Source organism: Arvicanthis niloticus, chromosome 2 (genome assembly GCF_011762505.2).
Source record: "Arvicanthis niloticus isolate mArvNil1 chromosome 2, mArvNil1.pat.X, whole genome shotgun sequence".
Taxonomy (NCBI): Eukaryota; Metazoa; Chordata; class Mammalia; order Rodentia; family Muridae; genus Arvicanthis; species Arvicanthis niloticus.
The window spans coordinates 136,918,691-137,203,463 of record NC_047659.1 but is presented as its reverse complement, the minus strand read 5'-3'; the positions used below and the strand labels follow the sequence as shown (position 1 = coordinate 137,203,463).

The 284,773-nt window shown below is 50.4% G+C and overlaps 3 protein-coding genes and 3 long non-coding RNA genes across 23 annotated transcripts; 3 read left to right on the top strand and 3 right to left on the bottom strand.

The window, feature by feature from the left end:
- Positions 1-51,141: 51,141 nt before the first annotated feature.
- Positions 51,142-71,693, bottom strand: Pard6b (par-6 family cell polarity regulator beta). Of its 2 annotated transcripts, none has more exons than XM_034496694.2 (3): positions 71,250-71,693; positions 65,353-65,575; positions 51,142-53,935 (listed from the first exon to the last, which is right to left on the bottom strand). In XM_034496694.2, the coding sequence occupies exons 1-3, from the start codon at positions 71,313-71,315 to the stop codon at positions 53,124-53,126; spliced, it is 1,101 nt and encodes a 366-aa protein (XP_034352585.1). In that variant the 5' UTR covers positions 71,316-71,693; the 3' UTR covers positions 51,142-53,123. The 2 variants fall into 2 exon arrangements, with proteins under 2 accessions (XP_034352585.1, XP_034352586.1); XM_034496695.2 differs by having other exon boundaries at positions 51,142-53,932; positions 71,250-71,689.
- An 8,261-nt stretch (positions 71,694-79,954) lies between these two features.
- Positions 79,955-94,970, top strand: LOC117703773 (uncharacterized). Of its 5 annotated transcripts, none has more exons than XR_013109031.1 (4): positions 79,955-80,014; positions 80,841-81,067; positions 90,583-93,795; positions 94,118-94,970. It is a non-coding gene; the product is annotated as an uncharacterized LOC117703773 (long non-coding RNA). The 5 variants fall into 5 exon arrangements; XR_013109032.1 differs by lacking the exon at positions 79,955-80,014 and adding an exon at positions 80,170-80,248; XR_013109034.1 differs by lacking the exon at positions 79,955-80,014 and having other exon boundaries at positions 80,257-81,067; positions 90,583-90,635; positions 93,702-93,795.
- Positions 94,971-100,874: 5,904 nt separating this feature from the next.
- Ripor3 (RIPOR family member 3) lies at positions 100,875-178,790 on the top strand. 6 transcript variants are annotated; one of them, XM_076930277.1, is made up of 23 exons: positions 100,875-101,450; positions 147,482-147,571; positions 151,469-151,587; positions 158,654-158,800; positions 161,315-161,393; positions 164,041-164,064; positions 164,295-164,348; positions 165,584-165,733; positions 165,820-165,883; positions 166,141-166,184; positions 166,305-166,430; positions 166,511-166,656; positions 167,751-167,880; positions 169,460-170,095; positions 172,362-172,492; positions 173,198-173,321; positions 173,753-173,888; positions 174,324-174,485; positions 175,082-175,243; positions 175,705-175,907; positions 176,054-176,137; positions 177,536-177,626; positions 177,992-178,790. In XM_076930277.1, the coding sequence occupies exons 3-23, from the start codon at positions 151,478-151,480 to the stop codon at positions 178,087-178,089; spliced, it is 2,901 nt and encodes a 966-aa protein (XP_076786392.1). In that variant the 5' UTR covers positions 100,875-101,450; positions 147,482-147,571; positions 151,469-151,477; the 3' UTR covers positions 178,090-178,790. The 6 variants fall into 6 exon arrangements, with proteins under 6 accessions (XP_076786392.1, XP_076786391.1, XP_076786390.1 ...); XM_076930276.1 differs by having other exon boundaries at positions 147,405-147,571; XM_076930275.1 differs by lacking the exon at positions 147,482-147,571.
- An 842-nt stretch (positions 178,791-179,632) lies between these two features.
- Positions 179,633-227,263, bottom strand: Ptpn1 (protein tyrosine phosphatase non-receptor type 1). 2 transcript variants are annotated; one of them, XM_076930280.1, is made up of 9 exons: positions 227,053-227,263; positions 196,283-196,373; positions 193,879-193,979; positions 190,877-190,975; positions 187,337-187,474; positions 184,827-185,036; positions 184,312-184,473; positions 183,614-183,828; positions 179,633-182,635 (listed from the first exon to the last, which is right to left on the bottom strand). In XM_076930280.1, exons 1-9 carry the CDS (start codon positions 227,113-227,115, stop codon positions 182,422-182,424), a joined length of 1,293 nt encoding a protein of 430 aa, XP_076786395.1. In that variant the 5' UTR covers positions 227,116-227,263; the 3' UTR covers positions 179,633-182,421. The 2 variants fall into 2 exon arrangements, with proteins under 2 accessions (XP_076786395.1, XP_034350454.1); XM_034494563.2 differs by having other exon boundaries at positions 183,614-183,834; positions 227,053-227,262.
- Positions 227,264-262,024: 34,761 nt separating this feature from the next.
- LOC143441520 (uncharacterized) lies at positions 262,025-269,988 on the top strand. 2 transcript variants are annotated; one of them, XR_013109028.1, is made up of 5 exons: positions 262,025-262,120; positions 267,018-267,180; positions 267,304-267,556; positions 268,052-268,453; positions 268,663-268,845. It is a non-coding gene; the product is annotated as an uncharacterized LOC143441520 (long non-coding RNA). The 2 variants fall into 2 exon arrangements; XR_013109029.1 differs by lacking the exons at positions 262,025-262,120; positions 267,018-267,180; positions 267,304-267,556 and adding an exon at positions 269,244-269,988 and having other exon boundaries at positions 267,563-268,453; positions 268,663-268,941.
- Positions 269,989-272,059: 2,071 nt separating this feature from the next.
- Positions 272,060-282,646, bottom strand: LOC143441518 (uncharacterized). Of its 6 annotated transcripts, none has more exons than XR_013109022.1 (7): positions 281,970-282,644; positions 279,156-280,317; positions 276,098-278,420; positions 273,879-274,855; positions 273,520-273,579; positions 273,320-273,367; positions 272,060-272,688 (listed from the first exon to the last, which is right to left on the bottom strand). It is a non-coding gene; the product is annotated as an uncharacterized LOC143441518 (long non-coding RNA). The 6 variants fall into 6 exon arrangements; XR_013109024.1 differs by lacking the exon at positions 279,156-280,317 and adding an exon at positions 275,575-275,658 and having other exon boundaries at positions 281,970-282,639; XR_013109023.1 differs by lacking the exon at positions 279,156-280,317 and having other exon boundaries at positions 273,879-274,055; positions 274,408-274,855; positions 281,970-282,635.
- Positions 282,647-284,773: the final 2,127 nt, after the last annotated feature.

Here is a 284,773-nt window from a genome sequence, read left to right as displayed (position 1 = left end):
GCCTGCAACCTTCCCTGGCTGCTTTGTGTTTGAGCAGGAGCCCTCCCAACTCCAGCCAGGCAGGCTCCTCCCCATTGCCCTCCAGGCCCCCCCACCCCCGCTGGGGGAGGAGGGCCCCCGCTAAGCCTCTCTCCTGCTGCCTGGGGGTGGGGAAGGGAGGGACTCCAGGCCTAGCACCCAAGGACGACCCCTAGAGGCCAGCCAGTGCAGGGCCGCATTCCCTACAGCCGCCATTTCTTCTCTGCCAGCTCCCTGCTGCCAGAAGTAGCCAGACAGAGCTGGGAGGCTGGCAAAGGCCTCAGACACCGTCAGATATCTCTGGAATTTATTGAGCACCTACTGGGTGCACAACCTTGCGGAAGAGCACATGCCCTTGGCAGGTACTGGAAGTGTAACTGGGTGGATGATAACCCTGGTGGAGGGATCCTACCAGGGTCCCTTTGGGACTTCACAGCTGGGAGCATATCCATCCGCCCACGTGTCACCATGGGCAGGACAGAGGCTGTGGTCCACCCAGACAGAACACAGGCAGGGAAAGGGACCCGGGGAAGGGGGTGTCTTTGAGCCTAGATCCCCTTCCTTGTAAAACGGATTCATCTCTGCAGTTGTTATAGACGTCAGAATCAGGGGCCAAAGCTGAGAGGTGGGAAATCTGGGCTGCAACTAGTACAACCTCATGGACAGATGTCCCTCAGTCTATGCTTCTGGTCTCAGAGGCCTCTGAAGGGGTAAATGTTGGCATCGGGCTCCGAACCTAGTGACATCACATCTAGAGGACCCCCACATCGTTGCCAAGGCAACCGCCATACATTCCCAGAATCCACCTAGCTACCTCACCTTTACCTGGGAGAAACTACATCACTGCCCATATAAAACAGGCAGAACCCCCTGACCTCTCTTCTTCTTCTCTTTTCTTCCTCTCTTCCTCCATCTTTTTCTTCTACTTTCTCTCCTCTCCCCCCCCCCCCCCCCCCCCCGTCTTTGCCCTATCTCCTGAATAAACCCCTCCTTGGAACCTTTTGGTCTGGTGTGGTCTGTTCTAAGCTGCACGTGGACGTTTAACAGTAGAGCCAGAGGCAGGAGGATCAGGAGTTCAAGGTCATCTCTCGCTAATCTAAGGATGACCTGACACTTCTGATCCTCCTACCTCTGCATCCCAAATGCTGGGATTACAGGAGTGTACCAGTATACCCAATCTAATTGCTGGGGGGGGTGGGGGGTGGGTCCAATATGCTAGACAAACACTAATCTTCATAAAATATAAAACTCCTCAGTTTGAAGCCAGCCTAGTTTACATGGCAAGTTCTGGGCCAGCCAGGGCTGCAAAGTGAGACTTTGTTTCAAAAATCAAAAAACTGACATCCAGGTTTTTCCCAAACGGGAGAATCTGCTCCTATCTCCCTGTTGCTTCCACTGTCTCCTGCCGGCTCTGCTGAGGCCAAAGTGTGCCTTCTGCCATCAGGGCCTCTAACCATTGTTTCCTTGGGGCAGACTGGAATCATCTGGCCTCCTGGTCTCTTCTGGCCCTGCTAGCTCAAGGTGAAAATCCAGGGTAGGCCACCGTGGCCAGATTGCCTGCTGTGTGGGCAGTAGGCTCTGGCCCAGCTGGCCCTGCCCTGAGTCCTGGATCCTCCCTTCCCTGGAAAGTACCTCCCATGGATAAAATTAATCAAGGTGACACCTCGTGAACAAGATGTTTTGGCTTGGCAGAAAACAAACAGTGGTTTACAAACAAATTAGTGAGCTTCTGAGCCTCTGGGCACAGGGGCTGACGGCAGGGCCAGGCTTGCTGCAGACATCTGCTGTGCTCTCCTGCAGACCTGGGGGTGCACACTCGGCTACAGGCCTGGCTCAAAGCTCCCTTCACACAGACTGGAACAGTCTGCTGGTGGGACGCTCTTGTGTGTGGCTTAAACCTGGCCCTCTCCTCAGGCTCTGTTTCCCAGAGTCTTGATCTATTGATTTCTCCTTTGATTGTGGGTTTCAGGGAACCCAGGGCTCAGCATGAACTATCTCCAAATGAGGACATTCCTAGGAGCAAAAGTCTACTTTGGGGGTTGGGGGTGTGTCCAGGTACCCTCCTCAGCTCTCAGGTAAGTCTCTAGATGTTCCCACCAGCACTGAAGAAGCCTCTACTTCTGCCATAACCCAGCCTGTCTGGCAGGAGGGGACGAATTCTAAAGAGACACTTAAGACCCTCTCTTTAGCTTTCAGTGTAGTGGGAAAAATGGACCCCAAGAAATGAAAAGGTCCCCAGTATGCTCCTGTTGAGAGAATAAATGGCTGGATCCTTGGGGATAACCTGAGGGAGGGGGGAGCTGGTTACCGGGAAGAAGATTAACAATCCGATGACCTTACAGAGGAACTTGATGGAGAAGACAGCAGACAGGGTTATGCCTTGACTGCTTAGCTATGCAAATATCTTGCTATTTAAGCCCCACCCTCAGGTCAGGACCCTTAAGGACTTGGGAAGTCCCCAATCTCGCAGTATCCTCCTGATGCGGCCACACTGAGTACCTTTCCTTCTCTGCTTTTCACTATATATCAGCTACTTTAATTGGCTTATTGAGGCCTGATGTCCCAAACCTGGCAGGCTGTGGCCCCAAGCCTAGTAACCATGTTATAAAACCCTCTATGCCACCCCACTGTCCTTAGATTAATACTGAACTTCATGTGCCTCTGGCTCTGCCCACTAGGCTCTCCCACCAACATTAGCCTCCTGCCACTTCTCAAGCTTCATGCTCAGTTGCACCTGCGTGCCTTCGCACATATAGGGCAAGAGTAATCCCTTCCTCTGGTTCCAAATAACTTATTCACCATTTCATTCTGTGTCCCCAGCCTTTCCTACAGGCCACCCCTGATGTCCTAAGACCAGATTGGATCCCTGTAGACAGAGCTATCACTGAATCCTCTTAGAATCTGGTTATTCTTAGTATCCTCCCAGTAGACATAAGTTTCCAGGGTACCATAGACAAAGAACACAGTTCCCAGTACCCAGCTGTGTGACCTTGGGCTAGTTACTTAACCTCTCTGTACCTCCATTTCAAGTGGGATACACACAGCACATATCTTGAAAAAAGGACTGGCAAGTGAGCTTGGCCTTGTCCCCTGCCACTGTCATGGCCCATCACCCACAAGTAAGTGCTGAGGGCTGAGTCTGTCTCGGATCACCCTGTCTCCTGCCCAGAGCTGGCCTTTCAGAACTTTGATGTCCCTAACTCAGTGCTTGGAGACCCCATTCAACCTCAAGAATATACAGGGTGGAAGGAGAGGACCGACTGCCACAGATTGTCCTCTGAATGCCACATGTATTGTGGGACACGTGTACCCCCCACACACATACACACACTCACACATACGCACACACAAATAAATGTCATACAAAATTCACATTTATTTACCTTATCTTATTGCATGCTTTCCCTGTGTGCATATGTGTACCACCTGCATGCTAGTGCCCATGGGCGTCAGAGGAGGGCATCAGATCTCCTGAAGCTTGAGTTAGGGAGAGTTGTGAACCACCATGTGGGTGCTGGAAATCAAACCCAGTGTCCTGGTTAGTGGTTTTCGACTTGACACGGGGTAGGGTCACCCGAGAAGAGGAAGCCTCAGCTGAGAAACTGCCCCATCAGATCGGCCTGTAGGCGTATCTGTGGGACATTTTCTTGATTGGTGATTGATGTGGGAGGCCAGCTCACTTTGGGTGATGTCATCCTTAGGCAGGTGGTCCTGGGGTGTATAGGAAAGCAATCAGCAAGCCACGAGAAGCAAGTCGCTGAGCAGCGATCCTTCATGGCTCCGTGTCAGCTCCTGCCCTGGGTTCCTGCTTGCTTCCTTTAATGATAGAGAGTAACCTGGAAGCCTAAGATGAACTAGACCCTTCCTTCTCCAAGTTGCTTTGGTTGTGTGGTCATGCTTATCACAGCAACAGAGACATTTACACACTCGGTTCCTCAGTGAGAGCTAGTGGGTTAGGGTCCGTGGGTTTTGTGTTGTTGTGTTGTTGTGTTATTTCTATAACATGAAGCCATCTCCCCAGCCAGCCACCCACATTTTTTTAATGAAAACCTTTTTAAGTACCATACCAGTTCTCTGAACCTCTGCCTTCCTCCTGGCTTCATTCTAGACCTTGCAGGCACCACCGACTTGACACTAAAAGCAGGCAGGGACTTGAGCCCTCGTACAGCTTGGCTCTGGGGGAATCTGGGGAAGACAGAGCGGTCTCTTGCGGTCTCTAAGGCAGGCCTGGGGCTCAGAATATCAGGCAGCAAGCCAAGTATCGGCCACATCCAGGTGACCAAGGTTCAAATCCAGTTCTGTTGCTGATTGGCTGGTGAGCCACTCGACCGCCCACCCGCCCACTCTTCATTTGTAAAAGAGAAGCAAGGACAGGAGGTATACAGAAGGGTGGAGTGAGGGTTGGAGGCCCCACCCCCCGGAACAGTGACAGCCGGGCCACCAGGTCTCTACACCCACTCACCTACACCTAGTCAAACCCTCGGGGACCAAAAGCATCAGCTCCCATGACTCACCTCCCTGGCAGGATGCTTCCTGAGACAGACAGGTCACTACAAGCAGGAGTAGGGGGTGAGGAGAGAGACCTGCAGGTCCCAACATGAGGATCCTGTGAGCGAGTGACAGAGAGAGAAGGGGACTGTGAGGTGCTGTCCCTGCCAGGCTCTGACCTTCATCTTCACCCTCAGATTTCTCTGTGCCTGTGAACCCTGTGCAGTTTGGGCATGATGGCATGGGGGACGTGGATGACAGGAGGATCCTGAAGACAGAAGTCAAGGACCCAAGCCACCACTGTCAAGTCATTTGCAGCTTAGGAGTAACTCCCCCAAGTTCTTTGTCCCTTCTCACAGGGTTTACTGTGTAGCCCTGGCTGTCATGGAACTTACTGTGTAGACCAGGCTGGCCTTGAACTCAGAGATCTCCCTTCCTCTGGCTCCTGTACTAGGATTAAAGGTCTGTGTCACCACCACAGCTGTCCCTTCCCTTTCTGTTTTTGTTTGTTTGTTTGTTTTTGTTTTTTTGTTTTTTCGAGACAGGGTTTCTCTGTGTAGCCCTGGCTGTCCCGGAACTCACTCTGTAGACCAGGATGGCCTCGAACTCAGAAATCCGCTTGCCTCTGCCTCCCAAGTGCTGGGATTAAAGGTATGCGCCACCACTGCCTGGCTGTCCCTTCTCTTTCTAATGTGCAGAAAAGGGCCATCTGAGAGGATTTCAAGAGCAAGTCCTGATCTTGGCTAGTGGAGGCTACCGTGTAGCTATTACTAGCTTCCAGAATCCAGTGAGTTAGCAAGGTTGGGGGAGGGGAACAAATGCAAGCCTGGGACTCCCTAAAAGTTTAGGTGCACCACCAACCAAACAAATGTGCTTACGCTTACGGAGGCCAGGTTCTGCTCCACTCAGGAGGCAGAGGCAGGAAGATTAGAAGTTCAAGTGGGTTTTGAAGCCCCGACTCAAAAAGGGTGGCAGTAGAGACGTGACCAAGTAGGTGTGTGTGTGTGTGTGTGTGTGTGTGTGTGAGAGAGAGAGAGAGAGAGAGAGAGAGAGAGAGATTACACAGCTAAGACCACAGGGTACAGGCCCTTCTGTAACCACAAGGCCACTGTCCTCAGCTTGCTTCTCCTGTTCAATCCCTGACCTCCTGAGTTCTCAGAAGTGCACAGCTTCTTTCTCCATCCACAAGCCCCGTTCCCCAGGTTCCCTGCCCAGTTGTCTTCTCTGCATGCCTGGAGTGGCCTCGTTTGTCCTCAGGCATCTCTTAGAGAAGTCATGGCCCCCCTTGGAGGCCCCTGACCCTGAGTCCCTGTGTAGACATGCTTCCCAAGTCTCCATGGTCTTGATACTCCTGCCCAAGTGTTCTTAGTTAATGGAATCTGTACGTGGCGGAGCCTGTCAGTGAGGCACAGGCCAACCAGAGCCTGGGCCTGGCAGGGGCCTTCACGGGGTGGCCGCGTGAGTGCTCAGATAGCAGCCTTGGCACAGAGACCCAGATGAATTCAATATGGTGGAACCTGCCTTGATCTGCAGGGCTCAAAGGCTGGGTCAGCCAGCCGATTGTGTAAGTGTGTATCTGAGTGTGTGCTGTGTGACTGAGAATGTGTGCACGTGTGTGTGTTTGTGACAAGGCAGTATATGTGTATGTTTGTGTGTTTAAGTGTGTTTGCAGATGGGAGTATACGTGGATACGTGTGAGCTCTTCTCTGTGCACATGTACAGAGAGCAAGCAGGTAGGTCGAGGTCCATCTCCAGAAAGCACCTTCTTGCAGGCTTGGAGCTGGAGCCTCTTGGCCCACACATCTGGCGGGGCAGGGAGGGAGGGGATGCTTAAACCAGAGTCTTGGCTCCCAGCTGCAGCCCATTCTAGTTTTGCACTCCTCATACGGCTGGAGGGATCAGAAGCGGGCTGAGGCCATGAGAGAAGTGTTGACAGGAGGGGTGGGACCCAGGCCCCACAGCCAGGGCCAGACGCTTGTGCTGGGCCATCTGAGCTTTGGAGTGGGCTCTGGGAGCTGGCAAAACTCCCTCTGCCCACAGCACAGGCCTGGGGGGAGGGGCTAGCCACAGGCTCCCTGGTGGCTGGGGTGGGGGAGGGGCGGTGGCTTCCCCACTCCTCCCTTTGGTGGAAATATGTTTTGCTTCTTTTTGCTGCAGATTGAGACCATTACAAAAATTCCAACTGGTCAGGACGAGAGAACTGATCATGCTGCCCAAATCTAAGGGTACATCTATGACACACCCCTACCCCTAAGGCTCAGGAACACCACAGAAGATGAGGCATTAGACAGTAAAAGCCAGAAAACCAGGACTTCTGTTGGGAGATGGCACTATCCAAATAGGACAGGGAAGCTGCTCCCAGGGAGCCCCAACAATATGGTCACCACAACAAGACCTGCACAGTGACACCATCTGACAAGCCAGCATGGATGGGGGAAATCTCACCTGGGCCCCAGCCCTGGATGAAGAGCAACAGACAATTAATATTGCTGAGACACACAGGTGAGCAATGTGAATGCACTCATTGGGTTGTGTTTATATATACCTCTGCATATATGGGGGGGGGGAAGGGGAGGGGGAGGAGAGAGGGGAGGGGGAAGGGAGGGGGAGGAGAGGAGAGAGGGGAGGGTATAAGTGATGTAGTACTCACATGTGAGATATTCTCTCTCTCTCTCTCTCTCTCTCTCTCTCTCTCTCTCTCTCTCTCTCTCAATGTGTTTTAGCTGCTGGCTGAGCTGGCTGGGGAGAAGGCAGGGACCTGGGAACGAACGCTGCAATGGTCCCAGGCTCACAGTATGACCTTTCCCAGAAAGGGTCTCCACATCCCGCAGAGAGACCACCTCGAGTGAACCACTGTGTGTCCCAGCTGCTGTGGCCAGGACATGGATAGTCATCCCCTTGGGTTGCTGGCCCAACAGTGTTAGCCTTTATGAATGACAGCCGTAAAGGTTCATGCATCAGCCTGAGGCTCACTCAAGGTTTCTCATCTCCAACTGAGGGCAGGGTGAGCCTGAACTCTATGACAGCCAGTTACAGTATAGTCACTTGGGCTCTGGCCGGTAGGGCACAGTGGTGACATTAGCTCAGATTGGTCCAGCCTTCTCAGCTGGAAAAATGTACATTTGTCCTTGAGCTGGCTATCTGGTTCAGTTGGTAGGGCGATTGCCTAGCATGCAGAAAGCCCTGCGTTAGATCCCCAGCGCATCAACCAGGCAAAATCAGGAAACAGATACAGAGACCAGGGGATGGGAAGATGGCTCACAGGCACAGACAATGTCCTAGCAGGATTCTGGGATTGGCTTTAAATAGTACGCTAAGAATTCAATCATCTAAGACTGGGAATGCGAGTCTGTGATCCTGGCACTCAGGAGGCTAAGTCAGGAAAATCATGAGTTCAAAGCTGGCCTGGGCTACATAGCAAAAGAGGGAGGAGACTTTTGTTGCCCTAAAACTTTGCCACATAGGCTATACTTCGTATGAGCTTCCAGGAAAGGTCCAGGGCTGGTCATGTCGCCTCCCAGGTTCTGGGATTACAGGTGTATAATGTATGCTTTTACTTATTATGTGGGTTCTGGGGACCCAAACCCAGTCCTGCTTGTTAAGTCTGAGGCCTCTTCCTAGTCTTTTTATTTCATGAGACAAGGTTGGGGCTATACAGTGCTGGGGATTGAACCCAGGGATTCCTGCATGCTGAGCCAACATTCTCTTTACCGAGACTTGTCCCCAGCCCATGGGCTACAAAATGCTTGGAGCCAGCCAGGGATTGGCTGCCTGTTACCATAGCAACAACAAAAAAAATCAACATGGCCAATCTCTGCTGAGCAACTGTCTGGACAGGATCATGGCACAGGGCCTTTCTCGCTATGACAGGCCTTCAGTGGCACACAGTTGTACCTCAGACCACGTTCATGGACTGCACACTAGGAAAAGCATGGGGCTGGGTAGCTGGGCTGACCCCAGCACGGTGGAGCAGTTTCTCCCCGCTTTTCCTTGTTCTTCCGTGAGCCATAAAATTCAAATGAATCAGCTATTCCAGGGGCAAAGTTTTAATTATCTTCTAGCTTGCTCTCTGCTGACAAGAATGCTAATTCTTCTCCAAGTCGGTAAAAACACAAGCTCGCTCCCTCTGAGCACAGAGCCCAAGTCCCTGGGTATGAGTTGGGGTGCTGTCTCCTAGTGTACCCCAGAAAGGAAGGGTCTGGCTCCGTAAGGCCTCTGTTGCTTCTCTGGGACAGGGTCTAGGCTCTCTGGGACAGGGTCTAGGCTATATAGTGAGGGGAACTAACACACGTGTGCTGTGTCCAGGCTCAGGTGTGAGAGGAAGATGCATCAGTGGTGGAACAACGGGGGACTGAGGGAACAGAGGGACACAGGAAAGCTGGGCATGGCCATCACTATTCTCTCTGTCCTGTGAATGCTGCAGGATGCAGCCACAGCTCAGGAGAATAGTCCTCACTTGAGCGTGACATGGGGAAGCACATTAGCCTATGCAATATACAAATCTAAACAGTATCTAACATAGAGTGTTAATACAACAGTCAGGCTGGGGCAGATGGCTCAGTGGGTAAGTGCCCCACAAAGAAAACAAAAGAATCTGGGTTCAAGACCCCAGACCCCATGTCAGACCAGGCATGTGATCTTATAATTCCCAACACTAGAAGACAGAGACAGGCCAATCCCAGGGGCTTGCAAGACAGCCAGCGCTAAATGATAAGGTGAGTTCCGGGTTCAAAGCAAGACACTGCCTCAAAGAAACAAGGTAAAGAATGTTGAAGGAGGTGCTCCATGGTCTCTGAGCTTTGCATGTGCACATAGCTGTGCATACACACACACACACACACACACACACACACACACACACACACACACACATACGGGGAGAGAGAGAGAGACAGAGACAGAGACAGAGACAGAGACAGAGAGACAGAGAGAGAGAGAGAGAGAGAAATGTTCAAGTTGGCTATGCTTCTGTGTAAACCAGTCTCTGTGGCACGTGCCTAGTTTGCTTCTCTGTGACTACGATAAAACACTGACCGGCAGCAGTGAGGGGAGGAAGGGGTTACCTGCCTTATATGACTACTGCACAAGCCTTCACCATGGGCAACTGAGGCAGGATCCCGGAGGCAGGAACCTGGAGGCAGGCACAGAAGTGGAGACCATGGAGGAGTCTCACTACTGCCTTGCTCAGCCTGCTTAGCCTGCTTTCCTATATAACCTAGGACCACCTGCCCAGGAGTGGCACTGGCCACAGTAGCCTGAGCCTTCCCAGGTCAAACATGAATAAAAAATATGTCCCATAGACTTGCCCATAGGCCAAGCTAATGAAGCAATTCCTCAGTTGGGGTTCTTTTTTCCAAGGTGACTTTAGTTGATGTCCAATTGGCAAACACTGGTCAGCATATGGGGTATGTCTATGGGAGTGTGCACATGTGTATTGTATGTATGCATGGAGTATGTGTGTATGTGCATGAATGTCTGTTGCATATGCCCATGTACGGAGGTCAGAGAAGGCGGTCTGTTATTTTCTGCCTTATCCCTTGAGACAGCCTCCCACTGAACCTGGAGCAGGGGCGGCAGCCAATGAGCCTGCTGCCCTCCCATTTCTACCCCACCCCCATTCACTGGGACTATTAGCATAAGAGGCCATGCACAGTGGTGCTTTACATCAGTACTGGGGATTTGAACTCAGGTCCTCATGCATGCACAGCAAGTGTTCTGAAGTGCTGAGCCATCTCTGCAGAGCCCTGAGATTTCAAAAGATGCTTCAAATTCATATTTCTCCCTAGGACACCTATAGCCTGACTGTCTTGTTATTTACCACCATCACCAACACCAATTGAGGCTAGCCTTGAACTCCCAACAGTCTTTCTGGTATTGCAGGAATACATTGCCATACCATCATAGAAGCTTGATTTGATACAATGTCTGAAACAAATTCTTGACCAACTTGGGCTATACGGTGAGAGATACCCTGGCTCAAAAAGAAGCCAGGCCATGCACGGGTACACACTTGTCACTGTAAGCCCAGCACCCAAAAGGTAGAGGGAGGAGAATTAGGAGTTCAAGGTCATCCTTGGCTATATAGTGAGTTCAAGGTCAGCACGGGCTATGTGAGACCCTGTCTACAAACAAACAAACAGGCAAACAAAGCTATTAGGTAAAAGCACATGGCCACCTGAGTTTGAACCCGCAAATGGCAGAATGAGAGAAATGATTTCACAAAGTTGTCCTCTGACCTACATGCACTCTACACATGCACACATATATGTACATACACACACATACATGCAGACATGCACACATATGCATATATATACATACACACATGCAGACATACACACATATACAAACATGCACATACCTGTACACGTGTGTGCCCACACACTTACACACATACACAACACATACATGCTTGGGCACACACCCATCTCCTCTGGGCTTTAAACTCTTAAGACCACTTCAGCTTCTTAGACAAGGACACAGGCAGATGACATGGGGCCCACTAAAACCCAGGTCTTCTGCATGAACCTCAGGCTGGTCCTCCTGCAGGCAGAAATCAGACATTTCTGTCACTGTAGTCTTAAGCATTGGGGTGTTCTCCTCCATCAGGAACAGGCCCAGGAACAAGACAGACTCCCAAGCAGGGTCTAGCCTGGTCTCCTCCAGTGTTCAAACCCACCCAGGGATCATTTACTGAACTAAGAATTACTCCTTCCCACAAACACCTGGTAACAGGAAGCCGACCTCTCCATCCTCTCATTCTCAGCCAGTACAGAAGTGGATCCAGAAACCCCCAGATCTCTTCTATAAGCCACCTTCCACTGCACGGAATTAATATTAATAAGCTGATAATTATAGCCAATATTCATTAATGATGCCAGCGAAATCACATGTATCTGAGGGCTTCCCACACAGAGTGCTTGAAGTAGTGAAGAAATATAGCCAGGGTTAGCAGTGTTTCTTGATTCTCAAAAGAAGCTTCAAATTTACATTCTAACATGGAGTTTTCTTTTCATTTTATTTTTTATTATTTTTTAATGTTTTTGGGGGAGGGGCAGGACAAGGTTTCTTTTTTATAGCTTTAGCTGTCCTGGACCTCTGTAGACCTGTAGACTACTGTAGACTAGGATGGCCTTGAAGTCAGACAGAGAGAGAGAGAGAGAGGGTAGTTAAATGTAATATATATATATATATATTACATTTAACTGTATATTATACAGTTAATAATGTATAACATTAATTGTGTATATATATATATATATATATATATATATATATATATATATATATATTATATACACATTTGTTGAAACAGGATAGTCTCAAACTCACAGAGATCCACCACATCTGGCTAAGTCTGGTTTTTAAAGTGAGGAACAAGGCTGGTGTGGTGTCACACACCCTCAACCTCAGCACTAGGGAGGCAGAGATAAGCTGACCTCTGTGAGTTCAAGGCCAGCCTGTTCTACATAGTGAGTTCTAAGCCAGCCAGGACAGTCTCAAAAACAAAAAACAATGAAACTAATTCCTGTCAGGTATGCCATACATCTGTGCTCTCCGTAACCAGGAGACAGAGACAGGAGGATCACACATTTGCCAATAGCCCGGGGTACACAATGAGCTCTTACACACACACACACACACACACACACACACACACACACACACACACACAACACCTGGGTACAGGGGCTCACTTGTAACCCAAATAGGGCAGGATCTTCTGCTCAGCACAGATTCATTTGTCTGCTGTCTTAGGGTTTTACTGCTGTGAACAGACACCATGACCAAGGCAACTCTTAAAAAGACAACATTTGCCAGGCAGTGGTGGCCCAGGTCTTTAATCCCAGCACTTGGGAGGCAGAGGCAGGTGGATTTCTGAGTTCGAGGTCAGCCTGGTCTACAGAGTGCGTTCCAGGACAGCCAGGGCTACACAGAGAAACCCTGTCTTGGGGGAAAAAAAAAAAGACAACATTTAATTGGGGCTGGCTTACAGGTTCAGAGGTTCAGTTCATTATCATCAGGGCAGGGACATGGCAACATCCAGGCAGGCATGGTGCAGGAGGAGCTGAGAGTGCTACATGTTCATCTGAAGGCTGCTAGGAGACCGGTTTCCAAGCAGCTAGGTTGAGGGTCTTAAAAGCCCACACCCACAGTGACACACCTACTCCAACAGGGTCACACCTTCTAATAGTGTAGCTCCCTGGGCCAAGAATATACAAGCCATCACATCTGGCAACATGTGTTTTCTGTAGGCATGTGCAGGTGCACGTGACCATGTTTGAGGAGTCAACCTCATGGTGTCAGGAGGACAACCTGGAGCACCTTTAGGTGCCATCTCTCTTGTTTGTGTTCTGTTTTGACTTTTTGAGACAGGGTCCCACTATGTAGCCCTGGCTGGCTTAGAACTTACAGACATCCTCCTGCCTATTTCCTGAGTGCTTAAGGCAGGTCCCACCATAGGACACCAAGGATCACTGTGGTGTTGTATGGGGGACAAGGTCTCTCTATATTGCCCCAGTCATCCTGGAATTTGCTTTGTAGACCAGGCTGGCTTGAACTCACTGAGATACTCCTGCCCACAAAGACGTGTACCACCACGCCCAGCCTTCACAGTTGTTCTTGAGGCTAAGCAGGCTGGCCTCTGGGCCCAGAAATCCTTGTCTCTGCCTCCCCAGCACTGAGGTAATAATTGCACCACCATATACAGTTGTGTACTATGTGATCTGAGGGCTGAACCTGGCCCTTATTCCCAGAACTTTAGGAAGTGAGCCATCTCCCAAGCCTGAAATCTGTACTTTCAGCTAGGTCTCCCAGGAAACCATGGAGCACCCTGAACTCCAGTCTTCTTTTGTTTCAGAGAACAGCAATGGCCTCACGCTGGTCCTCCTTCCTTCAAATGTTTTAAGGAGGGCGTGGTCAGCCCAGTGTGGACACGGGGTCAAGTGTGACTTGTTATGATGTATTTGTTGTCTCTCAACAATCCCTGTTCCCACTGCCCATGTCCTTGTATAAGTGTGTTCCCTAGAGGCCAGCAGGATCCAGTGACTTGCTACAAGTGGAGAGGGCTGTCACCTCATTTCTCCCTGGTGCCCCATGTTGCCAAGTCAGTTCCAGTGTTAGTGAAGTAAAGGCTCAGACAGGCAAGGAGGGCAGCCTCCAGCCAGATAACAACCAGAGAACCAAGGGGTGACATGCCTTGTACATGGAAGCAGATCCCACCCCACCTTGGCCTTGGCATGACTCTGAGCCACAGGGCCAGTCTACCAACTTGGCCTAGAACACACCTATCTGCCCGTCCCAAGCAAGCAGGGTTGTTTGCACCATTGTTATGTTTCAAGAGCATCTTTCGCTTTGTAGTAAGTTCTTGTGCTGGTCACCACAGCCGCTGTTGAGCAAGAGCTGAGGCATATGTCTGACAGACAGCGTTACAGCACCCTCCCCATCCTCCAGTGTTGTAAAATAGTTAATACCTCTATTATTTCTTAATATGACCTGGCCACCCCCCCCCAATAGTGGAAACATAGTTCTATTGATTTATTTAATCCGCTTTGGCACAGTTACTGAGCGATTACCTCTAAACTATTTATCTAGGCTCAAATGGTTATTGCCCAGCTGCAACCCCCTTGTTTCCTGCTGTTTGAGCCTCGCCCAGGCTGCTCCTGCTCCAGCAGCCTGTCCTCAGGATGCACTTCTCCTGCCTCGTGCTCCTGGTCCATCCTGTCTAATGGAAATCTCCAGAGCTCTTGCATTTGTGCTGATGCTCTGTTCAGATGCAAGTATTCAGAAGCAAAATGTCCTCTAGACTTTAACTTTTCCGTCTGGTTTAGAAGTCCATTTTGTCAGAGACGGCAGAAGGCTTGTTCCCAAGTCTGTCTCCTTGGAATATGCTCTCTCCCCCTAAGGACTGTTTGCAGTGTTGTGTGCTTCTCAGACACAACAGGTGGCTCCTGATTTGGGTCTGGCCTGCTAGAATCTGTGTCTTTTGATTGGAGAGTCCAGACCATGGATTCAGCCGTCACTGAGAGCTGTCTTCCGGTTGCTGCCATTTTGCTGATCATGTTATGTTTGCTTTTTTTCTTCAAGCTTTCTTGCTGAACTGTCATTGCTCTGTGTGGTTCAGTCTTTCCTGTAGCCGTGTGAATCGGCATGTTTTCTCTTCAGTCTGCAGGATTCCTGCGAGTATCCACCCTCTGGAGAGTTGCCTCAGTGGCCACGAGTTCCCTGAGAGTGTGGTCTTCGTGGAGACTGGTGATGGTTTCTTCCTTCTGATATTTTTCCACAAGGTTGTTGGCACTGGATTTCTTCCTTCTGTTTCATCTTCTTCTTCTTCTTTCAATTATTGTAGATATCTTTGCTGGGTATAGTACTCCAGGGTGGCAGTTCTCTTTCTGGAATTGAAATACGGACTAGAGAGTTGGCTCAGTGGATAAGAGCACTTGTTGTTCTTGCAAAGGACCCAGGTTTGATTCCCAGCACCCACATGGAGGCTCACTCACACACCAGACATGCATTGGTGCACAGAAATTGAAATATGTCCTTCTAAGGCCCCTCCTCCCTTTCAGGTTTAATTTAAATGACCTTGTGTTGTTCTGATGGCCCTGCCTTTATGTGTGGCTTGGTATCTCTCTCTTGTCACTTTTGGAGGAAGCAAGCACAGTCATGGCCCGACACCCATCTGATTTGGGGTGCATGCTTTCTCATGAGAATGCACTGGCAACCCAACTGCTTCTACACATACTGTGCACACACACCCCTCTCTAAACAGTGTACCCAGAAACCTCAGGACCCCGCCTTTCCCTGTCTCTTTTACGTTACCGGACTCTCATCTTTGAACAATGGACTGAGTCTCCCCACCTCTGGTAACAATCAAATTTGGACGGTTTCTGTCCAAGTGTATTCCCAGGTAGGAATACTACTAGGAACAGAAGGGCCTGTCCAGCCTGGACTTGTTTTGAGAGCATTAAAGTAGAACTGTGTCTTCTATTCGTCTTCTGAGTAGGACCCCTACTCACTGTTATATACCTATTATAATTAGGCGTGCATGTGACTAAAATCAGATGCATTGTGGGGAGGGACATGCCCAGCAGAGGAAGTGATTGCATATCGATCAAGATAGAAAGCCACCTAAACTACACCTGTACTGACCTGGTCTCCTCCCTCCTGTCTTTTCTTTATTCTTATGGGTCAGGGTCTCACTCTATATACCTTTGGCTGTCCTGGAACTCACTAGGTAGAGTAGGCTGGCCTTGAACTCACAGATCCACCTGCCTCTGCTTCCCAAGTACAGAAGAGGGCAGAGGGAAAAAGGGGTGTGTCACTACACCAGGTTCTTCCTTTAGACCTCCCCCCCCCCCAAAAAAAAAAAAAAAAAAAGACGTTTCAGGCCATAACTGGGACCTTTGGGAACCCTTACTCAGGAGGCCACTGCCAATGATTTTTTTTAACTTAACTTTTAAAATGTTATGTGCATTGGTAGTTTGCCTGCATGCGTGAGGGTGTCGGATCTCTTGCAAGTAGCTGTAAGCTACTATGTGGGTGGATGGGTGGGTGTCGAGAATTGAACCTGGGTCCTCTGGAAGAACAGCCAGAGTTACTAACCACTGAGCAATCTCCCCAGCACCCTACCCTCGCCCTACCTCCCATCCCCCACCCCACCCCCACGGTCAGTCTTGACTGTTATCCTCTGTAGCCTGCGGCATTGCTCCCTCTGTAAATCCGTGCGCTCTTATTTTCTTATTTTATTTCCTGTATCGTGTTTTACATGCATGGAATGTTTTGCTGGCATGTCTGTCTGTGTAGCACTTCTGTGTCGATTGCCTGTGGAGGTAAGAAAAGGGCATTGGATCCTGTTAGGCTTAGGGTTTTCAAAACCTACTTTAATAAGGGTTCTCAAACTCTTTGATCCCCTCTTCCTTCTAGCCCACCGTCCAAAGGTAGGAGAGGAAAGGTGGTAACAGGACAAGGCCATGTGGACCTGTTTAGAACTAGTTCTTTGGGGTGATTGCAATCTCCGTTTGTCAGGATACAAACCGTTAAAGCAGTCCAGTTCAGTAGTGTCAGGACACCAAACAGGAATCAGCAGTGGTGGCACGACCCAGCAGAAACAGCCAGGCCTCCGGTGGAATTGGCATGAGTCAGCGGAAGCCACCAGAACTAGTCAGGACACCAGAAGTTCTCTGCTGTGCCTCTCTCAATGAAGTGCAGATCAGAGAAGACACAAGACCAATGAAGCATCGCAAGGCTAGCTATGCGAGTGTCGATTCACTGTCCATGGAGTCCTGTGTATACTCTCTACAAACATCACGTGTCTTCCCACGGGTCTTACCTCAGCAAAACGCCACGTGAGTTTGCCTCAGCAAGACAGCTTGTGTTGTCCTCTGCATCACAGGACATAACCAGAGACTTCCACTTCAGGATCCCCTGGAACTGGAGTTACAGATGGTTGTGAGCCACCATGTGGGTGCTGGGAATTGAACCCAGGTCCTCTGGAAGAGCAGCCGGTGTGCTTAACCACTGAGCTACCTCTTCAGTCCCTTAGGTTCAATCCTTTGGATTTGGTGTTGATCCCATCATCTTAGGAGGAGGGGCTTTTTACTTCTCGCCTGGTGTCCTAAATGTCTCCTGTACCTGGGTTTTCCTAACTCTGGAAATTTTCCTGTTATGATTCTTTAGCAAATGTCTTTTACAAATGTCTAAATGTTTTTAAGGATGAGAATCTCCTTACAAACGTGTAACTCAAGAGATTCTCCAGCTCGTCTTTAAGCTCAGACTTCCTTTCTTGTCCATGGAAGGTAGGTCTCAGGGGTCCTCTCTGTCCCCGAGACTTCCCAGAGCGGTTTGGTTTGGTTTGTTTCTACTGGACTTGCTACAGTTTTTTATTTCCAGCACATCACAGGGTCTTCTTGACATTTCCACCTCCTTGTTGAGTTGTATCGTGTCCTCTGCCCATTTCCTAGTCCCTTCAGCCGCTTGTGTCATTGAATGTAATTAGAATCGTTACTTGGGTTTCTTTGTCTGGGATTCATCTAACTGACTCTTACTCTCTCACCAGATGCCATTACTGAAGGGTTAGTACTTTTTGCAAGAATTATGTTCTCTTGGTTTTTGGAGTTTTTTTCCCTTTTTTTTTCTTTTTCAAGACAGGGTTTCTGTGTAGCCCTGGCTGTCCTGGAACTTGCTCTGTAGACCAGGTTGGCCTCAACTCACAGAGATCTGCCTGCTTCTGCCTCCTGAGTGCTGGCCTCGAAGGTGTGCACCGCCACTGTCCAGCTGCCTGGTTCATTTTGTAATCACTAATATTCCTTCAGTTAAAGTATTTGCAGCATCTGTGTGGAATGTGATGTGGCATTTATGTACTTTTGCGCTCAAGGTGCCTGGTGTAAACTCTGTCTCACCCCTGAGTAGAATATTAACAGTGACAACAACCACAACCTCTGATCAGTGCTGCATAGCCATTGTAGGAGCCAATTAAGGCCACGGGCCCTCTGACGTCAATAGCCACTGTGGATAAACAAGCAAGATAGGGCTGGAGAGATGGCTCAGTGGTTAAGAGCACTAACTGCTCTTCCAGAGGTCCCGAGTTCAATTCCCAGCACCCACACAGTGGCTTACAATTGTAACTGCACTTCAACAGGATCTGATTCCTTCTTTTGGCCTCCACGGGCACTGCACACGGTGCATGCGCGCGTGTGCACACACACACACACACACACACACACACACACACATCTGTACACATCAACAGAAGCAAAGATTAAAAATATATATATATAAAGCCAGGAGGTAGTGGTGCATGCCTTTAATTCCAGCACTTAAGAGGCAGAGGCAGGTCTCTGTGAGTTCCAGGACAGCCAGGGCTACACAGAAAAACCTTGTCTCAAACAAACAAACAAACAAACAAAAACAAAAAAAAAACAAATTTATGTGAGGTTATAATTAAGAAGTCAGAAGAGGAGGGATAAAGAACAGTGAAGGATTTGTTATAACGAACTGGGGAGATAGAGAAACTCCTAAATCCTGAGCATACAAGCAAAGTAAAGCCCGGCGAGAGCCGGATGCAGGAGTGAAGTTGAATAACAGAAACTGAGAAGGACAAAGGGCACTTAAGGAGCAAATGGCTGCCACGGGTGTGTGTGTGTGTGTGTGTGTGTGTGTGTGTGTGTGTGTGTATGTATGTTCGTCCACCTTATTTTTTGAGACAGGGTGTCACGTGCAGACCTAGCTGGCCCAGAACCCACAAAGATCTTCTTGCCTCTGCCTCCCGAGTCCGAGTCCGGGGATTAAAGGTACACCTGTGCTCACTGCCAAAATGCCTGACTGGTCCTCTACCTTATATTTTGAGACAGAGTCTCTCACTGAACCTGGAACTCAGTGGTTCAGCCAGGCTGCCTCGCCAGCAAACTCCCAGGACCCTCCTCTCTCCATCTTCTCTGCTCTGGAATTCTGGGCATAGGGTGCTGGGCTCAGGTTTTATGTGGGTGCTGGCGACCTAAACTCAGGCTCTCACGGGAGCACGGCGAGCACTTTCCCTGCTGAGCCATCTTCCTGCCCCCACCTTCTGTTTTTAGACAGGGTCTTGCTAGGTTGCTCAGGCTGCCTTGAATTTGTGGTCCTCCTGCCTCAGCCTCCTCAAGCTGAGATGACAAGTCTTTCTCCTTCCAACTAAATACATGAGGCTCGTTCGTAGGAAATCGGTTCTCACCACCACAGGACAACATCCGCCTGCATCGTTCTCTCTCCAGCTCTCTGTGACACGCGCCCCACTGATTTATGTCTGACTCACCTCCTCCGGGTGGTTCTCCATGTTTGCTGCCCCACCAATCCCTGTCAAGGCACCACCATCTCCTGCACCTGACTCAAAGCCCCCTTTGCCCCCACCCCACAAGACCACTTGTATCTTGGTCCCACAAGGCAACGTATTAAATTGGAGGGTGTCTGGCTTCTGAACCTGCTCCCATTTCACTAGGACCCTAGGCTAGTCCCAGAGTACTAAGGACTCAGTATCCTCATCTGTGAAATGGGGACAGACATCAGTGATTTTGTCCAGTGAGACTGAAGAGGATGAACCAGAGTTTGTGGGCCTGAAAGTTAGTGGTGTACCTTACCAAGCCACATGGCTTCTATGGTTTTTACTTACTTCCAGCTTTGAAGTTCAAGTGTGACTCTAGTTAGGAATGGTGGTGCATTCCTTTAGTCCCGGCATGCAGGAGGTAGAAGCAGGCAGATCTCTGAGTTCTAGGCCAGCCTGATCTACAAAGAGAATTCCAGGACAGCCAGGGCTACACAGAGAAAAATACTGTTTAGAGAAAAAAGTGAGTCCACCAAGAAAAGGTTAGCCTTAGGATTGGGACAGGGACTGTCAGCAGGACCTGGGGTGTCTTGTAGCAGCAGACCATGAGAGGGACCGGTCAAGGAGGGCTTGGCTGGTGAGCACGGGTGAGACTTTGGGTTCTGTGCCCCCAAAAAGATGGCTAAATATGGGGTAACCTGAATGAGAAAATGTCTCAGCAAATGGTATAAAATATAAAGAGCGCCTTTTACACCCACTGTGCACCGCCAAGGTGAAGCCCCGGGGGGGGGGGGGGGAATCCTATAGTAGGGATGAGGCTTGCCACCAAGTCTGAGGACATAAGTTCAATCCTTGGTAGGAGAAAACAGACTCCCTCATGACATCCTCTGACTTCTAAGCTGTAGCTGTGGCTCGTGCGTGTGGGAGAGCATGTATGTGCGCACACACTTGTACTCACAAATAAAATGTAATAAATAAGAAGTTTAAGGGAAAAGCGGTGAACCACTTGTGAGCCACAAATATTTGGAACAGCCTGGTATGGCGGGGCGCACCTGTGATCTCATTACTTAAGCCAAAAGGTAGGAGGACTGAGTATGACCTAGGCCAGCCTGGGCTAGTCAGAGTCACTTCTAAGCCCAACCCCTTGTATAAGGTGGGAAGACGGGACTACCGAGAGCTGTCCTCTGATTGCCACACTTGCTTGTGTCTTCTGTCCCCCTCCCCCCCAAAAAACTAATGAATGAAAATGTTTAAACTTTAAAAAGAGAGAGAGGGAGACAGACAGACAGACAGACAGACAGACAGACAGGAAGAAAGAAAGAAAGAAAGAAAGAAAGAAAGAAAGAAAGAAAGAAAGAAAGAAAGAGAGAGATTGATTCATGTTCTTGTGGGTTTTTTGGAAACAGCATCTCATATATCCCAGGTTATCCTTAAACTCTCTGTAGCCAAGGCTGCCCTTGAGCTCCTGATCTTTTTTTTTTTTTTTTTGGTTTTTCGAGACAGGGTTTCTCTGTTAGCCTTGGTCCTGATCTTTTTATTAAAAAATATGAATTTATTTTATTTATATGAGTACACTATAGCTATCTTTAGACACACCAGAACAGGGTATTAGGTCCCTGTTACAGATGATCATAAGCCACCATGTGGTTGCTGGGAATTGAACTTAGCCCCTGAGCCATCTCTCCGGCCCTCCTGATACTTTGAACCTCCTAAGTAATGAAGTTAGGGGCCTCCATACCTGGCTCTTTGTTTTGTGAGACAGTCTTGCTAGATAATCCCTGGCTAGCCTTTAACTAGACAATCGTCCTGACCTCAGACCCTGAATACCAGGATTATACTCCTAACCACCGCCTTCCATTTTGTTGGCAGTTAGAACAAAGGCAGATGAGCTGGTTCAAAGTCGCAGAGTTAGTGGAGGATGGAAAATTCCAGGTGGGGCAGCTCTGAACCTGCTCCAGGGCCAGGTTGACAAAGGAGCCATCAGGTCTAAGCTGTGTGTGGACCTCACAGATCAGAAGCACTGTGGGGTCAGCATCTCAAATTCAGATGCCTCCCTTTGAGCTTGGGGTTTTTTGTTTGTTTGTTTGTTTCTGATGAAAATCTAAAAGAACTGTCCCACAGCATACAGCTAGAGCTGGGGACATCTGCCCTCTAGTTAACCACACTTCCTACTGCTCCCTGTTGCCTCCCCAACACTGAGTCCACATTACCCAGAACACTCTCTTTGTAGAGGAGTTTTTAAAAAGAAAGAAAGAAAGAAAGAAAGAAAGAAAGAAAGAAAGAAAGAAAAAGACCTGCGCTTTGCTCGCACCCCGCCCCCTCTCTTTGTCTCGTGACCAGCACCTGAGTGTGCAGAAGGAATTGAGGCATCTCCTGCTGACACCCAGCAGACCCCTCCCCAACCTCCCTGGAGCCCAGAAGTCTGGGCGGAGGGTGCTGAGGTCATCAAAGAGAGCTGGCTGTCCGGCATGACTGGGCCCCCAGGAAGGAAAGCCAAATGTAGCCACTGGCTGGAGGCCAACAAGGACATTTTCTCCATTTACGTCTTGAAGGAGGAGGCTACTTTGGGCACACGGTGGGCCTGAGGCTACTGGAGCACTGAGTGCTCAGGAGAGCTGGCCAGGTCCCAGAGAGCTGGAGGCCTTGCCACCTCAGGCATTTCACTGCAGGGCAGTGTGGCTGCCTGTGGCCACCATGTCTGGTTTTAAGACAAGGTTTCATGTAGCCCAGTCTGGCCTGGAATCCATGGGAGGGGACGAACTCGAACATCTGATCCTCCCCTCCCCGCTTCCAAGTGCTGGGATGACAGGATGGTGTCACCTCACTAGGGTCATATAGCTTGGGATTGGACCCAGGGCTTTCTGCCTGCTGGACAAGCACTCCACCAGCTGAGGCACACCCCACGCCTAGGCAGTGCCTTCTGTCATGGAAGGCACCCACGGCCACGCTGGGACTTTCCTGGTCCTGAGTCCACACCATCTTCCAATTCTGCCTTCGCTGCCATCTGGCCCCTTGCAGCCACCATAGGGAACCCCAGCTCTGGCTTCCTATTCTGTCTCCCGAGGTTGATCTGAATTCACCTCCTTCAAATACCAGTTCTACCACTGCCTGCCTGGCCCTACTCTCCTCACCTCAAGCTTCAGCTCCAAGATGGCAGTTCACCCACATTAGCCTTCCTTGTAGACCAGCCCACACCTGCCTGGTCTTCCCTCAGCAGATCCATCCAAGGCCCTGGGTCTGTCATCAATCGGCTTACAGACAGCACTGGGCCTCGCTTGGTCCTTGATTCCATGGAAACAAGGATGGACAGAATCTTTTTAACCCCTTCCCCAATGCCTCTGGCCTGCTCAGCCCATGGGTTATCAAGCTGTCAGAACCTTCTAGGGGAACTGGCTCTCACCTGGACCCACTTCTAAAGTGAAACATTGGCTCTAATAATAAAATCCTCACAGGTCCCCTGACTCTCCTATAACATTTCTGTGTCCAGGGAAGACACTGAACTGTCTGTTCAAGGAAATCATTCTGTTTGTCACAAAGTAGGTGCTCAGTTAACATCTGAGTACACTGCTATTACTAGTTTCGATCTCTCAGACCCTTCCCTCCAGTCACTGTCCACAGAGGCCAACCCTTCACTCCTTTTCCCCTTCCTGGGTCTTATCTACTGGGGGACAGCCACTGATTGGAAGCTTCTCAATAGGATTTCCTGGGTTTCCCTTTCACAAACTTAGGACCTTCTAGAAAATTCTGACTACTCTTAGGGATCCTATACCTGGCTGGCTACAGTCATGGGGAACCTTATAGCTTCTTCCTCAAACAGAGAAAGCCCAGGGGATTGGGATGGGAACTTGACGGAAACAGGCCAAATACTTCTGCCTGGGCAAGAGGCCTCTCTGGGGCCTCACAGGCCTGAAGCCATTTCCTGGCGGCCTCCATGTTTGCAGGGCAAGCTTCTAGGAGCTGAGGAGAGTTAAATATAGTCTCAGGCTCCCCGCTGCTCCACTACCCGCATCCGCGCCCGAGAGTGCCACCTTGTGGCTGGCTCCAGGCTCCTTGGTGGGATAGAAACCATCTCCGGGGAAGGAGTAGATTAAGATGGCTGCCCAGGAAACAGAGGAGGGGCGGGGAGGAGGGAGGAAGGAGGAGGAGAGCAAGCATGTGGCTCTCCTCTCCCTTCTGGCCACCGGCCCATTCCTACGGGTTGCTAAGTCACCTCCAACATGGCTTCCCCAGAAAACTCCAGCAAAGGCCTGAAGAGGGGCTGTGAACTCATACCTCTACATTGTGTCAGTCAGTCTGCAAAACTCTTCCAAAGCCAGGAGCCGCCTCCACCTCCCTCGCCCGCAAAGACAGCGTCCTGCCATCAGCAATGGTTTCCAGGGAGATAAAACCCTTCATTTTTTTTTTTTTCTTGAAGCAAAGAATTAGGAACGCGATGCCCAGATCCTTGCAGACCCCCCACCCTTTCCCAAAGCTCCTTAACCTTGCTTAAAATAGCAGTAGCTGGCAGCAAGCTTGACCCCCACCTACCACGGACTCAGGCATCTTCCCCACACACCTTTCAGAAGAGAGAGAATAAATAAATACTCTGAAGGAATGGTAAGGATGCCCTAACCCTCTGCAGTAAGCTGCTGCTGAGCTGGCAGTTCAGAGAGAGGATGCTTGTTGTTCAAGGTCACGCATCTAAAGCAGAGGGTAAGAGTCCAGGATAGGCCGGAGTCCCGGCCTTCAAGTCTGTGCTTGTAAACAAAACTGGGAGACATGTCCCAAGCAACTGGAGAGGAAGCAGGTCGAAGACGTTGTTCTTGGGGCTTGAGGAGGAGGCTCCATGGGGAAGAACCCGCCTCACAAGTGTGAGGACCTCGGTTCGGAACACCAGAACCTACGGAAGAAGCTGGCACTATGCTGTACACAAGCTAACCCCGGTGCTGGAATCTGGACAGGAGGATGTCCGGGTGCTCCCTGACTAGTTTGTCAAGTCAAAACAGGTGATCTCCATGTTCAATAAGAGAACTTGCCTCAAAAACTTCAAAAGGAGGATGACCGTGGAAGAGATCCATGCCAACCTCTGACCTCCACATGTGCCCGCATGGCTGGGTATACCTAAATACACATCACGCAGAAACTGAATACAATTTTAAAAGATTTATTTGCTGTGTGTAGTGGCACATGCCTTTAATCCCGGTACCCAGGAAGCAGGTGGATCTCTGTAAATTTGAGGCTAGCCTGGTCTACAGATTTTCAGGGCAGTCAGAGTTATACAGTGAAACTCTGCCTTGAAAAATAAAATAAAGATCTATTTATTCTGTTCCGGGCATGAGTGTGTCTGTGAGCATACTGTATATGCGCAGGTCTGTGGTAACAGCAGGAGACCAGAAGACAGTGGGATCCCCTGGAACTGGGATTAACAGATGGTTGTGAGCCTCCATGTGGGTGCTGGGGTCTAAGCTCGGGTCTTCGACAAGAGCAGCAAGTGACCTTAACCACTGAGCCATTTCTCCAGTCCCTAACTAACTCATTTCTTTAAAAGGGATAGCAAAACGGCTCAGAGAACACAAGACACTTGCAGCCAAGCCTGATGACTTGAGTTCGATTCCCAGACCCTCCTCCCCCAAACAAATGTAATTTTTTTTTTAAAGATAAGGTCCCACTCTGTAGCCCTGGAGCTTGCTGCAGACCAGGGGTGCCCTGAAATCACAGCCATCCACCTGCCTGTGCTTGGACAGAGCCTCCACACCTGGTCAGTAAGTATACTCTTTCATCTTTCTTTTCTTTTTTCTTATTTTGGTTTTTCAAGACAGGGTTTCTCTGTTTAACAATTGTGGCTGCCCTGAAACTTGCTTTGTAGACCAGGCTGGACTCGAACTCACAGGGATCTGCCTGCCTCTGTCTCCTGAGTGCTAGGATTAAAGGTATGCGCCATCGCTGCCTGACTCACTTATTTAAAAAATAAAAAATAAATAAAGTTAAAAAAAAAAAAAACCCTCTTTGGAACCAAGCACAGAGATAAGCATCAATGGACAGAGAAAGACTCTTCTGGCCTGACCCTGAGGAACCCCAGGAGCCATGCTCATTCTAACATTGCTTGGTGTGGGTTGGAAGCCAAGCCCTGCCACCAGGAGCTCTGCCCTGTGGAGGGCTGCTCCCTGCTAGGGGCCTGGTGCTGGCTCTGTCTGGGACTGCCACAGCCGGAAGCCTCCACAGCTGGGCAGTGACAGAAATGAGTGAAGAAGCCCCTGAGGGGGGAGGGGTGTGGCTCTGCGGTACAACAGTCCTGGTCTGGCTTAGCAGACAAGTGGCCCTGGATACTATCCACAGTTCCACAAATAAACCAAAACAAAAATAAAGGAGGGAAGACAGAAATTCTAATCTTGTGGGAAACACTTTTCGATGTTTTCCAAATACTGACTCTGTTTGTCTTTTCGAGACAGGGTCTCGGTTGTGTGGTGCTCCCTATGTAGACCAGGTTAGCCTCAACATTACAGAGATCTACCTGCCTCAGCTGGCTGGGTTCTGGGATTAAAGGCACGTGACACCACACCCAGCCAACACACATTTTGTAACTAGTCCCAGGCCAAACCAAGCAGGACCCTACTAAGAGGATCTGCGGGTACCCAGTACTGACTGGTGTCGTGACCCCACCCACTTATGCAAACATGAGTCTGGGCTCTTTCCCATCAGGCATGGCTCCTTTACTCACAGTCAGAATCAGCATCAGCATCAGCAGCCTAATTACCAGGCAAAGAGGACCAAGCTCGCCCAGTGCAGGAGCCTCTTTGCCAAGCTGACCCTGTCTCTGTCCACTGACCCCACACCTGAGGGCTCCCAGGCACACGCTTGTTCCCCGGAGGAGGTCTGTACATCAAGTACAGCTGCCTTCAGCGTGAGCCACCCCCACAATACAGACCAGTGCACTAACATCTCTTCTCCGGTGTGTGGTGTGCTATAAATAGGGCCCAGTTGTGGTTCTAAACCCTGAACCCATAGTACAGCGGGGACTATTTCTGGGTTGTAGAGCCCACAGGAAAGGGTCCTCCTCAGTGAGGAGAGGCAGGGGTGTGTTAGAAAGCTCCAATCCCCAAAATATCACGCTAAGGGGTCACAGGAGATAGTGGCATTGTGGGGGAAGAGCCTGGAGGCCACTGAGGACAGAGACAAGAAATTATAGTTCCTCTGTCCCAGGGAAAGCAAGAGGTCAGGTGGAGGGGTGCTGGTGACCCCTGGGAGTGGTGGGCTGTCAACTCTGGCCCCGCCCCCAGCCAGGCCACCAAAGCCCAGCTGATCCAGAGAGGCCTGTTCTTAGAGAAACAGTTTTGCTTGTTTTGTTTTTAAACAAAGGTAGGTAGCTCCAAGGACCCCATTTCCTGAAACTCCCCTTTCCCCCTGAGCTGATTCACCAATCACACCAGATTATAAAGGGTGCTCTCTTAAAGGGAGTGAGTCTCAGTCACCACCACCGGGGTCAGGAAGAAAAGCTGGAAGCCATTTAGCTTCAATCACGGTTGCTCACCCGGTCTGGGCTCTGTGAACAGGGAGACGGGAAGCCTGCTCTCTGCTAGACATGCCGGGTGGACTCAGAGAGTCCAGTCAGAGCTTGCCCAGCGAGCCTGAGGCCCTGAGGTCCAGCAGGAAGGGAAGAGGAAACGTGGGAATGATGTAGGGAATGGAGATGTTACACATCCGATCTGTCCTGGGTTCGAATCCACCTTCTCTTTTGCCAGCAGGGCAGCCTCAAGGGACTGGACCTGCTTAGTGGCTGCTTTTCTGTGGCCATGCTTGTGACAGGAGCCACCATTCTCTGGGATCAGGGCTGTCATTCTGACTCAGTCCTGCAGCAGAACTCTGGCACCCAACAGAGAGATAAGAAGAGGTAGTCCCTTGTAGGGAGAACCCTCAGGCAGGGGCCCTTATTGCCTCTTTGTGTGGGCTGAGAACAGAGAAGCTGTTTGACTTGCTGGAAGTCACACAGCTCATAAATACCAAAGCCAGAATTTAACCTGCTGACCTCTGTACCCATGGAAGGCTTCAGGGACTGCTTTCTTTTGGCTGGTGCCTTTCAGCTCTGGTTTCTCTCCTTTGTCCACCTCCTGGGACCTAGAGTGGTTCCCAGAATTAGGCAGGCACAAAGACAGGCTTATCGGCTGGCCCACTAATGAAGGAGTTATCCCCAAATATTTCCAAGTCACAGGAAGCACTCAAGGGCAGCCACCCCACCAGGTCCACAAATCACTCACAGGACAATTTTCTCAAGATAATCTCCTAAGTGGCCTTAGAAAAGATTCCTGCAGGCCACAGCCCACGCACCCTCTCTGTTCTTTGTAACTCCCTGGGCGTAAATTGTTCTGCTTGGAGGGGAAGGAGGTACAGCCTCAATTAAGGACAGGCAGGGGCAGGGGACAACCAGTGAACACATTTTCTTTCCTGTCCCCCTTCTGCTAAAATGCCATTCTAAACTTCCCCGCTGGGTGGGCCAAGAGCCTGGGAGGGGCTGGCGCCGCCTATGGGCAAGGGGCAAAAAGCAGGTGGAGCAAAGCCGGGTGAGCCAGTGGCTCAGGTCAAGGACTTCAGAGTTTCCAACCCCTTCTTTCTCTTGCATCTCCAGCCAGCCAGCGGCAGCTGGGGCTCAGCTCTTCCCTCAGAAGGAAGTCTCCAGACACCTCTCTGCTTACTGCTTTCTTCTGACCTCTGTGGGCACAAGGCTTGTATGTAGCACACAGACATACATGCATGTGAAATACCTAGACAGATCAAAATAAAACTTAAAATGTAAACTAAAAAAAAATGTAGAAATCTGCTAGACAGGCAGTACCTGCTCATCAGGATGGGGCAACAAAGTCACACGTTCAAGGTTAGTCTGGGCTATATCAATCAATCAATCAATCACAGGAAAGGGAGAAAGAATGTAAAACCAGGACTAGATAGATAAAAGGAAAGGAAGACAGACAGACAGACAGACTAGTTCAGTGGGTGAAGTCATTTGTAGAACTAGTGGGATAACTGGAGTTCTGTGATGGAAGGGGGGTGGTCTCCAGAGAGGCCCTCTCTGACCTGCACACCATGGCATACAGGCATCAGCACCCACACTTCTTTTTTTTTTTTTTTTTTTTTTTTTTTGAGACAGGGTTTCTCTGTGTAGCCCTGGCTGTCCTGGAACTCACTCTGTAGACCAGGCTGGCCTCGAACTCAGAAATCCGCCTGCCTCTGCCTCCCAAGTGCTGGGATCAAAGGTGTGCGCCACCACCGCCCAGCAGCACCCATACTTCTGATAGTAAGGAGTTAAAAGGAAAAACCTGTAAGATTTATTTTTACGTGTGTGAGTGGTTTGCCACCACATACACATGACACCATGTGACCGCTCTGCATGCAGAGACCAAAAGAAGGAACTGGAATTACAGGGCGTGGCGATTTGAATAAAAATGGCTCGGAGAGGCTCATATACTTGAATGCTTGGTCACCGAGGAGTGGCACTTTTTGAGAAGGATCAGGAAGTGTGGCCTTCTTGGAGAAAGTGTGTCAATTAGGTTTTAAGGTTTCCAAAGCCCATCAAAGACCAAGTCTTACCCTCTCTGCCTATGGATCAGGGGATAGAACTCAGATATTTCTCCACCACTGTATCTACTGCCATGTTTGCCATCCTGCTCTCCGCCATGATGGAAATGAACTAACCTCTGATGCTATAAGCAGGTCCTCAATTGAAGGCTTTCTTTTATAGCAATAGAACAATGTCTAAGATACAGGGGTGCTAGGAACTGAACCCCAGTCCTCTGCAAGAGCAGTAAGCACTATTAACTGCTGAGCCATCTCTCCAGCCCCTTTAAAACTATGTTCTTAATTCTCTGAGAATACCATGCAATGTATTTTAATCATATTTAGCTCTCACTCCCTCTTCTGACATCTCCGGATCACCCCCCATTCACCCCTTCACAACTCCACGGCCCCCTTTCTCCTTCCAAAATAACCCACTGAGTCCAATTTGAATTGTATTGTATGTATTGTGTTGCAATGCCCTGTGTTGAGTTGTATTACATTGTATCGCTTCCTCACCTGTATGTGTCAGGATATCCACTGGATCCTGGGAGATCTACCAGATGCCAACACCTTTAAAGAAAACTGACTCTCACCTGCCCCAGCAGAAATCAAATATCAGTAATTTCTCAACTAGGGGTGGGGGCTTGTGAGCCCCTTCATGGCTTGATCCTGTATGGGTTCTGGGCAGGCAATACTGCGTCCAGGGTCTTGTCATGTCCAGAGGACACTGGCTCTGATCCTTTTTGATCTCTGGCCTTTACAGTGTCTCTCTACCCACTTGTCTCACTGGAAGCTTTCTAACCCAACACCTAAAATTGGAATGCCCCGAGGCCAGTGGGTCACAGAGCAAGACATAGCCTAGTCCTTCCACCAGTTTGCAAGTTGGACCAGGAGAATATTGGTTCCACGGAGACACAGCCTCACTTACATCTCTCTTGATGTACAAAGCCATCTTTGGCTAATTTATGTTTCCATGGTCTCTTAGGCCTTTTTTTTTTTTTTTTTTTTTTTTTCCTGTGAAGAGACACCATGACCACAGAAACTCTTATAAAGGAAAACATTTAATTGGGAAATGGCTTACAGGTTCTGGGCTTTTTAGTTCATTATCGTCATGGCGAGGAACATGGAGGTTTGCAGGCAGACATGGTGCTGGAGAGGCAGAGTTCTGCGTCCAGATCCACATGCAGCAGGAAGACAGACACACTGGGCCTGGCCTGAGCATTTGAAGCCCCGACGCCCACCCCCAGTGAGGCACGACCTCCAATAAGGCCACACCTACTCCAACAAAACCACGCCTCCTGATACTGCAGCTGCCTGTGAGCCTGTGGGAACATTCCCATCCAAACAACCTTGTACGGTTTAAACAAACATTTCCATATCTTCTTATCATTTTAGTGATTAAAAAGCAGAAGCAGAGAGCAAACAGCAACCGGAAGCAGCCTCTACATAAGGGAAGTGGTAGGGGCCACTGAGGATGGTGCATGAGAGCTAAGACTTTTGCTGTGTAGCCCTGCCTCGTCTGGAACTATGTAGACCTATAGACTAGGCTAGCCTCTAACTTGCAGTCATCTCCTAAGTGCTGGAATTCCAGGAGCAGGCCACCGAGATCAGCCAACTGAGCCTTAAAACGGACAGAGAACCAGGTGTGCTGGCACACACCTGCAATCCCAGCACTAGGGAGGGGGAGGCAGGAGGATCAGGAGTTCAAGGGCCGTCTTTAGCTACATAGTGAGTTTGAAGCCAGCCTACCCTACCTGCTGAGTTCTAGGCTAACCAAGGACTACATCATGAGACCTTGTTTCAAAACAAAAACAAACACAAGCCTAACTAATCGAGACCCCTGTATACAGGAACGGATCTAGCACAGTACCGAATTCTGTCTCCAGAATACTAGTCATACGGGAGTTTCTCAGAGGTCCCAGAGTTTTCAGCCTTCTTTGCTCCCTGGAGCAAAGATCATGGGTGTGACAATGTCCCTGGTCCTTCACTTCTTCCCTTCCTGGCCACTCTGCTCTCTTGTGAGAAGGAAACCGTGTCTACTCCTCTCCCGAGGTCCCAACAACAAATCAAAGCTCACCCTGGGAGCCAATCGGCTGACTTACAGAGCAAGGATAAGGGGTTGCTGGCTGGAGGGCGGGTGACCCCAAAGCAACTACTTGGGAGGTCTCACCCCACCATGAGTGAAGAGTTACTAGCTGTGTAGTTGGGGTCCCCTTTCAATTAACCTCCCCAGCCTATCTGTGCTAGCACCTCCCCAGACCCTCAATTAGAGTAGACCAGCCAGGTGTGGTGGGGCAAGCCTTTCATCCTAGAACTCAGGAGGCAGAGACAGAGGGACCTCGGTGAGGTCAAGGACAGCCTAGTCTACAGAGGGAGTCCCAGGCCGGCCAAGGATACATGATGATACTCTGTCTCAAAAGTAAGGACAACAAAGAAATGCATACAAATGACTGTAAGAAGCCTACCGCATCTCAGGTGAGGGCTGACTGACCCTCCTTCTGTGAGGAAAGCCAACAGTCAAGAAACCCGACAGTGATGGACTCAGAGAAAGCTTATCGGGCGGGATGAAGATATTGGCTGTTGTGCTCTGGGAAACCTCAACCTACAACAGGACAAACGAATCCCAGTCCTAGCAAAAACAAGGCAGTCTGGCTGCATCTGGTCCAGTGGGCAGGAGCTGGGGAACCCTGAACCACTTCCCACTTCAAACACCTGGCACCCCGGCCAGCATGTGAGCTTCCAGAGACCTCCCCTGAACTGTCTGTCCCCCCAAAGAGGAAGTAAGAGAAGGAGAAAATGTGGAACTAGTTAGCTGCCTGCCAACCAGGTTCCTCCATCCTTGGGGAAGACGGTACCAGGTGCCTTCGCAGCTCTGCCCCACCACACCTCCACCGACTGCCTCAGCTCCCACCTCAACGGTGGTGCGTCCTCTCCACCCCCAAGAATGCTGGGGCTGCCCTGGCGCAGGACAGCTGCAAGGACAGATCTCCAGACTAGAAAGGTTTGAAGGTTTGTTTTATTAATTTATTTTCTAATATATATATATAGTGTGTGTGTGTGCTCACTTGGAGCACATGGGGGCCAGAAGAAGGTATGTAGCTGAGGTTACAGGTCACCCAGCGTGGGTGCTGGGAATGAAACAGTCTTCCGTCCTTGGCAAGAGCAGCAGGTGTTCTCAGCCTCCTCGACTTACATGGCTGGAGGGGCCTGCAGTTTGCTAGGCAATTAAGTGTTCTACCAGTGAGCTGGGTCAGACCTTCAAATTAACCGCTATTTCTCCTGGTGTATGTGTGTGTGTTGCTGGGAATGGTACCCAGGGCCCTGTGCAGACAAGCATTCTACACCAAATACAAACTCAGCCCCTGATTTTCTGAGAAATGGTCTTGCTGCACACAGCCCGGGCGGAGCCCCCTCTGCGCATCTACCAACTGCCCTCTATTAAAAGCTCTACTGTTTATTTCAAACACTACTTACAAGAGACCGGGTGGAGAACTTGGGTAGGTAACATTTTTTTTCCCCTACACCTAGACAGACCGCCCGCCACAGCTGGAGAGTCTAGTTTTAGATCTACTTTGTGTTTATGCGTTTAAAATAGAAAATATGACCAGGACGCACGCGGTATTTTTCTTCTTAGCAACCATAGCTGCCCGCCGCCTCGGGCCTTCCTGGAACCCACTCGGCCCACACAGCTCCAGGCGTCTGGCTCAGCTCGAGAGGAGCTGAGGGGGCTGAGACCCTGCAGGAGCTATGAGCCAACTCGCTCCTCCAGGGGCCCCGCCATGGCTCTGCGTGGCACAGGATGGTAGCTCTGGGTGTTCTCAGCCCTGTGCACTGGTACCTGGGGACGCTGGGGTCCCTGCATGGAGATGAGACTCTTGTGGGCTGGGTCTCAGAGAAGGTTGGGTTCCAAGTAGGGATGGGACCAGGGTGGCCAGAGGTCCCAGATGAGGATGGGACCGAGGTGGGGATGGGATCTGGGTGGAGATTAAGAGTGGGGAAGAGGATATGGGGATGGGACCAGGGTGAGGATGAGAGTAAGGGAGATGGATGGGATTGGGAACGGGGGGTGGGGGGAGGAGATATGGGCCCCGGGTGGCCGGGGATGGGCCTTGGTCTGCTGCCACTGGGGCAGGAGCATCTCTGGATAGCCCCAGGAGGGCAGGGCTGCGGAAAGGTGACCTCAAGTCCCCGCCCCCGTTGATGGCGTGGTGAAGTCGAGGTTGATCCCGGTTCAGGGCCAGAATCTCCAAGCTGGCGACCGCTCTGCTCTTCCGCACTCACCGCCCTTACCTCTGCCTCAGACTTTGGAGTCAAGGAGAGCGCGAACTCGCGTGCCCCACTGCTCACTGATCGGCGTCCAGGAAGATGTCCTGGCCAGGTCCGCCGCCGTAGCCCGGAGGCCCGCCTGGCGGAGGCGGAGCAGGTGCGGTCGCAGGACGGGACGCCGGCCGAGCACGCAGCGCCGCCCAGTGGCAGCGGCGCGCTCTGCAGTGACCGCAACGCGCGAAGCTCGGGTGCTGCGCTCTGCTTCTCCGTTGCTTTTTCAATAGCCAAGGACAACTGTTGTAAACCAGCTCCGGCTGCTTGTTAAAAACCCACAGGGAGGTTTTGAATCAGACCAGGTGCTGTGGCTCACAGCGCTTCCCGGATAGAAGTAGGAGGATCGAGAGTTAAAGCCATCATCCTTGGTTATGTAGTGAGTTAGGTTCGAGACTAGCCTGGGCTACATGAAACCTTGTCTCAAAAGCCTACCCCCATGACCCCCAAACAAAGACCTATTTGAGAGTCCCTTTGAAGGAAAGGGGTAGGCATTTGGTGTGTGTGTATGTGTGTGTGGGGTGTGGTATGTGTTTATGTGTGTATAGGTTGGTGTGTGGTGTGTGTATGTGTTTATGTGTGTATAGGTTGGTGTGTGGTGTGTATGTGTGTATAGGTGTGTGTGTGTGGTGTGTGGTATGTGTATGTGTGTATAAGTGTGTGTGTGTGTGGTGTGTGTATATGTGTGTGCCCTCCCAGCTTTTAAAATAAGCTCCAACCCTATCTTACAAAATAAAATGGCTCAGAGAGGAAAGGTGCTGCAGCCGAGCCTGAGGACCTGCGTTAGACCCCCAAGACCCTTGTGTAGATAGAAAGCTGACTCCTCCTTGAGGTTGCCTCTGACCTCTACACGCCTGTGTGAGCACATGTGACACACGCATGAACACATACGCTAATTAGTAAATGTAACACAAAAATATAACGTGTTTGGAAAAGCTGGGGGAGGGGATGGGATTCTAGGACTTTGGTGAACTGAGCGGACCAGACTTAGTGGGTCCCAAAAAGAACGAGAGACAGAGAGAGAGGGAGAGGGAGGGAGGAGAGAAAGAGAGGGGGGAGGAGAAAGAGCAAAAATTTGAGCGACCCAGGTTGGGAGGCTCACCCAAGTCTGCAGTGCCTGGGCCTGCAGAAGCGGAGAGACTCCTTCCAATCGAAACGGGAAAGCTTAAAAGGGGAAAAGACCAGACCATAGTCTAGTTTTGAATTTCCAGCTGATGTATTTTAAAATATTGCATTTATTTTTAAATGGGCTGGTCTTAGGGTTGGGAATAAATATCCACCACCCTTGACCCTCCTCCGAAGTATATGTGAGTGATGACCCTCGGGAGGGGTCTAAAGTCACTCCATCTGGTTTTTGCGTGCTCTGGGGCTGCTGGTTCCCCACTTCTGGATGTGTGGCTGATCTTACACATCCACCCAGACTCTCCAGCTCTCTGCCCAGCATCTTTTGGAAAATTCTTGGCAGAACCTTAGGTCCCAGGCACTTGGAAAGGGAGTCCACTGAGGCTACACATGGCCGTCCATCCATCATACTTATGACATGTCTAGTTCTGAGTTCTTTCACGTGTCACATGCCTGCCTTCTAACAAGCCTGCCAAGACTGGGGACGGCTGGAAGAGCCCAGGCTAGCCTTGGGTTGGCCAACAGCATTAAGCGGCACAAGCCACTGGATAGATAACCAGAAGAAAGGCTAGCGGAGGTGATGGAGGGGCTGAGGCTAGGCAGGGTGTCCCACTGTCACCAGACACTGGCTATACTGCTCTGCTTCGGCTGCGGTCTGGCCACGAGGCCTAGGAATGGTGGGAACTGGAATTGGAACTTCATTCAGCAAGGTGGTAATTTTGGGGTGAGAGAGGAAGTTGGGGAGTGACAGCTGAAGGTTAGAATATCTGGAAGGCCAGTTTCTTTGAAGTTGGTTATAAACAACCTTTAGAGTACCTTTGGGAGGGAGAGGCAGGAGGATCAAGGTTTGAGGTGATTCTCTGCTACTTGTACGTTTGAAGCTAGCCTGGGCTAGGTGAGCCCCTTTCTCAAAACACTGGCCTGGAATTTAAGTTTAAAATGTGAGTGGCTTAGGGAAATTGTCAATTTCTGGGGAAATTGTCACACCCTGGACAGAGTTGGGGAAGCCAGAAATCACTGTGTTTTTAGAATCCGGTGTCCCACCCCACTTTTTGAACTGGGGACCCGGGAGAAATGGGGAGCTGGCCTGCTCCTTTCACCAAGTCAGCCACTAATTGGTTTTGACACACCCCGATTCAGGGCTTCACCTGATGAAGGCCCTGTGCCAAGGACCCTGCCCAAGGCCGCAGCAAAGAATTTAAACAAAGGGCTGAATTTGCACAAGTTCTAGCCTCTCTGAGGGCTCTACCCCCAATGGTCCTGGAAAGGCCTGGAACGCGCAGCTAGCCCGAGGCCTGGAATGTAGCCTGCAGAGGCCGCACCCTGCCCAAACCAGTTTGAGCCAGCTGCGGGAAGAAGCCAGGCCAGTCCCTTGGAGCTCCCTCTGGCGCCCAAACTGTCGTAGAACTGCAGCCGGTTTTAGACGTCCCTGTGGTTGGGGGCGGGGCCCCAGCAAGGCCTGGGGATGGGAGTGGGGGTGGGGTGGCGATAAGTGGGGTGGAGTGGGGGTGCCTGCCCAGCATAGAGACTCCCAGGAGCCCTGAGCTGGGCCCCAGGTCACGCCCTTCCGCTCCCACATCTTCTGGCCTCACCTCTAGGGACACAATGGTCAATCTGCTTTTCAAGGTTCTCTCAGCTCAGCCTTCAGCATCCAGGTCTAAGCCCTGCCCGTGGTGCAGGACTGTAATGCCCCCAGTGTAGGTAGTGGCAGGAGAATCAGGAATTCAAGGGCGTTCTAGGCTACATACCAAGTTCGAGGCCTTGATGAGCATACAATCCTATTTCAAAGAGAGGAGAAAAGAAAAACACACAAATTTTGCACACAGTGGAAACTCCCTTTTTATGTGTATATTTAAACTTTCATTGCATTTACTTGTTTATTATGGGCGGCGGTGTGTGTGTGTGTGTGTGTGTGTGCACAAGTGTGAAAGTCAGGACATTTTGGGGAGTCAGTTCTCCCCCAGGGATTGTTGGCTACAGAACTCATCTAGGTCAAATCCTGACACTGTGAGTTAGTTGGTATGGGAAGTGGCCTTAGTTTTGAGTTTTGGAAGACCCGGGGGTTAGTCCCTTCTGCCAGGTAATGGGCTCACTCAGCTGTGGCACTTCTAGGCTCTGCAAGTGTCATGGCATTGGTGGCCCAAGTGTCACCGTGTGCCAGGCACTATTCCCAGATCGATGAATTCCCATCACACCAGTGTGAGCATCAGCCCTGCCATGTCCCCATTGAACAGAGGTGGAAACTGAGGCCTGGAGAAGTTGAGCATTGCTGTCATCATAGCTAATCAGTGAGAGACCAGGACTCAACATGGAAGAGTCTGACCTGAAGAATGAGGTCCCATCATGCCTAGCAGTCCCTGCCATCTTCATCAGAGCAGCTGAGACTCACCACAGAGGGGCCTCAAACAAGGTCTGTTGCTGGTCTGTCTCAGAAGGGTCTAGGGAGAGTCATTAGCTCTTGTAAAACCCAAATGAAAAGGACCTCACCAATCCGTGGAGAACTGCAGACGCACCGCAAATCACTCACGAGAAACACAACTTGATGCAAATCGCAAGAGGTTTACTGGCTAGCCAGGGCTGTCTTTCCTTCAAGCCCGCGCAGGGGCAGCGGAATTCAGCCAAGAACCAAAGAAGTTTACAGCTTTTAAGGGGGCATCTACAAACCAGGTGGGGGTGGAGTTAGGGAAGGGGGAAGGCTGAGAGTGGAGTTAGGGAAGGGGGAAGGAGAGGGAACAGGTCACTAGGTCATCGATACATTTGATCTCAAATTCCTAAGATGGATGGTGTGTCACTTTATAATTGGCTATTACGAACTAGTTTCACACTATATATCATGAGCTCCAGTTCAAGGGGGTCAGGCTTATCTCAAACTTTTAGCATCCTGGCACCAACTGTCTCAGGGCTGTTAGTTCAAAGCCCGGCCAGGCTAATCTCGGGCCCATAGCATCCTGACACCATGAATCTTAAGGTTTGTTTAGTTAGGGCCATCTGTTCAAATGGTCAGCTAATTTCCTGGGACTGAAGTGACACAGTGTTTGACTTACAGGTTTTTATGTCTTTGCTTTTAAGAGTAGGGTTCAGGGGATCAACTTATGATTTTTCTATCTTTCACTCTCACCTGAGATTCCAGCCAACTCCAGCTGGATGTGATTCTGTCCCTGTCACATGTGGTCTTAAGAATATGTAGAAGCCAGAAATGGTGGTACACACATTTAATCCCAGTGCTCAGGAGGCAGAGCAGATGGATCTCTATGAGTTTGGGGCCAGCCTGGTCTACAAAGCAAGTCCAGGATAGCCAGGACTACACAAAGAAAAGAAAAGATAAAGGAAAGGAAAAGAAAAGATCATTTAGACGATGGGCTGTTAACTGAAGGGACTCCAACCATGCAGCTACAGGGAAGAGGGAAGGTGTCACCCACATGGGGTGTGGTGGTTGAACAAGAAATGTCCCCCACAGGCTCATGTATTTAACACTAGTTCTCCAGTGGGTGGCACTGTTTGGTGATGAGAGTTCTATGGAACCTTTAGGAGGCACAGCCCTGCTGGAGGAAGTCTGTCAGTTGGAGTGGATTCTGAGGGTTATAGTCTCACCCTGCTTCCAGTTTTCTCTTCCTGTTTCCTGTGTGCAGTTGAGACTTGAGCTCTAAGCCTCCTGGCTTCCTGTGGCCGCTGCGTGGCTGACACATCCTCGGGAAGAAAGGCCAACCCTTCCCTCTTCCTTAAGTGGCTTTTGGTCATAGTGTTTTATCACAGCAACAGACAAGTAGCTCACATGCCGGGCTGAGGCATTTTAGTGACCCAGCAGCTAGTTTGGGGTCACCCAGGGGCCCATTTGAAACCCCAGTAAACTCATTGGCTCAGCAAGCTGTACTTAGGCAGAACGACAGCTCTGATTGGCCCATGGTGCCCTGTCTGGAGTGGACAGGAATTTATTAATTTCTCTTCAGGCAAGTTTGCATAGCCCTCGATGGCTAACGCGCATGCCCACCAGGTGCCAGCCACAGGATAAGCTGGCATGTGCCCATACCCTATGGACAGTTTTTCTGAACAAAATGTCTGAATATCCTCCTCCGTTGAGCTCAGTGAGGCCCCAGGAAAAACGGAGATCAAGGCTGGTGAGACCGCTCATCAGGTAAGAGGACTTGGTGCCAACTCTGAGGGCTTGAACTGCATACCCACATGGTGGAAGGAGAGAACTGGTGCCTTCAAGTTGACCTCTACTCTTGTGCTGTGACATGTGCACACCCAAAATACTTACTCTTCCTCCTCTTTCCTTCCCCCTCCCCTTCCCCCTCTGTCTCCGTCTCCTTCTCCTTTTCTCCTTTTCCTCCTCCTCTTCTTCCTCCCCCTCCCCCTCCCCCTCCCCCTCCCCCTCCCCCTCCCCCTCCCCCTCCCCCTCCCCTCCCCCTCCCCCTCCCCCTCCCCCTCCCCCTCCCCTTCCTCCTCCTTCTCCTTTATCTTCTTTGTGTATTCCTGACTGTCCTGGACAAGGCAACCTCACAGAGATCTGCCGGCCTCTGCCTCCCAAGTGCTGAAATTAAAGGCCTGCACCACCACGGACCAGCTTCTTTTTTCTTTTAAAAAAAGGGCTGAAATCAAATCAAATGTCCCCAGCTGGGCAGTGGTGGCACACACCTTTAATCCCAGCACTTGGGAGGCAGAGGCAGGCCAATTTCTGAGTTCGAGGCCAGCCTGGTTTACAGAGTGAGTTCCAGGACAGCCAAGGCTACACAGAGAAACCCTGTCTCAAAAAAACAAAAATAAATAAATAAATAAATAAATAAATAAATAATTAAACAAACAAATGTCCCCAGGCTCCGGGTGTCTCTCTCTCTCTCTCTCTCTCTCTCTCTCTCTCTCTCTCTCTCTCTCCTTGCTGTTGTTTTTGGTTTTACAACTGGTTTCTCTAAGTAGCCCTGCCGTCCAAGCACTGGGACTGGAGGATTGTACTACTTTGCCTCGCTCACTCCTCTTGATTATGGCAGGTGGCTTTGGAGGGAACCATTTCTGATGGCCACCACCCAGCGGGTAGACTCAACCTACGTAGGTTCAAATACTGGTGCACAGCTACCCTGTGTGACCTTGGTAGAGTTGATTAACCTCTCTGTGCCTCATTTCCTTCATTAGTTAGTGCTGCAGTGCAGCTTACCAATTTTCCAAGGGGTGCTGTATGCTTACCCCATAAATGGCCTCCAAGAGTGTCTGGCAGACAGAGAGCCTCACCTTCTGGGAGTGGAATGAACAAGCTGGTGTTTTCAAGACAGGGCCAAGTTGGCCAGATCACAGTGTAACGGGTGAACCTGCCAGGCAGGGTCTTGGTTGGCAAGCATGCATTGGGATCATAGCCGTGCCAGGGGCTGCTGCTGAGGCTGCAGAAACAGATTCCCTGGGAGAAGATGATGGGGAAAAATTCAATGTGGGCTCTCTGGGAAAGGACTCAAAGTGAACCAGAAGCTCGGTGCCCCACCAGACTGTGCAAGCTGGAAAGTCCCTGCCAGGCTGCAGAATAGACCCCTGGCGCTGTGCTCGGGAGATTAAGGATGGCAAATACTAACTCGGTTCAGGGCATCCCTACCCCCTGGTGGACATATTTCGTATGGCATCCTCTCAGAGCCTGGGTGGTGGTTCAGTTAGTTGCTTGGGAGTTCATCAGAGCTGTTTGTGTAGGGCACACTGACGTCATCAAGCAGGCTGTTTTTAAAAGAGCTGAGAACTCAGAGATGGAGAAAGGCTTAGTTGGAAGACAGTAGGGTGTTCACTCCAGCTGCCCTGGAAGGAGGTTGGTGGCCTCCCTGTGACCTGCCTGGACCAGTGGCCAAGGACAGCAGGTGTTCAAGGAACCTGGGCTGCAGCCAACATCTGTCTACAGCTAACGTCTGTCTATAGCCACCCAAGTACCCCACATTCCAAATGCATCCGAAGGAGTCCCGAGCCTTGCCAGGTCCCAGTCTGTGCTCAGGACATTTGACCCACCCCGATCCCAGACTCCTTTCCCTCTGAGTCCATGGCAGTTCTAGCAGAGAGGTGGCAACCTCTCACATGTCCCTGACACATACAGACAGATCTTGTGCTTGCAGTGAAGTTGACATAGAGTAGTGTACACGGTGTGTGTGTGTGTGGGGGTCTATCTTAGACATAAAAGTGACCCAGGATCCCCAGTGTTTCAAGTCAGTGGCAAACCTCCTGGGAAGTCAGAAATTATTATGTGTACACATGTACAGGGAACAGGGGGGACAGGCACATGTGTGTCACAGTATGAAAGTGGAGGTCAGAGGACAGTTAGCCAGAGGTGACTCTCTTCTTCCACCATAAGGGTCGCCAGGCTTGGCAGCAAGTGCCTTGGGCCATTTGACCATTTCTACTTGGGGGATCTGGCCAACTCGAAGCCAGAGCAGGCGTGATGAACTGACTGTGGGTTCTTCACAGAAGGCTGAGTAGAAGATGGCAGGATTTCTGACAGTCTCAGGAAGATTGTTCTTTTTCTATGTGTATGGTGTTTGTGTTCATGTATGTTTACACATGTTGGTGTCGTCTGTGTATATGCACAGGTGAACCTGGTGTGTGTGTGTGTGTGTGTGTGTGTGTGTGTGTGTGTGTGTGTGTAGGCTAGAACCTGATGTTGGAAGTCTTTCTGGATGGCTCTCTGCCTTATTCTCTGAGACAAGGTCTCTTACTAGAATCCCGATCTTGCTGTTTGCCTAGGCTAGACAGCTAGCTTGCTCCAGGGATCCTCTTTCTGCCTCCCAAATGCTGGGATGACAGGCAGCTGCTGGATCCAGCTGGCACATACAGGGCACAAGGGACTTGAACTTCCAATCTCACCCTTGCATTAAGCACTGACACACTGAGCGCCGCCCCACCCACTTTATTTACCTGGACAGGATGGCAGAGCCTAGTCTACCAGAAAGCTGCTGCTCTTGCAGACTGCACTGTGTCTGTCTTCATCAAGGGTGTGTCCACTATTGACACAGACAGTGGCACATCTCAAGTGACTGAAGTTTGATGGTCTGCCCTTCTTCACTGTGTCACCGAGGTATGACTCAGTCCCTAGAGACGTCTTTTGTTTAAAGTGTGTAGTTTAGGGGTAGGGGTGCCGCCGTCACTAGGTTACAGAGTCTGGTTCTATTCTCAGCACACAAACAGATTCACTCCTGTAATGCCAGCACTCGGGTGGAGGCGGAAGAGTCAGGGCTTCAACGCCAGCCTCAGTTAGATAGAGGCTGCAGGAGATCTAGCCTGGACTACATGAAACTGTCCAAAAAAAAAAAAAAAAAAAAAAAGAAAGAAAGAAAGAAAAAAGAAAAGAAAAAGAAGCTAGGTATGGTGGCCCACACAGCCCATACCTTTAATCCCTGCATTTGGGAGGCAGAGGCAGACAGCTAAAGGCCAGCCAGAGTTACACAGTGAAACTTAGTTGCCTTTCTATTGCTGTGAAGAGACACCCTGCCCAAGGCAACATCTTATAAAAGGAAACATTTACTTGGGGCTGAGTTACAGTTTCAGGAACCTAATCCATTATCACTATGGTGGGGAACATGGCAGCGTCCAGGAAGACATGGTGCTGGAGAAGGAGCCGAGAGTTCTATATCCCCAGAGGCAGCAGGCAGAGAGAGACGAACACTGGGCCTGACTCAGAGTTTTGAAACCTCAAAGCCTGGCCCCAGTGACACACGGACACATTTCCTTCAACAAGGCCACACCTCTTAATTCTTCCCAACTGGGGACCAAGTGTTCCAGCATCTGAGCCTATGGGGCTGTTCTCAGAAGTGACACGTGATTTCAGAATAAATTTGGTTGGGGGAGGGGAATAACAAAAGGTTTGGTAGCACATGGTTGATCCCCACTCTTGGGAAGCTAGGGCCTGAGGATTGAACATTTGAGGCCAGCTACATAGCTAGACACGATCTCAAACAAGGTCATCCCTAAATCCACAGTTCAGGCATACACAATGCTTGCCACCAAAATGTGATGGCCTGCATTTGATCCCCAGGACCCACATGGTAGTGAAGACCCCCATACTCGGGAGACCCTTCCTCAAGCCTCCGGAATCGCGACCACCCAAAAATCACAAGAAACCATACCTGGATGCAATCAGCAGAGGTTTATTAGGGGAGGAGCCGGCGGTCAAAAACGACAAGCTCTTTAGCTCCAAGAGCAGGGTTTTTGGCCACGTGTGGTGGGATAAAGGGTCTTTTATAGCATGGGGTGGGGGAAGGAAGGCATTTTCGCGCGCTTACACATGATTGGTTGTTTTACAAATTTTGAACATAGCACTGGGAAGACCAAGGGAGGGGTAACCAAGAACAGTGGAACATTTCAGAGAATCTAGCCCAAATGATCTAGAGTCACTTTTTCCGGCTATAGGGCTATGGCCCCACCTAGGTGATAACATCTTTATCTGTAGTCAGGAATGCCTTCCTGCCTTGGGTGAGGCTTGGGGAATGTAATCCAGCAAGTGTCCTTCACCTGGAATGTGAAGGCCTGAAATCTTATTTTCAGTTCTGAGTTCTGTAAGGCGGAAAAATGTACACATATTTCATAAAATGGCCTTTATAATTTTTCACTCTACAGTAGAAGGAGAGAACATATTCCTGAGGTTGTCCTATAGCCCTACTTTTTGGTATTGGTTTGAATAAGAATGGCACCCAGGGCTTGTATAGTTGAATGTTTAGTCATCAGGGAGTGGCACTACTTGAGAAGGATTAGGAGGTGTGGCCTTGTTGGAGGGGTGTGGCCTTGTTGGAGGGGGTGTGGCCTTGTTGGAGGATGCCACTGGGGGTGGCCTTTGAAATTTCAAAAGCCCAAGCCAGGCACAATGTCTCTCTCTTCAGCCGTTGCTGCCTGTGTTTCCTGTGGATGTGGATACAGACCTCCTCCAGGATCAGACCTGCCTGCTGCCATGCTTCCCACCATGATAACAGACTAAACCTCTGAAACTGTAAGCAAGCCTCAATTAAATGCTTTCCTTTAAAAGAATTGCCTTGGTCATGGTGTCTCTTTACAGCAATAAAAACCTAACTAAGACAGTCTCTCACGCACCACGTACACGTGCATGCGTGCACACACTATAAAATACATAAAAATGTAAAAATAAAAAAGTCATAATGCACAGATGTCCATGCGACCCCAGCCTTTGGTTCACTTTGTAATTCTATCCCCCGGGAGGCTGAGGCAGAAGGATAATTATAAGTTGGAGGCTAACCTGTGCTACATAGTGAGACCCTTTCTCCAAAACAAACCAAATGAACCATAGAACCCAAACAGAGGTAAATAAGGCTTCAGATCCCTAGCACGCACCTGCATCGTGCATGTTTGACAACATCAGGAGCACAGCATGGAGGAATTGTGGCTAAGCTTGCTTTTCTTAGAGGGCTGTGTACAGTGAAACCCTGTGTGGCTGCTTCCTCCATCAGACCCGGCACACCAGCTGTCCTGTAAAGCCTTGCTGTTCTTTCCGGTTACCTGTTGACCCGGCAGTGCTGGGCTGTGGTGGACACAGTGAACACCGATTTCTACGCTTGTCCAGTGTCTCCTCTGGAGAATTCCCAGAGGAGGAGGTGGAAGCAGATGCTGGTTTTGGAAAGAAAAGGGGAAACTTTTCCCTTCCTTGCTCTCTACTCTCTCCCTCCTCCCTTCCTCTCTCCTTCCTTTTTTCCTTCCTTCCTTTCTTCTTTCTTTTTCTCCCTCCCTTCCTTCTTCTCTCCCTCCTTTTTGCCTCCTTCTCTCCCTCCCTCCCTCCCTTCCTTCTTTCCCCCCTCCTTCCTTTCTGACAGCATGCCTTGCATCCCAGCCAGCCCTCATACTTGCTATGGACCTGAGGGCGACCTTGAACTTCCGATCCTCCTGCCTCCACCTCACAAGAGCTGGTGTCACAGGTGTGTGCCACTACCCTAGGCTGATCCCGTTTTCCCAAGCGAATGCCCATATCCAGTAACACAGTTCAGGAGGAGGTCGGGCCCACCACTCAGTACGGACAGCGTTTGCCTCACCCCACCTCCCCTCACATTAAACCCTGGGTCCCATCCCCAGCACAACACAGACTGCAAATGGTGTTTTGTGCTGCAGAGGTCTGGGTGGGGGGTGCAGATCAGAAGGACAAGGTCATCCTCCACTGTGGACTGAATTTTAGGCCAGCCTGGAACACATAAGACCCTGTCTTAAACTACATGAAACTAAACACAAGTGTGTTTAATTATTTAACGCTTATTTTATGAGTATGTGGGGGAGGGGGTCACACACGACATGGTGCCCATGTGGAGGTCAGAGGTCAACTTGAGGGAATCTATTCTCTTTCTACCATATTGCTCTGGGGGATTTGAGTCAGGTCATCAGGGTTGACAGCAAGCGCCTTTACCCTACTAACCCCCAGTTTCTTTCTTTCTTCCGGTTCTTTTTTTTTTTTTTTTTTTTGCCCACATACACCCAAGGGCCACACAGGGTCTGTAGTTTTTGCTTTGGCTATGAGGTGGACACATACTACAATATGGATGAAACACTATGAAACTGGGTCACTGGTCTGTGACCCAGGGGTCAGCGGCAGAAGGTGGATTCCTTTCCTAATGTGTGAAACCCTCCGTTAGGTGCCACGCATGAAGAAAGAAACCAAGGGGACATGATCCTATCTCCCTTTCACGCAGAAAAATGTACACTTAGCACTGGGAAGAAAAGTCAAGCTGGGCAGATGTCAAGGACGCAAGATGGTGGCCGGGTGTCTGAGAAACCCTAATGAGGGCTAGGCTGAGGGCCGGAAAGTAGCGTCAGCCGGACCATGAATTATGCATGGCCGCTGTTAAATATTTCATCCTCTCTTAAGTATGGTTTGTCTTAGCACAGCTAAATGAGGAATGAAAAAAAAAAAAAAAAAAAAAGAAACATTGTGGTCGGAAGCCGAATTAGTCTAGTCATCTTCCTGGGCTGTGAAACAGGCACCAAGATCCCAAAGACACCAATGTAGAGGCACAGTAGTGGCTCTGAGAGCCTGCGGGGTGACCTGTGCCTTCAGTCGGGTGAGGGAGGGCTGGCAGAGCGGCTTCACCTTCACGTCCAACCCATCAGCCTTCCGGATCAGGCCCATAGTCCTCGGTTTCAAGACTGTACGCAGGGCTTCTAAGGGGTCTGAGCTCCCCTGGGAGCCCCACAGCAAGTGGGCAGCCCGGCAGGATGTCTGCGCTTCAAGGGTGGAGGCGGAGGCGCCTGGCCCGCCTGGCCTGCTGCCCAGCCCGGCTGCTGCTGGCGCGCCTCCCTTTACCGCGGATTTTCTCCGGCTCCCTTGGCTCTGCGTGCCCGGCTGTTGGAGGCACACGCCAGCCCCACTGGGCACGGGCACTGGAGGCACAAGCCAAGGCCTCCTGGGGAGGAGGGCAGTGAGGCCAGCTCCCGGGGAACAAGGCCCCTGGGATGCAGCAGAGTCACACAGGCTTTCCTGTGGGCTCCCACGGGGCCTGGGGCCACAGTGCGGAGAGCTTTGCTTATCATCGCTGTGTGCTGTGCAGAGAGCTTAACTTCACATCCAAGTGGATCGTGTGTGTGTGTGTGTGTGTGTGTGTGTGTGTGTGTGTGTGTGTGTGTGTGTGTGCGCGCGCGCGCGCGCGCACTCGCACCCAATTCAATTGGGACAGCTTAGTGGTTAAAGGCACTTCTGCCACGCCTTATCACCCAAGTTCCATCTCCCGGAGCTCCATGGAAGACAGAACAGACCCCACAAATTGTCACAAGTGTGGTACGGTGGCAACAACACATACATTCACAAATAAATAAAAGACAGTGGAATACAATCTCATTGAGAGAAGGCTCATTGTGGAGAGATGGCTCTATGGACTGAGTTCAAATGGTTCTTTGGACCCAGAGCCCACTTAAAGGTGAAAGGATAGCCCGGCTGCTGGTGGACAGCACTTCAAGCCCAGGACTCAGGAGGCAGAGGCAGGCTGATCTATGTGAGTTCTGGGCCAGCCTGGTCTGCAGAGCGAGTTCCAGGACAGCCAGGGCTACATAGAGAAACCCTGTCTCAAAAAACAAAACACAAAAGATGGTGGAGAGGCCAACTTCACACACCGTGGCGTGCACACTCTCCCTTCCCCAATTAAAAAAGAAAAAAAAAAAGAGATCAGAAATAAATGAATAAAGAAAAGTATGTATGTGGTTTAGAGGCAGTACAGATTCCTCATGTAGTACAATGTGACCTCTACCTCTCAATCCTCCTGCCTCAGCTTCCTGTATGTCAGGATTACAAGTGTGGACCCTTGTTCCTGACTAGGCATATTTGATACTTTGTTTACTGATAAGGTCTCACATAGCTCAAGCTGCCCTCAAATTTGCTGCATAGCTGAGGATGACCTTTGAACCCCTGACCCTTTGGTCCAGAATGCAGGCCATGCAGGCATGTATCAAAATGCTGGGTTATTCTGTGCTGGAGATGGGACCCAGGACCATGTGGACGTGAGGCAAGCTCTACCAACTGAGGGTGCCCCCAGACCTCCTGTGGTTTTTCTTATTTTTCCGCATCTATTCACATATGCATATGTAGGTGTGTGTGTGTGCATGGATCTGCAGGTCAGAGGACAAGTTTCAGGATTCCCCAGTTTGACTCCTGGGGGGATCAAACTCAGGTCATCAGGCTCGCTGGCAGTGCCTTTACCTGCTGAGCCCCCCCCCCAACCCCCCCACTGTGTGTTTTGAAATCAGCTTCCCCCATGATTCCCCCCAAAGAAATAATCACTCTTTGTCTGACTCCCTGTGTGGACCGTTGAGTTATAAGCTGCTCTCTGATCCCAATCTCGGGGAAGGTTGCTTACATCTCTTCGAGAAGCCCGCCTGGCACTGTTACCCTCATTCAGCATTGTCCTGGCATCCCTGGAAGGCAGGCAGTCTGTGGCTCTCCAGCTAGCAGCTGAGTTAATGATTTAGTTTCTGAGTCACTAAGCACACACTTGGACAGTCCGTTAGGGCACATACCTGAGACAAACAGCAGAGGGCTGGAAATAGCTTCCCTTGCGTCTCTGTCCCTTCTGGCCAGGTAGCCTGGGAACAAGTTATGTTCTAGAACTCCGGTACAGGCTGCTTGCCTGAGTTGAGAGCAGCCTCCTGCAGTATGAGGACGGTGTGAGTGCTCTTTGCTCATGTCCTTGAGCATCCTGGGAGTCTGGACAGAGAAGTCTGTGCTGATAGGCTTCAGTGGGTTGTAGTGGGTCAGATGCTGGCGTATCTCCTAGCAGATGACACAACACAGCCATGCAGCCTGGGGTTCCTTGGGGCTCACTGCACACCTTCGGCGATTCCTCCCTTGCTGTGAGGACTTATCACAGCCATCAGAACTGTTTCTGAAGGGCTGAATACCTTCACCTTGCTGATAAGCAGGGCAGGACTGCTCCAGACAGATTTAAATTGCTGCCCTGAGAATGCCAGCCATACCAAGGTATTGCCTTGTCTACAGAGCTAATGACACAAGTGAAAATGAATTCCAGGCTCCGAGAATGGGTAACCCCTTTGATGCAGCATAGAAGCTGATGGGTGTGGAAGACACAACTCCTGAGGGCTTATTAAAGCTGGAAGCCATATAGAGAGAGCTGAGGCTGCCAGTCAGAGCGTTAGTGTTGCCCAGCCTGCTCAAGTTTCTGAGTTCAATTCTCAGGAAGATAGGAAGAAAAAAGCCAGGTGTGGTGGCTCATGTTTTATAATTGCCAGCATTTGAGAGGCAGAGGCAGGCAGATTAGGAGTTCAAAATCATCCTAGCACATTGAGTGAGTTTGAGGCCAGTCTAGATTACAGGAGACCCTGTCCTAAGATTAAAGGACAAGACACAGTGGCTCCAACCTACAGTTCCAGCATTCATAATGGAACTAGCCTAATCTATATTGTATGCTCCAGACCAGGCAGTGTTACCCAGAACCCTCTGCTTCAGGGGTTCAGGGCCCCCATTTGTCAGCCCTATCTGCTCTGTTCCACTCCAGCTCCAGGACATTGGAACCAGCAAGAAAATTTAGCACTGTGTGTTCCCATCCACTGCAGAGAGACATGTATCTGTTTTACACATGAGGTTTGTGTCCATAAGTGAATGTCACATGTGTGGATGCCCACAGAGGCTGGAAGGGGATGCGGGATCCCCTGGAGCTGGAGTTACAGGCTGTTCTGAGCTGCCAGACATGGATGCTGGGAATTGAACCTGGGTCCTCTAGATGAGCAGCCATCTCCAGTCCCTGTGTCTGGTACATTGTTTATTTTTGTTGTATTGAGACAGGGTATCTGTACTTGAACCTTCTTCCTGAGAGGCTAGTATCCCAATCTAAGGGAAAACCTCCCTCCTCATGGTTAGCCTTGTGTCCCAGGCTGGGCAGAGATGTCACTGGGCTTGCTTGGTTCAGGCACAGGGTGGGTCAAAGACACCAAGTAAAGGGATGGAATAGGTCTCTGTAGGCCACATTCTCTGAAAGGAGGAAACCTGCCTGAGAGAAGGAGTAAGAAGGAAACAGGGAGGGCCCTGCCTAGGTTGTAGTCACCAGCCACTAATGGTTGTGTGCATGTCTGTGGCATGCACATGGTCATGTGTACACATGTGGCATGCACATGTTCATGACAGCGTGCATGTACATATGCAAACTTATATGCAGAGGTCTGAGGTTAACACTGAATGTCTTCTCAACTGCTCTGCACCTTCTTGATGTTACAGAATGTGTTCTGGGTGTGGTGGTGGGCACCTTTAATTCCAGCACAGAGCAAGTTCCAGGTCAGCCAAGGTGACACAGAAAAATCCTGTTGTGAAAAACCAAACCCAACCAACCAAGAAAAGCACTTGTGTTTGTGGTTAGAGGACAACTTGAAGGAGTTGGTTCTCTTTATTACGTGGGTTCTGGGGACTGAACCCGGATTGTTAAGATTGGGCAGCAATCACCTCTACTCACCGAACCATCTTGCTGGCCCTCCATCTTATTCTTCTGAGACAAGGTCTCCTATGGAATCAGGAACTCATCCCACTAAAATTACGGGTCAGCCAGTCGCAGCCAGGGCTGTACAGTACCTGGCTCTAACTCAAGTTCTCATGCTTGTACAACAAACTCCTTACTGAACGAGCCACAGCCTCGGTGCCCCATTTACTTTTTGGTACTGGGGTCAAACCTATACGTTCATGCACGTTAGGCTACCTCTCCACTACTGACATTCCAGTCCTGCTTACTTCCCACATGGAACGTTGTCCAGACTGGCCTTGAACCTGCCATCCTCCTGCCTCAGCCTCCCCAGTAGCTGGAATGACAGGCTTGTGCTACCAGGTCTGGCAAGCATTAATATTTTAAATCAGTAACACAATGGCAGAAGTCATCTCTTGGGTGAACTGTCTACATTTCTTTTTCTTCTTTTTTTCTTTTCTTTTTTTTTTTTTTTTTTTTTTTTTTTTTTTTTTTTGAGACAGGGTCTTTCTGCCTGTTTCTCAGCAAGACACAGCTGTTCAGTTCCACAGGCCAGGAAATCTCACTGGGCCAAACCACCTAGAGCCTCCTGGTGCAGGCCCACGAACACCACTCTGCTCACACACTTGGGTGGTACAGGGCATGATTCAGCCCAGGGCCAGAGGAAACAATCACTGAGTGTAGAATCACAGCCATACAAGCTGGTACATTCATACCAGCCTCTAGCAAGATGGCCTGGTGCTAAAAGTGCTTGCTGTTTAGACAGTGGATTCTCAGAACCCCTGTGGATGGAGACTTACTCTTGAGAGCTGTCCTTTGATCTCTACACACTTGCTGTGGCCCACCCACCTGGGCCCACAAAATAAAGGATACATGTATCTGGGACCCGACCCCCAAGTCAGAACAAAGCCAAGTTCAAGGTTAACCTGAGCCACACAGTGAGCACTCAAAAAACCCAATAGGCAGCGTAGCCTTTAATCCCAGCACTCAGGAAGCAGAGGCAGGTGAGAGGCCAGTCTGGTCACCTATCAAGTTCCAAAACCAGAAGTCAAACACAAGACAAGGCTGGTGGCACGTGTCTGTAATGCTAGTGCCTGGGAGTGGAGGCAGGAAAAGCTACTTTCAGGAGTTCAAGACTAGCCTGAGGCTACAGAAGACTTTCTAAAATAACTGTGCTCAGGTAAAAAACCAAAACCAAACCAACCCCCCCCCCCAAAAAAAAAAAAACTGAAGTCAAATAACAAAAGAGAAAAGCAAACCACAGACATCTGAGCATAGGCCTCTGAGAACCCAGTACACAGCAAGCAGGGGCAGGAGTAGGAGTCTCAGGCTAACTATAAATATACTTGTGTTTGCACACACAAAATACTCTCTCTCTCTCTCTCTCTCTCTTTTTTTTTTTTTTTGGTTTTTTTTTTTTTTCGAGACAGGGTTTCTCTGTAGTCCTGGCTATCCTGGAACTCACTTTGTAGACCAGGCTGGCCTCGAACTCAGAAATCCACCTGCCTCTGCCTCCCAAGTGCTGGGATTAAAGGCGTGTGCCACCACCGCCCTGCGTACTTTATCTCAATAACACGTCCGTCCTCAATATGTAGCCTAAGCTGGCCCAGGACTCAGAGATCTGACTGCCTCTGCCTCTTGAGTGCTGGACCTCAAAGGTATGTCACTGCACTTGGCCTAAAATGAAAACCAAACCAAACCACCAGGAAATGGTCACATGGCCTGTGCCTGTTATCCCAGTTCAGAGAGGCCGAGTGCCAGGAGTTGGGAGTCCAGCCTGGACTACTCAAACTACAAGAGTAAAACAGGCTTGGTGTGTAGCTCAGGGTGTGGAACGTGGTGACTGAGGCTGGATGCTCAGCATTTAGCCCTGGAAAAGGGTCAAGGGATGAGCTGTGCCTCAGTTTCCCTCCCTAGGCAGTAACTAAAGATGCTTGGTAACTATCCTTACGTACTCTTTTCATACAATTTCAAACAAGAAAGTAGCCTTTATACAAGTCCGTTTTTATTTATTTATGTAAAAAATAATATGTAACTAAAGCTAACTTGATTTTTTTTAAATCAAAGTTCATTTAGTGATAATGTACATTTTATAATAAAATTGTAGTAAAATACTGACATTTAATAGTTTAAACAAAGTATCATTCATGTAAAAATCATGTTATAGCATGTAAAATTTAATTAGAAAATTCATGGTTCACAACAGCACAGCATCTGGTTGACATGGTTGACGGAGGACAGAACAGAATTCACAGTGAGGCTCAACGTTCGGGGCAACAGAACTGCACGCTAAGCCACCGACACTTCCGCTCCTGAACTAAAGAACTGAGCCGATGGGACGGACCCCCGTAGCCAAGACCAGCTGGCCTCACAGAAGGTCTACTGACCACTCACTTCACTGGTACGACCTCACTGCTAACACTATTGTCCTTTAAATTAAATCAGTGTCAGCAGCTTTGAGCTCCATTTTCAAACAGAAGAGAAATCTGTGTTTAGTTAAAATTTATACAAAAGACCAGCCCTGAAGTATTTCTTCCCCAAGAGAAAAGTTCTAATGTTAAAACTCTGTTAAAAAAAGAGAGAGAGAGAGAGAGAGGAGAGAGGTAGTATGTGAAATATCTTTACTTACAACATTGAGCCCATGCACCCTAATTCATGTATGCAACTGAGCCTTCTGTGCCTACGGCTGCCTTCCACCCGAGAGCGCACAGTGTCAAAGGGGGAACGCTATTAGCAAGTGGTGCCTCGTGAGAGGAGGAGCTCAGTGAGTCCATCAGTCGCGGGGTCACTGCACCCCACCTGAGCCAGGTGCTTGCAGATAACACGATGGAGTCCGGCACCCTTCATTGGATCAAGACTTCACTTCTGCCGGCTCTTAATATGGAGGAAAGACCTTCAACTCGGAGTCAGTACACAGCCGTGAGGTGTCCACACTTGGCCACCGTAAGGGTAAGAAATAAATAACTGTCCACCTCAGGCCTCGGGGCAACCTGAGCCCACACGTGTGGCTCTCGGTGGCTGTGCATGTAACATGAGGGAGCCAGGTAAGGGAAGACACCCGCGGCTCCCTCCTGAATGGACGCACAGGGAAGAATAAATAGACTCAAATGCTCACCACCGCTGAGTGGTGAACCTACACGGGCTTCCCCAAATGCAGGCAGCACCCTAGATCCCCAGGAAGAAAACTCCGTCTTCTGAATACAAAGTGCACATCTGTACTGTGTGTAAGTCTCTGAACCTGGGGGCCTTTTTATCTAATGATCCACACTGCCTGGGACACTGGGAGAGTGAGGGAGCCAACTAACTGTGCTGCAAATCTCTCTCTCTCTCACACGCGCGCACACACACACACACACACACACACACACACACATGCACAAGCGCACAAGTGTGCCCATACACTGAAACAATCTCCAATGGACTGGGATGAAGGACTACAGCACCCTGCAACTGTAAAGCTCCAGGGTGGGGACAACAGGAGTTGCTCCAGGGCAGTGGGAGAGGTGCCCCTAAACATGGCCAGCTAAAGTCTTAGGAAACGGAAGACAGAACAAAAACTGCACATGAAAAAATAATTTGTCACAGTTAACAGAGGAACACTTTAAAGTCAGAAAACATCAATGCTGGGAATCTAAGAACCGAGGTTCCCAGCGGCTAACAGAGACATCAGACTTCACAAGAGACAAAGAGCAGGCTCTGCAGGCAGGACACCGGCTGCAGCACGGCTCCAGGGAGGAGGACACCGGCTGCAGCACAGCTCCAGGCAGGCCTCAGTCAGAGAAGCAGCACCTGCTCCACGGCTATGGAAGCTCGTGTCACAGCAGCCTGGCCCGGCAGACACCCTTCCCGCCCCAGCCACACTTGAGGCCTGTCCTGGAACATCATGGCCCCGAGGTCCGCAGCATCAGTCACGTGCCTCACTTCCACTGTTCCTCACACCCTCACTCAGAAAACACCGTGGTGGCTCACAGCGTTATGATCGTTCCATCTTCTTCTAAGAGTTTCTGGTCCGGAGCTCGGCTTTCCAGCTCTGTGTCCAGGCTCGTGTCCTGAGGAGGAGAGAACCCGTTCTGTCCCGACTCAAAGCTGAGCTCGATCTGCGTCAGGGACTCCAGGCTCTGGGCGTCAGGGGTGGCCTTCGGGATCTGCTGTGGCACGCCACTGTCTTCAATGATGATGTCATCCTCATCGCTGTCCTGGTCCTCTGGTTCGAAGCTGGCCTCCACCTGCTGTGGGTAGCCCAGGAGGCTGTTGTCGGTAGACTGGCTGGAGCTGCCAGAAGTCCGACTGTTGCGCACCACGTTGTTCCTCTGGTTAGCCGGCCGCACGGTGATGATGAGATTGCGGCTGTTGGCTATCATCATGTCAGTCACCTGGTCCAGGCTCTTCCCGGACACCTCTATACCGTTTACTTCTAAAACTTCATCGTTGACAGCCAGCAGGCCCGTGCTCTGGGCCAGACCCCCAGGGACCAGCCGAGATATGAAGATCCCAGGGACTTTCTCTAAGCCATGCGGTGTCACCCGGACGCTGGAGCCATCCCGGATGTAAAAGCCCAGGGGTTTCTCTGTGCCATATTTGTACAGACGGACCCTTCGGTGCGTCTCCGGGAGGATGTCCACATCGATGATGGACGACACAGGCCGGAAGTCCTGAGGCATGCTGATGACGATGTGAGGCTTCTTCCTATGGTTGTCGGGACGCAGCACGCTGCTCAACATGTTCTTCTTCCTGATAAGGGTGTCGGTGCCGAAGGCACTGTAGTCAGCTTCTTCTGCTTGGAGAGAGCAGACACAGGACGGTTACGGACCCACTGAGAAACACTCCCACCCACACTGACCTGGCAGGGGACAACGCCAGGCAATGCACACAGCACGTCAAGATCAGCTTCTGAGTGTCAGCTTACTCAGCCAGACCATGAGAACTGCACCGGTGACTGCCATGCCACAAAAAGACACTAGAGGGCCCTCTCACGCATCTCCAATGTTACTACTGAACACATTAACTGGCCAGTGAACTGTGATGCAGTCAAGCATGGCCCACACAGCTGTTGTCACCCTGGTGCTCAGAAGCCTAAGGCAGAAGGTAGAGGATGTTAAGTTCAAGGCCCACCTGAGCTATATTATATCACAGCAAGTTTGAGGTCCCCTTGAACTACATCCTGAAACTCTGTCTCAAAATCTAAAAACCAAAACAACAAAATAACGCGAGGCAGATCTTACGGGCTTGCATTTCCTTCCTCCTTTTCTCAGGAGTCTCACACTGCTAGGCTGGCCTCGGTCACCCAGGCAGCTGAGACACTGGGACTATGCATGTAGATGTCACCACTCCTGGCTACAACTTCATCTCTTCTCACCTTCCTGTCCCCGGGGTTTTACCTGGTACTCAAGGCAATCCTCCTGCCTCAGCCTCTGAAGAGCTTGGATTACAGGATGTACTTCCAATGTTCAGTTTACAAACTCATTTTAAGAAATCAAGCATGGGCTTGCAGGATGGCTTAGTGGTGCTTGCTGCCAAGACTGAGGGCCTGAGTTTGGTTCCCAGGACGCACATGGTAGGATAAAGACTCAACTCTCAGATCTTTATGTGCACACTGTTGGCACACATGTACACACATTTAGTGGTTCACACTTAAAATCCCACCTCTCGTGAGCAGAGGCAGGAAGTGTCCAAGGGCGGCCTCACCTACATATTGAGTTCAACACCAGCCTAAACCACATGAAATCTCCTCAGAATTTAAAAAATTTTTAAAATATATCCCCCGTATGGGAGTTTTGCCTGCATGTGTGTATGTGCACCACATGTATGCTTGGTGCCCTCAGAGGTCAGAAGTGGGTGGTGTTTGCCCTGGAGTTACACCAGTTGTAAGCCACTATATGAATGTTCAGGATAGAACCTGGGTCCTCTGGGGAAAAGCCAGTGCTCTTAACAGCTAAGCCACTTCTCCAGCCAGAATAAAAATTATTTTACATCAGCTACCTAAAAAATAAAGTATCTCTTAGCAGGGTGATGGTGCACACCTTTAATCGCAGCACTCGGAGGCAGGGGTAGGATCTCTTGAGTTCAATGCCAGCCTGGTCTATATGTAGAGTGAGTTCCAGGACAGCCTAGGCTGCACAGAGAAACCCTGTCTTGAAAGGGAAAGAAAACAAAGGAGACACAGCCTCACACTGCAGCCTAGGCTCACCATGTAGGCCATGCAGGAGCAATCCTCCTGCCTCTGCTTTTGCTGTGCTAGGATTAGAGTTATCCCAACCTGCCTGCTTAAAACAGCTTCTTTAAATGCATGTTTTCCTGAATTTAATTAGAACACTTCTACTTTGCATATTTATCACATCCAAAAGAAGGACAGGGGGAGGGGCACTCATTCCAAGGAACTCAGGAGAGAAAGAAGGAGAGGGGAGGGACACTCATTTCAAGAAACTCAGGGGAGAAAGGTGGCTGGGGTGTAGCAGTGGGGGGGAGGGGGCACTTGCCTTGAACTAGTGAAGCCCTGGGTTCAGTTTTAGCACCAGCAGCTGAAGGGTCAAAGCTAACCACGCCGTAGCATTCACAGCTTAACTGCGTGGAGCCAGGGTGCGGCAAAGGCTTAGAATGTTTGTCTCTCAACAAATAAACTCCCTTCTGCCCCATGGGCTCTGAATCTCTCGCTCCCACTTTGGCAGAGACAGAAGTGTGAGATCTTTCATGTTTTCAACCAGGTGCGACGTCAGTGCTGTGACAGACTGGGTGCAGGGTGGCAAGGACTCTGGCAAACTTGGAGCTCCTGCCCCATCTAAGTTGCGCCCTGTCTCTTCATTCCCAGCAGACTTCCCTCCATGGTGGAAAGCCTTGTTTTCAGTCCTACTTCCTTTGCTGCTGGTGAAATGGCTCAGTGGTCAGCGTGTTCGCCGCCAAGTCTGGTGACTGGAGTTTGACCACCCATATAGCAGAGCCAACGCCTTCAAGTTGTCCTCCAACCTCCATGCACACGCACGCACATACACACACCACAAAAAAGAAAGAGTAGTGCTGATACCTAGTAAGTCACAACAAACACATACAAACACAAGTGCTAACTCTGCACCTGCAATTGGAGGTTGCTAATTCCTTGAGCCAGCTGAGTCTGTCACATGCTGGAGACAGCCCCAGACACCACTGTCACAAGGTGAAGGCAGAAAACACAGATGGAACATTGGGAAGGAAGGGCTAGGAACAGACTGAGCAGTGGGAGAAGAGCGGAAGCCACTTCAGGCTGGGCTGGTTTTCAGGCTTAGAGTCCGAAGGTCCAGAGGCTCTCACAGGACATCTGAGTCAGAGCCCAGGTTGGGCTACAGCAGACCTTATCTCAGAGAACAAAGCAAAAACATAAGCCAACCAAGCAAGCTAAACCCCAAACCAAAACTACCTGGGAAACAGTCGATGAACAAAGACAAACAATACTTCAGTAATAAGAATACATGGCTTGGGACACGGAGGCAGAATCAGGAACCCAAGGCCACCCATCTATCCTCAGCTACACAGCAAAGCCAGCCAGGACAACACAGACCTTGTCTCCAAAAAACTAAACCTCTCATGTGCACCTTCATCTCCAAAATAAGTAGCTGGAGATTCCCTTATAGACAGCCCAGGACTACAGAAACCCTGCTGCCCTCTCAGTGGACCTGCCCCCTAGCCAGGGACCTGCCCCCCAGCCAGGGGCATCCATCATTATCTTCAGATCCCAGCCCAAGGAATTAGAATACAAAAGAACCCGAGACAGGGAGAACCTAGGTCTTCACTAGACTTCACTAGTAACTTCCAGGTTCCTCTCCACACCTCAGGGTACGAGTGTGTGGCTCCTCAGGCCACATGAGGGAGCCCTAGGGACACCCTGTCTTGCCATCCCTCCACCCAGATCTTCTCACAAAGAGTTGTGTCCTTAGGCAGAAAGTTGCTTTATAGTTTGGTTTGAGAAATAAATCCATTGAAGCAGGAGGATTTGGCAAAAATCTCGATAAAAGCCGTTAGGATTATTAGTCTTACACTGAACTGTCTATTTCAGAACAACCAATAGGGGAAGCCTGCGTAACACGTCCCGGGGAATTCCAGACCACAAAGCTGAGAAGGCCAGCAAGCTGCCTACATGCCTGCTCATGGGAAACCCTACCGAGAAAACCCAAATCTGCATAATTTGGCTTGGTTTAAGGCTCCCTCTGAATGCTCGCTCTAAATTCTCAGAAGCACTACGCGGCACAAAGGCACCTCTGTCCTCCCACCCAGCTAATCAGTTTCCAGCCACTGGGAAAGAAACCCGCTGGCAGCAGGCCAGGGTGCAGGGTGTGAGCTTAAAGTGTAAAGGTGACCGTCCAGGAGGGCCCAGCTGGAGGCCAAGGTCACTCCCAGAGGCCATGGGAGTCCTAGAGACCCACAGGAGAGCTGACCAAAGCCACACAGGAACACCCCACAGAGAACTCTGTCCCTGGGCCAACGATCTCTGCTCACTGCCCTTGACAAGAATCCACCCAGAAGCTTCTAAACTTCTAAGCAGCCAAATGTCTATCTTACATACAGGCTCCCAGTTTTCCTGACAACACACTCAGATGAGGGTGAGCCAGGGCCCATTGTGATGGTGAACACACAGAAGTAACGCCTACAGTGAAAAATGCAACCTTGGTAAACAAAAACTTCAGAACAGCACCAAGCAAGCATTCCCCAACAGGAAAACCTAGCAACACCAGGTACAGTCCTCAGCAGGCTTCAGAGCTTGTCCCATTGCGAGTTCAGAGGCAGACTGGGTAGCTAGGCCTGGTGGCATGGGCTTGTAAGGGCAGCTACTGGGAGGCTGAGGCAGGAAGATTGGCTCCAGGCCAGGCTGGACATGCTCACCTATAACCCAGCACTGGGGGCAGATGTAAGAGAACCAGGGGCTTGTTGCGCGGCAAGGTTAAGGCTAGTTCCTGTCTTTTGTTGTTGTTGTTGTTGTTTTTTGTTTTTTGAGACAGGGTTTCTCTGTGTAGCCCTGGCTGCCCTGGAACTCACTCTGTAGACCAGGCTGGCCTTGAACTCAGAAATCCACCTGCCTCTGCCTCCCAAGTGCTGGGATTAAAGGCATGCACCACCACTGCCCGGCCGCTAGTTCCTGTCTTTAAAAAAAAAAAAAAAAAAAAAAAGGCAGGGTGGAGTGAGGATAGCATAGAGTATTCAATGGTGGGACGCCGACCTAGGGGGCACAATGCGCTAGGTTCAACCCCTAGTAACAAGAGTGCAGTGGTAGTCACAACACTTATATCTGAGGCGTTGGGGGTGGACACAGATGGCTTCAAGTTCAAGACCAGCCTGGGCTACACAGCAAGCTGTCATCTGGTTTTTTGCTAAGCATTCAGTGTCACCGCTACAACCAACCCTGGGCTTCGTAGAGGAATAAGAAATGTCTTTAAGAAAAAGTTACAAAACATCAGGCCTGTTTGCCAGTCTCTTTCTAATGTACAATGGCAAATCAAAAGTATCCAGCAAAGGATTAAATATCACTTTAGCCAATGTTCAAATGACTCGGACCCCTTCACCTCCCTATGGAGGAAGCAACCACCCACTACTTCTCAAACCATGCCTGGTACTGTGCTCTGCAGTGTGCCAGTGTGCAACAGGTGGGCACCTGCTCACAGAGCTCGGCCCTACAAGGACAGCATAAGGAATCCTAGCCAGACAGCCAGTGTCAGGAGCGTAGGGGACCCAGCAGGGCTGGCAGGGGGAGGCAGGACTTCTCTGTAGAAATGAGGTATCTCCAGAGATGAGAGGAGCAGCAGCAGGGGACCAGGCAGGAGGGGGAAGAAGGTTCCAGATGCAGAGAGAGTGTTGTGTTTGGGGAAGGGAGTGGGTGCAGAGGTCTGACCCACAGGTAAGGAAGGGGCCATAGGGGAGGTGCAGACAGGGCTCCTGGGAAGTGCTGTGGTCTAAGGACTTCAGCCTTGGGCTGTGAACCCAGACATGGTAATTTTATCTGGGTTTTCCAGAAAGCTCCCCGATGCATCCCAGAAAGACTCTGTAGGCACTAAGAATGGTAACCAGCCTGGGGCGGAGGCAGCATGCAGGACACACGTGGAAAACAGCTCAGCCTGCGCTACAGCTTGGTGACTGAGAACAGGTTGGCTCAGAGGTAGGATTAAGGCTTATGTCAGCAGCAACTGGGATCATTTTATGAACTGCACCTCTACAGTTTCCGAAGTAAAGTCTTTGTGGCAGTGTCTATATTTCTGTTTTTATTTAGACGCTGGCCCTGAACTCACTTCCAACCGGGATTACAGGCTTGGACCACTCACTCACTACTGTCTCCTACAAGGAGGAACTGCTGTGTATCCCTTGGACTGCAGTATTAAAATTAAACCCTGGCTCGGTAAAATGTAACCTTAAAAGGTAGCTACAAAGTCATGTCCAGTGCCAGGTCAAGGTCTAAGAGCTGATTTTCTGCTAGTTACAGGTGTGAGTCACAGAACCATGTCCTGAATGAGACCCAGCAGAGAGGGAGGCCCTGCCTGCACTGTTCACACACCCTAGTACACAAACAATTTGTCAGACACACAGACCAACAGTACAGTACAGATACGATTAGCTGGGGGAGAGGGCCTGTGTTCTAACATGTCCTGGATCCCAGACTAAGCAGATCTGTGTGGAAACACATCACCCTGACTCTGTTCTACAAAACATTCTATAGAAATGACCTAGTGGGTTTAAGTTGTTTTGGGACAGAGTCTCACTATGTATAGCCCTGGCTGTACTGGAACTCTCTATTTGGACCAGGCTGGCCTGGAATTCAGAGATCCCCCTGCCTCTGTCTCCTGGGATTAAAGTGTGTGACTAGTGCCACCATAACCAACACATTCATTTATTGTATGTGACTATGTGTAGGTATGCACGTGTGTGCCAGGGGATGGATGTGGAGGTCTAGGGACAATTTGTGGGAGTCAGTTCTCTCCTTCTACCACGTGGGTTCCCGGAATCAGACTCGGGCTTTACCCACTGAGCCATGTTGCTGGCTCACTGGGAAATACTGGTGCTGGTGCTAACTCCCCATGCCACTGTCCTGACCTGGGCAGGTTTTAAAGGCATTCTTCAGTGTCTCTAACCTGTCTGGTGCACAGTCATGAGACAGACAACAGAGGATGTTGCTTGTCTCACCCTGGCCAGGCCACAGCAGGAGACATTCCACCCCCCAGAACAGAGCTGAAAACCCTCTGTGAAAATAAGTTTTCATATATCAGGTTTTTGTTTTGTTTTGGCTTCTATGATAACAGCCCAAGAAACAGTATGGCATTTTTCTCCTAACAGAAAATGCTCTAAAAGAGAACCTTTCAAAGCACGCAGAGTGTGAGACACGGTTGTCTAGGCATCAGCTATGAGTGTCCACATGCAAGCACCAGCTCTTACCACAGGCAATCCATTCAGAAGCATATCAGATTCTAAAAGACTACTGTTTTTAAACTTTAATGGCTTTGGTTTAGTGTTTGAAAAAAGTCATGAGGGGGATGAGGATACAGCTCAGAGCACGGTGTCTGCCTGGCACCCTGAGGCCGTAGTTTCAAAACCAAGGAGCACCACAAAACAGAAAAGGCAGAACTAACAGCTAAAAACACAGACTGAGGCCTTGATTTAATCCTAGCACACAGGAAGTGGAGGTAGGCATGTCTCTGAGTTCAAGGCCAGCCTGGTCTATGTAGCAAGTTAGCAAGTTCCAGGCCAGCCAGAGCTGCACAGTGAGACCTGTTTCCAAACAAAAACAAGACAACAAATCAGAAACCAGACTAAGACTACTATGGTTCTGCAGGGAGATGCCTCTGGCCTTAATTAGGCTCTCTGCTGGCTTCTCCAGGGCTGCCAAATTAAAAAAAAAAAAAAATCCAGCCTCTGCCTGAGCCTCTGTTTGCTTTAAAAAAATGTTCAAACCAAATTAGAATGGTGTGCGCTATCTCTGACTTTGATGCTAAGACCTGGTGGTCAACAGCACATAAACAAAGCTTAGGTCCTTAGGCCCATGCAAGATATGACTAGATCTGCAAAGAAAACTGGTCAGGAAGATCCTAAGAGAACCTCTGGCAAAGCCAGAGACAGAGAATAGGGAGCCCCTAGTTTACAGGGCAGAATGAGGCACTGAAGCAGACAGGGTGTGAGGGGTGGGGTGCTGGAAAGTATGGCCAATCTGTCCACACCAGGACTCTATTAGCTTGGTGGAAGCCGTCACACCAAGTTTCAAGCAACAGCTGATGGGATGGCCTCTTTGTAATTCTCACTAAAGCCATAATACATTCCAGATAAGTATGCGTGCTACAGTCACGCACACTTTGTGTCAGTGCGTGCCATGGAGCACGTGGTATGGAGGCCAGAAGACAACTTACGGGAGCTGGTTTCCTTCTCTCACCTTGTTGGGCCCTGGGGATCACACTGAGGTCACCAGTCTTGCTGGTATGCACCGTGACCCACTGAGCTAGCTCACTAGGTCTCACGTGCACTTGAGGCTGACCTGGAACCATGTAGACCAGGGTACCCACCACTTATCTCTCCATCCTCCGTCCACCAGTTCCTGAGTGCTATGATTACAAGGGGTGCATGAGTGTACACACACACAGATATGAATACCATATATTTCTATTACATTTATTTATCTATGTGTGTACACACATGCAGCAGCACACTGAGGAGGTAAGAGGGGAAACTTCAGATATCAGTTCTTTCCTTCTATCACGTGTATCCAGGGGAAAGAAGAGCCCAGGTTGTCAGGCTTGGTAGCAAGATCCGGCATCTGCTAAGCCATCTCTCCAGCCCCAACGTCTTATTTTTAAACACTAAAAATCTGCCAGGTGTGGTGGTGCAAGGCCTTAGTCTCAGCACCTGGGAGACGGTGCTGTGACACACAAGCCCCTTCCCCTCACAAAACAAACAAATGTAAAAAATGTATACACTAACACATATATAACTGTCAACAAAGTGAATCTCTGAGTTTGAGGCCAGCTTGGTTTACAGTGAGTTCCAGGACAGCCAGAGCTACATGAAATCCCAGTTTAAAAACAAAACAAATAAAACAATAAAATAATGTTAAATTCTGTATTTAGTTGTGTGTAGAGAGAGCTTGTGGGTAATGGTACACAAGTGGAAGTCAGAGGGCTTGGTTCTCTCCCTCTATCCTGTAGGTCCCAGGGACTGAACTCAGGTCATTATCTTTGGTAGCAGTCACCTTTCCCTTCTGAGGCACCTTGCTGGCACTCTACATCAAATTCTAAGGACTGGTCATTTTACTGGGCATTTTATTTTTATCACAGAGAGAGCCTTTGTCCATATAGTAACTAGCTTCTAAACCTTGACACCTACAAAGCTGGCTGTGGTGGCACCAGCCTGGACCCCAGGACTCAGAAGCCTGGAGTAGGACCAGGCCATGGTCCTCAATTAGATGGTTTCTCAATTAGAAACCTTGAGCTACAGCATGAGATACAAAATGCAAATGAAAAAAAGACAAACCCAGCGAACAGCTGTAACATAATGAAATGAAATTCAGGTAATACTGGCAGCAAGACCGTGAGAGACGACAAGGGAGGACCCCAACGACACACTATAGGGGATGCAGCTTAAAAAGCTTCTCTCAGCCAGTATGGTTCATGTGTAATCCCTTAACTCGGGAGGGTGGGGCAGGAGAAATGATGTAAGCTCCAGGCCAGTCTGGGATACAGGTAAGACCCTGATTTAAGGTCATGCAACAAGGCCAGGAAACACTGTTCAACTGGTGACGGTGTTTGCTGGCATGCCTGCTTCTCTCTATGTCTTTGCCCATTCCCAGAACCCACATAGTGTAAGGAATCAATTCACTCTGTAAGTGTGTCACAGCAGTATGCCCTTCTCCCCCCACAAAACAAATAAAAGTAAAATACTTACACACATAACTGTTAATAAGAAAGGGTCATTCCCATCAAATGTCCTGCCCCCCACTCCCACCTCCCCACTCTCGAATTCCTCCCCGATTGGTGTTCAGCCTTCATGGGACCAAGGATCTCCTCTCCCACCTATGCCTGACAAGGCCATCCTCCCCTACATATACAGCTGGAGTCATGGGTCCCTCCCTATGTGCAGGCTGGTGGTTTAGATCCTGGGGAGCACTGGTTGGTTAGTATTGTTGCTCTCCTCCTGGTGCCACCAACCCTTTCAGCTCTATTCCCCAGGTGTGACCTGCTCTTCAGTCCTGCTGTTCTTCCAGTTTTTATGTTGCTTTGCTGTCTTTTTGAAATAGGATCTTGTTATAGAGCCCAGACTATCCTTGAACTCACAGTACTCTGCCTGCCTTGGGCTCCTGGGCTGAGATCACAGATGTGAGCCCCTGAGTATAGTTGACATGTTTCCAGTGACCAGATCTCCAGAGTCCCACCCTCAACCCCATGCTACCATTTCTTTCACTTTAAAAAAAATTTTTTTTTCCCTTCCCTTCTCCCTCTTGCTCCAGTCCAAAGGTTTTTATTAAGTACACTGTAGCTGTCTTCAAACACACCAGAAGAGGGCACCAGACCCCACTACAGATGGTTGTGAGCCACCATGTGGTTGATGGGAATTGAACTCAGGATCTCTGGAAGAGTAGCCAGTGTTCTTAACCGCTGAGCCATCTCACCAGTCCCCCAGGCTACCATTTCTAATCCACACGGGTGGTCACTTCTGAAGACTACTGAGACAATGGGTTAAGCCTAGGATGGAGTGTGTCATTCCCCAGCAAGTGCAGCCCTCTGCTGGACTCTGATCTATACGGTTATGGTGCCGACGACGGCACAGCTGTGCTCTGCTGTCCCCTCGCCAGCTCCAGTCTCTCCTCTCTGCCACCTGTACTGGCTCTCCACACAGGGATTCTTGTGAGCAGACCACAGGGCCTCCTGCACTCAGTCTCTGCCCACAGTGTATGTGTCTGCTGTGGAGGCGACCACCCACCTGTGGGCACTTGCAATCATCAGCACTAACTCGCTCAGAACAGGCTGCAGCCCAGCAGCAGGTGAGACTGGCGGACTTCAGCTTCTCCAAACCCAGAAAACCAAAGAAACCAGGGTCTGGTATGTGAGGGTCTTGGGCGTGGCTAATGCCCACCCTCCTTCCCTTCAAGCTGCTTCCTTGCTGGTCGGAAAACCGCAAGGTCTTTGTCACACTCTGCTCAAAGCCAAAGCGAGCGGACTTCTCAAACCTTCCCATTACCAAACAGAAAGAAGGAATAACCACCAGGACAGGACTGTCCATCCTCCACCTGCCGTCTCTGCGTCTTCGCCCATCTCTGTCTCACACACAGGGCAGGGGCAGTCTTAGGTTTTAAGACTCAAGACACTTTCCGAGAGACAGTATTTCCAGCCCCCAGAGTCACCCTTCCCTTCTCATTTCCCAGCTAGCTTTATATGGTGACTACTTCTGTGAATTACAAACTATTCTAAAATGGAGAAGAAACAGGATTCTGCTGAGTACCACTCAGAGCTGGTGCTGTCCTCCTCAGTTCGCCCAGTGATGCTGCAGGCAGCAGAGCTCCTCCAGAGAGAACAGACCAGGGAGTGAGCAGCCGGCTTCCGCCAACTCCAGGTCACCAGGTTCACTCTTTCCCATCAACCCAACAATGAAGACTAATATCCTAATTTTGACTTTTAAAAAAACCTTAAGAAGACGAAGCTGGCAAGATGGCCCAGCGGCACTGGCTTGTTCTTTCCGAGTGTACGGATTTGATTCCCAGCACCTACAGGACAGCTCACAGATGCCTGCAACACCAGTTCCAGGGGATCTGACACCTCTGGCTTCTGAGAACACCTGTACACATGTGTGCAGAACCAAACACATACACACTCTTTCACACACACACACCTGCCCCTCCATTCTCTCTCACACACACTCACATACACATGAACTTGCACATAAACCTACTCTCTCATACACACACTCACACTCGTACATACACACAATTTAAAAAATAAAACTCTAAAAAGAAAGCCAGTGGCAAGGTCCTGCAGATCCCAGCGCCTGCTGCAGAGCCTCCGGCAAGCTGTCCTCTAAGCCCCACAAGACTGAAAACACAGATTTTTCTCCCATACGTTCAGAAAGCTTGGGCATTAATTAAGCTGGCGACATGATGCTTTAGATTCCTGTACTATCTGGTGTAAGACTTGAACAAGAGGCAGGTGCACTATGTCACAGACAAGCCCTCCAACCCCCCTGAAGTGTGTGTCCTACAAAGGCACTCACCCTTCTTCTGTATAAAAATCCTGAGCAGTGGGTTGGCGGTGGACACCGCCTTGTGGTAGTTGTCGTCATTGTTTATGGGCAGCAGGTCCCCGTGGATGTCTGCGTAGCCCACCAGCACGTCAACATTGGGGATCTTGTGAACATGCTGCAGCAGGCCATAAAACTCCTCAAATTTTCCGGGTTTGGATCTCTCCAGTGAAAACCGACGAAACTCCGCTCCAAACTATAAATATAACAAACATATAGAAGGTAGAAAGTTAGCCGGGTGTGGTGGTGCATGCCTTCAGTCCCGCTTGGGAGGTAGAGGGGTAAGAGGATCTCTGTGACTCTGAGGCCACAGAAAGCCCTGTTGTGAACTCCAGGCCAGAAGCTGAAGGCAAATGCCCTGGACTCACATGACAGCCCACCATCAATTCAGCTCCAACCAGACACCAGAGGCATTCACAGGCCTAACTTCCTATCACGGCAGTAACACACCCCCATAAAATGAATTATCTTTTCATGGGCTGTAAGAGTCACAACTAACTGTATCAAAAGGACTTTGAGCTTTCTGTCATGAAATGAGTGACGTCATCATGTAAGGAATATGCTTAAAGAAGTGTCTTGCCCCAAGTTCATGTGGGGGAAAAAAAGTGTATTAACACATCAGCTTTTAAATCTCACCTGATCTGGTTAAGGAGTTGTGTTCTGGGACCAGGCTGGCCTGCTTCAAACGCTCAGCAATTAGTGGGTGAGGAGAATAATGGCCTCAGGCAGATCACAGGACCGGCAGGAAGCATCCTCTGTCATTCCCAGGTCCCTCAAGGCCACACTATTAAAGTGCCTCCTAACTCCCTGTGGGACTGGGTGGCACACTCTCAAACAGGGACCCTAAGAAAGGGTCATCTGCCCTCTTCAAAAAGTGCCTCCTCAGTCACTGGTAAATGCACAGTAAATGCTCAGTTAAAGGCCGGGAGCTGGGCTAACGGCTCAGCAGTCAGCAGCACGTGCTCTCCTACTGGGCTCAGTTCTCAGCACCCACAAAGTGGCTCACAGCGCTCCAGGTCCAGGGATCTGACGCTCTCTTCTGACCTCCAAGGGCACCAAGCAGAACACATGGTACACATACATGCATGTAGGCAAAACACTAACACACAGTAAATACAGAAAGACGGGAGGGAGGGACATTTGCTCATCCAAGGGGTGGGGGTGGGGGAGTTAAAATCCTATAGTTAACTTTTTTATTTGAGGCTAGAGACAGATTGAGGCTAGAGACAGAGCTTAGTGGTAGAGGATAAACTTCGAATTTGCAAGACTCTTGGTCCAGAACCACAAAAAAAAAAAAAAAAAAAAAGTAAATGTTCGCCAAACAAGTTTGCCTGCCAGACTCCTTTTCTGTATAAATTCCAAGGATAGCCAGGAAACAGGAATGTTCCACAGAACAGCAGAGCAGGTGCCAGGCAGAGAAAGGCCCTTATCCCAACCAGCAGTGGCAACCAACAGCGCCCCAGAGCACCCAGCCATCCAGCCTCCTCCCTAGCTATGGCTGGCCTTCCTCTTGCATACACTCTTCCGCTACCCATCAAAATTCACTGGTCTAACTCTTAACAGATTCAAAGTTTCCAAAACACATACCTGAGACATAAACACTAACATTTTGTCAGGAAAATCAGGTGACTCATATTTAAAGTTCTCAAAAAGTTAGTCACACCTACACACTTCAGAGTAAATAAAACCCAGGGAACACCCTTCATATCGGTCTTATGGCGATGTTATCAGAGGCAGCTTCTCCTCCATTTTTGGCAGGCTGGTCTCCCAGCACAGCCAGTCCACATGGTGAGGGCTGATTCACCCCAGGCTATCAAGCCCCTCCCCTGGAGTCTGAATGGGAATACACCTAATGACTTATTTAACCCTTTAGGTTTCCCTAAAGCAGCTGCATGCATGTTCTTTGTTAACACTTTCTTCTCTGGCTTAAATATTTAAATATTAACAGTAGACTGTGTCAACTGCAGCGCTCCCAGCCCCAAATGCTGGCAAAAGGAGAGGTGAGCATGGGTTGCCTCTTGCAACAAAGTATAAGAACTTTTTAAGACATGAAGAAAAATTAGAGACCAAACGAACCCAATCGAACCCAATCGACAATTATCCACCTTGTGGTTTTTCAGCCTCGGAACCCAGATGTTCACAGCTTGTTTCCTAGCATCTATTGGCAAATTCTAGAACTTAGTTTGTTGGAGGGAAGGGGAATGGACCCTGGTCCTCCGGAAGAGCACTCTGTGCTCTTAACCACGGAGGCATCTCTCCACCCCTAATTTTTGATTGGTAGCCCCTCCTCGCTGCAGCTTCAGCTGCTCTTGAACCTGAAGTACTGTTCACAGTGCATTTGCCTGTGAGCAGCGATTAGGAAGTGGTACATCTCAGATCTCAGGACTGTTCCCAGGCTGTGAGGCAGGTGTCTTGGCAATGGTGGAGCTGCACCGGCCTGAGTGCGCTGGTCAAGCTCCACTGTAGCAGCTGCAGCCCCTGCCCTTGAGACCAAGGTTACCTAAGGATATCAAAATGATTACAGAGAACTTTCTGGAGAAACAATCAGGAAGATAAATCAGTTACCAAAGAAATCACCCAGCTGCTGGTATCACACTTCTAACTCGACCCTTATTTACACTGCCCATTATTCTTACTATCTGTACCCTGTCTCCCTTCCCAGAGCAAAGATAATAAAGTTGACACTACTGTTTCTTTCTTTCTCTTTTCTTTTTTAAAGACAGACGGGGTTTTCTCTGTGTAGTCCTGGCAAACCTGGAACTCGCTCTATAGACAAAGCTAGCCTCGGACTCGGAGATCCTCCTGCCTGTGTCCACATGCTTGTGTTAAAGGCGTGTACCATCCCTGGCTGACACTACCGTTACTGTGAAGGAGCTCCTACCCATGACCTGCACACTGTCCAGTTCTGGTTAGGATCATTTAACTGTGATATAACAGAACTAAAACTAGACAAGCAGATGGTCCAGTAGGTAAAAGTGCTTGTGGCCAAGCCTTATAACCTGGATCCAATACCCAAGACCCACATGGTGGTGAGAACCAACTTCCCAAAGTTGTCTCTGACCTCCACGCTCACACTGTGGTCCCTGTGAATCCCCATACACTCATGCACACCAAGTCAACAATCAGAATGTAATGAAAATTTAAATGAATTTTTATCATTCGCATAGCATAAAATGAAAGTATTTTTACAAACGTGAGCTAAAGTAGGACTAGCAACACATGCCTTTACTCCCAGCAGAGGCTTTGTCAGATCTCTGTGAGTTCAAGACTAGCCTGGTCTATATAATGAGTTCTAGAACAGCCAGGGCTATATAGAGAGCCACTGTCTTAAAAACAACAACAACCACAACCACAACAGAAGAACATGCACTGCTCTTCCAGAGGATCCCAGATTAATTATAAGCCACGTCTGGTGGCTTATAAGCACATGTAACCTCACTCCATTGAGTCCAGGACTTCTGGACTCCGTAGGCACCTGTACTCAGGCATACACATATACATATTTTAGGACAGTCAGGGCTACACAGAAAAAAGAAAAAAATCTCAAAGCCCCACAAAGCAGGATCCACATACTCTGGTCTATGCTGTCATTCATTAACAGACAAGACTGCATGACAGCATTTCCTGAGCCTATCTTCTGACCGCCCTGCTTCTGTTTAGGGGAGGGCACACACAGAAGTATGGTATGACAGCTGAAATAAACACCACACACTTTGGACAGAACTATGTAAAATATTCAAAAATCAGTAGATGGAGAAGGAAAACAAAAAGCTTGAAATTCCAGTCCACAAGAGCTCAGTCTCCTCCCACCGGAGACCCACTCCTGTCCGACTTACCGGCACACCTAGAATCTCTACTCATTTTTTTTTAATGATAAAAAAATGTTAAGACTCACTACTAAGATCAGGACCATAAAACTGAGTGTTGGTATTATGCAACATCACAAGTGGCTTTCTTTTCTCACCTCAAGTCCCACAAGCCAAACTACAAAGAGATGCCAGGAGAAAGTTCCTGTGCTGACAGCTACAAACGGCCAGAGAAAGAGACAGACATTTCTGGAGTCATTTCCCTACACTAACACGTCACTTTATTTGCTGTAGTGCAGAGCCCAGCCAGGAAGGGTGTGCTCCTTAAACTATCATATGGTTTTATTCTAAAACAATTATGTGTACACCTGTGTCTCTGTATAGGTATGTCATGTTCTGCCCTGGGAAGCCAGAACATCAGATCTTCTGGAGCTAGAGAGAAAAGGCTCGAGAGAAGGCTCGGTGGTGAGAGAAGGCTTGGTGGTTAAATGCACATGCAGCTCATCCGGAGGCTCTGGGTTTGGGTCCCAGCACCCACAAGGTGGTTCAATATTTTAACTCCAGATCCAGAGGATCGGACTCCCTCTAGGATTCTGGCCTCCTAGAGCACCAGGCATACAGGTAGTACACAGACATACATGCAGGCACACATAACATAACATAGTAAATTTACAGTAAGTTACAGGTGTGTGTTGCTTGACAGGAGGTGCTGAGAACTGAACTTGGGTGTCCTGCAAGGGCAGTGCACACTCATAAATGCAGTGCAGTGCATCTCTCCAACGCCAACAGTCCTGTTATTATTAAACAGATCTCTGTGTGCTTCAATCTAGTACCTATTCTGATATATAAATTCCTCCCGCCCCTTCATTAAGACTGGGTGTCACTGTAGAAGCCAGGCTGGCCTGGAACTCTCTAGTTCCAGCCTCAATAATTAGAGATTTTAAACAAAACAAAACAAAAAACCCCAAAACATTAAAAGCGACCTGCGATTCTTGGTTACAAACTTTGCTCTCACACCCAGAAACCACACACAAAGGCTCCAGGCAGTTTTCCCCACTCACCCCATTCCCGAGACCCACTTTCCCCCAGGAGTCCCTTAACCACCACACTTCTTATTTTTACAGCGGTGTTCCACACACTGCTCCTTCTGTGTGTCTCGCCACAATTTTGTCCTAAATTCTCACGGTCAGCAATGCCCCTACCACCGTTTTACAAGTTGCTCAGTAAAAAGCCATCCGCAAGACCTGATCCAGGCTTAGGGGGAAGTCACACCCTTTAAGAGCTGGTCTTGTCGTCTTAGAACTCTGAGAGAACCAGGCTATATAATCCTGTTCCTCCTGGCCTTTCAAAGTCAGGAGAAGCTTGCCGACATGTTCCTGTGGCTACAGACTGCCTTCAAGTTCCATCTGAAAAGCCCCTTTTTAGAAGAAGGCATTCTCCAGCTAATCCCCACGGGCTACTTTGCTCACCCGGCCTTGGGACTGAGGACTTCCACGGACACTGAAATCCTGAAATCACTAACAGAAGACTGGCAGACCCGCCAAGGGGGAAAGCACTCGGAATAAAGAGTCGGAATGAAAAGGGTAGCAGCGTCTCAAATTGTCAAGCGCAGCACCAGAGTAAGGCGATAGCGCTAATTTCATAGATTAGACGCATACCAAAGTTGGAGCTGGAAAAAGAGCTCTCCTCCATTCGAGGTATCCCCGAATCCCAAGAAAAGGTTACACGAGAAGACAACAAGGTGCTCCGAAAGCCTCTGACTCGTGCCCAGGGTAAAGGGGTCCCCCAAAGCTATCCCATCACCTTGCACTGGAGCGGTCCCCATCCCACCCTTAAAGCAAGGCGGGAATACGAAGGATAGAAAACAGGGGCTTTGCTGCGGAGCAGACGCAAACGCTTCCCGTCGCCGCGCTCCACCAAGTTTCTCTCCTACGTGCTTCGGCCAGCAGATCCCCCACAGGGGCAGCCGAGGTCCACCATCCCGCCACCCAGCGTCCTCACCGGGCAGCCCGCCTCTACCATCCCCACCAGCCCTCGTCCCCGTCGCCCCGCCCGGCCGCGCACCTTGCTCTTCACCTCCATGGTGCCCAGGCAGCCGCTGCTCACCCCGTGCCGGTGGCCGCGGTTCATGCTGAGCGCCCGGCCAGCGGCGGCCTCGTCGGGGGCCGGCCCTCGGGAGCGCGGGCAGCGGGGCCGCGGAGCGCGGGCTCGGGACTCGAAGCGCCGCACGGCGCCTCGTCACGGCACCTGCTGAGGTCCGCGCAGCGCTGTGCCGGCTGCTCCGCGGCGGCCTGAGGGTCGGACTGCCAGTGCAGCAGGCGGGGACACAGGTCCCTCCCAGCGAGGCTCGGGGGCGGCGGCGGCGGCCGCGGTGAGGAGAGGGCGGAGCACAATCCCACAGCCGCCACAGCCTCTCTCCTCGGCTGCCTCCCCGCGGGCACGCGCGCGGCCCGGTGCTCGTGCACGGAGCAGGGCCGCAGCCGCGGCACGTGCGCGCGCTCACCTGCAGCCCCGGCGGCGGCTCGCGCTCCGCCCACACCCAATAGGAAGCGCGCACCTGCGCCTGCGGCGACAGCCAATCGGCACGCAGCCTGCGGGGCTCGCGCGGCCCGTGGGCGGGCCTCGTGTCTGGGAGGCCCCGCCCACAGACTCGCGATTGGTTCTGCGTTGCGAGGGAGGGGCGGGATCACCTGAAGCTCTGGGGCCTTTCTGGATTGAGCTGGTGGTGCAGCAGGACGCATGCGCCGGCTGTAGAGTTTCCGCCCCGAGAAGGCTAAGGGGAAGGCCGGCCGGAAGCGCGAGCGCACCTGGACTGCAGTTCAGGAGGAGGTGTTTTTTTTGCGCATGCGCGCGAGCGTTTTCGCCTGCTGGGTCGGGTCAGTAGCATCCGTGGCTTTAATGCAACCTAGTCACCGGCTTGGAATGTGTGCACGGCCGTTCCCTTGCCTTGATGATGTAGGGTGACTGGGCTTCCGGGGTCCCCCTTCGGCCTGGGCCCCCATGCTGTGGCTTCTAGGCGGCCCCCTGAAACTCTTGTTGAAAGATTCAAGTTTTCCCGCCTCTGCGACGGTCACTACAGGGAGAGGCTGGTTGGAAGGGGCTCTCTGGCCTGATTTCATGCGAGGAAACTGCACTTTTCGTCTAGATTAGCGCTTCGTCTAGATTAGGCTCCGACCCCCAGGACGATCCTTTCCCAGGGGTCACCTAAGACCATTGGAAAACACAGATATTTTACATTACGATTCATAACAGTAGCAAAATTACAGTTAATGTAGCTAGGAAAATAATTTTATGATTGGAGATCATCACAATGTGAGGTCACAGCATTAGGAAGATTGAGAACCACTGCTCTAAACCTTCCCTGTCCCGAGGGTGCCCTGGGTATCAGGAGAGGACCAGGGAGCTGAGGCCTGCCTCCGTCCCCACAGGCCCTGGCTCCCTGCAGGCCTCACTATCCGCCCTCTAGGGATGAAGTCGTCTCTCCGTGGAGCAATTTCTTGGCCGTTTGTTGTTTGTACCAACGCCAGACTCTGGGTTGTGTTCTGTTCCCCCAGTGACAGAGTTGTGTCCCGGGGTAACACAACACCAATTCCTAATCTCTGAGCGCCCACACTGGGGCTGCTGCCTCTCTCTTGTTTGCCCTTTGGCCTTGCTCATGCTTGGAGAAAGGGACCCTCTTTGTCCCTCCTTACCCTGTCCCTTCTTACCCCACGGAGGGCTGAGGGTTGAAGAGCTAGCTGATCGGGGGCTTCACTCCTGTCCACCGTCTCCCCTTGTACCACAGAATCTAACATCTGTGCCTTCCCCTTTTCCTCTGTGATGGGGCCCAGTTTTTCTATTTTCCCTCATGCATGCACACTTTGAACAGCTTTTCTCTATGTACAGTGAAAGCTACCCAATGGTGGGATACGCCTGCTTTGCTCAGTTGTTCACGTTGGGAGAGCCAATCTCTTGGCATGGCATGCTCTCATGTATGTATGTGAGGACAGAGGAGCCGAGTCTATGGCTTTTCCAGGCTACACCCTATACCTTCAAAGATGAGAAGCCCCTTTCCCCTTAAATGAGTCAGTTCACCAGGTGTGGGTAGGTGGTTTAAGGTTTCTCTGGCCACTTTGGGGTGAAAGCACTGGAGGGAGAAAGACTATCCCCAAGCTGAATTACAAGACTGCCTTCCCGACCTGTACCTGTGTGGGGGAAAGAAGAGGCATGGTTGTGAGGGGCTAGCCACAGGCCTGGAACCCTGTTCAATGGCAGCAGCCAGCAGTCGCAGCTCTTGGGGTCCCAGGACTCCTTTAGCTAAACATTACAGGGGGACTCCAAGTTTGTGAATGCCTATGGGTATTTATTGTATTGGAACTAAAACACAAACACATTTAAAACAATACACAATATGTATTCCAAGCAGTTAGATGATGTCACCATTGGTCATGTCTCTTGTTGGAAAACTCCATCACTTGCTTCTGAGACAAGGAAGGTGAGAAGCGGACACCTTCATGAGAACAATGTGACTTTGGAAATTCCCCTAGTGAGGTTTCCAGGTGCTAGTGACCCTGTGGGCCACTCTAAAAACTGATGTGCTGGGAAGCATAGGACTTCCAATCTCAGCTTTCTCCTGCCTCTGGCCTGAGCAGGTCACACCCCAAGAACTGTGGACCTGTGGCCCCAAGTCTATGTGGATGATGGTTGGGTGGCTGCTATTACTGTTATCAAGACTACTTTATCAGCTGCTTTGAGGAGGAAGCTCATGGGTGCCAATGCACCTGCGTGGGCCCTGCATTCCTGGAGCTGCCGTCACATCCGCCCTCCCCCCACCCCCACCCCCAGGGTGTGGCATCCCTCGATACCTGTACTTTCCTTTCTCTAAGGGAGGGCCAGGCCAGAGCTTCCTGGATCTCTCAGGCAGATCTGCTGCGAGCCAGGGCTGTGTAAGGAGGGAGTGTAGAAAATAGTTTGTGTTTGATAAAGGTGGCGTGGGGGAGGGGGAGCCTTGATGTCAGCTTTGCTTAAGAAGCCTGAAGAGCAGAGAAACAGTGGGGATTAACTCTTGACTCCTGCCTCTTTGGTTTCGAGACTGACCGGTAACCTCCTTTTCCCCCACCTCCTCTCCCTGCCCCCAAATCCTCAAGCCAGAGCTGATCCGAACTGACAAGGGGCCTGAGAAACTGTGAGAAGCTGTGCTCAGTGGGTTGAGAGATAAGTAAGGTAACAGCCTGACCCGGCTCCATAAATTACAGGCTCCTCAGATCGTGAGTCTGGAGTGGGTCACCGGAGCTCCACACCCACACACCGCCATCCCACCCCCGAGACTCCTTGGCACGGGTTATAGTTTCACTTTATCCTCTACCAACGTGGTCTTTTGAGTTATAAGCAGTCAGCCTGGCTTGGTGGCTCCACACTTGTAACCCCAGCTCTCAGGAGGGTGAGGCAGGTGGATTGCCTAGATTCAGGGCAATCCGGGCTACAGAGACTCTGTCATTAAAAATAAGGGCTGGACATCATTTGGTGGTGCACACCGTACTTTGCAGCCCCTGAGGAGGCAGAGATAGGTAGGTGTGTGTGAGTTCGAGGCCAGCCAAATGGCTCATCTGACACTACAAAGTCGGGCAACCTGAGTCCTGTCCCTGGAACTCAGAAACAGACTCCCACAAGTTATCCTCTGACCTCCACACAAATGCCTCAGCATATGCACACCCACAAGATTAAATGTAAACACACACACACACACACATACACACCAGGCCAGGCATGGCTTAGGTGGTCAAGTGGTGGTTGTAGAAGCACAGGGATCTGAGCTCCATCCCCAGAGCCCATGGGGGAAAAAATCAGGTCCTAGTGGTATCCCTTTGTAATTCCAGCAGTAAGGAGGATCCCTGCGCCTTGCCCTGCGCACTGGCCAGCCAGCCTAGCCTATTCATAGATCCAAAGGGGGAAAAAAGGTGAGCGGCATTTGAGGAATGGCCCCCGAGGCTGTCCCGTGGCCTGCACATGTGCACACACCCTTTAGCACACACGTGTGTGCCTGCACGAACTAACACTACAGACTTGCCCTGTTAAATTCTTTAGAAATGTACCTTGCGTGATGGAAACGGTTTGTAAATTTCCACAATTTTTTTTTTTTTGAATTAACATTTGACATAGTGATCTTCTTCCTCCAGCTCTCAGAGAACGAACGGGTGTGTAGAAACCTGGGAGGTGGGCCGGGAAAAATCTCTTCAAGAAATGTCTCCCCCGAGCTCTTTCTCTTGGGTTGCTCAAGTCGAAGTCTTGAAGGAGCTAGTTAATGATTTTTGAGAAAAAGCTGAAGTGTCTTTATGAGTCTCTGGCGACTCACCCGAGCGATCTAAGCCAAGGTGGAATTCTGTCACATGCTCTTTTCTGGTTAACGGCTTATAACGCTTTGCTGGGTTGGTAGGGGCTAAGAGCCCATTATTCCCGGTAGCCTTTTAGAGGCTCGCTGCCCCTTTAGTTAAGAAAACTATGTTTTCCACGTGCATCTGGACCAGGCTACCGCCTCTGCCTTGCCCTTGCTCTGGCTATGCCCTGGGTTTGTGTTCTGACCTTAACCCGCTCTGGGTCCCAGTTTCTGTGTCTGTAAACTTGGCCTGGATGAGGTTGTCTTTACGATCCCAACTCAACGCTGTCTGGCTCCTTAGGGTTCTCTGAGAGTGATGGGTATCTCAACATTATCAGGGTGGACTGGGATGGCAAGACTAGTCTTCCCAGCATGCTCCATAGCCAGATTGCAGTCATTGGCCAAGATACTCTTGCCAGGAGGAGTTGGTAAAGGTGATGATTGCATTCGCATTTATATGAAACCTAACAGGCACTTTCCCATGGATTAACTGATTTAATCTTAAAATCTTAAATTGTAGGAAAGAGTATAGTATCAGGAGGCTTGTTTTCCAAGCTCTCCAGTTCACTGAAGTTCTTGCTCTGTTCCTCACTGGCTGGGTAGTGTTGACCCTGTTCTCTCAAGCACACAACACTCCTATCTGTGAAATGGGACAATAGTGGTGACCATGGCAATTGAGATGTCATTTCTTTCAGATGAGGAATGACACAAGACTGCCTTGCAAACCACTGAGTTGGTGGCAGTCATGTGTGACTATTACTGCGTATTTATTAATGGTGCCTACCAACAGCTCTGAACAAGCCGCCTAGAGATGAAGTGGGGATGTGGCAAAACTTGTATTTGTTTTCAAAGGGGCTATGGTGTGTGTGTGTGTGCACATGGGTGCGCAGGAGTGTGTGTGTATGTATGAGAGAGAGAGAGACTGTGTGTGCCTGTGCATGTGTGTGTGTGTGCATGTGTGTGTGTGAGTGTGTGTGGTGTGTGTGTATGTATGTATCTGTGTTTGTGTGTGTATGAGAGAGAAACTGTGTGTGCCTGTGCATGTGTGTGTGTGAGTGTGTGTGGTGTGTGTGTATGTATGTATGTATCTGTGTTTGTGTGTGTATGAGAGAGAAACTGTGTGTGCCTGTGCATGTGTGTGTGTGAGCTTGTGTGTGTGTGTGTGAGCTTGTGTGTGTGTGTGTGTGTGTGTTACAGTCATGCCCATGTACATGTGTGTGCACTCGTGGTCACAGATGTGAGGCCAGAGCAGGGTTTGGACATCTTCCTCCATCACTGTCCCCAGATAAACTTTTGAGTGGATGTCTCTCTCACAGCCCAACAGTCAACCTGGAATGATGGTTTTTTTTTTTTTTTTTTTTTTTTTTTTAGCTCGTGTGTGTGTGTGTGTGTGTGTGTGTGTGTGTGTGTGTGTGTTTTAGCCTATGTGTATCTCTGTACTAAAGATCCCTGGTTCCCTGTGTGCTGCATGTGGGTGCTGAGAATCAAACCTGGGTTCTCTGGAAGAGCAGCCAGTGTACTTGTTGGATGAGCTGTCTCTCCAGCCCTGAATGGTAGGGCATTTGTTTCTGAGACAGGATCTTTCTAAGTTGTGTAGCTCAGGCTGGTCTGAAACTGACTCTATAGCCCAGGCCATGCCCCAACTTACAGTGATCCTCAGGCACCCAAAGTGTGGTAATTACAGGTGTGAGCTGCCACGCCAAGCTTAGAATGGTCTTTGTGTATGTGTATTATTATATGTGTTATTATATGTATGTTATTATATGTATATTATTATATCTCTGTTATTATGTTCCGCACACGAAGGCCACAAGTTGACATCTGTCTTCTATTGCTTACACCTTATATTTTGAGACAGAGCCTGGAGCTCAGTGATTTGCCTGGGCTGGACCATGATCTTTAGGCCCCGTGTCTCTGCTTTCCTCCATCCTTTGCAGATGTGCCTTTGCAGATGTGCCTACCTTTTTACGATAGTGTTCAGTGTCTCGACTCAGGCCCTTCATGCTTTCAAAGCAAGCACTTTATTGACTGAGCCATCTCCTCAGCCCTTACAAAGGGTGAGAAAATGGCTTAGGGACAGGAAGGGGCAGACCCTGGGTGGAATGGATACCTGCCAGCATATACATGGTCCTGGGTTCGAGTCCCAGTACGACAAAAAACAGTTTTTAAAATATTTAGAATAAAAAAGCAAACAGTGGGGTTTGATGGTTAATGCCTGCACTCAGGAAGCTGAGGCAGGAGGACTCTAGGAATTGTATTAGTTACTGTTCTACTGCTGTGACAAAACACCATGACCAAAAGCAACTTGGGGAGGAAAGGGTTTGTTTGGCTTATGCTTCCACATCACACTTCATCAGTAATGGACATCAAACAGGGCAGGACCTGGATGCAGGAGCTGGAGTAGAGGCCATGGAGGATGCTGCTTGGCTTGCTCCCATGGTTTGCTCAGCCTGCTTTCTGAGAGAACCCAGAACAACCAGGCCAGGGATGGCACCACCCACAATGGGCTGGGCCCTTCCCCATCAATCACTAATTAAGAAAATGCCTTAAAAGCTTGCCTGTTTATATCCCAGTCTTCTGGAGGCATTTTCTCAACTGAAGGTCCCTTCTCTCAAATGGCGATAGCTTGTGTCAAGCCAGCCTAGACTACAGTTAGTTCCAGGCTATCCTAAGCGAATGAGACTGTTTTAAAAAATCAATCAATGAAACAAATAAAAACAGCCCTTAAGCTACAGGTAAGGTCTGTGTCTGCTGCTGTCACGGTGGGACCGAAAGTCAAGTTCTCTGAGACCCTGTTGTTAACATGCCTATGAAATTAGGATAACAAGAGCTAATTGTCTGATGGTCTTAATTCAGGTGCGGCACACTTAGGCCAGATCACAGGAGTAAGATCTCCGTGCAGGGCACCTCTACTCTCAATACTGGTATTTAATTATTTTTATTGCCCATTGTCTTAATAGGCTTCATCAGGGTGGTAACTGTCACCACGCCCCACATGTGCATGGAACACAGGCAGAGATAAAAGTGTACTAACAACAGAGTTGCTGGGGCACCCCCATAATCCCAGCATTGGGAAGGTTAGAGGCAGGAGGAAGGCAGAACCTTCCAGGCCTGCCAGGGCCACAGAGACCTTGTCTCAAAACCAAACTCAAATAACAACAGAAATCACACACACACACACACACACACACACACACACACACACACACACATCTTCATGACTCACAGCCTGACTGTCAGTTAAGGGTCAGAAGAGCAATCCAGAGGAGATTCTAATAGAGTCGCTGCTCCATTAAACCCTTGAGAAATAACCATGGACTGTCCCTTGGGGGCAGTGGCCCAGGATCATGAATGGAGGGGACCATGAGAGTGGACATCCATCAGAGAGCCCAGGCAGCAGGGCTAGCTCTCCTTAAGGAAGACGTGGGGGAAAGAAGCCTACATGTATTGATATTCCTACACGTCACTCATACATGTATTAATAATTCCTTATGTAATAATATTTTCCAACGCCTGTTGTGTGCCCAGTAGTTAAGAAAAACATCACAAAAATATCTGTTCTTCTAATGCTGACACTGCAAGGAGACCAAGCCTAGATGAACTAGTTTGGCGCTAGAGATGGCTCAGTGGGTAAAGGTGCTTGCGGCCAAGCCTGATGCTCCGAGTTCGGCCCCTCAGACCCATGTGATGGAAGAGTAGAACCAACTTGTGCAACGTTGTTTCACACGCATGTACATCACACACACACACACACACACACACCCTGGAGACAGAGCTCAGTGGTGGGTTACTTGTCTAGCATGTGGGTGCGATTCAACTCAATCTTCAGGTCCATGAATGGGGAATGGGGAATAAGGAATAAAGAAATTGGTATAATATTTAAAATAATTGAACTGATTCGGTGAGCCACAGGAAATAAAGCCGAGCAGAGGCTGGGGAGGCTCGGGTTTGAGTGAGGCCGGCGGGAAGAGAGGGAACTGTGGACCGGGAACTGTGGACCACACCTGTAGTTCCAGCCAGTAGGGAGGCTGAGGCAGGGGATCACTTGAGCCCAGGGATTGGTGCAGCAGAGGAAGACCCTGTAGGTTAATTAGTGTGGCTGGGCTGCCTCTAGGGAGTCAGGTTTGTGAGTGGGCTCGAAGTCTGTGGCTGGGGGCAGGGCAGCTTATCCAGGCCAACGCAATACTAAAGGTGCTTGCTCGGTGCCTGGCACTCAGGGCTGGCACGGAAGACACCAGCTGCTATTTTGAGGTATTACTCAGCGAGGGCCAGGGATCGGAGAGGCAGTACACAGAATGACTAAGTCAGCTGGAGGGTGAACTGTTTCCTGGGTGAAGTGGCCCGGGCAGGAATGAGTGGGAGTCTGCTGGGGAGGGGGTGGGAGCATTCCAGGGACAGAGAGCTAGGGAGGGGGGCAGGGAGCTGAACGAGCCAGCCCGGGGCCTGGGCAGGGGCCCGAGGAGATCTCTGTTGGAAAGTAGGTGGGAAGCAGATGGGGGAAGCCTCAGAGGCTCCTAAGATGCTTAAATCTGGAGGTTGGAAGAATCGGATTTGTGTTTCCTTTCCGTGTGATCTACCGAGGGAGGCAGGGACTGGGGCGGGGGCGGGCCGGGAGTTAATGAGTCTGGCAGGCTGCGTGTGATTAAATGTCCAGATGAGTGGGGTGGCCGTGGGGGAAGGGCATTTCTTCAGCTATTAGCTTGTGTGAGAGGTAGGTGTATGAGTGTAAGTGCATAGATGTGTGTGTGTGTGTGTGTGTGTGTGAGAGAGAGAGAGAGAGAGAGAGAGAGAGAGAGAGAGAGAGAGAGAGAGAGAGAGAGAGAGAGAGAGAGAGAGAGAGACTACTTAGATGGAACATGTAGGGAAATTTCTGCCAAGGAGACTTTTGTTTCCGTTTGTTTGTCCAGACGGTTTCTCCGTGTAGCTCTGGCTGTCCAGGAACTTGCTCTGTAGACCAGGCTGGCTTCAAATTCACAAAGATCCTCCTGCCTCTGCCTCTGGCATTAAAGGTGTATGCCACCACTGAGAGGCTCAAAGGTGACTTCTTTATGGCCATAACCTTGCTGAGGTCAGGAGGGATCTGTGACAAAAGCCAAGGACCAAGGCAAGAAAACTCATCGCACATGATGAGTAAAGAGGCAGCCACACTCAGGGCCTTGGAGGGGGACTGATCGTGTGTGTGTGTGTGTGTGTGTGTGTGTGTGTGTGTGTGTGCGCGCGCGCACGTGCGCGCGCACTCGCACCCCTGGCTGGAGCTTGGAGTGAAGGAGAATGCCTTACTACGTGTGTGGCTCATTTCACAGGCTAAAATGGATTTATTCTGAGGCCCTCTTGGTGTAATTGGAAATCATTCTGAGGAGCGGGGGACATGGCTAATCGTGGAGCACTAGTCTAGCATGCACCAGACACTGGGCTCCATCCCCAGCATGACAGAAACTATCTGGTTCTCAAACTCTCATCTCAGCACTTGGAAGCAGATGCAGGAGGATTGCCATCTCTTGGTCATCCTTGACAATGTCACAAGTTCAAGGTCAGTTTATGATGCATGAGATCCTGTCTCAAAAAAATATATATTTTAATATTATATTATTATACTATATTATATATCTATAACATTTTATATGTTATATCTTATATAACATAAAACATGTTTTATATAAAAATATATTTAACATGTAAATATATATTTTATATTATATACTTACTATGTTTTATATTTTATATTATATTTTATATTTTAACATAATATGTTATAAATTATAATAAATATATAATATAATATATTATAAATATATTTTATAAAATTATAAATTATATGCGTATTGTATATTATTATATTATATATTTATAATATATATTTGCATTATATATTATATATTTAACATAAATATATACATATGTAAATATATATTAAAAGCATATATACACACATATGTATATGCCAGGTGTGGTGATATAAACCTTTAATCCCAGCACTTGGGAAGCAGAAGCAGGAGTTCTCTGTGAGTTCAAGGTCAGCCTGGTCTACACAGTGAAACCCCATCTCAAAAATACAAACAAAACAACTTTTAAAAAAAGATTCACTTTCTTTATATGTATGATAATTGTGCCTGCATGTGCAACACATGTGTGCCTGGGGCCTGTGGAAATCAGAAGAGGGTCCGGTCACAGGCAGTAGTGAGACACTCTGTAGGTCATCCAAAGGTCATCCAAAAGGTCAACAAGTGCCTTCAACTGCTGAGCAATCTCTCCAGCACTCCACCTTTAAACAAGTAAAAACAAAGTTTGTATACATGTGTCTGCGTGTGTGTGCCCAAACACCGAGGAGGTCAGGAGAGGCACTGGATTTGCTGGAGCCCAGGTGGTTGTAGCAGTCTGCTTGGGGGCTTGAGTCTGAACTCAGGCCCTCTGGAAGGGCAGTAGGAACTTTAGCCCCTAGCCATCTCTCCAGCTAACAAGAGTATCTTACCAGTTGATAGCCTGGGAAGACATGCAGTGAAGAGAAAGAGCTTTCCTGGCTCCTGAGTCTTCCACTAGTCAGATAACAGCAGCCACTCGCTCTCAAAGGCTAGAAGCCAGAAGTGTGAGAGCAAGGTGTGATCAGGCTTGGCCTCTTCAAGACGCTCTGGGGACAGGCTGTTCCAGGCTCGGCTCCCAACCTCCCATAGCTGCCAGTCACCATGGGATTCCTGGGCTTCCAGAGGAATCACCGCAGTCTCTCCCCCACCATCCTTGGCCTTTTCCAGGTCGGTTTGCGTTTGTGTGTCTGCAGTCTGTGTTGATAAGGGGTACCCATGATTGGATTTAGGACCCAAAGAAGCTTATCTTAAAGTGATAAGTGTCTAAAAGACCCTGGGTTGCTTTACGATCAGCTCTTTGTTCCCGTTCCACCCCCCCACCCCAACCCCCTTCTCTTCCCTTCCTTCCTTCTTCCCTTGCCTCCCTTGCTCAGCCTTCCTCCCTTCCCAGAGCCAGGCAAGAAGCTCTCCCCTGCAGAGCTACATTCCTAGTCCTTTTTGTAGTTTTGTATTTTGGGGACAGGATCCCGCTATGCATGTGTCTTTTTATTTTGAGACAACATCTCACTCTTTGGCTAAGCCTTGAACACACTCCGTGGTCCAATGTGTTTGTTAGTTTTACAACCTGACATAAGTAAAATCATTTGGGAAGAGGGAGGAAGCCCAATTGAGAAAATGCCTCCATAGCCCGGCCTGTGGGCAAGCCTGTTGGGCATTTTCTTCATGAATATGGGCGAGCCCAGCTAGCTGTGGGCAGTGCCACCCCGGGCAGGTGGTCCAGGCTGTTGTAAGAAAGCAGCCGAGCCAGAAATGATGGGCAGGACACCGAGCTGTGTCCCTCCATGGCCTCCGCTTCAGTTCCTGCTTCCAGATTCCTTCCTGAGCTCCGGCCCTGACTTCCCTCAGGGACACAGTATGATCGGAGGGTTGTACAAAGAAATAAACTCTCCCCCAAGCTTTTTTGGTCATGGTGGAGTTTTGAGTTGGTTTGTTGGTTTGCTTGCTTGTTTGAGACAGGGTCTTACTATGTAGCCCTAGCTGTCCTGAAACTCAGGCTCACTGTGTAGAACAGGCTGGTTTGCTCACAGAGATCTGCCTGCCTCCCAAGTGCATGCCGGAACTTGAGGTGTGCTCCAAGCACCTCCACACTCTGCTTGGTTGTGATGTTTTTATCACAGCAATAGAAACTCTAAGTAAGGGACTGGAGAGATGGCAGTAACTGTTCTTCTAAAGGATCCACATGGTGGCTCACAGCTGTCTGTAACTCTGGTTCTAGCAGATTCTACATCCTCTTCTGGCCTCCATGACCAACATGCACATGTTACAGCTAGGCATGGTTGTACAGTACTTTAATTCCAGCATTAGGGAGGCAGACACAGGTGGATCTATGAAAGTTCAGGCTAGCCTCATCTACAACAGTGAGCTCTAGTACAGCCAGGACCACACTGTAAGACTGTGTCTCAAAATAAATAAATAAACCATGAGCCAGGCAGTGGTGGCGCACACCTTTAATCCCAGCACTTGGGATGCAGAGGCAGGTGGATTTCTGAGTTCGAGGCCAGCCTGGTCTACAGAGCCAGGGCTACACAGAGAAACCCTGTCTCAAATAAATAAATAAATAAATAAATAAATAAATAAATAAATAAACCATAAAAGAAAGAAAGAAAACGCTAATTAAAACCCCAGGCAGGCTTTGAACTTGGGACTTCCTGTTTCTGCCTCTCCTGTAGCTGGTATTACAGTCAGGTCTTAAGACTTCGACATAATCTTTATGAGGGCATGACTTAACCTAGAGGAGGAACATTCTGATGGAATAGAGTCTTCGCCATCAAGACAGCTGCCGGCTTTGTGGGAAGTACTTCCCAGGATTCCCAACAGAAGCCTGGTGTTAACACATGAGACTTCTGCTCCTCAAAGGAGCCAGCCAAGGCTTGGAGAGGCCAGGGCCTCACTATGTAGCCCAAGCTAGCCTCAGACTCACAGGGCTTCTTCCTCAGCTCTTCTGGGCGGGCATTACAGATTTGAGGTGCTGTGAGGGCCCAGCTTCCTTATTTATGTGACGGTTACTAATATACCTGCTCCTCAGGTCTGTCTCATGACCCTGATGCAATGCTCCTAATACGTTTGACACAGTGCCCAGAGTACTAGAAGCTCAAAAAACAAACAAACAAACAAACAAAAACAAAACAAAAACCAAAAAAAAACCCCCAAACAACAACAACAACAACCCTGCCTCTGACTGGGACGGGGCTCTACAGGAGACTGGTTATCGAGCACATGAGAGACCTTGCCTTTGGACCTTAGCACTGAAAAATATTGTCACTATAGTTCATTCTATGCAACTTAAGAGACAGCGAGATGGCTCAGTGGGGAAAGGCTTTTGTCACCAAACCTGGTGACCCAAGTTTGATCCCAGACCTACATGATGGAATGAGAACACTGTTTCCCAAAAGTTTTCCTCTGATCTGGACATCTGGCATCTCTTTTGGTTCCTCCCTTAGGGTGTGGCTGCTTACAGGGTTTTCCCTTCTTGATTTCCTTTCTTTGTCCCGAGACTCCAAGAAAACCTCTTAAGTTCCCAGCAAACTACACAAAATCTCTACAGAATTCATATGCAGGTATTATTACCCCCAGCTTGTAAATTTGGAGGTTTGTTGTTTGCTTGTGGCATGTAGCTCAGGCTAGCCTCAAACTTGGTATTTAGCCAAGGCTGACCTTAAATTTTAGATCCTCCTGCCTTCATCTCCCAAGTGTTGCGATTTCAAGTATGTGTACCATGTCCAGAGTCACCGGGAACCCTGTAAATTTGCAAATGTAATCACAGAAAAAGTAAGTCCTTGGCCTGCTCTGAAGGGCAGTCCCTACTGTTCTCCACTGTTCTTCATAGGGCATTTAAATGTCCATGGTTGGCTTAAAACCATTTTATTGGCTCAGCGGTTAAGAGCAATGACAGTTCTTCCAGAGGTCCTGAGTTCAATTCCCAGCAGCCACATGGTGGCTCACAACTATCTGTGATGGGATCTGATGTCCTCTTCTGGTGTGTCTGAAGACAGCAGTAGTGTACTCATATACTTAAAACAAATAAATAAATCATAAAAAAGTAAAATTTATTTGTTTATTTATTTATTTATTTAGAAAGGGTCTTGACATGTAACTCTGGCTGCCCTGGAACTCTATGTAGACCATGCTGGCCTTGAACTCAGAGAGATCCACCTGTCTCTGCCTCCTGAATGTTGTACCATCCTCTGGCCTGAATTGTTTGAGGGTAGAAAGAGTATCAAGTCTTTTCCCCTGCTCTGAAACAACCCTGCAGGTAAATGTAAGGTGAGACTCAGGTTGCAAGCCACATTGCCTTCCAGAACCTTCCAGAACTTTTTAGAACCTTCTAGAGCCTTCTAGAAGCCTGACACCCTCACTCCAGCTTTTGCTTCACAGACTCACACCTGAGGGAGAAGGAGGAGGTCAGCCGTGGAGAAGAGACAGAAGGAAGGAGACAGGACACTTTAGAGAAGTTGTTTTTCGCTCAGTCATTTAAGAAGTGAACATATTAAAAAAAAAAAAAAAAGAAATTCAAGGAATGCCAAGCTTATGTAAAACTACACCAGAAGAGAGAGAAGCTTGGGGACAACAACAAAGTCAGCCAAAGGCAGTTAGTTCCCAGGAGGGAGCCACACAGGAGCCTAGAAGCACACAGGTGCACCCAAGTAGGCGGGGCGGGCCACTACTAGGGTCTGCGGCCTCTCCCACCCACCCCCCAACCCCCAACCCCAGCTTTCTGCAAACAGTTTGTGAGGACAAAGGCTTTATGCATTTGCTTGCTTTTTTGGTTGCTTTTGTTCTGTTTGGGAGAGGGTCTTACGCTGTAGCCCAAGCTATCCCAGAACTTACTATTAGCCCAGGCCAGTCTCAGAGTTACAAAATCCTTCTATGTCAGCCTCCTGGGTGCTGGAATTGCAGGCATGTACCATCACCAACCTTTTGTTTTGTTTTGACTTTAAATCAGATGACCCCTTCGTAATTCCAGACCTGTTTGTGTCTGGAGAGCTCGACAGGTATGCCTGGCAGTTCTTGACTGAGGCGTTTTCTCCTCAAGTTCAGACAAACATTTCTGGTGGAAGGTGTGTCCTGCCCAGCCCAAGGGCTTCAAGGCAGAACTGAAGACGGCCCGAGGGCTGAATTCTGTTCCAGCTCCATTTCCCCCCAGAGCCAGCATCTGGCAATCTGATGAGTGCGTTCGAAAGCATCTACTAACAGCTTAACTTAACAGCAGGGCTTAAACCAGGACACCCTGCGCGAAGCCCAGGTTCCCTGCTAGAGCCTTAGGAAGGTAAGGGGAAAGTTTGCCCCACAAGCGGGCCGCACCTGATGTCTCAACCTTCAGCAGCTACCGATTTGTTGGTGTGCGGCCTACCTCCATCTTTTTTCTCAGCTGATCAGTTCCACGATGTGAAGGAAAATCTTTCCTGATATCACCTTCAAAGTTAAGAGTCTGCTGGGTGTGGTGACCCGAATAGGTTTGTAACCACAGTACTCTGAGAGTTCAGGCAGGAGAATTGCCTTAAGCTTGAGGGCAGCCTGGGCTACTCTAGACTGTCTTAAAGAAACCCACAAATAAGTCAGATTACAGAGACCTCATTTGGGATAGCCTGGTGCCCGAGGACAGAGCTGCCAGACACCATGATGAATGGCAATGGATGTAGCGCCACACCCCAGGTGACGGAGACAGTGCCAGTGGACCCTGTGGGTTCTGTCTTGGCAGGCAGAGAGAACTTTGGAAGCCATGGGGTCTCAGCTTCCTTGTCATCACGGAGCCATGCCTTGGGGTTCCTGAGTCCAAGCTGTTCACAGGATCAGACCCATGGTGGTGAAGGACAGTAGGCTAGTCTCTCATCAAGATGTCTGATGGGTCAAGAACTCTCCCACCGGGCTGGGCTGTGGCTTGCCTAACGTTTGCAAAGCTCTGGGCTCTAATCCTCGCCTCAGATGAACTCTACCTCTAACCCTGTACTATTAATTCAAAAGAGGAGGTCAGGAGTTCGAGGCCATCCCCAGGTACATAGTGAGTTTGAGGTCCCCATGTGGTACATGAAATTGTGTCTCAGTCCAACCAACAAACAACACTCCCCACTTCAGACTCCTTAGATGAGTCTGTATGGTTTTATTCTCCAGGTGAATATGCTTCCCTTGTACCACACAAGGAAGTTCTTCTATAGGGGAGACTGCCCCGCCCCTTCCTTCCAAGGCTTCCATTACTTACATAGCACAGATAGCTTTCTGACTTGCTAGGCACCCGCTCTGCAATGTGTCATCCCGATACTTCCTGTTACCTGCCCTCCTGTTTTCTGGCTGCCTAGCTTTTCAAGGCACAGGCATATCATAATTTACTTAGCTATCAAGGTCACCATGACTCAGTGCTGCAGTGGACGCCCCGTGTGCTTGCCCAGTGCACCACTCATGTGCATGTATCTCTAGGATAGACTCCAGGAGGTCAGAGGTCATGTACAGTTTAGATGTGTCTGTGCTGTGAAGGATGGTGCTGATGGACAGAACCGGTTCTCATGGATCTTAGAGGGGCAGTTTGCGTTGAACTCCCCCTTCCTCCATCTGCCAGTCAAGAGGCTGAGAGGTGGAAACCCTTACCAAGGTCTCAGAGCGAAAAGGCCAAGCTTGGCTTTCTAGCAGCTGAGGCAGGAGGATTGCTGAGAGTGTGAGGCCAGCCTGGGCTACAGTGTTGAGATCCTGTCTAAACAAACCCCCAGATATCTGTATGGCTCTCTGAATCTGGCGAGGCTGGAATGTTGTGTGGCTAGCTTCTGTTTTGCTTTTCTCTACTGGGTATTCAGCCCAGGGCCTCCTGTGCATGTGTACACACTACCAGTACAGCCCCATCTGGCCTGTTTGCTTTTTTCTCTACCAGTTGAGCCGTGCACAGCCTGTTTTCTTTCTTCTCCTAAGGGTTACTTATGTATTTTATATATGTGGGCATTTTGTTTACATGTGTGCACACCAGAAGAGAGCATCAAATCCCATGGTATCCGACTACCGATGGTTGTGAGCCACCATGTGGGTGCTGGGAATTGAACTCAGGCCCTCTGGAAAAGCAGTCAGTGCTCTTAACCACTGAGCCACCTCTCTAGCCCTTTATTCTGGTTTTTTTTTTTTTTTTTTTTTTTTTTTTTTAATTTTATTTTGCTTTTTGAGACAATGTTTCTCTGTGTAGTCCTGGCTGTCCTGGCACTCACTCTGTAGACCAGGCTGGCCTGGAACTCACAGAGATCTCCTTGCCTCTGCCTCCTGAGTGAGGGGATTGAAGTTGTGACTAAAGGCATGCACCATGCTCTTGCGTCTCTTTCCCCGCCTTCCTTCCTCCTTTCGGATCTTTGTTTGTTTGAGACAAGGTCTTGGTCTATAGCCCAGGCTGACTTTGAACTTGAAGTAACCATACAACATCCTGGGTTTCTAGTCATGTGACTCGGCTTTAATTGCCATTGAAAACTTCTTGCAGTGGCTTGTAGGGAAATGGCAGCTCAGTGCTTAAGAACGCTTGCTCCGCCAGGTGGTGGTGGCCCAGGTCTTTAATCCCAGCACTTGGGAGGCAGAGGCAGGCGGATTTCTGAGTTCGAGGCCAGCCTGGTCTACAGAGTGAGTTCCAGGACAGCCAGGACTACACAGAGAAACCCTGTCTGGAAAAACCAAAACAAAAAAACAAAAAAATAAAAAAATAAAAAAAAAACAACCAACCAACCAAACAAACAAACAAAAAGAAAGCTTGCTCCTTCTCCTTAGAACCGGCTTCCAGTTCCCAGCACCCTCATTCATAAACTCTAGTTATTCTTGGGCATAAAAATAAATCTTACAGAGGCTGGAGCGATGGCTCAGTGGTTAAGAGCACTGTCTGCTCTTCCAGAGGTCCTGAGTTCAATTCCCAGCAACCACATGGTGGCTCACAACCATCTGTAATGGGATCCAATGCACTCTTCTTGTGTGTCTGAAGACAGCTACAGTGTATTCATATAAATACAATTATAAATCTTTAAAAATAGATAAATAAATAAATCTTACAAAAGACAAAGTTCTGTGCCAGGCTGAAGATGGCTCTGTAGGCTAAGGTACCTGCTCCCAGTTTGATGATGGCCTCCACACCAGAATCCCTCCAGAACTCTGCTCTTGGTCTCCCATGCTGTGCATTCTTTGAAGAGCACAGTGACTTCTCTGGTCTCAAGGACAGTGACTTTATTTTGTCCCTCCCCCTCTCTCACCTTGCTCCATGAGTGACAGCAGGTTGCAGGCTAGACCTTCCTTCTCCTATTAGAACTGAACACCACAGCCCGGTGTCCTCAGCTCCACCTGCAGCAGATAACCTTGTGCCCTCTCTGACTCTGACTGTCCTCACCCACACCCCACACCCCACACCCCACACCCCCGCTCAGGGGTGTCACCACTCGCTGCTTAGCACTGCCTGGTGGCCTCCAGGCCTGGTCCCAGTCATCTGATTTTGGTTCCGGTCCTGGCTGTTGGACACCTTTACAGATATGATGTCACCCTCCTCCCACACCTTGGGAGACAGGAACAATTACGCTCTATTTTAGGACGAGGAAACCCAGAGCTGCCAGAGTAAGCGACTGACACAAGCCCACTCGGCCGGGAAGGGGCAACACAGGGATCTGGAATCTCGTGGGTCTCGACCGTATTCTAGGCTGGCCACCATGTCCCCTAAGGTCACCCCATGAGCTGAGCACTGTTATGCAGTCCTGTTATCCCAGCACTCAGGAGGTGAGTGCAAGAAGACCAAGGGCTTGAGGATAGCCTTGGCTACATAGCATATTTGAACTAGTCTAGGTTAAACGAGACCCTGTCTTAAAGACCGCCCTATAAAATGGAAGTGGAAGCTGGGAGCAGTGGCCCACACCTTTAATCGCAGCACTCAGGAAACAGAGACAGGAGGATCTCTGTTAGCTTGAGGGCAGCCTGGTCTACATAGAGAGTTCCAGGACAGCTAGGGCTACACAGAGAAACACTGTCTCTAAATTAATTAATTAATTAAATACCCAAAACCAAACTAAATCAAAAAACCTTGTATAAAAAGACAGAAATGGGCTGGAGAGACAGACATAATACAGGCAATACACCGGCGCACACACACACACACACACACACACACACACACACACACACACACACACACATCATTGCAGAGTCAGGGGCTGGAGAGTTGGCTCTGATTACGTTCTGTTCTTGCAGAAGACCTGAGTTCAGTTGGCGCCCCTGTGACAGGCAGTTCACAACCACTGGAAGCTTGGGGGGGGGGGAAGGGGGGCAGGGAATACAAGGGTGTCTTCTGGCTTCCTCGAGTATTCACATGTGCAACAGGCAACAAACCTATAGATAAAAACAAATCTTGAAAATAAGATAAATCTTTAAAGTATTCCAAAGAAAGACATCCATCCAAAGATTACAAAATTTTAGGACCTGATGTGCAAAGAGCCACCTGTTCCTTATTTCCTTCCGACCTTATCTTTTGAAACAGGATCTTACGTTGATGCCTAAACTGGCCTTGAACTCACAGCAGTCCTGCTTCAGGTAATCTCAGCAAACAACCATGCCACCTTCCCACAGATCCAAGCAGCCAGCCTGCCCTTGTTGGTGTTCTGGGAGCTGCCTGTGCCCTCCAGCTATCTTGCAGCCCTATCTGCCCGCATTGTGACTCAGGATTCCTCTGTCCTCACCACCCGTCTCCCACCCTGGACTCGGCCACCATCACCTCCTGCCAGGATGGTTGCCCTTTCTCGGATCTCCTTCCTTCTACCTTCGCTCCTCTGTGGTCCAGTACGAGAAGGCAGGATTCTGGGAAAATCCAGTCAGATGACACCCATCCTCTATCAGGGCTGCATCTCCCTGAGTCTGTGTCCGACAGCCTCTGCCTGACAAGCCTTGATCTTCCCTTCTTAGCTCACCTCATCCTCTGTCTCTCCAGCTGGCTGCTGCTGTTGAGAATTCTCAGGCTCTGGACAGGATCCCCTCTGTCATGACTACCAGCTCTGTCTGCTTATCGTCCCTCACCCCAGCCTACCGCCAGGAGCGCCAGGAGCTTATGCTCTGAGAAGGACTTCAGAAGTTTCTACTTCATTTCCACACACGGGAGGTGGAGGCTTGAATTCCAAGCTAGCCTGACCTACATGAGATCCTGTCTCAAAACACCAAGGGAAAAAAAATCATTTCAGCATCCAGATCTATTCTGGCACATAGTCCCTGCTAATGAGGGAGGGTCTGAGGGCTGTCAATCAAAGTCTGTGTTAGCATCCGTCAGCATGCATCTGAGGGATGGAGTGGAATGTCATCCCTTCTCTCCCAGTGACGAGGCCGCTGTGACACCATAACTCCAGGGATTGGTTACTCACGTGTTTTGTGTTGCTGTTGGTGCTCACACCCATGTTCCTGTGGGGTAAACACGCAGCCCATGTAATTAAGCACAGTTGCAACACCTGGCTGTGGCAAACTGTGAGGCTCCTCTTTGTGTGGCTTCTGTACTGTACCTGTCATTTTCTTAGAGTGTTCTCCTACTTGTAAAGTCAAGTGTGCTGTCAAGGCGCCGGCTGGCGGCAGCTCGTCCACCTGCGTGGGCCATTTTTCCTTGGGCTTGATTTAATCTCCCGTTGTTTTGTTCAAAGTAGCCCTGGAGAGACTGACCTGTCAACACACACCAGGCCTGGCTCCCTCTCTAGGATTTTTGCTTTTAAAAAAGAAAATATTTTGCCGGGCAGGGGTGGCGCACACCTTTAATCCGAGCACTTGGGAGGCAGAGGCAGGCAGATTTCTGAGTTCGAGGCCAGCCTGGTCCACAGAGTGAGTTCCAGGAGAGTCAGGGCTGTACAGAGAAACCCTGTCTCAAAAACAAACAAACAACAACAACAAGAAGAAAATATTTTATCTACTGATTTATTACAGACAGAGTCCACTATATATCCCTGGCTGGCCTGGAACTCACTATGTAGACCAGGTTGGCTTGGAACTCACTGAGCTCTGACTGCCTCTGCCCTTTGAGTGCTGGAATTGAAAGGGAGTGCATGGGACTTTTGAGGCAGGGTTCTGTGCAGTCCAAGTTGGCCTTGAATTCTTGGGGCAGCTATGCTGGCATCTCAGGTGCATGCCACAGTCTTAACTGTGGAGCCATTTTGTTAGTCTGTTTGTCTGGTTTTTGAGGCAGCCCTTTTCCAGATGCCTTTGAGAAGGTTGGAAACCTCTCTGTAGGGTAGGTAGACTAGCCTCTAACTTGAAGTGATCTTCCTGCCCCAGCCTGCAAGTGCTGGAACAGAAACTTCAAATCACATGCATAGTAACACCTAAGTAATGATAACAGTTCGGCCATCAGCTTACAGGTTCCAGCAGGGACTGGTGCAGGTCCGGGGAGGTGGACCATTGTGTGCAGGCAGCACGGTGGTGGGGGCAGTGTTTATAAAGGGCACCTGAGGATGTTCTAGTTTTTAAGTAAGTATGGAACAAAGATGAACTTCCCTAAGTCTTGGGAAATGCAGATTTCAGGTTCTAGCACTCCCAAGAAATGCAGAGTTAAATGCAAAGCACACTGAGGCTTCTCTGTGCTTGGCATGTGCTTGGCATGTGCTTGGCATGTTCCTGTCAGTGTATAGGGGAGGTGCAGACACAAGTGTGTGGAGGGCAGAGGCTGATGTCTGTGTCTTCTTGAATCTCCCTGAATCTTAGTTTTGTGTTTTATTTTATTTGAGGCAGAGTCTCACTGTGTAGCCTTGGCTGTCATGGAATTTTCCATGTAGACCAGGCTGGCCTTGAACTCTCAGGAATCCACCTGCCTCTGCCTTTTGTGTGTTGTGGTTAATGGAGCACGACATCACACCTGGCTAAATTTTTTTTTTATCTATTTGTTCCTTTCTTCTTTCTTCCTTTGTTTCTTTCTTTCTTTCCTTAGTGTGTGTTTGTTTGTTTAATGTGTATAGGCATTTTGCCCATTCATGTATGTCTGTATACCACATACATGGCTGCTGCCCTTAGACTCAAGGAGAGAGCATCAGATCCCTTGGAACTGCATGTCTGTAGCCTGCCATGTGGGTGCTGGGAATTGAACTCTAGTCCTCTGCAAAAACAAATTGTGCTCTTAAACTACTGAGCCATTGCTCCTGCCCTGCTTTTTATTTTTGTTTATGTGTATGTGCCTATGTGAGTTTATGTCATGTGGGTGCGATGCCCTCGGGGGCCAGAAGAGGGCGTCAGATCTCTTGGAGAGGGCGTTACAGGAACTGAACTTGGATTTTAGAAGAACAAGAATCACTCTTAATTGGTCAGATCTGTCTGTCTGTCTGTCAATATGTATATGTTTTGCTTGTATATATGTCTGTTCACCATGTGTAGGCAGTGTTCCCTGAGGCCAGTAGGGGAGCCAGATTCCCAGGCACTGGAGTTACACTTGGGAGCCCCCTGTCTGTGTGGGAATGTAACCTAGGTCCTCTGGAAGAGCAGCCAGTGTGCTCTCTCAACCACTCAGCCATCTCTCTAGCTCCCATCTTTCTCTCTTTCTTTTAAAAACGAGTTTTTTTTTTTTTTTTTTTTTAATGTGTTTACCTGAATGTACATGTTCACTGTGTGGTGTCTTCAAATGGTGCCTTCGGAGGTCAGAAAGGGGCATTGGATCTCCTGCAATTGGAATTACTGGACGTTACAAACTTCCCTGTCAGTGCTGGGACCTGAACCCAGAGCTTCTTCGAGAACAGTGAGTACTGCTGAGCCATCTCTCCCACCCCCACCCCCACCCCCACCCCCACCCCCACCCCCACCCCCACCCCCACCTGGCTTTTTTATGGGGGTTTCTGGGGACCTAAACTCAGGCCTTTGCAAGTGCGTGGCAAGCATTCTATCCACTGAGCCACCCTCTCTCTGTGGCTCTTGCTCCAGTTTAACCCAGGGTGAGATCCCAGGTGGGTGGATGGGTGGGTGGGGCAGCCCTTTCCCCTTGTCATGTTTGAGTCTGGTTGCTGTACCTGCCACTTTAAAGGCTGCGGTGCCCGGGTAACCCTTCCCAACTCCCTGGCCAGGTGCATTCTACACAGCAGCAGGGCAGCGGCCACCTTGGACCCCTTTAGCAATCTCTCAGCTTCTTCTCCTGACGTCCTAGGAGTCTTTGACCCCTCACAGGCCATAAGCAGTCTCGATCGGGGACATTCCCGACATTCTCTTTCCAACCCTTAACACAGTGCCAGCGACTCAAATATTTCTTGAGTGAATGATCATATCACAAATTCTGTTGTTATTATTGCAGTGCTGGGGACAGTGCCCTACTGCCAAGCTCTGCCCTACCTAATAAAAGAGATGTCACTCAACCTCTCTCTGTTGTTTTAGGAACTGTTTGCAAAGGTACTGTGTCACTGAGTCCCCAGTACTTTGGAGAGCTGACTCCTCTGCCCTGAGAACAGTGGTTGATACCAAATAAATGAATGGTAGCCATATCACGGTGGACATTCAGTGTCCTAGTGAGTGAACCCATGGCACATTAGACTTGATCCCTGTGCCGTCCCTCCTCCCCTTCTCTTCCTCCCTCCTCCCTACTTCCCTTTCTTTCTTTCTTTCTTTCTTTCTTTCTTTCTTTCTTTCTTTCTTTCTTTCTAAACAAAGTCTCACTATGTAGCCAACCTCAAATCACAAACTTGAATCCTCCTGCCTCCGCCACTAGTTGAGCTACCATGCCTTGTTTATTTGTTTTTCTTTTTCCTTTGGTTTTTTTTTTTTTGTTTTTGTTTTGTTTTGTTGTTTTGTTTTGCTTTCGAGACAGGGTTTCTCTGTGTAGCCCTGGCTGTCCTATAATTCAATCTGTAGACCAGACTGGCCTTGAACTCAGAGATCTGCCTGTCCCTACTTCCCAAGTGCTGGGATTAAAAGTGTGTACCACCACTGCCTGACTAGTTTATTTTTAATTAATATCTTTCTTTCTTTACTTATTTTTTTATAATTTATTTTCATTTTATGTGCTTTAACGTATTTTGCCTGCATGTATGTTTATGTAGAGGTATTGAAAGCCCTGGAACTAGAGGTACAGACGGTTGTGAGCCACCATGTGGCTGCTGGGAATTGAATTCAGGAAGAGTAGCCAGTGCTCTTAACTGCTGAGCCAACTCTCCAGCCCTGTTTGTTTGTTTGAGACAGGGTTTTGCTATGCAGCTCTATCTGCCCTAGAGCTCACTACTTAGACCAGGCTGGTCTCAAACTTGCAGTGATTCTCCTGCCTCTGCCTCCTGGGTACTGGAATCACTTGGTCTTGCCTACAGTTGAATGAAATCTCTTATTTGAAGTTGGGTGTGGCAGCAAATACAATTACAGCAATGAGAACAAGATAGAAGGCTAGCCTGAGCTTCATAATCAGACTCTATCTCAAGGAAACAAACCCAGGGTTGGGGATGTGATTTAGTGGTAGAACAGTAGCCCAGCGTGTACAGTCTCCAGCACCACAAAACAGACAACGCCTGAAGTCCATGAAAACGAGTGGACTTTTATGCTCCTGGTTTCTGCTTCCTCTTCAGTTTAATGTGTGTTCATGCACATGGGAGCTGGAATGGGGCAGGGGGCAGGAGTACAAGGGGACTGAGCACTGAGCATCTCCAGTTGAGAAGAACTGACATGGGTCCAGAGGCCAAGCTGGCAGTGTGCCCGCTGCATGGGCACGTGTCGGTTAGAAGGTGACTTAACAGAAAGCAGTTTGGGGTTCCTTAATGTAACCACACACTCGCAATGCCAGCCCATAATGGCCTGCTCATGGCTGGCTCTCATTTCTAGCTCCATTATGAGGTATTTGTGCTTGGAATATAAATTATAAATCTAAACACGGGCAGGGTTTGTCCCACCCCCACCCCCAAAGCAGATTCTGAACAGCATGAAACCAGCCAACCCAAATAAACTGCGCACTGGCCCGTTGTTTCCAGAGCCAGGAGGGGCCCGGGAGCAAGCGCCCCACCATCAGGGTTCAATTTAGCTTGTGCGTGTTTGAACAGTTTACTAGAAATCCGTGGCAAAGACACGCATGCACGGTGGTGGGGGCGGGGAATGGCGGCAACGACACACAACATCATGAAAGATGCAGGTCTTGTCGCAAACTCACACATCTCACAGAAGTCCAGCGCGCCAGGGCCAGCAGAATTCCTCAGCTGGTGGAGTCATCTCTGGAATGCTGGGCTTGCTCTCAGTGGTATGTTACGGAGATGACAGTCACCACGTGGAGAAACACAGGCCCTCCGGATGCCGCCAGAGAAGCCCCGTGGTGGCTTGTATGTGGAAACAGTTTACTTAACTGGACTGGGTTTCTGCAAAGATTTAACTCTGGCAAGAGCTGGGGGAGTTGTGGGACTTCTGCGGTGGGAGGAAGGGCTTTCTTTAGGGTCAGGCCTCGACCCCCACTAATCGTCCCCGGACTGATAAGAATCCCAGATTTCAGGGCTGCTTCCCTCAGCTAAACTGAGGTTTCTGGTCCATGCCAGAGGCAGACCTTGTCAATCTAAAGGTTTTCTTAGCTCAACAGAGCCTACAGGCTACAGGACCACAGTTTGTCATGGGGGAGGGGAGTGTCAGAAGGGCCTGGACTGAGGCTTCAGAGGGGTCAGATTGAGAGCACAGAGTCGCCAGGGGCTGACACATTAGAACATTTATCTCCAGGGAGGAGCAGGTAATGGGACCTGGTCTGAGCTGAAAGTTTCTGAGGCTGATAAGGGCTTCCATCCTGGTTACTGTCTCCTGCTCCTGGCTCCTCACCGCAGGGGCCCCTTTCACAGGCTTGTCTCTGTCATTTTCAGGAAAGGGATGAACTGCAGAACTCAGTTAGCCCAACCCCTGGCTTCTATCTGCTCTTCATGTGAATTAGGTATGGGACCTCCCAAAGCCTTGGGGTCCTTGGAAATAAAGGTTTCTCCTCTCAGGTTCAGGGAGTTGAGGAAAGGGCTGTATTAGGGGATAATAACGGTGATGTACTAACTAGTTACATTCTCTAGTTAATTTGTTACTTTTTTTGTTTTTATTTTTTGTTTGTTTTTCCAGACAGGGTTTCTCGGTGTGGCCCTGGCTGTCCTGGAACTCCCTCTGTAGACCAGGCTAGCCTTGAACTCAGAAATCCGCCTGCCTCTGCCTCCCAAGTGCTGGGATTAAAGGCGTGTGCCACCACTGCCCGGCCCCATTTTATCCTTATAAATAAAACTTTAAAGAATGTGTGGGGCACACACCTTTAATCCCCGCAGGCAGGTGGATTTTTGTGAGTTCAAGGAGGCTAACCTGCTCTACATAGTGAGTCCCAGGACTATGTAGAGAGATCCTGTCTATAAACAAACAAACAAACAAACAACAAAGGACGTTTCCCTCTACTGTGAGCCCATTAAGGATATTTTGCGATGCTGGGGTGAGGTCAGTGAGAGCCCTTTTCTAGTATATTCCAGGCCCTAGGTTCATCCCCAGTACTGAAAAATAAACAAGTTATTTGAAACACTCTAGGGCAGATATGTTAGTGTATGTCCCTAATCCCAGCACTTGAAGCCTGAAGCAGGGGAATATCTCCCCTAGTTTGAGGCCATCCTGGGTAACTAAAAGTGAATTCAAAATCAACCTAGGTTACATATCAAATAACAAGCCATGGTGGGGGAAGCCTCAAAGTTTAAATGATCATTTATTTTGTTTTATTTGGGCCTCCTGTAGCCTGGGCTGGGCTTAAACTCATTATGTAGCCCAGGCTGGTGTTGAACTCACTATGTACCAGAGGGATGGTCTTGAACTCTTCCCGTCTCTCTCTATTTTCTGGGTGCAATGGCCACTATGCCCCATCAGTGTTTCCTTTTTATTTATAGGAGGGTTGGTGTGTTTGGAGGGTTCTGCATAGATTTTTCATTGTTCCCTCGTGATCCACTTCCATCTCTGTGAGATGTTCATCACTGCTAAGGGGCAATTACTAACCTATTGTCACTACCTAAATCCCACGTGTCCTTAGGGCTGTGTTCATTTTCCCTTGTCAGGTGGATCCATTTTTTTTAAGCTTTAAAATATTAAAAGTAGGGGACCCATAAATGACTCAGTGGATAAAAGTACTGATCACCAAGCCCCATGACCTGAGTTTACTCCCCAGGACCTACATGGTGGAGGGCGAGAACTGACCCCAACTTCTGAATCCACACAGTGACACTTAAGCAAGCGCGCGCGCGCGCGCACACACACACACACACACACACACACACACACACTCCAGGGCCCACTTGATTTCTCCTAGATTCTGTGCACAAAGGAACCAGAGTCTACGGCTGTTGTTTCCATTGCCTCTCTGTTAGGAAGACAGGTTAACCAATCCCATAGACAGGGAAGACAGGCCCTGTTAGGAAGGGAGACTCCCCAGGTCCACCGTGACTGAAAGAGATTTATTTGCCTGAGGATAAAATGCCTTTGTCATCAGGAGACCCAGGGCCGCTGAGTGCCCAGTTTATAAGACATCTCCATGTCAGATGATATCTTCATCGTTAGCCTGGACCACACCCCGGTGGGGCTTCCCCCCAGGAAACACCCGGGCATCTGGTTATGCTGGGAACCTGAAGTCTCTCTCTCTGTTCAGGAGGACAGAGTCAGAGCTAGCACCGACTCCTGTGGCAACTTGTCTCCTATGGCGACTGCCCTGCAGGGAGGGCTCCTACCATTGTCAGCAGACGTTTGCCCAGTGCAGGATGGGACAGCGCCCCCTGGAGGAGTCCCATGATATCACAGAACAAGCCTTGTCAGGGATGCTGGCTTTGAGGGAAGAGAATGCATATCACATCGAAACTGTGTGTCGCCAGAGCCTTCCCGTGATCTCTGAACTTGCACTCATCCATTCAGATGCCCTCTATGGTTCGTGAGTTTGAGAGGGTGGCTTTGCTGACACTGAGTTACTGCCCAGCACAGAACCCTGTGGTGGCGGAAGTCTAGGAGGCGGGTGACCAGCCTGGAGGGCTGTCAGTTGGTGGAAGCTTACTCTTGCTCAGGTTCCTGAACATCCTCTCAGTGGCCAGAGTTCACAGAATTTCAAAGAGAAGTTGGAGCCTAAAGCTTGCCTTGCCTTTTAAAAAAAGGTTTATTTATTTTATGTGTATGAGTATTTGCCTGTATGCATGACGCCTACAAGGACGCCTTTCAGCTTGCCTTACAGCCTTTCGGCTCTTCTTTCTGGTTTTATATATTTATTTCAATCATATTCAATTTCATATGTGTGTTGGGGGCATACTACACGGTCAAGATTCTATTGGTTGGGTGAAATGCCGCACAATGTAGTCCAGCTTCTTGGGGGGCTCACTTGAGTCCAGGAGTTCAAGGCCAGCTTGAGCAACATCTAAAAGCATTGGTCTTTTCTTTGTTTTCTTTTCCAGATAGGGTCTCATGTAGCCTAGGCTAGGCTCAAAGTTCCTATGTAGCTAAAGATGTCCTTGAACTTCTGATCCTCCTGTTCCCACCACCCAAGTTCTGGACTTACAGAAGCCCACCGCCACCCTTAGCTTTTCTGATTTAGAGATAGGCTCTCATGTAGCCCAGACTGGCCTTGAAATCTTGGTCTTTCTGCCTAGCTTCGTGTGTGCTGGGATTAGATGTGTGAGCTGCCTTGCCTGGCTTAAGGTCCCCGAGTTAAGAACATAAAGTGGAAGTCGGGGTTGGCACTATAGTCCTGTAATTCCAGACACTTGCTACTCCAGAGGCCGAGGCAGAAGCACACGTTCAAAGCCAGAACAACAGAGTGAGCTTGAGGTTTAAGGGTTTGAGGTTAGTCTGAGCAACCAGCTGAGATCCCGCCCCAGAAGGGAAAAGAAGAGGGGTGGGGGTTCAGGAGCAGGGGCTGTCGTGAAGGAGGCTCTGGGTTCAAGCCTCCATAATTGCAAAGACGAGACTAATGAGCTAAACCACCACGTGACTTGAAAACCTCCATTCGGTTAGGTCCTAATGTGCACAAGAGGAACTCTTTCCACACTGAGCCGGATCTGCAGCCCTTCCTAGGGCTGTTCGCACTAGTGTGTCTTACAGGCCTGTGGCTGTGCTTATTCTGAGGCTACAGGTTTTTTGAAGTTGCTATTGTTGCTTATGTCTGGCTATGTAGTTCAGGCTAGCCTCCAGCTCACCACCTTGCTTCAGCCTCCTGAGTACTGGGATTACAGGCATAGGCCACAGCTGCAGTCTGCACCCTGAAGTCCAGCCTGCTTCCATTTTATTCAACTGGCTGTTATGTAAGTGACAGTTAAGTGACTCTCCATTTCCTGTACCAACCCATTTTTACAGTGTGTGCATGTGTGTGTATGTGTATATGTGTTTATGTATCTGCATGTATGTATGTATGTATGTATGCATGCATGCATGCATGTGTTCCTGCTGTTCAAAGTTCCTACAAAGGTGGGCATGATGGTTGTCTTGAGTCTTGTCATCTTCAACTACATAGTAAATTCAAGGCCAGCCTGGGCTACATGAGACTGTGTCTCAAAAAAACAAAAACCTTTCAAAAACCAGAATCATTTGCTGTCAAGCTTGACAACTGGATCCTGGAACCCATAAATTAGAAGGAGAAAGCTGATTCCGCCCCCAAGTGTGTCCTGGTATGTGCACTCTCCCCACAAACGAGAAGGAATGAATGAGTGAATGGTTGAAGGAACGAATGAATGAATGAACGAATGAATGCAAAATGGCAACTGACAAGACAAAAAAAAAAAAAAAAACAAAAAAACAAAAAACCAAATAGGTCTGCAGAAGCTTGGACCCTCCCTCTGGGTTCCCTCCTTGCAGAGCTGGAGAGGGAGAACTCCTGCTGGGAATCCAGGTTGCTCCGACAGGACTGGCAAGAACTGGAAAGGGGCTCGGGCGGGGAACTGGGGAAAAGGCAGAAGTTGAGGGAGGGAGCCCGACCCTGCCTGCGAGTGATTAGCCGCAGCCCCGCGCTGCGCTGTAAACAGAAACTTGCAGGCGTCCCCTCCGCTCCATCCCAGGCAGGCATCGGATCCCGAGTGATTAATTCGAGTCTTTGGCGGCCAAGAGCCTTGCGTGGACTTGGAATCAGCCGAGATGGGAGTAGGAGGTGGCCTCCTGCAGCTACGGCAGGGGAGTGTCCGCGCAGTGCGGTGACACGAAGGGCCAGCGCGGCATCCGGGGGCGCAGGGCCGGGGCTGGAGGCTTCCGGGAACCCGGGTCCCTCGGCCGCTGAACCCTGACACCCGCCAGATAAGCTCTATCGCAGCGGCCAGAACCGGGAACAGCCGGATACGGGGGCCACCGAGTGCATTCCCAGAACCAGCATCCGCGGTGGTCAGAGGGCTGCAGGGAGCTCCGCCCGCCCGCGGTCGGTGACAACCAGCCGGCGCCGGGCAGCAGCGGAGCAGGATCCCGGAGGTCCAGACCCGCTCCACGGTGAGTGTCGTCGCGGTCTCCAGCAGGCCGGCACGTGCAGGTGGAGAGGGGAGGGGCCACTTCCTCGCACTCACCTAGAGCACGAGGGCCGTGAGAGGGAGTCCGAATTGGATCAGAGAGACCCCTGCTGTGTAGCCTTGGGCAAATTCTTTTCACTCTCTGGGTCTCCGGGTATCCCTGTCGTCTTTAAATAGGGCGGTTATCCGGAAGATCTTTAAGGGGTTCTTGCGTGACACTTTGTCTCAGACAGAGTGCTGGGCACTTTTGAAGTGGCTTGGTATAGGAAATTCTTAGGAGTCCCCGGGGTTCTCCCTTCCTGGTAGAGGGTATGACTCTCTTCTCAGCTCAGAAAGGCTCAGAACGATGGAGCGACTTGTCTGGGGTCACACAGCCCATCAGTGGCATTGGCAAGCAAGGAGCGGGGTCTTTCTGATTAAACGCTTATTCTAGGCATGGGGTGAGGGGAGGAAGCGTGGAAGAAATAGACTAGATTGACTTTCTGTTGCTTCAGGAAGGAGCAGAAGTGGCCAGCCTCAGATCCAAGCCACCTTCTGCTGTCAGGAAGGCGAGGTTTGCACGAGCTGGACCAGGAGCGCTCTGCTAGGAGGACAAGCGCCCACTGCCATTGCCTGGGCAAGGGATCCCCAGGGACTTGAGAGAAAGAGGGTTGTGGGGGGTTGGAGCGGAGCTGGGGGCGGGGAGCAGGGCGCATGTCTTGACTAGGTTCTGTTCCAATTTTATTTGCCTTTTCAAAAATCTGTTTTAAATCATTCCGGGCCCCCGCGCGGCTCCTCTGGACAAAACAGAATTGTGAAACACACCAGCACTTTCCACACGCCTCCCCTGGGGGGAATCTCTCGGATTAATACCACGCCGGCTATTTGCATATCCATCCCTGCTGTGGCGCTGGCCGTGGGCAGGGAGTGGGCTGCAGACAGAGTCAGCCTGGGCACTCCGCGGAAGGAGGCCCGGTTACATTCCAGGGCTAGGAAGTCCCCAGCAGCTCGTCGGCAGGTGGGAAGCCCCCAGGGCCAGGCTCCCAGCCAGAGGTGAAGGTCTCAACACCCAGATGTGGCCTGTCTTACTTCCTTTGGAATGTTCCACGGGGCAGTAGCCCTGGGGTGGACCCACGCCTTCTTTACTTTCCGGGGGCAGGCTCAGAACCCCCTGCTTTGAGGGTAAATGGGGACTTGAGCTGTGGTCCCAGAAACCCCCATCCATCCTAGGGAATGTGGTTTTTCTTTGTGATTTGAACAAATCGCTTCTCTCAGCCTCAGTTTCTTCATCTGCAGGGCAATGGGTTTATTTAGGGAACGCTCTTGGTTCTGTAGGCTGAGTTCTAGGACTCTGGGCAGGGACATTCCCAAGGTGTAGGTACTGTAGGTCAGGACAAAGTGCTTGCCTCAGATGCACAAAGGCCCTGGGCTGGCTCCCCTGGCTGGCTCTCTGCCTCTCTGTCACTCTCTCCATGTCTCTGTGTCTTTCCTTCTCTGTGTCTCTGTGTCTTTCTGTTTCTCTGTTTATTTCCCTCTCTGTCTGTGTCTGTCTGTCTGTCTGTCTCTGCCTCTCTCTCTGTCTCTCTCTCTGTCTCTCTCTCTCTCTCTCTCTCTCTCTCTCTCTCTCTCTCTCTCTCTCTGTGTGTGTGTGTGTGTATGTGTGTGTGTGGGTAGTACTTCCAGTCTATCTTTCTGCTCCAGAGGTGTCTGTGAACGAGGATGAGGAGGGAGGAGGAAGAGCTCCAGGGCATTGGGAGGATGGGATGCCAGGAATGCAGGTGGGGATATGGCTGCAGGACCCATCAGCAGGGCAGGCCTGACCGCCCAGGGTTTGACCTGGTGAACCTTGCTGTTGGGCTCCTGCCCAGTGATATCACCCACAGGTGGGTGCTGGTCTTGGAGCCTCTGCTACTTGTGGGTCCCCGAGGCTTGTGAGGCCTGTAGGCTGGTGAGGGCAACTGCCTCCACCCACTGAGTGCTCTTCCTTACCTGCTACAGGAGACTTTGTTGCCATGTGGCTCCTGCAAAGTGGTGGAGGAATTTAGCTCCTGAGAAAGCCCACCCTCAGATTCTTAGGAATTAGGTGAATTGGTTGCTACATCCAGAATAATGTAAACTCGGAGTAACTTCTGTTTAAACTAGGAAGGGAGTACCCGGAGCTTATCACTTCTGCTTTCTACTTGTGAGGTTGGGGATAGACCTAGGGCCTCACACATAGCAGGCTTTACTGATGGGCTATGTTGTCAGCTCTTGGTGTTTTGTGATAGAATGACCTCAGACTCACAATTCCAGGTGTCTACTGCTGGGACAACAGGCACCTGCCACTACCCCCGGTTTGTACAGTTTTGGGGTGAACCCAGGGCTTTGCACATGCTACGCTGCCAACTGAGTTACATCTCCAGCCCCTCTCTTTTTTGTTTTATGTATATAAGTGTTTTGCCTGTAGTTACATTATATGCACCACATGGATGCCTGGTGTCCTTAGAGGTCAGAAGAGGGCAGTAGATTCCCTGGAACTGGAGCTACAGACAGTTGTGAGCCTCCATGGAGGTGCTGGGAATTGAACCCTTGTCCTCTGGAAGAGCATTCAGTGCTCTTAACCATTGAGCCATCTCTCTGGCTCCCTGGCCCCCATTTTTGAAACTATTTTCTTTGTGCTAGGGACAAACTCAGGGCTTCAACGGTACTAAGCGTGTAGCCTGCCACAGAGCCATGTCCTGGCCTCTCGGAACTCACCGTGCCATTTCCTCTAAGCTGTGTCCTGTCACATCTGAATGGCAGGAACGTCAAAAGGTGGCAGGTCACTGCACAGTCCTTCCCGATTCCACGTTCAGAGATTTCATCTCTGAAGCTCGGAGTTTGCTTTGGTGGGAAAATGCCAAAAGGCCCAACATGGGGCTTGCTTGGCTTGCTTTGTTGCTCTGTGTGCTGTTGGGTTTGGGAAAATGGCCCGTGTTAAAGTCCCCCTCAGATGTAATTTCCTGCCTCTGCCTTCTGCTGCCATTGGCACAGGAGGGGGCTGTCTACTTCTAAGTGACCCAGTAAGTTCCCACGTGTTTGAAATCTTCAAAAAAATAGCATGCAATGCCCCTGCTCCAGCCTCCTGGGAGATAGACAGGAAATACACCACCATGCTTGGCCATGTAAATTTTGTCATATTATTTTGTTTTATTATTTATTTGTTTTTGATTTTTCAAGACGGTTTCTCTGTGTAACAGCCTTGGCCCTCCTGGAACTTGCTTTGTAGACCAGACTGGCCTCAAACTCACAGAGATCCGCTTCCCAAGTGCTGGAATTAAAGGCATGCATTATCATGCCCAGCTGGCGAATAAGCATTTATTTGTACTTTCGTGGGTCTGCATCCTTTGTGTGATGTGTGTGCTGCATGGATGCAGTGCTCAGGGAGGCCAGAAGAGGGCGCTAGAGGGATTGAGCCTCTGGAACTGGTTGTAAGCGACCGTGTGGGTGCTGAGAACCAAAGCTGGGTCCTCTACAAGAGCAGCCAGTGGTCTTAACCCCTGAACTTCTCCCTAGTCTCTGTAAATTTTATTTTCATTTGTAAAGTATATGATATACATTCTTCTTAGCCACGCATTGCTGTGTGTTTGCATGCTCACGAACAGGCACCCATGTATATTTGTATGAACACAGAGCCCTCAGAGCTGGGTGATAAACCTTTAGCTCCCTGATGTACATTCCTGATGTCCACTGACTGACCAGGGCCTCGGAGATCTTGTCATGGAAAGACCTCCACCTTCCCTAAGTTTCAGGCGCCAAGTCCTCTGCTACCTTCTTCCAGCGATGACCTCTCTGGCTCCACCCTGGGGGACAGATCCCCAGGAGGGACATCCAGGCTCCTGCTCAGCCAGGGCCATCAGCACGCTGGGACACGGATGCTTGGTCTTTGTATTCAGGCTTCTGCACCTGTATCTTTGGTCCTGTAGTCTCTGTGTCCAAGCAGCGTTCCGTAGTAGGTCCCGATCAGTGGCAGCTTCTGGTTAATTCCATGCCTTTGCAGACCTTGATCCTGCCAGCTCTGTTTTTCCCCACCTCCGCCCCCCCCCCCCCCCCCCCGTGCTGGGAATGATGGCGCTAATAGAAACAATGTCTTGGAACAATTCAAAGGGACAGCTAAGCCAGCCCTATAGAGGAGTTAAGACTGCTCTATTTTTAGAAACCCTAGGGGCCAGGTGGGCCCTTTCCAGGCGCCCCGGAGCAGGCCAGCACAAGGAAAATCTTTCTCACGCCCAAGTCCCGCCTCTCCTCCTTCGGCCAAGGAGGAGGCCCAGGTGGGGGTGTTAGCTAAACTGTGGGGCTGTGGTGGAAGAAGCGGGCCAGGCCCTCGGTGATTTAAAAAAGGGCTAAGAGTGTATTTGGTACGTAGGAAGTGTACAGAGAGGGTGACTTTCTGAGCAAGGGGACGTCCCAGGTGTCCATGTGGCTCCCCACCACGACCTCAGTCCGATTGCAACCTTAGGACTCCTGTGAGCAGCTTGGCAACCCCTGTGAAGTCAGCACCCTTCCTCCCACCCTCCCCACTCCGTCCCTCCTTCCTTTCTTTGGGAACTTCACAAGAGCAGGTTGGGCAGGATGGGGCTCAGGCAGATAACTCTCCTCTCCTTTGTGGGCTCTGGATTCCAGTACCAGCACCACATGCTCCATCCATCGCACGCATGCGCGCCCTGAGATGGGTCTACCCGTTGTGTTCCGCCCACTGATCGTGTATCCCGGAAAAGATTTGAACATTCAGGCCTGGTGAGATGGCTCAGTAAAGGTGCTTACACCACACACACCACACACACCACACATATGTACACTCACGCACATGCAGATGCACACAGCGCCACCTGTCTGCCTTCCAAGCTGGGTTTACAGGGGTCAAATAGTTTGTCATTTGACACTTTCTTTTTTTTCCTTTTTAGAAAATTTTTAAAGATTTATTTATTTATTTTATGTATATGAGTACACTGTAGCTGTCTACAGACACACCAGAAGAGGGCATCAGATCCCATTACAGATGGTTGTGAGCTACCATGTGGTTGCTGGGAATTGAACTCAGGACCTTTGGAAGATCAGTCGGTGCCCTTAACCACTGAGCCATCTCTCCAGCCTGACAAACACTTTCTAACTAGGTCTCAAACTTGTGCAGAATCCAGCAGCTTCTATGTTTCAATTAAGAAAAGAAGAAACTGTAACAGCTTTGTGTTCAACAGGGACACAGAAGTCCATTGCTGCGGCCACCTCCACTGTCCCACCCAGCCCAGGCAGCCAGTCTTCTTCTCAACCATCATAGTTGCCCCAAACTACCTTGTTTCTGCTTGCTTGTTTGTTTTGTTATGTTTTTTCAGCTGGCCATCGGACAGTCTCTTTTCCTCTGTGCAGCCAGTAGGTTCCCAGTATCGAGGCCACACCTCCTGTTCTGCTTCTTTCTGCCCAGCTTGGCTCCCATCACTTAGAACACAAGGCCCACAGGATCCAAATCCCTCAAAGCCCAGGTCGACATACCGTCTTTATACCTGCCTCTCTCAGTCCAGCGACAGCTCTGCCCCAGGACCTTTGCATCACAACTCCACTCATGTTGCACCTCTTTTAGACCCTCCAGGGCCTTGCGCAGATGCCACCTTCTTAAAGGGGGCTCAGTCGAAGGCATTTGCCTCTTGTGCAGAAGGCTTTGGGTTCTGTCTCTAGCAAAACCAACTAACAATACCTCCTTATTCCAGAAAAACCCAAGGCAGGGAGTGTATGGGCTCAGATTCCACAGAGGCTGTGACTGCCAGTGTGTTGTCCCTTGAGAGCCCCCTGGTACCACATGTCCTGGGTCCATGTGCCGTGGCTGCTCCCAGAGGGATGGGAGCCTGCTGGTTAATGTGCAGGGGGACCTGTCAGAATAGGGACTTAGGACCCAATGCCACCAGCCTTGCCTGCTTCTCTCTGTCTCTATGGAGGCTAGTTCTGCCCTTAGGGACACTGTGGGGACAGGACATGTTTTTTCTCTGTGATGGGCACAGGGCCACATACTTCTCAGTCTCTCCTATGAAACCAGAGGTGCCCTAATGAGTTTGTGCAAATATGGAGGGGAGACTAAGGCACAGAGAGTGACAGTCTTATGGTTTGTAAGTGACAGACTGGGTATGTATCTAGCTCTCCCCATGCCGAGTTCAAGCCATTCAACAGCCTAACAGCTAAGCCCTTAGTCATACACGTGGGGACTCAAATCCTGACTCATGGGACTGCCACAGTGCTGTGTGTCTCTGAGCATATCACTTTCTGTCTCCGTTTTCTTAAAAAAAAAAAAAAAAAAAATTATTGCTGCTGGGTCTGGTGGTGGTGGCGCACGCCTTGATCCCAGCACTCAGGAGGCAGAGGCAGGCAAATCTCTGTGTGAGTTCAAGGCTAGCATGGTGTAAGAAGAAAAAAAACAAAACCCAAAAAGGGCAAAGTCGTTCTTCACTTTGAGAGACCCTGTCAGATCTCCGGACACGCACAATGTACTTTTCTCCTGCAGCTTAGCCATGAAGTTCACCTCTGGCAATGTGGCATTCCACAAATTGTTTGGTTTTCTGGAAACTAGGAAGAAACCCATGTCCTTGCTGGGCCATCAGGGCTTGCGGAGAGCATGGACAGTCCCTTAGCCAGAGGCCCTGGTTGCCTGTACTAACTTCATCTGCTCTCTAGACTGGCTAAAGACAAGACAGTGGTGCTGAGTGTTTCTATTCAGGGCCCAGAGAGCTCTTGGCAGAGGCAGGGGACATTGGCAACACAGAGCGGCTGGGAGATGATCTCAAGCAGGCATTAGACTTTAACATCCAAGCTGTTAGCCAGGATTTGGCCCCTTGTACCTCAGTTGATGCATGTTAAGACAATGGTAAGGGTCCCTCTGCCTACAGGGGGGAAGGAGCTAAGTACACGGAAGAACCAGAAGGCAGAGTCTGGGGGTGACTCATGGCTCTTCCCATGGGTCCTGCTTGGCTGTGCTGTCTTCTGTGGGGGTGGTGTGATGTGGCAGTGTGTGTGTGTGTGTGTGTGTGTGTGTGTGTGTGTGTGTGTGGAGGGGGGTGTGTGGCTCAGATCTTTCCTGGTAGCAAACAGTGCTCACGGCTTTGTGTGCTCTGCTCAGCTGTGTGAGTCCTGCAGTAACCTTAGCCCTGGATGTTCGAGACATGGACCCAGAAGAACAGGAGCGGCTCTGCCTGGCATGCAGATATATGCCTGTGGGGTGGGACAGGAAAGACTGGCAGGAAAGACTCTTCCCAAGTCCCTTGGTGAGCAAGGTGCCACTGGGCATTTAGAAGGGTGGGGGCCCAAGAGCCCCCGGTTTCCTGGCAAGTGCCTTTGTGTGTTCTGGACAGAGAAAACCGGTCCTGTGAGTCTATGTTGGTCCTTACAGAACATGTCCCCCACAGCCCAGTGTCCTCTGCCCGATCTGCCACCAACTTAGATGCTTGTATCTGTAGAGTAGGAACCTGAAATTCGAGGTTCGGATGCCTGCACTCCCAAAGACCCAGCCTGTGTGTCCCCATCCAAAAAACCTGGATACTGTTCATTGTAGCAGGGATGACTCACAGGAAGGTCTGGGAGCCTCGGAGGCATAACACTCACGGACCATGAGAACTCTAAACTAGTGTTAGGAAAGGAAACGTCCCACTTGTGGGGATGTCTGAGCTGCTGGGACCTGCAGGCTGCAGGAGGCAGGGTGGCCAGAGATTGGTGGCTCTGTGGTCTTGGCAGAATCCTCTGTCTCTCTCTGTTGGGCATTCTCAACACCAGGCTGCTCACAGCACAGAGCTCAGGACAAGCATGAGACTAAATGAGGCAGAATCTATACTGCTTTGGTCCTAGTAAACACCAAAGAGTTGTGGATTGCTGGTACATGGATGAAGAGTGCAGAACAAGAAGAAGAAGAAGGCTAGTGAAGCCTTCTAGCATGCATGCAGTTGGCACCAACTGAATACAAAGGAGGGTCAGCAGAGCTGAATGCACTGGGATTAAGCCAGGGCCTCCAGGATGGATGGATTACTTCCTATGTTGTTCACTCTCATTTTTAATTTGTTGTCACTATTACTATTGTTATTATTGTAATTATTATTTGGTTTTGTTGTTTTTTTGTTTTTGTTTTATTTTGAAACAGGATTTCTCTGTGTAGTCCTGGCTGTCTTGGAGCTTGCTCTGTAGACCAGGCTAGTCTTGAACCCAGAGATCCACCTGCCTCTGCCTCCTGAGTGCTGGGATTAAACACGTGTACCACCATTGCCTGGCCTTGTTATTATATCTTATGTAATTGTTCTTACATGCATATACGTGTGTGCTCATGCCCCAGCGGACGTGTGGAGACCAGAGGACAACGTTTCGCAGTTGGTCTCTCTCACCTCTGTGTGGGCTCTGGAGGGCTCAGGTTCCTGGGCTTGTACAGCCCCCTCACTGACACCACAGAGCCCAGCTAACCTGCCACTCATTATGGAGCCCAGCTGCCCTGGAGCTCTTGGTAATCCTCCTGCCTCACCACTGCTCCAGGCTTTGTTGAGTTTTAAGAGAATAAAAAAGGTGCTACAGCCTTTAATCCCAGCACTTGGGAGGGGTGGGGCAGAGGCAGGCGGATCTCTGTGAGTTTGAGGCCAGCCTGGTCTACAGAGTGAGTTCTAGGACACACAGGGCTACACAGAGAAACCCTGTCTCAAAACAAAACTGGGGAGGGGGTAGGAGGGAGGGAGAGAGAGAGAGAGAGAGAGAGAGAGAGAGAGAGAGAGAGAGAGAGAACACAAAGGAGCCTGGGGAAGCCTGGGAGATGAACAGGTGGCTTGTGGTCTCCGAGGTCAGGGCATAGACATTCCATTTCAACAGTGAGGAAGCCAGGGTCTAGGATTGGGCTTCATCCCATCTCCACTGCAGGGGAAGAATGTGACAGACCGAAGCCAGACCCAGTCCCTAGAGGCAGCTTCTGAGCCCCCACTCCTCACAGGAAGTGGACACGGGGTGAGCTTGTGTCCCCCCGTGGCAGAGCTCTTGTTCTGAGCCCCCACTCCTCACAGGAAGTGGACACGGGGTGAGCGTGTGTCCCTCCGTGGCAGAGCTCTTGTACATTTCTCTCATTTTTGCATCTTGGGACAAAGGGTGAAAAACTCAGATGACCCGTACTGCTTCCTGGTGGAAAAACACTCCGGACCCCGGTGGGGATCTTCCAGCAGCAGGGCTGGCCTGCCCTGTCTCCCTCTGTCCCTGCCACTGCCTGGCTGGAGGGAAGACGGAACACGCAGGGCTTGGGGATCCAGGCATGGAGCTCAGGGACTCCAGCGGGCCATCTGTGCTAACCATCCTGTCCTCTCCATTGGAAGTCCTGCAGTGCACGAGCACATGGGGCATTCTGCCAGTGCCCCCACCCGGATTCCATAGCCGGTCCCTCTAGAGCCACCAATGCTGCCCTGAGTGACCTGGCCTAAGCCTGGGACTCAGACAGAGCTGGCTTTGCCTGTTCCCCGAGTCCCATGATGTCTGGCACTCTGTGACATCAGTCTCCTTCTGATTCCTCGTCTTCAGGATGTAAACAGGGAACCTGTCACCAGGAGACTTGGATGAGAGAGTAGTGCCTGGCGTGGCACACAGAGCCGGCTCTTAGGGGTTTTTATGACTAGATAGTCTGAATACAAAGTTAGCTTCAACTCCGAGTCTCATATGCCCTCTGTGATTGGGCATTGGTGTAACCATACCTCTCTGTATACAGGTCCATCGGCACATTAATCACATAGTAATAATGGGTTTTATTATGACATTTTGTTCCTGTATATAATGCACTTCGATCACATTTAACCTATTACCTTTCTTTGTCCCCTCCCGCTCTCACTGATCCATCCTTTTCCCAGCATCTCCTCCTTTACACTTTCGTGGGTGTTTTGTTTTGACTCCGTGTATACATTACATGAACGTGGGCTCCTGGCAACATCAGTGAAGACATGTCTCCCCTTCCTGAGAAGCCATCGACTGCCAATAGATCATCAGGGAGGGCTGGGTCCTTGTGACTCACTCTCCCTGGTTTTTATTTTGTTTTTGAGACATTGTCTCCTTATGTGGTCCTAGCTGGTGTGGGACTTGCTCTGTAGACCAGGCTAGCCTCTAACTCACAGAGATCCATCTGCCTCTGCCTCCAGAGTGCTGAGATTAAAGGCATGGGCCACCAAGTCTGGTAAATCTTCTCCTAGTTTTGAGACCCTTTCTCATGTAGCCCAGGCTAGCCTCAAACTTACTATATAGCCGAGGATGACCTTGAGCTTCTGATCCTCCTGCCTACCTCCTGAGTGCTGGGATCACAATCACAGGCATGTGTCACTACAGTGGCTGTCTTGTATTATTGCCTGGTGCAGTGGTGCACAGGGTTCAGAGGTCCTAGGTGTAGCAGGCACCTGTGTCTATTTCCTGGTGGTACTGAATGAGTCCCACAGACTGTCGCTAAAAACCACTGTCACTGATTCTCTTAAAGGTCTGTTGCTCCTTGGTTTGTTAATCCCATCATTCCAAGCTCCACCTTGGCCTTAAGTGGGTTGTTTGTTTGTTTGTTTTGTTTTGTGGGACTGAATTGAGAACACGCTAGTGGCATACTCTACCACTGAACTATATTCCTAGCCTCAAACTCCACCTCGGGAGTCGCATAGCCTTCCTCAGTGTATCTTGTCCCTGTGTGAGGACACCAGTCACTGGATTCAGACTGGCCCCAAGGCAGGACCACCTCCCTTCACCACACATTTATAAAGACCTATTTCCAAATCCACTCACAGGTCTGTAGTATGTTTTTACAACGTATCTCACCGCCTGACAGTTTGCACTGTTGCTGGGGTCCCCTTTCCACTGTGACCTCATACACACTACTGGTCCAGGTCCCTTCTGTTCCTTCTACCATTCTGTGATGTTCACGAGCCTATGATAATCTCTGAGGAACAGAGAGGTGAACTCAGTGTTCCGAGGTCACACAGCCACCAAATGCTACAGCTGGGAGACTCTTTTCTTTCTGATTCTGAAGCTGGCTGGGTTTTGAGACCCTCCCACCACATCCCAGGAGCCTGGATACACGTAAGATACACACTTTCTTTCCTGGCTTGTACCGCCCTCCAGACGTGCCTTGTACTGCAGAAGTATCTTCCAGTCTTAGGCTGATCCTGCTGCTCTCCCATGGGGAGAAAGCTGAGGAGGGTTGGTGGAGGGATGGGGATATTGTTCTGCAGTTAACAGCGTCTGCAGAGTCAGAACTCACTTCCCAGAATCCACACAGGCAGCTCATAACTGCCAGTAAACTCCAGCTCCAGGGGATCCGATGCTCTCTCCAAGGGCACCCACATTTATGTGTGTGGCACATACATGCACATATCTGACTGAGTCCGTTTGATGTTGCCTGTGTGGGAGATTGGATAGCCTATCAGAGGCTCTCGTCCCTGTAGAAATCTGTCTCTCAAAGCCATTGGTTGTCTGTAGCTCTCCATCTAGAGGTGAGACCTTGGGAAATTTCTCCCATCCCCACCGGCATAACGACAGGTGTGGTTATTGTGCAGCCAATCATATTGGTGAGATTTCATGGCTACAACAGCTCTCTGTCTTGCCTAGAAGACACTGTCTCATAGCTGGCTAACATAAGCCGAAATAAATAAATAAATAAATAAATAGGAAAGAAGCCTCGTGGACCCTGGCCCGTAGGGTGTGCAGAACATTCATGAAACCCCACAACATCTGGGGAGTCTCAGTGTTGGGGCTACAGATTGCAAAGTGTCTCATTGGAGTGAGCCATGAAGAGATGGGTCAGCGGTTAAAAGCACTGACTTTTTTCCAGAGGTCCTGAGTTCAATTCCCAGCAACCACATGGTGGCTCACAACCATCTGTAATGGGATCTGATGCCCTCTTCTGGTGCAACTGAAGACAGCTACTGTACTAGCTGGTTTTGTGTGTCAACTTGACACAAGCTGGAGTTATCACAGAGAAAGGAGCCTCCCTTGAGGAAATGCCTCCATGAGATCCAGCTGTAAGGCATTTTCTCAATTAGTGATCAAGGGGAGAGGACCCAGCCCATTGTGGATGGTGCTGTCCCTGGGCTGGTAGTCTTGGGTTCTATAAGAAAGCAAGCTGAGCAAGCCAGGGGAAGCAAGCCAGTAAGCAGCACCTCTCCATGGCCTCTGTATTAGCTCCTGCTTCCTGACCTGCTTGAGTTCCAGTCCTGACTTCCTTTGGTGATGAACAGCAGTGTGTAAGTGTAAGCTGAATAAACCCTCCCCCCCGCCCCCCACTTGCTTCTTGGTCATGATGTTTGTGCAGGAATAGAAACCCTAACTAAGATAAATTTGGTACCAGGAGTGGGGTATTCCTGTGAGAACCTGTCCATGTTTTGGGGAGGACTGTGAAGAACTTTGGAACTTTTTGCTAGAAGAGCCATTGGGATGTTAAGAGCTCTGTGGGATGTTCTGTAGGAGCTTGGAAGATAATGTTGAGAACAGTGCAGAAGATGGAGGTCTGGCTTGTGAAATTTCAGAAGGAAGGTTAAAGACTTTTTATCAGAGCTGTTGCTGTTTTGATTGTGAAGATTCTGTGGTTTGGGTTAGCTGGGGCGGAAGAATCAGCTGTGATTAACAAGGTAGCAGAACTACTAAAGTGAAACCTTTGCATTACTGGGACTATTGATGCTGGTTAGCTGGAGCTAAGAAATTGGTGATGATTAAGAAGAGACCAGCATCATTGAGGTGAAATCTTCTGGGAAGTGTTTTCTGAGAGCACAGAGGCTGTGTTTCAGAGATAGCCAAGGTTGTACCTTGTGCTGTGGCTAGACTTGGTAATGTGTATGAGTCATCCAGGTGGTGCTGGTTTTGAAGGCATGAAGGGGTCATGGAGAGCAGCTGAGGCTTGGCACTGTGACAAGCCCCGAAAGGCCATTGGTGAAGAAGGTGCAGCCTCAGTTGCAATTGATGGCCCAGGACTGAAGGGGTCATGCAAAGGAGTTGAGGCGTGGCACCATGAAGAGAGCCTATGAGAGGCTATTGGTGAAGCCTAGTTACAGCAGAAGACAGCAGTGTTTTGGAGATGCCAGTACCATGAGATGACCACCAAGAACAGCAGCAGCAGTGGAGGACAGGCAGCTGGAGCCTAGAAGACAAGGTGTGTGCTACAAAGGGCAGGGCTGGAGAAGTGACCCAAGCCCTTGGAGGAGCCCAGAAGATCATGAGTGGTTCCCAGACATTGGCAGTTGGAGTTTGGCTTTGCTTTTGATTGTGACTGTGTCCTGATATTTTTCCCTCTTGAAGGAAGAAGGTATTTTAGTGGAGCCCACAATTAAGAGACTTTTAATTGTAAAAAAGACTGTGAATTTTAAAAGAGATTGGATATTTTAAAGGGATTGAGATTTTAATATGTAAGAATTTGCAAAGACTGCGGGACTTTTAAAGTTATTTAGATTTTGGGGATGAATAAGAAAGTAAGGGTTGAGGCTTAATAGTGATGTCTTTGTGTGTCAAGTTGACAAGGGGTCAGTTGTACTGGCTGGTTGTGTGTGTCAATTTGACACAAGCTGGAGTTATCACAGAGAAAGAAGCCCTCCTTGAGGAAATGCCTCCATGAGATCCAGCTGTAAGGCATTTTCTCAATTAGTGATCAAGGGGAGAGGACCCAGCCCATTGTGGGTGGTGCCATCCCTGGGCTGGTGGTCCTGGGTTCTATAAGAAAGCAAGCTGAGCAAGCCAGGGGAAGCAATCCAGTAAGCAGCACTCCTCCATGGCCTCTGCATCAGGTCCTGCCTCCAGGTTCCTGTCCTGTGTGAGTTCCTGTCCTGACTTCCTTTGGTGATGAACAGCAATGTGGAAGTGTAAGCTGAATAAACCTTTTCCTCCCCAACTTGCTTCTTGGTCATGATGTTTGTGCAGGAATAGAAACCCTGACTAAGACAGCTACCGTGTGCTCATATACACAAAATAAATAAATAAATAAATAAATAAATAAACAAATAAATCTTTAAAAAAATTGGCTGAGTGTGGTGGCACATACCTTTAATCCCAGCACTTGGGATGCAGGGGCAGGTGGATGTCTGTGCATTTGAGGCCAGCCTGGTCTATGTAGTGAGCTTGTTCCAAAACAAAACATAAAAGGTGACTTGTTTGTTCTGGGGACAATGCTCTTAGACACTCTGAAGCAATGTCCTCTGGCAGATCAGCAGCAGGAGCCCCTAGGGTCTGGAGAAGACCCTGGAAGAATGTGGCCATTGCTTTGATATGGAGTAGACAGGGCTTGACAGAGATAAATGCCTGAGCCTCCAGATGAAAAATTTACATTCCCACATGGATGGATCCCTGGCTTGGAAAATGGAAGCCCGGGGCTGCTGGTCTGAGATGTTGTAGCTGGGATGGGTGTGGGTTGGGCAGGGCTCTAACTGCTGGGGCTCTTGGGACAGGAAATAGCTGCTGTGTCAGCAAGAGGAGTGATAGGCTGGAGGCCTCTAAGGAGATGAGGTTTTCTTGGAGACTTTGCTGGAGGCGGCTGGCAAGTGGGTCAGGAGCCAGCCTCATGCCTCGCAGGAATCCAGACAGCTAGGCCTTTGGGAACTGTGAGCTAATGGGATCCCATGAGCCAAAGGCTCCCAGCGAGGTCTCCTTAAACATTAACTGCTGTTGTGATGGCAAGGACTGTGGTGACAGTGTTTAAGGATGTGCCTATGGGAAGTCTCACAGGGTATCCCAGGGACCCTCAGCAACCAAGTACTAAGGCCAGCAGCCCAGGAGCCTCTCTGTGAGGAAGCCCCCAGTGACCCCCAAGCAGCTGCCTACCACATCTGGAATTCACTGCCCATGTCCACCTCTGCCTAGAAGAAGCATGCCACCGGGTACCTGGAGACAGGAAGAGAGATGAACAAATCTGGGTTCTCTCCTGTAGGCAGTGGGTAGGAGAGATGCTGAGCTGAGTGAGGCCTCTAGTACTCAGACAGTTTGGTGGTTTCAGCCCAGATCTGGAGATCACATAGTCTTTGTTCTTGGCACCCCTACATAAACACTCATGGAGCCCCAGCTGTGCCCTGGAAACTAGGCCAGTTATTGCTGACACCCTGAGGTGGTTTGAATAAGAATGGTCCTTAAAGGCTCATATGTATGAAACTTTGGTTTCCAGTTGCCCGTTTAGGAGGTATTAGGAGGTGTGGCCTTGCTGGAGGAGGTGTGTCATGGGGGTGGGGGGGAATGGAGGTTTCAAAAGTCCATACCAGTCTGTCTTCTCTGCAATTTGTGGATCAGATGTGGGCTCTAAGTTTCTGCTCTTGCACCTTCCCTGACTGCCTGTTGCCAAGAACCCTGCCATGATGATCGTGGACACACACTCTGAAACTGTAAGCCAGTCCCCGACTAAATGATGCCTTTTATAAGTTGCCTTGGTCAGGGAGACAGACCCCCCAGGAGGGTGAGGTTTTGGCTGTACAATTGGCTGCTGTTGGCTTGTCTGGCTCAACTATGCCAAGTACAGGCTTGTGGGCCCCAGTGGGCCCCAGACCACATCATGCAGAGAGAGAGAGAGCCCAGGAAGCCATGGCCATGACTTTTACAGGTCTCTGAGGCTTCTCCTGGCCACAGGCTGGTCCATCCGTGGCTCTTGAAGCTGAGTGCTGCTCCAGAGAAGCAAGGATGGAGGGCTTCCCTGAAGAGAGACCTTCCTTTCTCTCACTGATGAAGCTAGGCAGGCTGGCCAGCTGAGCCCTGGGAGTCTCCCTTCATGTACCTCTCTGGCTTTGGGATTACAAGTGTGTCTGCTACATCTTGATTTCACTCGGGTGCCGGGAATCAAACTCAGGATCACACTTATTCCTTATGAAGCCACCTCCCCCACCCTCACTGGTTACTGCTGTTTTTTAAATCCATTAATTAATTTTTGAGAAAAGGTCTCCACATGTAGCCTAGGATGGCCTCAAAGTCACAATCCTCTCCCTTCCGTCTCTTGAGCGCTGGGGTGACAGGTATGTCACCACACCATTAAGTGTTATTTAATGTTAGTGAAAATAACATTGGCCCAAGAACATTTTTGATCCTAACCGTGAGTCCATGATGTGGGGAAGGGCTTACATCATGCCTGGTTCCATTTTTTTTTTTTTTTTTTAAATTTTGCAGGGCTCTAAGCATGTTGGGTGCATGCTCTCCTGCTGAGCTACAGCCCCTGCCCCGTTTTAGATGAGGCGACTCAGTCAGAGACTGGGTGACTGGGGCTGAGGATATGTGTGTCTCCAGATGACCCCACATCTGGTTTTGGCCACATTTGTTATCTCATGCTTTGTGTGGGACAGGGACCCAGCATGGCTGTTCTGGGTGAGCCACTTCAGGGGCTGTCATGGGGCTGTGTCCAGGGGTTGGTAGAGTCTGCTCCCCAGCTCTCTTGAGGGAATATTGAGGTTACTTTTTCTGTTGGTATGATAAAAGCAACTTAAAGAGGGAAGGGGCTGGGCGGTGGTGGCACACGCCTTTAATCCCAGCACTTGGGAGGCAGAGGCAGGCGGATTTCTGAGTTCGAGGCCAGCCTGGTCTACAGAGTGAGTTCCAGGACAGCCAGGGCTACACAGAGAAACCCTGTCTCGAAAAAAAACAAAATAAATAAATAAATAAATAAATAAATAAGGAAGGGTCAGGGGTCTGGATCACAGTTCCTGGTACAGTCAGTCCATCATGGCTGTGACATCCTGCTGGTAGGAATGGGAAATGGGAGGAGGTTGGTCACAGTGTCACCTACAGGAAGCAGAGAGAGAGAGAGAGAGAGAGAGAGAGAGAGAGAGAGAGAGAAGAGGGAGAGGGAGAGGGGGAGGGGGAGGGGGAGGGGGAGGGGGAGGGAGAGAGAGAGAGAGAGAGAGAGAGAGAGAGAGAGAAGAAGGAGAGGGAGAGGGAGAGGGAGAGGGAGAGGGAGAGGGAGAGGGAGAGGGAGAGGGAGAGGGAGAGGGAGAGAGAGAGAGAGAGAGAGAGAGAGAGAGAGAGAGAGAGAGAGAGAGAAAGTATGGATACTCAGTTCCTTGTCTCCTTTTCACGAAGTCTAGCTGGGCCTGGTCCCTGGAATGGTATTTCTAATATTTAGGGTGGATCTTCCCACCGGCTAACCTGATTGAGATGACCACTCACAGGCATGCCAGAAGGCTTGACTCATGGACAGGTTTTAGATCAAGTGACAATCTTAACTGTCACATGGGCCTCAGCTTTCCGTAGGCTGCAGGCTGGCTGCAGGTGTTCTTATCTTAGTGTCTGGCCTTGAGGCTATCTCAGCCCAGCCTCCTGCTTAGTTCTGTTGAGCAAGCACGGGAGAGGGGATGAGGGAAGAGCAGGACAGCAAAAGGGATCGCTTAAGTCACACCTGGTTTAATTTTTGGTTTGTGGGGCTGGGAACGGAACCAGGGCTTTGAGCATGGTTGGCTCAGCTCTCTCCTGAGCTATGAGGTCAGCCGGGAGACAGAAATTGGAATCTCACATTTTTCTCTTTCTCTCAGGACTGAGTAGGCTCGGGGCCTTGCCCTAGGCAGGTGCTCTATCACTAAGCCCATCTGCGACCCTACTTCTTTATTTAAAGACAGGTGTCTTACTTTGAAGTTCATGCTGGCCTCTAGCTCGAAATCCTCCTGTCTCAGCCTCCAAAGTAAGTGGCTTATAGCATGTGCTACTGCACCCTGTTTGAAAGCCATTGCCTCTTCCAACTTGACCTTGCCTGATGTCACCTTTGCCAAGTTCTAGTCATTAGGTGTTGCCCATGTACACCAGGAGGCAGGCTGAGCAGCTGCTTATGCAGAAGCCACCCACTGAAGGGCAGAGCCCCGCCTTGAATCCAGCATTTGATTTCAAAGCCTGTTGTCTGTGGAAGCCGAGACTGGCTGGTCTTCTCTCTGCTGTCACACTGTCCAGCTGAACACAGAGCTTCAAAGACCACCTGCACCTACCTGAAACCCACCTGCATCCACCTGCACCCTCCTGCACTCACCTGCACTCACCTGCACCCTCCTGCACTCACCTGCACCCTCCTGCACCCACCTGCACCCTCCTGCACTCACATGCACCCTCCTGCACTCACCAGCACCCATCTGCACCCTTCTGCACTCACCAGCACCCACCTGCATCCATCTGCATCCACCTGTACCCACCTGCCCCCACCTGTGCTCACCTGCACCCACCTGCACCCACCTGCGCCCACCTGCACAAGCTTTGACCTTACTCATCTTTCACTTCCTAGCCTCGTCCTGCCCTTCTCCGTTTCTCCTAGGCTTCTTCCCTGTAATCCATCTGACACCTCTCAGACACCACCCATGAACAAGTGGGCCTGTGTCCAGTGTGGTCAGTTTCATCCTTTGGGCTTACGTGGTGCTCTGTCCCAAACCCCCCTCTGTTCCTCATAGGCCTCCCTTAGGTGGTTGTGTGTCTCAAGTTGGGAATTGGCACTTTGTGGCAGATGGCAGCTGGGAGAGGGGATTCTCTGGGCCCAGGGTGCAGCTGGCTCCTTCTCCGGCTTGGTTGACACTCACATCCTGGCTACTGTGTCTGAGCCACTGCCTTGCCAGCCACTAGCAGCAGACTGCAGCCACTCGGCTCCTTGCCACAGCAAGGCATTCCCTCTGTAAGTAGAAGCTGATTGCTCCTCAGCCTAACCACAAGGGACCAGTGTAGCCAGGGAGAGCAAAACCAGGTTTCCTTTGAATACACAGTGCTTCCAGGTCTCGTCTCTGGCTGCTGGGGAGGTGTCAGGATCATGCTTGGTAGGTGACCGCTCAGTTCACTGTCAGGTAGCAAAACTCAGCACTGGCATGCCTGGGGTCCTCTCTGCAAATCTCCGTCAGGAAGGTTGATGTCTGAGTTCCCAAAAAAAGGAAGGTAACAGGTGTCCAAACTATTACTTGTTATAGAAGCTGTCATGTATATAGTCTGTTACATATGTGCTCAGAACCATCAGACTCATATGTGTGTGATGGTGACCCTCCACCAGAGTCCAGGGGTCAAGAGAGGTGAACTTGAGCCGGAGGGAGGCCGGATGAGCAGTGGATGGCTGACGAGGCAGGCATGTTTACCTGCCTGTGGCTGTTCAAGGGCATGTGTAGGTCTGCTGCCCTCCTGAGAGTGTGCGTGTGTGCTCATGAGTGTTTCTAGGGGTGAACCTGTGTACCTGCACTCCAGGAGCATTCGCCTGTGTTCCTGTGTATACATTGTGTGAACAAATGTGTGTGTTGTATCCTGGGAGTCTCATGGTATGTGCATGTAAAGCCTCATTGGTGCCCAAGTTCAAAACACCCCGTCCTCAGCATGTTTGGAGAGCCCCTCCGTGAAGAGGAATCAGATCAGAGGAAGAAGCAACAGCAGGGGAGACTTTGAGAGAGGGCCACCTTGGGCCTGAAGACTCAGAATGGGCGGAGCTATACAGGGGCGGGTCTTACAGGTGGAGGCTGGCAGGGGCAGGCTGGCAGGAGGAGTCTGGCAGGGAGTAGGCTATGGGGGGAAGGCAGCTCTGTGGAAGGCTGAGCTGGGGATGGGAGGGTTGCTACTCACCACTTAGAATGCCTTTTCCTCAATGCTAAGGTCCAGGACGGTGTGGCCAGAAGCCTCTGTAAGCTGACTATAGGAACAGGGCGAAGCCTCAGCCTCAGTTTCCTACCTGTGCCATGGGGAGAAACAGGCCACCTGTGGATGGATGAGCAGACAGTTCTCCAGGGACTGACAGATGGGGACAGCTGGGGCTGGGGACGACATGGGACGGCTGGGGCAGCTGGCGTGGACGTCGTGGTAGAACAAAACCCAGGCCCCAAGCCCTTCCTCTCCCTGTCATCTAAAAGAGAAGACCAGGATACTAATGCGTGCCTACCACCTGCTGTGGCTGGCACCTACCCTGGCATTCTCAGACTGCCAACACGGCGGGCAATGTCAGCATCCCCATTTCACAGATGAGAAAAAGAAGCTCAGAATGGTTGAGTGATTTGCCCATAGTCACAAGGCAAGAAAGGGGTGGGCTGGTTTGATCTCCAGGTCTGTCTGACATAGAAACCTCTGCTGCCCTGGCTCCCAGGGAAAGGACGTCTCTCAGAGCCAGATGTCAGACATGCTGTAGCCGTAGAAGGGTGTGAGGAGCTGGTGCAGAAAGACAGAATGTACCTCTGCGTGGGGGTGGGGGTCCCGGGGAAAGGTGGGATGGATGCATAGAACATTCCAGATGCCGTGTTTTTTAGACTCTTAACCAGAGCAGGGTGGTTTGACTGAGATGTTCAAGTGTGAGGAACAGGCATGTGATCCCAGCGTTAGAGAGGGAGCAGAGGCAGGAGGATGGAGAGTTTGAAGTCAATCTGGGCTGCACAATGAGCTATTTAAAGTGTGGAGGAAAAACAAAAGTCCACAAGGCATCCAGAATGTTCTTTCCTGCATCTGAAGAAACCAGCGTCCTTTCAAATCTTCATCCTAGGCCTCTGGGCTTGGCTGGATTAAAAAATCCACAGCCGGGCGGTGGTGGTGCACGTCTTTAATCCCAGCACTTGGGAGGCAGAGGCAGGCGGATTTCTGAGTTCCAGGCCAGCCTGGTCTACAGAGTGAGTTCCAGGACAGCCAAGGCTACAGAGAAACCCTGTCTTAAAAAAACAAACAAACAAACAAACAAAAAAATCCACAAAGCTGAGATTAGCCAGACCCCTTGCCTGGTCGCTGTCCTGGAGCTTGAGTTGCTATTACAAGCTAGGAAACCTGGATTCATACTGGCTTGAGAGGGAGAGAGAGAGAGGACAAAAAATGGGCAAAGTGGGTCTTTCACCCTGAACCAGTTTGAAGAAAGGTTAAGCCAGGCACAGTAGCATACTCTGAGGCAGGAGGATTGGCCTGAGTTTGAGGCCAGGCTGACATACACAGTGAGCTCTTGGTCAGCCTGGGCTATAGACTGAAACTGTCTTAAAAAACAAAAACAAACAAACAACAACAACAAAACTGCTCCTTCAATTTATGGAAGGCATTACAAATCAAACTCAGAACACAGAACTCAGCCGGGCGGTGGTGGCGCACGCCTTTAATCCCAGCACTTGGGAGGCGTGGATTTCTGAGTTCGAGGCCAGCCTGGTCTACAGAGTGAGTTCCAGGACAGCCAGGGCTACACAGAGAAACCCTGTCTCGAAAAAACCAAAAAAAAAAAAAAAAAAAAAAAAAAAAGAACATAGAACTCCTTACAAAGTCAGCCTCAGAAGCCAGTTTAGCACTGCAGATCTCAAGTGACAGTGTCTGTTGGCTGGCATAGCAACTGGAAGACTGCATACAAGGGCTGGGGACTCGCACAGTCCTGGCCCTTGTCACAGGAAGTCAGGGCTCTATGACTCCTGGTGCTTCTGGCTGATGCACTGTAGGACAAGGGTTCAGACTCCCGCTGTCCACAGGGGACTTGGGATCCCCTTTCACTGTGAGGTCAGGAGCAATGGCGGTTGGCCCTGGGAGACTCCCATTCTAAAATGGGGTAATATGGCAGCTATACCATGGAAGAGAAACCAATTGTCTTGAAGAGAAGGCAAATTGCTAGTGACCATGGAACCCCTAGTCTCCTGCTCAGCTCTCCCCCAACCAGAGGGAGACAATAGAAGCCTGGAGGATGGTCCAGAAGGGGTCTGTGTTTGTGTCCACTCCATGGGTATCACCACAAGAGATGAAGAGGACAGCCACTGGCGATTGGTGACGCCTGGGCTCATAGCAGCTCTGTTGGAGATCCTGAGGTCCAAGGGCCGATGGGGCATCTCCAGAAAGGGAAGCCAGGGAGCAGAGGCTAAGTCACTCAGGAACACCTGCCCTGACTCTGTCCTCACACCTCACCCATAGCACTAAACCGAAAGTCTCGTCATGATATGAGTGACAACTCCGGGGTTCAGATGGGAATTAACTATGTTCACACTGTAGGGGTGCTGCAGACCCCCTGGGAACCGATGGGGGACATGGGAACATGGGAGAAGAGCAGGGGTGCGTCTAGGAGAGCAGCCCCAGTGAGCAGAGATGCCAACAACAGAAGCCAGAGACAGCGTGCCCCAAGAACAGGACAGGATTATAGACCCACCTGTGAAGCATAATGCCCAGACTGAAACCCAGGGGTGACCTGAGTGTGACCTAGGACCTCTCTGAGCCTTGGCACATCCCTCTGAGCCATGTTGAACTGCGGTGGAATGAATTCTAGCACAGCCTGGTACTCACACCCCAATTTTACTGGTGTGGCCAGTGGTGATTATTATTGATTGCATGTGGAAATTTACTTTTCTGTGGGGCTGGGGGTGGAAGCTGAGGCCCTATCGTGGGAAGAAGTGTGTCTTCTACTGGGGTTTGGCCTCAGGTCCAGGAAGTTTATTTGCAAATCTATTTGGTTTCTCTTTCTTTCCTGAGAGTTCCTTCACTGGGGCTTCTGATGACCGAAGCAGCTGCTCTTGAGTTGTCTGGGACCCACCCACGCTTCCCTGGGATCGAGAAGAGGCAGGGGAAAGGGTGAAGTTTGTAGCTGATTCTTTCCTGCCTCCATGGTCAGCTCCAGGGGCCTCCTAACGCCAAGCCTGCGGGGGCCACTGATGAGAGAAGCAGTTAGAAGAAGATGAGAACAGATGTATCTCCATGGAAACCTGACAGACAGGAGACTAGGGTAGTGTGTAGTGAAGGGGGCCACACCAGGGCCCAGAAGACTCAGGACTTAGTCCCATCCCTGAGCATCAGTCCAGTGAACCTGTGAGAGCGAGTTCATTGCCTTCCCCCTCACTTTGCTACACTCAGCTCACAATGGACCACAGCTGTGCTCCATAAGCCTGGGGAAGGGTAGACGCGCCTTTGCCTGGACCTCGCCTTTCTCTTCTCTCCTCGCATCCCCCATCCCACACCCCCATTGCCCTATGAATCTGCTCAGTTTCACCCTCCGTCCTGGATTTCCAGAGACAATGACGACAACAGGTTCTGCTGTCTGTTCACCCATCTGGAGGGCAGGCACATCTTCTGGCTTCAGTGAGGATTCAGTTTGCATCCCGTGAGTCAGACATGCACTTAGATAAAATTCTCATTCATGTTCGCCATCCTGCGCTTGGGGAGTAAAGGCAGGAGGAGGATCAGGAGCTCAGCTGGTGAGACCTTGTCTCAACATAGAGAAACAAAACAAAATAAACAAAAACCAGGGTCTAGAGAGATGGCTCAGCAGTTCACTGGTTGTTCTTGGCAGAGGTCCCAGGTTTGGTTTCTAGCACCCACTTGGAAGCTCTGTAACTTTAGCTTCAGGGGATCTGATGCCCTCTTTAGGCCTCTATAGGTACTGCATGCACATGATCTGCACACACAAGCAAGCTCACAAAAATAAAAAACCTTAAAACAACTCCTCCAACCCCCCCAAAATCCAGCATTAAAAACCTTAAAAACAACTCCCCCAACCCCCCAAAATCCAGAATTAAATTCAGACTAAAAAGGGCTGTGTTCATCTCATGGAGCTGCAGATATTCCTCTGGGATTGAGAAACCCACCAAGTTCATCTGAAGAACTAGCTGGTTCTATAACCGAGGGGTCTAGGGGTAGGGCTAAAGTACTGGTTTGTTTTAACCGTCACTTTTGCATGATCTAGAGTCCTCTGGGAAGAGAGTCTCCATAAATTATCTAGATTAGGTTGGCCTGTGGGCTCGTCTGTTGGGGATTATCTTGACTGTTAATTCATGTGGGAAGACCCAGACCTTTTGGATGCCGCCATGCCTGAGGCATAGCCCACTGTGGGCAGCACCATGCCCTAGGCAGGGTCCTGAGCATTCATTATAAAAGAGGAGAAAGCTACCTGAGAGGGCAAAGAAAGCAAGGATCTGTGGTTTGAATGCCCTCTCTCCCTCTCCCTCCCCCTCCCTCCCTCTCCCTCTTCTTCCCTTCCCCTCCCTCTCCCTCCCTCTTCTTCTCTCTCTCTCCCTCCCTCCCCCTCCCCCCTTTCTCTCTGATTCTCTCTCTCTCCCTTTCCCCACCCCTCCTCACTCTGGACTGCAGCTGTGATTCCACAGTCTTGGTTTCCTGCAATACCCTGGATTTAAACCAACTAAACCCTTTCTTTCCTATGCTACTTTTCCTCTGGGTGTTTGTCACAGCAACAGAAATGGAACAGTTTTGGGGGAGGCTAGACCAAGCCATCTGTAGCTCTTTGGAACCCAGAGTCCCACCATACTTTTTCCTTTTCTTTATAGATGCCTCTGTAGGTCCCAGACTGGCCACCCCAACTCCAAAATCCTGGGCGTTCATCTCAGGAATGGACTCAGATGGAATGGCCCTTCCCTGATTTCAGAGTCACCTTTCTGAGGGAGGGGAGCTGATGTCTGAGCTGGTCCTTTGGGACCAGATGTCTAATGCCATGTTTGTGATCCAGGAGTTCATGACCTTTACTGGGTCCAATGACTAAGGAGGTGACCAGACTGGGAGGGCCGTAGTGCTGCTTCAGATTAGTAGAGGCTTTGTGTAGGGTGCAGGCAGTTAGCCTGTGAGTCCCCAAGGACCCTGAGATGCCTGCCTGCCTTGTGCTCCACCGGGAGAGAATTATCTTCTTCCTTATTTGTAGGAAAAGCTTTAAGCTTGGTTTTTGTTCATTCCTAGATAAATAATCCCAAAGCTTCTTTTCTTTTCAGTATTTTGAGACTCTATTTCACTCTTTAGTCCAGGTTAGTCTTAAGCTTACAACGTAACCCCAGCTGGCCTAGAGCTTGTGGCAATCCTCCTGCTTCAGCTCCCACCAAGCATTATTATTACAGGCATGAGCCACCATGCCCAGCTCTCCGAGATTCGTTTTCCGGCTCACTCACAAATGCCATTTAGACTCTGGCTCGGGAAATGTTTTAATCACTGTCCCTGAGAAGGCGGTCAATAACCACACATCCATCACCACCAGGGGCCGAGGGTCCATGTCAGATGGCGGTCAGCAGGCTGGCTTCTGCAAACAGCCACATTCTTTTATTATTTCCACACCAGGAAAAAGGTTTGATCCTGTAACAATGTACCCGCGTCATCAATTGGGCTGGAAGAACTTGTTTGGCTAAATTTAGAACCCACAAGAAGGTCAGAGTGGATACATTAAGGCTGAACTGTGAGCCTCCGAGGCTCCTCTTACCATATGAACTTGGCAGTGGGGCCCTGGCGTCCTTGAGCACAGTGTAGAGAAGACAAGGTCCTGGCTGCTGGGGCAGGGGCCGGAGGGGGGGGGCAGCATCTGGGGGTGTGGGTGTGGGGTTCCGCTGGGGACTTTGGCTCCAGACCTTAGCTCTGTTATCTTTCAAGGAATGGAAAGGCCAGTAAGATCTGCTCACAGGATGCTGGCTGATCCAGTTAGACACTTTCTTACTTGATGTATTTGTTTGTTTAGTTTGTATATGTATGTATCTGTCCTGGCTCCTGTGAAGGTCAGGGGACAACTTGCAGGCATCAGTTCTCTCTTTCCATCAGGTCAATAGACTTGGTGTCAAGTGCTTCTACCCACTGAATCATCTTGCTAGCCCCAGACTCTCTTCTCTCTCTTTTTTAGATTTATTTTATGTGTATGGGTGTTTTCTCTGCATGTCTGAACTGTGTGCATGTAGTACCCAAAGAGGCCAGAAGAGGGCATCGAATCCTCTGGAATTGGAGTTAGGGATGACCTTGGAGTTAGGGATGAACGATTATGTTGGGGGCTGAGAATGGAACCCAGGTTCCCTGCAAGATCAAGTGCTCTTAGCCAATGGGCCATCCAGTCCCTGAGACCTTTCCTTCTGAGACAGTTTTAAGAGCAGTGCAGGCTGGCCATGGCTTCATGGCTTCCCCGTCCTCTGATCTCAGGCCCCTGAATGATAGGTTACAGATTTGTGAATCTGGCTCTGTTTTCCCCTTACTTCCCCACACTTGTTTGTGTTTCTGCTTTGTTGTTTTTGAGACGGGGTTTTATGTATCTCTGCCTGGTCCCTAAACCAGGCTGGCATCAAACTCACAGACTCGCCTAACTCTGCTTTACAAGGGCTAGGATTAAAGGCATGTGTCACCAAGCCCAGCCATACTTTTTCCCTCAAACAGGGTGGGGGTGGGGTTAGGAGAGAAGGATGGGAAGCAGTGTATTAGGTCAAAAGAGAACGCAGAAGTGACAGTAACCGCTTGTCTACAGGCATCTGAGGACAGCTCAGCAGGGCCCTGGCTAAACCACACTCAGTTCCCAGCACTGGTCACCGGCTAACAGAAGGCAACATGCTCTCTGCTCTGTCTGTCTTCTAGTGATTGCTTACTACTGGGAATGTGTGCTGTGGATGAAAACACACACACACACACACACACACACACACACACACACACACGGCTTAAGCAGACAGAGACCGGAGGCAGACAGAATCCAGCCGCAGCCAAAACTCTGCTAAATCGATGTGTGCTGTTACAGCCTCAGCTTTCCAAAAGCAGGCTCAGCGAAATAAATATTTTTCCTGTGAGAAGAGCCTGAAGTCTAACAACTCAGACTCAATCCAGACTTGTTCCCAGTGTCTGCCGTCAGTGTGGCCATCTTGATGTACTTAAAGTGCCTGGGCCACCACAGTTCCCTCTCTTTCTCTCTCTCCACCACGTTTTGGGGCGCTGGGTGGGAGAGGACGGGCTCCCAGGGAGCAGTTTCTAAGCCTTTTAAGCCTCATCACTTCTTGGGGCCCTGACTATCTTTTCCCAGCAAAACCACACTAACTTTTTCTTTCAAGACAGACAGAATTTCATGTGGTACAGGCTAGCCCCCAAATTGCTGTGTTGCCCAGGATGACCCTGAACTCCTAATCTCCCTGTTTCTGCCTCCTGAATGCTAGGATTGCAGGTGTGAGCCACCACACTCAGTATGCAATGCAAGAGATGGAATCCAGGCTCCTGTGCAGGCTGGACAGGTCTTTTACCAACTGAGCCACACCTTGGACCCTCCTCTGTTTAAAATGGAGACAGGCTGTCGAGGTGACTTGGTGGGTAAAGCTGCCAGCCCTGATGACCTGTGTCCCATGGAACTGAACAGTAAATGGAAATTGAATTAGGGATACAGAGACAGGTCTGGTGCACACCCCTGGTCCCCACCCCACCCCCTGCATTGCCTGAGTCCAAGGCCAGTCAGGGCCACAAAGTAAGACTCTGTTACATAAAACAAAACAAGCACACCCGAAAATTAGGAAAGACAGCTGTGACAGGGTGGTGACACTTTTAGATAAGGGACAACATGAGAAAGTGGCATCTCAGGTACAGCCTTCAAGAGAGATGTGAGAGTATTAATTATCAGTGAATCATCATCCTAAGTCTCTTTCAGGCCTGATTGTGTGGGTTAGAAAGTCCCTTTGTGGTTACTGTGACTTCTTCTCTTTGACACTGCAGAGGCCCTGGTGGCTGGGTGTGCACTGGACACACTCAGTGTGAGCACCTGATGTGAGCTGCAGAGTGTCGGTGGGAAGATGCTGACTCAGCAGAAACAGATGTCAGCAGTGACAGGTGTCAGCAGTGACAGGGGTCAGCAGTGACAGGTGACAGCAGTGACAGGGGTCAGCAATGACAAGTGACAGCAGTGACAGGTATCAGCAGTGAAAGGTGACAGCAGTGAAAAGTGACAGCAAGGACAGGGGTCAGCAGTGACAGGTGACAGCAGTGACAGGTGACAGCAGTGACAAGTGACAGCAGGGACAGGTGTCAGCAGTGACAAGTGACAGCAAGGACAGGTGACAGCAGTGACAGGTGTTAGCAGTAACAGGGGTCATCAGTGACAGGTGACAGCAGTGACAAGTGACAGGTGTCAACAGGGGTCAGCAGGGACAGGTGACAGCAGTGACAGGGATCAATCAGGGACAGGAGTCAGCAGTGACAGGGGTCAGCAGTGACAGACATCAGCAGTGACAGGCAACAGCAGGGACAGGGATCGCCAGTGACAGGTGGTAGTAGTGATGGGTAGCCTTCCAGGACACGCTTAGCTTGGAAAAGTGAATTGACATAGAGAGAAGTGTTGCCCAAGCCAACCGTGATGGCACACGCCTTTAATCCCAGCACTTGGGACAGTTCGAGGCCAGCCTGGTCTACAGAGTGAGTTCCAGGACAGCCATGGCTACACAGAGAAACCCTGTCTCAAAAAAATCAAAAAAAGAAGAAGAGGAGGAAGAGGAGGAGGAGGAAGAGGAGGAGGAAGAAGAAGGAGAAGAAGGAGAAGAAGGAGAAGAAGGAGAAGAAGGAGAAGAAGGAGAAGAAGGAGAAGAAGGAGAAGAAGAAGAAGAATGGAGATGTAATTCATGTGACTTTTGCAGTTTACCCTTGAATGGGTGGTACTCTCACCATTGTCACCATTTAGCTCCAGAGTGTCTACCCTCTGTCCAGTGATACCCTCGTCCCCACAAACTCTTACAGTCACTGTTTTTTCCCTCCTTCTCCTCAGATGCACCACTCACTTTTTATGTTCCCAGGCTGGGGCCGTCACGTGAACATATGACCGGTTGTCTTTTGTGTCTGCCTCAAGTGCCCTGGGTTGACAAGATTCTCCACCCTCTGGGTCACATGTTTAAACACTTGGTTTCCTAATGGGTGCGGGGCCTTTGGGGAATGGGGCTAGGCTGGCTGCAGTAGCTTGCTCAGTGCAAGGCTTGAGGGTTATAGCTTGCCCTTGCTTCCTGATCCACCAACATGTGAACAAGCTGTACTGCAAGTTACCACTGCCACATTGGACTGACTGTGTGCCCCCTACCACAAGCATTGACCCTATGCTCAAGCTGATTGGCCAGTGAGCTTCAGGGACCCACCTGCCTCTTCCTCTCCAGTGCTGGCATCAGAGTGGCTGAACCCGGAATTTTATGTGGGCACTGGGGATCCAAGCTAGGGCATGAATTCTTCACTGCCAGCTATGTCCCCGGTCCTGCTGCCCCAACAAAGCACCTGCTCGCACTTATGCCTTTACATGGCTGAGCCTTGGCCCGGAGTGCGGACGGTCTACACTGGCTTATCCATCTACAGCATTGGAATCCCTTTCTTCCTGGCTGTTGTATGGCTGTTTGTGGACACTTTTTCTCTTTGGCATATCACTAGGCCAAACTGTGCTCTGAGTTGTCTGGGCTCCAGATCACTGGCCTTGGTCTTGTCTCTCCGGAGGTGTCTTGGAAGTCTCATGGCTCCGTGTCCTCGGAGAACTTGCTATAGCCTATCTTAAACATGGCTGTCCTGTATTTGATTCCACACCCTGGTGTTTAAGTTTGGGCTCTGCACAGGGGTGGGACAATCTAGTGGACCCCCCCACACCCACACAGCAGGAGAAAGAGATGAGGACTCAGGAGGACCTTGAAGTGTGACACCTGGAAGAATTTTGGGGTGGGAAGGGAGCTGGGAGACTGGACCACGCCATGTGTCCTAGGGTCAGCTTCTCCCTCAAGGGGCCTCAGACTTAGGCCATAGCAGGCTAAGGAGCTTTCACTGCAGAAGCCTTTAATACTCCATTGTTCCAAGGGAAGGCCATTCAAAGAGGCCAGATGTGGACACTGGACACGAGACAAGAGGACAATACTGGCTGTGGACTCTGAGTGGTGCTCACCTCTGGCCTGTGTGCTCACTCAGAACCCCCAAGCCCACAATGTCTGTTTCCCACAGGAGGGGGCTGCCCTGCTTCCTCATCAGGCTGTGTGGGCAGCCATGACTGGCTGGCTCTGACCTCACCTGAACTTCCCAGGCAGTTTTTAAGAAAGATTTTAAAGATCTTTTATTCATTTTATGTGTATGAGTCCTTGTTTTGCCTGTATGTGTACTAAGTGCATGCATGCCCTCTGCCCCTGGAGGCTGGCCAGAGAGCGCGTCAGATCCCTTGCAACTGGAATTACAGATGGTTGTAAGCCACCATGTGGGTGCTGGAAAGAGCAGAGAGTGCTTTTTATCTGATGAGCCATCTCTCTAGCCCCTCTGTAGAGATTTTAATTGACAAATTGTATATACGTTGGCCTTTAGGTATGTGTGTGAGGAATTGTCTTCATTATATTAGTCGATGTGGGAAGACTAGGCTGGCCCACTATGGCTTACGCTATGCCCTAGGCAGGCGGTCCTGACGTGTATGCGTGGAGAAGCAGAACCCAATCGAGCAGGCTTGTGCATGTGTACTTCCCTCTGCTCCTGACTGGATGTGATGTGACTAGTTGTTTGACATTCTTGCCTCGGTTTGACATTCTTACAGGAGCAGAAATGAAATTGGGGTAGTCCCCACTGCCAGGATAGCCGGTTTCAGCTGCTGGAGACCCTCATATCCTTGGCGGCTGCCCCTGGGTTTCCAAGGCCACTGATGGAGAGGGGTCTTTTCCGTCTGTGGAACCAGTTCTGTCTGGCTTGTTCTTTCCCTGTAGCGAGGTTCAAGAGTCACAACCTCAGAGCCACCAAGGACAGGTGTGATGGCTATTTCTGGTTGTCAACTTGACTCTGTCTGGAATGAACTACAATCCAGAATTGGAGGGCTCACCTGTGATCTAGGACTTGAGGCTGGGAGACACAAGTTTCTGACCTGGATCTTGGCATGGAGATCTTGAGGCACAGTGGCCATGAAAAGCTTAGGGCCAGGCAAGGTAGTGCATGCCTTTAATCCCAGGAGACTGAGGGAAGGAGGTCTCTGAGTTCAAAGTCATCTGGGATAAAACAAGTCCCAGATCCAGGCGTGGTGGTCCATACCTTAAAATCTGGGCCACACCTTCTGCTGGAGACCTACAGAAGGACATTGAAAGAAGGAAGATTCCCTCTTCACCTGCTTGTACTTGCTTGCCCACACATCTGTTGGAACCTACCTCTTCTGGATTCCAGCTTATACAGAAGACCAGGTGAGACAACTAGCCTCGTGGGACTGAGCAACTATTAGACTCTTGGACTTCCCGTTCACAGCTGCCCATTGTTGGGTTAGTTGGACTGTAAGTTATCACAATAAATTCCCTCAATATAGAGGGACATTCCATCAGCTCTGTGACTCCAGAGACCCCTGCCTAATACAACCCTTGCAGAGAGCAGAGTCACGGGAGTGGTTTCCATGTTGTATCTGGAAGAGGGTTTGGGCCGAGAGCTGAGGACAGCAATGGGGTCTTCTTACTCTTGCTCAGAACTTTGTAGAGTCGGATGAACTTTGAACCTGCTGCCACGGGGACCTGGAACCAACTGAGTGTCTGTGTCACCCTGAGATTCCAATTCATGTACCGATGTCCTCACTCTCCAGGGTCATGGTGCTGGGACAGGGCTCTTGGTGTGGTTGGGGCTACAGTATCCCTGAATGGATCCAGTGTCAGGAAAAGGGGGCCTCAGATGCCCCCAACCTGGTTATTTGTTTGTTTGTTTCTTGGTCAGGAGGACTGGCCTATCACATGGCCAATGCCAATATGCATTATGTGAGCGGGCACATTGGAAAACTTTCTTTTTTCCACATGTTGCAAATGGTCTTTTTTGCTTTTGTGGTTTTTTCGTAAATATTTACTTTTGTCTTATGTGCACTAGTGTTTTGGCTGCATATGTGTGTGTTCTGGCTAGCCAGGAACTCAATATGTGACTGAAGATGGTCTTGGAACTCTGGTCCTCCTGTTCCACTTCCAAAATGCTGGGATTGCAGGCATGAGCCTGTGTGTGTGTGTGTGTGTGTGTGTGTGTGAGAGAGAGAGAGAGAGAGAGAGAGAGAGAGAGGGAGGGAGAGAGGGGGGGGGGGGAGACTGAGACTATGTGTCTTTTTGGTGACCACAAAGCCCCAGCGAGCCAGTCTCTGTCTCTAACATCTGGATTACAGGCACACACTGCCACCATGCCTTTAACAGACAAATAACAACAAAATGCGAGTTCTGGGTATCAAATGCAGGTCTTCAGGAGTACTTAAACACACGGAGCACCTCTCCGAGCCCTCCCCCTGGCTCCCACCCAAGACACCACGTAGCCCCTGACTGGCATCAAATTCACAGCATCTCTTGGCTGCAACTGCATGCACACACCACCACGCTGGTTCCTCTGGAGAACTCTTCCATCGTCTTCCTACCATGCAGGCTCAAACATCACTCTTTCCCTCATAGAACTCGCCGTGTTGGGCTCCGGTCCATGGCTTTCCTCCATGACTGTAAAACAAATGTGCCCTTAGCTCAAGAGCCGTCCAGCCTGGGATGCTCCAGTCTCAGGAGACTGTGACTGAGCCCAGCCTCAGAAGACTGTGACTGAGCCCAGCCTCAGAAGACTGTGACTGAGCCCAGCCTGTGGTGAGGAGCACTTTCTGTCCCCACTTCACCTTCTAGGAGTATGGTTCTGACAGGCAGCTGGAGTGAGCCACTGGGGCCCAGATCTGCAGGGCCCTGGCCAGGGCTCTTGGCACTGTAAGACCCCAAAAGGGGACTCTCACCCAAGTCCGGACCTGCACGAACCCAAGGACACACGAGAAACCTTCTTGATGCAACTGCAGAGGAGGTTTAATGACGAGGGCCCTCGGGCCGGAATATATCTCACGCAGGAGATAGGGATTCCGACGCTCTAGCCCCGGAAACTTGGGATATTTATGGGTAGGGGTTGGGGAGAGCGGGAAAGTTTGGCGCAGTTACATATGATTGGATATCTCAAACATCCGTTCCCAAGCCTGGTTTCCATCTAGCCCCCATCCCAATTACCCTAATTTACATCTGTATCTTGCTCCTGGGAGAATTCCTTTCAAGTGACTTCCGTTTACCCAGGTATTTTATTGCCTCTATCTTGGGTCTTTTGTGCCTTTGAAATGTTTATTTAAGCCCTTGGAATGCACCCCAGGGGCAGCTAACACTTGAGTGTAAATTGAAACTCTGAACCTAAGAAACCTATGTAAATTGAAACTCTGAACCTAAGAAACCTAATTTTGAGACCTAAAATTTCATTTTTACAATTTATTCTTTCATTTCCTCCTTTTCTCTCATGGTCAAATTCCAATCTTGGAATTATGAATCATCATCTGGGTGTAAAGAGTGATATTGTTGTCTAAGCATCTAATTATATCTTTGTCATTGAATCTTAAATTATTTTTTTTTCACCCCCTGGATGGTTTCTAGTATGTACTTTAGGTAAAGTAGCTGTCTCTCTCTCTCTCTATATATATATATATATACATATATATATACACACACACTGATGGGCCTGTTGGCTTTTTTTCATCTCGGGGATGTACATATGTAGCTTAAGTCCCACTCTTTAAGGCTGTGTCTGGGACACAGTTTAGATTTAAATGTCTCTTATCTCTGACAATTGGGCAATCTCTATCCTTGTGTCTCCAGGATGGGCATATCTCAGGAGTCAAGGCCTGCTGGTCCTTGGCCTTGTAGAACGGCAGGTGATCTTGAGCCTGAGGAGGTTGTTCAGGTGTCTGGCTGTTCTCTCCAGTTGGCATCAGACGCAGGTGTTGGCACGAGTTATGTTCGACAGCATCAGGAATAGTTTCTTAGTAGCCTGAAAAATTATCTCTCACAGAAGAGGGACATTTTGGGTTTGGAATAGGGACAAGGAAAGGGACACTCTAGCCAGCGCCAGTTCTCAGGGGTAATTTAGTTTTTTAGGGTTCTGTTTATTCTCTCTACCTGTCTTAAGCTCTGGAGACAGTATAAACAGTGGAGCTTCTAATTAGTCTCTAATATTTCTGACAATTTCTGACTTATCTTATAAACAAAGGCAAGGCTATTATCTGATCTAATTATCTCAGATGTTTGAAAACCTCGGGACAACTTTTATTCTAGGCTGTTCTCTTTTAACTCTTTTTCTTATTTATTCTAAGTCTCATAAGCCTTTATTTGTTGGCATATCCTACACTGTCTTATCATTTCTCTGGCCCAAAACCTGAGGTCTATTATATGTTTTTAAATCTCTTGGCTGCTTGGTTGTACTCTTATCTTAAGAGTCTATCTGTGTATTTAACCTGGTAAATCTTTTGTTTTTTGGGGAGTATAGTTCTCTCTTCTTGTGTGTACCATTTTATATTTTTTTTTAGATAGTATCTGGCAGGATGGCTAGTAATCTGAGTTCTTTTTCTTATTTTGTGTTTTAAGTGAGGCCATCTCTTAGGCCCACAACTGGAACAGGCTCTCATATCAAGACACTTGATTTGTCCAGTTATTGCCTCAGGCCACTGAATCTCTTTCCTTTTGGTGTCCTGGGCAATGAGTACTCACAGTTGCTGGCTTCATCAGGGTTTTCTCTCTTGGTATATAGTCCTGTAGACATGGGCTATGGCAAAAGCATATCTGTTGTCCATGTAGATGTTGGTTTTCTCGTCAGCCCCACAAGTTCCAAGGTTGCTCTCTGTACCGACGAGGCCAGGGGTGGGGAGTCAGCCCAGATGACATTTGTCCACCACAGTAACACAGTAAGTTGGCTTGTCTCTGACCAGCATGGAGAAAACTGCTCCCGTCTGTAAAGCAGGTTATCTCGGCTCCTGGCTGAAGTCAGTCTTCTATCCGTTGAATTCTTGTCAGCTAGTTGCAGCCCAGGAAGTGTTGTATCTGGATGTCCATCTTAGGGGGTATCCCCTCAACCAGATAGGGGATAGGAGCAGCCTAGGATGACCATAAATGAATGGGATACCCAGTCCATCTCTTAGTCCACCATTTTCGGGTAGTCCATGAATATGTTTTGACCCATTGGCCTGGAGGAAGCCCCCATGTCTATCAAAAGTTGGGTGGCCCCATCTATCTCAATAGCCGTCTTCACACAGAGCTGTTATCTTCACCACTTGGGGTGGGTGTTTTTCGAGGCCTGGGATTTTCTGGCCCTGGCTTCTATTTGTTAGGGCCCTCTTGGACCCTGAAGCTGGCTCCTTTACTTGCAATGTACACACTGGTCTTTTTCAAAGAGTTTTATCTCTCTTTGATTGGAGTCCCTTTTTTTTTTTGTTTTCTGTAAATTCTTTCCTGTCACCTTTTTCTTTCTTCACCTCTCTCTATTCCTCTCTATTCCTCTCTATTCTTTTGAATTCATAGCAACTTATCTCTATTCTTTTTCTCTACTCTTTTTTTCTAGACTTACATTAACCCTTCTCTATTCCTCTTTTTTATTCCTTTCTTTAAAATCTTTTCCCACTTGTTATTACCATCAATAATTTTAATATGTAGTATATTTCTTAAATCTTTCAATGACTTATCCTGTAGTCTCTCTAGCCTCTGAAGCCTTGTCTATACTGACAGAATGTCTCTATGAGCTAGTCTAGAAAGACTGTGGGTAACTTATCTGATCTCTGCTTCCTGATCAAACTTAGTGGGGTCTCATGTAACCCTCTCTCTCAAGATCTATCAGCGGGATCTGGCGTGGGCCTTTGGGTGTCCCTTACCTTCTGTCACATGAAGGTCTCAGTCACATCTGCTCCAAATTGACCTGCTGCTGACCACGGCCTGATCAATTGACGGGGTCCCCAATGTCTCTATGTCTGAAGGAACATTCTTTCTCCGGTGTCCCCGCCTGCTCTTTATTTCTGAAGACCAGAACCTGCAAAGGTCTTGTGAAAGCAAGGCTTTTAAAATGAAACTTTTTTTTTTTAAAATATAATTAGAGCATAATTATGTCAATTTTTATCAGTGAAGTATAAGATAGTCTTATTACCCAGTCTATTTTTTTTTTTTTTTTTTTGACTAACTAGCACCTCTGTCATCTATCTTGACTAAAACATTTAGTTCTGAACCTGGCTTTAGGATGAATGTCAGCTGCCGACCATCTATTTAAATCTTTTTTTTTTTTTTCTCAAGGTAAATAGCTATAAGTTTTCAATCCCGTCAGAAATCCAGAATGACTGAGTTAACTATAATTGTGGGAAGCACAAAGGATAGCTTTTAAAACTTAGTCAATTTATAGAGACCTCTGAACACCTGGAAGAGAGGCTTTTATCTTATTTATTGTTTTTGATCACCTGTAAAGCAGTAAATAGTCTCTTAGAACTCTGTATAGACTAGTGTATCTGTGAGGCTGTATGACTGTTGTTTATATCACACTAGAGACCATAACCTAATTCATTTTGCAAACAGTACCTTGTCCACAAGTGTAATGTGAGCTCACCTCTGAAGCTCTAAGAAAGAAACCAAATCAGAATGAATAGCCTTATCTGTAGCATTTCACAGCAAGGATTATTAAGGTGTTGAAGGTTCACACAGTTATTAACAATTTTTAAAAGGCAACTTGAGTTACATTTGACACTTATTTGAATTTAATTTTTAACAAAATAGAAACTTTGGTAGAAGTGATATACAACAAGAACAACAAAGTAAATATTTTATATCTAACATAAGAGCACAAGTCTTCACCACTTCTTCTTGTCTGAATTTTCACCTTTGAACCAAATCTTAATGGAAGTCTTATATAAATAATGAAATTATCTCAGACAGCAATGGCTAGAAAGTCTATCAAAATAGAAGCTTATATATATATATATATATATATATATATATATATATATATATATATATATTCTGACTCAGGACAGCCTGTAACTTTTTAGCTGTAACTAAAGGAAAAAAGTGTTCTTTTATTTATTAAATTAGGAAAACTCACTATCAACTCTCTTATTATAGAAGCTAAAACAACTGTTGGCCCCCTTCTAAGAGCCGCTTATGAAAACAGTCTGTTCTTTTCAAGGTTCTTTCTGTTGGTGTCTTTCTCCTGGCCACAGAGCAGGGCGAATTATCAGTTTTTCTTGTGTAAATTGAGACTGTCTCACAAGTAAGTTTTAAACTAAATTAAGTAAGCAGTTTTAGTAGTTCATCACATCAAATCAGGCACCTGACACACTCTGTCTCTTCCTCCAGAGGAACAGAGCTTTCTCTTGGCCACAAGCTGTGGAACAGGACCAGCCTGTCTCATTGCTTCTGCTTTTAAAACTCAGGATGTTAACACAGTATCAGTCCAGAAAAAAGAAAAGGAACGTCAATTGTCAGTCAGAGTCCAAGAACATGTGAAACAAATAACATAGAACGAAGTTTATCAAGAAAAGACAAGGAAAGACAACACGATAGACTGCCCCTATCACTATATCAGTGGCACAGAATTGTCAACAATCGCAGCAGTGTCTGGAAACCGCATGGCCTGTTGGGAAACGTAGTTCTCAGGCCGGCTGTCATCTTGGATATAATTGTCAAAGCTGCAAAGCCTGTTGGGAAACGTAGTTCTCAGGATGTGGAGCGCACTCACTAAAGCCCTTATCTCTCGCTAGGCGCCCGCCTGCATGTGTTCGCCACCCGCCTCTCGCCTCCCGCTCGCACTTAATTTATCACGGGCGGGAGGCTGGGAACTCATCTCCCGCCTTTTAAACTGCGGTGGGCGGGAGACCTGCATGTACTCTGGCTTCCAGTACCAGGGTGGCTCGAGCGCTGGCGAAGAGGGGACCACCGAGGGGGCCAGGGCAGCCAGTGGTTGTGGAGCCTGGCTCAGGTACTCTGCCACACAGTAGCGGCAGGGAGGGGTTCCAGAAAGACTGTACACAAAATATAAACACACAGAACTAACACAGTCAGACACACTTGCCCGAGTTTGGTCTCATAGAACCAGCCAAACGCGACCTCTGACGGGAAGGATTCCACATCTTTCCCCTAGCAGGAGCACTCATCTCCTGTTCCAAAACAGGGCAGTCAGACCTCCCTGACTCCCTAACCCAGATGGGAAAGGATACCGCCTTTCCCCAAGGGCAGCCAGATCACTCTGACTCCCTAACCACCCGTGAAGCGTCCTTCCCGGGCTGCAGCCTGTGGGTTTCAACACGTCTGTCCATCCACAGTCATTGGGCCCTCACGGTCCACAATGACAGCTGCACTCAGTCTCCGATGGGGAAGATTCCCCTCACCAAAGAAACCGATATCAAAACACAGAAACAAAGACAGCAGAAGAAACCATAACAAAGAGACAAGGACAGCGGCGCCGCACTCTCACACACACCACTCACACAAACCTACCTCCAAGGGGTCGTCGTGTGTCTAGGGTGGTCTAGTGGTTAGGATTCGGCGCTCTCACCGCCGCGGCCCGGGTTCGATTCCCGGTCAGGGAACCAAAATGTAAGACCCCAAAAGGGGACTCTCACCCAAGTCCGGACCTGCACGAACCCAAGGACACACGAGAAACCTTCTTGATGCAACTGCAGAGGAGGTTTAATGACGAGGGCCCTCGGGCCGGATTATGGGTAGGGGTTGGGGAGAGCGGGAAAGTTTGGCGCAGTTACATATGATTGGATATCTCAAACATCCGTTCCCAAGCCTGGTTTCCATCTAGCCCCCATCCCAATTACCCTAATTTACATCTGTATCTTGCTCCTGGGAGAATTCCTTTCAAGTGACTTCCGTTTACCCAGGTATTTTATTGCCTCTATCTTGGGTCTTTTGTGCCTTTGAAATGTTTATTTAAGCCCTTGGAATGCACCCCAGGGGCAGCTAACACTTGAGTGTAAATTGAAACTCTGAACCTAAGAAACCTATGTAAATTGAAACTCTGAACCTAAGAAACCTAATTTTGAGACCTAAAATTTCATTTTTACAATTTATTCTTTCATTACCACAGCAGCCCTGCCTCCCATTACAAGCCAGGCTGTCTTCGCTCTCCCTGGAAGGGAAGGATTCGTTTCTAGCCAGCAGAGGCTCAAGGGCATGCATCCCTGGAAACCCATCTATGAGGTGGCCAGACTCCAGCTTGGCTTAGCATTTGCAGGAGTTTTCCCTGGGCCACGCAGATCCCCCTCCTTAGGCAGGAAAAGCAATCAAGTCCAGAGTATGAGGTCAGAACCTTCAGGGCTAGGGCGGGTGTGAGCTTTGGGTTGGGTGCTGGCCCAAGCAAAGGTCCGAACTTGTCAGAGGAGACTGTTAAAGCAACTCATCGATCCCACATTGACTTGTGCCACATGCTCCGAGCTGTCCCCGTTTTCACACTGAAACACACTCTCTCTATTCCTTGAGTTCCTTTTTCCTTTCTTTTCTTTTGTATCTTTTTCTTTTAATTAGGGTTTTTGTTGTTTGTTTTGAGACAGTCTCTTGTAGCTCAGGCTGGCCTTGAACTCCTGATTTTGTTTTGTTTTGTTTTGTTTTTGTTTTTTCAAGACAGGGTTTCTCTGTGTAGCCCTGGCTGTCCTGGAACTCAGTTTGTAGACCAGGCTGGCCTCGAACTCAGAAATCCGCCTGCCTCTGCCTCCCAAGTGCTGGGATTAAAGGCGTGCACCACCACTGCCCGGCTCCTGATTCTTCTTTACAGGCCTGTACCACCAGGCCCCTACTAAGTATTGAGTCTAGGGTCTCTTGCAAGCATCCTGCCACTAAGATATGGATACTCCCAGCCACTCACTTTTAAACTATATCCTGGGACAGGGTCTTCCTATGTTTATCAAAGTGTTAAATTTGGGATCCTCCTGCCTCAGCCTCTGGATTAGCTTGGATGACAGGTGGGGCTCAGCAGACACAGTTCTACCAGACCCAGTTTGACTTGCTAATTTGCTGTTGTTTGAGATAAGTTCTCCCTCTATAGCTCAGGCTGGTCCCAGGTTCATGAAAATTCTCATGCCAAAGTCTTTGGGACTCATAGGAGTGCTCTGGTACACCCTGGATTCCGCTTATTATAATTTTATTGTTATTATGTGTGTAGAAACATGTATATGAACATGCTGCCTAGTTTACATGGTGAGTTCCAGACCAGCCATGACTTCATAGTAAGATAAACCCAAAACAAAATGAAACCAAAAAAAAACCCCTCAACTATCCTCAAAATGCTGCCCCGACTCTTCTTACCCCCCACCCCACTGCCACCCCGCCCCCCCCCCCCCCCCACCAACACTACCCCTCCATCCCCTTCTACCTCCTCCTTTTCCTTCACTTTGTCTGGTTCAGGGCTGCAGGGAGAGTGGCCCCCACATGGGTCAGCTGGGAGTCCATGTGAAAGGTTTTGCTGTAACCCAGGGGTTTCCTGGCAGCCCTGCAGCGGGTAAGTGAGAGAGGCACACGCCTGTCTCACAAGTTATCAGCTGTCTTCAAAGAGCCCCAAATTCTGGTTTATTCCTAGGTGTCATCCTTCTTTTTCACAGAAACTCAAAAGTTCAGTACTGGAGCTGAGGAGATGGCAAGGACAGGTTAAGCGCTTGCCATAAAGGGGTGAAGACCCTGCTTGGAGCCGCAAACTCCAACATATAGACTCGGCATTAAGCCAGCTATGGTAGTTAGCACCTTCTTCTCAGAGCTCCTGCAGTGGGGTGGGAACTGGTGAGTGAGCTAGCACACTGCACTGCTGAGACCCTGTGTCAAACACGGTGGAAGGGAAGACCAGAGCCTGAGGTTGCCCTTTGACCTACACACACACACACACACACTTTGGCCACACTCTCTCCCCTCATGAGATCTAACCTCTCCGCGAGCCTCTCTGTGAGCAAACATTCTTCCTCTGTTGATTTCCACTCAGCTGCCACGCATTCCCAACGAAACCATCTCCTGGGAGACCCAGGCAAGAATGTTTGGCAAACAGGGACTAATTAATAAACAGCTCATGATCCACACTCTAGGGTCAGCCTAGAATGTTCTGCAATACTTTGGAAATTCCAGGGTTATAGTTTCAGCCCAAACCGTTCAGCCACACACATCTGTTCTGTGCTTGGAACCCACTGACCCCACTTGAACGTGGGAACAGGGCCTCACCCTCCTTTTGGGTGGGCATTTGTCCCTGTGGATGGAGCAAGGATGCAATACCGGAGGTGGCCAGTAGGCGTCTCCTTTGTTGGAAATAGAGGTTTGAATTCTAAGGGCTGGCTGGAGAACCATATTAAGGGGGGGAACTCTTGCCCAGCAGATGGAAGGTTCTAGGTTCCATCTTCTGCACTCCAAAACCAACACACACACACACACGCACACACACACACACACACACACACGGAGGGAGGGAGGGAGGGAGGGAGGGAGGGAGGGAGAGAGAGAGAGAGAGAGAACCCATCTCTCCTCGCCTCACTTCCCTGTGCAGATTGCTCCAAGCCAGGGCTGCTCTTGGGCTGAGGCCCAGGTCCTGGACTGGCCTCTCTCTCCCAGGATGATGAGAGAGAACATCTCATTGGACAGGAACACCAGAGCAGGCTGGCCCCAATTCTTGTGACTTGTTTACTGTGGAAGGACCAGATGGCTCGTCTCTGGTTGGACCCTTAGCCACTTCCTGGGCTGTGAACAGCTCTGGTCAGCAAGCAAGCAGGCTGGCTGTAGAGCCTGGGGAAGCAGGGCACTGGGGTTGGAGAGACAGGGGGTGGGCGGGGCAGGAGAGTGAGGAACTTCCAGGGACTCTCCTACCTCTTGTTTCATCTCACTGTAAGAGCGTTGGGGTTGAGGGTGCTGCTGTGACCGGATCTGCGTGACTTCTGAGGACCCGAGCTCAGTCTTTATACTGGCAGAGCTACATGCACTGAGCCATCTCCCAGGGCTGGTGACTTGGTTTTTGTTTTGTTTTTTGTTTTTTTGTTTTTTTCCCAAAGCAGAAAGGGATGTAGGGTGGTAGGCATTGGGTTCTTGACTGTCTTGTTCTGAGTTACTGTAGAACCTGGCCTTTCTAGTACTGATTGGGGGGGGGGGAGGGGGTCTTCTGTTTCCTCCTCCTCCTCTTCTTCTTCCTCCTCTTCTTCTTCCTCCTCCTCTTCCTCCTCCTCTTCCTCTTCTTCTTCCTCCTCCTCTTCCTCCTCCTCCTCTTCCTCTTTTTCCTCCTTCTCTTCTTCTTCAAGATGAGGTTGTGCAACCCAGGCTACTCTCAAATTTTTCTATGTAGCTGAGGCTGGCCCAGAAGTTTCTGCCTGCCCCTACCTCGATAGTACAGACAGGTGTGCATCAGCACATCTGGCTTGAGAAATTCTTATAAGAAATACCTAATCCAAGGCTGGGCAGTGGTGGCTCACGCCTTGGATCCCAGCACTTGAAAGGCAGAGGCAGACGGATCTCTGTGAGTTTGAGTCCAGATGGATCTACATGGTGAGTTTCAGGAGAGCTGGGACTATGTAGAGGGACCCTGTCCCAAAAAGAAAAAAGAAAAAAAATACCTAATCGATATACTTGGCAATAAAACCATTATGCATGCATGCGTGAGCGTGTGCACGTGCGCGTGCACACACACATACACACATTCCAATTAATACCCCCTGCCATGAGCACCCTGTGCGTGCCCACGCTCTACCACCTAGTGCCTTGACCAAACCAAGGGCGGTGATTTGTTTATTCTTTGCACAGGAAAAGACCAGAAGAATTGTACTTTTTTAAAATATAAAAACAGATGCAAAATATCACATTCTTAGTGTCAAAAACGTTCCTAAGGAATTTTTGAAAAAAGCAGAATCTTATTTTTGCTTAATCAAATGTAGCCACGTGTCATTTGCACTAAGATAACCCCTAAGCCTAGTATTTAATTTTTTCCCAATTATTATTATTGCAGCAGTGGCGTGCACGCATGGTGTGTGTGTGGAGACCTTGTGTCAGTTCCCTCCTTCCATCCTTATGTCCATTCCAGGATGAAGTGGGGGTCGCCAGGCTTGGGCAGCAAGCCCCTTTCTCCTTGAACCTACGGCCTGGCTTCATTCATAGGTTTCGTTTGTTTCTCATTATGATGCTGGAGATGGGACTCAGGACCTGGCGCTGCCGGGCGGTATCCTGTGCTACATCCCAGCCCTGTTGTGGTTGATTTTTAAATCATTTTTATGCTCCTGTTTGTAGCCCAGCATTCAAAGCACAAGGGATATAGTCAGATGCGGTGGCGCATGCCTTCAACCCTAGCTCTCCTGAGGCAAAGGCAGACAGATCTCGTTGTGAGTTGGAGGCCCGCCTGGTCTATATAGACAGCCAGGGTGACATGGAGAGACCCTATTTCAAAAAACCCAAAACAAAGTGCAACAAAAGTGAAGTAGCGTGTGTGGGGAATGGCCGGAGAGCTGGCTTACAGTTAGATCACTGGCTGCTCTTTGGGAGAACCTAGGTTTGATTTCCAGGACCCACACAGTGACTTACAGCCATCTGTAACTTTGGTTCAAAGGGATTCGATGTTGTCTTCTGACCTCTGCAGACTCTAGGCATGCAGGATACACAGAAAAAATATACTTTTATATATAATGTAAATATATAAGTATATTTACACTCACACATGTAAAATCATAGGAAGGGTAATGGGGGTGGTAAGCCAGGCTCCCGCTGCTGCTCCATTGCGCCCCCTAGCGGCAGTTCCTGGGATTTCCGCCTTGGGCGGTGCCCTGCTGGAAACTGGTTTCCCAGCACTGACAGGATTTATAAACATGGAGACTCCCAGGGAGCTGCGGTGAACTCCTGTTGAGACTGCCTGAAGTCTTCTTGCCCAGCCTGGTGGATGGTTTTATACTTTCTCCTGGGTTGTTTTTTGTTTTTGTTTTTGTTTTTGTGGTACTGGGACTGGAATCCAAGATCTTTCTTATGCTCCTCACTCTGCCCCTGAGCTACATCCCCAGCTATGGGAGTGCCTGAAGCGACAGCTTGTCTGGTTAGGGCTGGAAGAGGTGTGTCTGGTGTGTGAGATGAGGGAACTGAGAGAATCTCTGGACGTGGTCTTTTGCAGGGGGAAGGGAGCAGACACCACTGACTGAGAAGTTACCTGGGAGATGCAGGCTTTGCCAGGGCGCTCTGCATCTGAGGTTCACAACTCAGAAGCTTCACAGATGACAAGGCCCACTCTAAAACACCAGTGGGAACAAGGGGAAGCTTGGTCGTGTGCATCTTTTATAGGTGTGTGCATGTTCATATGGATGTTTTGCACTCGTGCACACACAGACATGTCTGTGTCTGTGTGTGCATGTGTGTCTGGTATGTGTGTGTGTGGTATGTGCATGTATGTGTGGTGTGTGTGTGGTATGTGCATGTATGTGTGTGGTGTGTGCATATGGTGTATGTGTGGTATGTGCATGTGTGTAGTGTGTGTGGTATGGTGTATATGTGTGTGTGGTATGTGAGTGTGGTATGTGTGTGATGTATGTGGTGTGTATGGTGTGTGTATGTGTGATATGTGGTGTGTGTGTGTGTGTGATGTATGTGGTGTGGTCTGTGTGATATGTGGTATGATGTGTGTGTGTATGTGTGATATGTGGTGTGTGTGTAGTATGTGTGTGATGTATGTGGTGTGTGGTGTGTGTGTGTATATATGTGATATGTGTGTGTATGTGGGGTGTGTGTGTGTGTGTGTGCACCCATGCATGCAGAGGCCAGAGGTTGACCTTAGAAGTTTTCCCCAATAGCTCTTCACTGGCAGTGAGGACTGAACCCAGGGTCTCGCGCATTCGAGACAAGCTCTCTGCCACCACGGAGCCCCAGTCCACTCCTCGTCTTTAATCTGAACCCTTCCTTCTGGTGTCAGCCATCTCTCTATGTCATATATATTCCAAGGACCACATGATTTTCCTCTTAGGGCCAAGTATGGGCTGGCCTTTCCCTCTTTCCCATGTTTAGTCGTGGATGGCTGCATTCACACCCTGTGACGTGGACAAGGTACTGTAGTAGCCATTGAGGGACCCACCTGTCCACCCACAGTACGGGCCCTGAGTGAGTCTGCAAAGTTTGAGAGTCACGGGTCGGACACAGGCCGAGCAGGGCAGGAAGGTGTCTGGGCCACGGACTGTGCTGGCCAGAGGAATCCCTGGTCCTCGTGGCTACCAGGATGGCAAGGCAGCCAGGGGCAAGGCTGGGCCAGGAACTCTGTGCTGTGCCGAGGCCTGTATTTACCACCTGTTAGACATAAACACACAGACAGTCTGCTCTAAACAGAGGTTTCCTTAAAATAATCCAGCAGCCAGGTGTGGTGGCAGAAGCTCGATACCTCAGTGCTTAGGAGCCAGAGGCAGGGGAATGGTACATTAGACATCAGTCAGGCTGCATAGCAAGACCTCAGATCAGAAACCCAATGACACAAAACCGCTGCCGCCCCCAAACTCAACAAAATCACTAAATGCTTGCTTTCTGTGGTCTTAACCTCCTAGAAGCTAGGCATGCCAGCATGTGGCTGTAACCCCAACTCGGGGAAGGCAGAGGCAGGAGGATTCCTGGGGTGCCCCGGGGCCTGTATATAGTAGACACTCAGTATATACTCACTGAACAAGTACGTGGAGGGAGAAATCTCAGGCATATCCAGCTGTCATTCATTCAGTCACAAGTAGGTCACTCTGGAGGAACAGAAATGGTCCAGGTTGGGAGCGGAAATTCTTTTTTTTTTTTCTTTCTTTTTTCTTTTTTTTGGTTTTTCAAAACAGGGTTTCTCTGTGTAGCCCTGGCTGTCCTGGAACTCACTCTGTAGACCAGGCTGGCCTCGAACTCAGAAATCCGCCTGCCTCTGCCTCCCAACCACTGCCTGGCTGGGAGCGGAAATTCTAATGAAGCCTTGACCTTCAGATATGGAGGATATCAAGTCCTCAGAGTAAAATGAGTAAAATGAGTGATGAGGATTCTCCAGCCAGGGCTTGGTCGAGGGTGGTCTCTGCAAAGAAGTGACCTCAGCCAGATGTGAAGGCTTAGAGGAAGTTGAAGAGAAAAAAAAAAAAAAGAACTGGGGGACAAGAGGGAGCTGGTAGAAGGGCAGCCAGTGCAAAAGCCCTGGGGCAGCCCCAGTGAAGGTTTTTGATGGAGCATTGGATCCACTCTGCTGGGGAAGAGTTCAGTTCTTCCAGAGCTTCCAGGCAAGTCACATGAGCAAGCGGTAGGTAAACTGAGAGGTTGGCTCCCTCCCTCAAGCCCCTCTGGGTCAGCCAGTCTGGTTCCAGGGTGTTCTGCTGGGTCATCCGCCTCTCCTGTTTAGGCTCACTCCCATCCGGGTCTGATCTCCCAGTTCCTCTCAGGCTATACCTAGGGAGCTATTTCAGAAACTCCCAAAGGCAATTCAAGCACTGGCCAGCATTTAGGAGAGAAAAAAAAAACAGCCATAAGTGAGGGACTCCAGCATAAAAGCAGCCCAGACCCACAAACCCACCATTCTAAATTTAGCCACTTTACCTCAAAATGAGGTGAAATTGCAGGTTTCTGGTGGACGGTGATGCAGGGGTGACAGTGGCCAGACTGACTTCTGTTTATTCTGGCTTCACCTGGGGCAGAGGCTCAGGATTGTCCCCAGGGTCCCTCAGAGTCGGGGAAGCAGGTCCATGAGAAGCCACCTTCAACTGGTCTGCAGGGTCCCAGCGGTACCAGTTGCTAACCAGAACCAGGCTGCAGGAGGACACAGAGAGAAGACGCCGGCTGGCTCCTCTGGCTGCCACCAAAGGTTTGGAAACAGCAGCTGTTATGTCTGCTCCTCCACCCAAGGGCTCAGAGCATTCTGACCGCTCACCTTGCTTCCTGCAGACAGCGGGCGGCCACCCAAGGATCTCCCTGCATAATCAGGGCCTCCCCAGGGACCCCAGACCTGTTCCCATCCAGAAGCTTTGGGGTTAATGCCAGCCGCAGCAGCGGTGATTAGATGAGCCGAGGGGTCTCCAAGGGCCCTAGTTGCTCACCCTGCTTTGAGTTTTTGCTGCCCTCTGTGTGCAAGCCCGATACAAACATCGGGAATGATAGAATATTCCTCTGGGGTTCACCAGAAGCCAGTCTGTGAACTCCTGAGCTGGAATATTGGGGGCTAGCTTTACCTAGCCAGCCAGGATGGGGTGCTGCTGGCCTCACAGCTCAGTTATGTGGCCAGGGCCCTTCCCAGTCCTGCCTCAGTCCTGTCTTCTCCCTTCCCTTCACTGCTGGTCCATAGGAGGAGGGGAGTTTATCTGGGGAGGTGAGCACAGCTCCGCCCCGGTGTCAGACACAGGACCAAGAGTACCTGATTCGAATCCCAGCTCTGGAGTTTCCTGTCAGTGACCTCAGAGGAGCCTTCCTCCCTTCCAGCCTTTTTCTTTTGTTTTGTACTGTTGGCTTGAGACAGTGACTCTGTAGCTTTGGCTTGCCCGGAAGTCACAGCAATCCTTCTGCCTCAGCTTCTCAGGTACTAAAATGGCAGCCTCAGTTTCTTTTCTTTTGAAGGATTTGTGTGTGTGTGTGTGTGTGTGTGTGTGTGTGTGTGTGTGAGAGAGAGAGAGAGAGAGAGAGAGAGAGAGAGAGAGAGAGAGAGAGAGAGTCAGTGAGAATGGTGTGTCGTATCCCCAGGGACCAGAGTTACAGGTGGTTGTGAGCTGCCATGTGGGTGCTGGGAACTGAACCCAGGTCCCTTTGCAAGAGCAGCAGCAAGTGCTCCTAACTGTTGGGCCATCTCCCCAACCCCAGCCTCAGTTCCTTTATTTGAGAGAGTGTGCAACAGCACTTGTTTTGGGATTATAGACCAAGGTGAGTGGTCCAGCCTCAAGCAGGGAGCAGGCTGTGGGCTGGGGGCCTTTAGGGTGTGGAAGTCACAGGAGTGTGTCTGCAGGCCCGAGACTGTCACCGTAGACATTGATGTGGGACTGGGATGTGGCTCAGTCGGTAGAGTGCTCGCCCAGCCCCCCTCAGGGCCCGACTCAGCACCACATCAAGCAGGTGTGCATGTTGATGCCGGTAACCCCAGGAGGTAGAGGCAGAAGGACCAGCCTTAACTACATAGACAGTCCAAGGCCAGCCTGGACTATGTGAAACCCAGTCTACAAGAGGAATACAATCAATAATGTGTCCTTTAGTTCTGAAGTGGCTGAGCTGACAACGGTGACAGATGCTTGTGGCCTGAAAGCACAGATGTCCCACCTAGCCCTCTGTCTGCCTTTACCCACCTTGTTGGTTGGTCTTTATTTTAGGGGGCTGCTGGGGTGATAAGAGGTAGCTTCAGCCTCTCTTGTGGGTCTCAGTTCCCTGATGATGAGGTGAGGCCTAGGGAGAGAGCAAGTCCCACTGTTTGGTGGTGACTGCAGGATCCAAGGATTCTGAAGACAGACAGGTCTGACCCCAGCCCGGAGCTAGAGACTCCCAAACAGGAGATGCCCAGAAAGGCTGCGCCAGAGAGGTGGCTGGGACCAGAGGGTGGGACTGGACAGGAAGCCATGGGGCCAACTGCGGAGTAAGATGGCAGGCCTCTGCACTCACTGCTATCTCCTCAGAGCAGCGTTCCTTGTGAGGTCAGTGGGGTTGCCGCCTCTTAGGTGCTGGCCTGTGGGGAGCCTCAGCCTCCTGTCCCTAACCCTCGAAGGGACAATGGCTGTCACTGTCAGAGACCAGGACCACTCAGCATCTGTTATTCCTGAATGAAGGCTTTGGAAACCCCAGGGTGGCCCTGCCTCTGGCTTCCTCTTTCCCTGGCCCAACAGTGGGGGAAGACGGTAGCCATCCTGGGCTGGGCTAAGGGCAGGAGCCTTGGTGGGTTGGTGCCACCTAGCAGAGTGGGTACAGCCCAGGCTGGAGTGTTCATAATTCCCACTGTGGCTTACTGAGGCCAGGAAGGGGATGCCAGCAGCTTGTCCCTGATCTGGCACAAGCCGATGGCAGGGACGGGGGTTCTCCTCTGGTGTGTATATGTGTATGCGTGTGTGTGTGTATGCTGAGTCCCCAGTGGTGAGACTTGGATGCTTGGTGTGACACACACTTCTAGGTTCCAAGCTGGCTTTGTTGATTCTTTATTAGGGTCCACAGAGGGTCCTAGCTGCATCTCCGAGCCTCAGTTTCCCCATCTGTGGAGTTTAGCCACCAGTTGCTTCTGTTTCTTAGAAGACAGTGTGGACTGATAAGGAAATGTATCTGCTACGTTCATCACAGGGCTTCATAGCGCACATGGCCTCAGTTTACCCATCTGTGTGCAGGAAGGGCAGCGGCAGCCGGACAGCAGCAAGGCCTCAGCAGACACTGACTGTCGCCTTCATTAGAGCAAGCTACTTTCATAGATCTTATAATTTTCAGGGCTCTGTTTCCCCAGTCAGTTGCACAGTGAGTCTTTAACACCCCCCCCCCACACACACAACATGTACACACACACACAACATGTACACACACACACAACATGTACACACATGCACAGTATACATCCTTGTATATGGGGGACTCCTAGCACATCTTGTTCTTGGTCCCTCTGACAACCACTGAGCCCATTTTACAGTTGAGACCATGGAGGCCCATGGGGAGGCTCTGACTGGAGCTGAGGTTTAGCTCTGTGCTTCCTATGCCTTCCTGAACACCGTGTTGTGGGGTGACCATGGGGTAGGGGTGCAGAGGTACAGCATAGACCTGTGGACCCCTGAGAGGGACAGACTCTAAAGGAGATGCAAGACCTACACTGGTCAGCTAAGGGAGCAGTGGAAAGAGGCCCCAGCGTGAACGGAGGCTTGGAAGTAAAAGAGATCTGGGGTGGGGGCAGGGTTCTAATACAGTGAGGAGCCTCTGTGGATGGCGATGCCTGGGGCTGGTGTGTGGGCAGCAGGGTCCCTGGAATCCTTAGACTGGCATCACCCTGGCTAAGGAGCAAAGTATGAAGCAGCAGCAGCAGCAGCAGCAGCAGCAGCAGCAGCAGCAGAGATTTAGGTTAGATATGAAGAAGTTTCCGACTGCCTGTGCTAGAAGATCCAGCTCAAAGTGCTGTGATCCCTGGGGATGCAGGAACATTTTTCCATCCCGGAGATGGTTTGGAAAAAAGAGACGGCAGCCAGGGTTCTGTGGGTTGGCCTCATTACAGCCTGGATCCGAGACAGGCAGCGGGCCCAGGGCCACAGCATCCCTGATGTCAGCTGTCTGTCACTGCTGCTTCAAGTCTTCTGTGGCTCCCAGCTGCTTCTGCAGCAGGAAAGCCAAAATCCTCCTAGGGGGACCTGACTCTCTAGGGACTTGTGTTCTGTGGCCTCCCCGGTTCTACCAGGAGCTGCGGCCCTGCTCTGTTTCTGGGTTAGAGCAGATTCTCTGGTGCCACAGGGCCTTTGCCCATGCTGTCTCATTTGGTGTCCTGTGTGTAATTCACAGCTTGTATACAGTAGGTGCTCAGTGCTGGCTCTGTGGGTGTGTGCACAGCAGGGGAGGAGAGGACAGCTGTGGAGCTGGGCTCTGCCTTAGAATAAACAGGCCTGGCTTTGAACCCCACAACTGCCGCTTGCCCCAGGCTGCCCGTACGTTCCCCCACCTCACGCTGCTGCAGCCTGCTCCTGTGTGAGTGGAAGGGGGACCGTATGCTCCATTGCTGTTGCAGACTGTCCAGTCCAGTCATGCTAACTTCCCTGTCCTCTCCTCTCAGGTGACAGCCATGTCTGTGCGGTTGCGCTTCCTGTCTCCGGGGGATGCCGGGGCGGTGGGGACCGTGGGCCGCAGCGCCTCCTTCGCTGGCTTCAGCAGTGCACAAAGCCGCAGGGTCTCGTAAGTGTCATGGGGATGGTGGCGGGGTTGGGGGGGGTGGGGGGTATGTGTGTGCCTGCAGGAAGTTGTCATTTCCCACCGGCCTGATCCACACCATCTTAAAGGCTTCCATAGTCAACCAACCTGCTTGTTGAGTTTATCACCACCTAGCCAATCAGAAAACAGGCTCAGAGAGGTGGCTCCACTGGTCCAGGGTCACACAGCAAAATGTCTTCCTAGTCGGCCTTAGCCTTCTTGGGGTGGGGTAGGAAGGAATGTTCTTCCTGTTTAGTAGCCTGGACACGGGGGTCGGGGGGGGGGGGGGGGGCTCCTGTCCTGCCTCTATGACCTGAGGCTAGTGACTTCACCTCTCTGAGCCCAGGTTTCCTCACTTGAACAGGGGAGGGGTGTGGCTTCCTATATGGTTGTCTGAAGGGGAGCTGACCCCAGGAACTGGGAGGTGTGGCTTTCTGAGGAGTAGCTGGCTGGGTCACATGGGCCGAGAGGACTAGGCTATGCCTGTCGCTCCACAGCTCCACCGTATGCTCCCTCCTGTCCTGATGAGGCCACCACCCCAGGGTCTGTTGTCCTAGTTGGGTACTGAACAAGGCCCTGGAAGCCACCTCCTGGCTGGTAGCCTGGAATTGCCGAAGCCAAAGGCCCCAAACAGCACTGACAGATTGGTGCAGAGCCCGGCTGGTCAGTCAGCTGATCAACAACCAATTCCCACAATGCCACACACCTACACTTGAGCTTAAAAAACCCCAGTGGCCCCCTCCGGCTGCCAGGCCATTCAGTGGCCCTGGGTTAGCCTGTGCTCCAGCCACTCTGGCCTCTCTGTCTTTCAGGCCCTCATACATGCTGTGTGTCCCAGCCAATTCCCTGGGCAGTTTCTATTGTCACAGCCAGACAGCCACCTCACATCCACCCGACAACTGCCCTGTAAGGCTGTTTGCAGGCCACCCTTTGCCCTGGCCTGGCCCCATTTGGATTCTGCACAGGAGTGTACTACCAGAGCTGAGGTGCTTGCCTCAGTGGAGCACATAGGAAGGAACCTTCCTTCCTCAGCAGACATCTGTGGAGAGACACCCAGGCTCTGCCCTGCTTGAGTCCCCACCAGGGGAACAAAAGCAAACAATATCATGTCAAGTCAGCCATGGTTGGTGCCATGTCAGGCCCAGAACAGGGTGCAGAGGCTGGTGGTGCCTCCCGAGGGTTTGCGTGGCAGTGGCTTCATTCGGCAGGAGATGATGGTTGTGATGGGGGATGGGGGGGGTTTGGAGAAGACAGCAAGTACAAAGGCCCTGAGGTGATGAGGAACCGCAAACAGGCTGTGGAGGCATATGAGCCACAGTAAGAGGGAGGGAACACTGTGGGGGACTTGTCCTCAGTATCAGGGACCGGCGAAGGCGTCAGCAGAGGTTCTGGATGGGAGCGAGTTTGGCCCCAAACCTTTGGTGATTGTGGTCACTGGAGAGATCGGTGCCACTGTAAGAAAGATATACAGTAGACGCCACATAAATGCTTCTGGGGGATGGCTGCCTGGAACCCGGAGGAAACAGGTGGTTTTTTTTCTCAGCTTGGGCATCTCCATTCTGCCTCTGCCTGGACCATCTTGGACCCCACACTGGGGTCTGTATGTAAGCCGTCCAAGGAGCACATAGCCTGGGAGCATCTCTGAGCTGGTCTACTGAGGCACAGAAGGCCCTGTGTAGTTCAGTAAGAGAGGAGGGGCCGCTGCCCACCACGAGGCCCTGTGACAGACAAAGTGCTCTTCCTAGCCACCTGGTGATGCTCACATGTTACATTTCCACCCTGCTGCTTTCGGGCCTCAGAACACCCCATATCCATGAGACATGTCCCCCAAATCCCATCAGAACTTCTGTCTAATAAGTTCCAGGGGATTACCCAACTCGGCTGTCCCTGGACTCCTGTTATGATACCTGGGATCATGGCTGCCAGCCAGGTACATGCAGCATCTGCGTGTGGTCTAGAGAATCGAGCCCTGCTATGCAAGTGCCTGAGTCCTCCAGACCTGCTTGAGCGTACCAGAGGTTGCTAGGCCTTAGTTACTCTTGAGGTCCTGAGTGGCCCTCATCCAGACTCAGCCTGGGCATCCCCATGTCTAAGACGGGGAAGGTTTCCTGAGGTAATAGAAAAGAGGCATAGTTGGGGGTTTTGTTTGTTCGTTTTAGATTTGTTTTTTAATTTATGTCTACCTGTGTTTTGCCTGCATGTATGTGTACAATATGCATGCAGTACCCAAAGAGGCCAGGAGAAGGCGCTGGATTCCCCTGGAACTGAAGTTACAAATGAGCTAGCTGCCACTTGGGTGCTGGGACTCCAACCCAGGTCTTCTGCAAGAGCAGCCAGTGCGCTTACCTGCTGAGGGATCTCTCTAGCCCCTGCATAACTTTTTAACTTCCGGCCTCTGTCCGTCTCCCTGGTGTCTGGGCTTCAGGCCTCACCTCTGCCTCTGATTCCAGACTGGTTCACCTGGCAGAGATACAGAGGTGAGGGGACCACACCAGGATGGGTGATACAAAACGACCCAGCAGGGCTCTGCTCAGGGTGGGGCACCTGTCCCACCCCAACTCTTGGGCTAGCCAGAGCTTTTTACCCTGCAGATATAGAATTTACTTGGGGAAGTTATCTGATAGAATTTCGTACAAAGATGTAATTGATTGTATAACAAAGCCGGTTCCCTTTCCAGGCGGGAGGGGTGTGTGTGTGTGTGTTTGGTCAGGTGCTGACAGTGACCCAGTAGTTTCCACTGATGGGCATGGCATCCAGGGCAGTCAGTCCTCCAGGACTGTCAGAGAGGTACCTCTGAAGCCAGGATTGGGGGTAGGTCATCAAGCTTGGTTCTTAAATGGTTCCTGGGGACAGGCTCAAAGACCCATGGAATGATGGTGGGAAATGGTGTTCAAAGCACACAGAGTTGAGCCTTAGCATGGTAAGGCTGTCCTTGCCCTCCACCATGGGGCAGGACAATGGTCAGCCTTGTTGATGTGCTAGGAGTCTATGCAGTAGGTTTAGGGACCACCCTGCCTGGAGGCTGGGGCAGGTTCAGCATGCGCGCATGCGTGAATGCTTGCAGGGCCCTGTCGGCTACAGACCCTGGCCAGGCACAGCCGGAGTGAGGCTGAGGACAGTCATGGCAGGCAGAGCCTGCTTGATTGCTTGTGAGTACCGGACGCCAGGCTGCACGTGCCTGGAAGCCTGTCTGGCAGGCCTGGGGCTGTTTAATATTTACTGAGCTCTCATGGGGCTGGTGACACATCCACCCCCGAACTGCTCTCAGCCTGTGACACCAGCCGGCCATGCAGCACGCGCCTCATTTCGCCATCCAGGCTGCGCTGAGCCAGCCCTCAGAGCTACTGCCCTCAGAGGCTCAGTGAAGGAGCTGGGCTTGGAGCCCAGGGAGGAAGAGGGAGAGGGGAGGGATGGGCCAAGGGGCACTGTGAACCCCTGAAGTAAGCTGCAGCTCCACCCAGAGCCACCTCCCACCTCACTGTTCGCTGGCTGCCTGGACTCTTCCTCTGTCAGAACCTACCTGGCCCCTGTGTGCAGTGTTGCCTGTCCGAGCCTGAGATGGCAACGTTGTGGAGGGCCCGGTCCAAGAGGTGGGTGATGTGGCCTCGGGAGAGGGGGAGAGGACGGGAGGGAGGGAGGGGCTTTGGAAAGTCACTTAACTACAGCCTGTGTGAACATCAGCATCAGGGACAGGGCAATGCTGGCATGCCCTTTCCCAGTCACCGCTGGGGGAGCCCCTCCCTGCCCACTGGGGGAACCCCTCTCCCTGCTCCACTTTGTTCTCTTTCCTTCCCAGCATCAGGTCCTATCTGACAGGCTTGTTCCAAACTTCTCTGTAGCTTCGACAGGCATGTGGTCCCTGCTGTTTACCAGCCTTGGACCCTGCTTCACAGAGAGACAATTGCAACCCAGAGAGACTGCATCACTTGCCCAGGGCCACACAGCTTGGTGATGGGAGAGCCAGACACTGACTGCACCAGCTGGCCCATATCTCTCAGGGCAGGTGTCTGTCTCTCTTGGTGACTGCTCTGTCCTGTTGTGTCCTACCTAGCCCCTGAAATGGTGGTTGCCTGCTGAGTGATTGTCACAACCGTCAAGAGGTCTGGAGCTGTGGGGCTGGGGTTTGAATGCAGGGCACAGCCCCCCCCTTGCACCCCAGGGTCAGGGTGGTTTGGTGTGGTGCTGGGTTGTCAGTTTCAGGGACTTGGGGCGTGGGTTGGTCCCAAAACAGAGTGACAAGCTGACAGGGCTTGAGTAAGCACATGTCTGTGCCATGTCCCCACCTATGGAATGGTTAGCATCTCACCGGACTAGCCTAGTGGCTTTTCTCAGGGCCGAGGGAAGAGCAGAGCCATGTCCCTGTGCCCCACCCCTCTGCTTGGTTCACTAGCCCACAGTCCTCTGCTTCCAGCTGTGGACTGCCACTTCCAGGGGGACTGGACCACTAGGACCACTCAGTGACCTCCTATCTGGATGGACAAGCCCTGCGTTTCTGGTTTTTCTAAAATGCACTTGAGATGCTGAGACAGGAGGATTGCTGTGAGTTTGAGTTTGGGGTCAGCCTTGGTGACACAGAGAGATCTTATCTAAGAAAGATATATATATATATATATATATATATATATATATATATATATATATATATATATAGAGAGAGAGAGAGAGAGAGAGAGAGAGAAAGAGCAAGTCCAGAAACATTAGAAAGGCTGGGTCTTCAGTGTGTCGGTGACTCCCAAAAGCCCAGAGCTAGTGACCCCAGAGGCAGAGGGTCATGTGATCACACTTATCTAACAAACAAGACTATTTTTTTTGTTTGTTTTGTTTTTAAAGACACGCTGTGCCTTTATTAAGGTAGGATCTCACTGATCTGTTCACATTGGCTTTGAGCTCCTGGGCTTCTAGTCTTCAGGGTGCAGTCAGCAATCCTCCTGTGGCCCGGGGACCAGCTGCATAGTGGGCTTGGCAAGAGAGCAGCAACGCAGCCTCAGGATCCGTAAGCCCACTATGCTGAGGAGGGGTTTGCAATCTGAGCTACCATTCTGTAGTGAGTCACCACCCTGTACTTGTGCCCCACACCCTGCTGGGTCCTCCTGTTCCTGGAGCAGGGGTTGGGACTTGGCCCTTCCTCCCAGATGTCTCTGTTCTTCCTCTCCTATGGCCATAGCCTTCCCTGCTTAGGGATATCACACTGCTAAGTTGAACGTCTATTATCCAGACTGCCAATACGGGAGAGACATGGCTTGGCCGTAGTTGTTCATGTTAGCTCACATGTATAAAGTGCCTACTAAGGATTGATCTTCCTGTGCCAATCACAGAACTTGGGGGCTCAGTTTCCCTGTTACAGATGACAGATGGAGGCTGGGGGCATGTGCTGGCACCAGGGAAATTGTTTTGACTAAAGAGGGCAGGGGCTTAAATAAGCTGGTATCTCTTCTGTTCAGAAGCCCATGGCCATGACTGATGGATCTGAATGGAGATGGGGTCTCCCCCTCCAGGCTGCCTGACCGCCCTTCTTCATGCTCACCTTACTCAGTCAATGGCCTCTCCTTGTCCCTACTGTCCAGGCTTCTGCCTCCTGGAGTGGATGGAGCTGCTGAGAAGGCCTAGTGGCTTTTTTAAAAGAACCAACATGGTGTTGGCTCTAGACACAGTTGCACCATAGCCCCGAGGCTGGAACAGTGAGGACCACCTAGTGTGATGAGGGCTGAAGGTGACACTGAAGTCTGCCCACCTAGTCCTCCAGCCTCTGTCGGGTCAAGCTCACACGCGTGTACACAGACACGTTAGCCCTCTATCCTGGCTGAGTTTTTGTGGGTATGAGAAAATATCTTGACAAAAAGCAACTTCGGGGAGAAGGGGCATGTTTAGCTCACACTTCCGGGTCACAGCCCATCCTGAGAGGGAAGTCGGGGCAGCAGGAACCGGAAGCAGCTGCTCACATCACTTCCATAACCAAGAACAGAGAGAAATGAATGCGTGCAGGTTGACTACCCAGATTTCTCTGCCCTAACACAGGCAGTGCCCAAACCTAGGGAATGGCGCTGCCTACTCTCCGCTGGCTCTCCCTAGATCAATTAAGACCATGAAGACACCCTCCCCTCCCCCCTCACATGCCCACTGGCCAACCTGATTTGGGTCAGCCCTCACCAAGACTCTTCCCAGGTGGTTGGTTATACGTGGTTTCGGTTTGACAGTCACAACCAGCCATCAGAGCCATTTTCTCTACAACTGCAAGTGAACAAGCAGAGTTGGGGTCCGTGCCTGAGGGAGGCCACAGGAGAAATGGGGGGGTCTGTGCCTGAGGAAAGGCCAGGAGAGAAGCTGAGGGTCCATACCTGAGGGAGGCCACAGGAGAAGCTGGAGCTGAGCAGGTGTCTGTGTCCTGCTGTAACTGCGGCTTTTTCCTACCCACCCTTAAATTCCCTGGAATAACAACTCTGAGATTTAATATTCCATACACAAATGTCTAGGCTAGAACCTTAGCTCTGTTCCCCATCTACTCATATCTCAATAATCCAATTTATTCTATTCTGAGTGCCACATGGCTGGTTACCTTTTCAGCTTCATGTATCTGGTCTGTCTCCTCGGAGTTCAGGTGAATCTCCCACACCCGACTCTTTCCTAGAATCTCTCTCTCTCTCTCTCTCTCTCTCTCTCTCTCTCTCTCTCGGAACTTCCTCTTCCTATTTCCTGCCTGAGCTCATTGGGCAAAGGCTTTTTGGTCGACAGGTAAATGCTTTTACACGGTGCACAGAGACTCTTTCTATGTCCTGAAGGAACCTGGGGCTAGGATTCCACCCTGTGGATGCAGCTTTGCCTGCACGGAACATGCCACTCATGGGGTCCGGCCGCTTCGCTGCATCCTTACTTAAAACTCATTTCTGATGTTGAGTTTTTGTTATTGTCCTCTTCATTGTCAAACCCAGGCCTCCCATTTTCCAGATGAGGAAACTGAGGCTCCGAGAACCCCATCTCTCTGAAGACCATGTATCGTGGAGGTGATGGAAGTGGAACCCAGCCAGCTGTCCTGACTCTCTGTCCCCTCCCACAGAAAGTCCATCAACCGGAACTCTGTGCGGTCCCGGCTACCAGCCAAGTCCTCCAAGGCTTACGGAACACTACGCAAGGGTTCGCTGTGCCTGGACCCCCGGCCGCAGCAAGTGAAGAAAATCTTTGACGCTTTGAAGAGAGGCCTCAGGTGAGTGGGGAGCTGCTCCTTTCCTTGTGCCCTTCCCACCTCTTCCTGGGGATGGTGGGTCTGTCTGAGAGACACAGGGCATCTGGCTGCTGCCACTTGAGCCGCAGCAGGGAGGCAGGTAGACAGCCTCAGGTCTCATGGTAGATGGGTCGTCACACAGGGTCTGGGATTGTGAAGGATGTAAAAGACAGAGCTGTCAGCACCGTGCTGGCCTCTGGAGACTGACATCTTATGCATGGTGTGTGTGTGTGTGTGTGTGTGTGTGTGTGTGTGTGTGTGTGTGTGTGTGACATGCAGAGACCCTGGGTGGGAGCCTGTGCTCAGATCTCAGCTCACACAGCATGGGGTGGGGTGGGGGTCAGGCAGTCAAGGGAACCTGGACCAGAGGCTGACAATCGGCTGGGCAGATGCAAGAACAAATGGTGAGTTATTGGAGCTTAAGAAGTACACTGGTCAGAAAGCCTTTCTGTGTGGCACTGTCTCCGGTGAGAGACAGACAGACAGACAGACAGACAGACAGACAGAGGTACTGAGAAGTATGTCAGGCGTGTAGGTGCTGCGGGGGAATCAGGTGAGGCAGGAAGGAGTCTAACATGTTTTTAAAGAGATGTTCCTGGGCAGCCACCCCACGGCACAGCCACAGGGGAGGAAGATAATGGGAAGGCCAGAAGCCTCAGAGTGCAGGGACCCTGGCTCAAGAGAAGCGGGGTAAAGGGGACAACGGGACAGGGCCATGTGAGCTGTGGGAGCCATGGAAGGTTCTGAGGTGAGGAAGGAGGCGATCAGACCTTCAGGCCTGGGCTTTGAGATCCTCTGCCAACCACAGGCTCGTAGTGGACTTGCTGCATGTGGTGGTGGTGGGGGGGGTTAGAGGGAGCCAGGAGCGGCTTGGGGAGAAACAGGCATGGAGAGGAGAGAGGTGGCCCTGGAAACAGCGGTGGGAGGGATTTGGTTTTATTCTGAGTAGGGAGAGATGTTGCTGGGCTCCAGCCTGCTGAGGGCTGTGCAGCCTGGAGGGGGCACTGGTGTCCCAGCTCTGAGAGTAGAGAGTTGGGTTCCCACAGGACGAGTCTGAACCAAAATGAACAAGCTCATCCGGGTCCCTCCTTCTGCTGGGGGAGCCGATGTTGTTTAATAAGCAGATCTTGATAAGATTAACCCAGAGAGGGGAGACAGAGACAGACAGAGACAGAGATACAGAGACAGAGACAGAGAGACAGAGACAGAGAGAACCATGTTGCTGTGGATCGGGCAGGAACCGTCATAGCAGAAAGGACACACCTTGGCCCTACACGGGAATGGCCTAGAGCCATCACCCACATACAGTGGCACCTAAGTCCCTTAATGTCAGAGCAGAGAGCACATGCTTTGCCACCCTAGCCAGAGCAGAGACCACCCTGACCCCAGAAGAGGGAGGATAGAAGGTGCCCTGAAAGGAGCAGGTTTTCAAAACTCAGTCTAACTTAGCTAATGCTCTCAGCGTCGGAGAGGCTAAGGCTCTGTCAGAGACAGTGCTGGGGCCTGGAGACCCTCCTGAGACAGGTGTGTGGCCTTGGCCTTAAGGCCTGGAGGCCTCTTGGAGGGATGGAACCCTGGGGAATGGAAGCCCTGGCAGAGCAGAGCTGGGCCCTGCTTCCTTGTTTTCTACCCAGGACACTAGAAGCCCTCTGCAGCACCCTGGGATCTGGGTTGGAGGGTTCCCTCTTATCAGGATCAGGAAGGAGGGGCAGAGCCTGGCCAGTGTGGTCAGACAGCCAGCTGCCCTGACAGCCCATCATCAGAGTAAGCCCAGCCCTGGGTTTTCACTTGAAGGGACTTTCCCTCCCCAGGGGCCACTCTCGCCTCAGCTACAGTCTCCATTGCTTCTGCTGCTCAACATTTCAGAGCCCTCCCTCCTACCTCCCTCTGAGTCCTCCCTCCCCCTCCTCCCTCCCCTTAGGCCATCCCTCCTTCTCTATGAGTCCTCTCTTCTCCCTCCCCACTGGTCCTCCCTCCTTCTTTCCCCTAGGTCCTCCCTACTTTTTCCCCATGGGTCCTACCTCCCTCCTCCCTCCCCCTGGGTACTCCCTCTTTTCTCTCCTGAGTCCTCCCTCCCCCTGGGTGCTCCCTCCTTTCTTCTGTGCTCCCTCCCCCTCTTCCCTCCCCCTTCAGCCATCCCTCCTTCTCTATGAGTCCTCTCTTCTCTCTCCCTACTGGTTCTCCCTCCTTCCTCCCCCTGGGTCCTCCTTCCTCCCTCCCCCTGGCTCCATGGTCTCATCTTCTCTCTTCCCTGTTAACCTCCTGCCTGTTCTCACCGCCTCTGGTCCCCGCCTCCCTCTGTCTTCTATCCACCATGCCTTCCTCAGCCTCCCCCTGACTCCCCAGCCTTTAGAGATCCATATAGTCATCCTAACCACATGCTAGTAACAGCTAGACTGATCTGTGGGGTTCTGGGGTAACAGAGGAATCCCCTTATGCTGGGAGGGTTGGCCCCCTCCCATTCTGCTCAAATCCACTCTTCCCCCTCCCCTGCAGGGAACACCTGTGTGAGCAGCAGGCAGAGCTGGACTACCTGTGTGGACGCCACACAGACATCCAGAGAGGCTCCAGGCTGGTGAGTGACAGGGAGAAAGATGGCCTTTGGCTCACAGCAGCCAGGACAGTCAGTGGCCTCCACCCAGAGGCCTGTGGTGTTTGTGGTGAAATTTCCTCTCCATGGTTCTGGGAGGAGTTGTCAGACAGGTGACTGCAGAGGTACATATGTCTGATGGTCCTGACCCCCAATGTGCCCATCAGACATACCAGGAGCAGGCAGTTCATGCTATTCAACAAAGTGGCCGTTTTTGTGTCACTGGCCCTGCCCCTGCCCCTGCCCCAAACTGAGCCTGTATGTTGTGGTGTCCAAGGGGACAGTTTTCCATGGACATCATGGTGTGGTCTGAGGCCAGACTTAGACTTGGCCAGTGTAGGGCTCACAGACTCTGAGTTGTCTGTCGCTCAGTGTATCAACAACCAACCCAAACAACACAATGACAGCTCTAAGCCTGTGACCCTGTAAGACGCTTAGGTCATCAGTAGGCACCCTGTGCTTTCCCTGCTTAGGGACAGCCACTCCAGCAGGGGACCCTTTGTCCCTGTCTCTTTTCTTTTCTTTTTTTTTTTTTTTTTTTTTTTTTTTTTTTTTTTTTTTTTTTTTTTTTTTTTTTTTGAGACAGGGTTTCTCTGTGTAGCCTTGGCTGACCTGGAACTCACTCTGTAGACCAGGCTGGCCTGGAACTCAGAAATCCGCCTGCCTCTGCCTCCCAAGTGCTGGGATCAAAGGCGTGCGCCACCATCGCCCGGCTTTGTCCCTGTCTCTAGTCACTCTGATCCCTCTCACTCTTCTTTAACTTAGGGGTCAGACCCTGTGTCCTGGATCAGTCCAGCCTCCTGCCCCCACTGAGCCAAATTAAAAGAGGAAATCAGAAAGGGGAGACTTAGCCAACGTGTTAACAGGAATAAGGGAACCCAGGGGACGCCCTAAAAGTCTGATGGTCCTGAAGTGAGATCAGAGTTTAAATCGAGGCCTAAGTAGTCCCGGCTGGAGGTGTATTGCCGCCCACCACTCTGGGCTCCAGTCATCCTGGAGAAGTGTGTGAAGTCTTTTGAGAAGCCACGTTCTCGTGTCAGGCTGCAGCAATTTTCCTTAGTCTAGTATGAAACTCTCGAGAAGGTCCCATCTCTCTGGTACCTGTTGCTTCAACCATTGGATACTCAGAGACACACGTGTCTCCATAGACTGTCTTCATTTCTGCAAATCAGATTAAGTCACCAGCTGCTGCCTCGGGGAAGGTGTCACCCAGCCTGCCTGGGTCACACACAGGAAGCAAAGCTGGTATGTCTTAGCACATGCTCTGGACTTCACAGCTATGTTTCCGTGTCCCTCCTCCAGATTCAGCCTTGTGTAAGGCCTTCAGGATGGGCTGGATTCAAACTCAGAAAGAGAAAACAGCGAACTGAATATCAAAGTAGCTCCCAGTCCTCTCTGGGTCGCAGCGCCACTGACTCGGAAGACTAGGGTGTTGGGCGGGGTGGAAGGCTCAGTCTCGTGTGGGTGTCAGCCACATGGGAAGGCAGAGCTGGCCGAGCATGGAGCTTCCCTCAGTAGGCGACTGGGTGAGGGCCAGAACAGAGGGAGGGAAGAGGCACTTCGGAGACCTCACCCACTCCTAGTACCACCTAACCCCAAGGGAGAGTGGCGGTTCCCACACCGTGCCCTACTCTTTTCGGTCTAGAAGTCTCTCAGGCAGACAATGTATAAAGAGGCCTGTCTCAGAAGTCTCCACTGCCTGATGCTATATCACACTGGTGTCTGGGGAGGATGGGGACCCCACATCTGGGACAGAGTGCCTGAACAACCTCACACAGAGGGTTTTGTGGTTTTCCAAGAAGCCTGAATTAGACAGCTCTTCAAATCTCAGATCTTTCCTAGTTCTTCATTTCTTAATGTGTTTCATTCATTCATTCATTCATTCATTCATTCAGTCAGTCAGTCAGTGTGAGGGAGAGGAGGCAAAGTAGGTATGCACCTGCCACAGTGCTCCTGTGGAGGTTAGAAGACATCAGTGGGTCCCAGACTTTGAACTTAGGTCATCAGACTTGGCAGCAGTCACCTTAACTCTCGAGCCATCCTGCTGGCCCAAGGATTCATTTCTTAGCTGAACTTGAGTTCTGTGATCTCCATTGTGTGCCTACGACTTCTCTCCTTGTTGTGACAAGCTTCAGCTCAAGGCGAGACATGCAGAGGTGAGGCAGCCCATTGCGGCTGCAGCTAGGAAACAGACATTGGTATTTAGCTGACTTTTTCCTTGCTATGTAGCCCAGGACCCCAGGCCTCTGGGACGCCACCACACTCATTTAGGATTCATCTTCTCGTCCCAATTGGTGAAATCTAGAAACTTCCTCCCAGGCACGATTGTCTTCAAGGCGATTCCAGATACAGCCTGTCAAGTTGACAGTCGGTATTGACCATTACAATGACTGATGTCTATTTTACATAGGAAGAAAGGGCGGTTCAGAGAGGTTGAGTAACTTGCCTGGGACACACAGGGACATAGTGCCAGACCTAGAACTGACTTACCCATAATGCATGCATTTAGTTCATTTTTTTCCTGGGTGTCCATGGCCATGAGTGGTGCATGGCCAGGCTGCAGGCATTGGCTTTGTCCTTGAAGCTCAGGTGCCCCTGTGGTGAGAGACTGACACTCCCCCTTTCTCTGCAGGCCTTCTACTATGACCTGGACAAGGTGAGCCCATGTCCCTGTGTTGTCTCCAGGGTGGGTAAGACTGTCTGGGGTGGCCTTCCATCCCAGGTGCACTTGGGCAGAACACCTGTTTCCTCTTATGTTACGGGCAGAGAAACTGAATCCCAGGGCCATCCTCTCTTGGTCTGAGCCCAGTACCCTGATCCTGGGGAGGGGGTGAGGTGCTGGGAACATGGCCGCTTCTAAAGCAGCTTTTCTTATTCCGGGAGCAGCAAGTGCGCCTGGTGGAGAGACACATCCGGAAGGTGGAGTTCCACATCAGCAAGGTGCGTGGCTTGGGTATCATGGGGGGTTATGGGGAGCATGTTAAGGGGCTAATGGGGGTAACATGTCACAAGGAGTCATGTGGGTATTTCTTATGAGTTGGGGGAAGCCATGGGGGTGTCCTAGGCACCATACAGGTATCACTGGGCACCATGAGGGTGTCACTGGGCACCATACAGGTGTCACTGGGCACCATACAGGTGTCACTGGGCACCATGCAGATGTCACTGGGCACCATACAGGTGTCACTGGGCACCATGAGGGTGTCACTGGGCATCATACAGGTGTTACTGGGCACCATGAGGGTGTCACTGGGCACCATGGGATATCATTGGGCACCATATGGATGGGTGTCACTTGGCACTATGGGGTGTCACTGGGTACCATGGGGTGGGTGTCACTAGGCACCATATGGGTAGGTGTCACTGGGCACCATGAGGGTGCTATGTGGATATAGTAGGTGTCACGTGGAGGCAGTAGGTGTCACGTAGGTGTAGTGGGTATCAAGCTTGGTGGTCATGGACAGCTGCCGAGACTTGGGGTGAACAGTGCTGTAGAGCTGTAATGATTGGCAGCAGGCCCAGCCCCCAGGTGAGGGTGAGGAGTATCCCTGGGCCTTTGGGGCTCTGTCACTGATTGGCACAGAGGACTTCCAGCTTACTCTTGGAAGGCCCCAACTGCCCCTGTGTAGCCAGGAAGGTGGTGGGATATGCCCACAGTGCCCCAGCAAGTCCCTTAGGCTTCTTGCTTCTCCCCCTCACTCTCCTCCTTCTTCTTGAGACAGGGTCTCACAGTGTAGCCCTAGCTGTTCTGGAACTCACTATATAGACCAGGCTGGACTTGAACTCACAGAGAGCTGCTTGCCTCTGCCTCCCGAGGGCTGGAATTAAGGCCATGCACACACAGTCTTACCTTCTTTAAGGCTTTTTAAAAAACATAGTTTGCAAACACTTTCATGAACTCACCTTCCTCCCCAGACCCACAGGGTGGGCAGCTGTTGTAGCTTACTTTCCATGCCACGGGTGGGACTCAGGCAGGGAGAATGCGTGACATAGTCACTAGTGTCTACTGTGCTCAAATGTGTGTGAGCGATCCTAGGTGCTGGGGTGCTACGTGGGTGGAATTAGAGCCATGAGGAGCACAGGGCAAGGCTGAGCCAGGGGACAGTTCTAGGGGGAACAGAAGGTTGACATGGGCTGTCCCTCGGTGTGGCTCACAGCCTGCATGTCTGCCGCAGGTAGATGAACTATATGAAGGCTACTGTATCCAGTGGCGTCTGAGAGACGGAGCCTCTAACATGCAGCGTGCCTTCAGTAACAGCACCCAGAGCCGCGCCTCCCGTGAGAGCCTGCAGGAGCTGGGCCGCAGCCTGCAGGAGTGCCTGGAGGTGGGCCATTTCTCTCTGCACTTGCACTGGGATGCTGGGGACGGGGTGGAGCTGGCAAGTGATTGATCCGACTGTGGGCCTTGCAGGACATGTGCCTCATAGAGGGGACCTTGGAAGGTCACTTGGGCGAGTTCCATGTCAAGATGAAAGGTGAGTGCCAAGCCAGGCTGTGCTGGGTATCAGATCGTCGTCCTAGGTGCCCTGAGAGCCTGCCAAGGGTGGGCAGTGTGGCCAGAGTCCCAGGGTCTAGAGGCCAGCACTTGTGACAGGACGTGGGCTCACTGTTCTCTGAGGTATGGTACCATCCCTTTTTGAACATTGAAACCTTCTGTTGCCAGACAGACCCCTGTACCACCATGGTTTCTAGGCAGGCATGGAGAGGAGACTAACCCATTTCTGTGTTCCAGGCTTGGTGGGCTATGCACGCCTTTGTCCTGGAGACCAGTATGAGGTACAGCCAGGGAGGTCCTGGGAGGTCCAAGTCCTTAGGCCTGGGAGAGAGGTCTGGGGCAGGCAGTGAGTGGATTCCCCTGGGGCTGCCTCTGCACCTCTTTCTGTGTCACCCTTGCAGGTGCTCATGCGCCTGGGCCGTCAGCGATGGCGGCTGAAGGGCCGGATAGAGCCAGATGACAGCCAGACCTGGGATGAGGAGGAGAGGGTCTTTGTGCCCACGGTGCACGAGAACCTGGAGATCAAGGTGGGGCAGGGTCCCGGGGGGTGGGGGGCTGGAGCCTGGGTGCTGGGCTCAGACACCACCATCCTGTCCCTTGTGCCCAGGTGACGGAGCTTCGTGGCCTGAGCTCGATGGTGGTGGGTGCGGTGACATGTGACGTCACGGACTTCTTCACAGCCCGGCCCCAGCTTGTGGTGGTGGACATCACTGAGTTGGGCACCATCAAGCTGCAGCTGGAGCTGCTGTGGAAGTGAGTGTCACCCGCCCTCAATGGCTGTGTCCCCAGCCCTCGCCAAGGCCACCCCAGCTCTGGGTGTAGCGGAACCAAGTAGTCCTGCCCCGGAGCCTCAGACTCTCCAGACCTGCTCCTGCATAGCCATCTCTGTCCTTACCGCCCCGCCCTGTCCTCATAGGCAGGCTGGCCTGACCTTTACAGCAGCCCTGTGCCCTCCCCCACCACGCCTCCTATGACTTTGGATTCCACTCGTGTTTGGACACATGGCCGCTCCAGCTGAGCCTTGTCACTTGCCAGGCATTTTTTCCTCCTGCCTAGTTTCTCAGAGGGACTCTCTTCTGCCTGCGCAGGCCTTTCCCCATGCCTCTTGAGTGTCCCAGGAGTTTCCCATGCCTTGTTGAGTGTCCTGTCCTTTCCAGTCCCGGGCTGAACTGTCACCTTGAGGCCTCCCACTTGGTCCCACACTATGGGATCCAGGCTCAGAACAGTCTGTGTTGAGTTTGGGGCTCCACCCTGCACCACCTTCAGGAGCTGTGGTCTCTAGGGTGGTCAGTAGCAGAGCCATCTTGCATTTCCAGGATGCCCCTCCCTGTCCCCCCAGAGCAGGTGTAGCAGGGTGGGAACATTATCCAACTCAGTCACTCAGGAAACCCTCAAGTGCACGCCACCCCAGGCCAGCCATTCTTAAGTTCGGAGTCCTGCTGGTTACAGGTGACCTCGGGTTGAGGTACCTCGGGTCTCTGGGGTTTAGGCCTTCATGCTGGGTTTGGTGCTATCCTCAGCTGAGGGCCATGCTGTCCCCTGGCCTCCCTAAGCCCAGTCCACTAGGTTCTGAGGGTATCATGAATATCAGTCCCAGCTGATTTGAAGGCTTTGGGGTGAGAGAAAATTGGGGTGAATTCAGTTCTGGCTCTGCTTATTGATGGGATAGTTGGCCAACAAATTCCTTGTCAGAGCCATCATTTATATCTCATGTTAATAACCACAGATCTCTCACCAGCCCATGGACTTGTGGGAAGGAGCCGCAGAGTTCCGTTGAAAGACAAGGGAGCGGCCTGTGACTTCTGAGCCCACCTGAGTCCCTGCTGGTCTCTACTCTTTCCCTGCAGCCCCTTGGATTCTGAGTGCCGGCTGGTGTCACCCAGCCCCACGGGCAGGTTCTCCATGGGCAGCAGGAAGGGCTCCCTATACACATGGACACCACCTAGCACCCCCAGCTTCCGGGACAAATACTACCTGGTAAGAGAGCCCGTTCCCAGGAGGATGAGAGGCTCTGGGGCTGAGCAGTGAAGAACATGGCCTGCTTGGGGTTCAGATTTTGGGGCTTCAGGGCCTTCTGTGCCTCTGTCTTCTGTTGCTTGAGGCCATGGGAATTGAGCTGGGTCTGGGACCTACCTGGTGTGTGTGTGTGCTGTATGTGTGTGCTGTGTGTGTATGTGTGTGTACTGTGGGTGTGCTATATATGCGTGTGTATAAGTGTATGTGTGTGTGCTCTCTGTGTGTGTCTCTGCATGTGTCTGTGTGTGTATGTGTGTATGTGTCTCTGTGTATGTGTTTGTATGTGTGTGTCTCTGTGTGTGTATGTGTTTGTGTGTCTGTGTGTATATGTGTGTGTATGTATATGTGTGTGTGGGTATGTGTATGTATGTGTGTGTATGTGTGTGTGTGTGCTGTATATGTGTATCCTGTGGGTGTGCTATATATGTGTGTGTGTATAAGTGTATGTGTGTGCTCTCTGTGTGTGACTGTGCATGTGTCTGTGTGTGTATGTGTGTATGTGTCTCTGTGTGTGTATGTGTTTGTGTGTGTATGTGTGTCTCTGTGTGTGTATGTGTTTGTGTGTCTGTGTGTGTCTGTGTCTGTGTGTGTATTTGTGTATCTGTGTGCATATGTGTGTGTCTGTGTGTATGTGTGTTTGTGTGTGTCTGTGTGTGTACGTATATGTGTTTGTATGTGTGTGTATGTGTGTATATGTGTGTATGTGTATGTATGTGTGTGTGTATCTCTGTGTGTGTATCTGTGTGTGTGTGTATGTGTATATGTGTGTATATGTATGTATGTGTGTATATATGTGTGTATGTATCTCTGTGCGTGTATCTGTGTGTGTATGTCTGTGTGTGTATGTGTGTGTGTGTGTGTGTATGTGTGTGTATGTATCCTCTACCCAGCCACGGCCTTGGCCCCACTTTGCTGGGAAAACTTAAAGGATTGTGACCCAGAGCCCTATACAAAACACAACTTTCTCACTATGATCTCCAGGGGGTAAGGTCCTCTTAGAGTCAGGGCCACCCTCCTCTCCTTTCCTGGGGGTCAGGGAACTGAAAGCTGTGCACAGAGGCACCCCATTATTTCTCTTGGTGTCGTCCTTGGGATGGACCTTTCTTAATGGCCCGCCACCACCCCACAGGCGACTGTGTGTTTACCCAACAGAGATGGCAGTCACTTTAGTGCGGTGCTGTAGCTGTCTACAGGCCATGCACACTCTTCAGTGGGAACATCTGTCCCAAGCTTGCACCCATCCAGGGTCCCAGGCCCTGGAACCAACCGCCCTGCACACATGTCCTCAACACTGAGGACCCCAGCTCAGATGCCACCTCTCTTCACAAGTCCCCGGACACCCTAAGTACTCCGGGTCCCATCCCTCCATCTGCTTTGGTCTCTATGCTCAGGCTCTGTATTGGCAGAGAACACAGTCAGCACAAAGGTCCTGAGGCAGGAGCATGGTGAGGACCTCCATCATCCTGAGCACCTGGGCACACAGGGGTTGCAGCACAGTCCCTGGGGCAGCTGCTGAGGCTGCTCCTGCATCCCCTCCCAGTCTGTCCTCCAGCAGCCGATGCAGCAGGCCCTGCTGCTAGGTGGGCCAAGGGCCACCTCCATCCTCGGCTACCTGTCTGACAGTGAGCTCCAGGGTCCCCGCCTGCGGAGCCGGAGCCAGGAGCTACTGGAAATGGACTCCTTCAGCTCTGAGGACCCCAGAGACACTGAGACCAGTACCTCAGCATCCACCTCAGATGTGGGGTTCCTGCCCATGACTGTGGGTCCCTCAGCCTGCATAGAAGAGGAGACCAGGGAGGAGCCTCCCCCTCTGGGCCTGCTGCCAGGCCTGGCTCACCCAGCCGGGGCTGTGCTTCTAGAACAGCCTGGCTGGAGGGACTTGGGAGGAGAGAGGCTGGCCCTGCTGCAGGACGCCCCTGTCCACAGCCCCATGGTGCCACGGAGCCGGAAGGGCCAGGAGGATGGAGACGTGGGGGACGGAGTGGAGGGGCCTGTGCAGGAGGTCCTGGATCTGCTGCGGTCTGCAGACCCTGGGCAGCCCCAGCTCAGGGAGCTGGAGTATCAAGTCCTTGGCCTCAGGGAGCGGCTGAAGGTATGCCCACCGCGCACTGGACAGCAGCACCGCTTTGCTGCCGGCCTGAGGCTAGGCAGCAGGTGCGGGGACCAGGCAGCCCAGGTTAGACTCCCAGTCTCGCCCCTGTGTGACCTGGGTGGGCCGCATCTCCCTCATCCTCAGTTTCCCCACATGTCAAGGCCTCAGAGGAGAATCCCAAGGGGAGGCCGGAGCGCACAGTGAGTAATTTGCTCCATGTCCAGCCAGAACCTGGTTCCATCGAGAATCTTTGGATGTGGTGGGTGGGCGGGGGCTGCGATTTATGGAAGGCCTTGCAGTTGCCTGCCAGTCTCATCTCAATAGCCATCCAGAACCTTCTGCAGCCTGGCCAAAGGAGTTCTCTCAGTGGCTCTCAGAGCTACTGGCTTGGATGGATGGGTCTCTCTGTTTACATATTTAAATACATAAAATAAAATGTAGATCACACACATCAACTTCTACAGGTTCCGATGAGCCCACTTTTGGGTATGACACTCCCCCCCCAGAATTATATGACATAGGCATCTTCAAATATATTTTCTCTCTCTCTCTCTATCTATCTATCTATCTATCTATCTATCTATCTATCTATCTATCTATCTATCTGTTTGGACTTCACAGTCTCACATCAGCGCAGCTGAGAGAAGGCTTCTCCTCTTGTATTCTGTCTAGTGTCTTGAAGGAATCTACTGCCTACCACCTTAAAAAGACCCTGTCCACATTGCCAGGAACAAGAATTTGAGGAAGACGCCACCTTTGTTAGTCCTTTTCCAGCATTTATGTGAGAAACTGTTTGGGTGGCAGGCACACACTTCTGTCACACTCCTGTGTTCTGAAGAGTCACAAGCACTTTGAATGACCCCGCAATAGCACAGTCATTCAAAACACCAACGAGACACTTCTCTTCTGGGAAACAGCTAAGAACAATAAAAACGACAGGTCCCACTTTCAGCTTGACTTCTAACGGGGAGTCATCTACTGAGTGTCCATAGGCTTTGATTCTTGCTAAGAGGCCCAGGTTGGCCTTGAACACACACACACACACACACTGGGATCAATGCACAGGCTCTGCTCCGTGTGCAACTTCCCCACTGAGGGCGAGCGAGTGGCTGTTCGGGGTCCCTGTAACCGCCGTCCTTTTCCCAGTCACTGTCACATGTTGGACTGCTTGTACTGTTTATCCGGAGTTTTGCTGTGTGGATGGCCTCAGTGTAGCGCTGGGCTCTCGGTGCCAAGTGCAAACCCCAGTGTATCTAGTGGTGAGAGTCAGAGAGTTAAGTGAGCATCCTTCAGGCAGGAGGTGTGAACTGCAGGAGGCGTGAACTGCAGGAGGTGTGAACTGCCTGGAGCAGCAACACTGGCTACTAAATAAGCTGTCCTCAGGGCTGGGGAGACAGCTCAGTCAGTGCTTGCTGTGCAAACATGAGGACCTGAATTCACCCTCCAGCACTCACATAAAGAGAAAGCAGGCCAGTGGCAAGCATGTTAGCACTGCAGAAGGAGAACAGATCCCTGGGGCTCCATGGACAGCCAGTGTAGCCTAATTGTCAAGCTCCAGCCCCAGTGAGAGACCCTGCATCAAGAACAAAAGAAACAAAACAAAAACAAGGCAAACACCTCTTAGGGCACGACACCCAAGGCCGATCTTATGTGGCCCCTCTGGGTACACACAAGCACATGCCCTTGTGCACAACACACACACACAGGCACGCACATGTGCTTGCAGAGTTTTACTCTAATGGAAGGGGAATCTTTATGTCCAGGGTTAGTATTTTTGGTGTTGCTCACACACCTCCCGTCCCCCTGTGGGCTCAGTTGAGAGCTCCTGCTTCATGTCTGCAGTCTTGTTGGGCCCTTCTTGGGGTGTGGTTGGTGTGGACTGAGGTCTGGCACACTAGGTACCAGTGGGATTCCCAGCCCTGCAGGCAGCCCCGGTTTGGAGACAGAGGTCTCTGGATGCTTGACCAGTGGTAGGCACAGTGGCTCCCGCATGCCTTCTCATTCACGGCTCACCCACAGCTTCCAGATCTCCTCAGAGTGATTGTCAGCATGAGTGCAGAGCAGGTTTCTGGGTTTGCTGAGGAGTGAGGCATTGGGTGGCAGTGCAGCTGCCGGTGTCAGCCACGATAGAGTGGCGCCTCCTTGTGGGGGAACCCTGCCCTGCTTGTTCCCCACCTGGGCACTTTCAGATCTATCTCCCTGGTGACCTTCCCTTGTCTAAGGCCATGTTGTTGGGACACTGGAAGTGCCACATCCCAGGCTCATCCTGCTGAGACCTGAGCGCTGGGGCTGGGGCACATTCTGGCTGGGTATGGCAAGGCAAAGCCCTCATCCTGGTGCTCGTCCACAGCCCCGAGGGGTGCAGCCAGAACCCGTGTCAGCCCAGAGCCTGATGGATTGTATCCTCGAGAGCTTCGCCTTTCTGAATGCCGACCTTGCCAGCGATGAACTGTCCTTGTTTGGGGGCTCCCAGGCTCCTGAGTGAGTGCACCCCCAAATGGGCACACCTCTGGACTGCTAATAGCTCCAGGCTAGTCTCTGAGTCCTTGGCTCCATCATGTGTAGTTTTGTGCATGGTGCCTCCTCTCCACGGCACTCCACACAGCAAGCCTTTATGGCCACTGAGGGTCTCTCGGGCAAGAACAGCAGCACACGGCAAAACTCTGACCTTGACCTCCGTGGCTGTCATGCTGACCGACCAACCACCATAGTAACTGTCTTGCCCACCACTCCCTCTGGACTGTCTTACCACCTACCCTGATCAGGGCCACTTTTATTTCCCAGACCTTAGCATTATTACAGAAGGGGACCTCCTCCACCTCTTCCTCTAATCCAGTGGTCCCACAAGGAGATTTCAAGTCTGCTACCTTTCTGAGTGTGGCGAGCCAGTATACTAGCCCTAGGTCTAGGCTTCCTGCCCATTTCACAGAAGAGCAGAATGAACCAGAGGGAGTCACAGCCTCAGGTCCCCTGGGAAGCCTTGCCCTGCACATCCGTTTAATGTCCAGGCAATTTTCTTTCCCGTTCCAGGCAATTTTCTTTCCCGTTCCTCTATAGAGGAGCCCAGACTGGAGCTGTGTATGTGTGTGTGTGTGTGTGTGTGTGTGTGTGTGTGCGTGCGTGCGTGTGTCAGGGAAGGAATCCCTTTGCTAATCGAATGGTCACTCAGTTCTTTTGTCTTCTCAGGAGGGACAGCCCCCCACCTCCACGGCCATCACTGAAGGTGTCACCCAGCGAGCTCACAGCTGGTGCCCCTGAGCTGGACACACTGCTCACTGTCCACCTTCAAGTCTGCAAAGCCTTGCTTCAGGTGTCTGGGTGGGGCTCGGCCAGGGTGGGGACTGGGCTCAAAGGCAGTAAAAAGCCTGGGCCTGAGAGCCGTGGAGGCTCCGTGGCAGGAGGTGAGGGAGATGAGTCTCAGAGAGCCAAGCCCTGAACCAAGAGGTGGTTCTGAGGTACACATGTAGGTGCTGCGCCAGTCCAAATTGGCTCAACCTCAGAAAGTATCCAAGGTGGGCCTCAGGCTGTGCTGCTCCCAGGGGTCCTGATGCCATCAGCTGCTGGCCGTCTTCCCACTGCTTTGTGATGTCTAGCTAGACTTGGGTGGGCTGACCCTGGGGGCTCAGCTTGGTGAAGAGGAGGAGCTTACGTCATGGTCTTCTTCTAGAAACTACTTCAAGGATGGGGCAGCTGTGGGCAGACACGAACATGCGGGTAACCTGAGTATCTCGCTGATTCTAGAAACTAGCCTCCCCTAATTTGTCAAGGATGGTCCGGGACTGCCTCCTGGAGGAAGCGGTGCAGCAAAGGCAGGTTCTGGAAGTGCTTTCAGTCCTTGACCTTGAGCAGGTCAGCAAGGCCAGGTCGGTTGAAGAGAGTAAGTAGCCACCAGCCACACCCCCAAGGCCTAGTCTCCCTCCCTCCCTCTCCCACTGATGGGTGATTGCCCGCCTAGCACATTTGCATGTCTCTGTATACTGGCAAGGCCAATGCTGGTTCACTGAAGCCAGTCCCATCCACGTGCTGGTGTCCCCTCCAAGGAATGGCTGTCACCTTGGTTCTTTGTCTCCCCCTGTGGACCTGTCTGGGCAGTCCAGTTTCCTAGACAGGGTGGCACTGAGTGACTGATCTTGTGAGTAGGGACTAGGAAGGTGCTTAGAGCCAAGACTGTTCCTTTGGGGTGACAGGGGCCTGAGAGGAGGTCCCTGTATTGGGTCTCCTGCCCTCACTTCCAACCTTGGGTCCTTGTGGAGGGGTTTCTGGGGCTCCCGGTTGCTCCTGCCCAGGCTGCTGAGCAGCTGCTGGCTCTCAGTCATCCCACAGGCATCTCACAGGAAGGGTGGCCTGGCATTGTGGCAGGGGTGCACACAGCCTGGCGGAGTCCTGGCCTGCCCTGCCTCCACACTCCTGAGCCAGCTCAAGAAGACATTTCTGCACCGAGTCCGAGGGAAGTACCCTGGCCAGCTGGAAATAGGTAGTGTCCTCCTTGCTTGCCCTGTCCCAGGGGAATGGCAGTGCAGCAGCTGAGGTCCCTCTAGGAAAGCAGGCTGTGAATTCCTGTGCCTGCCCTCAAGCCCTCAAAGGTTCTTAGAGGGAGGTGTGCAGGCATGTGCCATCCAGGTGTCCTGACCTCAGGCTGGACACTTCCTGAGGGCAGCTGTAGCATTTCCCGTGGGGCAAGTGAAGGTTGCTCCTGAGGGCCAGGGGGTGGCATCTGAAGTCTGGAAGTTCCTTCCACACTCTAGGCAGCTTATTGCTATATGTATTTCCAGGGCTCCACCTCTGGGATTCAGCCCACTGCCGTGGTTACTGGCTAGCTGGCATGTTCTTTTTCTCTGTCAAACAAAGAACTAAAAGACAGGGAAGGAGCTAGAGCTGAGTCAGACTGAACCTTATTAGCAAGTGCTACCAACTTCTGGGGTAGGGAAGGTTCTAGAACCAGGAGTCTGTTGACTCTAAGGGGGACCCCTTGGGCTCCCCTCTCCCAGAGTCCCTTTCAGCTGCCACAGACCTGTTTACCGAGAGGCCAGCTGAGGCCTCGGCTCTGCTTATGGCCCTTTTCTTTGCCAGTGTGTCGCAGGCTCCTGGAGCAAGTGGTGGGCTGTGGCGGGCTACTGGTCACAGCAGGGCTCCAGGAAGAGCAGGTGGTCACCTGGTTCCAGTTCCATGGCTACCTGCAGCGGCAGAGTATCTCTGACCTGGAGAAGCACCTTGCCCAGCTCACCAAGGAAGGTAGGGCCGAGTGGTGACAAACGGCCTGGAAGGGAAGTTACAGCACACCCTGTCCCTTCTGGCTGGGGCCACCATTCAGAGCCCCTGTAACTCTCCCTCTAGCTGTCAAAACTGAGATGGAGTGAGACCACAGCCAGCTGTGGTGGCAGTCCAGCGAGGGAGGTGAGCGGTCCAGGACTGCTCGCTCCAGGGAGTAGAGGCAGCCTAGAAGTTTGGGTCTCACTGTGTAGCTTAGACTAACTTCAAACTCATCCTCAGGCCTCACCCTCCCAAGTGCTGGGGCTACAGGTGTGTACCACTGTGCCAAGGCTGGCCTGTGGTTCTGCCCATTTTTAGGGTGTGTCTGATCCACTTGAAGGAAATGTTTGCCGGGATGTGGTGATATCCCCGTCTTGGAGTTTCCTCTGTGACTAATATGGCTAAGCCTCGACCGATGGCACCTGCCCCTTCCTGTCTTCCAGTTACTCTCATTGAGGAACTGAGCTGTGCAGGCCCAGCCAAGGCGTTGAGGAAGCTGCATGGGAAGCGTCTAAGCCAGCTGCAGCCACTGCCCCAGACATTGCAAGTCTGGGCACTGCTGCAGCTGGACGGCCCCCCGAGGCTCTGCAGGGCTGCCAGAGTGCGCTTGGCCAGCGCGGCCAGGAACAAGCGCTTCCGGGAAAAGGTGACCAATCTTGGGGTAATCCACCTGAAAGTACAGCTGGCCAGATGGACAGGTCTGGGTCACTGGAGCGTTTGCAGTGTGCTCCACCCAGCTGAGGACCTACTCCTGCCCTGCCAGCTCTGTCCAATCCTGGTCTCTTTCCCTAGGCTCTGCTGTACTACACCAACGCCTTAAACGACAGTGACTCCAAGCTCCAGCAGGCGGCGTGCATGGCTCTGCAGCAGCTTGGGGTGAGTACCTTGTCCTCATGGGTGACAGGAGGCCACCAGTGGTGAGAGCCAAAGCGGCAGCAGCAGCAGCTGCAGCGGTGGCAGCAAAGGCTTGAAATGCTTTCACCAGAACAAGGGATGGGATGGTGGGACGGTAAAGGGGTTCACCAGCAGCAAGAAGACCAGTAACAGCCAGCTCTCAGACTCCAACAGCAGACGTCCCCACAACCACAGGACTTCCTGGCCAGTTGGACATGTTTAAACTATGACAAATTCTTGTGAGAAGATAAATCATGGGAAGGTAAAAGTGGCCTGTCATCTTGGTCTTTGGCAGAAGTGACTGGCCACTTTTGGCACATTTTCTTCTTGCTTGCAGGGACGTGTGCCTGAACGTTGGTATCAAACACGACTTAAAAGGGAGCCAAGGACTACGTGCCTACAAGCATGAGGGACTGAGTGGAATCCCCTGACCTCAATTTAAAAAAAAAAAAAAAAAAAAGCCAAGGGTGAAGGCACACACTTTTAATTCCAGTAGAGGCAGAAGCAGGGACCTTCGGGGCTCACTGGCCAGCTAACACATCTTATTTGTGAGCTCCAGCCTAGGAAAGACCCTGTCTCAAAACACAGCACAGATGACACCTGCTCACTCTGGCTTTGTTCATTGTGTGTGGAGGTGTGTGTGGGGTGCACATGTGTAATGTCTTCAGAGTCACATACACAAAAACATGTAGTTTTCATGCATTGAAAAAACAATCCAGGTGGTGTGGCACAGACCTGTGATCCAGGCTAGCCTAGGCAGAACGGTGAAACCCTCTCTCAAAAAAGCCTATGTTCCACTCTGAGAATTCACTATGTGAATAGGTTTCTAAGAAGCCAACCTGGGTTCCAGCTCATCTTTCTGGACTGGATGAAACAGGGCTTCTGGGCCTGTGAGCCCTGCCTTCCCCACTCCCTCCTCCTGCACTCCCTTGCTGGGAATCTGCCTCGTACAACTTTGTTACCCACTTGTACATGGGAGCTGGCTCAGGGCAGAGGACACTCACTGACTTCACTTGCTTGCGGCTGTCCCAAAAGGTCCTCAGAGGCACCTGCTGAGGCTCCGGTGCTGGGTGAAGGAGTCAGAGGTCTCGTGGGAGCTCCAAGTATGGCCATCAGGCCCTGGTTCTCCAGGTGGAGAAGAGTTCAGTTAGCAAGTCCCAGAAGACAGCTGGGCTTGTTAGATGGTGTCCACAGATAAGCTGCTGGTGGCCTTGCTTGCAGGCCTGCACTGGGGTGTGGAAGAGCTTTCCAAACTCGCTGAGGAGCCTAATGCCTCTCAAGGCCAGAGGAGGCCCTGGGAACCATGCTGGGTCTGGCACCACAGGGATGACAGTGAGGTCTGCCTGCTGCTCATGAAGCTCTTCCCTCCCGACCTTACAGGGTATTGAAAGCATCGAGCAGATTGTCAGGCTGTGTCAGTCTGACCTGGAGGCCGTGCGAGTCGCAGCTCGGGAAGCAACACTGTCGTTTGGTAAAGTGCAGCCAAAGGGCCTGTGCAGCACAGTGGGGTCCCAGGGTTCTAATGGAGATGGGTGAGACCACCTCAGCTATCAGTCCCGGGCTGCCAGGGGCCCTGCTACAGGCCACACTATGCTTAGTAGCCCCTGGCCAGGGCCGACTACCTTCACAGCAGGCTGGCAGCCAGGGTGTACCTTTTAATGGCCTTTGGCAAACGGGGGGCAGGGGCAAAGCCAGGCTAGTGCCCAGATCTCGGTCATAGGAGGCTGTTGCTGCTTAATTATCAGCCAGGGCAGGGGACTCACAAGCACTACTGCCCTACCCCTCTAGAGACACCAAGATGGTGGCAAGCCAGTGACAAACACCTCTGCATTCCAGGTGAGAAAGGTCGCCTGGCTTTTGAGAAGATGGACAAACTCTACTCAGAACAAGAAGCCTACTGTCAGGAAGCAGACGTTGAAATCACAATTTTTTAAGAGGCCGTGACAATGAGCTCAAAGCTGGCATCTTCCTTCTTCGATGCTGCCTCGCCTCCATCGTGCTCAGGCTTTGGATGGAGCAGCCTAGCCACTCCCTCACAAGCGAGAGCTGGTCAGGACAGTTACCTGAGGTTGAGGTCGGTACCCAGCCCAGGGATAAGTAACAGTGGTGTGTACTCACAGAGCAGGTGGAAGTGGTATGTGGGTGGGACCTCCAAGACTGTGGTCTCCCCCAAATGCTGCTTTTGTCTTCCTGGGGTACAGTGCCAGAGCAGCTGGCAACTGGCACTGCCTGAGGAACAAGAGTCCAGGGCAAGGTGAAGCTCCAAGGCAGACATGCATGGAGTATGAGCCCCCGCACACCCTCAGCTGGGACAGAACTGGTTTGATAAACTTGGGTGACAACAACCAGTGGGCAGGCCCATTCCAGTGCATGGCACCCTCAGGCCACTGGACAGATGCTCCAGTGCCAGAGCCGAGGGGAGGTTTTCACTGCAGTGGCTATGGGGACCCACGATGGGTTTCCTCCCTAAATGGAAAAAGCACTCCAAGCTGGTGTCGAAGATGCCCACGAGGGGCTCTCAGGGCTGACCTCGTCACCACCCCACTGAAGGACTACGTGTGCTGACTTGGTATTTATTTGCTCGTTCATGTCCATTTCCTGAAATCTCAATTAAAAACTCTGTAGCGTATGGCCACTTTACTGCCCTAAGTAGATAATTTTGTGTCCGTAGAGTAACATGGGAGGGGTGGCCAGCGCCACAGGACCCACGGGGGACCCTCCCTACAGTCTTGATATCCGGCTCATGGTAGGCTGCCCTCCTCTGGGGGCATTTTGGGGACACTTCAGGCTTTTGTCAAGCCTTCACCCCACTGCACTTATCCCACAGTTACATACCAGCCAGCTTTCCCCACTGATGCTCTTGGGAGAATTCATTTTCACACCTGGAACTTTTGTTTGGAGTGGATAAAGCACTTGCACAGTTATGTGGCCAGGACCACAAGCAGGGACCACTTGCTGCAGACGCTGATTGTGAACCTGAGGGGTATGGGGCTGTGTGCTCTGCAGTGACATCTGTCACTGCACAAGTCTCAAGTGACTTTGAAACTGGTAGTCAGTCACCTTGGGGCGCTACATATATATCTTGTACACGATGGGAGGTCATGTTACATTTGGGTCTTATTTTCATTTCTAAGCCAAGTAGACATCAGATGATGTTTATGGATGTCCCGAGATGAGATGACCATGGTATCTGACAGCAGCTGGCCAAGGGCGGCCTGGAGGCTGGAACAGGGATTCCAATGACCTGGAAGTCTCAAGATAGTCTGGGTTGCCAAAGAGGGAGTTCCTGAAAGGACAGAGTAGAGAACCCACATCTCTGCAGCAAAGGCAGGCTGGCCAGTCACATGGCACACACAGCCCACAAATCCTGCTAACCCTGCAGGGCAAGCATCTGCCCCCTCCTGCTGGCAAGGGAGACAAATGCCTGCCCATTCCAGCCTAGGTCCTTCAATAAAGAAAACGAAAGCACCTCACATCTGTGTTCTTTAAAAACATTTATTGTTGCAACTAATGCAGACCCATTAGTGAGACAGCAAGTTGGAAACGGTGCAGTCTGACAGTTCTGTGAGGTCACAGAAGACCCTGAGATACCCCACACACCTGCAAAGGTACTATTCCAGAACACTTTTTTTTGTTGGTTTTTATTTTTGTAAAAATGGTTTATTCTATGGCCATTGAGAGAGAGAGAGAGAGAGAGAGAGAGAGAGAGAGAGAGAGAGAGAGAGAGAACGCCCTGCTGAGTAAATATTGACTTAAGGCATACAGCAGCTTGCTACCTCCAACAGGGGCGATAGGGCAGAGAGCGCCTGTTCTCCAGGATAGCCACCTCTAAGGCTACTGTACACACCGCACTCCTCCAGACACAGCCCACTGCTAACTGCTCCCAGCCTGGACCCTGGCTCTGTCCCCCCTCCAACCCCCAGGTTCTGCAGGCAAGGCCATCACTGCTCCCCAGTGGCTCTGTGCTGGCCTCTCTGGGTGAAAGGCAAAATGTGAAATGCTGGCAAGAGGCAGTTTGGAGTTCCAGCTGCCTTCGCTTATTTAAAAAAAGCCACCCAATGTGGAGGTTCAGTCCCCTCACAGAAGAGTCATGAGCACCATCATCAGTCTCTCCTGGGTGGGCAAGGTGGCCTGGGCCAGCAACGACAGCAGGCTGACTCTAAGGACTGTCGCCCATCCTGTTCCCAGGAGGGTGCTTCTCACGAGCTGCCTTGCTTCCAGTCCTGGCCTGTTCCAGAACAGCATGAACTTGGAATGGAGGGGCTGTTCCCAGAGGTGGAAGGGCCCTGCCTGCCTAGTGTCCAGGGAATGAGGTGCGAGTGTGGAATGTCAGATCCAGGGGGGGCGGGGCAGACCAGAAGCCAGAAGTTGGGCGGCATCTGCACTGGACAGTACTGTTGTCACTCTGAGTGGTGGTGGTGACTCAGCAATGGCCACTTCTGGTCAGAGCATGAAAGGTCCCTGCCAGTGAGCAGGCATTTAAGTGTTGAGTGTCAAGCACGTGGCACCAGGAGGACAGGAGCCCGTGTGTTCTCTAACCCCCAGGGAAAGCAGAGGGCAGGAATGGAATCTAGAAGGATCTAGAGGGAGAAAGCCCAGCCCTGATCCTGCACATCTCATCTGCAGCCACAGGGACTTCATGCATCACCACCGTCCTGCTTCCCTGAAGGCTGCTCCTAACACTCTCCAGCTCCTGCCCCTGGCCCCAGCACTGGCCACACAGTGGCTCCTGTCAGTCCTGCACTCTTGCCTCGTTCGACCCCAGCACTGACCTGTTACTGTACCTGACAGTCCTGGGTGCGGGCGGACACCTTACGTGTCGGTTTCAGGGTGTGCTCACTGGGGGGGGGGGGGGGGGCTGCCTCTGGGCAAAGGGAATAAATAAGAGGAGAGCGGTCCCTCAGAGGCAGGCTCACCACAGGCTGCAGGAGTGCCCGCGGCTCCCTCGCACTCCTCACGATCTGATCCTGGGCTTGCCACTCCAGGAAGGAAGCAGAAGGTAAAGCAGGAAGGGAGCCACATGGCCTGGGAAGGTGGCTCCAAGTGAACAAGCATCCATCACACTGGCTCTGCGGGCCACCATGGCCACTGTGGCCTGTGGCTCAGAGGCTGGATGGAGTGCAGGCTGCACTGCTGGACAGGAAGCAACTGTGCGAAGCAAGTGCCCTGGAGGTGCCCACAACGGCCTCCCCACAGCCTCGGCCACACCCGCCTCAGAGGCAGCCTGGGAAGCGCTTGGTGGTGTTTTCTGAGTCCAGACTCTGAAAATCACCACTCAGGAAAAGTCTTTGCAGTCTGCAAACATCATCTATCTGATGCCTTTAAGGACGATCACTGGAACAGGACTGAGTGTTTCAGAGGTTGGTACAGGTCCTGTGGAGTGGCTTCCACGACACCAAGGCTCCTTCCTCCTTTATCAGTCTTGCTTGCACCTCAGTGGAGTGGCTTCTACACTGAGTAGTAATGACTTTCCAAATGAAATGGAAACCCCAGCACTGGGGCTGGCAGCCACCTCTGATGACCCCGAGGCAAGGCCCTCAGGGAAACTCATTTACAGGGGTGGGGTGGTGAGGGCAGGGCCATCTATAAGAGGGCGGTCACAAAGAGGGAGGAGGATGAAACCGCAGAGGACACCTGAGCAAAGCAGAGCGGGGCCTGCTGTGCAGAGGCAGCCTGTGCTGCCCTCTCCTCTCAGCAGGGCGGAGCTCCAGGGCACCTGCAAGCTCAGGGTGCACAGTGGGGGCTGCCCAAGCCAGCAGGAACCTTACAGTTCTAGCCGGTGGGATCCTTCCCCTGGAAATCAATGGAAATCATGAACCTGATCACACGCCAAAGGGCACGAGAGAGCCTCACCAGTGCCTCACCAGTGCTTCACCAGTGCCTCACCAGTGCCTAGCATCTTTTTTTTTTTTCTCCAGAAATAACAAAAACCTGCCTTTATAAATGTTAAAAACAACAATGTGTTGTAATTCTTTTTTTTCCAAAAACAAATGAACCAGAGAAAGGGGAGGAGTGAGGTGAGAGCAAGGAGAGTATTTGGCATTTCCTCTACTTCTCCTGAACAGGTTAAGGCCCTGAGATTAGACTCTGATCTTGGGACCAGGGGCTCCTTCAAAGCCCAGTGCACTGACGCCCCTCTTGGGGCTGGCCCTTCCAGTTCCAGCGCAGGCTTGCGAGCTGTTGTTCCTTCTACACCAGGTCAGACGCCGCAGACTGAATCCTAAGCTGGGCAGTGGCAGTGCCCCATGTTCACGCCTCCCAGTCTGTCAGTGAAAACATACCCGGTAGCAGAGGTATGCACCGGTAGCTAGGACTGTGGCCATGCACATGTTGACCAGGAAGGGCTTCCAGTGAGTTGGCCAGTGTGCCTTTTGTGCCTCCTCGGTTGGGGGCAGCTCTTCCTTGGTGGGGACAGATGCCTGAGCACTTTGAAGACCTCCACCCACCATTCGTTTCCTAACTTCAGTGTCATGACTCATGCTGAGGAGAGAGGAGGAAACAGGTTATCTACCCTGGGAAGACAGAAAAAGATACCATCCCCATGGAGGAAATCTAGAGAAATGAACCCTCCCCTCCCAGTGGGGAAGCCAGAACAGGGAACAGGGCAGCCTGCTTGTCTCCTAGCCCTGGAGGACCCTGGGCAGTAGTCACGGCCAGGGCTGGGTTTAATTCCAGTCAGCCTGCAGCCCACCAGTGTACATGCTTAACCAGGAATGGGAAGTCCCAGCTCTAGGCCAACATGCACCTAATCCACATCCCAGTTGCAGGAGAAACATGGCTTCCTGTACACTGCCAGCTCTGTACCTTCTCTGTCCACGCATGCTAGAATGAGGGCAGCTAGGCCATGCCTCTGCACGCTGTGTGCAAAGCTCTGGGTGGGTTCTGCTCAGAGTCTGAATGTGTGTGCCCACACCTCGAAACTGCCCTCCAGGAAGGAGACGGCCGACACAGGAAATGGCTCCCTCCCACCGGGGTCACCACAGTGCCACTTCCTGCAGGCACAGACTTTTCTTGATCACCCCAGCTCTACTACACAACGCTGTCCTTTCCCCAGATGGAGGGTCTGCAGCACAGATGCTGGGCACATTCTAATACTACCCAAGTACTCCACAGATATCTGTGGGTGCTCAACAATGCTTCTACCAGCGAGAGCGAGCAAGCGGCAGTCCCTACCTGCCTTGTTCCAGTCAGCCAGAGCAAGTCAGACAAATACCACAAGGAGCACTGGAACCCCATGATAACCTGTCATTTCACAGGAAAATCTGGGGCACTGGGAGCTTGGCTGGACAGAGACAACATCATTTCTCAATCACCGAGCCATCTCTCCAGCCCTACAACACCATTTCTCATGCATGCAGAAACACCTCTTGTAGCCTCAGAGTTTTCAATGCCTTCGTGGGTTTCTGGACAGCAAGCCACTTCCTCTCACCCCACCCCTACCAGCCAGGCCTCCATCACCTGCTCACGATGTGCACAGCGCTTGAGGGGGCTCTGCCTTCTTCTCTGGCCAGGTTGTCTTCATCCTCACAGGTCTCCTCGCTCACCCACTGGTGGTTGGAGAAGAGTTCCTTGCACTTCCCATTGTGAGGCTCCAGTGTGCGTTTGGGTGGCCGGGGAGGTGGGGGCACGTGCTCAGGTGGAGGTTCCAGGTCTTCATGGGAGAGCTCCTTCCACTGATCCTTAGAAAGCAACAGAAGCCCCATCAGTGCCTGCTCTGGGTCTGTCCTAGTGAGCAGGTGACAGCTCAGAGCAGCTCTGGGCTCCTTGGTTTTAGGCAAATATTTGGAAGGGAAATTTGTTTTTTTTTGAAGTAGGGTCTCAGGGAGCCAGGCCGGCCTTGGAGTGCTGGTGTCCCAGCTCCGCCTTTAAAGACTCAGGCTGTGCAGCATGGTCTTGGGAAGGTCAGGTGGTCTCTTCCCATCAACGCTCTGCAGAGCATGCGGCAGGCACAGAGAGCAGTTGTTTAATGACCCCAGCAATGTCATACACAAAGGGGAGCCATTTCCTTTGACCTCAACAGTATTGGGCCTTCTACAACTGGAGTTTCTTTCAGAGTAGAGTCTGGGTAAGCACGCACAGGTTCTGTGGTCTATCCCCAGCTAGGACCCGGGCCGGCCGAACACCAGCATGTACTCTTGAAGCAGAGTGGCACTGACCTGCACTGACGAGTCGCCCATGATGAACTTGGCGCCCTCGATGACAGCCAGGTAGGAGAAGCGCAGCTGGTCAGCCGTCTGGATGAGGCCCATGCGGAACCTGCGCATCTCCAGCAGCACCTTCCTGATGTCCACGGACGACGGGTCCTTCCTCTTGTCCATCTGCAAGTCAGGGACACCGGGTCAGCCAGAAGAAAGCCACAGAGGGGTGGGTGGTGGAGGGTCTCAAGGAAATGGGAAAAAAATGCAGCAAATTTTGGGACCATTTGGGCCTGAGCTGAAAGAACTTAGAAAAGAATCATGGTGTTCTAGGATACCCCGCTCCTGTACAACTGGCAGAACCCCACGAACATAGGTAGAAGGGGCTCAACCATCACCAATGAAAACTGTTAAGCTCAAAGGTCACAGCAGGTGTCTTCCAAGGAAGGGGCCTGTGGACAGTGACCTGAACTCTAGCCAACAGGGTAAGTTCAAGTGTGCTTCCTCTCTTTGTAGGCTGGCAAAGCCCTCCTCACCAGTAAGAGGCAGGTGTCCGCCAAGCAGAAAGTCCCCGACCTGCCGATGCCAGCACTGCAGTGGACCACAATGGGGCCGTGATCTGGGCTGAGTGAGCCCGACTCTCGGACTTTGAATAGGAAATTGAGGAAAGAGGCAGGGGACTCGGGGACTCCAAAGTCAGGCCATGTGGTGTAGTGGAAATGAAGGATCTCGCGAGCCTCCTGGGTCTGAAAGAGACACTTGCTGTTAGGCTGAGTACATTATCCACACAGACCCCGCATGTGCATCAAGTTAGTTCCTGCCCAGCCTTCCTCAGCGCATATGGCTGGGTCTGGCCACAGCCTTAAACAGTGGGCAGTCTTCTTACCCCTTCGTTCCCTCTACACTCACACATGTAGCCACAACCATTTCAGCTGGAAAGTCGCCATGATGTCACTGGCACCTTAAACCTCAGAAGCCTTCCTGTATGTGTGGGGGTTGGGGAGGTACACCAGGTCTGTGTGGCCCAGGGAGAACACTGGATGTGTCAGACAAGTGTTACTTTTCAAGAAGTCTCCAAAGACAGGATTGCCAATAAGGTGGCTGCCATACAGGCGCAGCATCAGCAGTGACTCCTGTACCAGACTGCTGGGGAGTGTTCCACACCATCACTACCTCGGGGACCACACCCATTTCCACAGCTGTCTCAGTGCTCCTGGAGCTGAGCAACAAGCTTGGCCTCTGCTGCTGTTCCGGTCTGCTCTTTCCTAGACCCTCTGGCATTTTACCTTCATATGTGAGCCATCTCACCAGCAACACAGTCCAGTATTTAGTTAAAGGTGGCCACGGCAGACCTCAGAGGGCAGGGCCCCAGGGCTGCAGCGAGGGCTAGCAGCCTGTGCCAGGCAAAGACTGGGACACAGACGCCTAAGGCTTGACTTGCTGATAAAGTTGCTCTCTTTCTGCGAAGTTCAGGAGGTCCCTGCTGTAGGACAAACACACACCAGAGACGGACGTGGCCACCCCTTCAGAGTGGCTGCTAGACCCAGGATGTTGTACACAGCTGAAGGACCATTGGGGACCCTGCAGTAGCTCTGCTCACCTTGCTGTAAACCCCAGCACTACTTGTACTGCATGCAAGGCAGGGGTGTCTCAAACATGAACACTGGCGTTAGCCCAAAAGAACATGGGGTTCTTCTACCACACTCCTCCTGCCTCCCGTTCCTCCACAGGACTCTGTTCTAGGGCCCAGAAAGGTGCTCAAGCTGAAACCTTGAGCCAGCCTTGTGTCTATAATCCCAGCACTCTGGAGGCAGAGGCTGACAGATTGTAAATCCAGCCTGGACCTCTAGTGAGACCTTATCTTATAAAACCAACCACCCTCCAAAAGTCCCAACCCCAAACAAAGTCTAGGTTCTGCTATCCTCACTTGGCCTTGAAACTCACAACAAGCATCTGCTGCTGCTCTGAATTGTCTTCCTCAATAAGCAGACGTTTTCCAGAGATTATCTGACATCACTTTTAAAGCAAGGCTGACAAACATTGGAAAGCATCAGAAAGGGTCTGCCACACCCCACCACGGCAGTCACAGGGAGCCCAGAACTGCAGGGACCGCAGCTCATGCTCCAGGCTCCTCTAGGAGGCCCTGCCAGGGCCACACCCCTCTCCACCTCCAGCAGCCTGAGCTAAATTCTACAATTAGTTCTCTATAAGGAGGGAGCCCCAGGGAGGTCCAAGGATATGTGACTGTCCCCGCAGCAGATTCCAATACTTTCCTATGGCCTAGAAAGCCTCACTCCAGTGGTGCAGCCATTACCCTATCTCCCCTCTGCTCTCAGGATCCCACATACCTCCTGACCTCTCATCTATGACCTCCCAGAACCCTTGCAAGCCCTAGTCTGAAAGTAGAACAAGCAAAGACACAGGGAGCTGTCTGTTGGCCCGACCCCAGCAATGGGCAGAGTGGGCCAACAGAAGCTTCCACCATGCCTGAGACTCCTATGGCTTTAGTCACAGCTCTGTGCCACGGGTAGCTCCCTGCTCCTTATCAGAGGGTCTTGCCATGCCCTAGGACCTTCTCTTAGTGATGGAAGCAACAGACAAGACGACTGTCCCCACAGCAAGTCTACCCAAGGCCTGACGTAGGAATTCTCAGCTGTAGGAAACCTGGGTAGTGCAGGGAGCCCGCTCCTTGTGGCAGTCCAGACAGTGAGGAAGGTGCAAGCTCTCTGTCGTTTCTCTTGCAGATACCATTTCAGCCACCAAATCCCACAGGTGGAGCAGACCACTCTCAGGTAGGAAACTGACTTTCCCTTGGACCTGTGTTAAGTGGTGTCAAGGGCAAGTGCACTGGGAGGACCTTGTATCCTGACCGCCACTAGTCCTGGGCACTGGCTCCTAGAACAGCAAGCTCTGCTCATGATGGGATGAGGCGATCCCGTGCACAGGGCTCACAATTCCTGGGGATGCTGCAGTTGAAATTAGCACCCTGGGTCTGAGATCAGAAGCAAGTTAGTCTCTGGAAGGACTTCACACACGCGATACTTACAGCCAGGTTTTCCAACTCCAATTGTCGTACTGTGTAATATGACTTGACATCTTCAGAGATTAGTGTCAACTTCAAATTTGTGTCATCAAAGACCATCTCCTTTTCTTCTTTCTGTGGCCAATACTGGGCACATTTTAACTGGGGGAAGAATAGCACTGGTTATTTTGAGTACCTGCTACATGAGACAGGAGGCTTGCAGGGCTGTCCTCCAGCTTTCTGACAACTCTGGCTGGGGTCTCCCAGTCAGTGCAGCTCTCACCCTAGTTAAACCAGAGCTGGTTGGGACCCTGACCCAGTAGCTTTGTGGCAGGGCTCACACTTCTCACCCAGCAACTTGTCACAGTGGGCTCTGGTCCTTGCCATGAGGTAAAAACCATACCACACAGAAGCTGTGCCCCTCACAGACACCTTCAGTAGTATCTCAGTATGCCCAGAGCCCTTTGAGGAACCCACAGGCAACAGGGCTGGAAGCTGGAGCCTTGTCAGGCTGAGGGCTGTGGAAGACAACGTGCAGGTGCAGTCACCCATCCACTCTGATTTGGTTCTGTTCAGAAAAGTACCCCTGACATTCTGTTTTGATAGCTTAGATCAGGATTCAAATGCTCATTACAGCTTGTAATGAAACAAAAGATCTAGGCTGGATTGAGGAAAAAAGATCAGGCTGGAATTCAGTCTCACAGACCCTGTGATCTAAGTTCAGGTACTCAGTCATTCCTGCTGCAGACAGCTGTTCTGGGTCTCCAAGGCAGGACTGACAGGGTGCCCAGGCAGAGACCTGAGACCTCCTCAATCCTCCCAAGGAAGTGTAGTAAGCTGCTATCTGGTACACAATATAGAATTCACATGCCTGACCTGTACTAGGGCTGGCCCAGTCTGCTGGAGAGATGCTTCCTCCCTCTAGGGTGGGTGGATGGGGAGAACACAGAAGGGAGACACTGAGAAGACCTGGGGAGTCAGAGGAGGGGGAGCTCATGCTAACCAAGCAAAGAAAGAGGCCAACGGAAGCTCTCTGGAGGGAAGATTCTGATGGCTGACAGGACAGTGTCTTAAAGGAATGCAGGAAACAGGGCAAGCACAGTGGGGCGGTGGCAACTGGGAACCCAAGATATCACTTCCTGAGGGGCTGGGAGGAGCTGAGGCTAGACTGGACTGCAGAGGCCACTGCTGTCACTCTTCTGGGCTCCAAAGCTGCCCTCCACAAAACCAATGCAGGAGACAGAGAAGGCAGAGAAGGAAGTGAGGGCTTCCACTACCCACGGAGCAGGAGCCTTCCAATCCCAAGACAGAAGCTTAGCGGGCTTTCTCAAGTGCTCTATTTCAAGGTCTGGCCTGCTCAACCCAAGCCTCCTCCCACCTTTGAGGACCAAGGCCAGTCTGTCAGCGTGGGGACAGACCTCCACATCAGAATGCAAAGGCCAGGTGCCAGCAAACTGTGCATGTAGAGACTTGAATGGGTCACTAGTTCCCAGTCAGACCTCAGGCTACCCATGCCAGGGTAAAGGGCTGTCAGTATGGAAGAGGGAATGGGTGTCTTCACTCGGGGGCAGGGCGGACAGGCTCTGACCTTCACTTCCACAGCAGAAGCCCAGAACAAGCTGACAGATCTCTAATCTAGGCAAAATCTACAATTTCAGAGGCATTCCGGCACACAGCCAAATGTCCATCACACAACATTTAATTAGATGTCTATGGGACCATGTTTGGCTCTGTCATTTCCTGTAAAAGTTTCTGCTTTAAAGACAAAGCAAACAAGAGAGTACATAATGCCTCCTTCCGGTTAGCTGATGGTACCCACGTACTGCCATGAGCGAAGTCTGACTCTTACTGGAATACGAGCAGGCCCTCACCGGGATTGACAACAAGGCCCTTTGGCCAGCCCCAGACAGGAAGGTGGTAATGCCAGTGTGCTGGTGGCCTGGGTTTAATAGTCATTTCAACCATGAAGCCTGATGCTCACACAAGTCCTTCCAAAACAAAGAGGCAGGCAGTCTGAAGAAGAACCTGTGACAGCCAGTGCCATCTTCCCCTCTCCCCCCCCCCCCAACAGGTGGCTTGTTTTCATCTCCCAAAAGAATAATATGGACAATTGAAAAGGTTCCAGAGATAAGGACCCTGGGCTACCAAGAGCCTGACCTCCAACTCTGACTCTCACGGGGTTTTAGGAGAGACACACGCTGCATTCTGGAATGCAAACTATATTCACCTAGCTGTCTCCTACTATATAAACAACAATCCTACCATTACACACAGAAAACACCATGTACCAAAGGTAGGAGGTAAGCACCTACATGTCTGAGAGGAAGAAGGGCAGAGAGTGCACATGAAGCCCAGGGCCTCTGCAAGGCAGCTCTGCTGGGCTGAGGACGGCTGGAACTAGGTGAGCAGAGCAGTAAGAACTCTCATCCCTGTCCTCTTCCCACACCCACAGTTTCTGATGAGGACCCCACATAAAGCACATTGCTCCAACGGACCGGAGTCAAGAAGAATACTTCTAAAGGACCACTGCTATGCTGCCATGAGAAACAGTAACCAGCTAGCCAGCTGTGCTTCCAATGGCTAGCACAGGGATCTTCAGGAAGGTGGTCATAGTGGATCTAGTTATGATCAGCCCAGGGTACCAAAAGCCAGACCTGGTGGTACTCACGCAATGACAGAGCAGACACTATTCCTTATAGTGTGACAATACCTGCTAATCCGGACTGTGCTAACTACTAGGGGCCATTAGGACCCTGGCAACATACTTACATATTTAAGTATATACAGATGCATGTGTACCCTTACATATATGCACAGTAAATCATACCACACCCAGTGACTTTTTAAAAGCTCTTGTATGTGTATGCGTGTCTTGTCTGCACATCTATCTGTGTGCCGTGTGCATGGCTGGTGTCCACTGAGGTCACAGAGGTTGTTGGATCCCTTGGAACTTGATCAGAGGTGGTTATAAGCCTCTACATGGGTGCTGGGGACGGTGAGATTGTGGTGAGACCCGAGTGACACAGACCACCCTGGGACAGAAGGGACAGAAAACAGCAGGCTGAGGGGCAAGGGTGGCTGGAGGGACAGCGCCTGAGGGGTGGTGTTTTAAGTTGCAAGAATTCACAGTGCCACAAGTCCCAATGTCATCTCACCAGCAGAGGTTATGGTGGCACATCAAGTCTAGACGCCAATGTCTCTCACTGCTCTGCAGAACCACCTTTGCCATCAAGAGGCACAGTCTGAGCAGCCAAAGGTGGACTTGTTAAGATAACACTAAAGGCTGCTTTTAGAGACAACCATTTACCCAGTTCCACAAACACAGGCAGTACCAAGAAAGCACATGCAACAGGCAAAGTGCCTGCCTCATAGGCTCCGCGGGGTCTGGCCTGCTGTGTCTCTCCCTAGTCCTGCCTAGAATACATGTGTATTTATGTAATGTTTAACTTTTTAAAAACAATTTGTCATGTAAAGAAGTCAGACAACAGAAGCTCAGGGCACACGGGAGCTTTAGGAACCGTGTCATGTAGACAGCAGCAGCCAAGCTGTCCGGTGTGAACTCACCGAGCCTTTCTCCATGATGCGGTTGAGCATGACCACGCCTCTGCTCTTCTGCTCCCACACCATCTCCCAGAAGTGTCCACATGTGTTTGGTAAAGGGCCCTGCAACACACAAGATACACACTGTACAACACTGGACACACAAGCACACCAAGCAGTCAGTCAGTGACAATGTTCATAGGTGCAGGCAGATTAGCCACCAAGGCTGCATGCCCCGTGGTCAGTCACCCAGTCCCACATCCCATCATGTGTTGAAGGGTCATTTCCACACTTCGTGCAGGCTGTCCCTGGGTCTGAGCTGACAGTTGAGGGGCTCTACTGGGCCTCTTGTCTATGAGCAGGTGAGTCCAGGTCAAAGCTCCCATGTAGGTGAGAGGCAGCACAGGGTAGGATACAACTGTGCTCTAGACCCTGCTTTAAAAATCTGTCACCTTCTAACTTCAGGCAAGTCACTGACCTTCTGAGTCTTCTCCGCATAGCCCACTTGATTAAAAGTAGCACCCGTTCTCAGGCCGCATAAATAACAGTGGTGATGTATGTGACGGACTCAGCATAGCACTGAGAATGGAGCAAGCACCCAGTACAGAGTGAGCCTCTCCTCCTCCTCTTCCTCTTCTTCTTCCTCTTTCTTTTTTTTTTTTTAAAGATTTATGTAAATGAGTAAATGAGTACTCTATCTGCTTGTACACCTGCAGGCCAGAAGAGGGCACCAAATCCCTTTACAGATGGTTGTGAGCCACCATGTGGTTGCTGGGAATTGAACTCAGGACCTCTGGAGGAAGTCAGTCAGTGCTCCTAACCACTGAGCTATCTCTCCAGCTCAAGCCTCTCTTCTTACAACTAGTACTGGTGAGTCTAACTATGGACAGCCCTTAGAGCTGGACCATGGAATGTGCAAGAGATGTGGCCCACAAATGGTGCCAGAGGTAGCCAAGGGGCTCCTAAGACCTGGGCATGACCGGTGCCTGCAGAACAGCGAGCCCAGCTAGTGACGGTGGGCGCTGCTGGCGTCTGCTTTAGTTGTGAGCCCATGACACTACAGGAGAGCATCCACACCAGGGCCGCTCACAGCTTTGGGTCAGAACATCTTCTACAAGTCTCCATTCTCCCCCATTTCCATCCAAGCCACTGCCCTTGTGCCAGCACTGGCATCTTCTTGTTTGTCCCTGAGCACTTCTGTCTCCAAGTGTGAGACAAGGGCTCTGACAAAAGCACCACAGAGGTGACTCTTCCTCAGTACCAGCTAGCTTTGTGCACTTGGATGCCAGGGTACCTGATGGCCACCTGGGCCCTTCATCCTCTGTGCTACACAAGGACCCTAGCCCCAGCCCCACCATGGCTGCAGCTCTCTGTGTTCCCAAGCACCACCCAGCTCACAGTGGCTTTCAGGACTTATCTGTACCTGTGATGGAGACGAAGGACAGCCCTACATCCTCCCTCTTCCCAACCTGTACAAGATGAGGCTACAGTGTGGTTTCCATAGTGAACAATACTGAATGGAATAGAAGAGTTCTTTATTTGTGGCTTGGAAATGGTTTGGGTCTCCCTGTCAGAAACAGTCCTTTGGGGTCAGAGTGCTTTGATTCTTATCTGAACAAGGCTGTAGAAGGCACTCAGGAAGGCTCACCACCGCCCTACAGCGCAGAGTATCACAGGACTCACAGGCCAGGGTCCAGGGGCAGGGTAGTGGGTACAGTAGGGCTTGGGATTCTCTATCTCTCTACACAGGGTCTAACTTTAACCCAGGCTGGCCTGTGGAGCTCACCATGTATCCCAAACTACTGCCTCAATCATGTGGCAATTCTCCTGCCTCAGCCTCTCAAGTGTGGGGATCCCAGGTATGAATCATGATGCCTGGGACTAGTGAGTGCTTCTTCTGCTGTTAGCAGGGTGGTTTCTGTTTGTTTGTATGTTTTTAAACACTGGGAACTGGACCTGGAGCCTTCCTTGCATGACAGGCAAGTGCTCTATCACCGAGCTCCAACCCCAGCTCCTCAATGAAAATGCTAAATGCTCACTTCCTCATTTGGCATCACATCCCCTGCAATGATGGGTCAATAGCCAAACCAAGTCTCTCTGACCACAACTACAGATGGACAGTTGAAGCCAAGAATGTTAACTTCTCTACACAAATTCTCAAGGTTACTGTACCTCAGCTTCTCAGCAGGAGGCCCCACCTTCCTGAGGAATCTCTGCAGCTGCCCACTCAAACACTGAGGTGCTGGGAGGACCCTGGCTGAGACCTAGGAAGGTTGGCCCTGCACCCACAGAACTGCAAACAGCTGCTGATACTGCACATACTTCTGGGCTGCTTCTGGTCATGCAAAGTGGCTTGGGACAAAAGAGAAGGTCTGTGGATGAGTGACAGCTCTGAACCTCTGGCCTCATTAGGACCTGATTTCCAGAAGCAGACAGAACCATCCTGCTCAAACACCCTACAGCCAGGCCATATTATACAGAATACCAAAGGGAGACCAGGACACACAGAGCAGGGCCATGTAAACCACCTGGCAGGTCACAGGCTGAGACTAGAGATTTACTGAAAATCAGCCTTTATCCTCTTTCCAGACACTCCGGGTCTTCTGGTCACATACCATGGAGTGTGTTCCAGGACGCTCATCGTGCTTTCTCAAAAGCAAGCCCAGAGCTGTGGAATTTTTAAGTGATGTTATATCTTCTAATGAGGCCCAGAGGAACACTGAAGAGCCCTTGGGACAGAAGTGCCTAGCCAACCAAGGGCTTTCTAGCCCTCATAGTCGCTGCCAGAAGCACTCAATGCTGAGGCTCATGCCTCTGTGGATTCAATGTCTAGGGTCTTCTCCTGCCTGCCAAAAGCCCACTCAGTGGGCTGAGCCCAGCTCAGTGTGTCACCTCACAGTGCTGTGTTCAGAGTCTGAGGTAGGGTGTTTCCTTTCTTGCTGCTGTTTTGATTGCTGAGAAGCCTGAACTTTTCACGGACACGATGCTCTTCAGGTGACATGGAAACAGTGTAGACAGCCTGTTACCTGGGTGAGAATGTAACTCCTCTGGGCTTCCTCCATTCTTATCAAGCTGGCATTGATATAGTCATTATCTTCCTGGTGCAATTTAATCCGACTGTGGTCAACTGAAAGAAAAGCAGAGCTGGGTTAACCGTGAGGTCCAAGACCTACACTCCACAGCAAAGCAGAGAGAGGGACCCATGGGGCATGCACACTGCTGGGGCCACACTGTTACTAGTCAGTCATCTTTGAGGTGACTGATTCTCAGGTCAGCCCTGAATACAGAAATACCACAATCTATAGCAACAGCATCAACCCCCAGACCACGCCCCTCCTTGGGAGGAGGGTAGGTCCTTGGTCCTTTCAAGTGACAGACATCACCCTCCCCAGTCCAAGGATCACAGGAGTCAAAGGATCCACTTCCTGAATGCCTAACACAGGTTCCCAGAGTCGAGTAGAGTCTCCCATCTGTAAAGGAAGCACTTCACTAAGAGTGGTCCTGATCCTGAGACACACGGAGTCTCGGGTGGCCCAGGTCTCTGCACGGCCGAGCATCTGCCTCATGCACAGCAATATACGTGTGCAATGAAGTGACTCAGGACCATTTAGATGTCATGATCAGTAAGATTTAAGGGCATTTAAATTGCACGAGCCTTTAGTTCAGGTACTTGGGAGGCAGAGCCAGGTAAAAAGGCCAGCCTGGTCTACATGGCGGGTTCCAGGACAGCCAGCGGTGCATGGTGAGACACTGTGCCAAAGGGAGGGGGGTGGGGTGCAGTTTAATCAAGTAAAACCCCTCTCCCACAGTAGAAGTACACAGATGTAATTCAAGGGACAAAGTCAGCAGGAAAGCGCTGCCACAGCTCCTGATAGAGCAGCAGGCTTTTGTCTGTTTCACTTACTACTTTGTGACAAGAGAGGTGGCTCCCAAGGGCCATCATTCTTTCCCTGCAGCTGTCACAGGGGCAATCTGTTCTCCCTGCTATAGCACAGGGAAACTGGGAAGACAATCCTGTTTTTCACCTGAGCCCCAAGGAGACAATGGCACTAAGACCAACAACCTGCAGTTGCTGTGCTGAAGACTCCAGCTCTTCCTCTGTTCCCCACGGTGGGAGGCAGGGGTTGCTGGGTTACTCTTAAGTGGGAAAAAATAAAGGGGTAGGGGAGGCAGACAGGCAAGTAGACTTACTGAGCCCACCACGTCTGCTTAACACTCACCTATATTCCTAGCACTTGGGAGGGAGACAGGCTAATCATGAGTTCAAGGCCAACTGTGGTGGCTTAGTAAGTCTGAGTCCAGCCTGGGCTGTGTGAGCCTATTTCTAAAGGGGACACTGCAACTGTTGGCCACATCTAGGACACTTGGTGGATGTCCCAGGGCACCTGGTAGTGGGGAAGAGGCAGAGTCCCATATTGTCACACTGCTGTCCTTAAGTTCCAGCCAGGACTCCAGAGCAGAATCAACACTGGGTTTTCATTGTGCTACTTTGTTTTCATTCACAATGTGATGTCCCTCAATCAAGGCAAGCTGAGCTGAAAGCAGCAGATGCCGGGTGAGGTCAGTCACCCTTCACCTAAGGACCTCCACGTACACTTCAAATGGCCTAGGAACAACTGTCTCAGACCTTAGCCATTGTCTACTAAATGCACACCCGAGGAGCACTCGGCTTAGTGGCTCACACTGCTGCCTCACCTCCACACACTCCTGCAAGTGGAGTGTGACTTCCACATCCTGACAACCAGAGCTAGCAGCATGGCAGACCAAGAGGTACAGGCTGTGTTCTAATCCTAGAGCCATTTTATGTCTCCCCAGGAACCTGATCAGCAGCCGTGTAGATCTGAGTAGCCACAATCCTTGTTGAGGAATAATGTTGGCCAACCTTAAAGGGAGTCAATAAACCATGGAACTAATGACACACCCAGGTCCTGAGGCTCAGCTTGGGTTGTTTGTTTGGGTTTTTTTTTTTTTTCTTTCTTTTTTTTTTTCTTTCCACACTTCTTCCATGTTCACATACTTTGAAGGTATTCCCAGACTGTAAGCCAGTTAAAAGGCATAGGCTTCAAGCAGTGGGTACTGCCAGTCCTAAGCACTAAAAGCCAAGAGTCCCGGTGAGCATCTTTGTGGCTCATCACCGGCTGATAGCCAATGGCACTGCTGCTGAGTCATCCAGTAGAGGCTGCACACTAAGCCCAAGTCACAACACTTCAAGGGAGGAAAATGACTGACTCACCACAACACAGAGCTAAAAAGAAGGACCCTGAGCCACCAACATTTCTTGTGTCTTCTGCAACAGTGAAAGTGAGCTATGTACTGTGTCTCCTGTCCTTATAACAGAGACCATGAGGTCATAACCTCAACCCCACCCTGGACAATGACAAGCTGTCACTGGGAAGTGTAAGTGGGGCAGTGGGAACAGTGGGTACTTACAAGGACTGACATCTCGGTACCTGTTCCGGTTTTTGTTCTTAGGAAGTTTCGCTACTTTGCATGGGAAGTCACTGGCTTCATGTCGAATATCCTACAAAAAAAGAATAAAGAGTTCTCCTTAGGAATCTACAACAGAAACGTATCCAGATACTCAATGGAGCACCAGAGATGATGCCAAGTACCAAGGGCAGAGCAGACATCAAAGAGGCCTGGGCAGTGTGGGGAGGACAAGGTGACATGCACACGTATACAAAAGGACTACGTAGGAAGACCCACTAGTGGAAGCAGGGGGCTCATGTCAGGAACACTGAGTGAGTGGGCAGCAGGGAAGGATGGCAGATGACTGTGGGATGTGGTAGGCAGGCCAGAGCTTGAAGTGCCGGAATGTCAGACCTGGGAGTTGGAACAGTCACGGAAAGGAACATGTCTATAAACACTCCACCATCCAACTGCTGTCCTGAAGGCAAACACCCCATCCCTGCATGAATAAAAGCACCACACAGGCTCACCCTGCTCTTGCTGGGATACTACAAGTCTCAGGAAACTGTCTGGGAGCAACCTAAACTTTCGTTAGCAATGACAGGCACATGCACATTGTGAATATGAATGAATATACAATGAAACTGTATATCTACAAGTGGTTTAAACTCTGGACTTTGGGGTTGGTTGTAAAAAAGGGACAAAAAGGAGGGCCATGGCGACAGCAGTCTGCAAGCTGGAAATGAGACCCCAGAGACATGCAGGGTGTGGGCAGCTGTCACCTTGGAAGGAAGGGTGAGACTCCCAGTAGGGTTGTGGGGTTGAGGACCCCTCTGAGCGGAGCACATGCCATCCCACCCTAACGCCTTCCCTCTGAGCTGCTGTGTCAGCTCAAACTTCTGTTGAAATCAAAGGATGGCTTTCTGGAAGCCTCAGCCAGGTCTCTAGATAGCTCAAGTATACAGTGCAAGGTGAACGGCAGTCCAAGGTGTGGGTGACTTTCTTGAGCCCAAGCTCAGGCCCTGCCATCCGTCCTTCACGTCAGCTCACACGGTGCTGTAGCACCACTTCTGTCCTAGGTGGAAGTCTTCAGATGATCTGACCAGACAGCAGGAAGCACCAAAGGCCAGGGTCAGGGCGTACCCATTTGCTCAGTGCTTGATCTGCCCGAGGGCCTCTATTCTCCTCACAGACACAGATGCCACTGATGGCAGAGAGACTCATAAAGTGTCTGCAGGAAAACAAGGGCCAGGGAAGAGGCCCTCAGAGGACAAACTGCAGAGTTCAGAAAAACTGAGAATAAATACCTCTGATATGCTCACGACAGCAAGATCTCATATTTAGCAAGTAGGAACAGGATGCTATGACAAACTAAACAAAAATGTCTTTTGTAATGCAAAACAAAATAGCAAAAATGACAAGCTCAGTTGGAAAGATAAAGAACAGCCACCCCAAAGGACAGTCAAAGACAGTAGAGAAAAGTAGCTGAGATAAAACACAGGTAACCAGAACATAGACAATACATTCATGGCTCAGGCACCCAGAGAACAATAGAAACAACCCATTCTAGGGACTGTGCAGCTCCAGAGCCTGAGAGGTAGCTAGATCATCGTGGAAGAAGGTAGCAGAGCCTAACTGTAAGCTACCAAGTAAGGAACAAACGTCCTCCATTCTGAAGAATGCTCATTCCATTCTGGAATTCAATACTCTGCCCAACAGTCAAGTGAGAAGGCCAATGAAAACATTCCTTATCATGCAGGCCTCACCCTCACTCCTGTGCACGCGCACAGTCTCCACTCACACAGGCCTCACTCTCACCCCTGTGCACACGCACAGTCTCCACTCACACAGGCCTCACCCTCATCCCTGTGCACACGCACAGTCTCCACTCACACAGGCCTCACCCTCATCCCTGTGCACGCACACACTCCTCATCACCCATGCAGGCCTCATACCTCACCATCCATATCCCCCTTTTAGCATGTTTTTCCACCCCAGTGAGGAAAAAAAGGGCAAACCATGAAAGACGGGGAAAGAAACACAATGGAAAATGCCGGCAAGGGAAGTTCCATGGAAACTGGAGGCTGAAGGACTCTCACCAACATGACAAGAGCAGCACCAAGCTTGCCTTCTCCAGCACCCTCCCTCCCTGTGACTACTGCGTCAGACTACCCAGGGAAATGGAATCAGACCCGGAATCTAGCCAACAGAGGATTCCAATGGAGGGAGGGGAAGGAGGGTTTTAGAATCTGCAGAGAGCTATGCATGGCAGGCCTCCAGAGCTACCTGCAGAAGACAGTCCTTCAGCCAGATGACTCCACGGAAACCTCAAGTGAGGGAGTCTGAACTGATCACAAAGCTGGTATTAAAATAAAACCATGGTGAGAGGTCACAAAAGGGCCCAAGTGTCAGTCACGGTGGCCATGGACGCCTGTAACACCAGTACTCAGAGGCTGAGGTCAGCCTGAACTAGACAGCTAGAGCCCATCTCAAAGAATCAAAACGATGCCAGGCACCAGGATACACACCTTTCATCTCAGCACTCTAGGGGCAGAGGCAGGTGAATTGCTGAGTTTGAGGCCAGCCTGGTCTACATAATGAGACCTTGTCTCAAAACAGAACAAACTAACAAAAATAAGCAGAATGATAATTTTGTATTTAGGGAAGCTCATTCCTACCACTGCTCAAGTGTCTCTTACAGGTAGTCAGAAATACCAACTTGGATGACCAGCTGACTTGCCTCAACTTGAAAACTCCATTTCTTTTGGAAGTAAACAGGTATAAAATCAAGTCCGGCCGCACAGAAACATTTCCATGTTTTCACAGAATACTTTGCTAAGTTAGACTACAGTGCTGGCTTTAACACACTGCTTTATTCCCATGCAGTGAATGACTGCTTCTCGCTCCATGGTAGAATGCATTACCTGTTTAAAACTCTCTGCCACAGGGAGGAGCAGGACAGCTTCCTGAAAGCAGTCAGGTGTCCCTTAAGAGCGAAGCCCTCACCTCTAATCTCAGACCCCGGTCAGGGCAGGCCCTCAGCATAACCTGCTGACCGATGGAAAGGATGCCACTAATACCTTAAGTGTATAGCTTCTGACTACACCGGAGAGCTTCCCGGCACAGGGTGGAAATGCCCCGGAGGGAACATGCATCCGAGAACACCCATCAAGCCCAACCTAACTGCTGCAGAATGCAGGCTCCTGGGGTTTGGTTTGGCTTCTGCAATTGTCGCACACAGCCTCCTGACAAGATAATACCAAACTGGTTACTAAAACAGACAATAAAGCAAAGAACGAAGAGTAACTTTCTTCGGTGTGTAGCTATAGGCAAACTGTCCATCCCAATAACTATTCCTTACCCAGGCTCATGCAAGCAACACTGATTAAATTCAAGGGACCATAAAAAACAAAAACAAAACAATCCCCCAAACCACAAAAATAGGAGGGGGGTCTTACTAGGAAGGTGGCTCTGCAGGAGGGGAGGGACCTCCAGGCAGCACTGAGAGTGAAAGTGGCCAAAAATATGTAATGCGTCCATGTAAAACTGTCAATAAATTATAAACAAAAAACCTCACATGTAAGTAGAACTCAGGGACTACCAAGTCCTTGTCACTAGTCAGTCCCACTCCTTTCTTAATGGCTGTCTGAGCTGAGGGGCTTGGGTGTTATGGAGGATGAGGGAAGACACTGATTCTCACAACAGTCAGCTGGACAGTGGGGATGGACAGCAAGCACTTCCTGAACCCAGGCACAGCCATGGCTAAGGAGCAAACAGAGAGGCACTTGTCTCTGGCTCACCCAAGACACTGTATACCTCAAAATACTGAGTGCAGAGTAGGTTTTATTAACTAAGTCTCGATATAAAGAAGAACAGAACATGTGTATGGGGTAAAGAACAGTCAAAATACACAGATCAGTAGAGTCTATCTTTTGAATGGAATACAATACTTTATTCTTTATATTTTGCTTTGTTTTGTTTATGAGACAGGTATTTACATAGCCTAGGCTAGCCTCAAACTCCCTCTGAAGTTGAGGATTGATCACCTTGAAGTAATAATCCCAGCTGACAAGTCCCAGGAGTCTACACAAGCACACCTGGTTTATTGGGCAGCCAGGATGAACCCGGGCCTGTGAATGCTAATTAAGCTCCACCCCCAGGCTGCATTACTCTCCACACACAGAAGGTAACAATATAACTTACTGCAAAGCCTTAAGAAATGGTGAGGTGTAGTTTATTGGACACCTGCCTGGTATGCATGAGGCCCTGGGCTTGATTCTAACTCACTAAGCTGGAAAGGAACCTCTGTTGGGGACAGCACGACAATTTTACCCTGACAAGTACCTCTACTCTGAAGCTCCAGTCAATTATATGTAGAAAAACCACCGATAGTCTAGGCTGCAACTCAGATGAGAAGCAGCAGACATGAAAGCCCAGGCTCTCCACTACACACTGAACCGGCCTGCTCAAGTCCCATGGCCTGCTCCAGCAGACAACTAACACTTCAACTAAAATACAGTCTGCGCCGTACAGTCCAGGACTTCACCAGCAAAGCGAAGGAACTGTGGGCTAAGAAGGCAGAAGTGGAGAGTCACCAGACAGCCAAGGTTAGGAGGCTGAGTGACTACAGGGGCACATTCCCAGGCTGCAATTGCAGTCACACAGAGGAGCAGAGGTGGGTGTGGGTGGTGACAGAGCTCAGAGCAGCAGCAGCAGCTTTCAGAGTGGCTCCCAGAATGGACTCCAGAGCTTTCGCATGGTGCTGGGCAACTGTCCTGCGTGTACAGCTGCACAAAACACCAACTCTTAAAAAGTGACTGTCACCACTGATGACACCTAGTCATTTACAAGAACAAGTCACTTCCATAATCATGTTAACAATGACTTCTGGGTCCCTCAGGACTGATGTAGTCTAAGCACTGAGAATGACAGTTGTGACAGGCTGAACTGGCTGGGGTGTGAGGAGCACAACCTGAGGTCCTGACTGACTGATACACGGGGTGGATCTGAACGAACTGGCTCAAGGCTGGTGAAGTGACCCTGGCCCCACACTGCATTTGGGAGGAGCAATTTGAGTCCAGTGCGGCAGGCCACACCATTGGGGTGCCACTTACCTTACACTACACAAGGAATTAAGATGGCATACTCACAGCTAGACTCTTAAGTGTCTCTGGCTTTCACCCTGATTTTTATAGCACTTATGTTTTCTGTTAAATGTCATGAATTCCACCTTGGGCAGAAATCAATAGGGAGAAAATGAATCAGACTTACAGTAATTGATGTCAATCAAACATATTGGAACCAGTATCTACTGAAATGCTGAGAACCACAAAACTGTTCCCGTAAGAGAACTGGCTAAAAAAATCGACTTTCACTTCTGTTTTGTTTACCTTCTGCTTTCTATCAGGCCAGTAAGAACTTCACCCGGCTCCTGGCTGCCTGCCGGGGGACAGTGGGACAGTTGACTAACAAGGAATTGGCAGGCATCTGCAAGAGCAATATCTACAATTTTCCTGGCAGGAACCAGGCTGCCCACTGTGTTTCCTCCTTCCAAGGTCCCAAGGGAGAGGCAGTGAACTCCAGTGCAATCCCTGCTCTGAAGTGACACTGCTCTCCTTACACAATGGGAGGATGCTCCCTGCACACTTCGCAGTGTGAATGAGCAGAAAACAGCTCATTAAAACACAATGACTTTGGTTAAGATGTTCCCAAGTACCTGGAAAGCTGTGCGAGGCTCTGCTAACCAGAACCAAGGAAAAGGCATATGCACTACTCACTGACCACAGGAGCTTGCATACTACCTTCTAGAGACCATGTGCTTTTCTACCTGTTGTGAGAGAGACCAAGGAGGAAGGAGGAACAGAGAGGAAGGCATGATAGCACTGGAAGGGGTGGATTAAAAATAAAGTCACAAGCTGGGGTTGAGAGGCTGTGACATCCTAAGCAAGGAGGCAGGCATGAGGGTCAACATAGGTGTCCCTTCAGTTCACTCAGACCCGGTCTGGCACTGTGCCCAGACCAGGAGCAGAATCGTCAGACATCAGCTACTCAGCCTGCATGGAGAGGTGCAAGTGACCTTTCACATCTAGGTAGAACACAGGACTGTAGGTCAGGCATGTATACACTCTTGTGATTCCAACATTACAAGGAGACAGAAGTATGTCAAGTTCATGAGCTACACAGAAGGATCCTGTGTCAAAACCAAACCAAACCACAAGGTATATTACGGAATAAATTCGTTCTTTTCAAAATTTTAGCAAATCAAAAATAAAGAAAAATGGGGATATTAAAATGCAAGAAAATTGAAATGGTGTCACCTTTAATCCTGGTAGTCAGGAGGCAGAGACAGGTGAACCCCTGTGAGGTGGAGGCCAGCCTGGTCTACATAGTGAGTTCCAGGACTGCCAGTGGTATCAGTGAGACCCTGTCTTGTGTGTCTGGGTGGGGCAGAGCCAGGGCTGGGGTAATGGCTAAGTGGTTAAAACACTGCTCTTGCAGTGGCGCCAGTTTGGCTCCCGGGGTCTGATACCCTCTTCTGGCTACTGAGGGCCTGTATATACACATATGCACGCAGGCAGAAAAATACCCATGTACATAACAAAAAATTAATGGAAAGAAAAAAATTGGAGGCATTTTGAGACAGGGTCTCACTGTGTAGCCCTGGCTGGCCTGAAACTCACTATGTAGACTAGGCTGGCCTAGAACATCTGCCTGCCTCTGCCTCCTGAATACTGGGATTAAAGTCTACATAAGAAAAAAGAATTTCATGACCTACAGAGCAGCATGGTTGTCCTTGAAGTGAAATGACTCCACCCCAAATTCTTCTCAACTGTGTTTCTTTGTGTAAAAATTCATAGGAAAATGTAAGAAGACAGTAAATGTTAACTGGCCAGGAGTGAGGCACTCCTTTTTAATACAGCACAGACAGGCAGATTTCTGACTTTCAGGCCAGCCAGGGACACGCACACGCACATACACCACCATGCACCAAAAGAATTGTTCCAGTTCAATAAACAAATCAGGGGGAGTGGGGCAGCAGTATGGTCAAGCTGAATGGTGATTGCATTTGCCGCATGAGTACAGGCATGAGGACAGGACCTGCCTGAGCTGGACCCTAGCACCTGTACAAAGAGTTGGGTGTGGCCATGTGCTATAATATCAGGGCCCTTTCTGGGAAGAGACAGCATGACCCTGGGGGCCCACCTCAAGAAAATAGGTGGGTAGTGATCAAGCAGGTCACCCAATGTCCTAAACTGGTCTCCATGTGTGCACACATAGGGGCACATAATGGCACACACGCTCCCTCTGCCCCACACTTTCCATGACAGTTACCTCTAACCTCAAGGGAAAGCAATTTTATTAAGTGCCTTTAACTAAAAAGCTACACTAAAAGGGCTGGTGAGGTGGCTGAGCCAGCAAAGGCACTGACGATCTGAGTTGGGACTCTTGGAACCCAAATTGTGAAGAGAAGAATGGACTCCCACAGGTCATCTTCTGACTTCCCCAGTGTGACACATGCATGCATGCGCGCACGCGCGCGCACGCACACACACGCGCACACACACATACACACACACACACACACACACACACACACACCAACCACAACCACCACAACCAAAACCTACATTCACATCTCAGTACCAAGCTCAGCCCTGCCTCACATTACTAGAAGGAGCTAACCTACACTCAGAGTGCTACTGCATACAACACCAGCACACACAACAAAGCCTCCCATCTGTGTTACATATCCTTAACTGTGTAGTAAAATGAAAGACTCATCAATGGTCTGTCCCCTCTGGTCTCTCTTCAGTATGTACCTTAGGCCTTTTAAAGCTGAATACATCAAAAAACGTTTTTCTCCTGCCTAGTCTACAGTTTGAGTTCCAGGACAGCCAGGCCTACACAGAGAAACCCTGTCTCAAAACACATACACTTTAAGTACACGTAATTATATATTATATAATATATAGTACTAAATGTATAGAATATATACATATTATATACTATACAATGTGTATGTAATATATAAATTATGTGTGTATATGTGTGTATATTATAGATATATATAGATATATGTATACACACATATATCTAGATATATATATATATATATATATATATATATATATGTACACATATAGTGTATACATTCTCATATACTTTTTTTTTTTTACACTGGGGGCAGGCAGCAAGCCTCCCCTAGTGACATATGATCTCATCTACAGAAGCTTCTGAGAGCTGGAGGATGCTAGACCCTTCTTTAAGGAGTTGGTCTGCATTTCAATGCCACAACGCAAACTCCAGAGGAATGTACACCCACATGCAAACGGCTTGACCCCAGCAGGTCACTTCCAACCCTCTCAGCTACTGGGGCTTGAACACCCTTTGAACATGTGCACACTACTTTTCCTCCAAAGCCCAAGAAGATAGAGAGACAGGTCATCAAACCCCAGGGTGGACAGAGAATCCCAGAACATCAATGGCATACATAATAAGGTGACACGAGGGCTGTGACCTGCTGGACTGTACTGCCCTCTTCTGAGATCAGCGAATTGCAGCCCCTGTGCTCACTAGAGCAACCATGTATGTGGATCACAAACTTGATACCAATTTCCTTTCCTGCCTTCAGGTTGGGCCAAGCATTGAGGGACAGGGGGTTTGGCCTAGGTCCCTGTCCTCAGCAAGGGGGTTGACCGGTCATCTGTGGCCACAAGTTCACTATGTGGAAAGGGAAGGCATCAAGGTGGTTAGTGAAATCAAAAGTAATATCTCTGAAAGTGGTTGCTGGGTAGCCCCATAAGGCAGAGGGCCAGTGACAGGTCTTCTGTCCTTCCAGTCCAAGGTTCGCATCAGTGGGAGGAAATCAACTGAATGCCATGGTCCAGCTGTTCAACAGAAACTCCAAGTACAGGGCCAAGGGACCAGGGACTGGCCTTCCCCTGAGCATGCTCAGGAACTACATAGCATTACTCTGGGCTCTTGCCCCAGGACAGCGAGCTTCACACCAGTCTGTACCAGCACACACACTATTAGACTTTTCACCTGCTACCTATGCAGGGGACATACCTAGAGGAGCTAGTAATCACGGGCACAGCTCAATTCAGGAATATGTGGGGGTCTAATGATGTCACAACGAGCCAAGGAATGGCAGGGGACTGGGATGCACAGGATGACAAACAGCAGAGAGAGAGAATGATGACAGACTGAAAGTTTGTAATTGTGGCCTCTCTCCTGAATGCAGCAAGGATTAAGGACACGTGTCAGGCCCAGGTGGGAAGGTACAGAAATATCAGCCCTGGAAGGCTAGGGAAGAACGTGAGTTCCAGGACAGCCTGAGCTCCAGTAAAGACCATCTCAAATACAAATACAAAATACAAATACAAATGCGTTCTAATAAAAGAGTCTAGAGTGCATTGAAAGGAATACCACAATATAAGAGATACACACACACTTCTGACCCTGTGCAGTTTCACAGACACGCAGGCTGAGGAGAAAGGGTATGAGGAGTCTGCGTCACCTCACAGCTGGACAGGAATCTGCGGTGACCTCATTGGAACTTCAAGAAAAAGGAAAAAGAGTGACAGATTCCAACGCCAACTATCTCTAGTGAGTAGCTGTACTGATAGGTGGCTAGGCAGGACAGGTGAAGTCTACTGTAAGAAAACAAGGTTGGTTGCTTTGTTTTCAAGACAGGGTTTTCTCTGTGTAGCCCTGGCTGTTCTGTAACTCGCTTTGTAGACCAGGCTGGCCTCAAACTCAAGAGAGCTATCTGCTTGTTTCTGCCTCCCAAGTGCTGAATTAAAGGCACATGCCATCACCAACTTTCTGGAAAAATAGAAATTTTTAACAGGGGTAAAAGGCTGTTGATAGAACTTGAGGTATATAAACATTGTACCCCAAACTATTAGATAGTCTAAGAAAAACCCTTAAACACTTAAAAAATGTGGATGAAGAAAGGAATAACTTCACTTCTCCAGAGTGGTGTGTTAGGAGGCAAATGCTCCGAGATACATTCTCAGCTCACATGCCTGCACTCCTTCCTGGACTTGACCTGAAGGCACTTCTACAGAAAAGCACCACTCTACGGCCCAGCCCCCACTCAAGTGCTTAGAGGTCCCCAGAGCAGCACAGAGTCCAAGCCGCTCCACACACGTCTTACTTTTTCTCTCCAGCACTTCCTCCACCTCTGCCACTTGTCCACCTCAGCTCTCCTGTGACCTCTGGGAGCTCACGCAGGATCCTGGTTAGCACACTGTTGAGTTGCTGCAGTCAGGAGCAGTGTGAATGACTTGGGAGCTCACCATATACACTTGAATTTGCAGATGACGTGGGGAATGCTAAGAGGGGAAAGGCCAACTCTGGATACTGTCAGAAAGGGTAACTGTCAGAAGGGTTCTTACAAGTTTCCAGTCCTGATACTCTGACTGACTCCAGAAACAGTATCCTGTCTCACATGCAGCACTCTTAAAGTGAGTCACAAGGTGGAAACTGTATGAAATTAGTCTAAAAGACCCTTCTAAAGCTAGTGTCTTGGAGGAAAATGGCCTCACTCCTTTCTGAGGAAGAAATATTCTGTCTGTGGCACTGGCAATTATGTAACTAAAAAAATTTTTTTTCTTTTGACCTGGAGAGGAATGGTGTGCAGTTAACACCTGAAGGCTACCTGTGGTGACAAGTCCACAGGGGATTCCAGGCCAGGTAACAGGGGCACCAGGCGCAAAGGACATAAGACCAAAGCAAAAGACAACCCCTGACTCCTGCACATCCTGATACAGCCAGGGAGAAGGAGGAATAAAGCTCCGGGTGGTATAAAGTGTTCTGGTGAGTTTGGCATGGACAACAGAGAGCAAGACCCTCCACCCCCACCCAAACTTGAGACAACTCTCCTGCCTCAGCCTCCTCAGTATACGATCACAAGCATGAGCCAACAGCGCAGCTCCGTAACATCAGTGTCAAAAAGAGAGCTGGAAGAGAGGTGTGAGGAGTGAGGCAGTGAGAATGCCGGAAGAGATGACGACTTTACGTTAATGTAGCCAAGGCTAGACAGTAACACCACATTGCCCACTGAGTTCTAAATCCATGGGGTCTCCCCAATGCAGGACAAAGATCAAGGGGACAAGACAGAAGAAGCCATCCTGTTACAAAAACACTCTCCAAATAAAAGGGTTGAAGTCATACTTTAAAAAGAATATAATAGCTGGGTGGTGGTGGCACACGCCTTTAATTCCAGCACTTGGGAGGCAGAGGCAAGCAGATCCCTGAGTTGAGGCTAGCCTGGTCTACAGAGCAAGTTCCAGGACAGCCAGGGCTACACAGAGAAACTTTATCTTGAAAAAAGCCAAAAAATCTTATGGACATGAGACTTCTGGTATATTTTTATGAAATGTAGTGTTTTCACAGGTTAAAGGCTTGGTAGTTGAGAGGCTTTTAGGACTGTAGACCTTTTTCAGAGAAACTTGTATGAGCTGGAAAAGACCCAGGTTCCCAGGGAACATTAGCTAAAAGCTGTTTGATACCACAGATTCCACAACTAAATCAACCCCTGCTGAGATCATAACTATTAAAAAAAAAAAAATAAAAGCCCCAGAACCTTCCATCTCATTGTGTCAGACATACTTAGGAACAATGTATGTTCCCAGGAAGCTAGTCCACCACCAGCCTCAGCGGCCTGTTTGGTGCAGCACTCCCAGGCAGGCCTCTTCAGAAGCAGGCCACCAAACTTTCTCTCTGGGCGGACACAGGTGTCCTCATCTACTGACAAGTGAAGCAGGAGATGTCAATCCAGGGACCAAATGCCTGTATGAATTAGCATTTCATGACCTATCAGCATGGCTCCCATGGATGCCTTGGCCAATTGGGATATAGGCCATTTGTGGGTGCAGGAAGGGGGCAATGAACACTGAAGTGACAAATCAAACTGTCACAGGCTGCCTGCCAGTCCTTGTCCTAAAGCCCCAACTTCCTGAATCCAGTGAAGCTTACATGGAGCCGTTCAACACTGGACAGTTCCTGCCCAGAGACCTATCCTGTCCGTTCTGGCTGCACTCTGTCTGGCACAGGCTGCTCTCAAGCACTGGTGGGTAGGAAGTGCCTATGAGGTCTCATGGCCTCTTGTGATAAGCTCTGTCTGAAAACTAAAGTAAGAAACTGTGGAGGGCAGGGAAGCTGAAGCTAAAGGCTGCTCTCTTGTGTGAATGACACCGAGTTCATGCATGTCTGTGATGAGTCACCGGGTTCCACAGCCCTCATGGCAGGAGGCATTACTCACGAGCACCTTGCAAAGCACTGAAAGCTGTACAAGGCTATGACCAAAGACCATAGGCTTCAGAAGTAGGTGACTCTGTAGACCAGAGGCAAACACCCAATGGGCTCTTACCTGGGAATCCACAAAGTGCTGAAGTCATGAAGACACCCTAGCTGCCTGTTGCTGCTCTCCAGACCTTGTGACTCTAGCCTAGTAATAGTTCTGGGGGCTCAAACTTACTCTGAGCCCCAAATTCACCCTGTACTATGGAATCCCTCAGCATCAAACTGACTTTAAAAAAGAGAGAGAAAGAAAGAAGGAAAGAAGGAAAGAAGGAAAGAAGGAAAGAAGGAAAGAAGGAAAGAGAAGAGAAGAGAAGAGAAGAGAAGAGATCAGATCGCCTCCAGTGGCATAGGAGCCTGGAAAGGGGTGGGCAGACATAAGCCTCAGGCGAACTCCAACCTACTCATTCATAAAAACCATTGCCAAGTACAGTCACATGATAGTAACAGAACACCTCAGGTATACTGCAAGGGTTACAGCTATGTGCAGGGTGTGTATGTAACTTCCACTCCCTGCACTGTTTCTACAGGAAAACAACCAGAATGCCAAGCAATCTCCAAGCTCCTGAGGTGTGACCCATCCATGGAGGAGAACTGTTCGTACTTTCATGCATGGTTACCATCCGGAGCCTGTGCCAGCTAAGGAAAGTCCATGTCAACACTGTTCTGTGAAGTGACCCAGGTACAACCTGAAGGTGCTGTGCAGTGAGACAGCACCAAGCTCCACCAGCCAGGTGTCCCGGGACACTGAGAACCGGACAGCAGTTTAGAACTGTTTACACAAGGACATTTAAAAACAGTGTTTCTGAGATTGCTATCGTCCATTTTTCAGTGTTTACTCACCTCTGTGGCTACAAGCTTGTGTTTGCCTTTGCCACCTTCTTCAGCGGGCACTGGCAGGTACAGAAAGCCCCTCTAAACACAGAGGCAAGTAGTAGCCATGACAGGCCAGAATGCCTGCAGCCTGTGAGGCATCACAAGGTATGCTCAGGGAGAAGCCACAGAGCTGGGTTACTAAGTCCATGGCCACGCCACATGCTTGTTTTCCTATGGGGAAACAGCCCTAAGATCCCCCCATGTCTGCAATTGCTAGTGGCCACCACAGTGGCTATAGGAGCATAGGCATAGCCCAGCCCTATACACTGGAAACCCCAACAGCCTCCAAGCCAGCCCTGTGACCACTCCGTTCTCATCTCTTCCACCTCTAACCTTAGAAAGGTGGCCTAACGCTTGGAAGCTCTATTTTACACAGCGCTGGGAATGCACAGGCTTGGTCTTGCTGACTGGGCACAGTGCCTATCCCCTTCATCTCTAAAGAATGGAGACTTGTAGCAGAGCTGCACAGAAGATGCTGGGCCGGACAGAGTCTTCTCCTGGGCCACAAGCCTGCTGTGCCCTCAGATCACAGTGGGCCTTCTCTGTCTCATGCTGTCACTCATCAGAGTTCAGCTCATCCCACAGAAGACCACAAATGCCGTTCTTCTAAACTCAATCACCTTCACACAGGAGTGAGAGCCCTTCTGTTAAATGCACTGGGGCTCAAGCTCCCCAGACAACTTTCTGCTCAGAGCAGCAGGCTGGCAGGGCCAGGATAGACAGTCAGATTCCCTGGGCAGATTAGGGCCCTTCCTTCGTCTCTGTTCAAATCACACCACTGATTTCATAAGCTCCCAGGGGAAGAGGTGTCCAAAAAGAAATCAATCCCTGAATGGTCTTCAGGGCTGGACCAGGATAACTCTTCAAAAAGAGGGTGAAGGTACCAATGCAAATAAATGCCTCACTTGTCCAGAACTTTTGCTGGGTACTTTCTGGCAAGATCAGAATCTCAGGAAATACCAAACAAATGAAAATGCAGAGGGATCGTGGTCAGAATGACCTAACTGCTGAGAACACATGGCTCCCTTCTCCCCAGCCACAGACTCATATGCTAAGGAAGCTACTTCCTGCAGCCTGCCGGCCTGACTCAGCCCCTCCACTTCCTCAGCTCAGCCTGGCTCCCACTGCTGCCCTCTCTCTCCGGCAGTGCTCTATAAAGCTAGATTGGTAGGTTGTGTGCATGTCAGGTGGGAGCAGCAAGGAGGACTCTGCTCCATCGAGCATCAACATGGCCTGGACAGGCCCTCTGAGGAGAAGTGTAGGCACATGCAATGTTCTGTAAGAGTCACCAGCAGGTTTTACACACTTCTCCCTCAGAAAGGGTTTCCAGGCTTGGCAGGGGCTAAACTAACATGCACATGAGAGAGAAAATGCAGAACACAGGAAGAGAGCACTCCCCAACACCAAACAAACAGACCAGTGACAATGGACAAGAACAGAACAGAACAGGGCACGGTGGCGCACAACTTTAATCCTAGCACTTGGAGGCAGAGGCAGGAGGAAATCTGAGTTTGAGACCAGCCTTGTCTACATAGCCAGTTCCAGAACAGCCAGGGCTACATAAAAAGACCTTGTCCCAAACAAAGAAACAAACCAAAAAACAAAACAAAACAAAACAAAACAAAACAAAAAAAAAAACAAGCGAATGGACAGGTCAAGCACACTGAACACTGCTCGACTCAGGATGTGAAGTATCGTCAGACGAATCAAAGAGGAAGCCAATTAGCAAAGGGAGCTGCACGTCAGACATTATGTCAGCGGCCTGGGAACATGAAACCCAGAGTCCCTGTGCCAAGGAGTAACTGGAAGGTGAACAATGGCACAGTGCTAATGGACTGCAAAATCAGCCTGCAGCTACAGGACTGGGGAAGCTGAGGCAGGAAGGCCTGCACTACACGTGAGACTGGAGACCGTCTGAGTCACATTACACACAAAGACCGTTGCAAATAAAATGATGGCCGGCCATGGTCTTGGGGAGAAAGGAATAGGTGGATACCTGGAGGAAGGAGAAAGCCGGAAGAGGGAAGTAGACAAGTAAGGATCATGGAAGAGGAAGCTGCGAGCAGAGGAGCTGTAGTGTGGGCTTAGAGGATGTCAAAGGCTGGGACAGATGTAGCAGGACCTGTGGGACATGAAGTTACCAGGGGACCAGGGCAGTCTGACACAGTCCAGGGTGGTTCAGCAGTCTTGGGGAGGGAGGCAGGACTGGTCACGAGCCAGGTAAAGTGAAGGAGCAGAGAATGATATGCTTACAGTAAGACAAGCCCTGTGCTAAAGTCCCCAGCACAGCAACTTAAGAGAGCTCCAAACCACATGCGGGGCAAGTGCACACACCTGCGCCTCCCCGACCTCAAGGGGTTTCCCTCTCCTGGCAGAGCAGATCTGAGGAACTGAGCTGTGAGGCAACTGGTACTGTGCAAGGTCATCTCTGCTCTCCTACAAGTGCTTGTCTAGTGCCAGCGCTCGGCCAGACAGCTGTGTCTCAACAACCAGGTCCAAGGGCTTGGGATAAGACAGGGCTCGACCACTGTGCTCCCACATGTAGGATACCTACTTGGACATACAAAGAATAGCACGGAAAACCAGATGGAACAGCACTACCCAAGTCACTCATCAGCAATGAAGACAAACCAGGCACTGCCTATTCTAGGCTGTCATCCACCCCTAGGGAAAAAAGCCTTCTCTCAGAAGTCTTCGAGCCATTCTGAGAATGCACCTTGGTGTGTAACCCAGGCTGGCCTCAAATTCACAATCACACATAGTGTGATGTACTGGGCTTGTACCTGGGGCTTCTGCTGCACATAAGCTTCTTAACCAGAATAAAAGACGGAGGGTGGGCTGAGGACTGACGTCAGTGGTGGAGCTCTGCCCAGCGGTGAGGCTGGGGCTCAATTTGAGCACTATCACCACCCCAACAGTACACAGCCAGTGTTTTCACAAGGACAGTGTCTGTAGATAAATAGTTTGGAGTGTTTCTATGTGATCAAGAGTTTGATGAATGTAACTAGAAAAACAGGCAGTAAGCAGTGCCCTATCCACAGCTATCTGAGATAATTTTTGTTTTTAAATTTACTTAACCACAAAAGTCTCACAAGTTGTAATCCTATATATGAAGGGTTAAATGCCTAAAAACAAAAGTCTGTGACTCACCCACTTAAACTGGCAGGCATGGAGGCGGCTTGTACTTGAATCCTAGCACTGAAAAGGCTGAGGCAGGAAGACATGAGCTGCCCACCTCGGACAACATAATGAGACTCTGTGTAAACTACAGAAGTTGGGCAGTGGGGAGGCTGCTCAGCACATCAAGGCACTCTGCCACCAAGCCTGACAACCTGAATCTGATCCCCAGGCTCTACACGGTGGAAAGAGAAAACCAACTCCTGCGGAGCTGCTCTCTGATCTACAGACATAGACACACATACACAAATACAGAAGTGGAAGGAGGGCGAGGGTTAGAGCTCAGGGCTGGAGTGCTTGCCTAGCATTTAGGACACTATAAAAATAATAATAAATTAGTAAAATGATTATCACTGATCTTTTGTTTGTTTTATCTTTTGAGACTGGATTTCTTTGTATAGCCTCGACTGTCCTGAAACTCGCTCAGTAGACCAGGCTGGCCTTGAACCCACAGATATCCACCTGTCTGTGCCTCCTAAGTGCTGAGGATCAAAGTCGTGTGCCGCCTCCACTGCCTGGTTATCACTGATCTTAAATCCTTTTACAAGGCACTAGACTTAAAAGTCACTCAAACAAAACCATCTGGATAACAAGAACTACTAATAAACAGAGCATATGATGTGAGAAACTAGTCAACATAATTAAAAATATCCCTTACAATCCGCAAATAAATAATGCCTTTATTCTGGGTGCCTGCTGTAGGGACTGGCCAAATATCTTCAATTTATTCTTAGTAAGGCAGCTAGTGTTTATTATTTGTTTAGAATAGAAACTTACATATCCCAGGGTGGCCTCAATTCACTCTGTAGTCAAGGCTCCTCCTGCCTCTACCTCCCAGTGCTGGGACCCTAGGCATGTGCCACCATGCTTGGTTTATGTCTCCTGCCTCTACCTCCCAGTGCTGGGACCCTAGGCATGTGCTACCCACCATGCTTGGTTTATGTCTCCTGCCTCTACCTCCCAGTGCTGGGACCCTAGGCATGTGCCACCCACCATGCTTGGTTTATGTCTCCTGCCTTCACTTCCCAGTGCTGGGACTCTAGGCATGTGCCACCCACCATGCTTGGTTTATGCAGTGACGGGAGTCAAGCCCAGGGCTTCATGTATGCTGGGCCAGCTATATCCTTAGGGCCTATTGCATTTTTTTTTTTAAAGATTTGTTTTATTTATGAGTACACTGTAGCTGTCTTCAGACATACCAGAAGAGGGCATCAGATCCCATAACAGATGGTTGTGAGCCACCATGTGGTTGCTGGGAATTGAACTCAGGACCTCTGAAAGAGCAGTCAGTGCTCATAACCGCTGAGCCATCTCTTCAACCCTAGACCCTGTTTCTTAATGGGCATCTTTGCTTTATTCTCTCCAAGAGAGGCTATTTTATCACAATCAATACTGGCGCTCCTGTCTATAATGTATGTTGTCCACCATCTTTAAATGCTACAACCTCTATCATGTCACCCCGACAGAGGAAACAGATAAAAAGAAGACAAGGGAAATGTGCATGGACACACATGGGGAGAGAGACAGTCAGGTGTTATCTTCCACCTGGGTTCCTGGCTCCCTGTGGGGGGACAGCTCCTATCACTGTGACCTGGGACTGTCTGTCACTTGAACCACAAGCTCCTAATGGCAGGGAACTTCTCGGTCACCACTGCCTGGCACAGAGGTGCTGGCCAGCTGACAAATGCTGGCCCTGGCCCTGAGCTGTGACCATGCCATCTGCCCAGCGGAGGGAGTGCTCCAGTGCTCACTGGTTGTGGCCTTCAGGGACTCACTTTGTGGGGGAAGTTACAAAGCTCAGGACAAAGAGTCCAACTGTTTCATTGTGAAGAACAGCCAGAAACTATGGCTCAGTTTTTCTTGTTGTGCACACATATCTCTATGAGTTACAGGTGTTCCAGAGAAAGTTCATCCCATAATGCCCTCAAAGGGACTGTTGTACCTTGTAACACTCTCCTTATAAGTCTTCCCGGGCTCTGTGACTTCATGACAGACTGGAGAACCATTAAGCACGCACTCAGACACTGGCCACGTAGCACCCTTCCTAACTAAGCCACAGAGTGAGACATTAAAACAAGCGTCTACCATTTCTCGGTATATAAGCAAACTTGGGCAGATTTTTCTTTTCATTATTCCCATGGGGCCCATTGGATTTAACTGTCAGCCTGGCCATCAAATACGGTTCCTGGAGGGCAAGCATGTCCATGGGAGTACAACCCCAGCACTGGGGAGACTGAGGCACGAGGAGATGTGAGGCCAGTCTGGGTTACAAAAGGAGACTATAAAACACACCGTGACATGCACACAAAAAGGTTCTTGGAAATAGCTGAACATGGGACAAAAATATAATCACATTCAGTTGCCTGAGGTGGAAAAATGGTGATGGTGACTTCCAACTTCCTTTAAAGCACAAAGGACTACGAATGAGGTGGCAGGAGAGCATGCCTGCCTAAGGTGGTCCTATTTTGTGCTTTTCTGTCAGGAGATCTCCCTCAGGCCGCTGGCCTTCACCCCTTTGCTAAGATTTTGTTAGTGACACCACACCAACCACATTCCAAACCAAACACCATTCCAGCCCCTGCACTAACACCAAAAATGAAAAAATCCAGCCTGCCATGGCTCAGGGCTCCAGGGATCAGCAACACAAAACAGCAAAAGTCCATGGGACTCAGGCAAGTAACGGATGCAGACACATCCATGCAAAGAAGCAGTGACCCTTCTCCAGGACCAAGGCCAAGACAGTTCTCACAGCAGGACCCAGGTTCTAAGCGGTGTGGTGCTTCCTCCCAGTTCATCAACAGTCTTACCAAAACTTTGCACACAGACAAAGCAAATGACTGTGGGTGGTCAATTTGTGACCTCTAGGTAGGCGGTTACAAAGCCAGGCAAAGGTCAACTCTATAATCCAATCACCCCCATGACTCAGGGAGTCTGCACATGTAAGCTCAGGCAGTGGCCACACTAGCAGTAGCTGGGAAGGTGGACTGGAGTCACTTGGGGAAGAACACTGAGGCTCTATGACCCAATTGTGCAAACACTCCCTATTACAGACCTACTATTGGGGTACCACCCAGAGCACCTCAGGGGTGTGAAGGTACTACATAGAACTTGAGCTCAAACCTAACGCAAGACAGTGGGGGGCACTATGCTGAACAAGCAGAATGTGGCAAACCATAGCTGGGGTCTGATGGCAAAACCCAACAGTCTCCACTTTAGACAAGAATCTCAAAAGCAATTTCATTCACCATTTGATACTTAGTAAATTATAATACATCTGAGTTACAACCTCAGAGGACATTTTCTATTTCTAAGGATGAACAGAGGTTCTTAAAGTTTTAACTGGGGTATTGCAAAAATGTAAAGTTTGTTCCTCTTAGAGCTGAGAGATCACGACGCATCCACAGTGAAGCCTAGCAGAGGCACAAAACTTCCTTCCACTCTCTCAGAAACACCAGACCCCTTCTAGCTCTTCCAGTGACTAAGAAGTTGAAGGCATCAGATGCAGGCTGTGCTGTCAAGCCAGTTCTTCTCACTTTGCATGCCACAGAGTGGACCCTATGCCACTCCTTAAAGACCCACGAGCAGCCAGGTATAAAGACCCCTGACCCCGGTATCTTCCCTCCTTGGGAAGTGTCTGCTCAGGGTGGACAGTGAAGGGTAGCCATGCAGCCTGAGACTAAAGCTTTGACATGCAGAAGCCTGCTAAGAGTAATCAGAAGCAAAGATGAACGGCGCCCATACGTGGAGCAGCGCTAAGGCAGGCTCTCAGGCAGCAGAGCCCATGTGTGGCACACTGCACACTGACCTTGACCCTTGCCCAGAGCTGACCACTTCAGACAAAGCAGAGTTACTTGCTGGGACAGTAGAGTGTCACTAAGCAAAGGAGTGGGTGTGGAAACAATGTCCAGGCCGCTTCCTCAGAACACTGAAAGGCCACTCCTGAAGTGGAGCCAAGGGGAGAACACAGGCAGTGCCCTATATTCAAAATGTGTCTTTCTAGAAATGGAGCCTTAATGCTGAAGGACATAAAATGAGCTGTGAACAGAAGACTAAAATTAGCACAGACCACGAACACACTCGTCATTTCCTTTATGATCAGTCTACAACTAGCATCAGTGTTGAGGGCATCTGCGAAGGTTGGAAGGGAAGCTCAGCTCTGCCCCTCCTTTGCCCAGAAGGGCCCCGGCTCCTGGACACTGAATGGACACTGACAAAGGGGGCAATCAGCTAATGAATGCAAAGGTAGCCAAAGGCAGCTGCCATTAGAGTCCCATTTGCCCTGTAAATACACAGCATGTTCCACACAGTTCTTCAGCGGTTAGAGAACCGCCACCCCCTCACACTGAAGACAGGAAGTTGTGGAAGATGGCCCACACCCATCTCCAGCTGCATGGCAACAGAAGCTGGGAGCTGCCACGCCCCCTACCTCCTCAGGCCTCTGTCTACTGAAGCCAAGCACTGCCACCTTTCCAAGGCAACAGCTTCCAAAAGTGTCACTGGGAAGACCATGGTAATCCCACCCGGGGAGTGGGGCAAGTCGCAAAGGAGGCCAGGCTGAAGGACAGCCCTTTGCGGAAAACACTTGCTCGTCAACCCTGGGCTTCTCACAGCGACTCCCTCTGCAGTGTAGCTGCTTTTGATTAATTTTGTGATGGGTTTATTTTGGGGTGAGGAGAGATGGTTCAAGCTTACAAAGGATGGAACAAGAAAACAGAATCTGCCATCTGCTCCTGGCCAGCATCAATGCTGTCACTCAAACTGGCCGAACATTGTCACGTGCAGGGAGAAGAGCAAGGGAGAGGACCATAGGTGGACAGTTCCCTACGCTGTGAACAGAAAGCAACAAACTGCCCATGGCACAGACACATCTAAGATTGACCCAAGAGAAACACAGGGAGACACAGAGCAGGCATGACCTGGCAGCCAGCCTGCCTTGCACACTGCCCTTCTCATGAGGTCGGAACACTCAATTCTCAAGTAGCCTGAGTTGTGCGGCAGCTGGCCTGTGGACCAGTCTGCACTCTCCACAGCTACTTTAACATGCTTCTTCTGCATAGAGACCCTGGTGGTATGAGCACTCACTATCTAATCTGAGGTAACAAACTACAATCACAGTCAATAGGCTTCCACTATGTAAATGGTTCTCATGAGCAATAAAGTGGATGCTGTCCCTGAAGCTGTCTCCAGAGCGGCTTATCTCTGCACTCTTCACAGACCAACGGCACTGTTGTCTTGTCAGGGGACACGCTAGTAAAGACAGCAATCTAGGAAGGCCTAGAAATGGTACATAATTGGGACACAGAACCCTCTGAAACCCAGTTTCAAGAGACAGTGGGTTCTCAAGTTCAAGAGAACTGTGAACCTGCTCACTGAGAGAGGCTAAACCACCCGCTCTAACTAGGGCTGCCACAGGGATGTGGCCTCATGTGACTGAACATAGCTTCCTCCTCAGTGGCAAACGGCTCCACCCCACCTTCAAGGTGACAGGAAGCAGAGTCAGGTACAGGATGGCAATCCCAGTAGGGGTCTCACTCACTCAGAGTGGAAACACAAAAGGCAGAACAACCAAAAGAATCACTCCACCCTCCTTACAGATGCCAGGGGCACTTGAGCACTGCCGCTTTCCCAGAGGAGCGCTGTGCAGTGCCCAGGCCCAGCAGCAGCTCCCTCACAGTCATATCTGTAATGCAGACAGCAGGCAATTCTATGCCCTTTTCTGGTCTATATGTGAGCCTGCACATACATACGTATACCTGTATTCAGACACCCAGACAGACACAGACATAGACACAGATACACCACACACACACACACACACCTTTTTAAAAAATGCAGCAGTCACCACTGGCTGTTCTCTCCCAGGCCCTGCTCTAAGTGCAAAGCCAGTAGCACACATTTCGCTTAGGGAGGGTCTGTTTTGCTTTTATCCTGCTAGGAGTAAAGACACCCTACTGGGATAGTGCAGCCCACACAATCATCACAGGAGAAATATACCCCAACAAAGCTGGGCTTGGGGTGCTGTTAGCCAGCACGCACTGAGTGCAGTCTGGTATTTTTCAACTGGATGAAGCTGTACTCAGAAAGACACCCTTAGGTAGCCCACCTCTGAAGAGAGCTAGTGGATACTCACTGACATGTGCCTTCCTGTGGGCATCTCTGCAACAGCACATGTCTTTTGAGTGGCCAGTCTGCTCAAAATGAACAGCAGCAAGGTAGCGCCTGGAAACTGTCATTTTTAAGTACCTCCTGTTGGGGAAGAGGTATGCTGGGCAGGGAGATGGAGATGGCCTGGTGAGTAAAGGCACAGCCGCCGAAGCTGCTGACCCAATTCCATCCCCAGGGCCTAGAAGGCAGGAGAGAATCAACTTATTCAGACTGTCCTCTGACTTGACACATGGGTGAACACACAACAAACAAACATAACACTCTTGAAAGAAAATGGTGTGACCATAAGATCCAATAAAAAAGAAAAAAAAGCACAGGACAACTACTTCTCAGAGATGCGGCAAAGAGCAACCAACACATCTTTAGAATGTGACTCTGAGAACCCAGTCCATCGTATCTGCAAGCAGTGCCACTCAGCCACAAAAGCCACAGACACAGCCCAGGCTTCTCCCTATATAGAAAAGCAGTTCTGGGCTGAGAGAGGAGTTGAGGACATGAGACCATTTGGTCCCCAAGGCCCCTTCTCTGGTGGCTCAGTAGGCGTTCCTGGCATGGACTTGGAAGTGGATGAGAAGAACACAAACATGCGTATTTTTCCCAAAGAAAACCTAGAGCCACCACTTTGCCAGTAAGCTAATGCTGGCTCCTGGGACACACGCGGCAGGGTTCAGGTCTTAAAGCATGTGCTAGCTAGCTGAGGGTTGGCATCCAAGAAGCTCCAGTCACAGACTAGACAGCATCCTGAGCATGTGCAAGTGGAATGAACCACCACACACAAGGCTGAGCAGCCCTCACTCACAAGCCTGACCTGTCTGCAGTGTCTGCAGTATGACCTGTGCCAAGGCCATAGGAGCATTAGATTCAGGCTTAGATACTGGCTATTGAGTGAGATATGTTCCTGTTGCCAGTTTTCAGACATTCAGAATCTACAGATTGTCAGGAAAGGCCTGGGATATGTCAAGCATGGTAGAATATGACTCTAGTCTCAGAATTGAGAGACCAAAGCAGGAGGATTGTGAGTTTAGGGCAGCCTGAGCACATGGTGAAAACCTGTGTCAAAAAGTAAAAAAGGGGGTTGGGGTGGGGGCAGGTCAGGTGGCAGAGTGCTTGCCTAGAGGGCTAGCCACACTACATAAACCCAGCACAGCGGCTCACACTTGTAACATAGCGATGTGGACTTGACGGTAAGGGTTCAAGGTCATCCTTGATACTTAGCCAGCCTGGGATGCCTATGACCCTGTCTGTCTGAAAAGAAAAGCTGCTGCAGCTTCAGTTAACGCTGCTGGGAAGGATGGCTGCGGGGTGGGAGTGTCTCCACAGTGAATGGCTCTGTCCAGCCGTGGAGACTTAGGTACTTTTCTCCAAGGCCGGCAGATGTATAAGCTCTCATCTTATTCAAATGAAGCCGAGAGCAGATGTGGGTTCCTTCTAAAATTACAACATAAGGGCAGCTGCCCCCAACCATGAGTCCCGCTTTTGTGAACTCTCAAGAGTCAGTTCCTCTGTTTTTACAGGAAAACCACCCAAGCACTGTCTCGAAGAGGGGGTGCCTAACTGTGGTACTCACTTTCCCACGTCACTCACTCGAGGAAGCCTCTTAGTAAGAACCTTGAATGTCCCTTGAGGAAAAAAAAATTACCCAACTCTTTAAGCTGCTAGTCACTCTGGCAGAGCTACCAATTTTTGAGCCTAAGCATCTGACCTGTGCAGCCCCCTGCAGTTCACAAGGGTTCTAGAACATTCAGAACTTTGATTACTGAAGGTAAACTTAACAGTCAGCTCAGGATTACTTTAGAAAAGGAACGGAGAGACAGGGGAGTGGAGAAGTGAGACAGAATGATGAGTGCCATCGCGAGCTCTGGCTGGGACAGTGGTGCACTGCCAGACACTATGAGCAGCGAGAGAGCGGAAGGCTATGCTCTTCTCTGGACAGTGAGTTCGAGAGATACAAGACTTGGCAAGGCTGCTCACTGACAAAGAACCATATCTTATTTCCCCAAATTAAACAGGTCAAGAATGGCTAGAGCAGAGGAGCCCACTAGGCCTGGAGAGAAAGCTGTGGTGCCACTGTGCTATCTGCTGAGCCTGTCACACAGAGGGAATGCTGTCACTCCTCAGGCTTCTGTGAGGTGGGCAGATGGAGCAAGTCTTATAGCACACTCAGCAGTTTCTCTGGGAAGCCACATGAAGACAACTCTGAGCTACTCTTTGCCTCAGGGCTCAAACACAGGGCTTCCCACCACAAGAACTCTACTGTCGGGTCCTCTGTGTGCAGACCTTCCCGACTCCATCATCAGCTTGGGATAGGGGACCACAACCACTCTATCTTTAGGCAGCCACATCCACACTACACTTGTGAGAACACTTACAGGTGGGTGCCATAGTCAGTGACCACAGGACATGTGGGCTCTGGGATGGACCAAGATATAAAGTGGCAGTTCTAACAAGCACAGGGCAACATCAAGCAGCGCACAAGACCCAGGATAGAGTTCCACAAAAGGAGGCACACCTTTGAGCTGCAAGGTACAAGGTAGATAGGCACACCGGATTTAAGTGTGATCCACAGTACAGGAAGAAAGCTTCCCGGGCACTGCAGGGGAATGGAGGCTCCTGGATGCCACGGGGCTAGATCCTGGGTTTGTTTGTTTGTTTGTTTATTAGCTTATTTACTTATTTATTGAGACAGGGTCTCTTTGTGTAGCCTAGGTTGTCCTGAAACTCCCTCTGTAGACGGGGATGGCCTCGAACCATGATGGCTAGAGATGCCTCTGCCTACCCAATGCTGACATTACAGGTGTGTACCATCACCATGTATGACTATTTTAATGTTTTCATAACACCCCGTAAGACCCAGACTCAATGAAATGGGTGGTGTCAAAGAACACCTTTAATCCTAGTACTCAGGAGGCAGAGGTAGGTGGGTCTCTGTGAGTTAGCGGCCAGCCTGGTCTACAGAGCTAGTTCCAAGATAGCCAGGGATACACAAAGAAACCCTGTCTCAGGACGGGGTTGGGGGAGTAGACACACAGCAGTGAAAGCCTCAGAGCTATTGTTAAAAATAGCAAAGCCAGTGGTGGTGGTGGTGGCAGCAGCACACACCTTTAATCCCAACTCTTGGGAAGTAAAAGCAGCCAGGACTACACAGAGAAACCTTGTCTTAAAGAAAGAAAAGGCACATTAGCAATAAACTGAAAGGTCTAGGGTGGGTGGGAGGACGCCTGGTTAGGAAGTAAGCCGCATGACCTGGGAAAAGGGTTCAGTGAGTGCTTGTTATGCAAGTGTGAGGACCCCTAGAACCAAGTAAGGCTGGACCCGAGGCCTATCCATAACCCAGTCCTGCTGTATGAGGTAGGAGACAGGAGAATCCCTGGGTGTTCATGAGCCAGACATTCTGGCCTAAGTAGCAGTGACACAGACATCCTGTTATGAACAAGATGCGAGAGATGGAAGAGCAACTCCCAGTGCACAGGTGCACGCGCACACACACAGACCGGACACACCTTCAGGTATACACACAGGTGCACACACACACACACAGACCGGACACACCTGCAGGTATACACACAGGTGCACACACACACACACACAGACCGGACACACCTTCAGGTATACACACAAGTGCACATGCACACACACACAGACCAGACACACCTGCAGGTATACACACAAGTGCACATGCACACACACAGACCAGACACACCTGCAGGTATACACACAGCACATGCACACACACAGACTGTACACATAATAAAATAAAGGCAAGCAGCTTAGCACCTCTGCAGCATCAACAAGTAAGCGCAGGCTTAGTGGGCTCTTGGGCCACTGAGGTGGGTGATGCAGTGACCAAGCAATGAAAGCGGGGGCTGGGACTCTCAGAGCTGGGCAAAGACAAACACTCCTACCTACTTTCAAAACCCACTGGGGCACTGCAGGTGCAGATGTCATCCTGGAAGCAATGACTCGGGTAGGATTCTAGGTTTCTAGAACATGCCCAGCCTTCGTGCCAATATTAGGGGCTGCTGGGAATGAGTTAACATCAACACTGCAGGGGGGAAGGGAAGGGACAAAATACACACACACTCAGGTAGGCTTCAAAGTGCTTAGGAACACAAGCCCAACGTGGAAGACTCTGCCAAAAGAATTCTGAAGGAAGAAACTGGAAAAGGGACAGGGGATGGGGTGGGGGCTGGGAGGCTTGGGTGAGTAAGGGAGCAAGAGATTAAGGCATAACAGGAGAATGGTGTCCACAGTGGGCCACACAGCAAGAGGCACTACAAAACAAAACAAAAACTAGCAAGCAAACAAAAACACAAAAACTCCCAAGGGCCAGGGAGGTGGCCAGTACAGTACTTGCCCAAATGGAAGGTACCATCCCAGTATCACCAAAAGAAAAAGAGAGAGAAAGCAATCATCTCAGTAGACTCGTATCCAAAATGCCTTCAATCTTAATATACCAATCTTAATATACCATTACTCAATAAACACCAGGTCCTGGGGTTCCTATTAAAATGCAAAGGTTGCAGACCAGACAGAGCCCAGCAGGGGATCTGGTAGTTGAAAACCAGAAAACCTTTTGCTTCCCCCCCCTCCCCCAGTTTTCCCACTCCCCCAGATGCTAGATTGGTTGTCCCGCTTACTCCCAGAAAAAGCCCAGCTACTGTAAGTATGCTGGGGACAGCAAACAAGGGGTGCTGCTTTCTTGGCTCTGCTGGAACCCCATTAATTTCCTACCCGCCCAGACAATTTCAAAGGCCTTCACACCTCCTCAAAGTGTCCATCAAAAGCCTAAATTTAGTTCATGCAAACCAGGGCAAGCAAGAACATTTAAATCTCAAGGGTCACTCAATATGAGAACTTCCCAATCTCCATGTTATACACTCCCACCCCCACCCATCAAAATAAGTCATGGAGTCTTGATGTCTTCTGCACAAAGTGCGGTTTTCCCGCTTTGAAGCAGTGGTGTCTAAATATTCTAAGAGCATCTCTTGGACCACGGCAGTATCAACTCTCTAAACTAGTAAGAAGTTTTAGGAACTGATTACTGATGTAACAGGACTTTAACCCAATCAGGTACTGGGTTCTATTTCAGAATGAAGGCAGCTCTAACACATGTCAGGCAGAAAAGCCATCTACGGTGGAGCTGTCTTTCCTTCAAGTCAGGAGCTATGGGATGGGAGATGCTCACTATCTGAAACAAATCACTCACTGAAAGTCACAGAATCAAAGAACTGAACATTAGAAAAAGAGCAAAGCTTGAGCAGCAAGCACCCCCTTCCACTACTGAAGGAGGGCAGTGTCCTCGGGCACTCCTTCCATCTGGTCAAGCATGTTCTCACCCTGGGCTAGCTAAGCCAGTCTCCTTTCTGACCAGCTCTCTACCTGCTCCTTCAGTCTTGCCATTCCTTTGCTAAATGACAGAAAGCCATTTTTACAGCCATTTCCTTATGCAAACAAATCTGACTCCACAGCCCTGTGTCGTCAGCCACCTGTTAACAGTAAAGATTAAAAAGCACCCCGGCTGCCTTCCTTCCAGAAGCTGTGCTGCCCGGAGGTGGTATTTTCCCCTAAGCTGCCACCTTCTCCAGCACTCAAAGGTCTGCTTCACCTTTTGTTCTTTGCCCATTTGTTTAGTTTGCAGACCTTGTTGGTCTGAGTAGAAAATAAATTAAATTAGAATAAGGAAATGATGCTGCCGCTTTGCTTATACAGCTGTAAGCAAAACTGCACACTCAACTATGACAAGCTCAAACAGGACTTTTGATAATGCTGCCCACTATGACACATTATCAAAGTTATTCAATTTTTTTCTCCACCAATTGTAAACATATTTCTTTGAACTCAAAAAAACAAACAAAACCAAAAAGGCTTGAATAAATTACCCTTTATCTTAGAAAACTAGCCTTACATTCACTCAAGGTCATTCAAATGCTGGTTTTAAAAAGCAGCACAATTGAAGCCAGCATGGTGGCACACATCTTTGATCCCAGCACTCTGGAGGCAGAGGCAGGCAGGTTTCTGAGTTGGAGGCCAACCTGGTCTACAAATTGAGCTCTAGGACAGGCAAGGACTGTTACATAGGAGGAAAAAACCAAAAGACAAAATAAAACAACAACAAAAAGGTCACAACTCAAAGATGAAAGGCGGAAGCACTTCCAGAAACTACAGATATGCAGGGTGGCACACTCCTTTAATCCCTGCATTCCAGAAGCAGAGGCAGGAGGATCTCCATGAGTACAAGGCCAGCTTGGTCTACAGAGGAAGTTCCAGGACAGCCAGGACTACATAGACAAACCTTGTCTCAAAAAACAAACAAAAAACCCAAACCAAACAGAAGAAGAAGAAGAAGAAGAAGAAGAAGAAGAAGAAGAAGAAGAAGAAGAAGAAGAAGAAGAAGAAGAAGAAGAAGAAGAAGAAGAAGAAAGAGAGAGAGAGAGAGACTATAAAATATTTACCCTAGGAAAGCCCAAGGGTGCAAGCACTTGTGGAAAGGCTGCACAGACCCTGACATTTTACTTGTGGGGCTTACTAACAACTTACAAAGTGTGGAGTAGAAATCGGAGAAGAATGAGAAAAACAGATTTCAAAGCCAGCCCACTCTGCGCCAACAACATTCTTAACACAACTTTAACAAGGCTTAGATGTCGGGGCAGGCCACTCTGACCTAAAAGCGTAAAAAACCACAATCTACCATCACTTATTTATGATGCAAATTTGTTACCAAATCAGTCTGTTTCAGTATTAAAGATTCAACTGTCTCCACTTAGGATGGTCTCTTTAGCCAACAGCCTCCACACTTCAGGGTGGCTTACAAAACAATCTTCATGTGCTGTTGTTACATTGGGATCCTCTTGCATTTAATCTGATATAGAAAATCTGCCCACAGATCTGACTCCTTAGTGGAATCTGTCCAGCCAATTCAGAGACGAGACGTGCAATACAAATGTTACTATTGATTGCTCTACTTATACAGATTACACTAGCTATAAATATCAGCCCCCAGAAAGCTGATGTACATCACGGCCCAAGCAAAAAGAACCCTATCAAGGAATCTGGAAATCAAGGCCATCCCAAAAAAGGTTTTGTCAGTCAAGAACACCGAACAACAGTCTGAGGCTTTCTACTTTCCTAAGTGAAGCTCAAAATAGATTTCAATTCTCCAGCTGATGGGTCTCACCCGCTGTCTTTTGAACCTATAAGCTGAAAGCAGAATAAACGGCCTGCTCTCTTTACAAAAGGAACAGGATCTATTTTGCACATGCTTATTTAAGATGCCTGGCGAGTGTGGTTTTGGTTAATCCTCACAACCCCCGCACTGACATTTAATCAGAAGACTTATTTTCTTTAGAGGACTTAGCTGCTTGTAAAGACATCTTTGCCTTTTCAATTCACTGTTTCATACATGGCGGGGGGTTGGGGTGGGGGGTGCTACTTTATTTATGAACCACCAAAACCTCTCAAGTGGACCGGATCTCAGAAAACAGAAACCATCTCAGTCCACGATCAAAGGATAAAAGACAAGGAAAGAGGCCATTTAGAGAGGGTCAGGCAACTATAGGAATGGATTATCTGTATCCCCCTAGTTAGACACCTAACCTCATGGCTTGCCACTCCTTGGTCTATTCAAAGAACAAGTCCCTAGCAGCCCTGCCGTGATCCCCTCGACAAGGCAGCAGACCCTTTGCGTACAGTCACCCTCCACCAGAACAAGTCTTTCTCGTCTCCACACTTGTCACCAGCTCCAATGATCTGTATTTGAGTGTCTGTGTGACTACAAGCCTCTCTGGAGGTAGGATGAGTCTACGGTGGCGTTGAACACACACCATCTCCAACGCCTAGCACCAAACAGACCCTCCAGCTCACGTCTAACAAATGAATGGACAGGAAGGAGGAAGAGGACTGTCATCCTGGGGCCTCCACGACCGCACACCCAGGTCTGAGGAAGTGAAATGTGCGGGGGCTGGGGGTGTCGGCGAGCCCACCCTCCTCCCCAGGAGACAAAGGAAGAGGGCCTGAGGGTGGTCCGGTCCAGACAAGGAAGCGGCAGGGGTGTGGACCAGTGGGGACAAAGGGTGGCTGGGCCATGTTGGGGTCGGGTTGGGGGGGCTCGGAGAAGACACGGACCGCGGAGAGATATAGGCGAGTGGGGGTGTCGCAAGGGCCGCGAGCCCCACGCGGGGTCTAGGGCGGCGAGGACGCGCGACAAGGGTCCCCTGAGCCGGGAGGGTCGGGGAGACGGCGCGGCCTAGGGGCCCCCGGCTCCGCACCTGGTAAATAGCCGCCCAGTTCCCAGCCTTGTCGATCTGCTCGAACTCCTTCTCCATTTCCATGGCGGGACGGGTCGGCTGCCCGAGTTCCCTCGGCCGTCCGCCGCGCTAGGCCGCGTCGCTCCGCGTCCCGAGGCCCGTCGCCCGCCACCACCGCAGCCCCAACCTCCCCAGCAGCGGCTTCTGCATGTCAAGCCGGCAGCCGGAAGTACGCACCCCCGCCTCACCGCGAGCTCCGCCCTTTCTGCCGGAGGACCAGTCAGATAGCGAATAGGCTTGCCGGCACTTCCGCGGGGGCGGGACGGGGCGGGGCTTAGTATGAGAGGCCTGAGCCAAAGGAGATGACCTGCTGCGCGCGCCGCGTGCCGCTTCCCGGGTTCCGCGCTCCGGCGGGCGCGCGCCCGTTGCCCAAGCGACCCCCGGCGGCGCGCCCACGACTCGTGGGCCAAGGCGGGACTGGGGGAGTATCTTGAGTTCGAGCCTCAAGCCTGCCGGTTGAGTCAGGCGACGAGGGCGTGGCCTCGAGCTGGGCGGTTGAGTGGGAGCGGCGTTTCCTGTCCCGTTCTTTCTGTTTTTCTTTTTTTTTCTTCTTCTTCTTTTTTTTTTTTTTGTCTTGGTTTTTCGAGACAGGGTTTCTTTTCATAACCCTGGATGTCCTCAGAGTCGCTCTGTAGTCCAAGTCTAGCCTCGAACTCCGGCTGTTAAAGGTGTGTGCCATCACTTCGGGCTCCGTTCTTTATTTTATTTTATTTTATTTATTTATTTATTTGGTTTTTCGAGACAGGGTTTCTCTGTATAGCCTTGGCTGTCCTGGAACTCACTCTGTAGACCAGGCTGGCCTCGAACTCAGAAATCCGCCTGCCTCTGCCTCCCAAGTGCTGGGATTAAAGGCGTGCGCCACCACCCTCCCCCCGGTCCGTTCTTTATTTTTAACTCAGGGTCACGCTATTCCAGGCTGGCCTCCCACTTGCTGTCATGCCAAGGATAACCTCCTATTTGCTGTCAGGCGAAGGGTGATCCTCTTGCTTCCACCTCCCACGTCTTGGAATCACAGACATGCATTGTGGGGGATAAACCAGACCTCCATGCATGCTAGGACACACTCGGGCCACATCCCAGCGAACAGAGTGTTTGTTTCAGACAAATGAATCACTCTGTAGCCTGAGCTGGCCTGGAATTCACTACGTAGCCTAGGCCAGCCTCCAACTCCGGATCTGCCTGCCTCAGTCTCCCCAGTTTTGGACAAATGCTAGTGAGTTCTGGAACAGCCAGTTACACAGTGAGACCCTATCTCAAAACAAAACAAAAAGGGAAAAAAATCTTCCTTAGGGCTTGATGGTGGCTCATAACCACCAGTTCCAGGTCCTCTTCTGATCTTCAGGGGCACAGCGCATACGTGTGATATCATACTACTGTATGTACATACATACAAAACCATCATACAAATCTAAAAACATGTTTAAAAGAAGAAATCTTCCTCACTGAAGTCATCAGGGTGCAGATTGTGTGGTATGTTCCGACTGCCCAGGGTGAGCATTGAGTGTTGATTCTGGTGCATGGACTCCTTGAAGTATATGTGAAGGGCAGGGTTGCCTTCCCTGGGGAAACGTAACTGGAACTTGGAGTTGTAAACAGTCATTCTGGGCTCAACATGGACTAGAAAGGGAGACTTGGGCGGGATCAGCGTCCTGTGCCCAGTGCCAGCTCCTGGTGTGACAAAGTGACTTCCAGCTTGCTCTTGGGGCCCTGTGTTCATTTATTCTCCACAGCCACCCTCACAGAGGCATTTTGATTCCCATCTTAGGGCTGACAAGAGCAAAGCACAGAGACAAAGCACTTGTGGACAAGCCAGCATTCCCAAGCAGGGCTGGCAGGTAAACATGTCTGTAATCTTAGCCCTTGAGAAGCTAAGGCAGGAGGATCATGGAGAATTCGAGGTCAGCCTTCTCGATGTATGTTCCTGATACAGAGTAAAAAAGAAACCCTGTCTCAAAACGCCACAAACAAAGCCAGTGGGAGAGGGGGCTGGGTTCCAGCCTGACTGGTGGAGGATTTCCTGCATAGGAGCCAGGCTGCTGGGGGCAATAGACTTGGGTTCTAAGACCCACGATGCAGCCCCGGGGTAGATTCCTGTTAAAGCCTGCATCTTGGTTTTCTCCACTGTGAAAGAAAGCTAAGACTGCCTACCTCATAAGAGGGGTTTACAGTATCGAGGGGCTTGGTCACTTTTCGAGTAGTAGCAAACAGGTAGGTAGATTTATTTGTTCCCATTAACATTAACTATATGTGCGCCACAGGACACGTTTGGAGGTCGGACGACGACTTGCTAGAGTCGATTTTTCTCCTTCCATTGTGTGAGACCCAGCGATTCCAACTCAAATCTTTAAACTTGGCAGCAAGCAGCTTCCCCCCAGGGAGCCGTCTGGTCTGATGATAAACAACATCCTTAGAAATAGAATAACTCCACTAAGAAAAGTAAAGTTGGCCGGGCGGTGGTGGCGCACGCCTTTAATCCCAGCACTTGGGAGGCAGAGGCAGGCGGATTTCTGAGTTCGAGGCCAGCCTGATCTACAGAGTGAGTTCCAGGACAGCCAGGGCTACACAGAGAAACCCTGTCTCGAAAAAAACCAAACCAAAACAAACCAAAAAAAGAAAAAAGAAAGAAAGAAAAGTAAAGCTGATCATCCTGGTGAAAACTTGGAGTTTGCCTAATTGAAGTAGTTAGTTGCCTATGTAAGCGACTCTGGACAGGTGGGCTCTCAGCTGAGGTTACTCAGGCTTGCCCAGGGCTCCTCCCCCCCAGGGCCCCTCCCCCCACCTCCACCCCCAGCGACTAGACCCCCTCATGTCTTTTTCTTTCTTGCCATGCTCAAGGTGGAGCTCAGGGCCCTCACGATGCTTGGCAGCCACTCTAACCCTGAGCTTCATACCCTGACCCCTCTTTTTATTTGTTCTTTGACACAGTTTCACTAAAATGTCTCCGCAGGACTTGAACTTTTGATCCTCCTGCCTCAGCCTCCTGAATCATTGGGATGACAGGCTTGTGCCACCAGGCCCGATTGGTCTCTGTTCACAGGCTCCAGAGTTGACTGGGTGGTGGTACTCCCGATGCATGAGGCCCTTCTCTGCCTCTTCCAGCCCCGACAGGCTGTCTTTCCCTGGCTATAGCTTATCACTCTTGCCTTACTTTCACGTGGCCTCTCTAGCTCCTCCAGTCTGACAAACCTTTCTATTCTGTAAGAACACTTGTCATTGTGTCCCAGATATAAGTGGCCAGTCCAGTAGATCCAGATCTCCTCCTGAGGCCCCCAAGTCAATGACATTTGCAAAGACTCTTTTCCCAAATGAGGTCACATTGGTGATGGAACTTCTTAGGGGCCCCACTTAACCCACTGAAGTGGCAGACAGTGAACCCCATGAGAAATACTAACCCTGAAGGAGAGGCCGAGCACAAGTGTCTCACATGCACTCTCTGTATATCAGCACCAGACATGTTGATGCCTTCCAGAAGAGAATGCTGGCTTTTCATTCTGCTTGGGAAAAAACTCTGGACCAGGGCTGGAGAGATGGCTCTGCGGTGAGGAGCACTGACTGCTCTTGCAGTGGACCACTGTTTGGTTCCCAGCACCCACAAAATGGCTCACAATCGTAATTCCAGTTCTGGGGAATCGATGCCTCTTCAGGCACACATGTGAACACACACACTCTCGCTCACATACACACACATATACATTTGTGCACACAGGCACGCATTTGTGCACACAGGGCACTCACACACATACACACTGCACCCAAAATTGGTGCAGACGCACAAAACAGGCACGCTCAGATAGGTGCACACACATGCCACATGCACACACAAAACACTTAAATAAATGCATATATTTAAAAAAAAGAATAAAGATCCATTCCTAGCCCTGGCTCCCATACCCAGATGACCCTGGTGAGGGGCCCATCTGCCTCTCCCCCCTCTCTCTCCATTGTCTGCTTCCCTCCATTTTGGGCCCCTTCCCAGTATTCGTGGCTGGCTTTCACCAGAGGATCTTTGTGCCATCCAGTCCTGACCAGCGCCCTCTGCTTGTGTGTCATCTCTCCAAGTCTCATGTTGAGTGTCACCTTCCTGGAGAGGGAACGCCCCCTGTCCTCTGCTGTGCCTGTTTGCTGGCTTGCCTCCTGGCAGTCCTGTTCCGTTAGGGCAGAGCTTCTCCTTCCCCATGTTCCAAACCCCTGACATTTGCTGAGAACAGAGATTTCTATGACCTAAGTTTCAGCTCCCCTCTGCCCCTATGGACAAAACCGGTCCTGCCCAGGAGGCTCCCCGGAGCCTGACTATGGCCGTGGCTGATTAAAAAGTAAACCAGGCAGCCATGTGTGGCCGGCAAGCCTGTGAAGTGTTCCAGTGTCCTCATTCAGGTTATGGACTTTCTCTTTGCAGAGTCTACTAAGGCAGCAGTTCTCAACCTGTGGGCCAAAACCCCTTTGCAGGGGTCGGTCACCTAAGACCATAGGAAAACACAGATATTTACATTACAATTCATAACAGTAACAAAATTACAGTTAAAAAGTAGCAACGAAAATAATTATTTTGGTTGGGGGTCACCACGGCATGAGGAACTGTATTAAAGGGTCCCGGCGTTAGGAAGGGTGAGAAGCATCACACTGAGGGGTGAAGTCACTACTGTAAGTCAGTGATCAGCCAACTTTTTAATCGTCCCAGGACCTCAGGTTGAGCAGGACGGCTGTTTTCAAAGCATGGGGCTGTTGCTAACCCCTGACTGAACAAGGTCAGCAAGTGGCCCGGTCGGGGACATCAGCCTACGTGTAGCACAGCTCAGAGCTTAGGATCCAAGGTGACTGACAAGCTAGGGTTCTAATATCACTTCATCTAGGACACCCCGCTCCTCTCCTGATAACTCCCCACACCCCACACCCTGTCCCTTTATTACGTGCCACAACACTACATCTCTGCTTGAAGTGTTTGTCATCCCTGGCCACTAACTGTAAACACTGTGAATAAGTGGGGCTGGGTTGTGTTACCCAACACCATCTGCCTTGAGCTGGAAGTCTGCAAGTCATTTTCCCCAAACCCCCACCAGTCCTTGGAAAGGTTTTAGAAGTCAGGATGACAAAGGCCTCTTTGCCTCTCATAGACTGAGTTCCTTGGAATGTCCAGCTCAGCCACCTGGTGCTGGGAGCCCAGAGGCGGGGGAAGGGCATGGTCCCAACTCCCTGAGCCTCAAGACTTCCGAAAGATTTCTTAGCACATTGGACATCTGGAGTGCTTGCTGGCCAGTCCCTGAGATGGAGTTACCAGACCAGGGAGACCAGTGTGCTGGCAGCGGGAGACATGGGCTTCAGCCTGCAGTTGCCTGGGCATCAATTAAACTCCAAAGTCCTTCTATGTTTTCCAAACGGTTTCACTATTCACAGGGAGAGTAAAAAGGTACAATCTGCACATCCCCAGTGCAACAGCAGGCCTGGGTGAGAGAGTGAATGGCTGTTACTTCAGAGCCCCAAGCCCAGAGTCTGTCTCTGACAGCCCATGTGCCTGGACCAAGTTGCTTAACCTCTTAGTGTTGGCCTAGAAAATTTCCTTTGAGAAAACCCAACTGAAAGTAGCTTTTGCAAAATGGGAAGTGTATTGGCTTGTGAAAAAGGAAGTCTAAAAGCTTCCTGCTTCAGGCACAGCGTGATCTAGGGGTTCGAGCAATGTCAGTGTGACTCTGTGTCTCCTCAGCCCCTTCTCTCTTGCCCTGTGCTGGCTTCTGTCCTGGGTGGGCTCTCTGCTGAAGATAACAGAAATGGCCCAGCAGCCCTCTCTTCCAGTGTATATCCTGATGTGTAGTCTTCTAAGTCCCAGGGAGGGAGGGAGGACACTTGCCTTCTCTAAGTCCATCTCTGTCCAGAGAAGAGCTTGGCACACGAAGCAGTCGAGGCTCACAGGTTCAATCCCTTAACAAAGGCAGTGCAGCTGGAAGCGTAAAATAGGCTTTGATTGTGGACAGACGTCTGACCGATGTACCTGTGCCCTCCTCCAGGACTTTGTACAGTCTCCCCAGAAATTCCCATGAGCTCTAAAAATAGCACAAGTGGCTGAAAATGCCAATCATGATGACATCTGTTACTTTAAAAACCAGGTGTGGTGGCACACGCCTGTGATCCTAGCTCTAGGGAGTGGAGGCAGACAACCAGAGGTTCAGTGTCATCCTTGGCTATATAAGAGGGTTCAAATTCAGTCTGAGCTACATGAGACCCTGCCTCAAATTTTTATTTTATTTTTTTAACCTAACAGTGTGAAAGCCTATACTATTAGGAATCTCATTTGAACTGCATCACAGAGATGTGAAGCAATTTGCCCACAATTGCACAGGACTTGAACTTCTTCTGGTCCTGGAGTTCGGTGACTTTGAGTTCTGCACCCTTTCCGGAAGGGAGGCGGGGCTACCCGAAGCTCCGCCCCACCCACGTCCTCACTTCAAACCCTTAAAGAGACTCTCCCACCTCTCTGCTGCCGGAAAACATTTCAGACTTGATTCCAGGCCATTATAAATAAACACACAAATATAATCCCAAGCTGGCCGTCTCGTAAGAAGAGACGAGAGGAGGCGGCATTTAGGGGAACTGGGAGAGTCACGTGTGTGCTGAGAAAGGCTGCAGAGAGGCATGGGGGGTGGGGGGTGGCTCGAGGAGGGAAGTGGAACCCAGGGATGGAAATGAGGTTTGGCCTCACGCTTTCAGCAAAAGCGTAGTCTGGGAGGGCTGCTAGAGGCCAGGGCACTTCCCCACCCTCCTTGGCAGGGTCAGGGCACTTCCCCATCCAGAAACAGTGGTTCTGGGTCCGGATCCTGAGACCTGGCTGCCTTTGGCAAGCGTGCTCTTGGGCAAGCCAGTTTCTCACCCTTTTCTGTCTTACACAAGTGAGGAAGATTTAGTTAAATGAATGGGCCGCGTCTAGTGCTCTGCTTTCTCGTTAGCAGCAAGGGCTTCGTTAATTGGGTTCTTGGGATATCAAGCGTACAGGTTGTCAGCTAGCTCCTAATGTATGCTGTACCTTACATCCTGCCACTTCGGGGGAGCTAGACGTCTTGATGAGTGTATGCACAACTGCGCAGCCCCGCCTCTAGCCTTGGTGTGCTGTACTTTCGTTATCTTGAAATTGTAAATATATTTTTTAAATTTCTTGTTGGTTTTTTTTTTCAGTGTTGGGCAATTGAACCCAGGGCCTTGTGCACATTAGACAAGTGCTATACCGCTGAGCTATGTAGCCAGCCATCTTCAAATAGCTGGTCTTAGAGGGGTGGTCTAATGATCATGCTTTTGAAAGGGCATGGTTAAGAGTCTTAGCGACTTTTCTTTTGTCTCTGAGACAGAAGCAATTTAAATGGCAAGAGAGGTTTTCTTGGTGGCGGTGGTTATTTTTTATTTATTTATTTATTTTTGTGGCACATGATTCCAAGAAAGAAAACAGCACAGTCCATCCCAGTGGGAGAGGCATCCTGGAGTGGCGTCATCTTGGGCAGTGGGAGTGTAGCTTCTCATTTCTTAGCAAACCAGAAAACAGAGACAGGACCTGAAACAAGGTCCCACAGTGCCCACTGCACACCTGATATTCATCAGTCTGACCATATCGCCCTGGTTCCACAACACCCAAATAACTCCATGAGCTGGAAGCTAAGTGTCCAAACACACGAGGCTCTGGGGGAACATCTTATTAAAACCACAAACACTGTTGGAACAGTTTCTGTCTTTGAAAATGGAATAGTCTAGCCATGCCATTCTGGGAGAGATCAGGGCAGCTTGCAGTAGTCAGTGCTCTCCTCCTGTTATGTGGGTCCTGGGGGATTGAACTCAGGTCACTGAGCTTGGCAGCAAGTGCCTTTACCCACAGAGCCGTCTCATTGTCCCAGTAATAAGAATTATTAGTGGAATAGCTATCTGTACTGGGCATGAACCTCAGGCCAGCTTCAGTGCTAAGTGGGTATCTCTCCAGTTCTGCATGACCTGGTGGGAGGAAGCTGGGGCCTGGAGTGGCCTTGTGAGCGGTCTTCTGTTGTGTAGCAACGAGAGGATGGTGCACATAGGCTGGCGGATCTGTGGTCTGGCTGAGCCCTGTTCTCATGTTTGTGTGCATGTCCAGGTGTGTGCACATGTGTGTGGGAGTGAGGAAACGTTTGGGTGTCATTCCTTAGATGCTGACTACCTTGTTTGGGGAGCATCTCACTGGTCTGGAATGCACCAAAGTGTCAGGGCTGGCGGGACAGCAAGCCCCTCAGGGATTGCCCTGACTCTGTCTCCCCAACATTGGGATTTAAAGAGCTTGCCTCTATGCCTGGACTTCTCTCCCCCCACCCCCCAACTTCCTGAGTTCTGAAGATTAAACTCAGGTCCTCAGGCTTGTATGGCCAGCACCTCACTGAATCATCTTCTCAGCCTTTTATTCTGAGACAGTGTCTCCCTCCCCCACCCCACTTCTTGGGCTGGCATTGAACTCTTTGTTTTGTTGTTTCGTTAGTTTTGGGTTTTTTTTGAGACAGGGTTTTCCTGGCTATCCTGGAACTTACTCTGCACTCCAGGCTGGCCTCGAACTCAGAAGTCCACCTGCCTCTGCCTCCCTAGTGCTGGGATTAAAGGGTTGCGCCACCACTGCCTGGCAGACTTCGAGCTTTTGATGATCCTTCCTGCTTCTGCCTCTTTGGCGCTGGGATCACGGGTGGGTATCACCGTGCCCAGCTTCACTCTGTGCATTTGGAGATGGAAACGGCCCCTGCCTGAGACCTCCAACAAGTAGAATTTGGACTCTTTTGTGATGGAGGGAGCCACAGAGAAGATTCCCATTTGGGATGTGTGAAGAGAGCGGGGACCAGGGCTTGGGAAATGTATTTTCAACTCTCCAGATGGTCTCACCCAGATTGCAGAGAACCACGTAAGACAGGAGATTTGTGCTAAGGGCTCTGGCTGTCCCTGCTGCCCGTGACCTGGGGTAGGCGAGGAAACCAGACTCTTAGTAGGCCCGGTAGGGCCTTTTGTTTTATCAAGGATGGGGAGGCAGAGAGGAAGAAGGGGGCTTAGAGCAGCCTCTCCAGGACAGAGCGCCTACCACAAATTAGCAGCTGACATTCAGAACGTGAGGTCAGCAGGAAACACTGAACGTGGCCCCAGAAGGGGATTGTGGCCTTGTGGATGACACTGTGAACAATTTTACCATGTGGGTCCCTTTCTACTTTGTGTCACTGGGACAGCTCCAGACAGTTGCATTTACCTCCATGAGCTCATCCGAGCTATTGGGTCAGAAGCTAGTTGGATCCAATATCAACTCTCTTTCATACAAATGGGTTTGAAGCTGGACACTGGCCCAACCAGTTAAGGACTACATTCCCAACATCCTTTGCAGCTAAACGTGACACTTTGGTACAAAGGCTTTGAGAGAACTTCATGTGATCCACGTCTAAATCCTGACCGTAATGGTGCGGGAGGGCGGGGAGATGATATGGGGGGCACAGTCATCTCTTCTACACCTTCTCTCCATTCTTCTGCTTCGTATATAATGTACTGGGCACAAGTTTGAACTGTGCGGACAACAATCTAGTGGGTGGATGGACAGGAAGACCTTTCTCAGTCTCATACTGACCACACCCAGCCGGATGATGAGAGATGTCCAAAGGACCCATATGCAGCCACTGTGCCTAGTTCCTCTCCCCGCAGGGCTTCCAGGTATATCCTCATTGTTACAGTGAACTCTGCTGCAGCTGGAGAGCTGGCTCAGTGGTTAAGGGTACCTGCTGTTCTTGCCAAGGACCTCAGTTCTACTCACCACACCCCCACGGTGCTTCACAACAGTCTGTAACTCCAGTTCCAGGAGATCCGATGCTCTCGTCTGGCCTCCATGGGCACCTGACACACACATAGTATACAAACATACATGTAAACAAAACATCTATATACATAAGCAAACAAAAGAAAATAGACAGTGAGGGGGGTGGAGAGATGGCTCAGTGGTTAAGAGCACCGACTCCTCCTCCAGAGGTTCTGAGTTCAATTCCCAGCAACCACATGGTGGCTCACAACCATCTGTCAGGGGATCGGATGCCCTCTTCTGGTGTGTCTGATGCCCTCTTCTGGTGTGTCTGAAGATAGCTACAGTGTATTCATATACATTAAATAAATCTTTAAAAAAAAAGAAAAGAAAGAAAAGAAAGAAAGAAATAGACAATGAACTTTGCTTAGGCACCTATCAGTAGGGACCTGCATCAGAGTAGTGAGACCCACGTTATTCTCCTACCCCAGCCGCATTGATGATGGCTGGTCAAGAAAAGAGCCGGGTGACCTGACCCACATGGTACTGGGGATGCGAGGAGCTCCCTGGAGAAAGGTGAAGAGATGGGATGCGAAGGCAGAGGGACCTTAGGAGCAATGGTGTGTGGTACTCAAGCAACCAAATTAGAACCGTCAGCCTCCCTGAGATTCTGAGCATCTGAGGAAAGACCCTGACTGCACCTGGGTCTTAGAGCCTGGGGATTAGGGACTAAAAAGATTTAGGGGGCAGCTGGGCTTGGAACAGGCTACCCCCCCTTGGCTACCTACACCCTCCCTGCTCTCTTTCCACCTTTCTCACCCACGGCAGCATCCTAGCAGAGGCTGGAGAAGGGAAGTGGCCCCTTTCCAGGGCTTCTTGGCATTGGGGCTTGGACGTGTTGGGCAATGCCTGGGTGGGGGCGGGAGGCACAGTCTGCTGAGGGCTTTCTTGAGAACGTTTTACCCTTTTGTGAAAGAGTCATACAGGAGGGATGCTGGCATGACAGGAAGAGGGGAGGAAGAATCTGCAGCGGAGAAAACACCAGAGAGCAAAACCACTGTGTCTCTCCTGTTGGCTGAGACAGGTTCCTGCAGCATGGGGCTGGCTCTTTGCATGCTTGTTGCTGGCAATATGCTAGTGACCTGTGTCTTTTTTTTTTTTTTTTTTTTTTTTTTTTTTTTTTGAGACAGGGTTCTAGGTAGCCAAGAATGGCCTTGAACTTCTGACTCTCCCGCCTCCGGTACCCAAGTACTCGGGGGGATTACAGGCCTGTGCGACCACACCTGGTTTATGTAGTGCTGGGGATGGAATCCAGGGCCTTGTACACACGAGGCAAGCTCTCAAACACCTAAGGCCCAGCCCAAGTTCCTGGTGACTTTTGTCTTTGATCAGTGCCTCCCTTCCTCCAGACATTCCATCTTCCCCCCAGCACCCGTGGCTCTACAAGAACACTCATTTGGAAAGAACCCGAGTCACCCTGTCACCACGCCTTTCTCAGTCAGAATCTCCCTCGTCACTCCCGACTTCTTCATTTTCAGAAGATCCTTGTAGAGAGGCCTGCAAACAGAACTCCAGTCTTCATGGGAACCTCGGTCATTCCCATGACCCTTTTCTTGGAGGTAAGACTCAGCCTTGTTGGAAGACATCAACTCTGTGGACACTCACCTCAGGGCCCCAAGAAGGGTCTGGTGAGAGGAGGCATCTCCCCAATTCTTGCTGAATGAACATACGAAATGAGTCAACCAGGCCCAGTTTAATGAATCCCTGAACACAGCCGGTCTCCCGCCCCACCGCCCTCCCTTATCATCCAGGACAAGATGGCTCTTGCAGAGAGTGAGCAGGGGGAAGTGATATCATCTGCACCTCCAGGGCCCAACCCCTTTAGAACTCCCCCTCCCCTGCCCTCCACAACTGACCCAGCCCTGACCCAGGACATCCTGGGCAAAGGAAGCAGGCAAGCAAGCAGGAAGAACCATGGACAAGCGTCCAGTCTTTGAAGCCAGGCGTTTTCTTAATTTGTTTTTCTTTCTGATTGCAGTATGACATACGTGAAGATAGTTGGAAACTTGGTCAGGGGAGACACCTGGTGTGCTTGCCTCCTTTGGCAGGGCCATACTGATGGTTTGGTGAGCATATATTGACACTGGGTCTCACCGTGAAACCCAGAGTAGACTTAAACTCGAGGCAGTCCTCCTGCCTCAGATTTCCCAAGTGCTGTGATGACAGCCTATTCACCATTGTCCTGGCCCCATGGTTCCTCATCTATCCCAAGATACATCCCTAACCCTGGAATTTTTTTCCTTTGTCCATCTGTCTCTCTCTCTCTCCCTCTCTGCCCGCCCCCCTCTCTGTGTGTGTCTCCATTAGACATCAGAGATTGGCCCGCCCTCTCTCCTCACCAGCCACGCTGTGTGGTCCAATCCCCATCTTTGGAAACAACTAAAAAACAAGTCTTCTCCCCACAGGCGTTTCTGAGAAGTCTGGATATGTTGTCCCTGCTTGTCACTTGTCTGTTCTTGCCCTGAGTTATGGCTGATTCACTCCCAGCCTCCCCCTGCCCTTCTCAGGAATGCATTTTGGGGCCTGAGGATGTGGCTTGGTTGGCAGAGCTCTTGTCTAGCAACTGGGAAAGCCCTGAGTCCTGCCCCAGCACCACGTGAGCCAGGCCTGGTGAGGCATGCCTGTAATCCAAGCCCTTGGGAGATAGAACCAGGAGGATCAGAAATTCAAGGTCATCCTTGGATAGGTTGAGTTGAGCCTGGACTACCTGAGACCTGGTCTTGAGAAAGATAATGACAGGGGCTTACTTTTGGCTGTATTGGGTTGACAGCAGCTCCCACAACCTGGGGCTTAGCTTCCCTGAAGAATGATCTACGCAGGGCCAGGTGCACACCGACCCTGCAGCTAGCCTACCACAGCTTCTGCCCAGCAATCTCCCCATAGTAATGTGGCTGGGCACTGGCTCAGGCTCTTGAATGGATCCTGTTTCATCCCTAGGACCCTGACAGGAGAGTGGGGGGCTCAGCCTTTAGGAACACCCCATAACATCCAGCACTGGTGACACAAGATGGGGTGGTCACAAGCCCACCAACCTGCTGCAAAGACCAAGTAACTCAGACAGATGACCAGGGCAGTCTCCCAGGGCCCCTAGAGGGACTGAGCTATATTTAACCAATGAGAAGCTACTCATGGTGTCCCCTTCTTGCCTCAATATCTTCCGCTACCACCACCACTGGGACCTCAGGCAGGGTCCTTCCATCCTCCAGTCCTGCCTTAGAGGATGCAGCTCCAAAGACCTCAGCAGAAGACAGAGGGCTACAGGTTCACCTTTCCCGTAACCAAGTCGTCCAACGGAAGTGTCTTCTTTTGAACTCAGAACCCAAACACTCCTAGCACCTCTAAAATAGCAGCATCTAGTCCTGGAGCTAAATGAGGTTTGAGCTTCCCACCCCGGATGCCCACCCCATTATGCCTGCTTTGGGAGAGGTCCCTGGAGTTCTATGGAGTAAGATGAAGTTAAGAGTCCCTGGAGTTCCCCAGGCTAAGTGTAAAGGTCACTGGGGCCAGCCACCTCCCTGCAAGGCCCATAGAGAAGTCATTAAGCAGACTGTCAGCTCCTCCCTCCCTGTGGCTTCAGAGAATAGAGATGGGAACCCGGGCAGCACACAGGAACTCTGAACCAAAGCTGAGACTCAAGCACTTCTCAAAGGAAAAATTTAAGAGTATCAATCGTGTTCATATGATTTTATTTTCTCCTTTGACACACGGACTGGTCCTGCAGCTGAAGCAGGCTGGACATCGAATGTAGCCCAGGATGGCTTCAAACTTGATATTCTGCCTGTGTAAGGTGTGTGATGTATAGGTATATGTGTAGATGTGTGCACGTCCACTGTGTACACATGAGGATGGTGTACTTGCGGAGGTCAGAGGGCAACCCTCAGGTGTCAGTCATTGCCTTTCTGCCTTCTCCAAGACAGGGTCTTTGTGTCTCTGTATAAGCCAGGCTAGCTGGCCCGGAAGTACCAGGAGATTGTCCTGTTTCTGCCTTCTGCTTTCTTGTAAGAACACTGGGATGCTAGGGGCTTGTACTCCTGAGTTTAGCTTTTATGTGAGTTCTGGAACCTGAGCTTGGTCATTAGGCTTGTTTGAGGCAGATACTGAACCATCTCTACAGCCCTTGAAATACTTTCTTGAATTAAAAAACATACATAGAAAAGTGTATATACATGTGTACATGTTTGTATATGTATACACATCACATATACATATATGCACATATATGTATGATTGTATATGTATGTATCACATATTAATATGTATATGTGTACATATTAATATATATGTGCACATATCACATACTAATAAATACACATTTTGAAATTTTCTGCACACTGAGTCTGCTAATGTAACCATTTTGTGTGGGTCTGTACGCTACATGTGTGGGAGTGCCTTCAGAAGCCAGAAGATGGCATCGGATGAATCCTCCGAGCTGGAGTGACAGGGACCTGTGAGTTGCCCAGTGTGGGTGTTGGGAACTCAGGTCCTCTAGAAGTGCAGGAGTCAAATCTAAACCACTGAGCCATCTCTCTGGCTCCTCCATGGTTTTAAAACTTCAGATTTGAGTTTGGAGAACCTGGTAGGTTGTGGAATCTGAGGGAGGTGATGGAAGTTCTTTCCTTCCAGGTCGTCTGTCTTAAAGCACATTCACGGACTCCAGGCTCTGGGTTTGTAAGATCTAGACAAATACTGAGTCTTCCCCCCTGAGCTTGGGCTCGGTGAGAGCAGAGGGCTGTGCCGGAGCTGGCTGTCCGCTCTGTGCCTGTGTCTGCCACCCAGGCTCCTACTATTTCTACTTCTGCCCAGAAGGAAAGCAGAGGTTTCAACAGAGAATATTGGGTACCAATTACTATAAAAATAAAATTATCTCATGGGTATACCTCAACGAGTTGAAACACGTGACTATCCGGTCAGACTTGTGTCTTTACAGCTCAGATTCACGTTCACCCCAGAAGCCTAAAAAGATTTTCCTTGGAAGGATGCAGCAGCTGAGGCTCAGAGGGAGACAGGGCTTCCGAAGGGGCACAAAGGATGAGTGCAGCCGGGAACACGGGGACCCCATCAGCACCAGGCTGTTTTGCCCATTTGCCTAGTTCTCATGGGTCTCATGGTTCTTGGGGATGATGGGGGTGACCCCTATGTAGCTGCCTATAACACAGTCCCTTCGTGGTGCTACCTAGGAACTTAGCAGAATATGGAGCTGGGGTTGTGGCACCAATGGTAGAGTACAAGCCCAGGGTTCCATCTCCAACTCTGCATAAAACTAAAGTGGTACGGTGGTACATATCTGTAATCCCAGCACCGGGGAGGTGGAGGCAGGAGGATCAGAAGTTTCTGGTTATCTTTGCTTTGCTATATAGTGAGTTCAACGTCAGCCTAAGATATAAAAAACTCTCTCTCTCTCTCTCTCTCTCTCTCTCTCTCTCTCTCTCTCTTTCACACACACACACACACACACACACACACACACACACACACACACACAGAATCTGTTCCAAAATGATTTATTCCCTGGCCTGTGCCTGGGAGGTTTGGTCTTCCCTGTGGGCCTTGGCAGCAGCACCAGCTAAGTTACAGGTTCTGGGCACAGCAAACAGGTCTCACTGAAGCTCGTGGTAGAGACCCAGCTAGGAAGGAAGTCTGGCATCTTCTGATGAAATTAACCCACAGAGCAACAAGAATTCACCAGTGCTTTTCACCATACTTTTCTCTGGTTCTGGATAACAGGAATGAAAAGGAGTATTTTAGAATGATGAAATGAATGAACTTTGTACACATGAGAATGTTCTAGAACCAAGCTTGGAAAGAAGTAGAAATAGTCCCTGTGACATGCCCTGGGGAATCTTTTGGTGTGTGTTTGGTTTTGTGTTTGTTTGTTTGCTTGTTTTGTTTTTTGAGACAGTTTCTCTTTTTAGTCTTGGCTGCCCTGGAACTTGCTCTGTAGACCAAGCTGGCTTTGAACTCACAGAGATCCGCCTGCCACTGCCTAAAGGCATGTATCACCATGGCCTGGCACCCCGAGGAATCTTGATTTTGTCCATTAAATAGAGTTCTCTGAGGCTGGCTGCCCGGGATAGACTGGGGTGTGCAGGGGAAATCTCAGCCCAGGCTGGTCGGAAGGGCAGGGCACAGGCTGGTGGATTTGGGAGTCGGGAAGCCAAGGCCTCCTCCTGCTCCATCTACCTGTGTGCGTTACCCAGAAACCACTTCCCATGGCTCCTGCTAGATGTGATTCTGACGATTAAGTATAACAAACTGTCATTTGTCAACATGTTCAGTGGAGAGTATACGGACACCCTGCTACCACAAGTCCCCCAAATCTACAGAGCTCTCACTGGTCCCAAACTGCCTTAAGGTAGTACACTCCAACCCCCTTTTCCAAAAGACAGTAAGGTGGGTCTTAGCTTTAAGAAGCATCTGATAAACATGGGAAGACATTTTAAAAATAATTTTTATTTTATGTGCATTGATGTTTTGTCTGAATGTGTGTCTGTGTGAGGGTGTTGGATCCTGGAGTTACAAACAGGTGTGAACTACCATTGTGCATGCTGGGAATTGAACCTGGGTCCTCCAGAAGGGCAGTTGGTTCTTTAACCACTGAGCCATCTCTTCGGCCCAAAAAACATTTTTTAAATTTGATTGAAATTTATTTTAAATTGATACATGAAAATATTAAAATTGTAAGTATTGGTTGGCTATGTGATGTTTCCATGCATGTCTACACTGTGAGATTTTAAATCTACTGGAGTGAGCCTATCTCCTCAGACACTGTTTCTTTACTCTCGTTTATTTCTTTTGTGTGTGCATATATAAGTGTGGCGTGTATGTGTGTGCGTGTGGTGTGCACATATGTGTATGTGTGTGGTATGTGTGTGTATGTGTGTATATGTGTGTGTGGTGTGTGTATGTGTGGTATGTGTGTGTATGTGTGTGTGTATGGTATGTATGTGGTGTGTGTGTGTGTGGTATATGTGTGCATGTGTGTGGTGTGTGTGCATGTGTGTGGTGTGTGTGTTGTGTCTGTGTGTAGTGTGTGGTGTATGTGTGTGTGTGGTGTGTATGTCCTCCCCGGTTCCTGTCATCAATATGCCATTACAAAGATCTTTGCTTCCTCTGAGTCCTGGTGAGTTTTTATTGTCAATTTGATACACCCAAGAGTCACCTGGGAAGAAGAAACAAAAATTCAAGAATTGCCTCCATCAGATTTGCCTGTGGCCATGGCTGTGAGGAACTGTGTTGACTGACTGATGTAGGAGGCCCAGATCACCATGGGTGGCACCATCCCTAGATAGTGGGCCTGGATCTATACCAGAGCCAGCAGAGAGCCAGGGTCAGAGCCAGCCAGCAAACAGGGTTCCTGCATGGTCTGTGCTTCAGGTCCTGTCTCCAGGTTCCTGCCTTGGCTCCAGTGATCATGAACTGTTCCCTAGATTTAAAATAAACCTTTTCCTCCTCTGAGTTGCTTTTGGCCAGTGTTGTATCACACTAACAGAAAGCAAAACAAAACACGTGGTTAAACATATCTCTTGTTATTTTGATGTGGCTGTTGTGACTTTTAGTAATTGCCGTGGGATTGCTTCCTTGGGTTTGATTTTAGATACTTTAACATTAGTATATGAAGACTTTTTCTTTAAAGTTCCTTATTTGCTTTGTGTGTGTACCTCAGTGTGTATGTGTGCACCATGTGCATGCAGGAGCTGATGGAGGCCAGAAGAGGGTGCCAGATTCCCTAGATCTGGAGTTACCTGTAAAAGAAGCATTTATTCTTCTGTTGGAATTACTGTCTGCTAATCTGACAACCTAGGCATAGTCCTGGAAACTTCTAGCCTCCATACAATCTAACCTAGGCCGAGGATGTTTTCAGCCTCTAAGACTTGCTGTTGAATACGCTCACCTTTTCTAGCTCTTTCTGAACTCTGGCTGGCTGGTTCAAATCAGTTTTCCTGGCTCAGACTCCTCTCCAAGCTGACTGCTTCAACCTGGCTTCCCTCAGCTTCTCCTGAATTGCTCTTCTTGGCCTCAAACTTATTCTGACAATCTGTTCTAATCTTCTGCCTCTTTCTCATTCTCTGGCTCATTCTGTCTTCATTTGTGTCTAGCTTGTTCCCTCTGCAACCTGTCTCTATAAAACTCCCCTGCTAAATTTGCTTCCTTTTCCCTCTCTAGTCTGTCTGTCTCTTCCTTAAGTAGGTTCCCTTTCCTCTCTCTTCTGGTGAGAGTTAGGCAGATCCTATTCTGTCAGATCTTTCTCTGATTCATCACTTTGTCTATCATTCAATTAGACATCACTTTGAAACATGGGTGGTTTTTTTGTTGTTGTTTTGTTTTTTGTTTTTCGAGACAGGGTTTCTCTGTATAGCTCGGGCTGTCCTGGAACTCACTCTGTAGACCAGGCTGGCCTCTAACTCAGAAATCCACCAGCTTCTGCCTCCCAAGTGCTGGGATTAAAGGCGTGAGCCACCACCGCCCGGCATGGGTGCTTTTTCTACAAACGAACTTTACCTTCCTTGTTAGGGATTAAAGGTATGTACTAAGGGCATGTCTTACTCCAGCCAGAGAGATTAAAGGTGTGTGCTAAGGACTGAGCCACAAAACAACTAGAAATAGTTTTTTCTTTTAGTAAATAACACAATATACCCTGCAGGTATTGGCTATGCAGTATGGATTTTGGGATCAAACCCAGGTCCTCTGTGAGAGCTTTGAACACTAAGCTGTCTATCCAGTCAAATTTTTAAAAATATATTTTAACATTATTATTTATGTGTACATAATATACACATAAATGTAGCCACAGACCAGAGGAGTTGCCAGATCCCCCGGAACTCCGATTACAGGCAGTTTTCTGATGTAGATGCTGGGAACTGAAGCCAGGTCCTCTGTAAGAACAATATACAGTCCTAACCACTGAGCAATCTCTCCAGACTTTAACAGAAGCCACGTTTTTGTGTATTCTACACTGGCTTTAAATTTCCAGCGTAGCTGAGGCTGGCCTTGAACTCTTGACCTTTTTTCTTCTCTCTTCCTAATGCTGGATTACAGGCATGGGCCACCACACCCCATGTACGTGGTGCTGGGGCTGGAACCCAGAGCTCTGAGCGTGCTAGGCAGACACTCTACCTGCTGAGTCACATCCCTGGTCATCTCTACCACAGTCACGCCCCATTCTCCAGGAGATACAAAACCTATCAACAACTTCAAACTGGGCCAGCCTTGACCTTGACTTCATTAGGACAAACAGAACATAGTGGGGGTGGTGTTGAGTCTGTTCTGAACTCCAGTCCCCAACCCCATGTGAGAGCTCTCAGTCACCTCACTGTGAACATCCAACCTAGGTCATGATGATGTCACCTCTATTGACTATCTGTTTAAGACCAGCCTAAGAATCTCCAAATCTGAGAGTCCCTGAGATGAGCCCAGGTGATCCACAGAACTGTGGGTGGTACCGACGGAATCATTGTTTCTTTGTAGAGACGGGTTCTTCCATTACACAGGCCAGTCTAGCACTCCAGGACTGACTGGACCCTCCTGTCTCAGCCCTCTGAGTGCTGGGACTATAGACCAGTGACACCCTCTGCTAAGCTGTGGGTTTGAATCTTTTCTATTGGTTCCCTTGGTTTGATTTCTGTTGTTGTGAGAAACACCATGAGCAAAGGCCACTCGGGGATGAAAGGGTTAATTTTGTCTTACATGTCCAGGTCACAGCCCATCATTGAGAGACATCAGGGCAGAAACTCAAGCAGGAGCCATGCTTCCCAGCTTGCTCACTGGCACATACTCAGACCTTTTTTTTTTTTTTTTTTTAAATTATGTGCCTGAATGTTTTGCCTACCTGTATGTTTATGCACTGTCTGTCTAGTGCCTGCAGAATCTAAAAGATTAGATCCTCTGGAACTGGAGTTATGGGTGGCTGTGAGTTGCCATGCATGTCCTGGGAGCCAAACATGTGTCCCATGGAAGAGCAGCAAGTGCTCTTAACAGCTGATCCAGCTCTCTAGCCCCTCAGCTATGTTTCTTATATAACCCTGACCTACCTGCCTAGGGTTGTCACCGCCCACAGTGGGCTGGGCCTTTCCACACCAATCACCCATCTGGATAATCTCTCACAGACATGGCCAGAGGCCAACATGATGGAGGTCATTCTTCAATATGAGGCATGGAGGTCAAGGTCAGAGAAGGTGACGGGAGGAAGGAAGCAGGTTAGAGACCGGAGGATGGCTGGGCTTGGCTTTTGAAGAGAATGGTCCTGGGTAGAGCTCTGTCTACCTTGCTGGCTGATCCAACACTCACTTTGGTATTTGTAGCTCCCAAGATTGTAAGATCATGCACCGAGGCTTTAAGCCACTGTGTCTGAGACCATCTGCCCAAGCAGCAGCTGTCTGTCACCTTCCGGCAGGCAAGGAGTCCCCTCCATGGTAGAGGTGAGGAATTGACAAGCTGGGGCTCAGAGGTACCCGGGGGCTTCTGGGGGCACACAGTAGCTGAGGGCTAAGGCCTGCCATCCACAGCTTTACTGAGAAATACCATGGCGACTCCTGGAAACAAAGAGACACTGGTTTCTGCCTGTTCTCTTTCATCGTGTTTCTTGGTAGTAACATTGGAACTTCTATGGAAGTCCCCACAGTCGTAAGACAAAAACCACAGTGTTGAAATCACGGGGTGCTGGTGGCTCCAACACTCCCTGCTGTTAATGCCACTAAAGATTTCCCTCTACAGACATGACACCTAGCTTGCTCCAGGGACCACATGGTCCGGGGCCTGTGGAGGACCTGCCTGGACCTTAGCTGTTTGCTTGACTCCAGCTTCAGAAAATCTCTGAAGGTCTGAAGACAGAGTCAGGATTAAATATGACCACCTGAGAGGGGACCAAGAACTGAAGCAAGCAAGATTCTTCCCCTTGGCCAGGCTGCCTGTCATCTGAGCTCAGACAGGTCTTCGAGGTTCAGCGTCTCCCTGGAGGGCTTTGGCCTTGCCGTGTTTGGCAAAATCTATGCACCTTAAGCTTGCAGTCCTCTCCTGCATCTCCCTGGTGGGTGCCATCCCAAAGGCTGGGTTTGACCATAGCCTGGCTCTCCAGCTCCCTCACCAAGGTTGGCATTTGCCTCATAGGTCTCCCTTCTCCAGTACACAACTGATAAAGCCCTAGAAAGAACTTGCCTTGTTTATTTTTGAGGTAGGATCTCCCTATATAGCCAAGGGTGGTCTTGAACTCTTGATCTTCCCGCCCCAGCTTCCCAAGTGGTGGTGTTTTATGCATGCACTACCAGGCCTGACTCCTTTTCTGCAGATTTCTACTCGAAGTCACTTCTTCATTTTCTCTGTACATAAGTCAATGTGGGATGCCTTCCTGTATTGATCTCCATTTTTTTTTTTTTCTTTTGAGATGTGGTTTCACTAGCTTTGGCTGGCATGAGACTCACTAAGTAGACCAGGCTGGCCTCAAGTCAGAGTTCTGCCTGCCTGCCTGCTTGCTTCTGTCTCCAAGTGCTAGGATTAAAGGTGTGCGCCATTATGCCTGGCCGCTTTAAAAAAAATTGTTTGTATGTGCGTTGGGGGGGGGGGGCACGTGGTTTGCATGTTTTAACTTCATTAAAAAGAAAAGAGATTTGGATGTGGTGGCGCACATGTCTGACCCTAGCACTCGAGAGGCAGAGACAGCAAGGCAAGCATGAGGCCAGCCTGGGCTACATAGCAAGACTGTCTCAAAAAACCAACACCAATACCAATCTGCCAAGGTATCTTCCAAAGAGGCCAGCTGTCTTCATTTCAGTGTAAGGGAGAAAAGGTTTATCTGGCTCACAGCTCTGGGTCATATGTATCACTGAGGGGAGGTTGAGGCAGCAGGAACTTGAAGTTGCTGGTCACATCGAATGCACAGTCAAAGGGCAGAGACCAGTGACTTAATGGACACAAGCTTGTGCAGTTGGCGGTCTCCTTTTCGTCCAGTCCAGGACACCAAGGCCAGGGAATGGTACCTCCTGCAACAGGTTGGTCTGCTCACACCAAATACCTAATGAAGACAGGCTCACATAGACAAACCTACAGACTCACCAAATCTAGATAACCCTTCGATGAGACTCCCTTTCCAGGTGACTCTAGATTGCTGACAACTATCACAGGTGACCTTGGCCGTCCCTCCAGCACCGTCTGGGAGTCTTCGTGGCTTCTTATCTTTGTCACTGTTTGGTGTTGTCTGAGTTTAGTGTATCATTTCAACCATCTAGAAAGTAATTTACCAAGTAAAAGTGACCACAGATACATTTAAAATCTGCAACCCAGACTCCATTCCCTGTGTGACTGAGCCCACTCTCTGGCCGCAGTTGTCCATTGGATCCTGCCACAGGACATTTGCACGTGTTGTCTACGCTCAAGGGTCTCTTTCATGCCTTCTGTGTGCTGGTGTCACGTGGGCTTCATTCCGAAGACAGTTCCTTGGGGATCTGGCTGGGATCTGAGCCCTTGTCACCTGTTTTTTATGCTCTCTTCTGCCTTTCTAGCTTGGCTTTTAGAACAGTTGTTCTCGACGGGGGAGGCTCTCCCTCCCAGAGAACATTTGGCGATGTCTGAGAGACGTTTTGTTTATAATGGTTGCCAGGGATTTGGTACTGGTATTCAGTGAGTGAAGGCCTTAGACACTGCTGAACCTCCTGTCACACACAGATCAGTTTCTGCCACAAAGAAGTAATATTTAGGCAGGTCACGAGGTCAGCAGAGCTGAGCTTAGAAACCCACAGAGATCTGTGATCTGGATTCTCTGACCCCCTCCCTGCTCTCCCGCTAGCTGCTCCTCCATCCCATATCTTGTTGCCTGATGCTGCCCTTCGTGGTTGGCGTGAGGCCTGAGGGCCAGAGTGGGTCTGAGCAGTTTCTCCATCTGTGGCTATCACAGGCGCTTGATAATATACTTAACTGAGGGTGCTCTTTAGAGAGGATCGGTCACCCGAGGACACTGAAAGCTGCTCTCAGTTTCCGTCTTCACGATTTTTCAAACATCATTGGGTGGGTGGGGAGATGTGTTAGAAGAGAGATAGAGAAGGAGCAGGAAAACAGAAGGGTGAAGGAAACAAAGGAGGAGGGAGGGAGGCAGGAGGGGGAGAGGGCATGGAGGAAAGGGAGGAGAAAGAGAAGAATGAGGTGGGGGGGGAGGGAGAGGGAGGAAGGGAAGGCGGGCTCCTGCCTGGAAATTCTCCTCCTGTCCCTCCACTCTCCTGTGCCTCAGCTTTCTCATCAGCAAAATGGGAATCACGTGATGAAATTCACTGTGTCCTCAACGCCAAGTACCCTGTACTCTGCAAAGGTGGGTTCTTACCTCTGCCTCTTCTCTTTTTCCCACTCTGTGGACCAGGCTGGCTCTGACCTCACAGACAGATCCAAGTTCATCTGCCTCCCAAGTGCTAGAATCAACCTGGCTCCTGCCACTTTGTAGGTAACAGGTGGCACCGGCCCCTTTTTTGCATAGTGTCTTGTTGTTGTTCTTGTTTAAAATGTATTTAGATGATGTTTTGCTTTTTCTTTCTGGCTGTTGGGGAGCAATGGTCTAGAACACAGAAGAAAAGCCTTTTCTTCTTCCTCCAGCTGTGGGGTGATGGTCTATGCAGTGTGGAAGTTCTCCCAGCCCTGACCACCAAGGCAGGATGCTGAGGCCTTCTTACCACCATAACTTGCCCAGTAGCCAGACACCTGCCTTCTGCAGCTTGCTGTCCTCCCCACTGGAGGTTTCTCTTCCTGTCCCCTGAATGAACGGCGGGCATGGGGAAACCCTACCAAGCCATGGTATTCTGTTCTGGGGTGTGTGGAGGTCTAAACCAAGCCAGATGTCAGCTAGATGGAACTACAAAGATTCTGTGGGTGTTTGAGGCAGGGTCTCACTGGCAGCCAGGCTGGCTTTAAACTCTCAACCCTCCTGCTTCAGTGCTCCAGTGTTTGAGACTATATGTGTTCTCTTACCCTGCTGTACCTCTGTCGGAAAGAATAGCATGAAGCTGTGATCACTCAGTGACAGAGTGCTTGTTCCACAGTAGGACCTGAACCCGGGATTGCCAGTGCCCACAGGAGAAAGCCAGGAATGGGGTGCATATCTATAATCCCAGTGCTCGGCGGGCAGAGACAGGAGGGTCCCCTAGGCACCTGGTGTAGTCCAATTGGTGAGCTCCAGGGTTAGCGAGAGATTCTGTCTAAAAAGTAATGTCTAAAAAGTAATGTCGAGAACCACTGACCTCTCTGGCCTCCAGGAGCATGCACACACACACACACACACACACACACACACACACACACACGCCCCAGACCACCCTCCCCACGACACACACAAGCATGCATGTGTTCAAGCACGAGTGCACACGTGTGCGCACAAACACACACACACACACACACACACACACACACACACACACACACACAGCGAGCCTAGGCCAGAGTGTTTTCCCGTTAACATACTCCTGCTTTCTGTTTGGGACTCAGGCTGCAGTTCCCACATCCTTAGCCAGGCCGTGCCCACCCCGAAGGCATCAGTCACACCCTAGCAGGGGCGCCTTTGTTGCATTTCATAGAAAGTGACTCTCACTGGAACAGAGTCCGCGGGGGTGGGGGGGGTGGGGGGGTGGGAGTGGGGGGGGGTTGTCTTTGGAGTCTCTAGCCTGAGGCGCCTCTCACTCCTGCTGGGAGGCTTTCTGGGAAAAGTCACTTGAGTTAAACGTTGGTCTGAGGAAATCAGCTTGGTTCTAAACTTTGTTAGAAACTGTTGTGGGGGACAGGGCGGGGCGGCGGTTAGTGGGAAAAGAGTTGCTGTGTGAGCAAGGGGACCTGAGTCTGGATCCCCAGAACCCACACAAAGCCTGCCTGGAAGTATAAATCTCTTACCACAGCGTTCCTATATAGAGATGGGAATGGAGGTGGGAGGGTCTCCAGCAGCTCGATTCTAGTGCACAAAGCACCAAACAGGAGACCCTGTCTCAACCAAGACCGGTGAAGACAGACACCAGAGGTTGTCCTTGACCCCCACATGTGCACTGTGGACACATGCTCAAACTTGAACACAGGTCTGTGCATTTACAGACACACAAATGTACACAAAGACCCAAAATTGGGGCTGGAGAGCTGGCTGAACCCTCAAGAGCACTTGTTCTTTCAGAGAACTGGCTTCAGCTCCCAGCACCTGTAACTCAGTTCCAGGGGATTCAACGCCCTCTTGTGGCCTCTGTGAATGCTGCATCCATGTGGCGCACAGACATGCAGGCAAAACATCCACACACCTAAAATTAAGTAAATCCCAAATAAAAGTTGCAAAAGACCAAAATTATCATCTGTTGCGATTCTCTCCACTTCCCAACGTGTAAGTTCAGATTGTCTGCCTCCTGCTAGAACCTGCCATTTCCTGGTAGGGAGACATTTATTCCAGGAGTTTTTCTTCTTTTAAAGAATTCCCCATAAGCCTTTGCTCCAACAAAGAACGTGTAACTTAGCACCAGCCAATCAGAGGGTTCAAGCACAGTCACTACAGTGATTGGCTTAGGGTGGCCATGTGGAATTAAACTGGTCCAATCAGAGCTCCTCTTAGGGATCGCCAATATGGCTGGTTGGGGCTAGCTAGGTTCCAGAGACTGTTTCAAAGAATATACGTGTGTACATGTATATTTATTTCTCACCAAACACTGCTTGCTTTGAGAAAAATCTACCTTTACAATCCTTTTTGCTTGTTTTAAAAATCTCAGCCTGGCAGGGGGATCCCTGAGTTTGAGGCCAGCCATTCTGGTCTCCAGAACAAGTTCCAGGACAGCCAGGACCACATTCAGAGAAACCTTGCCTAGAGAAACTAAAATCAAATCAAATCTTAACCTGGTGGCTGGGGAGAAGACTTAGTAAGTAAGGTGCTTGCTGCACAGGTGAGAGACCCTGAGTTCGAATCCCCTGAACCATGGAAAGATGGTTGCAAGTGAGTGTGTCTGTTCTGCTGTGGACAGAGGGGAGGCAAAAAGACCAGTCATTGGGAGGCTCTTGGCCCAGATAGCCTGGCACATGCAGCAGTGACACAGGAAACTCTTAAACACGGGTGAACTCTTAAACCGACCTCAGGCTGTCCTCTGACCCCCTCACAGGTGCTGAGGAACAGGCAAGTCGGTAGGACAAGGGAGGGTCTACTGTCTCCTGGATTCCAGCTCCTTCGGATCTCCGCAGTCTTGTTGCCAGTGTGTGAACTCTGCCTCCCAGTCTAAGGTTGTGTGAGGGGCTTTCAGCGAGGGGCAAAGAAGGCCTGGCTGCTTGCTATCCTGGGGTTGCAGCAGCATGGTCCCTAAGACTCTGCCTACTGGCGCCTCTGTGGGGAGCCATCCGGCACTGAGGTCTCCCGTTATCTCTGGACCACGGGTGCTGCTGGCACCCAAGCTGGTTGGTTGGTACTGGGGTTAAGGCCCGCTGTGCTCCATCTTAGGTGAGATGCCCGAACCTGCCCTGGTTCTGCAGGCCCCTCCCAGGCCACTCCCCAACTCCCAGGACACAGACACTATTTTCAATGTCAAGTTCGGTGTCAAGAGTGCTCTGTGGGTCCCTCCCAGCTGGCTTCTGGAGAGATCTCTGCCGCCTTTTATACTTCCAGGAAGCCTAGTTTCTCCAAAGAAACTAGGAAAAAGGAATTTACCCAACATCTGGCTAGCCTTTGGGTGAATAATACGATTATTTAATATTTCTTTTCTACTATTCAGCAGACAGGATAACAACTGCAGGCTGAGGTTTACAAAGTTAAGGTGGTGAGAACTTGGGATGGCGAATTCCCCCCGGGAGGGATGGGGGTGGGGAGTGTGACCGAGTAGTAGAGCAACAGAATCCCCAGGGGAGGGGGCAGAAGTGTGGCTTAGCAGGAATGCTCCCCTGGCCAGCATGGAAGGCTTTGGGGTTCCTTTCCAACACCTCTATCACCAGTACAACACAGAAATCCAGGGCTAGGGAAATGGCCGCATCCGTGAGCACCTGCCACTCACTCACAAGGACCTTTGGATCTCCTTTTGGAGCTGTGGTGTGAGCCTGAGTTCCCGTAGCTCGAAAGGCAGAGACAGAAGAATGGATCTGTGGGACCGACTGCCCAGCCAGTCCAACAGTCAGTGAGCTCCAGGTCAGTGAAAGACTGTCTCTCAGGAAGGTGGAGGGCTGGCAGGAGGGCTGGCAGGGCTGGTGAGCGGCCTGGAGCAGGTGAGAGTGTGTTTCAGGACGGGGTCAATGGTTCCCAACCACCTGTAACTCCAGCCCCAGGGGATCTGACACCTCGAGCCTCCAGGGTACCTGCCTGTGTGTGGACACACCCACCCACCCCTTGCTCTTCCAGAGAGGCCTCCCTCTGTCACTCAAGTCAGCTCCTTTCTGGAGCTGGGGGAGAGGAAAGCTCTGTTTCCTGTTGTTTCTCCATGGAGATTGGTGGCCAGCAGTCCTGAAGATAACTGCACTTGCGAAATATTCTGAAGGCCTAGGAGAAGCCATTTTTATTTATGCAGGGAGACCATACCAGGCAGAGCATTACGGCCTAAGGCAGCCACAGAGGTTGGGAATCAGCACGCTCAGTCCTGGTGTGTGTCCCCACCGAGGCAGGTCTGGGTCTATCTCCAGCACCTTTGGCTCTGTGAGGCCACTGCAGCTAGGGTCAATTCAGGGATAAGTTCTGTTTCTTCCAGGATGCTTGCTCTGACTCCACCCCCTCACACCAGGCTGAGGCCACTCTATCTCTCGGGCCTCAGGTCACAGTGTGCATGTTCTTGGTCTGGCCACTCTTGTTCTGAGACTGGGTGTCTTGTAGCCCAGGCTGGCCCTAACCTTGAACTTCGATTTTCCTGTCTCCACCTCTCAGGCGCCAGCATGGCAGGCGTTCCAAGCACTGTATTGGGCCAGCCACGCACTGCAATGGTTTGACTTGGTGACCTTGAGAACAGAGTCCATGTAGACTCAGGTTGCCAAAATAGCATTTAGTTATTATCATTGCGTGTGCATGGGTGTTTTGTCTGCACACATGTGTTTACAATGTGTTCAGTGCCTGCAGGAGTCAGAAGAGGGTGTCAGATCCCCGGGAACTAGAGTTACAGATGGTTGTTAACTGCTGTGTGGGTGCTGGGTGGGTCCTTTCCACTAGAGCAGCAAGTGCTTAAACCTGTGAGCCAGCTCTTCAGTTTCAAGACAGCATTTTAAAAATAACTTGAATGAGGCTTAGAGAAAATGACCCCACCTCTCCTGACTTCACTTTTCCTACTCTGAAATGGGCACAACGATGAAAGTTATTTTATTTCTTCATTTTATCTTGTTTTTGTTTGTTCTGTTTTGTTTTTGAAACAGGGTGTCTTTAGGTAGTCCTGCCTGTCCCAGAGCTTGCTCTTTAAATCAGACTGGCCTCAAACCCGAAAAGAGATCCTCCTGCCTCTGCCTTCACATGTTGGGATTAGAAGTGTGTGCTAGCACACTTGGCTCAGAGCTAGTTTGTGCGCATGCGCATGCATTGCTAGAGATGGGACACAGAGCCTTATGCGACCTAGGTAGGTGGTCTACCAACATCCACCTCATGTTTTGTTTTAAAGTATAGCACCATTGTAAGGCATATAAAGCTTTACAGACAGGAGGGGCATTTCATGGTCAAGACTGTGTATTTCTGGGCTGGAGAGATGGCTCAGCAGTTAAGAGCACTGACTGCTCTTCCAGAGGTCCTGAGTTCAATTCCCAGCAACCCCATGGTGGCTCACAACCATCTGTAATGGGATCTGATGCCCTCTTCTGGTGTGTTTGAAGACAATGACAGTATATTCACATACATAAAATAAATACATTTTTAACAACAACAACAAAAAGACTGTGTATGTCTTTTCCAGAAGGATCCATGTTCAGTTCCCAGAATCTGTAACTCTAGCTTCAGGGGGCCTGCTACCTCTGACCTCTGAGGATACACACACACACACACACACACACACACACACACACCTTACAAAATAAAAGACATCATCCAGATCTGTGAATAGAACAGTACTGACCCTGGGGAAGTTCTCCTTCCCTCCTTTCCCACCTGAGGACGCCTCCCAGACTGCTGTCTAATATCCAATGTGAAGTTTTCAGTTTTTCCCAGAACCTCTCGGAATAGCACAGTGTGTGCTTCACAGAGCCTTGGGGGATGTGTTGGGTGGGAGGTTTGGCACCATGCTACCACTGTCTTAATTTGTGTGTGTGTACACACACACTGTAAAGTAATGAGAGCTGAGCAAGACGTGATGCACACAATGTTTTAGGAATTACAGGATGTCTGCACATGCTTGTGCGCGTGCCCGCGCTAAGATGAACTCAGGCTGTGCCAGAGGTGGTTCACAGGGACGCACAGACTGGGGCCACTAGAGGGCGCTGCTTTGAGCATTCCTACCTGGCCCTTGGTGTTCAAAGGTCTGCATTTTAGGACAGGCAGGGACTGTGGCTGGGATCCCCCACCACCTGTCTTATTTCTGCAGTAGAATCTGTTCTTATCAGTCCCCCTGCCTGCTCCGGCCTCGCTGCCCTCATGTGCATTTATTGATGTCGGTCTCTGGTAGATGGCCCGGGCATGGGTTAATCCTTTCTCAGATCTTTCAGCCCACAGCTAGGTGCATGTGTCCCTAGTCACACTGTACCAGGACTGATGGCACTGTGGCTATAACACTCCCTTTAGAGACTTGTCCCGCAGTGATTGCCTTCCTGGCTGGATCTCAGGGACCATCCTTCCTCCTGTCCCCTGAAGCCATCCAGCTTCCTCCTGCCTGCTCCACGTGGCAGCAAGATGCTTCTGGAATGAGAACCAGCCATCTTCTTTTGAATGCTTTCCCACGCTTGGCTTGGACACCAGGTTCCTCAATGGTGGTCCGCAGGGCTCTGAGGCATCTGGCAGCCACCTGCTGCCTGTCATCACTCCCTGGCTCCCTCTGGGGTCCTGAAATACAATACCCTTCAGTTACCTCGGAGGGCTGAGCCCTCTGTGTATGCTGCTCCCACTGGCCCTGCCTGGTATCCTCCGCAGGGATGCCTGCTGCACACACCTCAGACTTCCCACCACTCAGGAGGCTGTGGATGGTAGCACTGTACCTGACTCCTGAGCCCGGGCACTGCGCATGTCTGCTCATGGGTTCGCACAGCGCTATGGCACCGCGCAGGTCTGACCGCTCACACAGCGCTCTCCTTTACACTCCGAACTGCTCTACATCACGGACTGCTGCTGTTCTTCACGCAGCTCTCCACTCAGGGCCACCTGTTCCCGCGACCTTGCTGTTCAGAACTCTGCGAGGACCAGTGTGACGGCTCAGTGGGTAAAGGGATTTGTCCGCAAGCCTGATGACCTGGGTTTGATTCCTGAGGCTCCCAGGGTGGAAGGAGAGAGTTGACTCCTGCAAGTTGTCCCTTGACCACACCACACACGCCATTGAATGCACACCTCACCCCCAGATACATAAATGTAAACATAAAAAAAACCCATGGCAGTGACAAGTTTCAAGTCTGTCACTGACACACATATGAATAAAGCTGTAAGGTAAGGTTTAGAAGCAGGACTGCCAAGGTCTCACCAAGGACATGCTCAGTTTAATGTCACCTCCTAAGTGCTCCTTGAGGAAGGGAGGCATTTTGTCGTGGAGTTCTAAGCTTGCTCATGGTCTCCCAACCCTGAGTGGTGCAGGGTCGCACAGCAGATTTCTTGTATCAGAGTGATAGGGTGTGGTATTCTCTCACCTTTGTTATTTGTGAAGTATTTCTCATTTTGGAAGTTTTTTTTCTTTCCTTTTTAACTTTTTTTGTTTGTTTGTCTTTTTGTTTTTGTTTTTAGAGATAGGGTTTCTCTGTGTAAGCCTGGCTGTCCTGGAACTCACTCTGTAGACCAGGCTGGCCTCGAACTCAGAAATCCCCCTGCCTCTGCCTCCCAAGTGCTGGGATTAAAGGCGTGGGCCACCATTGCCCGGCAACTTTTTATTTTTAATTTGATTGTTCTGTTTTCAGATTGTGTCTCCCTGCAAAGCTGTCCTTGGGGAGAAGACAATTGGGCCCACCCTGATAGGGTACGGGAGGCAGACCAAGAACCAATCCAAGTCTGTCTTGGTGAACTTCCGGGTGCAGGGGTGAGGGACCCTTACAGGAATGTGGGTGACTATACAGAGCATAGGTGAGACGTTCTTACAGGAACGTGGGTCCCTCCCCTCCAAGCATCTGCAAGGCTGCAGCCCCTCCTCATGAATTTTCTTTGCTTGCCCATTTTCAGGCCTTTTGGACACTCCAGAAGATTTAGCCACCACATGAAGCAGGGTACTGCGTCAGCTTGCCACGACCTAGGATCATCGGGGAAGAGAAGCACAATGAAGGACTGTCTATATGGTGCTGGCCTGTTGACATGTCTGTGAGGGATTGTCTTTACTACGTTAATTACATTAGCTGATGTGAAAAGACCCAGTCCAAGCACAAACAAGTAGCGTGCATGCGGTCACCCTCTCTGCTCTCGACTCTGGATGTGACTAGCTGCTTCAAGCTCCCGCCCTGGGACTGATCTGACATTATGGATTGTAATTTGGAACCTTAGGATGCTTTCACCAAGATACTTTATTTCGGCAACAAAAAATGGAGCTAGGAAAGGTACACCGGGCACATCCTCCTATGAGGCCCCAGTAGGCCTGAGCCCTGTGCAGGCTCTGCCGCTGGGCCTTACTGTCAGTTACTATATCCTGCCTGCAGCCAGAGTTGCTTGAAAACCCTGTTGAGGAACTACAGACCGGCTGCTGTGCGCATGCTCATGTGTGTGAGGTTGCTATGCGCATGCTCATGTGCTTGCGTAGGACCCACGGATGTCCTCTTCTACCGATCCTGTCCTGACATGGGCTCACGCCACACATGGGATCAATGGTCCTCCAGGAAGTCCTTGTCAACTTTTTCAAATGGTCACCCAAATTCGTACATCTCTGTCCCGAGCACGTGGGAAACGAGCCAGTTTCCCAGCAGACGTAGGCGCTGGGGTTGTCCTCATTTTACCGAGCACCGAGAGGTTAAGTCACCCACTCAAAGCCGCACAGCTGGCCTGGTGGGAGGGCTTTTAGAACGACAGTTCACCAGAATCCATCTGGTTCTGCAAAACTGGCCAAACTCCCAGGAGCTGTTTCCAAAAGGCGCCCGTATGTGGCCACTCACTGCTGCTCGGCCAGCTTGGGCATCAGGGCCGGGGGACTTGTAATGCCAGACAGTGATTCTGAAAAGCAGCTGAGACTTGGGGGACCCTGGCTGGTGGCTTTCTCTAGATGGCCATAAGAATTTTCTCCACAGGACTAAACCGACAATGGAAAACAAACCCACCTACCACTTCCTGTTTAGAGGAGAGAAGAGAGAGGGCTTCATGGATGCTGTTATGGAATTTTCTAAGTACACCGACGTTCTCGGAGCCGAGTTATTAGAATACAACTTCATCCGCAGAGTCCAGAGCACAGAGCTGGGATAGATAGGATGGATGCGTGGGGGATGGGACGGGAGGCTGAGGGTGGGGTCTGTCTGCATCTCAAAGGTTTCAGAGGCTGATAATGATGCTCTGGGGTCCCCTGTTCTGCACACATCCCATTAGCTGTACCTTAGCCGTGGGGCAAATCCTTGCTGCAAAAAGCTGCGGGGGAAATATTAACCAGCGGCAGGCCTCCTGATGATTCTGTCTTTATGTGGATTCTGGGGTACTTAGCTTAGGTACCAGGCTTGCACGGTAAGTGTCTTTATCCACGGGGCCATCTTGCCAACTCTGCCCCACCTTGTTTTTGGAGGCAGGGTCTCACGAAGGAGACCCTTACTTCTGCTAGGCTGCCTGGCCATGGAGCCCTAGAGGTCCCATTGTCCCCACCTGCCCAGGCCTGGGACTACAAGACCCTGCCACCTCACCTGGCCTTTACTGGGCTGTAGAAGCTTAACCCACAATCTCGGGCTTTCATTGCAGGCAGCTGACTGTCTGAGCCATCTCCCCTGCTCCTGCCCCCAGGCTTTACAGAAGAGCATAAAGTTTGGACTCTGGGACACAACACATTCCTCACCCCCTGGAGGAGCCCTGTGCCATATGGTTTCAGAATCGAATCTAACCATGACTGCCAACTTCAGGAGGCCCCACTTGGCTGGTCTCTGGCTTGGGCTATGCCGTATGGCTGGATAATGCAATAAGCACATGTGGGCCTTTGCATTATCAACAGTAATAGATCAGAGCCAACAAGGCTTATTTTAAATTTTTTTCTCTGGAGTGTTGTCATCAGGGTCAGAGTAGACATTAATTAATAGTTTGCTGATTATGTAAGAAGCCACATGTGGGGAGTCAGATTGCTTTTGGCTGGAGACTCTGACTCTCTCGGCAACGCTTGTACCAGATGAGGGTAGGAATTGTGGACCAAGATGAGGAGGGTGGACTTGGTCTCAGGGGCACAAGGGAGCCAGCCATGCAGGAGGTTAGAACAGGAGAGAGCCCTGAACAGCATTTAATAGTAAATCCTAGCTACAAGGTGGTAGGCAGGAAGAGAATGATTTAGACAATGTTTGGGGGATTCCAACATGAACCACAAAAACCTGGAGTAAAGATTGTCACACTTAAAACTCCGGCCCATGGCCAGGCAGTGGTGGCGCACGCCTTTAATCCTAGCACTCAGGAGGCAGAGGCAGGCGGATTTCTGAGTTCGAGGCCAGCCTGGTCTACAGAGTGAGTTCCAGGACAGCCAGGGCTACACAGAGAAACCCTGTCTCAACCTCCATCCATCAGGACCTTTCCTACCTATGCTGTCCTGTCTAAGCCATGTTCTTCTTTTAAAAGCACACTTCTTTTCCTTAAGTAAATGTTTATTTTTGAGACAGGCGCTCAGGCCAGCACTGAATGCTCTAAAAAGTGTAATATCAGGTGCTAAACTCCTAGTCTCTTGCCTTTACACTGAGTGGTGTGTGTGTGTGTGTGTGTGTGTGTGTGTGTGTGTGTGCTCGTGTACCCACCCCAGCTAACCTAGGACTTTGTATGTGCTAACCTGAACAAGCCCTCTACCGGGTTACCTGTTTAATCCCAAATAAGTTTAGTTTCTAGATTTAATGTGTGTGTGTGTGTGTGTGTGTGTGTGTGTGTGTGTGTGTGTGTGTGTGTATGTTTGTGTGTGTTGCCCTTGGAGACCAGAGGAAGAAATCAGATGCCCTGGAGCTGGAGTTACAGGTGGTTGTGAGCTGCCAAGTGGATGCTGGGAACTGAACTCCAGGCCTTTGGCAGAAACCAAAAGTAATCCTACTCACGGAGTGGTCTCTTCAGCCCGAGAATTTAGCTTTTAAAGGAAACTGTCTTACTCCACTGTGCTCAGCATACCAGCCAAGGCTTTGCTGCCACTAAAGAGACCCCAGATTCTCAGCAGCTTGTTGACAACACTCTCTCCCTCCAGGGTTGCTGGTGGCTGTCCTTGAACTCCTTCCTGGTCCTATAGCCTCAGCCTCTGAAGTGTTGGGGTCACAGAAGAGCACCCACACCCACTGTATGACTGGCTGGTTCTGAGATGGCTACATCTCCTGTCCGAGTCTCATCCACCCCTGTTCCAACACAGACTTAGGAGCACAACTCTGACAAGCCATTGCTGCCGCAGAGAGAAGAGTCAGACCCAAGGATGACTTCCAAAGATCCTGTTCAGAAGTTCAGCTCGCCTAGTTAAAATCTATGCCATGCCTTTGACCACATGGCCTGTGATGGGAGCCAGGCTCTTGGTCTGTTGTAGTGTGATGTCATCATTGGATCAACCTTGTCCACTGCATGGGGCCATCCTTATCAGGTCTGTGGACCTCAGACATTCCCTAACAGAAGTGGGTGGGGGAAGGAGGCATCAGACCCTCGCTTGAGTGTCTCAGGCCCTTTCTCAGCCATTTGAACTCAACTCTGCCCTAATTGGTGTGTGTGTGTGGTGTGTAGTGTGTGTGGTGTGTAGTGTGTGTGGTGTGTAGTGTGTGTGGTGTGTAGTGTATGTGTGAGTGTATACGAGCGTGTGCGTGTGTATGTGTTGTGGCGTGTGCCCTGACATCTGAGCCTGGCGCTGTTTCTGTGAGCATCAGATGGGCATTTGCGGAGCGATACTGAGAACCATGAGCAGTTCCAGGCGCGCCCGCCAGGTGTCGCCCCCTCCCAGCGATCGGAAGGCGCGGCGCGCAGGCGGCGGGCACCTGGGACCCGGGGCACTGCAACCTGCTCCAGCCCGCGCCTGTTCACGCGGGCGGGCGGGCGCCCAGGTAAGTTGCTTCCAAGCCGTTGCTGCCCACGAGCTGCCCAGCATTTCTCTATGCCTCGTGTCGTACAGACGGGAAATGAGGCTGAGAGAGTTGTGGAGCCTCAGGGGCCCCAGCTAGTAAATGAGAGACAGAATTCCACCTCCGACTGAGTCAGACACAGAACTGAGTTCCGACACCCAGCAGGAGGCAGTAGTATTCACGTTATTTTTAATAGGTATTCCACCTCAGACAGACACTAGGCAAAAGAACCCAGGGGACTGCAAAAGTTTGTTTGTTGTTTTAATCACTTAACTACACCTTGAAAATTATCATTATTTGGATTTTAAAAATCTCTAGGAAGTTGAGGCGGGAGGATCACGAGTTGAAGAACAGCTTGGACTTCATAGAAGAGATCCTCACCTCCAAGGAGGCGGAGGGGGAGGAGAAGGAAGAGGAGGAAGAAGAGGAGGAGGGAAAGGAGGAGGAGGAGGAGAGAGAGGAGGAGGAGGAGGGGAGGGAGAGTGGGAGGGGGAGTGGGAGGAAAACTACCCACTCTCAGGTCTTGAGGCAGGTCTTTCTTGACAATGATTTTATTCTCATTTCTCATTGAAATCTTCATGGGCTGGCAAGATGGCTCAGTAGGTAAAGGTGCTTGCTGCCAAGCTGGATAAACTTGATCCCACAGATACACACAGGATGGGAAGTGACTGCTTCTGCAAGCTGTCTTCTGACCTTCACAAACATGCTGTCCTGTGTGTGTATGCACACACGCACACACACACACACACACACACACACACACACACAAATAAAAAAATGTAATTTCTTTAACATCTCTTCTTCTTCTTCTTCTTCTTCTTCTTCTTCTTCTTCTTCTTCTTCTTCCTTCTCCTCTTCCTCCTCCTCCTCCTCCTCCTTCTCCTCCTTCTTCTCCTTCTCCTTCTCCTTCTCCTTCTCCTTCTCCTTCTTCTTCTTCTTCTTCTGGTTTTTCAAGACAGGGTTTCTCTGTGTAGCCCTTACTGTCCTGGAACTCGATTTGTAGACCAGGCTAGCCTTGAACTCACAGAGATATTCCTGCCTCTGCCTCCTGGTTGCTGGGATTAAAGGCATGCACCACCATGCCTGGGGTGATCTTTTAATCTTAAAATAAATCAGCTAAGAAATGAACACCATATGGGAAAATATCGCAATAGAAAACTGAGGCAGAGAGAGTGGGGACAGGGTGATTTTGTAGTACATGGCTTGTAAGTGTGGAGTCACAAATCTACCCTAGACTGAGTCAGAGGGTTAGGACTTGGTTGCCCAGAGACAGAGAGTGGGTTGTTCTCAGCTTCTGCTGACCGCCGGACCCCATGCCTCCCCTCCAGCTCCCGTCTAGCAAACCCTCACAGTCACTGTGTCTCAGGAATTGTTGCTCAGAGAACCAGGAGGTAGGTGCTAGGCACGTGAGCAGATTCCTGTCCTCCCGCAGGCTCCACACCCTGTTCTGAGCAAGTTTGTTTTCTTTTTGTCCTCTTCACAATGCACCTTGGTGATCCCTCCAGACCAACACCAGGAACACACGCTTCACACATTCCACAGTCTGAACCTAAACTCCAACCTCGCTGGGTCCCTGGCCATAGCAGGACATGTCTCCAGGTTTTGTAGGTAACGAACACCATGCAATTTACACGCATGCATTCAAGCCACTGGTCTGTTTCCTCTGATGCATTCCTAGCGACTCCGCTCTCTGTCATAGGACACGGGCTTTTGGAACTTCCACAATGATTGTCTAAATGTTCAAGGTTGAGCCTACTCAGGGACATTCAGCCCAGCCGCCAGGGAGGCCCTGGCTTCTCCTGCCTGGAGCCCAGGACCACTGCAGTCAGACTTTATTTCTACCTAGCTAGTGGAGAACATAATGTCCCCAATGTCTATCCTGGAGCATTCATTCATTTTATGTTAGGGTTGGAGTTTTAAAATGCATGTCCAGGACCAGTGAGGACCAGTGAGGTGGCTCAATGGGTGAAGGAACTTGCCACGGAGCCATCTGATGACTTGAGTTCGATTCCCTGGACATGTATGGTGGAAGGAGAGAACAGACTTCCATAAGAGTCATTTGAACACACACACACACACACACACACACGCACGCACACACACACACACACACACATGCACACACACAGATGCACATGCACACACACACAGACACATAGACACACAGACACACACATGCACAGACACACACACACACACGCATAGACACACACATGCACACACACAGACACACATGCACACACACACACACACGCCATGGCATGCACATGCCCTTTCTGACCAAATACATTTGAAAACATATGTTCTAAGAAATGTGTGTGTGGGCCATTTGACTTGCTTTTCTGTAGAGAAGCTGAGGGGGTTTTTTTGTTTATTTGTTTGTTTTTTCTGTTTTTCTATGTCTACTGAGCAGTCGTATTTCTTACAACTTGGCAGGATTACTTCTTAAATGTTTATTTTGAGGCAGGAGCTCGCTCTGTAGCCCAAGGGCTGAAATGACAGGCGTGTGCTCCTACTTGGGGCTGGGGTCTTCATAGGGCTGAGCAGAGACTTTGGTATCACATGTTAGCAGTGCACATGGTTTAAGCATGATGAAGAAACAAAGATGGAATCCATGGGCCATGGTGGTTTGCCCTCTCTTATGTAACATGTGCCTTTGCACTAAAATTATTTATTGATGTCTGTTTAAGGATTTTTAGTCTGGAACTAGGGATGTGGCTCAGGGGATCATGAAGCCTTGGGTTCGACCCCCAGAAATGCATACACTGGTCCTGGTGGCTCATGCTTGTAATCCGTGTACCTGGGAGGTGTAATAGGAAAGTCAGAAGTCCAAGGTCATCCTTGAGAACATACCAAGATGGACAGCTGTGGCTCTGATGAACATAGCATCTGATCCACACCACCCTCCATGCAATCTTAAGAAGACCCTGCCAACAAGACTGACAACCCGTTCCAGCCCCATTTTACAGATGGGCAAGCTGAGGCCTATGAGAGTCAGGTTTCGCCCGAGGTCTCACGGCTGCTGAGTGACAGAGTGCTCAATTCCACGTCCATACGTCTTTGCCACTTCTGCCATTACCCTCTGTGACCCCAAGCCTCCTCATTGCCATGCTTCTGCCTGAGGGGTAGCCATGGTGAACCTAGAGGGTTCCCACTAGCTACCCTCGGCCGGAAGTACATGTAGTCCAAGGTCCCGGCCACTGGGAGGCGCTAGAGACATGTTCCTTGCCTGGTGTGTAGTGCCAGGAACAGCCTCCCTCCAGGCATCCTGGGAGAAGTCTCAGGGGCTTGAAGATCCTGCTAGCTTGGTGGCTCAGGGCCAGAGGGACTGTCTCCTGTCACACGTGGGCAGTTCCTTCAGCCTCCACTTCCCTACAGGGACTTCAGGATTGCAGAGCTCTGTGACTCCAGCCCAGCTCAGCTGGGGACGTGCTTTCCTGCGGCCCGGGCTCCTGGCTCCATCATCGTTCACTGGGGGCGGAGCCGTTCTGTACCCAGTAGGGAGTTTAACAGAAGCGGTAGCTCTTCCCACTGAAATAGCATCCAAGCTGTCTCTCGACTTCTCCGTGTGCCCGTGGGAGGGCAGCACGTGCCCCCGCGGATGAGAATTTGTTTTGCGCAGGTCGCATAGGGGACAGAAGCCAACTCTGGCCGGGAGCTTCACACACAGGGACAGATCAGTGGCCTGTGAGGCAAGGTTGGGCGCCAGGCACCATTGCTTTTTACAGAGGGTGGAAGCTCAAAGAGGTTCTGAACCTGGCCACTCAGCTTCTGCGCCCCTGACCGCTATGCCCAGTGGTCCAGCAGGAGACCGCGCATCGTTCATGGCTTCCTTCCTTCATGGTTCATCGTTCATGTATCCTTCACTCACACAACACACACCCTGGTTGTTAGTTTTCTTTTCTATGTTATTTACTGTGTATGTGGACACACGCACATACTATTGTGTGTATGTAGAGGACTGAGGACAGTTGTGTGGAATCGGTTCTTTCTTCCCCACACGGGTTTTGGGTATAGAACTCGGGCAGTCAGATTTGGCAGCAAGCTCCTTACCCACTGAGCTCTCTTGCAGGCCCCCTGCTGTCACTTCCTCAGTTATCATTTTGGTGTTTTGAGTCAGGATCTCAGTGTGTAGCCCAGGCTGTCCTCAAAATCTTCCTGCTTCCCGAGTGTTACGATTCCAGGTGTGAGCCACATGCCTGACTTAGTCTCTCCACTTTTGATGAAGAGCCAGGTTTAGAAGCAGATTTCGTTTCCCCTCTGGTTTTGTTATGAGGGAAACACTGGTGCCTAGGAAATGGGGAGTGGGGGGTCCCCTGGGGCCAAGATCATTGTTTCTGATTCAATTTTGCAAGAAAATCTATAAACACTTTAATGTGAGTTTCCTAATGTTTAATGGGACTTCATTAAGAAATTAAAACCCGGGAAGACAGCTCATGACTGGAGCCTGCTGCCGCAGAGAGCTGCCGGCCCACAGACTTCCCCAGGACACGGGAACAGTCGCCAGGGACAGACATGCTCTCCCCCTGCTTCTCAGCAATGGTTTCTTCATCTTGTCTTGCTTGTCCTACCCTTCTATTGTCTACTAATCTGTCATTCACCTGTCCTTCAGCCTACCCAGGCACCTACCCACCATCCACACCCCCCATGCATCCACTCCCACCCACACACCATCCACCCATTCACCCGTCAGTCAGCCACCATTCCCTCACCCTCCCACAACCACACACACCATCTACTCACTCACACACACACACGTCTGCCCATCAACCAGTCCTTCCCCCATCCACCCATCTACTCGTCAATCCATCCTTCATCCACGCATCCACCATCATCGGCCCATCAGTTCAATGGGTTCTTTTTGTCTACCAAACCCTAGGCCAAGTCCTTGGGTCACAGTGAAAGCCAGCATCCAGTTCCTGTCCTCCTGAAGCTCACCACCCAGTCCCTCGGACATGAGAGGAAAACCAGAGACAACGATAGAACCAGACAGTGTTCCATTTGGATTCTGTCTGTCAGCGGTCATGGGCAAACTCTTAAAGGTTGGAGCCTCTTTTCTTTCTGTGACACGGGCTGTCCTTTCCATTTTATATTGCTGTGACAAAATACTGGAGACCTGGTAGCTGTTAAGTAACCATGGGTTATCTTGGCCCACGGTTCTACAGGAAGGAAAGTCCAAAGTCACGAGGTCCCATCCGGCTGCTTCAAAACACGGCAGAAATCACAGGGCAAAGGCGTAAGTGGAGAACACTGGCGGAGACAGAGGCTGGCCCCATCACTGGGAGCTCCTGCAGACTCCACTCAGCTACCCTGAGACCACTGGGCACTTCATAATGTCCCGCCTTCGACAGCCAACAGGCAGCCTGGGGACAAAGGACATCCGGACACCTGTGGGGGATTGGGAGGGTAGGGATGATGGTGAGTGACCAGGGGGGGGGCAGCTGAGGACGTGGCTCTCTAGTGGTCTCAGTGGGCTTTTTGTGGGAGGGGGTATCAGAACACCCCATACTCGGAGTCAAGCTCTGGGGTCAGTTTGTGGCTGTCTAGCACTAAGTCCCCTGCCCCAATACTGCCTCCCCAAACCCCTCGTTACTCTGAAGGGATCCACCACTTCTGGCTCCTGTGTGGGAAAAGCCACAGAACGGAAGGCTGTGGCCCCTTTTTTGCTGGATTTGCTGTGATTTAAGTTCCCATTTCAATAGAAACTATGCTTTTGGAGGACATTAGGAAAACACATCAAACACGAAAGAAGAAAAAATATTTCTTGTTTCATCCCTTCTGCTGCGACCACAGTAAAACAAGGCATTGTTGTTTTCTTCCCCCAAGCCAGGCTCCTGAGGGGCGTGTGTGTGTGTGTGTGTGTGTGTGTGTGTGTTGTGCATGTGTTAATCCTGTGGTGTTTTTCTGTCCCAGGCCCCCCTTCCCAGAATCATCTTCACGAACATAGTTGGAGGCCGCTTTGGTTTGTCTGCCAGATGTAAAGTGAGCTGTGTTGGGCTTGGGGTGAGGCGGGGAGCCACGTGTAATAATGGTGCTGACTGAGCCTAGGATGCCCGGCACCTCTAAGTGAGTGTGTATTAACTGTCATCTTTCTCCCATCCTGATGTGACATATGTATTATCACTGCTTGCTTTCCAGATGGGAGAAACTGAGGTAGCATGGGATTCTACCAGGTCAGCCGCAGAGCCCGGGCTCTGGCCATGCTGGGTCACACTCAAACAAGTGACCACAGCTTGGACAGGAAGGCTATGGCGACAGATGGTGCTCTGAAAGAGGGACCTGAATCCTTTGGAGCATCTGGGAGGAGGATCTGACGTGAGTGGGGGGGGGGGCGGGAGGTGAGGACAGAAGGCAGAAGGAACAGTGCTCTGGACTCCGGCTAGGGAGGGGCAGAACTGGGTGGTGGCCGTAATCGATTTGGATTTCCTGAGGAGCCAGAGAGTTCAAGCAGGACCTGACATAGCTGGGGAGGCCTTGGGTCCCCTGCTCTCACCTGGTACCTACCTGTCCCCCCTGCACACCAGATCCCAAGCACATTTTTTGGAGACAAGGTCTCAGGAAGCCTGAGCCGGCAAGGATGACTTTAAAGTTCTAACTCTCCTGTTCCAACTTTCGAAGTGCTGAGCTGAGATCCAGGAAGCACCGCTATGCTTGGTTTGAGCCAAGCCAGGAATGAAGTCCAGGACCTTTCGAGCTGGACAATCGCTCTACCAACGCAGCCCCCTCCCCAGCCCAGCATCCTTGTCTCTCAGCCTTCCTGGATGGGTTTGTCCCCTGTTCTGGCCCAGATCACTGCCTAGCAGGCAAGCACCACAAAGAGGTGACCATGGGTGTATGTCCACACAGTTGAAACGGTGACATTTGGCCTACCGTGCCATGCAGGTACCCGTGGAAACAGGTTCTTTGCCTGCAGGGTGCAAAGTCTCTTTGGGCTATGCCTTCAGTCCTGCGGGACGTTGCTATAACTTGCCCAGAGGGTCTGGTTTAGTTTGGGAAGCTGCCTAGATAGCCATGTGTCTGCTCTAGCTGTCCTAGGAGTTAGTGAGAAACTGTGGGCACAAGGCCGGGGTGTGGCTACCTCCAACTTCTTTTCCTCCTAAGGCAGACTGTGATCCACCACCATGGATACACTGCCCATTGCCCACTGTTCCCAAGAGCTTCATCTCCGAGCCCTGCCTATCCTGCCTAGCTGGACTCTCTGCCTTCCCTCGCTCTCAGCCCCTCAGCCTCAGCCACGCTCCGTATCTTATCAGCAAGCACTTCAGAGTTCAGGCCAAGAAGCCAAAGTCAATTTGAAAAAAAAATAAAAAGTCTATAAAAGGCCCAAACACAGCCAGCGGGAAGGCAGGGGCTGGTGAGGGGAGGAGCCTGGCGAGGGGAGGAGCCTGGGGAAGGGTGTAGACTCTGAATCCACAGCTGACCTAAGTGGCTCTGAGCCATCCTAGGGGACAGATACATAAACAGCAATGGTCCCATTCCCCAAGCAAAGGCCCGTTAATGATAGGCAGAGTCTCCAAGACAGACTCAGGTGGAAAGGCAGTAATTTTGTCATCAGACCCTTGGTTAAAGGGACAGAGCAGGACACATCCCCTCCAGCTTGCATAGAGATGTGTTGAAGCATCAAGAGATATCGGGGTGGGGTGAGGGGTTGGGAGGGGCAGGAGTCAGAAGGACACAAACTCTCATGAACCTTTTCTTGAGCCTTTTGAACAACTCAATACTGCACCAATGTGATCCTATAGGAAGAGGCGATGGGACCTGGGGGAGTCCGTTGCAGGTAACCGACCAACAGAGCAGAAGATGGGAGGGGCTTCGGTCGCAAAGGTCCTGAGCAGGGAATTCTAGCGCCCCCCCCCCCCCCCCCCCCCCCCCCCCCCCCCCCCCCCCCGTCTAGCTCCTTCTGGGGAAATGAGCTGTGTGCTAGCAAGCCTTTCTGAATTCCCTCGTGTTTTATAAATCTCCCTGTTTAAAACGTGCTTTGTGTATGTGCACTTGCGTGTGTAGCATGGGCCAGAGGACAGCCTTAAATACCTTCCACCATTTTTGTTTAGTTATTTATTTTTAGATTTTTTTCTCCCCAGACAAGATCTCACTATGTAGCCCTGGCTGGCCTGGAACTTGCTTTATAGACCAGGCTAGCCTCAAATGCACACAGATCACCTGCCTAAAGGCATTCCCCCACCACGTCAGCTGATTTTTTTCATTATGTGTATCTCTGTGAGTGTACAGCACACATGTTCAGTGTTTAAGAGGCCAGAAGAGGAGGCTGGATCTCCTGGAGCTGGAGTTACAGCTGATCACGAGCCATGCAGGTGCTGGGAACTGAACCTGGGTGCTCTGCAAGAACAGCATGTGCTCCTAACCACCAAGCCAGCTCTCCAGTCCTTACCTTGTTGTTTATTTGTTTGTTTGTTTGTTTGTTTGTGTGGCAGGGTCTCTCCCTGGTCTGTAACTACTGAGTAAGCTAGGCTGTCTGCCCAGTAAGCCCCAGGGGTTCACCTGTCTCCACCTTTCCAGCACTGGGACCACACACTTCTACAACCCACCCTTAGCTTTTATATTTTATGTGGGTGCTGGGGATTGAACTCAGGTCTTCTTGCCCAGAGGGCCAGCCCTCCGGACTCAGTCTCTTTGAAACTTCTGAGGGTTCCGTGAAGCAAGGAACCAGAGATGAGGCAGGAAACTGAGGCTTAAGAGGTGTTGTGACTGACTGGCCCAAGGTCCCATGCTCAGCAGTGACTGAAGCCGGGCTCCGAAACAAGGTTCTTGATGCCACTTCCTGTCCTTGAGGTACGCAATGTACCCCACAAGGCAGCATCATGAGCCACGGACCCAACCTACACCCTGAGAGCAGCACACTTAAAAATGTCCTCAGACACATCCTCCAGACGGGGATGAATCCTCACCAAGTGTACACACTTGTGCAACCCACCCTCAGATGAACACAGAACATTCCAGAGCCCCTGTCTTGCTCCCTAGAAGGTCCTCTAAGGTTACCACCCACAGTTCTGAACTCAAGCCCTAAGATCCTTGTGCTGGTTAGAGCGCAGCAGAAATGGCAGCCACCGTGGGTGTTTCCCTGGTGGGCTCTTAGTGACCAGCCAGGTTTGTGGGGTTCAGCAGAGGTGACTGCAAAAGCATCCAGAGCAGAGGGAGCTTGCAGCAGTGAGCAGGGTGCAGCAGCAGGGGCTCTAAGGGAGACTGGCTGCACAGCTCCTCAAAGGGTTAAATGGGAGTCCCTTCTATCGCCGAAGGCCTGTCATCCCAGCTGCTGGGGAGGCTGAGGCAGGAGGATCACAAGGTCAAGGCCTGCCTAGTTTTTTAGAGTGAGTTCAAGTCTACTCACCCTGTTTCAAAATAAAAACCAAGAAGGAGGGCTGGGGAATGTCACTCATCAGTAGGTCACCTAGCATGTACAGGACCCTGCGTTCTGTCCCCAGGTTCCCCTTACACACTCACACACACTCTCTCTCACACACACACACACACTCTCTCTCTCTCTCTCTCTCTCTCTCTCTCTCTCTCTCTCTCTCACACACACACACACACACACACACACACACCACTTGAAATTCTACGATTGAATTCCTGGAGATCTATATTGGAGAAAACTATATATTAATGTAAGAACAAATGTCCATCAAACAACGAAAGGAAAACCAAAACACGGTTAGTTCCTATGAGGGAGTGCTATACAGCCACAAAAAGGAACCCAGGACCGGTTGCCTCATGGACCACTTTCCATGATACACACACAAGAGGCTCCGTGTGGTGGGATCCCTTTACAGGAAGAGGAAGGAGGTGGGAGGGGGAGGGGGAGGGGATGGTGGTAGCTGCACAGCTTCGTGAAGGCCGGAAAACCCTGAATTGCACAATTTAGAAAGTGGATTTTGTTCTTTGGATTCCTTGTCAACAATGCTATTATGTTTAATATTTTTTAAAGTTGTTATTGGGGGTGGGGGAGGGGTGCGTCCTTGCTGAGCCATCTTGCTGGCCCCAGGCTGGTGAGAGGGAGGATACTGCAGGTAGCTTCAGCAACACCAGGTGAGCTGGGCTGGGTGGCGTACCTGACGACGTGTCACCACTCGGAAAGCTGAGGCATCAAGGTTCCAAGTTTGAGGCTAACTGGGGCTCCCTAGTGAGATACCATCTCAGAACTCCCAAATCTAGACCCAAACAGAAACAAAAACCCAAGATCAAATCATGTGCGTGTGACTGCCACATGGAGTGCTCAACACATGCTGTCTTAAATGACAACATTAGCCAGGGTACAGCACACCCTAAGAGAAAAGACCCCAGGTTCCACTGCTGCCATGCATGTAGGTGCAGCTTCCAGTGCTGAGCCCTGTCCGAGGCTTCATCTGCTGGGTCTCAGTGTCACTATCTGCTAAGTGGGGGTGAGCCACAGTGCCTTCTCCTCTGAAGGATGATGGCTGGGAACAGTGTCTGGGGCGCAGTGGGTGCTGAGGGCTGCTGTATCATTTCTGTCACTCGGTGCCCTTCAGGGAAGCTGGGTTCACACACAGCAAACATGATGACAGCAGAACCCGCTGTGGGGAGGAAGGAAAGGGAGTCAAGGGGGGTGGAAGGAAGGACAGACACCCTAGATGGAGGGTATAGCATCCCAAAGTGCAGAGGTTCAAGCCAGGGGCCTCCCAGGTTGCAGAGCAGGGAGAACTCCGAACTCCAGCTTAGTTTTGACATTGAACTTGCAATACTTCTCCTTGACTCTGTGACCATCATGCTGTTACAGTCATGTGGCCATCTTTTTTTTTTTTTTTTTTTTTTTTTTGATTTGATTTTTTGAGACAGGGTTTCTCTGTGTAGCCCTGGCTGTCCTGGAACTCACTCTGTAGACCAGGCTAGCCTCGAACTCAGAAATCCACCTGCCTCTGCCTCCCAAGTGCTGGGATTAAAGGCGTGTGCCACCACTGCCTGGCGTGGCCATCTTTTTAAAGACAATACCTCTGTCTCTCTCTCTCTCTCTCTCTCTCTCTCTCTCTCTCTCTCTCTCTCTCTCTCACACACACACACACACACACACACACACACTTTCTCTGTCTCCTAGGATACCCTCAAACTCATAGCAGTTCTTCCGCCTCTGCCTCCTGCATGTGTGGCTCCCAGGCCCACCCAGGTCCCTCTTGTTCTTCAGGTCACACCAGCAGTCCCAGGCCTTACCGCAGGCTCAGTCTGCTGCTCATAGTCCTTTGCTGTGACAACCTGCACCTAGGGGACAAATCTGGATGTTGATAGAGTCAGTATTGCCTACAGAGGGGACACACTAGACATAAGCCACATGAACGAGGTGTCCCTGGGAAGGCTAAGAATGCCCCCTACCTCCTGCTTTTTTGGTGGCATGTGCACCTGCCCACTCGTACCTGTACATGTGCTCATGTCAATGTCAACTGACTTCAGGTGTCATCCTTAATTGCTCTTTACTTTAAAACAAATAAACAAACAAACAAACAAACAAACAATTTAGACAGAATTTCACGGTGGCTGTCTTGGAACTTGCTATACAGAACAAGCTGGCTTCAAGCTCACAGAGACCCTCCTGCCTCTATCTCCTGCTTGCTGGGATTAAACAATGTGCCATCATGCCTGGATCTTCATTTTAGTTTTTGAGACAGGGGTCTCTCACTTGTCAGTTAGACAGATGGTTGTCCAGCAAGCCTCAGGGATCCTCCTGCTTCCACCCCTTCCCCTGCACTGGGTTCACAAGAGCTCACCACCTCACCTGTTTGATGCATGAGTCCTGGGGGATGGAACTCCGGTCATCAGGCACAAGATCTGCCACACAGATCCAAAAGTTTTCCTGAAGCCCTTCTTTGCTCCAGACTGAATTCTAGACTCTGGGAGCAGCGGTAAGCAGGACAGAAGCCCATATTTCTCCCTGTTAAGGGACAGCAGACACCTAGACAGCAAGGATTATACATACATCTGCTAGGTGGGCCTCATAAAGACACAGCTGGGAGCCTGCCCCCCAGACAGGATGGAGGTTGTGGGACCTTTAAGAGATGGGGCCTAGGAGAAGGTGGTTAGGTCATTGGGATCCCACCCTCAGAAAGATGCATGCTGGTCTAGACAGACAGACAGACAGACAGACAGACACACTGTTTAAATGGGTACCACATATGGGATAATGTAGGGGTACAGACAGCAGTTGTAAGGGTTTCTGAGCACATAAACCAAAACTTAATTCAGAATCAGGGACTTAACGAGTTGGGTGTTTCCGGTGGCACTCGCCGTAGCACCTCGTGACTTGCCTTGGTTCTACCTGTTGGTTGAACTTCACCCGCCATCACGCCACACAGTGCCATTCACACTGCCCAGAGCACTCAGCTCCGACCCTGAGAGCTGCAGGCAGCCACATTTTCACTCCACAGACAAAGCTTCTGCTCCCGTAGAAACAGCAATCTAATTGGAAAAGGCAGAGGCTTCTAATATTTTCCTACCATTAACCCCAGCGGGCGTGAATCATTGTTCCTTCGACGGTACGTGTTAGAATATTTGATTTTTAAAATTACTTGTCTGAGTTGCTGACGTGATTTTCATTAAAAAAAAAATCATTTGAAAAGTCGGGCATGGTGGTGCATGCCTTTGGTGCACTTGGTCACGAAGGTGCTTGTAATAGTCTTCAGAGCTACCCCCCAGGGGGTTGGCTGCTTCCGTGCTCTGCAGCTGAGGTCGGAACTCAAGAGGATCTTGCTTCTCCTGGGTTTGAGACACGGAACAGCATGGGACAGAAATGGTGAGATTGTTCTGCCTCCCATAGCCCCCGAGTCCCTCTGACCCTTCAGTGATCACCAGTTACTTAATTTCCTAGGTGATGGTAGGGATCGAACCCAGGACCTTACAAACACCAGTCAACTTCTCTACCAGTTGAGTGACATCTCAACTGTTTATAATTTTTAAAAAGGCCTTTGGCTTTAATCACGTGTATGTATGTGTATGCATGCGTGCATGCGTGCAAGTGTGTGGGTGTGTGTATGTATGTGTGTATGTGTGAGTGCATGTGTGTGAGTGTATGTGCGTGTGTGTGCGAGTGCATGTATATATGTGTGTACGTGTATGTATGTGTGTGTGTGTGTGTGTGTATCAGTGCCAGAAGTTTTAGATCCCCTAGAGCTGAAGTTCCAGGCAGTTGTAAGCTGGAAGACATGTATGCTGAAAACCACACTTGTGTCCTCTGGACACATAACAGCTGAGCATGTCTCCAGCCCCACCCTCTTTCGAGACAGGGTTTCGAGACTCTGTAGCTCTGGTTGGCCTAGAACTCGATATGTAGACCAGGCTGACCTCAAGGTCACAGAGATCAGCCTGCCTCTGCCTCCTGAGTGCTAGGATCCAAGGCTACACACACACACACACACACACACACACACACACACACACACACTGAGACAGGATCTTTGTATATAGTTTAAGCTGACCTGAAACTTGTAGCAATCTTCCTGCCTCAGTTTCTCAAGTGCTGGGATTACAGGCATGTTCCACCACAACCAACTAAAGAAATTCTTAGAATGAGACATATAACATTTGTTGAAATGAAAAGATTTCACATTTTGGGGAACTTTGAAAATTCCTATAGGGACTCAATCTCCAGTAGCCTAGATGGGTGCCCTGCCTCTAGCGCCCTGTGGTGGTGGTAACTCTCGAGAAGTGGGGAGAGGCCATGAAACCCTAAAACCCACTAAGCCACTGGTGACATGGCAGAGGGACCGTGTTCTGCTGCCAGCCCAACAAGGAATCTTCCACGTACCAACACTTGCTTCTTATCCCTAAACTACCCCACTTCCCCCACATGCCACCCCTCCCACCCACCCCTCCATCACATTTCCCCTACCCATCTCTCCACCCCCGTCTCTTCCTCTACCCTGTGCCCCCACACTTCAACCCCTCACTCATCCCCCACTTCCACTCCCATCCCCCTACACCCTGCCCACCACCAGGTACCTTTGCTAAACATTGGAAAGTGTTGGAGTGGGCTCCGGGGACCAGCCTGTCAGCTTCCCTTCCTTCCTGCCAGCTGCCTGATGCTGACTTCCTCCAGCTGGTCATGGGCCCAGACCCCACGGAGGAAAGTGTGATTGATTTAAGTCCACTCTCGCAAGCCCATCTTCCTCGGCCTAAGATTGGTCTGGGATGGGGTGGGAGGATTCTGTGACCCATTTCTGGCCAAAGACATACTCTGCGGGAGACTTCTGGGAAAGTGTTTCCTTTCTGATAAGAAAAAGGCAGATGGGGAGAGGCCGGGCTGCCCTTTTTCTTCTCTTCCTGCTTTGGACATGGTGGATGAAGAGGTGATGTGTGAGCGGTGGCAGCCATCTGTGACGTGAGGACCAGTCGCTGATGAGCCGGGGTCCCGAACAGCAACCTTCAGGCGCCAAACACACTCTCCAGCTCCAAGCTCCAGATGGCTTTAAACAGTAGCTGCCTAGTCTCCAGCATGGCAGCCGTGGCTCAGGTAGCGTCCTGGTGTGGGTGTTCTGCTTCAGAGACAGGCTCTTGGGCTACTCTGGGGCCAGTTTGGGGTCATTCTTCAATGCACCAGGCCTTCTGTTTCGCTGCGCCGCTGGGCAGGTGAGTTCACTTTTCCCAGCCTTAGGTTTCGGTTGGTTAGTTTTGAGGCAGGGTCCCCTGGAGCCCAGTTTGACCTCAATCAGACACAGTTGAAGATGGTGCTCAAAGGATGCCCCTGCCTCAGCCTCTTAAGTGCCGCCATGCCAAGTTTTACGTGGTCCTGCGTACGTGGTCCTGTGTACATGGTCTTACGTACGTGGTCCTGTGTATGTGGTCCTGCGTATGTGGAGCTTTGTGCACAACAGCAAGGGCTCTACCAGCCACATCCCCAGCCCGAGACCTTAGTTTTTTGCTTGAAAAATGGACATTTTTTTTTCAAGGAAAAAAAATTTAAAGTACTCAGCACATAGTGAACGCTAACAGCCTTTTCTGCCAGGATCATGGCATCCTCAGTGTTTAGCATAATATGCTAAAAATAGGGGCGACAGCATGGACAGAGACAGGAAATTAACTACACCTAATTAAAGGCCACCGGCTGGGTACAAGATGAACAGAGAAGGATCTGAGTGTTGGAGCTGACCACAGCTGCTGAGTCAAGGCCTTCAGAAGTCGGGGGTGGGGAGGGGGGAGCTGGACATGAAGCAAAGGAGCAAGAGAGATAGCAGACTCCTGATAGTGACCCCAGCTCTGTGACCGTGACTCACTCCTCTCCAGGAGCACCAGATACACTGGGTCATCTTCTCCATCAAAGGATGTGGGGAACTGTTCTGGGTTCCAAAGCTTCAACTGTGGCCTTGGGCTATTGACACATAGACAGGGAGACCAGGGGAAAGGTCAGCACTGCCTCCTCCGGGAAGGACTGAGTGTGGAGCAGCTGATGGCTGAGCCACAGAAGCCTGAGGAAAGAGACAAAACCAATAGGTAGGAGCCTCCGGTGAGCTTGGGAACACAAGGTTCTACAGTGTGACCCTGGGAACAGGTCTCCATGCTCCAGATCTCAGTCTGTCCCTGTGTGTGGTGTGGCCCAGGTTGGAGGACAGGCCATAGTGCATTTGGCTGCAAGTAATCAAAGAGTCAGTAGGCTGTGGCTCAGCCCAGAGCTTCACTATGGGCCAGTAGGCGGCAGATGCGGGGCCTTGGCTGGTCTCAGGATCCTCAGTGCTCTTGGGGGTCACTGTGGCCCCAGAGGTGGATTGTTCCTTGTATACAGCCAGAGGTTTTCAATGTAGCCCAGCCTCACCTCCAACTCCTGCTGTAGCCTCTAAAGAGTGGGCCTGTAGGCTTGTAGGCCCATAAGTTCCTGGGCTCATGGGTTCATGGGCTTGTGGATTCAGGTGTTCGTAGGCTTGTGGGTTAGTGGGTCCATGGGCTCGTGGCCTCATAGACTCATGGACTCCTAGGCTTGTGGGCTTTGGACTTGTGAGTTTGTGGCCTCGTAGGCTCATGAGTTCATTGGCTCATGGGCTCACAGTCCCATAGGCTCATGGGCTCGTGGGCTCATGGGCTCGTGGGCTTGTGGTAGGAAATCTGGGGTACATTCAAAGCATTTTAGCCTCAGGATGACTCGGCTCTTTGGCTCTTATCTCACAGGCTGCCAGTAGGTTTACAGACAGCCCACAGGGTGGAGTTCTGCTGACATCAGTGGCTGTCATCATCCTAACCCTTTCTGTCTGTCCAGCTCTCTTTCAGTCTTCTTGTGGGAACCTTCTAGAAAGCTTCTTAAACCTGAGCCTCTGGGCTGCACTCCCTGGAGAAGCTGGTGTGGAAGGAAGTGGTGGGAATCATTGAGCCAATGTCCACCTTGTGGGCATCGTAATCAGATGTTAACACACACATGCACACATACATGCACAAATACATACATGAACACACACACACACATATATATACATTGTCATTCACACACATATACACATATACAGAGACATACACACATTTATACAGAGACATACACATACACACATAAAAACACATGCATATATACTAACATACACATGTACAGACACATAGTTACATGTATATACACATATACACGTGCACATACATAGACAGACACATGCATATACACATACACTCACATGTACCATGCACATACTCATGCATGGACATATACACACATGCATATACACATATATACATACACATAAATAATACACATGCAAAACATACATACCACACATATATACATATACATACTACACACATGTACACATACATACACATGAACTGTGTGTATACCCACATGCACACACACACACACACACACACACACACACACACACACACACACACACTGGTTTAAAGATCACTGCAAAGTGGACAGGAAGGCTCGGCAACCCCTAGCTCCAGCAGCCCCCAGCAGCGACTTTGTCCTGAGCAGTCAGAACTCCAGTTGCCCACACCATCCTGTCCCCCATAGCTTGTGGTCAAAAGCGGGCCCACACTAGGTGTTGTCCTATGGCTGAGCAAACATCTGGAGACACACACTTACCCCCTCCCATTTTCCCAGAGTGCAGAATGGGATGAAAGAGTTAATCCAGCTGGGCTTGTCCATCACCTGGCCAAGGGACCACCCCAGGAAGAAGAGGCCTCTTCAAGCTTGCTGCCAAGATGGCTAATGCCCTTTAATGAGATGAATGTTCTTCCTTCCCAGCCCTGACAGCTGTGATATTCTGTAGGGCCTGAGTCAGAACCGGGTACAACTTTGTCTTCTTCCGCCTTTCTTTGGTGCTGGCCAGAGCCCAGCTTGCTCTCTTTGGTACCCTAGGCTTCTCTGTTCCTCTTATGAAGCTCTCTGTCTGCTATGCGAGTGCTGTCCACCATGGCTCTCCTCCGTGCCGAGTGGCTCCCACCTACGAATCTATGATACATCCCCAAACCAGTGCTCTGTGGTCTGTGGACTTCATTCTTCGAATTTTTGAGACAAGAACCTAAAAGCCACAGATTCAGGGCCACTTTGATGGCCATTGCATTTTCCAGGATTCTATCCCCACTCTCAGGCTGAGAAAGCTCCTTTTTTTTTTCTCAAAGACACCCCCATATTCCTATGTGCACATCACCTGGGGCTCTTGCACAGCTCATAACTCCCTGGCTCTGTGGTCTCTCTCTCTCTCTCTCTCTCTCTCTCTCTCTCTCTCTCTCCCTAGGCTCTGGCAAACCCTTTCACCATCCATGTTTTCCCTTTTCCCGTTGGCCTTCTGATATTTTCCTGCCATTCCTGACCTGGGGCGAGCCTGCAGCGTTCACTCAGAAGGACGCTCAAGTCCAGGCCCCATCTGGGCTTTGTTTGCTTTATCTGCAGTGCTGGGTATGAAACCAGGTCTTGCTCACACTAGGTGAGCACCCACTGAGCCACCTCCCAGCCCTAGGATGGTTGAGATAGGGCCTCATTCTGCGGCACAGGCTAGCCTCCAACTGAAAGTCTTTCTGCCTCTGCCTCCTGAACTCGAGAGTTAGAGGTGTGTGCCGTCTCTCTCTCGGTCAGGTTCCTAGTGTGCTCAGACGCAGCCTGGGATGGTGGTAGGTAGGCACATGCGTAGCTTTAGAACTAGAAGCTGGGCAGGGAGATGGCTCAGTGACTAGAGTGACTGTCACACAGGTGTGAAGAGCGAGTTCTAGTACCAGCACCCTATAGAGGCTGGACATTTGTAGACCTGAAAAAACAAACAAACAAACAAACAAACAAAAACATTGGACCAGCAAAATAACTCAGCTGGTGGAGGCAGCTGTCACCAAACATGATGACCCGTTCAACCCTTTGGACCCATATGGTAGAGTAAGAACTGACTCCTGCAAATTGCCTTCTGACCTCCACAAACAAGTCATGGTTCACTTGCATGAATGCACACACACACACACACACTCATACCACACACTCCACACATGTACACACACACCACACACCATACCACACACACACACACACACACACACACACACACACACACACACACACACACACCAATTAAAAAAAAACCAAATAGGTAGCTCCTAAGAAACACCACTAGTGGGTGGTAATGCTACACACCTTTAATCTCAGCACTCAGGAGGCAGAGGCAGGTGGATCTCTGTGAGTTCGAGGCCAGGCTGGTCTACAGAGTGAGTTCCAGGACAGCTAAAGCTACATAGAAAAACCTTGTTTCAAAAACCAAAAAGAAAGAAAAAAGAAAGAAAGAAAAAAAAAAAAAAAAAAAAAACACTGAGAGTAACCTCTGACCTTCACATGCATCACAAACTAAAAGGTCAGTAACCCTTCAAAATTCTCCAGAAATGAGGCTGGAGGGGCGGCTCAGTGATTCAGAGCACTGGCTGCTGCTCCACCGAGGGACCCAGGTTCACTTCCAGGATCTACATGGCAGCTTACAGCTGCTGGAACTCCAGTTCTAGGGGATCCAACATCCTCTTCTGGCCTCTGTGGGCACCAGGCACGCACACGGCACACAGATACGCACGCAGACAGAACACCCATACACATAAAATAAAAAATTTAAATCCCCAGAAATCCCCAGGCCAGTAGGTTACAGCTGGGCAGAGTGAGGCACATGGCTAGCTGCCTACACAAAGGGAAACCAAGTTCTCAGCCTCCCTCGTCCCCAAGAAAGACTGAAGCTGACCCAGGAATCCGGCTTCCTGGTCCTGCCATATGACCTTGGGTGAGTAACTTAACCTCTCTGTATACCATAGCTTCGGGGCTTGCCTTTTCAGCCATGTCTGTGTGACGGGAGCCCTCTTGGTGCTGTGCAGCCCTTGTCTGGAAGACTGACCAGGTAATGGTGAAGTGTCCCAAAGAAAAGTGGGACCATCATTTCTTCCCAAGTCATGTGCTTACAGGTATTTAGCATAGGAGTCACCCACTTCAAACAAGAGAGCAGAGCAGGGAGCCTCAGAGGGGTTTAGTCACTCCCCTGGCTCTGGGCTAGCAATGGCTGGGAAGGATCACCAGCAACATTGAAAGTGAAACCCTGGCAGGGTGTACAGGCATACGGCTGTGACCCTGCACTTGGGAGGCTGAGGTGGAAGAATCTGGGGTTCTAGGCCAGCCTGGGCTAACTTGAGGGAGTGCGGGGTGGGGGGTAGGGACAGATGAAAAAGGAAGGAAGAAAGGGAGGGAGAGAGGAAGGAGATGGGATCACACGGCAGTTCGGAGCCCGGCTCTCACGCCCCTCTCCTTTGCTGTGGGTGCCCGAAACTCCGATGGGCAGCAGAGCCAGATTAGTTCCCACAGGGCTGCAGGTGTGAGCAGGAGTCAAGTTCTTGGGGTTCACGGCCCAGTTCCTGACTGATTGCCCCGTGACCAGAGACTCACCCCAGCTTCCCTTTCATCCTCTATTTCAAAGCTCTCCACACTCAGGCTAATTAGAGAAGACACCTTGGGCCACAGTGAGGTGGGTATCTTCTTAATTAACTGCGTCCAGCCGCAGGGCCAGGAAGGCTGCAGACACAGCTAATTCCAGGCTGCCCACTCCCAGGATGTGGCCCAGGTTGCCTTGGCCTGGCTGACATTTCCGCAGGGTCCAAGATGCCTTCCTTGCTTGCCGCTGCTCTGTTCCTGCGTGGTGTTTGACTTGTGTGCTTTAAAAATCGTGTTTGTTTGCACATTGACCTAAAACAACAGTCACTCACGTACAGTCACTAGGCTGTACTGGATGTGTTCTCACCTCCTACAGCCCGGAGAGAATTCCACTTATTTGCTCATATCTGTGTAGTTAGAGTCTGTCTCCCCCGTGACAACACTCATCTTGGTCACTTCCTGGTGCTCAGGGAACAGACAGTGCCCAGCACATAGTAAGTGCTTTGAAAACAGATAGAATGACTTTGGATCCTGTGCTTGTAAGAGAGGCATCTGTACAGACACTGGCAGCTCCCTCTGTCCAATACCTTTACTCTGTGGTTAGCTCAGGGACCAACATAGCTGTGGCCTGGGGGTCCAGATGCAGCCCTTTATCTGGGTTTGTAAATAAAGTTTTATTGAGCCACGGTCATGTCTGTTTTGTTTAGGACAGCAGAGCTGCAAAGCTGAAAGAGACTCAGGAATCCAAACCAGCTTGGACCTGCCCTGTCTAGAGAAGGTGTTCTCATCCCATCGGCTGGCTTTTCTTAGCTGAGGTGCCTCCTCCTCCAGAGGGTGCAGTGAATTTCCAGGTGGCGCTAAGAGCCCCACTGTGTGTTCCTACATGCCTCATCCTACAGTGTTTCCCAGACTTCTCCCACCCCTTAGCCTTTAGAATTTCCCTAAGATCAGATTAATTTGCAAGGTAAACCTCAGGCTTGGCAGCTCATCGGTGTTGTGAAGACACCTGGGCACTGATGCCACAGACAGCCACTCCATCTGTAGCCCAAGCAGGACTCACTGACCACTGTGTGTCCATGATTGTCGGCCCCTTTGACAAGGCCAATTCAAGCAACACTCACTGCATTTAGCACCTGCTGTGCACCTACTGTGTGCAGACCCTGTTCTAGGTTTGGATAACACTTAGTGGGAACAGCAAGCATGCCCCTGCATCTGTATGTAGTTCCTGGGGATGGTTCCTCAAAATTTAATCAGGAGACAGGGCCCTGGCCAGTTTACCTTCAGTAACAACTGTTTCCCAGAGGCCAGCACATAGTAGGTGCTTGATGAATTTAACAGTTTGTTTCCTTGAGTGGTTAGGGAAGCTTGCATGATTAGGGTAAGGCAAAGAGAGTCAAATTACGAGCCAGGTATTGTTGGGTGGATAGTGGGCTTGGTGTATTTTCAGTGTGTCTACTGGTGGTTATTCAGTAAATCAGCATTTCTTTTTTGTTGGTGGCAAAATCCTAATCCAGATTAGGATTGGAAGGCTATGGCTGAGCTGCCTTATTCTCAAGCCTCTGTGATGTGAATGTCACACACTGGCAGATGTGTGCATTGATTTTCTTTCTTTTCTTCTTTCCTTCCTTCTTTCTTTCTTTCTTTCTTTCTTTCTTTCTTTCTTTCTTTGTTTTTTAAAAGATTTATTTATTTATTTAATGTATATGAGTACACTATAGCTGTCTTCAGACACACCAGAAGAGGGCATCAGATCCCATTACAGAAGGTTGTGAGCCACCATGTGGTTGCTGGGAATTGAAAGAGCAGTTGGTGCTCTTAACCGCTGAGCCATCTCTCCAGCCCATGCATTGATTTTTCAAAAGTTATTTACACACACACACACAAATACACACACACACACACACACACACACAAAACCACACACAGAGAAAGTAAATCCTCCCACACCTGTGCTCACATGCGCACACCCTCACATAGACATATAATTTAAAAGACTAAGAGCAAATTTTTAAAATGACACTTGTCAAACTGCTGTGGGTCCTGGACAGAAAGGTCTGGATACCCCAGGCTCTCAGTCCTCCTGGACAGGAGCTGCTGTGTGCCAGTCCCCACCCTCCCCAGTGTCAGCCCTGTGAGCTCCCCTGGCCTGCAGCCCCTCGATTCAGCTACCCTTCCTGTCCAGTTTCCAAAGCCACCCATGGCTCTGACCTTGGGTGTCATGGAGGGTCACAGAAGGCGCCTCTGTGGTGGGAACTGCTCTCTTCAGTTCTCTATCTCCTCCTGGCCAGAGTAGCCATTCCCCTGCTCCTGTGTGGCTCCTGCTCAGACTCGGTTGTCCCCAGACCTTCCTTTCTTCAGCCCTCATTATCAGCTGACTTCTAAGATTTGGTGCCACCCTCTGTCCCCCGTGGCCCTGGCAGCAACAGCAGCAGCCACTGCCTCTCAGCCCCTCTGCGACTGTGGCAAGGTCTCAGTTGCACTTAAGAAGGGGCCAGGAGCTGGAGGCAGAAGGCTTCTCTGTGGAGCCAAGGGGACCTCAGGCTCTTTGGTGCTGTGCTGCCCCTAACTCCAGCTTCTGGCAGTAATAGAATAGGAAGAAGCGGTCCCTGAGGAGGTGTTGGTCACAGACACTTGGATGGGACAGGGCTAGACAATTGGAGAGGCTGTATGGGGGGGGGGGGCGATGTCCACTGGGATCTTTTTCTGACTGCTGAGAGTTAGGATGGAGAGGCGTGAGCTGGGGTCTAGAGTCCGGAGGAAGGGTTGGTGGTCGAGGAGTTGGCACATTTTCACCTTTTACACAGAGCCTTTTGCCTGCC

Excerpts from the sequence above, each read along its gene's own strand:
- Pard6b (XM_034496694.2), bottom strand. The coding sequence starts at position 71,315 with ATGAACCGCGGCCACCGGCACGGGGTGAGCAGCGGCTGCCTGGGCACC. Across the intron at positions 65,576-71,249 it reads CCATGGAGGTGAAGAGCAAG|TTTGGAGCGGAGTTTCGTCG; the intron begins GTGCGCGGCCGG and ends TTATATTTATAG. Across the intron at positions 53,936-65,352 it reads GATTTTTATACAGAAGAAGG|CAGAAGAAGCTGACTACAGT; the intron begins GTGAGTGCCTTT and ends GCTCTCTCCAAG.
- Ripor3 (XM_076930275.1), top strand. The coding sequence starts at position 151,478 with ATGTCTGTGCGGTTGCGCTTCCTGTCTCCGGGGGATGCCGGGGCGGTG. Across the intron at positions 158,801-161,314 it reads GCTTTGAAGAGAGGCCTCAG|GGAACACCTGTGTGAGCAGC; the intron begins GTGAGTGGGGAG and ends CCTCCCCTGCAG. Across the intron at positions 172,493-173,197 it reads GGGGGCTCCCAGGCTCCTGA|GAGGGACAGCCCCCCACCTC; the intron begins GTGAGTGCACCC and ends TTGTCTTCTCAG.
- Ptpn1 (XM_034494563.2), bottom strand. The coding sequence starts at position 227,115 with ATGGAAATGGAGAAGGAGTTCGAGCAGATCGACAAGGCTGGGAACTGG. Across the intron at positions 196,374-227,052 it reads ACTGGGCGGCTATTTACCAG|GATATTCGACATGAAGCCAG; the intron begins GTGCGGAGCCGG and ends CTTTTTTTGTAG. Across the intron at positions 187,475-190,876 it reads GCATCATGGAGAAAGGCTCG|TTAAAATGTGCCCAGTATTG; the intron begins GTGAGTTCACAC and ends TTCTTCCCCCAG.